This window comes from Agelaius tricolor, unplaced genomic scaffold (assembly GCF_023055355.1).
Source record: "Agelaius tricolor isolate 1412-34295 unplaced genomic scaffold, bAgeTri1.0.p SCAF_16, whole genome shotgun sequence".
NCBI classification, from domain to species: Eukaryota; Metazoa; Chordata; class Aves; order Passeriformes; family Icteridae; genus Agelaius; species Agelaius tricolor.
Genome location: NW_027269276.1, coordinates 17,104,116 through 17,345,000, shown reverse-complemented (window position 1 = coordinate 17,345,000; position 240,885 = coordinate 17,104,116). Strand labels below are relative to the sequence as shown.

The 240,885-nt window shown below is 54.6% G+C and overlaps 15 protein-coding genes across 38 annotated transcripts in view; 7 read left to right on the top strand and 8 right to left on the bottom strand.

Moving 5' to 3' along the window:
* The window catches only part of STRA6 (signaling receptor and transporter of retinol STRA6), a 37,688-nt gene extending 4,203 nt beyond the window's left edge, over nucleotides 1-33,485 (bottom strand). The window contains exons 1-14 of one of the 2 annotated variants that reach the window (XM_071441879.1): nucleotides 33,436-33,485; nucleotides 10,986-11,137; nucleotides 9,979-10,057; nucleotides 9,248-9,333; nucleotides 8,321-8,475; nucleotides 7,514-7,680; nucleotides 6,961-7,083; nucleotides 6,112-6,179; nucleotides 5,942-6,018; nucleotides 5,272-5,333; nucleotides 4,096-4,276; nucleotides 2,062-2,137; nucleotides 880-1,013; nucleotides 1-117 (exon numbers count right to left, since the gene is read on the bottom strand). The exon at nucleotides 1-117 is cut by the window's left edge and continues 1 nt beyond it. In XM_071441879.1, coding sequence (XP_071297980.1) covers nucleotides 1-117; nucleotides 880-1,013; nucleotides 2,062-2,137; nucleotides 4,096-4,276; nucleotides 5,272-5,333; nucleotides 5,942-6,018; nucleotides 6,112-6,179; nucleotides 6,961-7,083; nucleotides 7,514-7,680; nucleotides 8,321-8,475; nucleotides 9,248-9,333; nucleotides 9,979-10,057; nucleotides 10,986-11,107 — 1,447 coding nt within the window. In that variant the 5' untranslated portion in view covers nucleotides 11,108-11,137; nucleotides 33,436-33,485. Of the gene's footprint in view, nucleotides 118-879; nucleotides 1,014-2,061; nucleotides 2,138-4,095; nucleotides 4,277-5,271; nucleotides 5,334-5,941; nucleotides 6,019-6,111; nucleotides 6,180-6,960; nucleotides 7,084-7,513; nucleotides 7,681-8,320; nucleotides 8,476-9,247; nucleotides 9,334-9,978; nucleotides 10,058-10,985; nucleotides 11,138-14,924; nucleotides 16,506-33,435 lie in introns of those variants that run through there. The other variant, XM_071441878.1, reaches the window with a different exon arrangement.
* Nucleotides 33,486-43,835: 10,350 nt separating this feature from the next.
* Nucleotides 43,836-51,532, top strand: LOC139597000 (uncharacterized). Of its 5 annotated transcripts, none has more exons than XM_071441873.1 (3): nucleotides 43,836-44,770; nucleotides 49,494-49,609; nucleotides 49,695-51,532. In XM_071441873.1, exons 1-3 carry the CDS (start codon nucleotides 44,664-44,666, stop codon nucleotides 49,949-49,951), a joined length of 480 nt encoding a protein of 159 aa, XP_071297974.1. In that variant the 5' UTR covers nucleotides 43,836-44,663; the 3' UTR covers nucleotides 49,952-51,532. The 5 variants fall into 4 exon arrangements, with proteins under 5 accessions (XP_071297974.1, XP_071297978.1, XP_071297975.1 ...); XM_071441877.1 differs by having other exon boundaries at nucleotides 43,836-44,853; nucleotides 49,157-49,609; XM_071441874.1 differs by having other exon boundaries at nucleotides 43,836-44,853; nucleotides 49,157-51,532.
* Nucleotides 51,533-54,251: 2,719 nt separating this feature from the next.
* On the top strand, nucleotides 54,252-63,120 carry CCDC33 (coiled-coil domain containing 33). Of its 9 annotated transcripts, none has more exons than XR_011681491.1 (10): nucleotides 54,252-54,949; nucleotides 55,510-55,676; nucleotides 56,668-56,881; nucleotides 57,210-57,331; nucleotides 57,416-57,538; nucleotides 57,666-57,723; nucleotides 58,024-58,094; nucleotides 58,420-58,503; nucleotides 59,016-59,629; nucleotides 59,787-63,120. XR_011681491.1 is itself a non-coding variant. In XM_071441859.1 (10 exons), the coding sequence occupies exons 1-10, from the start codon at nucleotides 54,628-54,630 to the stop codon at nucleotides 59,154-59,156; spliced, it is 1,245 nt and encodes a 414-aa protein (XP_071297960.1). In that variant the 5' UTR covers nucleotides 54,252-54,627; the 3' UTR covers nucleotides 59,157-63,120. The 9 variants fall into 9 exon arrangements, 8 of the variants coding, with proteins under 8 accessions (XP_071297960.1, XP_071297959.1, XP_071297956.1 ...); XM_071441859.1 differs by having other exon boundaries at nucleotides 55,510-55,534; nucleotides 55,568-55,676; nucleotides 56,692-56,881; nucleotides 59,016-63,120; XM_071441858.1 differs by having other exon boundaries at nucleotides 55,510-55,534; nucleotides 55,568-55,676; nucleotides 59,016-63,120.
* On the bottom strand, nucleotides 60,224-69,037 carry CYP11A1 (cytochrome P450 family 11 subfamily A member 1). The gene is made up of 9 exons (XM_071441872.1): nucleotides 68,757-69,037; nucleotides 66,790-66,945; nucleotides 65,617-65,810; nucleotides 63,793-63,996; nucleotides 62,807-62,967; nucleotides 61,983-62,149; nucleotides 61,772-61,850; nucleotides 60,663-60,854; nucleotides 60,224-60,346 (listed from the first exon to the last, which is right to left on the bottom strand). The coding sequence occupies exons 1-9, from the start codon at nucleotides 69,035-69,037 to the stop codon at nucleotides 60,224-60,226; spliced, it is 1,557 nt and encodes a 518-aa protein (XP_071297973.1).
* A 2,759-nt stretch (nucleotides 69,038-71,796) lies between these two features.
* SEMA7A (semaphorin 7A (JohnMiltonHagen blood group)) lies at nucleotides 71,797-97,853 on the bottom strand. Its single transcript, XM_071441851.1, has 14 exons — nucleotides 97,603-97,853; nucleotides 83,059-83,192; nucleotides 82,165-82,215; nucleotides 81,681-81,776; nucleotides 81,487-81,571; nucleotides 80,642-80,752; nucleotides 78,620-78,759; nucleotides 78,167-78,345; nucleotides 77,953-78,061; nucleotides 76,802-77,000; nucleotides 75,524-75,639; nucleotides 74,765-74,916; nucleotides 74,092-74,159; nucleotides 71,797-73,341 (listed from the first exon to the last, which is right to left on the bottom strand). Exons 1-14 carry the CDS (start codon nucleotides 97,715-97,717, stop codon nucleotides 72,995-72,997), a joined length of 1,902 nt encoding a protein of 633 aa, XP_071297952.1. The 5' UTR covers nucleotides 97,718-97,853; the 3' UTR covers nucleotides 71,797-72,994.
* A 54-nt stretch (nucleotides 97,854-97,907) lies between these two features.
* UBL7 (ubiquitin like 7) lies at nucleotides 97,908-117,180 on the bottom strand. 7 transcript variants are annotated; one of them, XM_071441865.1, is made up of 12 exons: nucleotides 116,721-117,179; nucleotides 115,790-115,978; nucleotides 115,217-115,336; nucleotides 114,595-114,677; nucleotides 114,407-114,491; nucleotides 113,514-113,571; nucleotides 112,017-112,150; nucleotides 111,849-111,898; nucleotides 111,090-111,257; nucleotides 110,068-110,190; nucleotides 107,586-107,739; nucleotides 97,908-98,038 (listed from the first exon to the last, which is right to left on the bottom strand). In XM_071441865.1, the coding sequence occupies exons 2-11, from the start codon at nucleotides 115,971-115,973 to the stop codon at nucleotides 107,602-107,604; spliced, it is 1,143 nt and encodes a 380-aa protein (XP_071297966.1). In that variant the 5' UTR covers nucleotides 115,974-115,978; nucleotides 116,721-117,179; the 3' UTR covers nucleotides 97,908-98,038; nucleotides 107,586-107,601. The 7 variants fall into 7 exon arrangements, with proteins under 7 accessions (XP_071297966.1, XP_071297970.1, XP_071297965.1 ...); XM_071441869.1 differs by lacking the exon at nucleotides 97,908-98,038 and adding an exon at nucleotides 116,533-116,571 and having other exon boundaries at nucleotides 107,370-107,739; nucleotides 116,721-117,180; XM_071441864.1 differs by lacking the exon at nucleotides 97,908-98,038 and adding an exon at nucleotides 107,370-107,498 and having other exon boundaries at nucleotides 116,721-117,170.
* A 500-nt stretch (nucleotides 117,181-117,680) lies between these two features.
* On the bottom strand, nucleotides 117,681-122,447 carry LOC139596998 (actin, cytoplasmic type 5). The gene is made up of 3 exons (XM_071441870.1): nucleotides 122,319-122,447; nucleotides 120,221-121,217; nucleotides 117,681-117,955 (listed from the first exon to the last, which is right to left on the bottom strand). Exons 2-3 carry the CDS (start codon nucleotides 121,205-121,207, stop codon nucleotides 117,812-117,814), a joined length of 1,131 nt encoding a protein of 376 aa, XP_071297971.1. The 5' UTR covers nucleotides 121,208-121,217; nucleotides 122,319-122,447; the 3' UTR covers nucleotides 117,681-117,811.
* Nucleotides 122,448-122,504: 57 nt separating this feature from the next.
* Nucleotides 122,505-155,938, top strand: ARID3B (AT-rich interaction domain 3B). The gene is made up of 9 exons (XM_071441853.1): nucleotides 122,505-122,670; nucleotides 125,990-126,575; nucleotides 134,069-134,140; nucleotides 136,082-136,154; nucleotides 147,071-147,254; nucleotides 149,053-149,306; nucleotides 150,025-150,282; nucleotides 152,044-152,139; nucleotides 152,999-155,938. The coding sequence occupies exons 2-9, from the start codon at nucleotides 126,036-126,038 to the stop codon at nucleotides 153,175-153,177; spliced, it is 1,656 nt and encodes a 551-aa protein (XP_071297954.1). The 5' UTR covers nucleotides 122,505-122,670; nucleotides 125,990-126,035; the 3' UTR covers nucleotides 153,178-155,938.
* A 1,452-nt stretch (nucleotides 155,939-157,390) lies between these two features.
* Nucleotides 157,391-162,410, top strand: LOC139597088 (synaptotagmin-15B-like). Its single transcript, XM_071442069.1, has 4 exons — nucleotides 157,391-157,712; nucleotides 158,682-159,460; nucleotides 160,285-160,450; nucleotides 161,047-162,410. Exons 1-4 carry the CDS (start codon nucleotides 157,391-157,393, stop codon nucleotides 161,220-161,222), a joined length of 1,443 nt encoding a protein of 480 aa, XP_071298170.1. The 3' UTR covers nucleotides 161,223-162,410.
* A 587-nt stretch (nucleotides 162,411-162,997) lies between these two features.
* On the top strand, nucleotides 162,998-174,874 carry CLK3 (CDC like kinase 3). Of its 2 annotated transcripts, XM_071441849.1 has the most exons (13): nucleotides 162,998-163,134; nucleotides 163,323-163,471; nucleotides 166,772-167,006; nucleotides 168,786-168,879; nucleotides 169,136-169,202; nucleotides 170,554-170,670; nucleotides 170,935-171,101; nucleotides 171,677-171,771; nucleotides 172,483-172,612; nucleotides 173,156-173,238; nucleotides 173,554-173,633; nucleotides 173,720-173,810; nucleotides 174,412-174,874. In XM_071441849.1, the coding sequence occupies exons 2-13, from the start codon at nucleotides 163,323-163,325 to the stop codon at nucleotides 174,595-174,597; spliced, it is 1,494 nt and encodes a 497-aa protein (XP_071297950.1). In that variant the 5' UTR covers nucleotides 162,998-163,134; the 3' UTR covers nucleotides 174,598-174,874. The 2 variants fall into 2 exon arrangements, with proteins under 2 accessions (XP_071297950.1, XP_071297951.1); XM_071441850.1 differs by lacking the exons at nucleotides 162,998-163,134; nucleotides 163,323-163,471; nucleotides 166,772-167,006; nucleotides 168,786-168,879; nucleotides 169,136-169,202 and adding an exon at nucleotides 169,618-169,634.
* A 164-nt stretch (nucleotides 174,875-175,038) lies between these two features.
* On the bottom strand, nucleotides 175,039-201,672 carry EDC3 (enhancer of mRNA decapping 3). 4 transcript variants are annotated; one of them, XM_071441845.1, is made up of 7 exons: nucleotides 201,591-201,672; nucleotides 198,225-198,403; nucleotides 195,359-195,672; nucleotides 190,263-190,598; nucleotides 181,369-181,522; nucleotides 179,761-179,978; nucleotides 175,039-178,169 (listed from the first exon to the last, which is right to left on the bottom strand). In XM_071441845.1, exons 2-7 carry the CDS (start codon nucleotides 198,386-198,388, stop codon nucleotides 177,835-177,837), a joined length of 1,521 nt encoding a protein of 506 aa, XP_071297946.1. In that variant the 5' UTR covers nucleotides 198,389-198,403; nucleotides 201,591-201,672; the 3' UTR covers nucleotides 175,039-177,834. The 4 variants fall into 4 exon arrangements, with proteins under 4 accessions (XP_071297946.1, XP_071297947.1, XP_071297948.1 ...); XM_071441846.1 differs by having other exon boundaries at nucleotides 198,225-198,406; nucleotides 201,618-201,637; XM_071441847.1 differs by having other exon boundaries at nucleotides 198,225-198,406; nucleotides 201,591-201,608.
* A 1,702-nt stretch (nucleotides 201,673-203,374) lies between these two features.
* LOC139597087 (cytochrome P450 1A4-like) lies at nucleotides 203,375-212,348 on the bottom strand. Its single transcript, XM_071442068.1, has 7 exons — nucleotides 212,265-212,348; nucleotides 209,611-210,603; nucleotides 208,515-208,641; nucleotides 208,203-208,292; nucleotides 208,002-208,125; nucleotides 207,517-207,603; nucleotides 203,375-203,681 (listed from the first exon to the last, which is right to left on the bottom strand). The coding sequence occupies exons 1-7, from the start codon at nucleotides 212,346-212,348 to the stop codon at nucleotides 203,375-203,377; spliced, it is 1,812 nt and encodes a 603-aa protein (XP_071298169.1).
* Nucleotides 212,349-216,751: 4,403 nt separating this feature from the next.
* LOC139597086 (cytochrome P450 1A5-like) lies at nucleotides 216,752-221,923 on the top strand. Its single transcript, XM_071442067.1, has 7 exons — nucleotides 216,752-216,755; nucleotides 216,922-217,793; nucleotides 218,469-218,595; nucleotides 219,727-219,816; nucleotides 219,894-220,017; nucleotides 220,628-220,714; nucleotides 221,617-221,923. Exons 1-7 carry the CDS (start codon nucleotides 216,752-216,754, stop codon nucleotides 221,921-221,923), a joined length of 1,611 nt encoding a protein of 536 aa, XP_071298168.1.
* Nucleotides 221,924-222,344: 421 nt separating this feature from the next.
* LOC139597085 (putative per-hexamer repeat protein 5) lies at nucleotides 222,345-229,015 on the bottom strand. The gene is made up of 3 exons (XM_071442066.1): nucleotides 228,474-229,015; nucleotides 228,251-228,432; nucleotides 222,345-222,433 (listed from the first exon to the last, which is right to left on the bottom strand). The coding sequence occupies exons 1-3, from the start codon at nucleotides 229,013-229,015 to the stop codon at nucleotides 222,345-222,347; spliced, it is 813 nt and encodes a 270-aa protein (XP_071298167.1).
* Nucleotides 229,016-229,020: 5 nt separating this feature from the next.
* On the top strand, nucleotides 229,021-239,563 carry CSK (C-terminal Src kinase). Its single transcript, XM_071441829.1, has 13 exons — nucleotides 229,021-229,328; nucleotides 233,773-233,849; nucleotides 234,069-234,182; nucleotides 234,626-234,738; nucleotides 235,367-235,586; nucleotides 235,855-235,948; nucleotides 236,028-236,093; nucleotides 236,235-236,334; nucleotides 236,465-236,555; nucleotides 237,232-237,305; nucleotides 237,403-237,598; nucleotides 238,444-238,530; nucleotides 238,628-239,563. The coding sequence occupies exons 2-13, from the start codon at nucleotides 233,835-233,837 to the stop codon at nucleotides 238,808-238,810; spliced, it is 1,353 nt and encodes a 450-aa protein (XP_071297930.1). The 5' UTR covers nucleotides 229,021-229,328; nucleotides 233,773-233,834; the 3' UTR covers nucleotides 238,811-239,563.
* The last annotated feature ends 1,322 nt before the right edge of the window (nucleotides 239,564-240,885 follow it).

Below are 240,885 nucleotides of genomic sequence, written 5' to 3'. Positions count from 1 at the left end.
ACATGTTCCGGATGATCCCGAAGAGCGGGGAGCTGGTGCCGAGCTGGAGTGGGATCACCACCAGGAAGGTGAAGGCCACGAAGCAGAGGAAGAAAATCACCTGCTGGATCAGGAGACCTGGAATGGGAACACGGAGCGGGAATCCGGGATGGAACAACAGCTCTCATTCCCCAGATCCCTGCACAGGGCTTTCCCGACAATTCCATAAAAACCCCACCAGTTCCCAAAACCAAGCCTGCATTCCCAAGTGGTTGTCCCCACAGTTCCTGGGGGTGAAGATTTTCCCTCTTTTTGGGGTTCCCCTCCCCATTCCCAGGATGATCCAGGCTGGGATGGGGACGAGGAGCCCCCAGACTGCGCTGAGGACCAGAGGCTTCCACAGCTTTTCCCACCCAAATATTTGGGATCAAGCCAAACCCAGGCATCATCCCACCCCTTCCTCCTCTTTGAATTCCCAACCCATTTTTTTCCAATTATTTTTCCAGTTTTTTCCTGATTCCCAATCATCTGGTGTTCCCAAAACCCTCCAGATCCTGTTTGAGGAAAGGGAGCTAAAAACCCTTCTGGGAACTGCTGCTTAATCCTTAAGAAAATCAGGATGTCCACCCCATGATCCCAAAATTCCGTCACCTAGGCATCATCCCATCCCTTCCTTCTCTTTGAATTCCCAACCCAATTTTTCTGATTTTTTTTACAGTTTTTCCAATTTTTTTCCAGTTTCTCCCAATTCCCAACCATCCGATGTTCCCAAAATCCGCCAGATTCCATTTGAGGAAAGGGGGTTGAAAACCCTCTTGAAAATGGGACAAAAATGGGGAATTGCTGCTTAATCCTTAGGAAAATCAGGATGCCCATCCCGTGATCCCAAAGTCCTGTTACCCAGGCAGGCGAAGGCCGCCTGGAAGCTGGAGAAGGCCATCCAGCAGACGAGGGATTCCCGGGAAGGCCGCAGGATGTGGGCCTTGGAAAACACGTCCAGCACGGCGCCCTGGTACAGCGCCCGCAGGTTGGACCTGGAGGGAAAACGGCCCGGGAATGGGGCCGGGGACATCGGGAATGGGAGCAGGAATATTGGGAATGGAGGCGGGGACATTGGGAATGGGGATATTGGGAATAGGAACATTGGGCATGGGTTTGGCAACACTGGGAATGGGGCCAGGGACATTGGGAATGGGGATGGGGGTATCAGGAATGGGAACACGGGGAATGGGGACAGGGACGTCGGGAATGGGGCTGGGAACATTGGGAATGGGAGCACTGGGAAAGGGAACAGGGACATCGGGAATGGGGCTGGGAACATTGGGAATGATGATGGAGACATTGGGAATGGGAACATCGGAAATGGGGGTAGGGACATCGGGAATGGGGGCAGGGAATACTGGGAATGGGAATATCAGGAATGGAGATGGAAACATTGGGAATGGAGCCAGGGTCATTGGGAATGGGGATGGGGACATTGAAAGTGGGGCTATTGGGTATGGGGATGGGAATATTGGGAATTGGGATGGGGACATCAGGAATGGGGGCAGGGACATCGGGAACAGGCCTGGGAACATCAGGAATGGGGGCATTGGGAATGGGGCTGGGAATATTGGGAATGGGGATTGGAATATTGGGAATCGGGAATGGGAACATTAGGAATGATGATGGGAATATTGGGAATGGGGCCAGGGACATTGGGAATGAGCATGGGGACATCAGGAATGGGGATGGGAATATTGGGAATGGGAATGGGGACATCGGGAATGGGGATGGGGAAATCGGGAATGGGAACATTGGGAAAGGGGACAGGGACATCGGGGATGGGCCTGGGAACATCGGGAATGGGGCTGGGAATATCGGGAATGGGGACAGGGATATCAGGAATAGGAACATTGGGAATGATGATGGGAATACTGGGAATGGGGCCAGGGACTTTGGGAATGGACGTGGGGACATGGGGAATGGGGATGGGGACATCGGGAGAGGGAATATTGGGAATGGGACTGGGGATATCAGGAATAGAAACGTTGGGAATGGGAATCCCGGGGCTGGGACTGGCGGGAGCGGGGCCGGCCCCACCTGTGCATGCCGAGGCTGCGGAGCAGCATGGCGCAGGTGAGCAGGCAGCACAGCACCAGCGAGCAGATGTAGCACACTGCGGAAAAACGGGAAAAAGCCCTGGATTTGGGGTTGGGAATAATTCCGGGAGCAGGATTTTGCTGGGAATTGCGCCTTGGGGTTGAGGACAGAAACATTGGGATTCGCGTTGTGCCTCAGTTTCCCCTTTTGCCACTCCCACCTTCAGCTCCTGGTGGGGGGGGGGGGGGAAATCCAGGAAAATCCCTGGAGCGAGCTGGGATGGGGGTCTTGGGAAAGAGGATCTGCGGGAAAGAGGGAGGAGGGAAAAAATGGGATGAGAGAGGTTTGGGGATCCAGGAAAAGCCCCAGAAATCCTCCCTGGAGCTGGTGGGATCCCAAGGAAGGATCCCTGCTCTTCCTTTATCCCTGGAATTTCCTGATCCCTGGAATTCCTTTATCCTGGGAATTCTCTCATCCTTGAAATTCCCTCAGCCCTGCTATGCCTTCATCTCTATTCCCTGATCCCTGAAATTCCCTGATCCCTGCTATTCCCTGATCCTTAGAATTCCTTGATCCCTGAAATTCCTTGATCCCTGAATTTCCCTGATCCTTGGAATTCCCTGATCCCTTTTCTTCCTTCTTCCCTGCTCTTCCCTCATCCCCCATCCAAGGATTTCCACTCTCCAGGGATCCAGGCCCATCTGTTCGCTTCCAGCACATTTCCAAGCCTGCAGCATCTGCTGCCAGCTCTTCCCTCCGGCTCTTCCCTCTGGCTCTTCCCAATGGCTTTTCCCGGAGTCTCTTCCCACCTTGGCACGCGCCAGCCTGGCACAGCCCCATCCCTGCCAGCTGCTCCCAAAATCCCGCTGGAATCCGCCCAATCCCTGCCATCCACTCCCAAAATCCCCCTGGATTCGGCCCCATCCCATCCCCTGGGCCAGGAATCTTCCCCACATCCCCCTGGAATCCTCCACATCCCATCCTCCCAAAATTCTTCTGGAATCCTCCCGGTCCCAGGCTCCAGGTGGGGAATCCTCCCAAAATCCCCCAGAATTTGCCCCCATCCCATCCTTCAGGTGGGGAATCCTCCACAATCCCTCTGGAATCCTCCTTGTCCCTTCCACTGGGCAGGGAATCTTCTGGAAATCCTTCTGGAATCTGCCCCATCCTGTTCTCTGGGCCAGGAATCCTCTGGAAATGCCCCTGGAATCCTCCCAAAATCCCTCTGGAATCCTCCCAGTTCCATCCTCCAGGCAAGGATTCTTCTGGAAATCCCTCTGGAATCCACCCAATCTCATTTTCCAGGTGAGGAATCCTCCCAAAATCCCCCTGGAATTCACCCCCTGCAATCCACCCCATGTCATCCTCCAGGCAGGGAATCCTCAGGAAATCCCTCTGGAATCCCCTCTGGAGCATTGATCCAGCTGGGATCGGGATTGGGATTGGTAGCGGGATCTGGATTGGGATTGGGATTTGGATTGGGATTGTAATCGTGATCGTGATCGGGATTGGGATCTGGATTGGGACTGGGATTGGGATCAGGATTGGGATCAGGATTTGGATTGGAGCATTGATCCAGCTGGGATCGGGATTGGGATTGGTAGCGGGATCTGGATTGGGATTGGGATTTGGATTGGGATTGTAATCGTGATCGTGATCAGGATTGGGATCTGGATTGGGACTGGGATTGGGATCAGGATTGGGATCAGGATTTGGATTGGGACTGGGATCATGATTGTGATCGTGATCAGGATTGAGATAGTGATCAGTATTGGGATCTGGATCTGGATGGGGACTGGGATCAGGATCAGAATCTGGATTGGGACTGAGATCAGGATCGTGATCGGGTTTGGGATCGTGATCTGGATTGTGACTGGGATTGTGATTGTGATCATGATCGGGATCGGTATTGGCATTGGGATTGGGATTGTGATCAGGATTGGGATCGTGATCGGGATTGGGATCAGGATTGTGACTGGGATTATGATTGTGATCATTATCATGATCGGGATGGGGCTGGGGCTGTGGCTGCACCTTCCAGGGCCCACAGGAAGTGCCGGGCCGTGCGCAGCTCCTGCTCCAGGTCCCCGGGCACGGCCGCGCCCTGCGAGGGCACCAGCCCGAACTGCACCAGCAGCACCACCACGTCCTTGGTCATCCCCGCCCGGACAATGCGCAGCGTGGGCACCACGGCCACCAGCAGCAGCACGGCCACCTGCGGGACACGGGGACGCCTCAGCGCCCGCTCGGATCCCCCGGGATTTTGGGATTTACGGCTCAGATCCCGCGAGATTTTGGGATTTGAGGCTCGGATCCTGAGGGACTTACAGCTCAAATCCCATGGGATTTCGTGATTCATGGTTGGATCCTGCAGGATTTCAGGACTTATGGCTTGGATCCCATGGGATTTATGTCTCAGATCCCACAGTATTTAGGGATTTATGGCATGGATCCCATGGGATTTCAGAATTTACAGCTTGGATCCCACAGGATTTAGGAATTTACAGCTCAGATCTCGTGGGATTTTGGGATTTATGGCTCGGATCCCACAGGATTTATGGCTCACATCCCGCAGGATTTCCGGATTCACAGCTTGGATCACATGGGATTTCAGGATTTATGGTCAGATCCTACAAGATTTCAGCATTTATGGCTCAGATCCCACAGGATTTAGGGATTTATGGCTCAAATTTCATGGGATTTAACACTCGGATCTCAGAGGATTTTGGGATTTACGGCTTGGACCGTGTGGGATTTATGGCTCAAATCCTGTGGGATTTTGGGATTTACTGCTCAGATCCAACAGGATTTCAGGATTTACAGCTGGGATCCCGCAGGATTTACAGCTCAAATCACACAGGATTTTGGGATTTACAGCTGGGATCCCATGTGATTTAGGGCTCAAATCCCACGGGATTTTGGTTATTATGGCTTGGATCCCACAGGATTTAGGAATTTACAGCCCAGATCCTGCAGGATTTATGGCACGGATCCCGCAGGATTACAGGATGTACGGCTGGGATCCTGTGGGATTTAGGAATTTACGGCTGGGATCCCACAGAATTCTGGGATTTAGGGCTTGGATCCCACAGGATTTAGCAATTTACAGCTGGGATCCTACAGGATTTTGGGATTTTCGTGAGTGTGGAATTCCAGAAGGAATTTTAATGCCATTCCCGGGTGACCCCCAGGATCCTCCGGGAATGTCACCTGGTAGACGGCGATGACGGCCACGGTGATGGACACCACCAGCTTCAGCGGGATCCGGAATCCTGGAGGGAAAATTGGGAATTTGGGGTGGTGGAGCAGGATCAGGGTACACCCAGCAAAGGGAGCACCCTTTGGAATGGGATTTCCACAGGGAATTCCTGCTGGGATGCAGAGTCGGGAATGGATGGATGGGTCCGCCCTGCTTTTCCATGGAAACTTGGGATATTCCCTGCCCCCTTCATGGATGGGAATGGCTCTGCATTCCCAGGATTTCACCCCCTCCATGCAGGACAATTCCCTTCCATGGATTTATGGGACCTCCATGAGGATCCCATCTTTCCCAGGACCCCTTTTCCATGGAGATGGGGCCTCCATGGGTTTCCCATCATTCCCAGGTCTCTTTTCCATGGATTTATGGGGCCTCCATGGGTTTCCCGTAATTCCATGGATTTATGTGGCCTCCTTGGGATTCCCATCACTCCCATCATTCCCAGGACCCCCTTTCCATGGATTTGTGGATCCCTGCCTCAAGCACGGCTGGATTTGGGCTCCAAGCCAGGCCAGGTTGGACAGGGCTTGGAGCAACCCAGGATTTTGGGAATGGCCTGGCTTATCCATAAATCCCAAACCCAACCGTTGCTAGATTCCATGGAATTTTCCAGGTGCTCACCTTCCTCGGGAATGTAGATGTAGGAGAGCAGGTAGGAGCGGATCCGGGAGCCGAGGCTCTCATCAATCTTGACGGAGCTGCGGGAGGTGGGAGAGGGTGACATTCCCCATCTTGGGCAATGGGATTTGCCGGGAATGGGATTTGCCGGAAATGGGAATTTCCATCCTTACCTCCCTTTCTGGTCCCGCTTGGACAGCAGGGCCTTGAGGTACTTCCTGTAATAGCTTTTCCCGGAAATCTGGGCATAACGGATGGATTTGGGGGGGCAGAACTGCCCTGGCCACCCCCTCATCCCGGGCGTATCCCGACAGGAATTCCCGAGCCCGGGCCAACATACGGAATGTGCGGTGTTGGTATGGAAAAGTGGGAATAAAGTGGGATTATGTTCCCAAACCCCTGTGGGATCCCTCATTCCCCCATGAGGGGTCACCTCAGGCCTTTCCCTCTTTTCCCTCCTCTCTTCCCAACAAAGCTCCGAGCTCCGGGGATTATCTGGGAAAATGAGGAGAGCCTGGAGCCAGCCTGAACGGAGCCATTGATGGCGGGAGCCTCTTGTGTAAGGGATTTATCCCAAAGGAATTTCCTGACCCCGCTGCTGGTGTGGGGACAGCAACGGAGAACCCCCAGCAGGGTGGGGGGAACATGTGGAGATCCTGATCCCAATCCCAATCCCAATCCCAAACCCAGTCCCAGGATAGCAACGGAGAACCCCAGCGGCAGGGCCAGGAGGGGAATGCACGGAGATCCCGATCCCAATTCTAATCCCAAACCAATCCCAGGATAGCAACGGAGCACCCCCGGCAGCAGAGCTGGGAGGGCAAAACACGGAGATCCCGGTGCTGATCCCAATCCCGATCCCAATCAGGTTCAATACCAATCATGATCCCGATCCCAGTCAGACTCTCAATCCCGATCCTGATCTTGATCCCAATCCTTATCCTGTTCTCAGTTCTGGTCCTGATCCCAATCCCGATCCCAATCCTGATCCCGATCCCGATCCCGAGTTCCCGTGTCCGTACCTGCGGCTCGGGGCTGTCCCCGTTCCGGAGGCTGCGCAGGAGCTGCGCCGGGTACCAGAGGCTGAGCAGGGACAGGGACAGCAGCACGGGGACATGGGACAGCAGCGAGTACAGCCGGTGGATCTGCGCGGGGACACGGGGTCACTGCCACCACCCTGGGCACACGGGGTCACTGCCACCACCCCTGGGTCACTGCCACCACCCCCAGGGACATAGGGTCACTGCCACCGCCCTGGGGACACCGCATCACTGCCACCACCCCAGGAACATTGCCACCACCCTGGGGACACTGCCACTGCTCTGGGGACACTGCCACCACCCTGGGGACATGGACACAGGGTCACTGCCACCAGCCCAGCCAGGGGACACTGCAGGGACACCCTGGGGGCTGGCCAGGGAGCCACAGCACCTCAGGGCCACTCCAGGAAGCCACCTCCACTTTGGGCCACCTTGCTGCCCTTTTCCCGGCCTTGGGGCCACCCCAGGAGGTGACAAGGGAGCCAAGACCCCTCAGAGCCACCCCAGGAAGCCACACCTGCGCGGTGCCACCCACCTTGGGTGCCAGGGGACACTGTGCGCGGTGCCAGGCCTGCGCCCCGCAGTGTCCCCAGGCCAGCAGCGTCCCCGCGGCGTAGCCCAGGCGGTGCCGGGGGCCAGCGCAGGCCAGCAGGGGCGAGTAGAGCGCCGGGAAATAGAGCAGGGCCAGAACCTTCCAGAACTCTGCACAGCGACAGCGCAGCGTCAGCAGGGACACTGATGGCACCGGGGACGGGGGGACATGCCAGCCTGGGACACCCTGGGACACTGCCCTGGGACGCTGGCACCACTCCAGGGACACTGGCACCGCCCTGGGACACGGCCACCACCCAGGGGACACTGCCACTGCCCCAGGGACACAGGGTCACTGCCACCAGCCCAGCCAGCCCTTCCCAGGGATGGGGATTTGGGGATTCTGAGCCCTTCCCAGAGTGGGGATTTGGGAATTCTGAGCCCTTCCCAGGGATGGGGATTTGGGAATTCGGAGCCTTTGGTTGGGGTGGGGATTTGGGAATTGTGAGCCCTTCCCAGGTGGGGATTTGGGAATTCTTCCCTGGCACTGAAGAGCCCTTTCCAGGTGGGGATTTTGGGAATTCTGAGCCCTTCCCAGAGTGGGGATTTTGGGAATTCCGAGCCCTTTGTGGGGTGAGGATTTGGGAACTCTGACCCCTTTCCAGGTGGGGATTTGGGAACTCTGAGCGCTTCCCAGGTGGGGATTTTGGGTCCTCCAGGGGTGCCATCTTGGAATTCAGAGCCCTTCCCAGGTGGGGATTTGGGATCTCCGAGCGCTCCCTGGCTGGGCTGAGGGCGCTCCGTGTCTCACCGCGGGCCGTGGGTGTCCCCGTGGGTGTCCCCGAGGGCGGCAGCAGCGGCAGCGGGTGCGGGTCCAGCAGCAGCCGGCAGAGCTCGGAGCAGAGCAGCGCCAGCACCGCCGCGGCCACGGCGCGGTGCCCGTCCTGCTCCAGCAGATTCCCGGGGCTGCAACGGTCGGGAATGCCCGGGGAGGGACTGCGGGAATTCTGAGCCCTTCCCAGGGAGGGATCTGGGGAATTCCGGGTCCTCCCCAAGGATGGGATTTCAGATCTCCGAGGTCTTTCCAGGGTGGGGATTTTTTAATTCTGAGCACTTTCCAGGGAGGGATTTTGGGAATTCCCGCTCCTTCCCAGGGAGGGACTGTGGGATTTCTGAGCCCTTCCCAGGGAGGGGATTTGGGAATTCCGAGTTGTTTCTGAGGACGGGTTTTGGGAATTCTGGGTCCTCTCCAAGGATTGGATTTTCAGATTTCTGAGGTCTCCCCAGGGAGGGATTTTGGGAATTCCCACTCCTTTCCATGGAGGGCATTTTGGGAATTCTGAGCTCTCTGCAGGAATGGGATTTTGAGAATTCCCACTCCTTCCCAGGGAGGGGACTTTGGGAATTCCGAGCCCTTTGCAGGGATGGGATTTGGGAATTCTGAGTTGTTTCCAGGGAGGGGACTTGGGAATTCCTAGTGCTTTCCAAGGAAGGATCAGCAGGGTTTGGGAATTACGAGTCCTTTCCATGGAGGGGATTTTGGGAATTCTGAACTATTTCCAGGGTGGGATCAGCAGGATTTTGGGAATTCCAGGTCTTTTTCAGGGAGGGATTTAGGAATTCCCAGCCCTTTGCAGCAAGGGGATTTTGGGAATTCTGAGCCCTTTCTAGGGAGGAGATTTTGGGAATTCTGAGCCCTTTCTAGGGAGGGATCAGCAGGATTTTGGGAATTCCATACCTGAGCAATCCCGGGACGCCGTTCCAGCAGCTCAGGTGGAGCCGGCGGCGCTTGACCAGGAAGGACAAGGCCACAATCACGGCCAGCTGGAACGGGATGGAAATCCATGGAAAAGGGTCCTGGAGTGCTGGGAACCCCATGGAGATCCCATAAATCCATGGAAAAGGTCCTGGGAATGATGGGAGTGATGGGAACCCCATGGAAACCCTATAAATCTATGGAAAAGAGACCTGGGAATGATGGGAATGATGGGATCCTCATGGAGACCTCATGAATCCATGGAAAAGGGTTCTGGGAATGATGGGAATCCCATGGAGACCCCATAAATCCATGGAAAGGGGGTCCTGGGAATGACGGGAATCCCATGGAGGCGGGAAAGAGACCTGGGAATGGTGGGAATGATGGGAATCCCATAAATCTACCAAAAAGGGGCCCTGGGAGTGGTGGGATCCTCATGAAAACCCTATAAATCCATGAGAAAGAGACCTGGGAATGATGGGAATCCCATGGAAATCCCATAAACCCATGGAAAGGGGTTCCGGGAATGATTTGGGAGGAGCTTTGGAGTTCTTGTCCCACAGGGAAGCGAACTCCCACAAATCCAGGAATTCCGGGATGGTTTAGGCGGGAAAATCCATCCAAGATGAATGGGAATGGAACGTGGGGATGTGGGATTTGGGTTTCCCCGGGAATTTTGGGGCGGGGATGGGGATTTTGGGGTGGATACTCACGGAAATGGGAGCCATGATGGTGTGGTACATGTGGGGGGAGATTGTGGGGTGGCATTCCGGGATGGCGTCGGGAAAAAGGCTGGAAAAATGGAAAAATCCTGGATTTGGGTGGGTTTAATCCTAAAAGGGCTGGGAAAATGGGAAAAATCCCAGATTTGGGTGGATTTAAACCTAAAGGGCCGGAAAAATGATGGAAAAATGGGAGAAATCCTGGATTTTGGTGGGTTTAACCCTAAAGGGTTGGAAAAAATGATGGGAAATGGGAAAATCCCAGATTTGGGTGGGATTAACCCTAAAAGGGCTGGGAAGCCTGGGAAAAACAGGAAAAATCCCATATTTGGGTTTAGCCCTAAAAAGGCCAAGAAAATGATGGAAAAATGGGATAATCACAGATTTGGGTGGGATTAATCCTAAAAGGGTTGGGAAAATGGGAAAAATCCCAGATTTTGATGGGAATAAATCTGGGAATGACAGGGACAGCCCCAAAAATTCCAGGGCCAAAAATCCAGGAATAAATCCGGGAATGACCAAAAATTCCAGGATTTTTAGAGGGTCCAAAACTCAGGGAATGGACACTTAGGGACATTTTGGGAATATTTTGGGGGACATTTTGGGGACACTCTAGGAATATTTTGGGGATATTTTGGGCCATTTGGGGGACATTTTGCGGACATTTTAGGGATATTCTGGAGACATTTTGGGGCCACTTTTGGGGACATTTTTGGGGACATTTTGGGAATATTTTTGGGACATTTTGGGGGTGTTTTGGGGACTTTTGGGGGGACATTTTAGGGACAGTTTTGGGGATATTTTGGGGCTATTTTGGGGAATTTTTGGGGATATTTTGGGGGCCACTTTTAGTGAAATATTGGGGACATTTTAGGGACATTTTTGGGGCCACTTTTAGGGAAGTATTTGGAACATTTTGGGGACACTTTGGAGACATTTTGGGGACATTATTGGGGACACTTTTGGGGACATTCTGGGGACATTTTAGGGCCACTCACTCATCGTGGGGTGCAGACTCCGTGGATTCGTAGATGTACCAGTCGGATCCCAAATCCTCATCCAGGAAAATTCCCGGCTCCAGGGGGGAATCCCGAAATCCCACGGAGCCGTTGGGGGCCATGGCTGCCCCTTCCCCCTGGGACCCCTGCAGCTGAAAAAGCGGGAAAAACCCCGGGAAAAATGCTGGAAAAGTGGGAAAAACCCCAGGAAGGTGGGAAAAATAATGGGAAAGTGGGAAAAAAGCTGGGGAAAGAGGGGAAAATATGGGGAAAAGAGGGAAAAACTCCGGGAAATGGGAAAATGATGAGAAAAGCGGGAAAAACACCAGGAAAAGTGGGAAAAATGGGGCAAAGTGGGATAGGGACTGGAGAAGTGAGAAAAACGCTGGGAAAAGCGGGATGAGGGCTGGAAAAGTGGGAAAGAGGTGGAGAAAATTCCGAGAAAAGTGGGAAAAAAGCCGGGAAAAGCGGCTCCGATCCCAATTCCCAGCTGATCCTCGCTGTTCCCGCAGCCGGGGCGGGGCCGCTCCCGAGGCTCTGGAGCCGATCCCGCCTTTGTTTGGGTTTTCTTGGGAATTCTCGGAGATGGAAAAGCGGCGCGAAGGTCGCGGGGGGGAGGGGCAGCGGCGCTGTCCCCAAAGTGCCCGGGAACCGTCCCCAGCGCCACGCCGGGAATTCCGGACCCGTTTGGCGCCGGGAAAACCCCAAAAAGTCCCCAAATGCCACCCGAGGGGCCTGGGGACACCCCGGGAGCAGCGCGGGAATGTCCCTCCCCAGTGTCCCCAGGGGACAGCGGGAGCAGCGCCAGGGTCACCCTGGGATTTGGGGACGCGGCTCGGGGATGTCCCCAGGGCCGCCAGGGGACAGCGGGGGCTGGCTCTGCTCCAGCGCTGCAATTCCCTCAGGATCGGGATGGAAAATTTGGGATTTGTGCCTCCCTTCCCAAAAATCCGCCGGGAATCAGAGCCCGCCCCCTCCACGGTCCCTGTCAGGGTGATCCCAAATCCCAGTTTGGGATCCTAGCAATCCCAAATCCCATCCCAAACTCCATTCCCAAACTCCAAACCCCATCCCAAGGCCCATTCTCAAACCAATCCTAAATCCCAATTTGGGATCCCACAAATCCCAAATCCCAGTTTGGGATTGCAGCAATGCCAGATCCCCTCCCAAATCCCATCCTGGGTTTGGGAGCTGGGAATGGGCTTTGGGAATTGGGAATGGGCTGTGGGATTTGGGAATGGCATTTGGGTTTGGGAATGGGCTTTGGGAATCGGGAATGGGGTGTGGGATTTGGAAATGGGCTTTGGGATTTGGGATTTGGGATTGGGATTTGGGAGTTCCCGATTTTTTTCAGCCTCATTCTCGATTTTCCCACACAGGGAAAGGCTCATTCCTGATTTCCAGGCAGGCTCATTCCTGATTTTTAGGGAAGGCCTCATTCCCGATTTTCTGGAAGGGCTCATTCCAAAATTTCCCTGATTTTGCGCCTCTGGCGCGCCCCGGGAATTGTCCCCCCCATAGAATTGGATCCCTCAGCTCCTTCCTGATGCCAAAACCCCCAAAAAAAGAGGCGGGAACGCCAAGATCCCAGCGGGATCCGCATTCCCGGCCGGGCCCTTCCCAGCTCCCGCGTTTTCCTTGGAATCCGATCCCGCCGCTCCTCCCGCGACCTTGGAGCGCTCCATGAAACTCCCGCCCATCCCCCACCCCCGGCTCCCGGGAACTTCGGGATCCGGGATAAAACCGGGAATGGGATCCTGGAGGGAATTCCCAGAACAAAACCGGGAAGGGGAAAAGAGGATCCAGGAGGGAATTCCCAGATGCCGGAATGAAAGTGGGAGTGGGAAAAGGGGATCCAGAATAAAACCAGGAATGGGAGAGGGGTCCAGGAGGGAATTCCCAGATTCTGGAATAAAACCGGGAAGGGGAAAAGGATCCAGGAGGGAATTCCCAATTCCTGGAACTAAACCAGGAAGGGAAAAAGGGGATCCAGAATAAAACAGGAAAAGGAAAGGGGATCTGGAGGGAATTCCCAGATCCCAAAATAAAACTGGGAATGGGATCCAGGAAGGAATTCCCAGAATAAAATTGGGAATGGAAAATTGATCCTTGAGGGAACTCCTGGAATAAAACTGGGAAGGGGAAAGGGGATCCAGGAGGGAATTCCCTGATCCCAATCCAGTTTTTAATCAAAATGATCCAAATTTCATTCCAGGGTTTTCCAGGGAATTCTTGGGCTGGGGGGGTTAGGGGGGTTGGATCATCAGGATTGCTCTTAATTCCCAATCCTGATCCCTGCAAATCCCAGAAGTGGATTTAGGATCAGACCCCACCACCCCAGCACCCCCCAGGAGACCCCAAACTCGCGGATCCGGCCCCAAAACGATCCCAAAATCGCTGTGGGAACAAAGGGACGGAGCTCCCGAACCCTCGGAAGCCTCTCCCAGTTGGTTTTATTTTTTGGGAAAAGCCTCTGGAAAAGCAGCCCCAGAGCTCTCCAAACCCCACAGACATCCCAGAGACTGCACAGAGATTCCGGGACCGTCCCAAGGGACTGAGGAGCTTTTTCCCAATCCCATTCCTGACCCCATTCCCAGCTCCGTTCCCAATTCTGTTCCCAACCCCCCCATTCCCAATCCCACCCCAAAATCCCCCGTGTTCCCCCATTCTCAAAATCCCGGGAGCTGCCCCAGGTCTTCCCAACTCCATTCCCAACCTCATTCCCAATCCTATTCCTGAGCCCATTCCCATTCCCATTCCCAACCCCATTCCCAATCCCATTTCCATTCCCAACCCCATTCCTGTTCTCCTTGATCCCATCCCAAAATTCCCCCAAAATCCCCACAGTTCCCCCATTCCCAGAATCCTGGGAGCTGCTCCAGCTCTTCCCAGTCTCATTCCCGACCCCATTCCCAGTTCTCCCCCAATCCCATGCCAAAATTCCCCCAAAATCCCCACAGTTCCCCCATTCCTAGAGCCCCGGGAGCTGCTCCAGCTTTTCCCAACCCCATTCCCGACCCCATTCCCGTTTTCCTTGATCCCATGCCAAAATTCCCCCAAAATCCCCCATGTTCCCCCATTCCCAAAATCCCGGGAGCTGCCCCAGGTCTTCCCAACCCCATTCCCAACCTCATCCCCAATCCTATTCCCAACCCTATTCCTGAGCCCATTCCCAGTCCCATCCTCCCATTTTCCCCCAATCCCATCCCCAAATTCCCCCCAAATCCCTGCAGTTCCCCCATTCCCAGAATCCCAAATCCTGATCCTGGGTGAAATCCCTGCTTGGGGGTGGAATTTTTGGGGGATTTTTGGGAATTCCCACACCCCCCGGGCAGGATTTGGGTCCTCTGAGGATGAAATCCCTGCCAGGGGGAAGAATTTGGGATTTTTTTCGGATTTCTGTGATCCTGGAATGGCAGAGACCCCAGGCAAAGGGAAACCGGGGGTGAAATTCCTGCCGGGGGATGGGATTTGGGATTTTCTGGGGGATTTTCCAGTTCCTGGAATGCCAGAACCCCCCGGGAAGAGAAAACCGGGATGAAAGCGCTGCTGGGGAGCGGAATTTGGGATTTTTTGGGATTTTCCTCATCCTGGGATTCTGCAGCCCCCGGGAAAAAGGAAACCGGGGGTTAAACCCCTGCAGGGGGGCCAGAATTTGGGATTTTTGGGAATTCCCGCATCCCCAGGGTGGGATTTGGGTCCTCTGGGGGTTAAATCCCTGCTCGGGGCGGGGGGGGGGGGTGGGGTGGGTCAGAATTTGGGAATTTTTTGGGATTTTTGGCAATTCCAGCACACCCCCCCCCCCCCCCCCCCCCCCGGGCAGGATTTGATCCCGAAATTCCCACCCTGGAATTCTCAGCCGAGGCGGGAGAGGAAGCAACCCCAACGCCACGAAAAGGGGGAGAGGAAAAGAGGGAAAAACCCCAAATCCGGGTTTACCTTCTCCTTCTCCCCTCGCTCCCTCCTTCCGGAGAGCCGGGCTTTGCTAAGCTCGGTCTAAAGGCCGGCCCGGCCCGGCCATGCAGCTCGGGACGCTCCGGAGGCTCCGGGAACTGCGGGAACTTTGGGATTTTGGGAAAACTTTGGGATCTTTATGCCCTCCATGGAGCCTTGGCCGGGGGCCACGCGCGGGGCTTTAGGGATTTAAACCCGGCCCAGCGGGGCTTGGGGCCGAGCTCTGAGGGGCGGAGGCGGCTCCGAGCCTTTCCCGGGATTTGGGAGTTGCTGGGATGGACGGGGAATGTCGGGAATGGGATGGGAGCTTTGGGATGAGGAGCGGCGGGAGCGGAGCGCGATCCTTTCCCCAAATCCCAGAAATTCCCTGGGGTTTTTCGGGAGTTCGGGGCTGAACCCCCCTGGGATGGAGGGGGAACACAGGGGCTGGGGTGATCCCACAGGGATTGGGGTGGGAACATCCCTCGTTCCTACCGGGATCAAATCCAGGGGAGGCTGATCCCGATCCTTCCCCCTAAATCCCGAGGTTTTATTGGGGTTTCTTGGGAATTTGGGGCCCAACCCCCGTGGGATGGAGGGGGAACACAGGGGCTGGGATGATCCCACAGGGATTGGGGTGGACAGAACTGAACCTGATTCTTTCGCCAGATCCCGAGGGTTTTTTTGGGATCTGTTGGGAATTTTGGGGAAACCCTCCTTGGGATAGAGGGGGAAGGGCAGGGGGAGCTGATCCTGATCCTTTTCCCCCAAAATCCCGAGGTTTTATTGGGGTTTTCTGGGAATTTGGGGCCAAACCTCCTTGGGATGGAGGGGGAAGGGCAGGGGAATCTGAGCTCGATCCTTTCCCCTAAATCCCAAAATCCCAAGGTTTTATTAGGATTTCTTGGGAATTTAGGGGCCAAACATCCTTGGGGTGGAGGGGGAGCACAGGGATTGGGATGATCCCACAGGGATTGGGATGATCCTACAGGGGTTGGGATGGGAACCTCCCTCATTCTTGGTGGGACGAAATCCAGGGAAAGCTGTCCCCGAATCCCATGGTTTTCTTAGGATTTTTTGGGAATTCGGGGATCCTTCCCCCAAATTCCCCAAACCCTACAGCTGTTTTTGGGATTTGGCCTCTCCTGGCACATCTGGGAAGGGAATTTGGGGAAAAACATCCCTGGGATGGAGGGGGGAATGCAGGGATTGTGATGATCCCATAGGGATTGGGATGAGCCCACAAAGATCAGGATGATCCCACAAGGATAGGGATGATCCCACAGGGATTGGGATGAGCCCTCAAAGACCAGGATGATCCCACAGGGATCGGGATGAGCCCACAAGGATCAGGATGCACAAAGCCAAGCCCGATCCTTTCCCCAAATCCCAAATCTTGCCATTTTCTTGGGATTTCTTGGGATTTCGGGAACACCAAACCCTGGGATCATCCCCAGGGATCCCACAGAGAACGTGGGAAAGGGACGGAAAAGATTTTGGGATGCCAGAGGGCGGGAGCAGCCCCAAACCCATCCTCCATCCCACAAATCCCGGAGCTCGGGGAAAAACCTCGGGAATGCGGACAAATCCCCACGTGATGCCAAATCCCGGCACAATTCATCCGGGCGGAAAATCCCGTTGAATTTTTAGCCCGAGCCTCGTGACCCCGAGGGATCTTTGGGATTTGTTTTGCTTTTCCCACTTTTCCCAGGGTGGTTTTTAAAGGGAAAACACCACTGGAGGATCCCAAAGGAGATTCCTGGGAAATGGGCGGAATTCCGAGTCCTCAGGGGTTTTCCTTAATCCCAAATGAAAATATTTCTGGGGAAATCCATCCCGATTCCTGCTGGGATCACCAAACCCCTCCAGATATCCTGGAAATGTTGGAACTCCAGGAATTCCAGGAGTTTGGGTTTTTTCCTGGGAAAGGGCCTCAGATTTGGGGCTGTCAGGACGTTGAGGGTGGCCCTGGAAAAGCAGGAATGGGAAAAGCTGGAAAAGCATCCCGGATTATCCAGGGACACGTCCAGGGATGGGAATTCCAGGGAATTCCCTCAGGAACTTCCAGCGATGGGGAATTCCCATTTTTCCAGTTTTATCCCAAAGTGCTGGACAAGGATCCAGGGAATTCCAGCATCATCCATCTCACCCTCATCCCAATTCCATGGGATCCTCATCCCAATTTTTGCCTCGTCCTCATCCCAATTCCAAGGAATTTTCATCCCAATTTCCGTGGGATCCTCATCCCAATTCCATGGAATTCTCATCCCAATTTCCATGGGATCCTCATCCCAAATTCTGCTTTATCCCAATTCCCACCTCATCCTCATCCTGAAGGACCAGGACATCCCAAGAGGCTTCCAGGGAGGTGTGGGATTTATTTGGGAATTCCAGCCCAGGGATTTTGGGGCTGGGGTTTTGGGGGCCAAGAATTGGGGCTGGAATTTTGAGGTCAGGAATTTTGGGGTCAGAAACTTTGGGGCTGGGATTTTGGGGCCGGAATTTTGGTGCCGGGATTTTGGGGCTGGAATTCTGGCTCCTTGCAGGTGCCTGGGAATCCCCAAAAAATTCCAAAACTTCCCCTCCCCGGGGCCTCTGGCGCCATTTGATCCCAACCCTTTTTCCCCCGGGATAATCCTGTTGTTTCAGGCCTGGAATGTGGGATTTTCATGGAATGTGGAGCTGTCTGGGACAGGAGCCACCTGTGGGCCTGGCTTGCCTTTCATCCCAAAAAATGTGGGAACTTCATCCCAAAAAAATGTGGGAACAGGCTCTGCAGGAGGCTCCAGCAATTCCTGAGAAACTCCGGAATTCCCAGGGATGGGATGGGATGGGATGGGGTGGATCAGGGATGGATCCTGAATCCAGACATGGCTGATCCAGAATTTGGGAATCTCTCCCTGAATTCCCAGGATCTGGAATTTGGGAATCTCTCCCCTAATACAGATGTGGCTGATCCAGAATTTCCAGAGTCTTTCCCTGAATTCCCAGGATCTGGCTGATCCAGCATTTGGGAATCTCTCCCCAAATCCAGGCAGGGTTTGGGGGATCCAGAATTTGGGAATTCTCATTTGCAGCCTCAGGAATTCTGGCGGCTCCAAAGTCCCGGAGCCTCTAAATCCCAGGAATTCTGAATTCCGGTGCCACATCTGTTGGTTCTGCGCTCCCGGCGGGAATTCCGCTCCTGCTGATGGATGGGAAAGGCCTCGGCACCGGGATAATGATTTCCCCTCATTTCTCCAGAGCCTTTGGATGATGAATTCCCAGGAATTGGAGCCTTTGGATAACAAATTCCCAGGAATTGGAGCCTTTGGATAACAAATTCCCAGGCACGCAGCAGCTGCTGCCACAGATCCAGGATTATCCCATGGATCATTCCCAGTGGCAGGGAGGGAAAAAGAGGGGAAAAAAGGGGGAAAGGAGGGAAAAGGAGGAGGGAAAAAAGAGGGAATAAAAAGGGAAAATGGAAGGGGAAATGAAGGGAAAATGGGGGGGGGGAATAAAGAGGAAAAAAGGTGGGGAAACAGGAGCGGGGAAAGAGGGGAAAAGAAAGGGAAAAGGAAGGAAAAAAGATGGGGGGAAAAACAGGGGAAAAAGAGGGAGAAAAGACGGAAAATGGCAGGAAAAAAGTGGGAAAAGGAGGGGGGAATGGGGGAAAGAAGGAAAATGGAGTGGAAAAGAGGAGAAAAGGAAGGAAAGAGGAGAGAAAAAAATGGAAAATGGTGGGAAAAGGAGGGGAAAAGGAGGGGAAAAGGAGGGGAAAAGGAGGGGAAAATTTGGGAAAAAGAAGGGAAAAAAGAAGGGGAAAAGAGAAGGAAGATGAGGGGGAAAAATTGTGGATTTGGGATTAGTGGAGCTTGCAGTGGTTGGAAAATGGGATCAAAGCCGCTCCCAGCTCTGTTCATGTCAGGGTTTGCCCTTCTGGATTTTCCATGGAAAAATTCCAACTCCTGGAGATTCCAGGGGTTTGGAAAATGGGACCTTCCTGGGACAAAAATCCCAGGGAAAAAGAGGAAAAAAATTCCCCGGGAGCAGGATGGGAATGGGATGGCACAAAACAGGAATCCACTTTTTTTTTTCCCCTAAAAACGAGGGGGGAAAGCATCCTTGGATGGAAAAGCTGGAAAATCTCCAGGTTTTCCATTGGCTTGCCTGGAAAAGCTCAAATTCCCAGGTTTAATTCCCACAATTTTCCGGCATCACAGCCCTGGAAGTGTCACGGGAGCAAAGGAAAAGTGGGACAGGAGGGGGAGGGAATGGGAGAATTCTGGGAAGAGAATTCTGGGTGGGAACAGCGGCAAATTCCATTATGGAACAGGTGGATTGGGAATCAACCTCGGAACTGGGAAGGAAAATGAATTTGGAGATTTGGAATCCTGAGGCCATTCCTGATGGATCTCCAGGGAAATTCTGGGAGTTGGGATGGGATAGAAGGAGGAGGGAACTGCTGGAAAAATGCTGGAATTGTTAACGAGCTCTGCTCCGGGGGGAAATTCCCTAAAAATCATAAGGATGAGACAAATAAATGGAATTTATCCAGCTCAGCCTGGATCCAAGGAAAAATCCTGGCTGGATCCAGGGAAAAATCCTGGCTGGATCCAGGGAAAATCCAGCCTGGATGCAAGGGAAAATCTGAGGGAAAATCCCGGCTAGATCCAAGTGATAATCCTGGCTGGATCCAAGTAAAAATCCCAGCTGGATCCAAGGAAAAATCTCAGCAGGATGCAAAGAAAATGCAGCCTAGATCCAAGGAAAAATCCTGGCTGGATCCAAGGGAAAATCCAGCCTGGATCCAAGGAAAAATCCCAGCTGGATCCCAGGAAAAATCCTGAATTTCCGTCCTTGGATGTTTGTGCTGTTGGGCCAGTCCTGGCTGTGCTGAGGGCGTTTTCCAAGGATTTTTGGAATTTTCCAGCAGATCCAGAACATTCCAGTGTTCTCCCATCCCACCCCCAGCAGCTCTGAGGAATCTGAAATGGGAAACCTCAGAGACGATGGGAAAAGCATCCATGGAAAAGAGATGGATCCGGTTGGATTTTCCCTTTTCCCAGGACACAGCTGGATCCAGGAGTGGCATTTTTCCCATCCAGATGCTGTTCCCGATTTTCTGCCCCTGGAGCCAGGCCGGGATCTGTTCCTGGAATTAACAGGGGCAAAAATGAGAATTCCAGGATCTGATCCAGTTAATGGAGATGGGAATGGAGATGGGATCGGGAATGGGGCAGATCCAGGGGTGTGGGATGGGATGGGATGGGATGGGGAATGGGATGGGATGGGGAATGGGATGGGGCAGATCCATAGGGATGGGATGGAGAAGATCCATAGGGATGGGGCAGATCCATAGGGATTGGGCAGATCCATAGGGATGGGATGGGATGGGATGGGATGGGAACAGATCCATAGGGATGGGATAGGGCAGATCCATAGGGATGGGGCTGTCACAGGACTTGCTGGAACGTCCCAAGGATCCATTGGAATTCAGTATCCCAGGCTCTGGGATATCCTTACAATTCTTTGGGATGTCCTGGCCATATTCCAGGGTATCCTGACCCAATCCCAGGACATCCTGACCGTAATTTGGGATGCCCTGGACATATTCCTGGATATCCTGGACAAATCCTGGGATATCCTGACCCATTTTTGGGATGCCCTCGCCATATTCCAGGATTTCCCGGCCCAAGCCCGGGATGCTCCAGCCCTTCCTCCTCCCATCCCATGCCGCCTGTTTAAATCCGTTATTCCCGTTATTCCGCTCCGGGCGTTTAGCGCCATGAACGGAGCCTGGGGAGCCATCAGGCAGGAAAAGCATTCCCAGCCTCTCCATCTTCCTCCGGAATTTATGGAGTCTCGGGAGTGGGATAAAGCTGCCACGTTCCCAACAGCCGCTCGTAAATCACCGGCAGCAGGGAGGGCGCGGAGCAGTGGCTGCTCCCGGATCGCTCCTGGATTCATCCCAAATCACTCCTGGATTTATCCCAAATTGCTCCTGGATTCATCCCAAATCGCTCCTGGATTTATCCAGGATTGCTCCTGGATTTATCTGGATTCTCTCCCAGATTTATCCTGGATTGTTCCTGGATTTATCCTGGATCACTCTTGGATTTATCCCAAATTGCTCCTGGATCATTCCCAGATTTATGCAGAATCACTCCCGGATTTATCCCTGGTAGTTCCCAGATTTATCCCAGATCGCTCCTGGATTTATCCTGGATCGCTCCCAGATTTATCCAGGTCGGGGGGTCCCCTCCAAAGGGTCCTGGGATTGTTCAGGGACCGGCAGCTCCTCCTGGAGCTTCCCAGATGGAATTGGAGCTGGGGGGGGAATGCTGATCCCAAAAATTCCAGGAGAACCCAAAAAGCAGTGGGGAAAACACAGCCAGGAGTGGGCAGGGAGCCATTCCCAGATATCTCAGAGCCATTCCTGGATATCCCAGGGTCATTCCCAGATATCCCAGGTCCATTCCCAAATATCTCAGAGCCATTCCTGGATATCCCAGGATTATTCCCTCATATCCCAGAGATGTGAGGCTGCCATTTCCAGATATCCCAGCAATTCCAGGCTGCCATTCCTGGATATCCCAGCAATTCCAGGCTGCCATTCCTGGATATCCTAGAGCCATTCCTGGATATTCCAGCAATTCCAGGCTGCTATTCCCAGATATCCCAGGGATGTGGAGCTGCCATTCCTGTATATCCAAGGAATTTTGGGCTGCTATTCCCAGATATCCCAGAGCCATTTCCAGATATCCCAGGAATTCCAGGCTTCCATTCCCAGATATCCCCAGATTTTCAGGCTGCCATTCTCAGATATCCCAGCGATTCCGGACTGCCATTCCTGGATATCCCAGATGTGTGGGGCTGCCATTCCTGGACATCCAAGGAATTTTGGGCTGCCGTTCCCAGATGTCCCAGGAATTCCAGGCTGCCATTCCCGGATATCCCAGCAATTCCGGGCTGCCATTCCCAGCCGGCAGCGATTCCTTCCCGCAGCTCCGCTGGGGACCGGGAAGTGTTGATGGAAAAACAAATTATTCCGGCTGCAGGCGCCGCTAATCAACGCGCGCCGTGAATAATTAATGACCCTCGTTAATGAGGTGCTCAGGGCGGCCGGGAGTGAAGGCTCTGGGAATGCTCGGCGGGATCCAGGGATGCTCCGAACAATCCCGGATTTTGGAGCCGCCGCCTCGGGGACACCGGGAATGTCTTTTCCCTCCCCACCCCCACCAGGAACGAGCTGAGCTCAGCTGAGACCTGGAGCAGTCTGGGATATTTGGGAAGTGTCCATGGATATGGGATCGGAGCAGTCTGGGATATTTGGGAAGTGTCCATGGATATGGGATCAGAGCCAGAGCAGTCTGGGATATTTGGGAAGTGCCCATGGAATGGGATCAGAGCCAGAGCAGTCTGGGATATTTGGGAAGTGCCCATGGAATGGGATTGGAGCAGTCTGGGATATTTGGGAAGTGTCCATGGATATGGGATCGGAGCAGTCTGGGATATTTGGGAAGTGCCCATGGAACTGGATTGGATCAGTTTGGGATATTTGGGAAGTGTCCATGGATATGGGATCAGAGCCATGTGGGATATTTGGGAAGTGTGCATGGAATGGGATCAGCTCTGGATTCCGTTCCCACCGAAATCCTTCCAGGATTTTTGGGATCAGAGCACGCAGGGACAGGGGGGATCCAGGCAGAGCAGCTCGGGTCTGATTCCTGTCCGGAATTCCGGCTCCCTGAGCAGAGAATCCCTCGGGATGGATTGGGACCATCCCGCTCGGGGAAGCTTTGGCTCCCTCGGTGTCACCTTCTGTCACAGCGCCTGTCCCCAGCGAGGAAAATCCCGGGAAAGAATCCCGGGAAAAGCGCTGATTCCCGCCTTTCTCCGGCTGCTGCCGGGCAGATTCCCGGATTTCCACCCCCGGGGGCTCCGGAGCTTTGGGCTCGCGATTCCAAAGGCTGGCAGGTCACGGAAGGGAACCACGGAAGGGAACAGCCGCCCCTGCGGCACTCGGGGACACGGGGGGGACACGGGGGGGACACGGGACGGGTTCAGGACAAAGCCACCCCTGCAGTGTGGGGAGGGACACGGGAGTGACACAGGAGTGACATGGGAGGGGTGGGGGACAGAGCCACCCCTGGAGTGCTGGGAGGACACGGGGGGGACACGGGAGGGACACGGAGGGGACACGAGGGGGACACAGATCTGGGGTTCAGGACAGAGCCACCCCAGGGAGTGACACCGAAGTGACACGGAAGGGACACGGGAGAGACACAAGAGGGATATGGGAATGACACGGGAGGGACGTGGGAATGACATGGAAGGGACATGGGAGTGACACGGACCTGGGGTTCAGGACAGAGCCACCCCTGGGAGGGACACCGAAGTGACACAGGAGGGACACAGGAGGGACACGAGAGGGACACGGGCCCGGGTTCAGGACAAAGCCACCCTGCGGTGCCGGAGGTGGCACCAAGTGACAGCGAGCGGCTCGGGGTGACAGCGGGTGTCCCCGTGCGTGTCCCCGTGCGTGTCCCCGCGGGTGACAGCCGGGGTCGGGCCGGGGCCGCGGCTCGGGCGGGATTTGCGGGCGCGGCTCTGAGGAGCCCGCGGGGCCGCAGCGGGGCTGGGGCCGCACGCACCGAGCGGCGATCCCGGCTTTATCCACGGATTCCAGATTTTTATCCATGAATCCCGGTTATTTATCCCTGAATTACCGCTTTTCATCCGGGAATTCCAGGGTTTTATCCCCCCAGTTCCAGGTTACATCCCTGAGTTTCAGCTTTATAACGCCCCAATTCCAGCTTTTTATACCCAAATTCCAGCTTTTTATCCCTGAATTCCAACCTTTTATCTGGGAATTCCGGGGTTATATCTCCGAATCCCAGCTTTGTATACCCCAATCCCAGCTTTGTATCCAGGAATTCCAGCTTTTCATCCCTGAATCCCAGTTTTTCTATCCCCAATCCCGGTTTTTATCCAGGAATCCCAGTTTTTCAAGGCCCCAGTCCCGTTATTTCCAGGCCGAGTTCCCGTTGTTAACCCGTGCCGTGCCGGGCGGCGCTGCCGTGCCAGACGCGCTGTCTCGCACCCGCCGGGCCGTGAGCAGAGCGGGGGGGCGCGGCAGCTGCCGGCAATTAACGAGTTCATTAATTAATGCCGGTGGCTCCGCTCCCAGTCCCTGTCCCCAGGGGGCCGGGGAGGGGACAGGAGGTGGCCCAGGGGTGGTGGCAGTGGCCCCATCCCCCTGAAGGGCTCTGATCCCAGTCCCTGTCCCCATGGATGGCTGGGAGAGGACAGGAGGTGGCCCAGGGGTGGTGGCAGTCACCAGATCCCAATCCCTGTCCCCATGGATGGCTGGGAGGGGACAGGAGGTGGTGGCACTCAGAGGGACACTGGGTGGCATGCTGGGCTGGGCTGGGGATGCTGCCATGTCCTCCCAGAGAGGGTGGCACCGCGGTGACATTGTCACATCCATCGGGGTCACAGGGCTCAGGGAGAGGCCACAGTGACCAGGACATGCTGGGGACACTGTCCCTGGCCTGGTCCCCAAGCCACACTCCTGGGGGCCATGGAGGTGTCCCAGAGACACTGTGCCCACTCTGTCCCCTCCCTGCAGGCTGTCACCATCAAACGGGACAAATCTGGGACAAGGGGGAATGTTGGGGACACTGTCCCCATTCTGTCCCCTCCCTGCAGACTGTCACCGTTAACCAGGGGACAAGTTTGGGATGTCGGGAGGTGTTGGGGACACTGTCCTTGATTTGTCCCCTCCCTCCAGACCCTCACCATCAAGGAGGGGACAAGTTTGGGACATGGGGATGTGCTGGGGACACTGTCCCTCACTTGGTCTTGCTCTTGGGGACACTCTTGGGGATGTCTTGGGGGCCGTGCAGGTGTCCCCATTCTGTCCCCTCCCTGCAGGCTGTCACCGCTAACCAGGGGACAAATTTGGGATGAGGGGAAATGTTGGGGACACTGTGCTCGATTTGTCCCTTCCCTCCAGGCCATCACCATTAACCAGGGGACAAGTTTGGGATGTGACAATCTGTTGAGGACATTGTCCCCAAATTGTCCCCTCCCTGCCAGCTGTCGCCACTAACCAGGGGACAGACACAAGGGACGGGGAGGAATTCCAGAATTCCCAGTGTTGGAAATGCAAAACGGAGCCCAAGGATCCACAGGGCCGAGAGATGAAAGTGGTTGGAAATAAAATAAAATAAAATAAAATAAAATAAAATAAAATAAAATAAAATAAAATAAAATAAAATAAAATAAAATAAAATAAAATAAAATAAACTTGATAAAAAGGGCTTGATAAATAAAAAAGGGCTTGATAAATAAAAGGGGGTTGATAAATAAGATAAAAAAGGGTTGACAAATAAAAGAGGGATTGATAAATGGAAGGGGATTTGATAAATAAAATAAAAGAGGGGGTGATAAATAAAAGGAGATGATGAATTCAATAAAAGGGGTTGATAAATTAAAGAAAAGTGGAGTTGATAAATCAATAAAAGTGCTTGATAAATTAAATAAAAGGAGTTGATAAATTAAATAAAAGGAGTTGATAAATTAAATAAAAGGGGCTGATAAATTCAATAAAAGGGGATGGTAAATTAAATAAAAGGGCCAATAAATAAAATAAAGTAAAAAAAAAAAAAGTCAAATAAAATAAAATAAAAAAATAAAATAAAATAAAATAAAGTAAAATAAAATAAAATAAAATAAAACAAAATAACATAACTCAGCTGAGGAGGGGCTGCAGCGGGAGCAGCTCGTGCATTATGCAGGAGCCGGGGGAGCCAATTAATGGTGAGGGCTTCGATCTCCGGTCCCAGCACCGGCCTGGGGCTGCTTTCCATGGAAAAATGGGAAAAGCTGCTCCATTTCCATGGAAAAGTGGGAAATCCAGCTTCTTTTCCATGGAAAACCAGGGCAAAACAGCTCCTTTTTCATGGATAAATGGGGAAAGCAACTAATTTTCCATGGAAAAATGAGGTCAGGGCCTTCTTTTCCATGGAAAAATGGGGAAGCAAATCCTTTTCCATAGAAAAGTGGGAAAAGCAGGTCCCTTTCCATGGAAAAAATGGAGGGATGGATGGAAAAGGGGGAAAACAGCTCCTATTCCATGGAAAAATGAGGAAGGCAGCTCCTTTTCCACGGAAAAGTAGGAAAAGCAGGAAAAGAAGCACTTTTTCCATGGAAAATGGGGAAAGTAGTTACCTTTCCATAGAAAGGGGAAAATAGCTCCTATTCCACAGAAAAATGGGAAAAGCAATTCCTTTTCCACAGAGAAACAAGGTCAGGACATTCTTTTCCATAGAAAAGTTGGGAAAGCAGCTCCAGGATCAACACCTGCCCTCAGGATTGCGTTTTGCAGGGCATCTTCCTGATCAGGATTTTCCTTTTCCCAGGGACACGGGGTCGGGAAAAGGTGGGAATGTCATGGATGGATGGATGGAGGGATGGATGGATGGATGGATGGATGGATGATGGATGGATGGAGGGATGGATGGATGGATGGATGGATGGATGATGGATGGATGATGGATGGATGGATGGATGGAGGGATGGATGATGGATGGATGGATGGAGGGATGGATGGATGGATGATGGATGGATGATGGATGGATGATGGATGGATGGATGGATGATGGATGGATGGATGGATGGATGGATGATGGATGGATGGATGGATGATGGATGGATGGATGGATGATGGATGATGGATGGATGAATGGATGGATGGATGGATGGATGATGGATGGATGGATGGATGATGGATCCATGAATGGATGGATGATGGATGATGGATGGATGGATCCATGAATGGATGGATGGATGATGGATGGATGATGGATGGATGATGGATCCATGAATGGATGGATGATGGATGGATGGATCCATGGATGGCTGTGGGATACCTGGAGCAGTTCTGGCCGCTGGATTTTTCCCAGAATCCACCACTCCATGCCCTCAGTGCCCCCTCATTCCCGGGCCGTGCTCCAGCCCTGGCACCATTCCCGTCCCTGCCCCGATCCTGCCGGGTCTCTCCGGCCATTCCAGCCTCCGTATCCTGAGCCGTGGGATCGTTGCCACTCCATCACCGCGTTGCCATGGCAACTGGGTGTTTTTTCGGGATGAGGACAGGAGAGGGGCCTGTCTGTCACCGTAGCAAGGGAGTCAGGAGCTCTGGGAGCACACTCCAGGGAAAAACGGGATTTTATGGAAGTGGCAGCCACAGATCCCCCCCAAAATGTTCCCATCCCAAAAGGATGCGATCCCAGAGTCACAGGGAATTCCAGGGATTCAGGGAGGGAAAGGGAGCCTGGCAAAGCGGTGGGAGATCCCTGAGAGGATGGGACATGGAATGGGGATTTTCCTTTTGGGATACTCCAGGGTCCTGGAAGCGCCTCGGCCCTGCTCCTCACCCCTGGATATCCCAAACATCTCCCATTCCTGCCCCCAGGGGTTCCTAGGCCTTCCCAAATCCCCCATTCCTGCTTCCAGGGACACCTGTGTCCCACAAATCCCCCATTCCCACCTCCAGGGCCTTGAGGGGTTCCTGCGCCTTCCCAAATCCCCCATTCCCATTTCCAGGGGTTCCAGGACATTCCCAAATCCCCCATTCCCAACCCCCCACTCCCATTTCCAGGGGGTTTGGAGCCCCTCCCTCCCCCTCTCCCAAGGACTCAGGGATGACCTTGGAGTGGGACCCAGGCCCCAGTTAAGGTAATTAGCGCAATTAGAGGCTCGGGGCCCTCCCCGGCTCCTTTCAGCGCCCACAAAGCTCCTCAAGGCCGCGGCACCGCGCAGCTGCTCCGGGGGCGGGGCCACCCTGTCCCCTGTCCCCAACTGCCCCCAACTGCCCTGTCCCCATGGCTGCCCTGTCCCCCTGTACCCAACTGCCCTGTCCCCATGGCTGCCGTGTCCCCCTGTCCCCATGGTCCTCTGTCCGCAACTGCCCTGTCCCCGAGCTCCAGGGGAATGGAATAAAATAAAACATAGAATGTAAAGTGTAACGTAGAAAACAGAAAACGTAATAGACTACAAAATAAAATACAAAATATAAAACATTAAAAATCAAGTAAAAATAAAATCAAGTAAAATAACATATAATATATATAAAATATAGAATATAAAATATAAAATGCAATAGAATACAACAAAATGAAATAAAATGAAATAAAGTAAAATATAAAATATAAAATAAAACACAACTCAGGGCTCCCCAGTGCCTCCTGAGCTGTGCCCCCACCCTCAGCTTCCCGCTGGGATGAGGATGGAGCAGTGCAGGGCTGGAATATCAGGAGCACTGGGAAAAGTGGGATAAGGGCCCAGGAAATGGATCTGCCTGCAGGGATAATAGATCAGGATGGGATAAATCCTTATCTTTTATCTCTTATCACTCCTTATCAGCCCTTATCATGTTTTATAATCCCTTACCATCAGCTATCATCTCTTATAATCCCTTATCACCCCTTATCAACCCTTATCATCCTTTATCACCCCTTATCATTACTTATCTTCCCTTATCATGCCTTATAACCGTTATCATTTCTTATCATCCCTTATCACCCATTATAAAATGTCATCATCCCTTAGAATCTCCTATCACTCCTTATCGTCCCTTATTGTCCCTTATCATTCCATAATGATAATGACGGAGAATCCATCCTGGAACATCCCCCACGGGAATGGGATGGAGAATCCATCCTGGAACATCCCCCACGGGAATGGGATGGAGAATCCATCCTGGAACATCCCCATGGGAATGGGATGGAGAATCCATCCTGGAACATCCCCACGGGAATGGGATGGAGAATCCATCCTGGAACATCCCCATAGGAATGGGATGGAGAATCCATCCTGGAACATCCCCATGGGAATGGGATGGAGAATCCATCCTGGAACATCCCCATGGGAATGGGATGGAGAATCCATCCTGGAACATCCCCATGGGAATGGGATGGAGAATCCATCCTGGAACATCAATGGGAATGGGATGGAGAATCCGTCCTGGAACATCCCCATAGGAATGGGATGGAGAATCCATCCTGGAACATCCCCATGGGAATGGGATGGAGAATTCATCCCAGAGAATCCCAGGAAAAAACTCAGAATTTTCCCATTCCTCAGATCCTAAATCCAGAGCATCCCCATTCCTTGAACCCTAAATCCACAATGCTACCATCCTGTGGATCCTAAATCCTGGGAATTCCCATTCCTCAGACCCTAAATCCAGAACATTCATTGACCCTAAATCCAGAGTGTTCCCATTCCTTGTACCCTAAATCCAGAGATTCCTTGGACCCTAAATCCAGAGCATTCCCATTCCTTGACCCTAAATCCAGAGCATCCCATTCCAGGCCTGTGTCCCTATGGATGTCCCCACCCCATTGGTGACAACGCTTGGGGCTCCCCCAGTGGTTTTGGGGTTCCCAGGACGACCCCAAGCAGACAACGGAGACCCCGACAGGTCCCACCAGCCCCATTAAACTGTGGGGGAGCCATTTAACGAACCGAGCCAATTAACGGGGGATTAATTGATCCAGGTGGCCGGGACAGCACAGATAAAGGGTCCCCAAACACCCCATAATTAATGAGCCCCAAGCACCCCATAATTAATTAATGAGCCCCAAGCACCCCATAATTAACCCTGCCGATCCTAATGAGGCCCTCGTTAACATTCCAAGCCCTGGGCCTTTCCCTGTCCCCTCATCAATTCCAGGCTAATTAACCCCTAGAGCCTGGAACGGGATTTGGGATCAAGGGGATTGAAAATCCGGGAACAAATCCCGATTCCCCTGCAGCAGGGGCTGCCCCATTCCCAAAAGTCCACCATGAAATCCCTGCTTTGACCCCAAAGGAAAACCCTGGAAGGGTCAGGGAGGAGCTGGGGGCTTGGGGTTTGGGATTTCGTGTTTGGGGTTTGGGATCTGGGGCAGGTGGGGACAGGGATGGCCGGGATTGGGATGTGGGATTCCTGGCCATCCCTGGCACCTCGTTCGGGGAATAAATGGGAATTTTTGGGGGTTTTCCCTTCCAGAGGGTGTTATTCCTGGCGATATTTGGGATTTTGCAGTCCCCAGGCAGAGGGGACCGGGAGAGACGATGATCCCACAACATCCCCCAGCAATCGCCGAAAAACCTCACAGCCCCATTCTGCCGCTTTTCCTGGAACTGGGACAAACCCCACGGAATTAGGGCCGGGATTTGGTTACAAAAGCGGCTCCTTACAAAACAAACCCTCCCCTGATCCCTGATCCCAACAAAAACGAGGCCATCTGGGGGATTTTGACCCGCGGGGGCTCCAGCTGTTCCCAGATGTTCCCCTCAGGTGCAGAACCCCATTCCCGCCCTCCCCACCCCATAAACCCCGCCGGGACCCCAAGACAAATCCTTTTCCCGGCCAGAAGGGGAATTTCCATATCCATGGGGCGCTTCCCGCGGCACGCGAGCCCCGCTCCCGGCTTTGCCCGGCCTGGCCAGGCAGGAGTTAAGCCGCGCCTAGCTAGGCTGGGGGAAGGGAGGGCCGAGCATAAAGACAGAGGGCGGTTTTCCCTCCCGTCAGCTCTTTGGGGTTTTTTTTCTGTTTTTTTTTTTTGTCCCCGTTTCCATGAAAAGCTCCCACTCCCGCCTGTCACATCAATCGCGGCCCCGCGCTAATTGCAGGGGGGTGGCGATGTCACCGCGCCAGGGGACACGCGGCGACAGCCGGGGCGGGCACGGAGCAGCGGGAAGCAATGGGAGTTTTAATGGGAATTTTTGGGGGTTTTGCCTTCCCTGGGGGTGTCCGGGATGGGCTGGGATGGAGAGGTGGGGATAAACGGGAATTTAAATGGGAATTTTGGGGTTTTGCCTTCCTGGGGATAACTGGGATGTGCTGGCCGTGGGTTTTCCTTGAGGAATAAAACAGGAATTTTGGGGTTTTCCCATCCTGGGGGTGTCCGGGATGTGCTGGGATGGAGCAGCGGGGATAAACGGGAATTTAAATGGGAATTTTGGGGTTTTTCCTTCCTGGGATATGCTGGCTGTAGGTCCTTGGGATGTGCGGGGGTTTTGTCCCAGTCTGGGGCTGGAGAGGGGAAGGAGCTGCCAGAACTGGATCCATCCCCCATTCCCTGCCCCAATCCCAGATCCATCCCCCATTCCCTGCCCCAATCCCAGATCCATCCCCTATTACCCACCCCAAATCCTGAATTCATCCCCCATTCCCTAAATTCTGAATTCCATCCTCCCTTCCCTGCCCCAATCCCAGATCCATCCTCCATCCCCTGCCTCGCATCCCAAATCCATCCCCTATTCCCTGCCCCTTCACAATTCTATTCCCTGCCCCAAATCCCAGATCCATGCCTCATTCCTTGCCACATCCCAATCTTTTCCTGGCCCCAAACCCCAAATCCATCCCCCATTCCCTGCCCCAAATCCATCCCCACACCCTGCCCCAATGCCAGATCCATCCCCTGCCCCAATCCTGGCTCCATCCCCCATTCCCTGCCCCAAATCCCTGCCCCAATCCTGGCGCCTGCTGTCCCTCCCCCCCAGACTGTCGGACAAAGCCACCAAGGGGCCTTGGGGACATTCCCACTGCCAGCCCAGCCCTGCTGGGTGCAGCCCCAAGCGCTCCCCATCCCGGTTTTAATTTGATTTTTCCCAGATTTTAGTGGGGCCGAAGGAGCCTTGTGTGACCCCTGAACCCGGGCTTTGGGAACAAGGCCGGCCTTGTGCTGGGCCAGGATTTGGGGATTTGGAGATTTTGGGATTTCAGGACAGGCTGTTCCCCCTCCTGCTCATTAAGCAGCTGGGTGTTCATTAACCCCAGAGAGGAGCGGCTTCCCGGGCTCTTCCATTTGGGATTTCTCCATCCCAGGGAGCTCTGTGTGCTGCTGAGGCCTGGCAAAGTCACTCTGTTCCCATAAAATCCACCTGGAGGGAATGGGGCTGGGTGTGACCCCGCTGTGGGGCTGGGTGTGACCATACAAGGATTGTGTGTGACCCTACATGGGCTGGGTGTGACCCCACAGCGGGGCTGGGTGTGACCCCACAAGCGGGAGGCGATCCCTTGGGATTTAGGGATCCGGACCCGTGTCCTGCCGGGAATATTTTAGGGGCGCTGAGCATCGCCCCCATCCCGAACCCGCGGTTTGAGCCTTCCTCCCGCCTCTTCCCCCTCCCGCGGCCTGGAGCTGCCCGAGGGAGGGAGGGAGGGAGGGAAGCAGAGGAGGAGGAGGGAGGGAGGGAGGGAAGGAGCAGCGACCTTCTCCTCCCCGCTCCTCAAGTGCCTCCGCGGCACCTTCAAACTCGCCGTTGCCGCGGCAACCGGAGCTCCGGGCCTCGCTTTTGTTCCCAAAACGGCGGAGGAGGGAGCGGGGCAGGGCCGGAGCAGCGTGAGCTCCGCTGGGGCCGCTCCAACCCCGGCAGGGGCAGAGGAGATGGGGCAGAGCTCCGTCCCCGGGAAGGGCAGAGCTCGGGCCCGGGAGAGGCAGAGCTCGAGGGGGGCAGAGATCGGGCTGCGACCGCTCTATGGCCGGGAAGGGCAGCAAAACCGGGGGAGCAGAGCTCCATCCCCAGCAAGAGCAGCCCGGGGGCAGAGCTACACCCTCGGGAAGGGCAGAGCTCCATGCCCAGAAAGGGCAGAGCTCCATCCCCGGGAAGGGCAGAGCTCCATCCCTGGGGGGGCAGAGCTCCATGCCCGGCAAGGGCAGAGCTCCATGCCCGGCAAGGGCAGAGCTCCATGCCCGGCAAGGGCAGAGCTCCATGCCCGGCAAGGGCAGAGCTCCATCCCTGGCAAGGGCAGAGCTCCATCCCCGGTGGGGCTGATCTCCATCCCCGGGAAGGGCAGAGCTCCAGCCCCGCGGGGGGGGCAGAGCTCGGGCCGGGCCAGGGTCAGAGCTCGGGCCGGCCCCGGAGCACGGATCCAGCTGGTGGAGCACAGGTTGCTCCGTGCGCTGAATTTTGATGGCACTCCAGAGCAGAATTCCCTGGATCAACAGGGCCCCGGGAGGCCATAAATAAAATATCGTGGAAAAGAGGCCGGCAGGATTCCGGGTGGGCCGTGAGGCGCTGGATTCTCACCAAAATCAGCGCGGTTTTCCAGGAATTCTGGGCTGTTCCTGCACGGGAGGGACCCCCGGGTTTGGGTAGGCACCAGCACGGATTTGGGATTTGAGATTTCGGGAAGGAAATCCCTGCCTGCTTCCCCCTTTCCCGGCACGGGTTTGAGGTTTTGGGAAGGAAACCCCTGCCTGCTCCCCAGTCCCCGCCGTTTCCCGGGGATATTTTCCTAATTTAAACGTTTCTGGGGGGTTTGGAGGGATGAACACAAACACAGCCGCCGGGAATTTGTGGGATTGGCGGATCCCGCATCCCTGGCACTGCCAGGAGCCCGAGGAATGATTAATCCCGGCCATCTGGCCTGGCCGCCAGCCTCCTCCTCCTCCTCCTGCTCCTGCTTTTCCTCCTCCTCCTCCGCATCCCTGAGGGCTCTCCCCCACACGCCCTGCCTCAGTTTCCCCACCTGTAGGCCGCGCTTTGTTCCCGGCGGGATGAATTCCTCCTGCCTGGGGGGGAAATGTTGGAAAAGGCCGAGAGGGGGAGGGGGAGAGGGAGGGGGGAGCGCGGCTGCTCCACTTCCAGAGGTTAATGGCTTTCCCTGGGCTCGGGATAATGGGATTCCAGGATCCCGCGCGTCCTCTCGCCTGTCGCTTCCCATCAGGTCCGCGCTTGGCTTCACCTTCAGCAGGACACCCCCTCTGCCCGCCTTTGGTGGTTTTTTTTGGGATCCCGGGGGTTTAACCCTTCCCTGGCATCACGGAGAGCTGGAATTCCTGGCCGGGAGTTGGGGATTCTGCAGGGATCCACCTGTGGGAGCGCTGGGTGCTCTGCGCTCCTGGGGTGTTCCCGTGGCGCCCAAAGCCACTTTTCCACCAAAAGCGGTGGATTTGGGCACGGTGGGCACGAAGCAAACCCGCGGGGATGCAGAGAGCCGCAGCCCAGCCGCCCTCCCAGCGCCAAGCTCCGGGAATTCGGGATGCATTTATTCCTGGGGTAAATTCATTTTTGGGGTCTTCCCCTTGAGGATTCTCCCGCTCAGCCCTTGGGATTGCCCCCATCCAGCCCCGCCCGTGCCAAGGATCCCGGCGGGATGAAGGCGGCTCCTTCCCCCTCCTTCCTCCTCCTCCTCCTCCTCCTCCTCCTCCTCCTCCCCCCGGTCCCTTTGTTGCGCCGCTCCAGGTGGCCGCGGGTGGCGGTGCCAAAACGTCCTCGCGGATCAGAGCACGGGCGGTGACATCGCCCACGGAGCCGCCATCTGTGCCCCGGCCCGGCCCGGCGCTCCGCCAGAGCCCGGGGGACAGCGGGAACGTCGCCGCCGCCGCGCCGGTGACAGGAGCCGGGCGGGCGACAAGCGGGGTCAAAGCCGCGCCGTGTCCCCGAGCGTGGCTTCCTGTCCCCTGCTGCGGCTGGAGCGGGGCCAGCTCCATCTCCCGGGCCAGCTCCATCTCCTGGGCCATCTCCATCTCCAGGGCCATCTCTATCTCCCGGGCCAGCTCCATCTCCAGGGCCACCTCCAGGGCCGCATGCATGGGGATGAGGCTGGGAAAAGCCGCCGGAATTCGGGGGATTCAGGGAGGTTTCCCCCTCAAAATTGACCTTCCCGAGGGCTGGGAAAGGACGGGAGCAGCCAGAGGGCCCCGAGCATTTTCCCAAGGATTCCCAGTGCCCAAACCCGGCTGTGTCCCTGCCGAGAATCCCTCGGGAAGCGCTGGCAAATTCCCGGTGCTGAGCCCACACTGCCCATGCTGGGGCGTGGAGCATCCCAACCCTCATTCCCAAGGCTGGACAAAGCACGGCCATGGATCTCTGTGACCCCATCCCCATCCCAAAGCCGGAGCAGGGGGAGGCCCCGCTGCTTTTCCAGCCTCCCCGGGAAGTGGGAATGCGCTGCTGTGGAAAGGGATCTCATTCCCGGAGGAGCAGCGTCAGGAAGGAGCTGCTGTCGATAAATTCCCGGTGCTGGGATGGCGGTGGCAGGGCTGACCTTTGGAAAGCTCTCCCGAGGTGAGGCCCTGCTGGGGACAGGCCCATGGCATTCCCGACAAGGCGATGGCGTTCCCGATGATGGATTGTGGATCTGGGGATGGACACGATTCCTGCTGTTCTGTATGAGCTGGAATTCCAGCTTGGGAAGGGGTTTGAGGGTGGCAGATGGACAACGAGTGCCTTCCTGAGATCTGAGCCCCCCACAGATCCCAAATTCCCTCACAAATCCCAAATTCCCTGTTTTATTCTTAGAAATGGATGGATGGATGGATGGATGATGGATGGATGGATGATGGATGGATCCATAGATGGATGGATGGATGGATGGATCTATGGATGGATGATGGATGGATCCATGGATCCATGAATGGATGGATCAGGGTTTCTGGGGTGCAGACCCCCCCCTCCAGACCTGGGTGACCATCCTGGCACAGAATTCCCAAACAATCTCCCAGGAATCTGGGATCTCCACTCCAACCCCAGCACTGCCCCTCTGGCTGACACCAGGACAATCCCAAACCCACTGAGACCTCCATGGAAAACCCCATCCCACCCTTCCTCTGCCTCCCATGGACACCGAGATCCCAACTGGGACATCCCAGGTGCGATCCCGGGAATGCCGAATCCCGCACCTGGGAGCAACAGGGACAAGGACAAGGCTGGGACTCTTTGGAGCTGCCACCCCTCCCCAGCCCGGTCAGCGGGGTCGGATCCCACTTTCATCCCTTGGAAATGTTGTCCCGAGGCTCTGCAAAAAGCAGCACCACAAATCCGTGGCTTTTCCGGGAATTTCAGCACGTGCCGGTATTCCCAGGAAACCGCGGCGGGAGCCGGGAGCAGGGGAAAGGCCAGGCTGCTTAACCCCGGTGACAAATGTCCATCTGTCCCCGTCCCCAGGGACGGCCCCGCTGTTCCCGGGAATCGCGGCCCGGGGAAGGGCGGGATGTGCCGCCAGCCCCGATCGATCTCATTTCCACATCCCCAAATCCCCTCCGCCGGCAGAATTTGGGGATGGAGCGGCTCTGGAATGAGGAGGGAAAAGGGGGATTCGCGCGATGAATTATTCACGGCGCAGGGATTAATCCCGGCGCTTCCAGCTGGCGCTAAATTATCGCTCCTGGTCATGCGGGAAAACGCCTTTGGAATTCATTTCGCTGATTATTGTTTGGATCTGAGAGCTGCCAGGGGCTGTTTTTTTTAGGATTTGTGGTTTTTTTCTCTCTTCTTCCTCAACCTCTCCAATTCCCCGCTCCCGGCTTCCCGTAAGGGGTGGAAGAGCTGGGAGTGGAGACGAAAACCAGGGAAGCAGATCCGGATAATTTATCCGGAGCGATGGAAATGAGGGAGGTAATTCCTGCTGAGCTGGGCCACGGCTCCCCACGCTCTGCCTGAGGCTCGGGATTGTCCAAGGGAAATCGGGGTTTTCCAAGGAAAGTCACAATTTTCCAAGAGAAACCGGGCTTTTTCCAAGGAAAGTCACGGTTTTCCAATGAAAAGTTCTGATTTTCCAAGGAATATCACAATTTTCCAGGGAAGGTCCGGATTTTCCCTGGATCTAGGGATTCCACAATCCCCGGATCTAGAGAATCCCACAATCCCAGAACTGATGAATCCCACAATCCATGGATTTGAGGAACACCAAAATCCCTGGATTTGGGGATCCCACAATCCCTGGATTTGAGGATCCCACAATCCCAGAATTGAGGAGTCCCACATTCCCTGCCTATCCCTGGATCTGGGAACCCCACAGTTCCTGCATCTCAGGATCCCACAATCCCTGCCCATCCCTGGATTTGAGGAACCCCACAATCCCAGAACCCCACAACCCCTGTGCGGTTTGTGAAAATCCCAGATCCCCCGCACCAGGACGAGCAAATCCCAGGAACGTTATCGCAGGCGCACCCCTTGGAAAAGGCACCGAGACCCCAAATTTTTCCCTTTTCCATCCTTTCCCCCCTTTTCCCTCATCCCCCGCGCTCTCCCTCCGGAGAACAAAAGCCTTTGACATCTGCGGGAGACAAAGAAATCAAAGACTTGAGCAAAACGCTGCTGTTCGAGCGAATTAACGTCGGGAAACTCCACCTTTCCCAGGTTTTCTTTTTTTTTTTCCAGGTTTTTATTCCTAGGGGAAACAGCTCAATTCCTCCTCCGTCTCGCGGCTCATCTTTTCCCTTTATTTTTCTTTTTTTCACCCCAAATCCGGCGTTTCACCCCCCAAAAAAAGCGGAGATAATTCCCAGGGGATGAATCCCGGGAATGCCGAGCCTGGAAAACACAGATCCCGAGGGGTTTGCTTCCATCCCAGATTTAATCACCAGCCGCGTTTTAGGCTCGGTTTAACCCGGCCCGACCTCGCTCAGCGCCCTTAATTTGGCACCTGCGACCTTTGGGGTGTCACCGACCTGGCAGTGTCACCCGGACGGGGGTTTGGGGACATCCAGAACCTGGAAAAGCGGGAAAATCAGGGAAAAGCTGCTGATGGCGCTTAAACAGCTTTAATTTATGGGATTGCCGTGCTGAAAGCCCCGCTGGAGCCGCGGCTGGCGCCGATTGTCACTGATTGTCACCGCGCCAGGCTGGAGCTGTCACCGAGCCAGCCCGGCCACCGAACCCGCCCCGGGCCGGCCAAAAAACACCGGGATCGCCTTTGGTGCCCGTGGTTTCAGCCTGGTGTGAGCACCGAAATTGGGGTTTTTAGCCCCAAATCGCGAGGGAGGCACCGGGGAAAGGTTTGGGTTGGGAATCCCAGAACTGGGGTTTTCATCCCCAGATAAAGGGCGGGGGAAAGGTTTGGTTTAGAGAGTCCCAGAATTGGGGTTTTGTCCCCCAAAACAGGGGGGGACCTGCCTAGGAAGGATTTGGTTTGAGGTATCCAGAATTGGGGTTTTGTACCCAGGAAAGATTTGGTTTTGGGAATCCCAGAATTGGGGGTTTGTCCCCAAATCACAGCGGCAAAAGTTTGGGTTTTGGGAATGCCAGAACTGGGGTTTTGTCCCCAGAACCGCTTTGGTTTTGGGTATCCCAGAACTGGGATTTTGTCCCCAGGACAGGTTAGGTTTGGAAATCCCAGAATTGGAGTTTTGTCCCCAGGACAGCTTTGGTTTTGGGGATCCCAGAATTGGGTTTTATCCCCAGGACAGCTTTGGTTTGGGGATCCCAGAATTGGGATTTTATCCCCAGGACAGGCTAGGTTTGGGGATCCCAGAATTGGGTTTTATCCCCAGGACAGCTTTGGTTTGGGGATCCCAGAACCCCGCACCGGTTTGGGTTGGAAGGGACCCCCAAGCCCCTCCAGTGCCACCCCGCCAGGGACAGCCACACCTCCCCTGTCCATCTGTCCATCCTCGGCCATCCCAGGGCCCATCCCCGTTTCCCCGGGAATTTTCCCCGCACGGAACAATCCCTCCGTGCCGCCATTTCCACCCCGCCCGGTTTGATTGACAGCTGCCAATCAAGCCCTGGATGCCGGCGGCGGCGGGAGCGGGGATGTCTTTGTTAGGAGCGCTCGGTGCCGCTCCCGGGGGAGCGCTCGGGGCAGCGCTAATTGAATTAAGGCCCCGCCGGCCGCAGCTGCGCGGGCCCGGTAATTGCGGCGGGGCCCGGAGCGCCGCGCTCCGCTCGGAACGGGCCCCGGGGGCCGCGGCGGCGGGGGCGGCACCGATAGCGATGATGGAGTTAATGAGGCGGGCACGGGCGGGCGGCACCGAGCGGCTCCCGGAGCCATTCCCGGCCATTCCCGGAGCCATTCCCGGGGCTGCTCCCGGAGCCATTCCCAGAGCTGCTCCCGGAGCCATTCCTGGCCATTCCCGGGGCTGTTCCCGGAGCCATTCCCGGCCATTCCCGGGGCTGCTCCCGGGGCTGCTCCCGGAGCCATTCCCGGGCCCACTCCCGGAGCCATTCCCGGCCATTCCCAGAGCTGCTCCCGGAGCCATTCCCGGCCATTCCCGGGGCTGCTCCCGGAGCCATTCCCGGCCATTCCCGGGGCTGCTCCCGGAGCCATTCCCGGCCATTCCCGGGGCTGCTCCCGGAGCCATTCCCGGCCATTCCCGGAGCCATTCCCGGGGCTGCTCCCGGAGCCATTCCCGGCCGTTCCTGGAGCCATTCCCCGTCACTCCCGAAGCCCATCCCGGAGCCATTCCCGGGCCCACTCCTGGAGCCATTCCCGGTCATTCCTGGAGCCATTCCCTGTCACTCCCGAACTCCCGAAGCCCATCCCGGAGCCATTCCCGGTCATTCCCGGAGCCATCCCCGGAGCGGTTCCCTGAGCTATTCCCGGTCATTCCTGGAGCGGCTGCCGAAGCGGGTCCCGGTCGCTCCCGGACCGATTCCGTCATTCCCGGAGCCATTCCCGGGGCTGATCCCGGAGCGGCTCCCGATCATTCCCGGTCATTCCTGGAGCCTTTCCGGGCCCCATTCCCGACCATTCCCAGCCATTCCCGGGAATGGTCGGGAGCCGCTCCGGGATCAGCCCCGGGAATGGCTCCGGGAATGACTCAGGGAATGACGGAATGGGTGCGGGAGCGCCTCTCTATTGAGGCTAAGCCAGGCCTAGGCCCGGCTCAAAGCCCCCCGGGCCCCCTTGGCCGCTGGCCGGGCTGTCCCGGGATGGCTCCATGGGTGCCGTGCCAGGCTGGCCGCCCTGGGCACCCCCGGCCCGGCCCGCTCGCCCCGCGGGCAGCAGCGCTCGCTCCGTGCCGCCCTTATCCCATTAGGCTCCCGCTTCCCGGCCTAACCCGATTAGGCCGAGTCCATCAAAGCCGGGCCGGAGAGGGAAATGAGAGCCCGGGAAATCGAGTTAGCGCTGCCGGCAGCGTCTGGCACGGCTCTGGCACGGCCGGGGGGGCACCGCGGGGGCACCCGGGCTGGGGCACCCGGGAGAGACCCCTGGGGATGGGGAACTGCTCCTCCTCCTCTTCCTCCTCCTCCTCACCTCGGACCCACAAAACCCCCAAACCCAGAACCTCAAACCCACAGCTCCTCCCCGTCATGCCAGCAGCGTTTTGGGGACCTGGATTTTGGGGGAAGGGCACATCAATCTCAGCCCCATCTTCACCTCAGACCCCAAAACCCCTGAACCCCAAAACCCCAAACCCACAGCTCCTCCCTGGCACTCCTGGGGCATTTTGAGGACTTGGATTTTGGGGGGAAGGGGACATCAAGTTCAGCCTCATCCGAACCCAGAACCCCCAAATCCTTCCTGGTGCCAACCCCCAGCTCCCCCTTGGCACTCCTGGGGCATTTTGGGAACCTGGATTTTGAGGTCCCCATTCTGGACCCCAAATCCTTCCTTGTGCCGATCCCCAACTCCTCCCTGTCACTCCCAGCAGTGTTTGGGGACCTGGATTTTGGGGGCAAGGGCACATCAAGCTCAGCCCCTCTGAGCCCCAACGCCCCAGCTCCTCCTCATGACTCCCAGTGGGGCATTTTGGGAACCTGGATTTTGGGGTCCCTCACCCTGGACCCCCAAACCTTCCTGCTGCCCACTCCCAGCTCCTCCTTGTCATTCCAGTGCCTTTTTTTTTTTTTTAATTTATTTTTTAGCGTCTCCTTCATCCAAAATCCAGGTCCCCAAAATGCCACCAGAGCCATGGGGAGGAGCAACATCCCAGGAAATCATTTCCATGGGTATTTTCCCTTTTCCAGCCTAAATGCACCAACAGGAGCCCAGGAATATTTTCCATGGATATTTTCCCTTTTCCAACCCAGCTGCTGTTGGGATGAGCATTTCCCCCCTTCCCCGGCCCCTTTTCCCATGTTTTTTTCCCTGTTTTTTCCATGGTTTTCCCCCTGCTTTTTCCCTGTTTTCCTCCTGGTTTTTCCCTGGTTTTCCTCTGGTTTTCCCCCGTTTTTCCCCCTGTTTTTCCCTGTTCCCTCCCCTCTCGCCCGAAGCAGGAATTATTGTCACTCCGTCGCTGCCGCCTGGCAGAGCCATCTCCTGCCAGCGCCGGCCGTAATCGGGAGTGACACCCTGCTAATGGGGACACGCCACCCCCGGGGCGGGGACAGCGCGGGGACAGCGCGGGGACAGCTCCCGGTGATCACAGCCCGGGGACAGCGCGGGGACAGCTCCCGGTGATCACAGCCCAGGGACAGAGCAGGGACAGCTCCCGGTGATCACAGCCCAGGGACAGAGCAGGGACAGCTCCCGGGGATCACAGCCCGGGGACAGAGCAGGGACAGCTCCCGGCGATCACAGATTGGGGACACCCTGGGGACAGCCGAGGGATCACACCCCGGTCGCACCCTGGAGACACCTCGGGGACACCTCGGGGACACCTCGGGGACACCCCGGACACAGCTCGGAGACACCTCAGGGACACCTCACGGGGATCACAGCCTGGGGACACCACCGGGACATCCCAGGAACAGCCCAGGGGCAGGTGGGGGACAGCTCAGGGACACCCAGGGGACGGCTCGGGGATACCTCGGGGGAATTACAGCTCGGGGACAGAGCAGTGACAGCTCGGGGACAGCTCCTGGGGACAGCTCGGGGACAGCTCCTGGGGATCACAGCCTGGGGACAGCTCAGGGACAGCTCGGGGACAGAGCGGGGATCACAACTCGGGGATCACAGCTCTGAGACACCTCGGGGACAGCTTGGGGACAGCTCCCGGTGATCACAGCTCGGGGACACATTGGGGGAATCACAGCTTGGGGACACTGCTGGGACATCCCGGGAACAGCCCAGGGGCACCCCGGGGACAGGTGGGGGACAGCTCCCAGTGATCCCACCCCAGGGACAACGTGGGGACAGCTCCTCCTCAGGGACACCTCGGGCGCACCCAGGGGACAGCTCCCGGTGATCACAGCTCGGGGACACTTCGGGGACACCTCGGGGACCACAGCTTGGGGACAGAGCGGGGACAGTGCGGGCGCACCCCAAGGACACCCCGGGGACAGCTCCCAGTGACCCCACCCCAAGAACACCCCGGGGACACCCCGGGGACACCTCGGGGACACCTCGGGGACACCTCAGGGACACCTCAGGGACAGCTCGGGGACAGCTCGGGAACACCACGGGGACAGCTCGGGAACACCACGGGGATCACAGCGCTGTCACTTCTCCCCTCGCGGCCCCTCCTGATCAAGCCCCGCTCCCGGCGCTGCCCGCGGCTCCGGCAAAAATGACAGAAATGCTCTAAAATCATTAAAAATTAAATAAAACCGGGGAAATCGCGGCTCTGCTGCACTCCCCGAGCCCCTTTTGGGATTGTCCCCGAATCCTTTGTGCCCCCCCAATTCCAAATTCTCCCCTTTTTTTCCTTGTTTTATCCCCTTGTTTTCCTGGGTTAAACCCTCGGGATTTGCTCCTTAATGGCTCCATTAAAAATGACAAAAATACACTAAAAAAATTTTAAAAAATTAAAAATGGGAAATCGCCCCACCGTTCCTGCTTTGGGATTTTTTCCCCCCAATCCTTTACCCCACCTCGCCCTCCCGATCCCAAATTTCCCCTTTTATTCTGCCCGTGTTTTCCTGGGATAAATCCTCAGGATCTGCTCCTTAATGGCTTCATTGAAAATCTTAAAAATACACAAAAAAAATTTTAAAATAATTGAAAAATAGGAAATCGCATCTCCCCGATCCCATTTTGGGATTTCTCCCCCCCAGTCCTTTCCCCCTCTCGATCCCAAATTCCCCCTTTTTCCCTGCCTGTGTTTCCTGGCCTCTCCAGGGATAAATCCTCAGGATCTGCTCCTTCATTAAAACATAAAAAAGGAATTTAAAATAATTTAAAAAGGGGAAATCGCAGCACCCCGATCCCATTTTGGGGTTATTCCCCCCAATCCTTTCTCCCCATCCCCGATCCCAAATTCCCCTTTTTTCCCTGCCCGTGTTTTCCTGGGAATAAACCCTCGGGAACTGCTCCTTAATGACTTCATTAAAAAATAATTTTAAAAAATTAAAACCCCCTAAATATAAAATTTTAAAAGGGGGAAATCGCCCTCCCCCCCAATCCCATTTTGGGATTTTTCCTCCCAATCCTTTCCTCCCCCACCCCCGATCCCAATTTCTCTCCTTTTTCCCTTCCCGTGTTTTCCCGGCCTCTCTGGGAATAAATCCTCAGGATCTGCTCCTTAATGGCTTCATTAAAACATGAAAAAAACCCCTAAAAAATATAAAAATAAAATTTAAAAAAGAGGGAAATCGCCCTCCTCGATCCCCATTTGGGATCCATCCCCCCCAATCCTTTAACCCTCTCGATCCCAAATTTCCCTTTTTTTCCCTGCCCGTGTTTTCCTGGGATAAATCCTTGGGATCCGCTCCTTAATGGCTTCATTAAAAAATAAATTAAAAAAAACCCAAAACACTAAAAAAAAACCCCAAAACCCCCAAAAAAGAGGAAATCGCGACTCCCTGATCCCATTTCGGGATTTTCTCCCCCCAATCCTTTCCCCCCACATCCCGAATTTCCCCTTTTTCCCTGCCCGCGTTTCGCGGCCTCTCCCGAGCCTCTCCCGATGAATAATTTACAGCAGCACTTAACGATCGCGGGGGCGGATTTTTTTCTGCAGCCTCTTCAAACATTTGTTCTCCTCCTCCTCCTCCTCCTCCGAGCCTTCCTCCCCCTTCCCACCCCCCCTCGCCCCTGACCTGCCGGGATTTACGGCCCTGGGGCTGCCGGAGGGGGAAAAAAAGGATTTTTTGGGGGGGGAAGTTAATTAATTTTTTGGGGGGGTTTGATTTATTTTTTTGGGGTGTTGAAATTTATTTATTTGTTGTTTTTTCCCTCCTGTCGCCGGTGTTTTGTTCCAGGCACCGCCGTAGATAAAAAGGAGAGGGGAGATGGGCGAAAAGCGCCGGAAATCGGCCCAAAAATCGGCCCCGGGGAGGGGGAGGGAAATGGGGAGGGGAGGGGAGAGGGGTGTGGAGGATGAGGATGAGGATGAAGATGAAGATGAGGATGAGGATGAGGGTGAGGAGGAGGATGACAATGAAGGATGAGGATAAAGATGAAGAGGAAGATGAAGATGAGGGTGAGAATAAAGCTGAGGATGGGGATGAAGATGAAGGAGGATGAGGATGGAGACAAGTATGAGGAGGAAGATGAAGATGAGGATGAGGGTGACGATGAAGATGAAGGAGAATGAGGGTGAGGGTGAGGATGGGGATGGGGATGAGGAGGAAGATGCAAATGAGGATGGGGATGAAGGTGAGGATGAGGATGAAGATGACAATGAAGGATGAGGATAAATATGAAGAGGAAGATGAAGATGAGGATGGGGATGAGAATAAAGTTGAGGATGGGGATGAAGATGAAGATGGAGATGGAGATGAGGATGAGGATGAAGATGAGGATGAGGATGAGGATGAGGATGAGGATGAGGATGAGGATGAGGATGAGGATGAGGATGAGGGGGGATGCAGCACGGGGGGAAGGTGCAGGAAGGGGAGAGGGTTCCTGGAAGGAAGAAGGGAAGAGTGAGGAGGAGGAGGAGGAGGAGGAGGAGAAGGACGGAGCGGGAGAGAGGGAGGGAGAGGGTGAGGATGAGGATGAAGATGAGGATGAAGATGACAATGAAGGATGAGGATGAAAGATGAAGGATGACGAGGAAGGATGGGGATGAAGAGGAAGATGAAGATGAGGGTGAGAATAAAGATGAGGATGGGGATGAAGATGAAGGAGGATGAGGATAGAGATGAGGATGAGGAGGATGAGGATGGGGATGAAGGTGAAGATGAGAAGGAAGATGACGATGGAGGATGAGGATAAAGACGAAGAGGAAGATGAGGATGGGGATGAGGATGGGGACGAAGGTAAAGATGAGAATGAAGATGAGGATAAAGATGAAGATGGGGATGAGGATGAGGTTGAGGACGAAAGGAAGATGAAGATGAGGATGAAGAGGAAGATGAAGATGAGGATGAGGATGGGGATGAAGATGAGGATGAGGTTGAGGTTGAGGATGAGGATGAAGATGAAGATGAGCATGAGGATGAAGATGAGGATGGGGATGAGGATGAAGATGAGGATAAAGATGAAGATGAGGATGAGGATAAAGGATGAGGATGGGGATGAAGATGAAGGAGGATGAGGATGAAAATGAGGATGGGTATGAAGGATGAGGATGAAGACGAAGATGAAGGATTAGGATGAAGGTGATGGGGATGAAGATGAGGAGGATGAAGATAAAGGTGAGGATGAAGGTGAGGATGAAGGTGAGGCTGATCTTCCAGCGCCATCTAGCGGCCAGGCGCGGCGGGAACGGCGCTTTGGGGTGGGGACGCAGCCCTGATTAATTAAAGGCTCCCGTTAATGAGCTGACGTCACGCAGGGGCCACAGCGAACCCCGAACCCACCCGCGGTGTCCCCGCTGGGCTGGGGACGGGAAAAGCCCCCGGGACATTTGGGGACAAGGCTGGGACAGGGGCACAGCGGGGCTGGGAACGGCCCCGGAACCGCGGCTCCGTCCCAGGAGGGATTCGGGGTGACCCCGGAACCCCGGTCTGATCCCAGGAGGGATTTGGGGTGACCCCGGAACCCCGATCCGATCCCAGGAGGGATTTGGGGTGATCCTCTCCTCATGGGGCTGCCCCTTTTTTCTCTCCTTTCCTCTTTTTTCTTTCCTTTTTCTTTCCTTTCCTTTCTCTTTTTCCTCCTTTTCTCTTTTATTTCTTCTTAGTTCCTTTTTCCCTTTCCTCTTTTTTCTTTCATTTTTCCCCTCTTTTTTTTCCCTTCTTTCCTTCCTTTTTTCCTTTTTTCTTCCCTTTCTTTCTCCTTTCCTTTTTTCTTTTTCCCCCCTTTCCTCTTGTTTCTTTCCTTTTTCCTTCCTTTTTTCCTTCCTTTTTTTCTCTCTCCTTTCCTTCCAGCTCCTCCTTGTCATTCCAGTGCCTTTTTTTTTTTTTTTATTTTTTAGCGTCTCCTTCATCCAAAATCCAGGTCCCCAAAATGCCACCAGAGCCATGGGGAGGAGCAACATCCCAGGAAATCATTTCCATGGGTATTTTCCCTTTTCCAGCCTAAATGCACCAACAGGAGCCCAGGAATATTTTCCATGGATATTTTCCCTTTTCCAACCCAGCTGCTGTTGGGATGAGCATTTCCCCCCTTCCCCGGCCCCTTTTCCCATGTTTTTTTCCCTGTTTTTTCCATGGTTTTCCCCCTGCTTTTTCCCTGTTTTCCTCCTGGTTTTTCCCTGGTTTTCCTCTGGTTTTCCCCCGTTTTTCCCCCTGTTTTTCCCTGTTCCCTCCCCTCTCGCCCGAAGCAGGAATTATTGTCACTCCGTCGCTGCCGCCTGGCAGAGCCATCTCCTGCCAGCGCCGGCCGTAATCGGGAGTGACACCCTGCTAATGGGGACACGCCACCCCCGGGGCGGGGACAGCGCGGGGACAGCGCGGGGACAGCTCCCGGTGATCACAGCCCGGGGACAGCGCGGGGACAGCTCCCGGTGATCACAGCCCAGGGACAGAGCAGGGACAGCTCCCGGTGATCACAGCCCAGGGACAGAGCAGGGACAGCTCCCGGGGATCACAGCCCGGGGACAGAGCAGGGACAGCTCCCGGCGATCACAGATTGGGGACACCCTGGGGACAGCCGAGGGATCACACCCCGGTCGCACCCTGGAGACACCTCGGGGACACCTCGGGGACACCTCGGGGACACCCCGGACACAGCTCGGAGACACCTCAGGGACACCTCACGGGGATCACAGCCTGGGGACACCACCGGGACATCCCAGGAACAGCCCAGGGGCAGGTGGGGGACAGCTCAGGGACACCCAGGGGACGGCTCGGGGATACCTCGGGGGAATTACAGCTCGGGGACAGAGCAGTGACAGCTCGGGGACAGCTCCTGGGGACAGCTCGGGGACAGCTCCTGGGGATCACAGCCTGGGGACAGCTCAGGGACAGCTCGGGGACAGAGCGGGGATCACAACTCGGGGATCACAGCTCTGAGACACCTCGGGGACAGCTTGGGGACAGCTCCCGGTGATCACAGCTCGGGGACACATTGGGGGAATCACAGCTTGGGGACACTGCTGGGACATCCCAGGAACAGCCCAGGGGCACCCCGGGGACAGGTGGGGGACAACTCCCAGTGATCCCACCCCAGGGACAACGTGGGGGACAGCTCCTCCTCAGGGACACCTCAGGCGCACCCAGGGGACAGCTCCCGGTGATCACAGCTCGGGGACACTTCGGGGACACCTCGGGGACCACAGCTTGGGGACAGAGCGGGGACAGTGCGGGCGCACCCCAAGGACACCCCGGGGACAGCTCCCAGTGACCCCACCCCAAGAACAGCTCGGGGACACCCCGGGGACACCTCGGGGACACCTCGGGGACACCTCAGGGACACCTCAGGGACAGCTCGGGGACAGCTCGGGAACACCACGGGGACAGCTCGGGAACACCACGGGGATCACAGCGCTGTCACTTCTCCCCTCGCGGCCCCTCCTGATCAAGCCCCGCTCCCGGCGCTGCCCGCGGCTCCGGCAAAAATGACAGAAATGCTCTAAAATCATTAAAAATTAAATAAAACCGGGGAAATGGCGGCTCTGCTGCGCTCCCCGAGCCCCATTTGGGATTGTCCCCGAATCCTTTGTGCCCCCCCAATTCCAAATTCTCCCCTTTTTTTCCTTGTTTTATCCCCTTGTTTTCCTGGGTTAAACCCTCGGGATTTGCTCCTTAATGGCTCCATTAAAAATGACAAAAATACACTAAAAAAATTTTAAAAAATTAAAAATGGGAAATCGCCCCACCGTTCCTGCTTTGGGATTTTTTCCCCCCAATCCTTTACCCCACCTCGCCCTCCCGATCCCAAATTTCCCCTTTTATTCTGCCCGTGTTTTCCTGGGATAAATCCTCAGGATCTGCTCCTTAATGGCTTCATTGAAAATCTTAAAAATACACAAAAAAAATTTTAAAATAATTGAAAAATAGGAAATCGCATCTCCCCGATCCCATTTTGGGATTTCTCCCCCCCAGTCCTTTCCCCCTCTCGATCCCAAATTCCCCCTTTTTCCCTGCCTGTGTTTCCTGGCCTCTCCAGGGATAAATCCTCAGGATCTGCTCCTTCATTAAAACATAAAAAAGGAATTTAAAATAATTTAAAAAGGGGAAATCGCAGCACCCCGATCCCATTTTGGGGTTATTCCCCCCAATCCTTTCTCCCCATCCCCGATCCCAAATTCCCCTTTTTTCCCTGCCCGTGTTTTCCTGGGAATAAACCCTCGGGAACTGCTCCTTAATGACTTCATTAAAAAATAATTTTAAAAAATTAAAACCCCCTAAATATAAAATTTTAAAAGGGGGAAATCGCCCTCCCCCCCAATCCCATTTTGGGATTTTTCCTCCCAATCCTTTCCTCCCCCACCCCCGATCCCAATTTCTCTCCTTTTTCCCTTCCCGTGTTTTCCCGGCCTCTCTGGGAATAAATCCTCAGGATCTGCTCCTTAATGGCTTCATTAAAACATGAAAAAAAGCCCTAAAAAATATAAAAATAAAATTTAAAAAAGAGGGAAATCGCCCTCCTCGATCCCCATTTGGGATCCATCCCCCCCAATCCTTAAACCCTCTCGATCCCAAATTTCCCTTTTTTTCCCTGCCCGTGTTTTCCTGGGATAAATCCTCGGGATCCGCTCCTTAATGGCTTAATTAAAAAATAAAAATACACTAAAAAAACCCCCCAAAACCCCCAAAAAAGAGGAAATCGCGACTCCCCGATCCCATTTCGGGATTTTCTCCCCCCAGTCCTTTCCCCCCACATCCCGAATTTCCCCTTTTTCCCTGCCCGCGTTTCGCGGCCTCTCCCGAGCCTCTCCCGATGAATAATTTACAGCAGCACTTAACGATCGCGGGGGCGGATTTTTTTCTGCAGCCTCTTCAAACATTTGTTCTCCTCCTCCTCCTCCTCCTCCGAGCCTTCCTCTCCCTTCCCACCCCCCCTCGCCCCTGACCTGCCGGGATTTACGGCCCTGGGGCTGCCGGAGGGGGAAAAAAAGGATTTTTTTTTTGGGGGGGGTGTTAATTAATTTTTTTGGGGGGGGTTTGATTTTTTTTTTTTGGGGTGTTGAAATTTATTTATTTGTTGTTTTTTCCCTCCTGTCGCCGGTGTTTTGTTCCAGGCACGGCCGTAGATAAAAAGGAGAGGGGAGATGGGCGAAAAGCGCCGGAAATCGGCCCAAAAATCGGCCCCGGGGAGGGGGAGGGAAATGGGGAGGGGAGGGGAGAGGGGTGTGGAGGATGAGGATGAGGATGAAGATGAAGATGAGGATGAGGATGAGGGTGAGGAGGAGGATGACAATGAAGGATGAGGATAAAGATGAAGAGGAAGATGAAGATGAGGGTGAGAATAAAGCTGAGGATGGGGATGAAGATGAAGGAGGATGAGGATGGAGACAAGTATGAGGAGGAAGATGAAGATGAGGATGAGGGTGACGATGAAGATGAAGGAGAATGAGGGTGAGGGTGAGGATGGGGATGGGGATGAGGAGGAAGATGCAAATGAGGATGGGGATGAAGGTGAGGATGAGGATGAGGATGAAGATGACAATGAAGGATGAGGATGAAAGATGAAGGATGACGAGGAAGGATGGGGATGAAGAGGAAGATGAAGATGAGGGTGAGAATAAAGATGAGGATGGGGATGAAGATGAAGGAGGATGAGGATAGAGATGAGGATGAGGAGGATGAGGATGGGGATGAAGGTGAAGATGAGAAGGAAGATGACGATGGAGGATGAGGATAAAGACGAAGAGGAAGATGAGGATGGGGATGAGGATGGGGACGAAGGTAAAGATGAGAATGAAGATGAGGATAAAGATGAAGATGGGGATGAGGATGAGGTTGAGGACGAAAGGAAGATGAGGATGAAGGGTGAAGATGAGGATGAAGAGGAAGATGAGGATGAGGATGGGGATGAAGATGAGGATGAGGTTGAGGTTGAGGATGAGGATGAAGATGAAGATGAGCATGAGGATGAAGATGAGGATGGGGATGAGGATGAAGATGAGGATAAAGATGAAGATGAGGATGAGGATAAAGGATGAGGATGGGGATGAAGATGAAGGAGGATGAGGATGAAAATGAGGATGGGTATGAAGGATGAGGATGAAGACGAAGATGAAGGATTAGGATGAAGGTGATGGGGATGAAGATGAGGAGGATGAAGATAAAGATGAGGATGAAGATGAGGATGAAGGTGAGGCTGATCTTCCAGCGCCATCTAGCGGCCAGGCGCGGCGGGAACGGCGCTTTGGGGTGGGGACGCAGCCCTGATTAATTAAAGGCTCCCGTTAATGAGCTGACGTCACGCAGGGGCCACAGCGAACCCCGAACCCACCCGCGGTGCCCCCGCTGGGCTGGGGACGGGAAAAGCCCCCGGGACATTTGGGGACAAGGCTGGGACAGGGGCACAGCGGGGCTGGGAACGGCCCCGGAACCGCGGCTCCGTCCCAGGAGGGATTTGGGGTGACCCCGGAACCCCGGTCTGATCCCAGGAGGGATTTGGGGTGATCCTCTCCTCATGGGGCTGCCCCTTTTTTCTCTCCTTTCCTCTTTTTTCTTTCCTTTTTCTTTCCTTTCCTTTCTCTTTTTCCTCCTTTTCTCTTTTATTTCTTCTTAGTTCCTTTTCCCCCTTTTCTCTTTTTTCTTTCCTTTTTTCCCCTCTTTTTTCCCCTTCTTTCCTTCCTTTTTCCTTTTTTCTTCCCTTTCTTTCTCCTTTCCTTTTTTCTTTTTCCCCCCTTTCCTCTTTTTTCTTTCCTTTTTCCTTCCCTTTTTTCCTTTCCTTTTCCTTTTTTCCTTCCTTTTTTTCTCTCTCCTTTCCTTCCCTTTTTGTCTCCTTTCCTTTTCTCCTTTTTCCCCTTTCCTCTTTTTTCTTTCCTTTCCTCCCCTCTTTTTCCCCTTCTTTCCTTTCATTTCCATTTTCTCCCTCCCTTTCTTCTTTCTCCTTTCCTTTCATTTTTTCTCCTTTCCCTTTTTCCTTTTCCCCCCTTTCCTCTCTTTTCCTTCATTTTATCCCTCCTTTTTTTTTTCTTCTTTCCATTCCTTCCCTCTTTTTTCTTTTTTTTTCCTCTTTTCCTTCTCTTTTTTTTCTCTTATTTCCTTTCAATTTTTTTTCCTCCTTTCCTTCCCCTTTTTCCCATTTTCCCTTTCATTTTCCCGACTTTCTTTGAGGCGAGCTCCCCCCGAGCGTTATCTCAGCCTCGCAGGCGGGACGGGGAGGATTCCAGCGCCTCTCAGATCCCACAAACCGCCGCTATCAGCAGCCCCAGCTCCGGGAACGCTCCCAATTAACCCCGATCCAATTAACTCCGGCCTGGAGCCGCGATGAGCGAGTTCAGCCCGGCTTCCATCAGATAAACCCCAGGGCTGAGGGCCGAAACCGCCAAAATATTCAATTTTTATCCCCCCGGGAATTGGGAAAACGCCGGCATTTCAGGGGTAGGAGGGAAAAACAGCACTTTCCCCACCGGATTTTGGGGTTTCCTCCCTGTTTTTCCCGGATTTCCCCCCATTTCTCCCTTTTCCCCATCTTTCCCCTATTTCCACTCATTTTCTCCCATTTCCCCCCATTCCTCCTCCATTTTTCCCTCATTTCCACAGTAATTTATCTCCCACCCCCTCCCTCATTCTCCCCACATTCTCCCCCCATTTCCCACATTCTGCCCATATTTCCCCCCTCATTTCTCCCATTTTCCCCATTTCCCCACATTTCCCCCATTTCCCTCACATTCTCCACCAATTTCCCCCTCATTTTCCCCATTTTCCACCCATTTTCCCCTCATTCCTCCCTCATTCATTCCACATTTCTCCCCCATTTTCCCCATATTTTCCATCCTATTTTCTCCCCATTTCCCCCAATTCCCCCCTCATTCCCCCCCCACATTCCCCCCCTCGTTCCTCCCACATTTATTCAACATTTTTCCCCCATTTTCCACCCATTTCCCCCCCCTCATTCCTCCCACATTTCCCCCACATTTCCCCCCCCATTTCCCCCCCATTCCCTCCCCTCATTTCCCCTAATTTCCACCCCATTTTCCCCCATATTCCTCCCCTATTTTCTCTTCATTTTCACCCAATTTCCCCCTCATTCCTCCCTCATTTATTCCACCTTTGTCCCCCATTTCCCCCATATTTTCCAACCCATTTCCTCCCAGTTTCCTCCCATTTCCCCCCATTTCCCCACATTTTCCCCTCATTCCTCCACCAATTTTCCCCCTCATTTTTCCCACATTTCTCCGCCCATTTTCCCCCATTTCCCCCCAAGATTTCTCCCCATTTTATCTGTATTTTCCCCACATTCTCCCACATTTCTCCCCATTTCACCCATTTTAGCCTCACTTTCCCCCTAATTCCCCCTCCCATTCCATCCCCATTTTCCCAATTTTTTCCCCATTTTCCCCTCAATTTTTCCCAGATTTCCCCCTTAATTTCCCCCCCACATTCTCCCCCACATTTCCCTCCCATTTCCCCGGATTTTCCCCACATTTCCCCCTCATTTTCCCCCATTTACCCCCTCATTTCTCCCCTCATTCCTTCCCCATTTTCCCCACATTTTTCACAATTTCCCCTTCATTTTTCCTCATTTCCCCCCCCAATTTTTCCCAGATTCCCCCCCTCCATTTTCCCTGGAATTTCCCCATATTTACCCCCCTTTTTCGCACAATTCACCCGCCCCATTTCCCCCCTATTTTTCCCACATTTCCCCCACATTTTCCCAGATTTTTCCCGGATTTTCCCCACATTTCCCCCCATTTTCCTCTCAATTTTCCCCAGATTTCCTCCTTAATTTTCCCCCCACATTTTCCCAGATTTTCCACCCATTTTCTCCAAATTTCCCCCCCCGCTTTTTTTCCCACATTTCCCCCCCATTTCCCCTCTACTTTTCCCAGATTTTCTCCCCATTTCCCTCTCCATTTTCCCCGGGTTTTCCCCATTGGGATTTCCTGGCTCAGCGGGATAATCCCGGGATAATTCCGGGATAATCCCACGAGGCCCTAATTGCCCAATTGTTGGGAAGATGGGATAAGCTTCCATTTACATATCTGAGGGAAAAAGGGGGAAATGAGGATTAAAGGAGATCAGAGAGGGGGAAAAATTCCATTTTTCCTTTTTTTTTCACCTGTCACAACAGCTCGTGAGGCCCTGGAGCATTTGGGATGTCTTCATTTGCTCAGATATTCCTGTGGGATCAGGGGTGGGATCGGAGGGAAATAGGGGAAAAATTTGGGAAAAAATAGGGGGAAAGTGGAGGGAAAGGGAGGAAGAAAATCTGGGGGAAATGGGGGGGAAATGAGGAGAGAATCTGGGAAAAATAGGGGGGAAATGTGGAAAAATGGGGGAAAATGTGACAAAAAAGGGAGGGACAGCGTGGGGGAAATGTGAGGAAAATTGTGGAGGGAAATGGGAGGAAAATCTGGGAAAAATAAGGGGGAAATGTGGGAAAAATGTGGGGCAAAATGTGGGGGAAATCCTGGAAAAATAGGGAGGAAATGCCAAAAAATGTGGGGGAAATGTGAGGAAATATGGGGAAATAGGGGGAAAATGTGGAAAAATGTAGAGAAAATCTGGGAAAAACAGGAGGGAAAAGTGGGGAAATGTGGGAAAATGGGGAAAAATGGGGCAAAAATGTGGGGAAGAAGTGGGGAAAATAGGAGGAAATCCATGAAAAATGTGGGGGGAAATGGGAGGAAATCTGGAGAAATAAGGGGAAATGTGGCAAAAATGAGGGAGGAGATGAATGTGGGGAAAAACATGGAGAAAATCCCGGAAAAACAGGGGAAATGTGGGAAAAATATGGGAAAAATGGGGGGAAATGTGGGGAAATCTGGGAAAAAAGGTGGAAAATGTAGAAAACCTTGCTTTCCCTCCGCTATCCCTAAAATATCCCCAAATTCTCCAGTTTCGGGGGCACTTTGGGGCCTTCTGGGGTGGTTTTGAGGTCGATTTCCCATCCCGCCTGCAGAGGGATCCACAGAAACCCCACGGAGCGATTTGTTAAACAAATATTAGGGGAAAAAACGAAAGAAAAAAGATAAATATTCGGGATGAGCAAATGTGGAAAGGAGCGGGAAGGGATGAAAGGATCCCAGAGCTTCAGAGGCTCGGGAAAGATCAGGGAAAAAAGGAATAAATATTCAAAAGTGGAATTTCAAAGCTGCGTTCCCGGCCTTTCATCCCGGCCTCCCGCAGGAAGCGGCGGCGCCGAGAAATCCGAGGGGAATTCGGGGGAAAGATGGAGCGGAAAATGCCTGGAAAATCCCAAAAACTGCGGGGAAATCAACCCCAAAGCGGGCTGGGGTGGGCAGGGATCGGGGTGGGGCTGGAATTTATCCTTGTGGAGTTTGGAGTCACCTGGAATTCCCCAGTGTGGATTTTGGGGTCATCTGGAATTCCCTTGTACGCATTTTGGGATCCCTGGGGTGTCCCTGGAATTCATCCATGTGGATTTGGGGATCAACCCTGGAATTGCCCCGTGTGGATTGTGGGATCCCCAGGAGTTTCCCCATGTGGGTTTTGGGATCACCTGGGTGGTTTTTGGGATCCCCAGGGTGTCCCTGGAATTCATCCATGTGGATTTTGGGATCACCTGGAATTGCCCCGGGTGGATTTCGGGATCACCCCTGGAATTGCCTTGTGTGGATTTTGGAATCCCCGGGGTGTCCCTGGAATTCATCCATATGGATTTTGGGATCACCTGGAATTGCCCCGGGTGGATTTCGGGATGACCCCTGGAATTCCCCGTGCGGATTTGGGATCCCGGTGGTGTTTTTCGGGATCCCCCGTGATTTGGGATCCCCGCGGGGCTGGGACCGGAGCCGTTCCGGGGCGGGGCTGCCCAGGGCCGGTTCCGCTCTGTTGTGGCAACGGCGCCGGGAGCCGCGCGGGCCCCGGGAACGGCGGGGAAAACATCCCGGGAAAACATCCCGGGAACGGCGGGGAAAACATCCCAGGAACGGCGGCTCCGGGAAAACATCCCGGGAACGGCGGGGAAAACGTCCCGGGAACGGCGGCTCCGGCTCCCGCTGCACTCCCGGCACCGCCCCGTGAGTGCCCGGGATCCCCGGGATTCCAGGGGTTCCTGGGAATTGTTTGGGAAGGGCGTGGGTTCGGGAATGGGAATGGGACACAGCAGGATCAGGGATGGGATTGGGAATGGGGATGGGATTGGGACAGGGAATGGGAAGGGGAACAGGGATGGAATGGGAATGGGAATGGAACACAGTGGGATCAGGGACAGGAATGGGAATAGGATTGGGACAGGGAATGGGAATAGGGTTGGGACAGGGAATAGGAATGGGATTAGGGATGGGAAATGGGAATGGGACATGGTGGGATCAGGGATGGGAATGGGAATAGGATTGGGACAGGGAAGTGGAACGGGACTGGGACAGGGAATGGGAATGGGGACAGGAATGGGAATGGGAAAGCTGGGATTGGGAATGGGAATTGGGATCGGGAATGGGACGCACTGGGATTGGGAAGGGGACAGGGTGGTATCAGGAATGGGACATGGCAGGATCGGGAATGGGAGAACAGGAACAGGACTGGGACACCCTCACCCTGCTGCCCCCCGTGTCCCTGCTGTCCCCCCTGTCCCTGCCAGCCGTGTCCCCCGGGATGTCCCTGCCAGCCCCGGGCCGGGCCCTGCCCGCGCAGGAGCCGCTCCGGAGGCACGGGAACATCCCGAGCCTGGAGCCCCCCTCGGAACGCTGGCCTGCCCCGGCTGTCCCTGGCCATTCCCAGGAGAGCACGGGACACCCCCAGGAGCCGGTGAGTGACACGGGGGGGGACAGCGATGTCCCCAGGGCGGCCTGGGAGGGGACAGCCCCGGGCTTGGCTGCTGTTCATCTCGGGAATGAAGCGATTCCTGGATTTCCCCATTCCCGGCAGATGAGGAGGAAGGACTGGAGCCTCTGGCTTCTCCTGCCCACCTTTCCCTGTCCCCAGGGTCCCCCAGGGCTGTCACTTCCCGCCAGGCCGGTGGCCAAGGCCGTTCCTGAGGTCATTCCCAAGGCACGTGGCTCCTCTGGCCAAGGTCCCATGGCTGCCAGGATCCTTCCCAAGGGGATCCAGGATAATGCCTCAGGAATTCTTCCCCCTTCCCCAGCATCTCCAGCCACACATGAGGCAAAAAATCCAGGAGAATCTTTGGGAATGTTCATCCCTCTGTTGTTCTTCACCCCATCCCTCTGTTAAAGAGCTGGAAATCCTCAAAAATCTCCGAGTTTGGGGGTCCCAGGTCCAACCCCACATCCCTGGGAGATTCCACAGGAGGTGGATGGGAAAAAAGGGAAAAGAGGGAGATGGGGAAGTAGAAGGACAGGACAAGGTTGGGAAGGACAGAAGGAAGGGTGGATGGATGATGGATGGATGGATGATGGACGGATGGATGGATGATGGACGGATGGATGGATGACGGATGGATGGATGGATGGATGGATGGATGGATCCATGGATGGATGGATGGATGGATGGATGGATCCATGGATGGATGGATGGATGATGGATGGATGATGGATGGATCCATGGATGGATGGATGGATGGATGGATGGATGGATCCATGGATGGATGGATGATGGATGGATCCATGGATGGATGGATGGATCCATGGATCCATGGATGGATGAATGGTGCCAAGAGCAGGGGACAATCTGCGCATCTCTCAGCTCCCCCATGGTGTGTCTGATGCTCATCCTGAGCCATTCCCTGGGACCAGGGGGGTTGTCCCTCTCCGGGGTGACATCCCTTTCTGCCCAGCAGTGCCAGCCCTGCTCTGGTCCCCAGGGGGGTGGCAGGCACCGCCTGGCGCTGCAGAGGATGGCGGGGCACCTGCTGTCCCTGCGCCGCCGTGTCGCCAGCCTGGAGGCGGAGAACGGGCACCTGCGGCACAGCCTGGCCCGGCTGCGGGAGCCGGAGCAGCTCCGCGGCACCGACACCGACGTGCTGAGCCGGGACGAGCTGCTGGACAGGCTGGGTGCGTGCCGGGCACGGGCAGGGCGCTGCCACCCTGCCGGGTGACAGGGACATGGCGTGTCACCCTGGGGACGGGCAGGACATGCGGGGTACTGCCACCCTGCGCGGGTGATGGGGACAAGGCACATTACCCTGGGGACAGGCAGGAAATGCTGGGCACTGCCACCCTGGGTGGGTGACCAGGACAAGGCACATCCTCCTGGGGACAGGCAGGACATGATGGCACTGCCACTCTGTGTGGGTGACCGGGATGTGGCGTGTCACCCTGGGGCTGGGCAGGGCCACGCTGGGCACTGCAACCCTGGGTGGTGACAGGGCTGTCGCCGCAGCCACCCTGGGTGGTGACAGGGCTGTCCCCGCAGCCACCCTGTCCCATGAGCTGGAGGCGGGCGCGCTGGAGCTGCGGGCACTGCGGGACCGGGTGCAGCGGCTGCAGAACGAGCTGATCCGGGTACGGCCCCGCTGGCACCGCGGGCACCCGGGGCTGCCCCGGGGCTCGGGGCCGTGCCCGGCACTCCCGGGGCTTCTCCCGCAGAAGAACGACCGCGAGAAGGAGCTGGTGCTGCTCCAGCGGCGGCAGCAGCTGGCACTGAGGCGCTGCCAGGACAGGGCGGCCGAGGCCGGGGCGCTGCAGCGGGCGCTGCGGCAGCAGGACAAGGTGACACGGCCCGGGTGACAAGGACGGGTCTGGGGACACTGCCAGCCCCTCCCCGGCCCTGCACGGGCTGGGCACGGAGCCCTGGCGCGGTGCTGGGGACACGGGGACAGCCGTGCCCTGTGCCCAGGTGATCGAGGCCATGGAGCGGCTGCTGCTGCGGGACAGGAGCGCCGAGAGAGCCGCGGGTGCGTGCGGGGGCACAGCGACACTCGGGGGGGCCCCAACTGTCCCCGGGATGGTCCGGGGTGGGCAGGAGGGACCCATGGGTGGGCAGGAGGGGACAGAGACACTCAGGGATGTCCCCAACCCTCAGAGATGTCCCCAGCCCTCCCTGTCCCCCCCGTGGCAGGGGTTCCCTCATTCCCCAGCCCCGGGCACGGCAGAAGCCGGGGCTCGCTGTCCCCCTGTCCCCGCCCAGGGAGGGACACGGGACAATGTCCCCGCTGTCCCCCCAGAGGCGCCACCTCACAGGTGCCACCCCACAGATGCCACCCTGGCGGCGCTGCTGGCCCAGAAGCGGCTGCGGGAGGAGCCGGCCCGACCCGCCCGGGCCGCGGTGAGAGCGGGAGGGGACACGGGGGTGGCACCGGGACAGAGGGGACAGAGGGGGGACACCGGGACAGAGGGGACACGGCCCGGGGGTGGCACCGGGGACAGACAGGACAGAGGGGACAGGTCACCAGGGACAGAGGGGACACGGCCCGGGGGTGACCTGGAGACAGAGGGGACACGGGGGTGGCGCTGGGGAGAGAGGGGACACGGGGGTGGCAGCGGGGACAGAGGGGACACGGCCCCGTGTGTGCCAGCGGGGACAGCCGGACACGGCCCGGGGGTGGCAGCGGCGCGGGGCCGATCCCGACCCGGCGCTCCCGTGCCCGCAGCGGCTCCCGGGGCCCGGTGAGAAGCTGGAGCTGCTGGCGCGGCTGGAGCGGGAGCAGGGCCGGGCCCGGGCGCTGGAGAGGCAGGTGGGCACCGCGGGCAGGGGTTTGGGGTCACCCACAGGGGTTTGGGGTCACCCAGGGTGGTTTGGGGTCCACCTGGCGCGGTTTAGGGTCACCCCGTGTCCTTTGGGGTCACCCAGAGCATTTTGGGTCATCCAACATGTTTTAGTGTTACCCAGTGTGGTTTTGGGGCCACTCAGTGTGTTTTGGGATCACCTGATGCGGTTTGGGGTTACCCAGCGTGGTTTGGGGTCAGTCAGAGCGTTTTAGGGTCATCTATCGTGTTTTGGGGCCACCCAGCGCGGTTGGGTCCCCCAGTGAGGTTTCAGTCCAGGGCGTTTTGGGTCACCCAAAGTGATTTGGGGTCACTCAGCCCATTTTGGGGTCCCAGAGCCCGTTTTGGGGTCCCCCGGCCCGTTTTGGGATCCCCCATCGCGGTTCGGGATTCCCCATAGTGGTTTGGGGTCCCCTGGCCCGTTTTGGGGTCTCCCATGGCGGTTTGGGGTCAGTCCCAGCCCGTGTGGGGTCTGTCCCAGCTGCAGGAGGCCGCCCGGAGCTGGGCCCGGGGCCAGCAGGAGTTGGGGACGCGCCTGCGGGAGCGGGAGCATGGCCTGGCCCTGGTGAGCAGGGACAGGGGACACCGGGGACACCGGGGACCTACAGTGACCCTACAGTGACAACAGTGACCCTACAGTGACACCGGTCACCCTACAGTGACACCAGTGTACCCAGGGTCTCAGTCACCACCAATGTCCCCGTTGTCCCCAGTGTCCCTCTGCCCACCCCAAGCCCTCCCGTGGGAATGACCCCCAGTGACCCCCAGTGCCCCCTGGTGTCCCTCAGTGTCCCCTGGTGTCCCTCAGTGTCCCCTGGTGTCCCTCAGTGTCGCCAGTGACTGCCAATGACCCCCAGTGTCCCCCTGCCCACCCCAAGCCCTCCCCTGGGAATGACCCCCAGTGACCCCCAGTGTATCCCGTGACCCCAATGACCGCCAATGTCCCCAGTGTTCCCAGTGACCCTCAGTGTCCCCAGTGTCCCCACTGACGCCAATGTCCCCAGTGTCCCTCAATGTCCCCAGTGTCCCAATGTCCTCACTGACCCCAATGTCCCCAGTGTCCCTTAGTGTCCCTAGTTTCCCTCAGGGTCCCCAGTGTCCCCAATGTCCCCAGTGACCCCGATGTCTCCAATGTCCTCATTGACCCCAATGTCCCCAGTGTCCCTCAATGTCCCCAGTTTCCCTCAGGGTCCCCAATTTCCCCAGTGTCCCCACTGACCCCGATGTCCCCAGTGTCCCCAGTGTCCCTCAGTGTCCCCCAGTGTTCCCGGTGTCCCCGGTGTCCCCGGTGTCCCCTGCCCACCCCAGAGGGGGCGGGTTCCCCCCATGGGTGCCCCCCTGTGCCCCCAGACCCTTCAGGCCCTTTCCGAGCCCCCCCAGGCGCTGCCCCCCTGCCCTGACCCCGCGGGCGCCTTTCCCATGGAGCGGAGGCCAGGCAGAACATTCCAGAACATTCCAGAACATTCCAGAGGCTCCAGGACATTCCAGAGGCTCGAGGGAGCTCAGTGGGACCCCCGGCAGCCAGAAGGGATCCCCCACCCCCCCCAAATCCCCCTCCCCGCGGGGCGGCCCCGCTTTGTCTGCCCCGCAAAGCGCAGCCTTGAGCCGAGGCCATGGCCCCGGGAGCGTCCCCACTGTCCCCAAACGCCACCGCGGGGGACGTGGGGGTGTCCCCGGGGTGCCCCCTCCTCAGGGCTGGCCCTCGAGGGGCCGCAGGGTCAGCTGGATGGGCCGGTCCGGGATCAGGATCAGGTCGAACTTGGTGCCGATCTCCACGGCCCGCATGGTCTCGATCTTGAAGTTCTCCAGGATCTGGGGTGGAGGGGACACGACCGGGGGGCTGGGGGGCTTTGGGGACACTGGAGCAAGGCCCAGGGTGACCTTCGGGGCCACTCTGAGCCGAGCCAAACCAGGATTCCATTGGATGGACCCTGCGGCCACTGCGCTGTCCCCTCCCATTGGGGACCCCCCAGGACAGACTCCACAGCCACCGCGCTGTCCCCTTGTGTCGGGGACTCTGCAGGATGGACCCCATGGCCACCGCACTGCCCTCTCATGTTGGGGACCCCGTGGGACAGACCCCACCACCGCAGCACTGTCCCCGGCGCTGGGGACAGGGGCCACTCACGTGCATGAGGAAGAGCTGCATCTCCAGCTCGGCGATGCGCCGGCCCAGGCACTGCCGGGGCCCGAAGCCGAAGCCGAGCCCCAGGAAGGGTTTGGGGCCGGCCTGCAGCCAGCGCTGCGGGAGGAAGCGCTCGGGCCGCGGGAACACGGCGGGGTCACGGCCCATGGCGTACAGCCCCACCTGCACCAGGGTCTGCGGAGCGGCGGGGACAGGGGCACCGTGTCACCATGTCACCCTGTCACCGTGTCACCCTGTCACCGTGTCACCCTGTCACCATGTCCTTGTATCCTTGTGTCCCTGTGTCTCCACATTGCTGCTTCCCCATGTCCCCACGTCCCCATGTTCTCATGTCCTCTTGTCCTCATGTCCCCATGTTCCTATGTCCCCATGTCCTTGTGTCTTTGTATCTTCATGTCCTTATGTCCTCATGTCCTTGTTTCCCCATGTCCCTGTGTCCTCATGTCCCCATGTCCTCGTGCCCTTGTATCATCATGTCCTCACGTCCTCGTGTCCTCATGTTCCCATGTTCCCATGTTCCCATGTCCCCATGACCCCGTGTCCTCGTGTCCTTGTATCTCCATGTCCTCGTGTCCCTGTGTCCTTGTGTCCTCATGTCCCTGCTTCCCTGCATCTCTGTGTCCCCTCATGTCCCCATGTCCCGCAGGGAGCAGGGGCATCGTGTCACCGTGTCACTGTGTCACCGCATCCCCATGTCCTCATGCCCCTCTGTCCTCATGTCCTCATGTCCTCGTGTCCTTATGTCCCCGTGTCCTCATGTGCTCATGTTCCCATGTCCCTGTGTCCTCATGTCCTTGAATCATCATGTCCTCATGTCCTCGTGTCCCCACATCCCTGTGTCCCCATGTCCCCATCTCCCTGTGTCCTCATCTCCCCATGTCCCATGTCCCCTCTGTCCCCATGTCACCACCATACCTGTGTCCCCATGTCCCCATGTCCCTATGTTCCCATGTCCCCACATTCCCGTGTCCCCATGTCCCCCTTGTCCCCATTTCCCTGTGTCCCTCTCTCCCCACATCCCCATGTCCCCCTCTCCCTCTGTCCCCCCTGTCCCCATGTCCCCGTGTCCCGGTGTCCCGGTGTCCCCTCACCCCGGGCGGGATGCGGTAGTCCTGCAGGATGACCTCGTGCGTGGTGTACCTCTGCAGGGTCACGGCCACCGGATGCAGCCTGCGCGACAGTGACACCGGGGCCTTGGGGACACTCGGGGGAGGAAGGGCGTGTCCTCCTCACCTGAGCCCCTCCTCCTCCTCATCTGTGCCACTTCTCCTCACCTGAGCCCCTCCTCCTCCTCCTCCTCACCTGAGTGTCTCCTTGATGGCGGCCTTGAGCAGCCGTGTGGATTTCAGCATCTTCTCGCGGTCGCCGCCCGCCTCGCGTTTGGCTGCCAGGACCTCAGCCCGCAGCTGCTCCTGCACGCCCGGGGCCCGTGCCAGCTCCAGCATGGCCCACTGCAGGGTCATGGACGTCTGGGGGACACAGGGGACACAGCTGCCACGGCCTGCTCAGCCCTGCCACGACCTGCTCAGCCCTGCCAGGACCTGCTCAGCCCTGCCAGGACCTGCTCCTGCTGGCCCAGAACTGCCAGGACCTGCTCAGAGCTGCCAGGACCTTCTCCTGCCCAGCTTGGTGCTGCCCCACCCAGCACCACCCAAGACCTTGTCCCTGTCCCAACCAGCACCAACCAGGACCTTCTCCCTTCTTGTCCCAACATCACCCAGAACCTTCTCCCTGCCCCAACCAGGACTTTCTTCCTGCTCCACGTAACACCACCCAGGACCTTCCCCTTGACCCAACCAGCACCAGGCATGACCTTCTCCCTCCCTGCCCCACCCAGCCCCATCCAGGACCTTCTCCCTGCCCAATCCAGGACCTTCTCCCTGTCCCACCCATCACCAGCCAGGACTTTCTCCCTGGCCCATCCAACACCAACCACAGCCTTCTCCCTGCCCCACCCAGGACCTTCTCGCTGCCTGTCCTAGCACCACCCAGGACCTCCTCCCTGCCCAATCCAGAACCTTCTCCCTGCCTGTCCCAACACCACCCACGACCTTCTCCCCGTCCAGTCCAGGACCTTCTCCCCGCCCCAGCCAGGCCCTTGTCCCTGTCCCGTCCCCAGGCCGCACCGTGTCCACCCCTCCTGCCATCATCTCGGTGACGCTGGCGCGGATGTCATCCAGGGGCAGCTTGTCGCGCAGGATGAGGTTGCCCAGGATGCCCACGTGCTCCTGGCGGCTCTTGCGCCGCAGCCGCAGGTCCCGGTACACGTTCTGGATGCACTTGTCCGCTGAGGGGACACGGGGACACCACGGGGACACCGCGGGGCAGGAGGGGACATCAGTGTCACTGCCCCGGGAGGTGTCAGCGTGTGGGAAATGGATTTGTAGGAGATTTTAATATTAATGTGTAAATTTTGAGGTAAGAAACATTGATTTAGGAATGTTCTGGAAGAGGATGGTAAAGAGAGAGGAGTTGGATTGGGAATGAGTTTTGGAGGGTGGGTTTGTGAGAAAGGTCGGGAATTTTGGAGAAGTGGAAGGATGGAAGGTGGGCTGCAGTGGGATTCGTCAGGGGTGGTTTCGGATGGTTTGAGGCATCTGTGGCATGAAGTGGGAAAAGGTGAGAGGTGAAGAAATGGTTACGGTGTGACCATAGAGGTGGCAGGGTGAGGTGTCCCCAGAGGTGACAGGGGGAGGTGACAAGGCGAGGTGTCTCCAGAGGTGACAGATTGAGGTGGCAGGACGAGGTGGCAGGACGAGGTGTCCCCGGAGGTGTCCCCAGAGGTGGCAGTGTGAGGTGACAGGGTGTGGTGACAGGGCAAGGTGGCAGGATGAGGTGTCCCCAGAGGTGACAGGGCATGGTGGCAGGGCATGGTGACAGGGTGTGGTGTCCCCAGAGGTGGCAGGACAAGGTGGCAGGGCAAGGTGACAGGGTGAGGTGCCCCTAGAGGTGGCAGGGTGAGGTGGGAGGGTGAAGTGATGGGGCAAGGTGTCCCCCGAGGTGGCAGGGAGAGATGACAAAGCAAGGTGGCAGGGTGAGGTGTCAGGGCAAGGTGGCAGGGTGAGGTGTCCCCAGAGGCGGCAGGGGTGGTGGCAGGGGTGGTGGCACTGACCCTGGTAGAAGATGGCGTCCCAGGCCTGCACGTGCTGGCGCCAGGTGTGGCTGCGCAGGCGCTGCAGCAGCGTGGGCGGCAGGTACAGCATGGGCGCCGTGGTGTGGAACATGCGCGACACGGCCTCGATGAAGCGCTGAGCCTCGGGCTGCACGAAATCCTGCAGCAGCCCCAGGCGCTCCCCGTACAGCACGTGGCACACCGCTGGGGACAGGGACAGGGACGTGTCATTGTCATTGTCCCAATGGTCACAGAGACCAGCCCCAGGCGCTCCCCGTACAGCACGTGGCACATGGTTGGGGACAGGGACAGGGACAGGGACCATGAGGGACATGTCCCCATGGCCACAAGGACCTCCCTTTACATCACGTGGCACATGGCAGGGGACAGAGACAGTCAGGGACGTGTCATTGTCATTGTCCCTGTCCCCATCCCCTTGGCCACATGGACCTCCCTGTACAGCGTGTGGCAGGGGATGGGGACAGGGACAGTCAGGGACACGTCCCCATGGCCACAGGGACCAGCCCCAGGTGCTCCCCATACAGCACATGGCACACCGCTGGGGACAGGACAGTGACAGTCAGGGATGTGTCCCCATCCCTGTCCCCATCCCCATGGCCACAGGGACCTCCCCATACAGCACGTGGCACACTGCTGGGGACAGGGACAGTCAAGGACATGTCCCCAAGGCCACAGGGACCAGTCCCAGGCACTCCCTCTCCAGCATGTGGCACACTGCTGGGGACGGGGACAGTCAGGGCCATGTCCTGTCCCTGTCCCTGTCCCTGTCCCCATGGCCAGTCCCTCACAGTGTCCCATGGCCACAGGGACCAGCCCCAAGTGCTCCAAGTGACTTTGAGGGACCTGTCCCTGTCCCCAAGGCCATGGAGACCTGGCCCAGGCCCTCCCAGTGACCGTCAGGGACACGTCCCTGTCCCCAAGGCCATCTCCAGCCTTGCTGTGGCCATGGAGGCCTGGCCTGGCCTCCTGTTTGTCCCTGAGGGGCTGGCATTGTCACTAGCTGGTGGCCAGTGAAGGACACATGGCTGCTGTGTCAGCAGAGTGGGGGGCCCTGGGGACAGCCCACACGGGGAGGGGACATCCTACATGGGGAGGGGACAGCCCGCATGGGGAGGGGACAGCCCACACGGGGAGGGGACATCCTACATGGGGAGGGGACATAGGGGACATCCTACATGGGAGGGGACACCCTTCTTCACTCTGCATTGGCCAATCCCTCAGGCCAGGGGTGGTGGGGATTTTGGGGGTTTGGGGGGGTTTTGTTTTTGTTTTTTTGTGTGTTCTTCCGGGGTTTTGGGGGTTTGGGTGTTTTGGAGTTTTTTGGGGAGGGTTGGAGGTTTTTTTTGGGGGGGGATTGTGGGAGTTTTTTTGGTTTTTGGGGTTTTTGGGTTTTTGTGGAGGGGCTTGTTGGGGGTTTTTTGCTTTTTGGGGTTTTTGGGGGAGGTTGGAGTTTTTGGAGGGTTTTTTGATGTTTTTGGGTGGGGTTTTAGGGTTTTTTGAGGGTTTTGGGTTTTTTTGGGGGGGGCGTTGGGATTTTTTTGGGTTTTTTTGTTTGGGGTTTTTTTTTGGGTTTTGGGTTTTTTTTAGGGGGCATTGGAATTTTTGGGTTTTTTTTTTTGTTTTGTTTTGGGGCTTTTTTAGGTTTGGGTTTTTTGGGGGAGTTTTTTTTTTGGTTTTTTGGGGGGTTCTTTTGGGATTCTTTTGGGGTTTTGGGGGGGTTTTTGGTTTTTGGTATTTTTTGAGGGTTTTTTTGGGTTTTTTGGAGCTCCTTTCGGGCTTCTTATGTGTTTTTTTGTCACTCACACTCGAGGGCGAAGCGGAAGAGCTCCTGGCTGAAGTCCCCGCTCCAGCAGCCGCTGAGCCGCGCCTGGGCCCGCGCGCGCCGCACGAAATCCTCGCCCACGGCGCTGAGCAGGGGCACGAAGCTGGGCACGGCCGCGGGGGCCAGCGCCTCCTTGTTGAGCAGCAGCCGCTCCGAGCGCCACGCCTCGCCCGTCCTGCGCGGGGACACGCCGCTGTCACCCCCAGAGCATGGACAATGTCCCCAGGGCCCTCCGGCCGCGCCCTGCGCTGGGACTGGCGTGGCTGGGCCTGGATTTGGGGTCCCCCAATCACTTGAGGCACCCCCTGGGTTTGGGGTCCCCAATCACTGGAGGTGATTTGGGGTCCCCACTCACTGGAGGTGATTTGGGGTCTCCACTCACTTGAGAAGCATCAGGAGCCCAGATTTGGGGTCCCCACTTATTTGAGGGGCCTGGAGTTGGGATCCCCACTGGCTTGAGTTGAATTGGGGTCCCCACTCACTGGAGGGGATTTGGGGTCCCCCAATCACTTGAGGAGTGTCAGGAGCCCGGATTTGGGGTCCCCACTCCTGGGGACTTGGGGTGGGCACTCAGTGGAGGGGATTTGGGGTGGGCACTCCCTTGAGGAGCTTGGATTTGGGGTCCCCACTCCCTTGAGGAGTCCAGGTTTGGGGTCCCCGCTCCATTTTTGGAGTCCCCACTCCCTTGAGGAGCACGCCGTAGGGTTTGGCATCCCCTCTCCCTTGAGGAGCCCGTTTTTGGGGTCGGCACTCACTTGAGCAGCACGCTGTGGGGTTTGGGGTCCCTGCTCTGTTTCTGGGGTTTTTGGGGTGGCACTCACTTGAGCAGCACGCTGTGGGGTTTGGGGTCCCTGCTCTGTTTTTGGGGTTTTTGGGGTTTTTGGGGTTTTTGGGGTGGCACTCACTTGAGCAGCACGCTGTAGGGTTTGGGTCCCTGCTCTGTTTTTGGGGTTTTTGGGGTTTTTGGGGTTTTTGGGGTGGCACTCACTTGAGCAGCACGCCGTAGGGTTTGGGTCCCTGCTCTGTTTTTGGGGTTTTTGGGGTTTTTGGGGTTTTTGGGGTGGCACTCACTTGAGCAGCACGCCGTAGGGTTTGGGTCCCTGCTCTGTTTTTGGGGTTTTTGGGGTTTTTGGGGTTTTTGGGGTGGCACTCACTTGAGCAGCACGCCGTAGGGTTTGTTGCGGAAGTCCCTGTAGGCCACCCAGGGGGGGACGCGGAAGCGCTCGGGCAGGGCCCCCTCGGCCTGGAACAGCGTGGCCGCGTCCCTGGGAGTGACGATGTTCACGCTCTCGTAGGTGCCCAGCTTCTCCCTGGGGACACAAGGTCAGCACCCCTGCCCTGGGGGGTCCTGGCCCCATGGCAGTGTCCTGGACCCATGGCAGTGTCCTGTCCCTATGGGAATGTCCTGTCCCGTCCCCATGGCAGTGTTCTGTCCTGTCACTATGGCAGTGTCCTGTCCCCATGGCAGTGTCCTGTCGTATGGCAGTGTCCTGTCCCCCATAGCAATGTCCTGTCCCCATGGGAATGTCCTATCCTGTCCTGTCCTGTCCTATCTCCATGGCAGTGTTCTGTCCCCATGGCAATGTCCTGTCTGTCCCCTATGGTATTGTCCTGTCCTGTCCCCATGGCAATGTTCTGTCCCACTGGCAACGTCCTGTCCTGTCCCCGTTATCCCCAAATCCCACATCCACAGGCCCCTGTCCCACAGTCCCTGTCCCCTCCCTGGGCATGGGGACTGTCCCCCTCACCCTCAATCCCTGTCCCCTCCCAGGGCACAGGACCTTGTCCCCTCCCTGGGCACGGGGACTGTCCCCCCTCACCGACAGGACCTGTCCCCTCCCACCCCTCAGTCCCTGTCCCCTCCCTGGGCACAGGACCTGTCCCCTCCTGTCCCTCAGTCCCTGTCCCCTCCCCTCTTGTCCCTCACGGTGTCCCCAAGCTGGGCCAGGCTCCTCCAGCAGCTCAGCCCCGGATGGGGAAAGTGGCCGGGCTGGGGACAGGGCAGGGGACAGGGAGGGGACACGGGGAGGGGACACAGGGAGGGGACACAGGGAGGGGACACGGGCAATGGACATTGGCAGGGGACACAGAGATGGGACACAAGCAGGAGACCGGGCAAAGGAAACAGGGAGGGGACACCAGGAGAGGACCAGGCAGGGGACAAAGGGAGGGGACAGGGGCAGGGGACAGAGGCCGGAGACATGGGCAGGAGACAGGGACAGGGGACACAAGCAGGGGACATGGGGAGAGGACCAGGCAGGGGACACAGGGAGGGGACACAGGGAGGGGACACAACCAGAGGACCGGGGAGGTGACGTGGGGAGGGGACATGGGCAGCGGACAGGGGACAGGGGGTGGGAAAATGAGCAGGGGACATGGGCAGGGGACATGGGAGGGGACAGGGGCAGGGGACCTAGCAAGGGATATGGGAGGGGATACAAGCAGGGGACACGGGGAGAGAACACAGGGTGAGGACAGAGGGTGAGGATTGGGGAGGGGACACAGGGAGGGGACACGGGAGGGGACAGGGGCAGAGGACTGGGCAGGGGACACAGGGAGGTGACAGGGGCAGGGTAGACAGGGAGAATACACGGGGAAGGGACCCGGGGAGGGGACACGAGCTGGGGACACTGGAGGGGTCACAGGGGTAGGGTACACAGGGAAGGGACATGGGGAGGGGACACAGGGAGGGGACAAGAGGAGAGTACACGGGGAGAGGGCAGGGGACAGGGGCAGGGGACGGGGCAGGAGACACAGGAGGGGACATGGGAGGGGACAGAGGATGGGGACACAGGAGGGGACAGAGGCAGGGGACCGAGCAAGGGATACGGGAGGGAACACGAGGAGAGTACACGGGCAGAGGATCAGGGAGGGGACACAGGGAGGGGACACGGGCAGAGGATCGGGGAGGGGACACGGGAAGGGGACAGAGGGAAGGGATGCAGGGAGGGGACACAGGGAGGGGACACGGGCAGAGGATCGGGGAGGGGACACGGGAAGGGGACAGAGGGAAGGGATGCAGGGAGGGGATGCAGGGAGGGGACACGGGGAGAGTACACAGAGAGAGGACCGGGCAGGGGACACAGGGAGGGGACACGAGGAGGGGACAGGGCCACCTGACCTGTAGATGGGCCCGAAGCGGCGGAACTTGCCGGCCATGCTGAGGTGCAGGTTGCTGAGGCCGCCCTCCCGCCAGAAGCGGTACAGGTTGAGCCAGCCCGCCCGCCACTCGCCCGGCACCTGGTTAAAGGGCCGGGGAGCCGAGGGGACAGCCGGGGGGACAGCCGAGGGGACAGCCGGGGCGACAGCGCCCGCAGCCCCGCCGAGCCGGCGACACGGCGCGGCTGCGGCTCGGGGACATCCCCGCAGGGCTCCGGCCTTGGTGACAGCTTGGGCGAGCATGGGGAGGGTGGCCCGGAGGGACGCGGCGGCCTCGCTCTTATCCCGAGCTCCCGGAGCTGCTCCCGCCCGCCTCCCGCCCGGGACAGCCCCCCGCGACAGCGACACCGCCGGGGGTGGCGCAGCCCGCCCCAAACCGGCCCCGGGACAGGTGACACCGCGGGGGTGGCCTTGGGAGAAGGGCGGGATGTGCCCCAAAAATGATAACGAGGCACGGGGCAGGGCACCCCGGGCGGGGACAGCCTTGGGGGCCGCCTGCCAGGGTCACCCAGCGGGGGCGGCCTTGGGGACACCCGCGGTGCCACTGCTGGGGGCGCCTCACGTGCCCCGGGGCGGGCCCGGCGTTCCAGGGCTCCGTCCCAAACCCCAAACGCCAAATCCCAAACCCCAAACCCCAAACTCCAAATCCCAAATCCCAAACCCCAAATCCCAAATCCCAAACCTCAAATTCCAAACCCCAAACTCCAAATCCCAGATCCCAAACTCCAAATCCCAAACCCCAGATCCCAAACCCCAAATCCCAAACCTCAAATCCCAAATCCCAAACTCCAAATCCCAAACCCCAAATCCCAAATTCCAAACCTCAAATCCCAAATCCCAAACTCCAACCCAAAACTCCAAACCCCAAACACCCGCTGGCAGCTTTTGGGAATGGCTTTGGAGTGTCCCGAACCGGAGACAAAGCTTGTCCCTTGTCCCCAGGCGCTGGGGAGGGAGACAATGGGGAGGGGGACACGGGGGTCCCCTCTTTGGGGTGTCCCCGGGACAGGGATGGGCAGCGGGGACGCCGAGCGGGGCTGGCGGCGGATGCGACATCGGCGATGGGCACCGGGGGGCGCGCCAGGCCCGTCAGTGCCACCGCACGGGGACAGCGCCGGTCCCCTCCCGCCGCGGAGCGCGGAGCTGTCCCCTGCCAGGCCACAGGGACTGTCCCCTCCTGTCCCCTGCCAGGCCACAGGGACTGCCCCCTCCTGTCCCATGGTCCTTGTCCCCTCCTGTCCCTTGCCAGGCCCAGGATCTGTCCTCTGCTGTCCCTGTCCCCTCCTGTCCCTGTCCCCATCGCTGTCCCAGCCCCAAACCCCACCGGCTGCAGCACCACGCCTTGGGGACATGGTGGCACAGAGCCATCCCCTCCTGTCCCCCTGCGCTGGGCCCAGGGGAAACAGAGGGGCACTGAGGGACATGCAGGGACACTGAGGGACCCTGGGGGACACTGAGAGACATGGAGGGACACGGAGGGACACCAAGGGACATGGAGGGACACTGAGGGACACTGAGGGACACCAGGGGACATGGAGGGACACTGGGGGACATGGAGGGACACTGGGGGACACAAAGGGACACTGGGGGCCACTGGGGGCCACTGAGCTACATGGAGGGACATCTAGGGATGCAGAGGGACACTGGGGGACACAGAGGAACACTCAGGGACAGTGTGGGACACCAAGGTACACCGAGAGACACTGGGGGACACGGAGGGACACTGGGGGACACGGAGGGACATCCTGGGCGAGCTCAGATCCCAGAATAACCCCGGGGACAGCGCGGTGACAGCGCGGGGACATCACGGCTCCCTCGGGCAGCCCCGAGGCCACAACAAACCCCGGGTTTTGGCTGGCTGGATTTGAGGAAGCAGCGGGCGGGGCTAGGAGCGTGTCCCGGGATAAAACCACACCCGCAGGGCTCGGCCTGCGCTGCTTTCCTCGGGGAATTCGGCAAAAAAATCTCCGCGGTTTGTCCTGGCTGCTGCCGGGGGCGGGGAGGTGGCGGCGAGGGGACACCCTGCCCGTGTCGCTGTCACCCGGGGACTCCCGCTTGTCCCCACGGGGCTCGGCCCCCTGCTCTCAGCCGGGTGTTTGGGTGAGGAAAGGGATTTTGGGCGGCCAAACTGGAATTTTGGTTGGGAATTCTTGAGCGTCACCTTCGTGCGCTGCTCCCAAGCCTCTTTCCCGGGATTTTGGGGCTTTGGGGTCCCACCGGTGGAGCTGGGAATGGGAACAGCTCGGAGCCTGTGCTCTGCACCCAAAAATTCCCCCCGGGCTCTGCGGTCCTCGGCTGCCAAAATTCCCGTTCCCGGCTCGGGAATCGCTCGCTCCCGGTCCTGCCTCTCCCTTCCCGCACGCCGCCGGCTCCAGCGGGAATTCTGTGCCAAAGAGGGATGGAGGCAAGGAAAGGTTTCGCTTTTCGGCTGCCAAACCTCCCCGCTGTGAGGAGCAGGGACCCCTCAGTGCCACCCCCGTGTCCCCAGCGCCACCCGGCCGTGCGTCACTGCAGTCCTGAGCTGCAGCTCATTCGCCCATCCCGAAATATTCCCCTGCGGGCAGAGTCCCGGCAGGAGCATCGGGAATTGCCGGGAAATGGCCGGGACGAGCCCCGAGCCGGCTCTGCCTTTGTGCCGGGGCCGATTTGATGGAGGCTTCAGTCGCTCCTGCCTTTTTTAGCACCTTCTAAAATCCCGAATTCCCGTTCCCTGCCTCCCTCCAGCCCTTTTTCCTCCCAGCACCGACCACCAGTTCGCTTTTCCCGAAAATCCGGAGCATCCCAGGCAGGAGCTGGGGAGATGGCTCCACACCACGAACCCCGCCGCAACTCCCAGCCCTCCCGTCCCAGGGCTGCTGCTCACTCCCTCCTTTGGGATTTCCAAATTTGCTGCTGGATCAAAACAGGAGCCCCAAAACAGGGGCTGGAGAGAGCAGGACACGGAAAAAGGCCAGGGGAGATCCCGGCCCCCATCATTCCCAGTGAGAACCGCGGCGCTCTCCTGCTTTTTTCCACTCTTTATTCCAACCATCCGCTTTGGTTACAGGTCTGAAAGGGTTGGGGAGGGTTTTTTGGTAGCTGTTGTGGTGGATTTTTTAAAATTTTCCTCTCCTGTGATCCGCCCCCGCCTCCTGTAATATTATAAAATCCTACAAGACAGAAACGAGCAGTCGATATAATAAATATCTGTTAGTCCACAAAGTTAAAGTGCTTTGAGAAGGGCTGTGAGAAGCTCTGTCCTGGGCTGGGGATGGGGAACATCTCGGGGATGTAGTGCAGTAGGAAGCTCTTGCCCGCTGCCCGCGGGCTCTGGACGTGGCCCCTCGGCCCCTCGGGCTCTCCTGAGTGAGCAGGAGCCGGGACAGGCATTGGAAGCACGGCCAGGGTGTCCCCTGGGTGTCCCCGCCCAGGGCAGGGCCGCTCCGGGCTGGGCGAGGTTGGGACATCGAGCGGGACCCCCCCTTTGCAGGGGGACAATCCCGATTTTCACAGTTTAGTCTCGCTCCGAGACCTCCGAGAGCGCGGGGAAAGCGGAGCCCGGGCCTGCCCCGGGAACAGGGACAGAGGCGGGGACAGGCGCAGCCCCCCCGGTGCCCTGAGATCCGCGGCCGCTTTCCCTGAGGACGCCCGGGCCAGGGTGGGAGCGGGCCCGGCCCCGCTGCGCTGCCCCTCAGCTGCCTGCAGAGCATTTGTGCGTCTCCAGCGTCTTCCCAGCGCCTCCCGCTCCGCTCCGGGCTCTGCTCCCACCTCCCCTTCCCGTCCCCACACCCCAAATCCAGTCACCTTCCGAGGCTTTTCCATGCAAATTCCCAACGCGGCGGCGGCGCCGATTCCCGACCTCCCTCCCACACTAAACAAAAAACAACGACCCGAGCCCCCCTCAAGCAGGAGGGGACTCGCCGGGGGCGTCCCAGCCGCTGCCAACCCCAACATCACCCCCCAAAACCTCGGGAGGCAGCGGGCATCCCGCAGTCCGGAGGAGGCCGAGGGCCTGCTCCTCCTCCTCCTCCTCATCTTCATCACATGCAAGGAGCGGCCGCGCCCTGAGCATCAGCGCATGCATGGCTGGCCAGCGGGGCCGCCACCGCCGCGGCCACCGCGTGTCGCGCCCTCCTCCCGCGGCTCCGCCAGCGAGGCCGGCGGTGAGGGACGCTCAAAATCCACGGAGCTGCTGCAGCGGGCAGGGCGAGCGGGACGGCGTCAGTGGAAGAGCTCGGCCAGGGCCACCACGAGCAGCAGCTGGAGCCACGAGGCCAGCACGGCCGGGGCAGAGCCGCGCTGCCACAGGAAGCGCTGGCGGTCCAGCAGGCGCTCCTTGACCAGCGCCTGGCGGAAGCCGTCCTCCTCCGACACACAGACGTAGTGGCCGTAGTGCTCGCGGCGCACGCTGGGGATGAAGTGGAAGCAGTCGTGCTGAGGGTGGGAGGTGTTGCAGCTCTTGATGAGCACGTCCTCGTGGTACCAGTTGTAGGTGGCGTAGTGGGACTCGATGGAGCAGTTGAGGTAGTAGCGGGACAGCGGCATCACCGAGATGTTCCGGAAGTCATCTGTGGGGACACGGGGGTGAGGGTGAGATGGTTGGGAGCAGTCTGGGTTTTTGTGGGGTGGAGGAAGACTCAGAGAGAGAGAGAGAGAGAACTCCTCGAAACTTCTGCTCTGCCCTGTTATTCCTGCTCCCATGTCTCTGTCTGAGAGCCCCTTAATTTCAAAATTATAACAATTTGGAGGGAGGGGGTTTACATTTTCTATTTCAGACGAGGTTCCTGCCTTCCTTAGCAGACACCTGTCTGTTCAAACTGAGACAAATGACCCATCCAAACCCGTCCAAATCCATCCAAACCCGTCCAAATCCATCCAAACCCATCCAAACCCATCCAAGCCCATCCAAACTCCTCCAAACTCCTCTAAACCCATCCAAACCCTTCCAAACCCATCCAAACCTGTCCAAATCCATCCAAACCCATCCAAACCCATCCAAGCCCATCCAAACTCCTCCAAACTCCTCTAAACCCATCCAAACCCTTCCAAACCCATCCAAACTCATCTAACCCCCCCAAATCCACCCAAATCCATCCAAATCTGTCCAAACCCATCCAAACCCACCCAAACTTGTCCAAATCCCTCCAAACCCGCCCAAACTTATCCAAACCAAACCAAACCTGTCCAAATCCCTCCAAACCCGCCCAAACTCATCCAAACCCACTCAAACCCATCCAAGCCCATCCAAACCCAGCCAAACCCACCCAAAGCCTGGAGAATCCAACAATTCCTTCCCCAGCCACCACATCTCTACGCACCTTCCTTGACGTCGCCCCTCTGGCAGCTTCCTCGCCACGAGTCCAAGTTCAGGTTCTGGAGCACGTCCCTGGGGGATGGGAACGGGAATAAGCACCAAGAGAACTTTGGGAAGTGGTGGTTCAGGGATGGGAATCCCCCATGATGAGCGGGAATCTCCCCATTCCCATCCCAATTTCAGAAGGTTGGAGATGATCAACGTGAGACCCAGCAGCAAGGAGAGGGGTTGGGTGCCCAAAACCCTTCAGAGGAGGGATGGATCCATGTAGGGCACCCCAAACTCTTGGGGACAGGGGTTGGGTGCCCAAAACCCTTCAAGGGAGGGATGAGTCCACACAGAGCACCCCAAACTCTTGGGGACAGGGGTTGGGTGCCCAAAACCCTTCAAGGGAGGGATGAATGCACACAGAGCACTCCAAAGTTTTGGGAAAAGGCATTTGGGTGCCCAAAACCCTTCAAGGGAGGGATGGATCTGTGCAGAGCACCCCAGTCTCTTGGGGAGAGGGGTTGGGTGCCCACAACCCTTCAAGGGAGTGATGGATCCACAGAGAGCACCCCAAACCTTTGAGGACAACGCATCCACCCCAAACCCACGCGCGCACTCAGTCCAGGAGGGGAATGCTGGGGCTGTGGGTGTTTATCCAGTGGGATTGGGGTGGGAATGGCCCCCCAGACCTGCTGAGGGCCAGCGAGAGGCAGGAGCCGTTGGCCCAGCCGCAGTAGGGGTCCCTGGCCAGCACGCAGCTGTGGCAGTTGTTGCGGTAGGCCCCGCACATGTCCATGGGCAGCTCCAGGACGCGGCTGCTGGAGCCCACGTAGAGCACGGCCTGCAGGAGGAGAGCACAGGAACGGTCATTCTGTGTCCCAGGGAAGGTCAGGAAGGAGCTGGAGCTGCTAGAAGGAGGCCAAGGAGATGCTCCAAGGGTGGAGCTCCTCTAGAGCCAGGCTGGGAGAGCTGGGGATGTTCACCTGGAGAGGAGAAGGCTCCAGGGAGAGCTCAGAGCCCCTTGCAAGGCCTGGAGGGGCTCCAGGAGAGCTGGAGAGGGAATTTGGAGTGACAGGACACAGGGAATGGTTTCCCACTGCCAGAGGGCAGGGATGGATGGGATATTGGGAAGGAATTGTTCCCTGGGAGGGTGGGGAGGGGCCAGGATGGAATTCCCAGAGCAGCTGTGGCTGCCCCTGAATCCCTGGAAGTGCCCAAGGCCAGGGTGGGCACTGGGACTTGGAGCACACTGGGATAGCGCAAGGTGGGAATGGATTAAAGGTCATAGGGTGACCATTAAAGTGATCATTAAAGGTCATCATAGGGTGATCACTGAAGGTCCCTTCCAACCCAAATAGTTCCATGATTTCACTCCCAGACCCCAGGCTGGCCCTGACCCACCCATGCCTGACCCACCCCGTCCTCCCGCCCCCGGAGTAGGGACCCACCCTGGCGTGGTCCAGGATCATGGACTGGATGGGATCCTTGTTGGGGAACACCTGGATCTCCATGATGTTCTGCACCCCGTCTGGCAGCTCCACCACCTTGTGGATGGACCCCTTGTCTGGGGAGAGAGAGGGCACAGCCCTGGTGAGGGGGTGACAGTGCCAGGAGGTGCCTCCTGAGCCTGGCACCCAGCGAGGGCAGGAGCAGCACCCCAAGGGAACAGGCCTGGGAATCCTCGGGGTTCCCCCTTCCCAAAGGATCCCTTCTCCCCTCAGCCAGCGGGAGGGGAGCCCAGCTCATGCAGGACCCCCAGGTGACTCTGTGCCCATCCCACAGCCCTTCCTGTTGGATCAAGCTGCCCAGGGGGACCCTGCAGGGCATTGGCTGTGTTTAGACCCAGGATTCTGCAAATTCTCTATGGCTCTGTCCCTCTGTTTCTCTCTATTTCAACTCTATTTCTCTGTTTCTCTCTGACTCTGTTTCTCTGTTTCTGTATTTATTTCTGTTTCTCTAACTTTATTGCTGTTTCTCTATTTCTCTCAATTTCTCTGTTTCTCTCTAACTCTGTTTCTGTATTTATTTCTGTTTCTCTAACTTTATTGCTCTGTTTCTCTATTTCTCTCCATTTCTCTGTTTCTCTCTAACTCTGTTTCTCTGTTCCTGTATTTCTGTTTCTCAATTTCTTCATTTCTCTATTTATTGCTCTATTTTTCTCTTTCTCTTTCTCTGTTTCTCTTTAACTGTGTTTTCCTATCTCTCTCTAACTCTGTTGCTCTATTTTTCTATTTCTCTCTTTTTCTGTTTGTCTCTATTTCTCTGTTTCTACCTCTCTTGTTCTGTTTCTCTATTTCTATTTCTCTGTTTCTCTCTAACTATAAAATCCCAAATCCATCACTTGTGGGCCCCAGTCCAACCCCAGCTACCCACCGAGAGCCGGCTGCACTTTCTCCATCACAAAATCAGGAATTTAAACCCCTGCAGGTCCCTCCACGAGTGCCAGGGAACGCATCCCACAGATGGGAGGCACGAGCACAGCTCGGGAAGCACCAGAAAACGACGGAGCTGCTCCTTGGGGAAGGATTTCTGCCCCCCAGCACAAACCGTGCCCGCCTCCCCCGTGCCTGGGACGCTGCCCGGAGCCTGCCTGTGCCCACACAGCCAGCCTGGCAGCGTTCTGCTGTTCCCGAAATTTGGCAGCTCGCCGCTGCCTGACGAGCATATGCCAGGCTGGGCACGCAGCCCTGCCCGCGGGGAACGTCCTCTGCATGGTGTCCCCGCACCTGTGGCCAGGTAGAGGACGTTGTAGCGGCGCCCGTCGCCCGCGGCCACCTCGTGCACGCCGATTTTCTGGTAGCGGTGCTTGTTGTGGAACAGGGGGCTCCGGGACGGCGACAGCGGCTCCACCCGCTCCTCCACCTCCGGGTGGCTGTCCGCGATCTTGAAGGTCTCGCTCGGCGTGTGCTGCCCCGAGGGGACGCACTGCGGGACAGGGGACAGGAGGGGACAAAAGGGACCCGAGTCAGAGGGTGCTGCCCAGAGAGGACAGAAGGGACCCGAGTCAGAGGGTGCTCCAGAGGGGACGCACTGAGGGAGAGGGGAAAGGAGGGGACAAAAGGGACACTCAGAGGGTGCTGCCCAGAGGGGACAGAAGGGGAGAAAAGGGATCAGAGGGTGCTGCCTCAAGGGGATGCACTGCAGGCACAGGGGACAGAAAGGGACAAAAGGGACACTCAGAGGGTCCTGCACCGAGGGGACGCATTGTGGGCAGAGGGGACAGAAGGAGACAAAAGACACCAGAGTCAGAGGGTGATGCCCCGAGGGGATGCACTGAGGGAGAGGGGACAAAAGGGGACAAAAGGGACCATCAGAAGGTGCTGCCCGGAGGGGACGAAAGGGGACAAAGGGGACAAAAGGGACAGGAGTCAGAGGGTGCTGCCCCGAGGGGACAAAAGGGACCCGAGTCAGAGGGTGCTGCCCAGAGGGGACGCACTGAGGGAGAGGGGACAGAAGGGGACAAAAGACACCAGAGTCAGAGGGTGCTGCCCCCAGGGGATGCACTACTAGCAGAGGGGATAGAAGGGGCCAAAAGGGACCATCAGAGGGTGGTGCCCCGAGGGGACAGAAGGGGACAAAAGGCACCAGAGTCAGAGGGTGCTGCCCCCGAGGGGCCGCACTGCGGGCAGAGGGGACAAAAGGCAGAGTCAGAGGTGGGCGGGGCGCTGAGGATGGCGGGGGAAGGGGACAGCTCTGGCCCGGGGGTGTTGTCACTGTGCCCGTGCCAGGTGCCCTCTGAGATCCTCTCCCCCCGTGCTTTCCATGAAGGAATCGAACCTTTTCCAGCCTCCCTCTGTTCCCAGCTGGTCCCTCCCTCCGTGTCCCCTTCCCGAGGTCCCCCGGGCCTCCCGCGGGGCGGCTCCTGCCCCTCCCTCACCTGGCCGGGTTTGACCTCCGGGGTGGGGCCGTTGTAGCCTTTGAGCCGCGATGTCCTGAACACGTTGTCGATGTCCCCGAAGGAGTAAACACAGACGGCAGAGCTTCCCCTGAGGGGACAACGACAGAGTCAGGGGGGCAACTGTGCTGTGCTCCAGCTGTTTTCCAGAGGGAAAAGAGGGCTGGAAGGGAGGATTTGGGCCAGGGCCCCTCACCAGGTGTTGGTGAAGAGCCCGTAGACCTTGGAGCGCCGCCAGTCGCCCGCAGGGACAAAGAAGACGTCCTGCAGCCAGTTGAAGTTGCCCTTGGTGACAGGGTCCACGCAGATCAGGGTGGCCTTGAGGAACGTGGTCCACTTGGAGGCTGAGAGGGAGCTGGTTCCTCCCCTGTCCTCCTGGGGGATAGGGACAGCAGGGAGGGGGTCAGGGTTTGGGGGGGAACACCCCGAAATGCCCATCCTGATGGGGAACTGAGGGATGCTGCCCCAATCCCGTTCCTGCCATCCCGGTGAGACGGAGCAGGGAATTCTCTCCCCTACGAGGCTGAAGGACAAGGCTGTGCGCCACTCAGAGGGGCCAAACCAAGCCTGGGTAAGCCCAGGGGAGCTGGCACGTGCCCTGTCCCCCCAGAGCTGTCCTGGCTGCCACCCCAGCCTGTCCCCAAGGTACCTTACACAGCTGGGCCACCCGCGAGATGTTCCGGGGCGCCTCGGGGCTCTTGTCCGGGTTGTCCTCACGGAAGAAGTAATAAATCTTGTCCTGGTGAGGCTCCTCGTGCCTCAGCGTGGTGGCCTTGACAAACTGAGGGTCTGGGGAGGCAAGGGACAGAGCTTGGACCTGATTTCATCGGGGGAGCCAGAGGTGGGGACAGGGCAGGGAGTGGGACATGGCTGTGGTGCAGGGAAAGGACAGCTCCGAGTCCAGGCTGCCCCTGCTGATCCTTGGGAAGGCTGAGCTAGAACTGAGACCAGATAGAGTTAAATAATAAAGCAGGGATTTATTGAAAGGATCTCCCCAATGGATCCACCTTAGGCAGCATAAGAGCCAACCAAGATGAAAACCAAAATGGTCACAAAAATGGACACAAAGGTCTCTGACTTTTATAAGTTCTGCTCCATTTGCATATTGGAGTTAATTGTCCAATTACAGCTTCAGGTTATGAATCTCATCCTTCTTGTTTTTCTCTCTTCAGCCCATGTTGTTTACGCCCCTGGGCCTGAGATTTGGATCCTTTGTGCTTGGTCCCCAGCTGGAGCAGGAATTGTTTTGTCTCCCTGCTCTGTGCACAGAGCTCACCATCCCCTAACTCAGCTCACCAGACCCACCCACTAAAGCAGCACAGAATCTGAAAAATATAAAAGCAAAACCTGAGGCATCAGTGCCACCTTCCCAGTGCCTCCTGCCTGACTGCACAGACTCATTCCCTGGAGCCTGGGGAAGCCCTGGCAGCCACAGAAACCAAGTCCCTCCTGCTCTGGGAGCTGCTGTGGGAAGGAAGGAAGGAAGGAAGGATCCCTCAGGAGGAGTGATCCGTGCTGTGCGTTGGGAAAACCCCGTAACACCATTCCTATTAATGCACCCCTGGGCCCCTCTGAGCATCCTGAGCTGCTGTTTCCATGGCAGGGAATCCCCAGGGATCAGAGCCCTGCTGTTCCCACAGCAGGGAATGTCCCAGGATCAGCCTGGCAGCCCTGGGGCTCTCAGGTCTGGCTCGGTTTCCCCTTCCCTGTTTTATCCCGCTGTCATTTTAATTCCATTTTTATCCCATTAATCCCCCATTTCCCCCCTGGGAAGCCACCACAGCAGCCACCACAAGCCCAGGGAAGTGGAGCAGGGTCCTTTCCCCATGTCCCCTCCCTGTCCCTGCCCTGAGTATGGCCTGGCTGGGGTTTGCCCAGGGCCCCTGCCCACACTGGAAGTTGCCCAATGCTGCGGGGCAGCTGCCGGGCATTTTGCACAATGCAATTTCCTTCCACCCCGCAGGAGGGACTTGCCAGCCTCATTTCCCCATGCCCCAAGGACAGGGAAGTCACTTTTGTGCTGGTTTGGGACAGGGCTCAGGGGAAGCAGGCAGCTGGCTCCCCCCTGGCTGGCACCAAGGGCACCTGATCTGTCAGACTGAGCTTAGGGGGCAATGGGGCAGTACAGCTGCACCACAAACTAGAGTTTCTGTACATAGGATGGAGGGGGGCAACATTTAACTGTGGATCTCCCCCAGCACAAAATTCCATTGCCAAAGAACCAGGAATTTCCAGTTCTTGATGTTCAGAAGGTGCTTTAAGAAGATGAGGGACCCAATGATGTTAAGGTTATGGGATTTATCTCATTGGTAGGTTTACGCCAATATTTGTCACCATTGGGTATTGGCCACTCCTTGGCTGGCACTGGCACACCAAACAGGTCACAAAGGGTTTATTTGGGCTCAAACTGGTCAAACATTTGGTGTCTGAGCCTGCTGACTTGGCTAAAGCAACCCAAACGTTCCTCTCTGGTGGATCTACAGCCATATCTGCACTGCAAAAGCCAGCAAAGCAAAACTACTAAATTTTGCTTAATCTGACACTGATCAGCCCCCACAAGAGGCTGTGGAGCTTCTCCTGCCCCCCGCCAGCTGTGGGGGGGCAGAGTCCAGTAGGGATAATGTCCCCCCAGTGGGGATAATGTCCCCCCAGTGGGAATGTCCCCACTCACTCTGCATCACCGTGTCACTGGTGTAGAGCTCTCCCCCGCCCCTCACGCGGCGGAATCGAGGGATCTTCCCATTCTGCTGGCTCTTCTTGATGGTGGAGTAGATGTCCTGGCCTGTGGGGAGAGGATGAGGAGGAGTGAAAGCAGCCAGGAATTCCATTGCAGGGATGGTGGGTATGGAACAGGAATCCCAGTCCTGACACCCAGTCCTTGAAGGGTGGCAGGGACACATTCTTGGAAGGATCCTCACCTGTCTCCACACCAGGCCTGGAGCAGTGGGGTCACTGCAGGCCCTCCTTTCCAGGTCCCTCCCAACCCAAAGAATTCTCAGTTCAGGTCATTCCCAGGTCCCTCCCAACCCAAAGCATTCCTGATTCAGGAAACTCCTCCCAAGGTCCCTCTTGACCCAAAACATTCCTGATTCAAGTCCCTCCTTCCCAGGTCCCTCTTGACCCAAAACATTCCTGATTCAGGTCCTTCCTCCCAAGGTCCCTCTTGACCCAAAACATTCCTGATTCAGGTTCCTCCCAACCCAAAGCATTCCCAATTCAGGTCCCTCTTTCTGAGGTCCCTCCACACCCAAAACATTCCTGATTCAGGTCCTTCCCAGGTCCCTCCTGACCCAAAGTACTCCTGATTCCCAACATTCCTCCCACACAGAGCCCCCATCCTACTCCCCAGTGGGAATCTCCAGCCTCTGTCCCAACGGGATGTGCATTTCCATGGGGACAAAATGAGGAGAGCCAAGGGGACAAAGCCCTCAGAGCAGCCTCAGGGGGTTGCTGTTTGTCCCAGGGAGGCTTTGAGCACAACAAAACCACAGGAAAACGGGAAAATATCCCACTTACCATCAACAACGACGAGGGTGTTGGAGTCAGGGGTGAAGGGAGCGATCCCTCTCCCATCCCAGGGCAGGCTCTCCTTCCTCTGCGTCTGGGGAAGGACAGAAGGGGATCCTGAGTGGGGTCAGGCCAGGTTTTCCCCAGCCAGGAAATCCAATCCCTTCTGGGAAATCCCCCCCAGAAGGGGGAAGGATCCGTACCACGTTCCAGCAGGTGGGAGCGCAGGCGCCGGTCCCGCACACCAGGAGCCCGTCCCCGTACTGCTCCACCAGGGTCAGGTAATTCCGGCTGTCCTCCTGCAGGGGGAGAGCAGCCTGGCCATGGCACAGAGCCCCCAGCACCACACCAAATCCCAGATCCCTCCTGGGTTTTCCCAGATCTCCTCATCCAGAGGGAGCTCATGAGGAGCACACACAGCTCCTTCAACCAAATACTCCAGCCCTCCCCATCCCGCTGTTCCCTCTTCAACCCAAATCCTCCCCATCCTGTTTTTCCTTGAACCACTCAAATCCTCCCCATCCTGTTATTCCTTCAACCCAAATATTCCCCATCCTGTTATTCCTTCAACCCAAATCCTCCCCATCCCATTATTTCCTCCTTCAACCCAAATCCTCCCCATCCCATTATTTCCTCCTTCAAACCAAATCCTCCCCATCCCATTGTTCCCTCATGGGTGGGACCTACCAGATTCCCAGAGGACATGCACTGGCCTTCATTTCTCACTGGGAACTCTTCCTAGGATAAAGGAGAGGGAAATGTTTCCATTCCTGCTCTCCCAAGGCCGTCAGGCGTGGGCTCAGCGTGCCACAAGGTCACCAAAACCCACGAGGTGTCCTTGTCCCCCACCCCTGGTGCCTGAAATCCTGCAGGAAGGCCAGGCTGGATGCCAGTGATGAAATCTGAGCATTGCTGCTCTCAATTCAGAAAGGTTCCCAAGCAGGAAACATCCAGGATGGATCCAGAAAGGATCCCTGGCTGGAAAAATCCAGTGTGGATCCAGAAAGGATCACCTGGAAACAGCCAGGATGGATCCAGAAAGGATTCCAGGATGGAAACATTTGGGATGGATCCAGAAAAGATCTAAAGCTGGAAACATCCAGGATGGATCCAGAAATGATCCCTGGATGGGAATATCCAGGATGGAACCAGAAAGGATCCCTGCATGGAAATAGCTATGATGGATCCAGAAAGGATCCCAGGCTGGGAACATCTGCCCTGTGGGACAGTGAGAACCTCTGAGGGATCCCACCCAAGGTAGAACCCGCCCGTGGACAACACAGAAAATTTAACACTAATCCTAATCCTAATCCTAACTCTAACCCTAAACCCAACCCTAACCCACAGGGATCCCACCCAGGGGAGACTGAACCCTGCCCATGGCCAACAGGGGAAACTGAACCCTAACCCCAACCCCAACCTAACCCTAACCATTCTTTCCTGCTGGGATTTTGCTTCCTGGCATGATGGAGCCAGCTGGGCCGAGACCAGGCTCATCCAGGCTCGGAATGTGGGTTGGGAGATGGATCCCTGACCCTTTTTATGGGGTTTTGCTCCAAACCCGTCAGCGGCGCCCCTCACCGTGTAGTTCTCACGCTTTGCAAAGTCGTAGTAGTAGAGCCTCCCCTCGCCCCCGACGTAGATGGAGGAGGTGTTTTCCTGGTGGAAGAACACTGGGAACCTCTCCCTCCGTGGGAACACATATTCCTTGGCACCTGGGAAGGGCACACACCTCAGGGAGCTGCTCTGGGGGCACCTGCTGAGCCCATCCCTTCCCGTGCCCTTGGAGGATGGACAGGGTTTGGATCCCAGGAGGGATGGACAGGGTTTGGATCCCAGGAGGGATGGACAGGGTTTGGATCCCAGGAAGATCAACAGGGTTTGGATCTCCAGGAAGATGGACACTATTTGGATCTCCAGAAGGGTAGGACAGGGTTTGGATCTCCAGGAGAATCAAGAGGGTTTGGATCCCAGGAGGGATGGACAGGGTTTGGATCTCAGGAGTATGGACAGGGTTTGGATCCCAGGAGGGATGGACAGGGTTTGGATCCCAGGAAGGATGGACAGGGTTTGGATCCCAGGAGGGATGGACAGGGTTTGGATCCCAGGAAGGATGGACAGGGTTTGGATCCCAGGAAGATCAACAGGGTTTGGATCCCAGGAGGGATGGACAGGGTTTGGATCCCAGGAAGGATGGACAGGGTTTGGATCCCAGGAAGATCAACAGGGTTTGGATCTCCAGGAAGATGGACACTGTTTGGATCTCCAGAAGGGTAGGACAGGGTTTGGATCTCCAGGAGAATCAAGAGGGTTTGGATCCCAGGAGGGATGGACAGGGTTTGGATCCCAGAAGGGATGGATCCCAGACCAGAGCCCATGCCTGACAGATGAAAGTTTCACCCAAAACCACCACCCCCAGACTCCATGTCCCAGACAGGAACAAAAAGTGACAGCCAGCCTTCAGACGTCCCGGCTGGCATCACATCCAGCTGTCTGCCCCCTCTGCCCTTCCTCTTTCACATCCCACCTTCTCCAGCCCCCCTTCTCTAAAAACCCCCTCCATTCCCGCTGCGTGGGCTGGGCGAGGCTGGTCCTTTCCCCCCCCCGGGATCCCAAAACCCGAGGTGTGCACGGGGATCGCTCCGGGGCTCAGGGCCGCCCTCTGCCCGGCGCTCCGAGCTCTCCATTCCCGCTTTCCCCTTTCCCAGACACAGCGGCCTCTGCCCTGGGCAGCGCTCCCAGCGCTCGGCCAAAGCTGAGAATGCCGCTGGAGCTGGCAGCCGGCACGGTCGGGTAATTAATCGGCGGCGCGTGGCTCTTAATTGCCAGGGCTGGCACTTGGCACTGCCCAGCCCGGGGCTCCCTCTGCCCCGCCCAGCAAGAGGCACCTCGGGGGTCACCGGGGCGCTGAATTCCCACTGGGTTTGGGGTTTATTCCCATCTCCTGCGGGTCTCCCATGCCTTAAAAGAAGCAGAGTTTTCCCAGCAGGGCTTGGGGAAGCTGCCAGAATCCCCAGGTGCAATTTGGAGACACAATGAGGGGACTGCTCCCTGTGCCCTTCCCCTGAGACCCTCCCTTCCTTCCCCCACTGTGCCCTGCCCAGCCTTCCCTGCGTCCAAAGGCTCCAAGAAACCCCTGACCCCGAGCTGGAGAAGCTGGCACAGAACCTTCCAGGCTGATTCTGCAGCCAGGCTCAGTCCCAGCCTGCCCAGGACAGGCATAAACCCCCTTCACACCCTCTCCCTTCCCAAAAACCCCATTAAAGTGCCGTGACCCCATCACCAACACACCTCGAGGGGCTCTGCCCAGACCTCACCAAGCTTTACTGGGTTTGAAACCCCAGCCCCTAAATCTCTGCTAAGCCAGGCAAATCTCCAAGTTTTGAGCTGGAGCTCCAAACTCAGCTCCTCCTCCTCTCCCCCATTTCTCTCCTGCTGCCCTGAGGCTCCTTTGGGGGCTCTTCCTGAGCCCCACCGAGCTGTCAGCCGCAAACAAAGCAGCCCTAAACAATCATTTGGCCGGCACCGAGGTTGTTGTTTATCCTGCAGCTCCCCGGGGACTGAATCAGAGCCGAGAGAGGAAACAGCTCTGCCAGCCTCCAGCGAGCCTGGGCTGGGCTCGGAGCTGGCAACGGAGCCTCCGAGCGCTTCCAGGAGCGCCTGCTGGGGTCCCTGTGCTGCTGGGGTGGCCCTCTGGGGCTGCTCCTAAGCCCTGTAGGGCTGGTCCTAAGCCCTGCAGAGCTGGTCCTACCTAAGCCCTGCAAAGCTGGTCCTAAGCCCTGCAGAGCCGGTTCCAAGTCCTGCTCTGCCTGCTGCAGCTTGGGTTAGGGAAGGGGTTTGGATCCTGGTGGGATGGGGGAACATCCCTGCACCCCAGGCTATGAGTCTGGGGTTTGAACATCCCTGCACCCCAAACTGCAGGTCTGGGGTTTGATCCCCTTCTCCCCTGGTGGAATGGGGGAACATCCCAGCACCACAAACTGCCTGTCTGGGGTTTGAACAGCATCAGGAGATGAGGATGAGGAGGCAGAGGGCATCATCTCAGTGCCAGAAAAGCATGGAATTGTTGGCAATGGAAGAGACCCTAAAGCTCATCCCATTCCACGCTGTGTCAAGGGCAGGGACACCTTCCACTGTGGCAGGGTGCTCCGAGCCCCATCCAGCCTGGCCTTGGACACTTCCAGGGACAGGGCTGTGTCCCATTGTGTCCCCAAAGAACGGGACATCTCTCAAAAGCTGCTTTTGACTCTGGAAAGCAAGGCCGTGTCCCTTGGAGGGCTTGGCCCTGCTGTCACCCCCGCCCCCAAATCCATCTCCGGGGGACACAGGGCTCATTCCCAGAGCCTGGCTGACCCCTCCGAGCCCCTGTGCCCGACGTTTGCCACCAGCCCCGCGGCTGGGGAGGCAATCAATGGCACCACTGTCCCTGGAAATGTCCCCTGGAAATGTCCCCGCTGCGGGCCTGAATGGGAGAAAGGGCGGCTTTGTGCTGGGCAGAGCTCCCGCCAGAGGGGAGGGAGCAGGGACATCAAATCAGGGACAGGGACATCCTGGAGGGTGCCTGGGGAGAGGGAGGGGAGCAGGGACATCCAATAAGGGACAAGGGCACCCAGGGCATCCCAGAGGATGCCGGGGCTGAGGGAAGGGAGCAGGGATGAGAACCAAGAGATGCTCCAGATGCGATGGAGATGTTATAAATACATATTATAATATTGGCTTTTTGCAAATATTAAAATGGATTTTATATGTGTGGTGCTCTTGGCTGATGCCACAATAACCTTTGCTCTATGGTCCTTGTCTCCCACTGTCCTTTATTTTACTTTTTACATTTTCACAGGACAGTGCACATGTTTCTCACAGAGAGAAGGGAACAATCCTGCTTTCCATCCAGCCTTTGGTGACAGAGCAAGTGGCTCCCTGTGGGACCAAGAGCCCCTTGAGAAACACCAGACCATCCCAAGGCATCCCAAAGCATCCCAAGGCATCTTGGAGCATCCTGGAGCATCCCAGAGCATTCTGAAACATCCCAGAGCATCCTGGAGCATCCCAGAACATCCCAAAGCATCTGGGAGCATTCCAGAGCATTCTGGAACATTCCAGAGCATCCTGGAGCATCCCAAAGCATCCTGGAGCATCCCAAAGCATCCCAGAACGTCCCAGAGCATCCTGAAGCATCCCAGAGCATCCTGGAACATCCCAGAGCATCCCAGAACATCCCAAAGTGTCCAGCAGCATTCCAGAGCATCCTGGAGCATCCCGGAGCCGGCAGTTCCCACCCCCGGAGCAGAGGGGCAGCGTGGGCTGCAGCCTCTCCCGGCAAACCCCATCTCCCAGCCCGCCTGGGGCTGAGTCAGCACTGCCTCTCCCTCTCCCCTCCTCTCCAGCATTCCCGGCTGGCAGCGCCTCCCGCAGCCCAGACGCTCCTGAGTCACCGGCTCGCACCGCTCCCGGCTCGGGAAAAAATGGAATTTCTGGGATTAAGCCCTTTTCTGACTTCTTCTGATTGCTATGGCGTGATTTATAGATCTGTACTGCCTCACCACCCTTGACATGTGACTGAAAATGGAATAAAAGGCTTTAAAACTCCTCTCCGTGTCCCCATCTCTGGGTCAGGAAAGGGTTAAATCAGACAGGAATTCTGTGGGGATGCGGAGCTGGGGCGGAGCAGGGTGGAGGGGATGGTACTGACGGGATAAAATCAGGATTCAAAGTAAAGCATTTATCTGAAATATTTATCTGAAATAAAGGGAAGTGGAAGTGGGATGGGACCAGAACCTGCTGGGTTCTAGGAGCTGGGGCAGGCATGAGGCACTTCCTTCATTTCCTGCCCTTAGATCCCTTCAAAGTGGGAAAAACCTTGGATTGTGAGGTGGGAGAGCAGGGCAGGGAGTCTGTCTGGCCCTGGAATTGTCCACTCCTGGAAGTGCTCTCTCCTGGAATTTCCCCCTCCTGGAATTGCCCTTTCCCTGGAATTGCCCCCTCCTGGAATTGCCCCCTCCTGGAATTGCCCTTTCCCTGGAATTGCCCCCCCCTGGAATTCCCTGCCCCTGGAACTCCATGCCCCGGGAATTGCCCTCTCCTGGAATTGCCCCCTCCTGGAATTCCCTGCCCCTGGAATTCCCTGCCCCTGGAAATGCCCCCTGCTGGAATTCCCTCTCCCTGGGATTGCCCTCTCCCCTGGAACTGCCCTGCCCTGGCACTGCCCGTTCCCACAGGGCCCCTCGGCTGAGCTGTGCCACCCCGAGCTCTCCTGTCGCTGTCACAGGACGGGGACACGCGGCCGAGCCGCCACACGCGGCAAACCGGGATTGGCACGGGGCACACCGGGATTGGCACGGGGAACCGGGATTGGCACGGGCGCGGTGCCGAGCGCTGGCAGCCGAGCCCCGCCGCCCAGGCGGTGCCCGGGAAGTGTCGCTGTGACGCGTGGCAGCGCTGTCACTCGCGGTGGCCCCGATGGCACTGCCACCTGCTCCGCTGCCCGCGCAGCCGCCAAACATTCCCCAGCTCGGATCCCTTTCCCCACCGCCGTGACACGTTCCCACCTCGATGACAGCGCGTCCGGCCGGGATCGGCGCGGGAGGCAGCAGGAAACACTGACTGAAGGGCTGGGAATGTGGGAGTGTCCCTGGATGTCACCTGGGACGCTCTCATCCCGGCTCTGAGTCAGGGCGAGCAATCCCGGAGCTCCACATCGATCCCGCTGCTGGGACAGCACTGGGAGCTGCCTGGATGCGGGGACAGCGATCCCTGTCCATTGTCAGTCTGGATGAGGTGACACCAAGATCCCTGTCCCACTCCCGATGAGGTGACACTGATCCCTGTCCCGCTCCCTATGCAGTGACACCGATCCCTGTCCTGTTCCTAATGTGGTGACATCAATCTCTGTCCCACTCCCGATGTGGTGACACTGATCCCTGTCCCATTGCCAGTCTGAATGCGGTGACACTGATCCCTGCCCTACTCCCGATGTGGTGACACCAATCCCGCTCCTGGTCTGGATGCGGTGACACCGATCCCTGTCCCGCTCCCAATGTGGTGACACCGGTCCCTGTCCCACTCCCACTGCGGAACAATCCCTGTCCCACTCCTGATGCAGTGACACCAATCCCTGTCCCACTCCTGATGCGGTGACACTCATCCCTGCTCCACTCCCAATATGGTGACACCACTCCCTGTCTCATTGTCAGTCTGGATGCAGTGACACAAGATCCCTGTCCCATTCCCTCTTCCCACAGGATGTGTGACAGCAGCCCAGGTCCCCTTTTCTCGGGACTGTGATTCAGGGCCACTCCCTGAGTCACTCAGGACTCCATCCCAGCTCCCAAACTCCGCAGTGCGGCTGGAGTTTCATCATTCCCTCAGGCCAGCACAATCCCTGCATTGCCGACCTTCCCACCCTCTCCCAGGGGGACAGGGACACCCCAGGGTCCCCTCTGTCCCCAGAGCAGGGCTGGATTCACCACACTGCTGCCTCCCTCCTACCCAAGCTCCAGCAAGAAGCCAAGCTGCATTTTCTCTCTCTTTTCTTTTTTTTTTAGACATTCTATAAATTCCCAAATTGAGGCATTTGAGGAAGAGGAAATATGTCTCCAAGGAGCTGCTGTGCTAAGTTTTCCTTCCAGCATGATTTGCTCAAAGGGAACAGAGTGACACGAGGGAACAGTGTGACACCAAGGAGGGGGGCACAGCGGGGACAGGAGTGTCCCATTCCCATGGGATGGAGCCTCAGGCAGCCTTGGCAGGCACTTGGGACAGAGCCTGCAACAATGGGGATTTTTATAGAAACAGCCTGACTATAAATGAGGCATTTCGGGAGTTTTGGGCAGGTTTGCTCTGACCTGCCACGGAAAATTTGAAGGGTTGTGACTGTGAGGTCCCTGCACCATCCCACACACATTTCTCATCTTCTGGATGGGTTTCCAAGAAGGAGGCAAATGGAGAAATGTAAGTGTAAGAAACGTGTAAGAAATGTGTGGAGGCCACTTCCTCTGCTGTGGCCTCCTGTCCCCAGCCTCTGCCAGGGCTGCACCCCAGGAGCAGGGTCTTGTATCCCCAGAGTCCCCAGGGACACCCCTCTGGAGAAGGAGAGCCTGGAAGGAAGGGTGAGGGATCACCCCAGGCTGAGGGATCACCCCAGGGCAGCCCTGTTGTGTTTCGGGTTGCCCCGTGCCCCAACCTGAGTCATCTCTCAAAGGAAGCAGAAGCAGCAGAGCAGAAGTGATAGCAACACCTCCAGGTTTCTGTCCCATCCCCCCAGGAGCTCCCTCCGGGTCCAAACCCCACCCTGGCCCCACTTTTGTTCCCTCCACATTCCTGTGCAATCCCCAGGAGCTCCCTCGGTGGCAGCGAGGGAAGGTGGCTCCAAATCCCACCCTGGCCTGCTCTTGTTCCCTCCATGTTCCTGTCCCTCCTTCTGGGAGCTCCCTCAGGGTCCAAATCTCACCCTGGCCCCACTTTTGCTCCTTCCACATTCCTGTCCCAATCCCCAGGAGCTCCCTCTGGGTCCAAACCCCACCCTGGCCCTGCTCTCACTCCCTCCACGTTCCCCTCTCCTGCCCAGCTCGGAGCTGACAGGATCGTGGCCACCTGTCCCTGCTTTCCTGCTCTCCCCTGTTCCTGAAAGGAGCAGGGACCCCCAAAAACTCCTAGGGCAACCAGACAGAAAGTGAAGTGAGCCATTCCCTGCTTCCCTCGGCCGGAGAACACGCAGCTCCCTGCCAGGGCTGTGTGTCCATCCCACCCCGAGGCTGGAACGTGGACCAGCGAGTCCTGGTGGAATTCCCAGGGTTCCAAAGGCAGCCCAGCCTCTCTCGTGCCCCTGGGGCAGGGAAGGGCAGGGGCCAGGCTCGCAGCGGTGCCTTCCCGCAGCAGCATCCCAGGAAGGAGCATTAAAAGGTTTTCCAAAGTGCTTTCCCATCAGCCCGGGCTGGGTAAAAGCCCTGACGGGAATTTTGCCATTCCCTCCATCCTGCAGGAAAGGCTGCGGTTCCCAAAAGCAGGGACTGGGGCTGTGGGCTGCTTTCCTTCCCATTTTCCAGCTGGGACCTGGGGGAAGCTTCAGTTGCTCCCTCAGAACCAGCACAAACAGGAGAGAGGGACTAGGGGGGCACACAGCCCTAAAACCCACTAAGGGGCCCAGGAGCTGGCAGGAAACCCCAAAAAAGAGGCGTGAAAGCAGCCGGAGCCACCTCACACCTCTGTCTCACCCTGAGATCCTGGCAAGGCACAGCCACGGGGCTCATCCGGAGTTTCTCATCCCCCCCGAGATGCTTTGGAGATGAGCGGCGATTCATCACCGCGGTCTCCCTTTCTTATCTCACCTCATCTTATCTCACCTCATCTTATCTCACCTCTGCCTCCCCAACCCTTCCGAGCTCCTCTCCTAGCAAAGGGCACGGCCTTATGGGACCACCAACCTCGTCACCCAGCCGGGTTTTCTGTCCAGCTGGGAATTCCTCTATCCCGCTTTTCCCCTGCTCCTTTTCCCCCTGTTCCTGCACTCCCGGAGTGCTCATTGTGCCCTGGAGAGATCCCTGCCCTGCCCAGCTTTTCCCCAGTTCCTTTCTCCACTGTCCCTGCTCTCCCACCGTGCCCTGGGCAGCTCCCTGCCCTGCCCAGCCTTTCCCATGCCCCTTTTCCCCTCTATCCCTGCACCTTTTCCCCTCTATCCCTGCACTCCCGGGGTGCTCATTGTGCCCTGGGGAGCTCCCTGCCCTGCCCAGCTTTTCCCTTTTCCCCTCTATCCCTGCACTCCCGGGGTGCTCATTGTGCCCTGGGGAGCTCCCTGTCTCGTCCAGCCTTTCCCTTGCCCCTTTCCCCTCTATCCCTGCACTCCCGGGGTGCTCATTGTGCCTTGGGCAGCTCGCTGCCCTTCCCAGCTTTTCCCGAGCCGGGCAGACAATGGAGCTCGCATTAGCCGGGATAATCCATTCCACAAAAGCCGGCGATCCCGATGCCCGGCAGGGCCACGCTGCAGAGCACTCTCGGAGCACACAAATGGGCTTTTTCAGAGGCACTCTCCGAAAGGAAATATCCTGGCACGTCAAGCATTCCCGAGCTAATTCTGGGAGCGCCTTGGGGGGGAAAAAATCCCTTTTGGTTTGGGAACTGAGCTGCTGGGTTTGGGATTGGGATTTGGGATCCCAGAAGCTCTTCTGGGAGCTGTGCTGCCGATATCCCTGCTCCAAGCTGGAGCTGGAATTGATCCCAAACACCCACTCAACAACAGAGACCCCCTAACCTGCATCCCGCAGGGAACAAGCCCTGGATTCAAAGCCGGGGCTCTGCTCGCCCCACGCTCCGGGAACGCTGGAATTCTCCTTATTAAACATCAAACCCCTGGCTGGCGGGCTCGGCAGCAATTCCATGAATACTAACACGGCCCCACTCTCGCTCCCCCCATAATTATGCAGCACTGGAGCTGCAAGGCGAGGCCAGAGCCTTTGATTCCGTGGATTTGTGCCATCCGCCAGGTCCGGCCTTCCCGGCTGCACCCCACGGCTGCAGGGACTAAATTTAGAGCCAGGTTTTGCCACTTTCCAAAAGCTCTGCTCTGCAGTGCTGGTCCCAGGCTGTGATGATGGAATTTTATCCAACAATGGCACAAGCACTGCTGGATGTTGTGTCAGTGCAACAAAGGATGGATTCGGCGGATCCGGGGAGCCCCTCCCAGCCCAGGAAAGTCAAACATTGATTTCCCAGGAAAGGCCTTCCAGGGGGAAAAGCTGCCCCAAGCAGTTCCAGGAACATCCAGCAGCAGAACAACCCTGCTCCACCCACTTCCCTACCCCAGCTCCCCACAGCTGGAAAATCCTTCCAGGGCAAGGGTGGGCACAGGGCACAGCCACCTTGGTGTCCCCAGGGAGGCTCTGAGTGGGGAGATCCAGAGGTTTTATCCTTGTGGAATGCAGGTGAGGCCCTTCCCAGTGGGATCAGGGATGGCCCTGCTGTGCCTTTCCCAGTGGGATTGGGAAGGATCCCAGTGGGGTTGGGACTGGCCCTGCTATGCCCTTCACAGAAGCATTGGGAAGAATCCCAGTGGGATTGGGAATGACCCTGCCATGCCTTTCCACGTGGGATTGGGAATGACCTCACCATGCCCTTCCCAGTGGGATCAGGAAGGATCCCAGTGGGATTGGGAATGACCCCACCATGCCCATCCCAATGGGATTGGGAAGGATCCCAGTGGGATCAGGAATGGCCTGCTATGGCCTTCCCAGTGGGATTGGGAGTGGCCCCACTGTGCCCTTCTCATTGGGATTGGGAAGGATCCCAGTGGGGTCGGGAATGGCCCCACCGTGACCTTCCCATTTGTGTCAGGAAGGATCCCAATGGGATTGGGAATGGCCCCACTGTGCCCTTCCCAGAGGGATTGGGAAGGATCCCAGTGGGGTCGGGAATGGCCCCACTGTGCCCTTCCCAGAGGGATCAGGAAGGATCCCAGTGGGATCAGGAAGGATCCCAGTGGGGTCGGGAATGGCCCCACTGTGCCCTTCCAGCCTCCTCCTACTTCTTCCCACACCTGCTGTGTGCTCCAGGTGAGTGCCAGCCCCGGGCCATTCCGGCTTTGTGCCAGGGAATGCCCTCCCCAGCACCCTCTGTGTGCCCCATGACCCGGGACACGGATTTCCCATTCCCCTCACATCCAGCCCTGGCTGCAGCTCCGCATTCCCCAGACCCGGAAAGCCCCGGGGGCAGGAATGTGAAACCAGACTCGCCAAAACGCCGAGCTCCCAGCACAGCCCGGCCGGGGGCAGTGCGAGGGCAGGTGCCTGGCTGGGACCGGCCTCGAATTCCTCAAGGCAACTCCCGAAACTCGCCGTGCCTGTCCCTCCCACCTGCCAGACGGGAATATTTGCCCCCAGTGCATAACGAGACGGGGAATCATCGGGGAATCATTGCTGCCTGACCCAGTGAGGCAAGGCAGGGAGGGGACAGGAGACAGAGGCAGAGCTGTCATTAAGGGCTGTATCACCCAAACCCCACTCCTCAATTACACCTCCACATCCTGCTCCCCTGGCACTCCCACGGCGTGCCACACGGGTGGGGCTGGCAGCAAAAGGGGGCCCAGCAGGAGGAACCAGCCCTATTTCTGGAGCAGCCTGGAATAGCCATGGAGCTGGCTGGAACCCACTTCCCCTCCTCGCTCACCTCCCAACCCTTTTTAGGATGCGAGATCTTCCCTAAAAAGCACCTTGGACTTAGATTTATTCCGTGCTCAAGCTTAGATTTAGCTTGTACTCAAGCACTCAGGTCTAAATTTAGTCTGTCCCATTTAAGCACTGACTGCATCATCCACAGAACACCTTCCCAGGCCGGTTTTCAGCAGTTCCGTCCCCAAATTGGCTGGTGCAGAGCTGGGAGTTTGGTCAGGAATTGGCATCTGGCTCCTTTTTCCAGCCACAACTTCCATCAATCGTGCCCTGCCTGTTGTTTTTGTGTCGTGCTCTTGCAACAGGAGGTGCCTGTGATTCACTCCATTTGTTTGGTTTGCTTTTCTTCTTTTTCAATCTGCGCACAGCAAAACATATTTCTTTTTTCTTTTTTTTTTTTTTTTTCCTTCCCCAACCAACATTTTCAGTTCCCAGCATCCCCCAACCCTGTGAAAAAGGAGAAAATAGCACTGCTGGGAAAGCGAGCAGCTTTCTCCTGGAAATGGTGATGCTCTGAGAGCTTGGTGGGAAAGTGTCCTACAAAGATGTTTCACACCATGGGACCACAAAAAACCCCAGAGATGCTGTCACCGAGGAGAAAAGCTGCTGCTGGCACCAGAAATCCCTCGTTTGCCGCAACAGGAGGAGATGAGGACCTCAAGGATCATCTCATCCCATGCCCTGCCATGGTCAGGGACACCTTCCACTGTCCCAGGGTGCTCCAAGCCTGGCTTTGGGCACTGCCAGGGATCCAGGGGCAGCCACAGCTTCTCTGGGAATTCCTTCCCCACATCCCATCCATCCCTGCCCTTTGGCATTGGGAGCCATTCCCCGCATCCTGTCCCTCTATCCCTGATCCCAAGCCCCTCTGCAGCTCTTTCCAGAAGGTTCTGGGGGGACCCAGCCCTGCCGTGCCAGGAGGGCACGGAGAGTTCCCCGCCAGCCCTGCTGACACAGCTCTCCCTGTCAGGGAGGCAGCCAAGCCTAGCAAAGCCCAGGAGCCGTTCCAGGCAGATTCCCAGAAATGCCAATCCAAGGGCCCGCTGTAGCCCGGGGCGGGTTTGAGCCAGCTCACCCCGCCGAGGGTCAAGTGTATAATCCCGCCCTTCCCTCGGGGACCTCCTTATCTCCGCTGCCTGCGGCTTCCAGCTCACCTGTTAATGAGCTGGGAATAATTAAACAGCCGGAGCCCAGCCCACCCCGCGGTGGGTTGAGTTTTCCCCGGCGCTCTGCACGTGTGGCTGAGCAGGGACGAATTGCTGAGCGTGGCAGCAGCTCCAGCCCAGCCTGCGCTGCAAAGGCCGCGGGCTGCAGCAGCCCGAGCCCGCCCCAGGCTCCGTGCCACGCTCAGCGTTTTGTGATGCTCGGTGACTTTCCGGTCAGGAGACAGCCGGGCTGGGCTGTCCCCTCCGCTGTCACCCTCCCCCGGTCCTGGGACACGCCGAGCAGCAGTAGCTCCGTGCGGGATGCAGCTGCACCTTTGGCAAAGCGCAGCCCAGCCGGGCAGGGGAAAAATCCAGGGAGGCAGGGGAGGATGAGGAGGGAGGGAATGATGGGAACACTCCTCGAGTTCAGCCCGCAGGAACTCGGAGCCTTCCGCAGGACACGGGAAAGGGCAGCAGCCGGGGACACTCCTGGGTCAGCCTCCAAAGGGAACAGGGCAAAGGTCCTGCCAGGAGAAATGTGACACAGCAAAGGTCAGCTCCACATCACTGCTCGAGTCAGGAGGGAGCCCTGCAGGGCCAGGTGTGCCTGGCAGTGAACACTTGCCCACGGCCACCTGTGCGGGCTGCAGGGGCCACGGAGCTGCAGAAAAATGAGCTCCAAAGTGCTGGGAATTGTTAATGCAGGAGCTCCGAGCAGCAGGACAGGCCCGCGGTGCTCCTTTGTCTGCAGGGGTGAGCCCAGGGTTGTGCCACCTGAGCCTGGGGATGTTTTGTCCCACATCCCCACCTCGCCTCAGATATTTCTTAGTGGGAACTGGAGGCCAAAGCAGCGGAGCTGCAGCGAGGGCAGGGTTTGGTGGATCCTGGGAAGCTCCAGATGTCACCAAACCGGTAGATTTGAGCTTTCTGCTGTCACAGACTCACTGTGCACGGTGCTGGTGAGGGGAGCGAGGCCGAGGGATGAAAAAGCAGCTGCAGCTTTGCCCGATTTCCTGCGCTGCAGGCAGGGAGGGATCGCTCCTGCAGAGAGCCCGGCTCTGCCCAGCCCCACAGATCCGCACCCTCGCCCTCCTTGGGACACGTGGAGGTGCCTTTGCCGAGCCGCATCACCTGCTGCCTGTGCGGGGCCGTGGCGTGGAAGAAATTTAATTAGGGGAGAGCTGCCAGCTCCTGCAGAGCCCAGGGCCAGCCCTGCACCACTGCAAAAGCAGCAGCGGGCCCGGAACGCTGTTCCCCACCCCCAGGAACGGGGGGCCGAGCTGGAAATCAGCCCTGCGAGCTAAAGAGCAGCACTGAGAGCTGAAAGTCAGCCCTGCGGGCTGGAAATCGGCCCTGCGGCTCCATCCCCCCCGCTCGGCTGGCGAGGGCCGGGCTCGGAGCGGGCTGCAGCTGCGGCAGCCACGTGCTGAGCCCGGAACGCTGAACATGCTGAGCTTTCAGTGTGCCCGGGCCACCGGGAAGTTCAGCGGGGGTTCGCGACCACAGCAGCCCCCAGCCCGTTTCCTCATCCTCCGCCTCCTCGCTCACCCACTGCCCTACTTGGGGAGGGTAGAGGTGACACCAAGGAGATGTGAAATAGGACGCGGCTCGCTCCCATCGCTCCCTGACTGCAATACCAGTCTAGCCCGGGGCCCTCCCGAGTTCTCAGAAATAATTACAGGCACAGATAAGCACAGAAAGGAGAACAGGTGAAATGTCCTGATTGGTTTCGGTGACAGGTGCTAGCAGCCTTCAGTGCCACCCAGACACGGGTGAGCGACGAGTGACAGCATTGTGCAGGGACACAGGTGGGGATCGGCCACTCCATCCCCTCCCTGTCCCTCGTTTTCCAGCCACGCCGAACCCCACCGCTGTAGGGAACAGGGGGAATGTCCCCGGAGCAGCAGCTCCCGTCCCCTTTTCCCGCAGCCACCGCCGGTGACGCCATAGCGGAGCAGCCTCCCCTGCCCTGCGCGCCGGTACCGCTCCCCTTTGTGTGACAAGGTGACAGCAGAGGCCACCCCCGAGCCGCGCACACGGCCAGCACCCCCCTCCCCGCTCTGCCAGCCCGGGGAAGGGCACGCAAATGCCAGCGGAGGAGAACAGATGGCACGGAACGAAGCGGGGGAAATGGGCGTTCTCGGAAGTTGCCAGGGAATGGGGAGCAACAGAGGAGCCCTTGTGCTGCAGAGCCCGCCCGGCAAAGCCAACGGGGTCTTTGTTCCAGCCAGCCCGGAGGGGATTCATCCCAAAACTCGTGATGAAACCAGCGCCGACACACCAGGCTCAGAGCCTTGAAAACATTTCTTTGTTCGGGTTCGCCCAGATCCAATCTGGTTACAAAGTCCTTACGTGCCGTTTGTAAATTTTTTCCCCTGAGACCAGCGGTCCTTGGCAAATATTTACTCCCCAAACTCGTCTGCAGCGAGTAGGGCGAGTTCAAGCAGATAAATAAGTGCATTAACTATGTAAATATATACTTCTGCTTTCTGGAGTGCTGCAAGTTAGGAAATGTGTCAGAGCTTTTTGACAGCCTTTAATATACCCAGCAGATAAGGGGGAAAAAAAGCGCTTTTCGACAGCCTTTAATGTCCCCAGCTCGCAGGAAAATGCTTTTAAAACATAAAAAAGAAAAAAGAAAGAACCTTCTAAAAACCCAATTAAAAGCCAACAGCCTCAACCCACAGGCATTTAACGAGAGCCAAAAGCCTCCCCGAGGACACAAAAGAAATAGAAATAACCCGAGTGCTCAAAGGACGAGCCCCCGGTAGGAAGGAGCCGGCGCGGGGAGCAGCCGCATGCCGAGGGCGCAGCCCGGGACTCACCTTGGGGAGCCGCGATGATCCTGGGGTTCACCTTGGGGCGCCCCGCTGCCCACGTGCCCAGCTGGCCGAGCCACAGGGCCACCAGGAGGGCAACAGGCGACTTCCTCCTGCCCATTCCTAGTCCGGGAGCGAGCCGGGATCAGCAGCCGGGCGGGCTGACAGCTGCATCTCCCCGCGTACAAAAGGCTGCGAGCAGCCGGGCGCAGCCAATGGTACGGGGAGGGCGGGCCTTCCACAGGAAAAATGGAGTAAAACCCTCAGCAGCTCGAGTAACACACCTGAGCTCCGGCACGGCTTTTACCGCAAGGGTTTGGGGTTTTTTTTGGGGGGTTTTGATCCTTCTCCTCGGTGACGGGAAAGTGCGGGGGTCGGCGGTTTTGTGCCCCACGGAAAAGTCGCAGCTGGGCCGGGGTTTGCTAAGAACTTCCCGCGGGGGCTGCGGAGGGAAATAAGAGGTTGGGACGAGTGAGAGGGGAACGGAAATAGGGCCGAGAATAGGGGCAGAGAGGGGGTGGTGTGACACGGGGGTGTGCCCTGAGCCAGGTGCGGTGGCATGAGGGGGAACAGCTGGATGGGGAACGGCACAGCTGGATCCAGGAGGAGCGGGATGCAGCAGGGCCAGCAGAAAAGGGCCACTCCTAAGGACACCCGAGTGTCACCACGCTGTCACACCCCCTCTCCCGAGCACACGTGGCGGGGAACCACATCCCCGAGTGGATGTGACGCTCCGGGAGCCGGCAGGAAGGTGAGCCCTGCCCGAGCATCCCGATCCTTGGTGACGCGGCTGCTCCCCCAAAGGACACCCCGCGGGTGGCACGGTCACCTTTCTGTCGCAAAGGTCCCCCCGGGGAGCCCCGGGAGCCTTTGTGGCTCTGGTTAATGAGAGGAGCGGGGCATTCCGAGCACGGAGAGCGAGCCGGGACGTGACCGGAATGGGAGAAGCCCACCGGGAAGGAGCCGCAGCTGCGCCCTTTAAAGAAGCGATTGAAGCTCGGCCCCGGCCCCGCTCCGCTCCTGGAGGGACGAGCAGGGGCAGGGCAAGGGGGGAACGCTGAAAGGAGCAAAAACAAATTAATGAGCCGGCTAATGGTGGATTTGAAGGAGCCACAGGGATTTCCCGGCGCTTCTTTGTGTGTGTGGGTTCACCTTTCTTAGGCCACGCAGCTGCCGGGGTAATTACAGGGGGAAGACACACACTCACTTCTGGCAGTGGTGATTTCCAGCCCTGAAGCGTTCTGAGCTCAGCCCGAACTGCCCTGGGGGCAGCTGCAGGTCCCTGTTTGCTCCCTGAGCTGCCAGACCCTGTTATCACCTGGTTTCCAGCAGGAAAAAAGGAGTTTTCTTCCTGAAAAAGTAGTTTTCTTCCCCAAAAACACCCCCCAAAAAGGAGTTTTTTCCCCGAAAACACTCTTGAAAAAGGAGTTTTCTTCTCCAAAAACACTCCTGGAAAAGGAGTTTCCAGGACTCAAGCTCCCCCTAAGGATTTTAGGAGTGTTTGGGGTGGAAGGGACCTTGGTGTCCAACACCTCCCACTGTCCCAGGGTGCTGCTCCAAGCCCGTCCTGGAGCACTTCCAGCTGCTCTGGGCAGCCTCAGAGGGAAGGGTGAGGGCAGCCAGGGGGGAGCCTGGCTCCCAGAACCATGAGATCACTGCCTGGGAAAGCGATTCCAGGAGATGGGCAGGATGTGGAGAACACAACCCCCAGGCAAACCCAACCCTGCAGAGCAGCACAGCTCCCCAGAGCTCCCATTTCCAGCCTGGCCCAGTGTGCAGGAGGTGCTGGAATGAAAACCACCCTTCCCAAAGCGGGGATGGAGCTCCCAGATTGAGTTTGGTAGCTCAAGAGCAGGCAGCATCAGATTCTAGGCAGCAGCTCAGCTCTTTCCTGCAGAAATTTCCATCTGCTCCACTCTGGGATCAGAACTTCCCCAGCACAACTCGTGAGCAGCTCTCTCCCAGATCATGCGCCTCGCTTCCAGCACGGATCAGGAGGCAGCCTCCCCCAGGAATCTTGTCAGAAGCACAGATTTTTTTCCCCAAGAGGAACAGTTTTATTCATCATGTTTGTGGCCCAGGCAACCCAAAGAGCTCAGATTGCACTTGGCACCCGAGCAGGCTTGTGGTGGTTTTATCCACAAAAACAGATCTGTTACCTTCCCTCGGCCAGGAATGTGACCCTTGGAAGCACCAACAGAGTGGATCTTCCAAGGAAGAAAGGAACAGCAATAGAAATCTCAGCCCTGGCTATGCCAGGCAGGACCTTTGCTGTGCCACAAAGCAGGTGTGACACTGCCAGAGGGACCCTGCTGAGCTGGACAAAGGAAGAGGATGTTCCTCATCCCCTTTTCAATCCTCCCTTCCCAGACAAGGTTGGGATCAGCTGGACAAAGGAAGAGGATGTTCCTCATCCCCTTTTCAATCCTCCCTTCCCAGACAAGACTGGGATCAGCTGGACAAAGGAAGAGGATGTTCCTCATCCCCTTTTCAATCCTCCCTTCCCAGACAAGGTTGGGATCATCTGGACAAAGGATGAGGATGTTCCTCATCCCCCCTTTTCCATTGGGATCAGCTGGACAAAGGAAGAGGATGTTCCTCATGCTCCTTTTCCATCCTCCCTTCCCAGACAAGATTGGCATGAGGTGGGGACACAGGATGAGGATGTTCCTGATTGCCCCTTTTCCATCAGCACTTCCCAGACAAGACTGGGATCAGCTGGACAAAGGCTGAGGATGTTCCTCATCCCCTTTTCCATCTTCCCTTCCCAGACAAGGTTTGGATCAGCTGGACAAAGGATGATGATGTTCCTCATCCCCCCTTTTCCACTGGGACAAGCTGGACAAAGGATGAGCATGTTCCTCATCCCCCTTTCCATCACCCTTCCCAGACAAGACTGGGATGCTGCACCTGGGAAATCCTGTGCTGAAGCTGTGGGAGGGACTGTCAGCCCAGGAGGTTGGACAGAACTTTTGGAAGATCAGAGCTCCCAGTCCTCATTTTGGGAACAGGCTGCCTGAGAGGGCTGGCTTTGGAGTGGCAATCAGTGAAATCCCCCTCACAGCTCCTCGTGGTGCTGACAGACCCTTCATTCCCCAGCTGACAGAGTGAGGAGGGAAGCGAGCAGAGCAGATCTTTGATCAGCTGCTGCAGTTTCTGCTCTCCACACCCAAATTCTCCCTCCCCAGCTCACGTTCCTGGCAGGCAGCAACCAAAAAACCTCAACCATCCCTCCCCAAGGCCACAGCTCTGCAGAGTTTGGGAACTTCCCAGCTCTCCAGGCTCACCTCTTCAAGCTGGATTGAGGCTGGGGGCTCTGAGCAGTTGGCACAAGTTCCCCCATGGGTTCTGCCAAAGGACAGCACAGCACAAGTGCCACCAAAGGTGCCCAAATGAGCTCAGAGCCACCCCCAGGGCTTTACAAACCACTCAGGAAAGGGGTGGAGGAGCCACCTGCCCCTAAAATGAGACTTTCCTGTAGATTTCACCCCCCAGAAAAGATTTCCCAACAGATTTGGCCAGAAGGGAACTCGTGACCAAGCTGATTTGCATTCAGTGATTTTGAGAGCAGCATAAAACCCCAGCTGGGAGTCCCCTTCTTCCCATGCCTCCAAATGAAAGCCCAGGGGCTTGCCCAGGACCTTCCAGACCAGTGTCACAATGTGATTTACTGGCCACAGGCCCTGCCTGAGGACTGGCCACAGCCCACCCTTGTCACCAAACCCCCTCTGGAGCATCACATCTGAAGGTGTCACATCCTCAGAGGGCGTGGGAAATGAATTAGTAGAAAATTCTCCAAGTTTGACATTTGTTTACATACAAACAGGATGTTTACATGGTGTGTAGGTTCACATACTATGTAAACAAAAATAATATGTTTACATAGTGTGTATTTGTATGTAAACAAATATCAAACTTAGAGAAATTTCTACAAATTCATTTCCCACAAGAGGGGACTCGCTGGTGGGGCATGAAACGAGGCAGGGGTGCCAAAAAGGCAGAGTTAAAATCCAGTGCGGAGTCTCAGCCAGTGAAACGAGGTTAGAACAACAAAAAGAACAGGAATGGGTGGCTCTGCCCACCACACTCCCACCATGAGAGCTCCATGGCAGCTCCATGTCCCTGTGAGGTTCCTGCAGGTGTTCTGCAGTTCCTGAGCCTTCCTTCCCTGTGTGCTGTGCTCCAGGGCAGCACTGCAATGGGGATGGCCACGTCTCAGGCTCCCCAAAACAGGATTCCCACACCTGCCAGCAGCTCTGGAATGCCCAGGGAGGCTCCAGCACCACTATCCCCCACCCAAGATGATAACCCCCCTTATCAGCCCCAGAAGAGATACAAAATCCTCCTGCACACAGCTGGTTAAGGTCTGACCTTTCTGCAATCTGTCTGGAATTTCAGCCTGCATTTTTCTGCAGGGAGTCCAAACAAACTCACCTGGCTTTGGAGAGGCTGCTGGGCAAGTGCCAGAGCCCTCTCTGGCCTCATAAACCCAAGCTCAGGAAACGCAAACTCCTTGGCTGTGACCTTGGAGCTCTTCCAGCAGCAGTATCTGTCTCGACAGGAAGGGAGTGACAAGGAAAAAAGGGAGGGGAAAGGGTCTGTCCCACTTCTCCTTCCCAGTGTGACCCCTGAGAGCCACCCCCGGGCCTGGTGACGCAGAGGGACAGTGGCTGTGTTGACACAGGGATCAGCACACCCATGGGGAGCTCTCCCTCTCTTCCAGCAGGATGTCCCCAGACATCCTTTGGCTTGTTTTTGCACTGGGCTGGGCAGGGAAGAGCTTTCCTTTCTTCCCATGTCCCATCTGTCCTTCCTGGTGCCGCCTGTCACCTGCTGTGGGGCCAGCCCGGTCCCACAGGGCCCCTTTGGGACAGGGATCAGCTCAGGGAGGAAAATGGGGATGAGGAATGGGGTGGGGGGAGAACAAAACTGATGCCTCAGGTTTAGCTTTTCTATTTTTTGGATTTATTGTGTGGGTCTGGGCTTCATATTATGGGATGGTGAGCTCTGTGCACAGAGCAGGGAGACAAAACAATTCCTGCTCCAGCTGGGGACCAAGGACAAAGGATCCAAATCTCAGGCCCAAGGGCATAAACAAGAAGAGAGAAAACAAGAAGGATGGGACTGCATGGGCTAAAGCTGGAATTGGACAATTAACTCCAATATGCAAATGGAGCAGAACTTACAAAAGTGAGAGACCCCATGAGCAGTTGTCCATTTTTGTGACCATTTTGGGTTCACCTTGGGTGCAGCCCTGGCTGGGCTCTTGTGCTGCCCAAGGTGGATCCATGGAGGCTTTTTAATAAATCCCTGCTTTATTCTTTAGCTCTGTCTAGCCTCTGCTCTAGGTCAGCCTTCACAAGGCATTAAAACAGCTGGGAACTCATCTGAGCAGACAGCAGCTGGCAGGAGCTGAGGTGATTAAATGATGTGTAACTGAGAATCCTCTGGGGTCAGAGCTTCAGGGCAGCCAGAAAAACCCCACAAAGGGGTCCTGAGGGGCCAGCACTGCTCCCCTCCCCAGGAACAGCACACAGATCCACAGAATCACAGAATGACCAGGTTGGAAGAGACCTTCAAGGTCATCAAGTCCAGCCCAGCCCCAACACCTCAACTGGCACCCGGTGCCACATCCAGGCTTTGTTAAACACACCCAGGGATGGGGACTCCATCACCTCCCTGGGCAGAACATTCCAGAACTTTAATCCAGCACCATGCAGGGAAATGCTGGGACCTGCTGGGCTGGCTCCTCCTGCCCCAGTGACATCAGGGGACAATGTCCTTGCTGAGTGCCCTGTCCTTGTCACCTCCTCCTGCCCCAGTGCACCCCAAAAGGAACCCTCAAAGCTTTACTGGCACCCAGGACCTGCCCCAGTCCCACAGCTCCTCCCGGCACCTGAGGCCATCCCCAGGGGTGACACAGAGGCCACAGATTGGCCAGTTGAAGGACAAACCTCATGTGGGCTCTGTTCCCAACACCCAGCTCTGAAAGTACCCCAGCCTCTGACAGCCAGATGCTGGAAAATCTCTTAGAAATGGGTTTTTCTCTGCTCCAAAGTTGTGCTCCAGGCTCTGTTCTTGGCCCTTGAAGGAAAAAAAAGGAATTCTGGATCCCTTCTGATGCTTTTATGGCTCCTGGAGTGGAACCCCACAGCTCCAACTCAACCCCTGAATTAATTCATCCCTGCTGAACCAGCAGACCCTGCTCTTAAATCAGCATTTATTTCACAGATAGAGGGGGGGGGAAAAACCCTCTCAAAGGGATTTTGGGACACGTTTATGAATATTAGAACACTATAAATATAAAAGGGAACATAAGGAAATAGAAATATTCTCACAGGGTGACATTTTCAGCCCATTTCTGCTTTCACAAATTAAAATAGTTGCCTGGTTTTTATTGTGGATCACGTGGGGCCTCAACTCTGTAACCTTAAAAGGGAGCTCTGAGGGCTGAAATCAGAGCTCCTTTTTTGTCACTTCTTACAGGAAAATGGTGATTCATGGCAGGGAAGGGAGCAAACCCCACAGGACACAAGTCACTGGCATGTGTCACCTGCCCTGTCTCTGTGCTCTCACCTCATCAGCTGTCCCAAATCTGAACTTTGCTCCTTTCTCCAGAGTTTCCCTGAGAAAGAGTAAGACTAAAATGTCCTTAACTGCCAAGGACACCTCTGTCCCTTCTTCTTTTGTCCCCTCCCTGAGATCCCTCAGCTCACTGAACCAGCACAGAGCTGGGAAAGGAAGAAAAACTCAAATTTTTGGTGTGTTTTGGCCTTTCCTACAAGGACAAAGCTGGGAGCAGCCAGGAAACCTCTGTAAAAAAAGCAAGTTGATGGGCAAAGGCTGTGCCAGACAAATTCCTGCTGCTGCTCCTGCTGGATGTACCTGCCCAACAAATCCTGGAGAATCAGGGAAAGTCACCTTCACCAATTTTCTGCAATTTATATGCTCAGGGCAAGGTGTGGAGCTCCAGGATGTGACTGGGACAAAGTGGGAATAGTCAGGCTGGGGGAGCAAGGAGCCAACATTATCCCATGGAAATCTGTCCAACATTGCTTGAGGCACTGCAAAAGCCACCTGGGAGATTCTGCTCTGCCTCCACTCCACCTTTTTGCTGGAAAATGAACCAGCAGAGACAAATCAGCCCAAAATGAGAGAGACAAGGAGAAGAAGGGCTCCAGAAAACACATGGTGCAGGGCCCAGCCAAACCTCCACCCCCTCCAGGTGTCCAGCAGTGGGATGAAAAACAGGATTATGGAAAACAGGGGAGGAAAAGCAGCTGCTGCCATCCATCCCTGCTGTCACAGCTTCCCCTGGCAGCCCCAGTGAGGCCAGCAGGGAAGCAGACCAAGAGCAGCTCTTTGATGTCCCCAACAGAAGGTCCCTGCTGACGCTGGGGAACTGTGGCCTGACCTCCTGCTCTTCCAGGGTCAGGCCACACCTACTTCCCAGTCTGCTCCCAGCAAAGCCCAGCCAGGGCTGCTGGGCTGGAGAAGGGAGTGTGAGAGGGGCAGGAGGGATGAACTGAGAGCCAAGCAGAGCAGATCCACTCTGCTTCCAACGTGGCAGGAGGGGCACAGGGATGGAGCACACAGAACAGGCATCAGTTTGCTCTGTCTCTGTCACCCTCAGCCACTCACAGTTTGTGACAAGGACCCTAAAGCCACCCCATTCCACCCCTGCCATGGGCAGGGATACCTCCCAGCAGGCCAGGGGCACTGCCAGGGATCCAGGGCCTGCCCACCCTCAGAGGGAACAATTCCTCCTTGGTACCCAACCTAACCCTCTCCTTTCAAGCCTTTCCCTGCTGTTCTGCTGCTCCTGCCCTTGCAGAGCCCCTGAGCATCCCTCCCACGTGAGGCTGGGAGCAGGAACGTGCAGCCCTGGGGCGGCTGCAGAACCACTCCCAGCCCGCTCCGAGTTCCCTGTGTGCTGCAGGGGCTGCTGCAGCAGAGCTCAGGCGCTGCCCAGCCGTGCAGGAGGCAGCAGAGCCTCTCCCCCCTCCCCGCAGCTCCCCCTGTGCTCAGGCACGGCTCTGCCGGGCGAGGGAAGCGATGTCGTGAGCGGCAGCGCTGCCAACTTCTCCTCTGCTGCAGCCAGTGCATGTGCCTGAGCTGCTGCTCCCAGCCAAGCCCTGCCGTTTGGGAGAGGAAATCTGGGAAAAGTCACTTCCAGCCCAAAAAAAACCCCAAAAAATTCCAGGCGGTTTTCAGCTCGCTGGGGGCGTTGGGAAGCAGAAATAGCAGCAAAAGCGGCTTCATACTAAACGTGGGTCAACAGAGGGATCAAAAATCTCAGGACTGACACAAAAACCACTGTTTTGGGACAGCAATGAGCCCTAAATTGAGAATTCAGGTGGTGCAGGAAGGCAAACTGGACGTGCTGATGGGCGGGAGAGCCTGCAATGCTCCCCAGCTTTGGGCAGGAGCATCTGTGATCCGGCTAATCCGTGGTTATCCCGGAGGATTGGGGCTGCCAGCAGGGGAAAGGAGGGTGCTGTGCTCTGTGCTACCCCTGCAAAGGCAGGATCCAGGGATGGGAAGAGATTAATCGGTTTTCTTACACATAAAATCCGTGTGCGTGCCGAGGGCAGGGACGCGGGAGGGTGTCAGGAAAGCCATTTATGTCCATCACATCTTATCTGCTCCAGACTGAGCACAAAACCAGCCCCTCCTTCCCTCCCTCCCTCCCTCGGGCATTAATCCTCTCGACAGGATTAAAGCCTATCAGCGCAGGGCTCCCCGCAGAGAACAATCCCGCGTTTGCAGGGTGACACCGAGATGCTATCAGCGAGGATCACAGAGCTGCGCAGGGATTAGAGGGCAGCACAGCAGCCTGGAGGTGAGGCAGGAGAGCGCTCTCTGCTCCGAGAACCCGCTGCCGTTTTCACGCCTCGTTAACCCTGGCGCGCAATCCCAGCGATGCCGGGCCCAGCTCCAGGCCTGGCTTTTCGCTGCCCCCTCTGATTGCAATTACAGGCGAACGCCGTTAATTGGCTTTGCAGCCGCGGCACGTGGTGCAACCCACACCGGGCATTGCTCCAGCTCCCACTCAGCCCTTGTCATTTCTCTGTCACTGTCACCTCGTGGTGGCCGTGCCCTCTGCTGAAAGCACCACATCCCACCGAGGCAGAGCTGTTCCTGCAGTTTGTGGGAATCCTTAAAATCAGAGGGTTTTGGGAACGCTGCAAAAGGCAGGGCTCAGAGACAGCAGAACTGCAATTAGAGCTAAGTGAGAGCCATAAGATTTGTCAGCAGAAAAGTTATATAAGATGTAGAAAATAAGGACAACTAGAACAATGGTCTGTGTATTAACACTCGGCTAGAATAACTCTCTAAGCTGCAGAAAAGTTTATCTAGCAAGATATGAGGACGTTCTAAGCTTAATAATGGAGCTCTGTGCATTGTGATTTAAGGCTTACAAGCAGGTATTGTATTTGAAATAAGCAAGCATTGTTTTAACCAAAGGTACATGTGCTTATAGCGGTTGGATAGAACTGCTGTCAATGTGCTTCTGCTTTGTGGGATTGGTCAAAAAACTTTTAAGTGAGTTGTAACATTAAGTTCTTTGTCTGCTGCTGGCATCTTCCCATTGTCATATCCATGCAATGAGAGTGATGCTGGAAAATAAACAGCTCGAGACGCGTTCCTCAGCAGTCCTGTCCTGTTCGTGATCTGTACATAACCCCTGGCCAGCAATGCTTCCCCTTCCTGCCCTGCTGGGATCTGCAACACAAGCCAGGACAGAGCACGACCCACACAGCAGGCAGGGAGCTGAGCAGGGTCCATTTAATGGAGGGAATGAAACAACAGGCAGAGGGTGGTGACAGATAAAACATTGCACAGCTGGAGGGGCCACATCTCCAGCACCGAGCCACCTCTTCCCTTCTCCGTGCTGAGTCCTGAGGAGGTCGGAGAGAGGATTTGGAGCTGCTTTCAGTGCTCTCCACACACAGAACCAACCCAGCTGCTGCCTCAGCACAACTCACCAGTCCAGCAGAAGATTTAGGGGGCCCCCCCAGCAAAGATGAGCTCCAGGGCAGCCTGGATGTCCCCTCCTGTGGCCTGCAGGGCCCGCAGGCTCAGCTCGTCGTCGTGGATCCCCATGTCTCGCAGCTGCTGCAGCTGGGGCTGCCACTGGCTCTGCTCACAGCAAAGAGAAGGTTGGGGTGAGAATCTCAGCAGGTTTGGTGTGAGAACCCAGCAAAAAAACCAGCAGACCTTCCCACTGCCCAGTGTCCCACCTGTTATAGATACACATTATAATATTGGCTTTTTGCAAATATTAAAATGGATTTTAGATCTGTGGTGTTCAAGTGACTTTGTTATAAAGATATGGATTTCATTTCTGTTCATGAAGCTCAGTGCAGCAGCTGCTATCAGTGTGCAGTGTTACAGTGCCTGCTGGGATGGGATAACACCCACTGAACACAGGGTGAGCACACCTGGACAGATGTGACACACAGGGTGAGCACACCTGGGCACATCTGCCACACAGGGTGAGCACACCTGCACAGCTGTGCCAGCCAGCAGCACTCACCCTCTGAGGGCAGTGTGGGCCAGGGCCCAGAACTGGAGGGGATAAAAAGGGACTGAAACCACAATCCAGGAATCCACATGCTCTAACAAAGCAGATCCAAAGAAGAGATGTGCTAAACAATTCCTGGAACACGTAAACCGCTTTGGGGAAAAGTTTACTGTGCACAAGGGCCTGTGAATATGCAAAGGGCTGATGTAATTAAAAGGTTTTTAAGGGGTTAGGGTTAAATTTGCCCTAAACCAGGACATATCCCCAAAGATTACAGGGGCCTTTTGGCTGATGCCATAATCACCTTTCCTCTATGGTCCTTGTCTCCTATTGTCCTTTACTAAACTTTTTACACTTTCACAGGAGAGTGAACATGTTTTTCATAGTAATAACCTTTGCTCTATGGTCCTTGTCTCCTACTTATTTTACTTTCAAAATATTATTTCACTATATTATTTTACTTTCAAAATGTGGTTTTTAAATGTTGACATTTTCATAGGAGAGTGAACTTGTTTCCCACCCACCTCAGCAGCTCCTGTGCAAACAGCTCCTGAAAGCTCAGTGATGCTGCAAAGTCCCTAAAGCCACCACCCCTCTGTGAAAAAGGGGGTTTGTTTTTTTTTTTTTTTGGTAAAATTTAGAAGTTTAATAAAAGACAATAGGAGATAAAGATAGTAAAGATTATGGCTGGGTGCATCTTGGAACTCAGCCAAGAGCACACTTACTTTCAGGGATATTTTTAAAATACTTTTTCTATTACGTTAGCTTGTATATTCATAGATTCTTATGTATATTTACATTTTTCTATAAACTAGTTTATATATTTTAGGTACAATTTTGTGGCTCTTCTTTGGGTTTGTTTTTTTAGAGTATGCATGTTTCTTAGTTGTGGTTTTGGCTTTTTTTCTTTATTACTTTTAGTCTGGGCTTTAAGTCTACTTTCTTCAGATGATAAATGTTGATAGTATATTAATAGCAAGGTCTTCATTATATGTTTACTGGATGTTATCTTGATTAACAAGAGTTCATTTATAACTATATTAGCTACTACTATTACTAAGTTTTTTGTTAGTAGCAGAAATAAAAATTCTTTTAACATTATATATATAGTATTTATCTTAATATTTGCAAAAAGCCAACAATAAAATATGCATTTGTAACACCTCCATCCCAGTTCCACCCAGTACTTCTGCAGTGGCTGTGATGATGCCTTAGGACTTCAGCTTTTATATTTTTCTTACATTTGTAATCCTGTAATTCTTTGTATAATTCTAAACTCCATATACAGTATGAGCTGCTCATTTCCCATTTTGGGCAGACACAACAATTCCTCTCCAGGCCCGGCAATCAAGGACATCTCTCTGCCTCAGGCCCCAGAAATGTAAACAAAAGGGAGCTGGAGGAGCAAACTGGGGATAAATAACTTCATTATCTGAAGGTGTAATTAGAAGATTAACCCCCAATATGCAAACGGATCAAATTTATAGAAGTGTGAAAACCTGTGAGCCATTGTTCATTTTTGGGTGTAGCCCCTGGGGGCTTTACCTGCCCCAAATGTACCTGAAGGCCCTTCAATAAAGAGAACAGCTTTTTCTTCCCTTAATTTTGTCTGGCCTCTGTTTTTAGAGACTTGGGGTAAATGACTTCACTACCTGAAGGTGTAATTAGAAGATTAACCCCCAATATGCAAATGGACCAAATTTACAGAAGTCTGAAAACCCATGAGCCATCACCCATTTTTGGGTGTAGCCCCTGGGTGGCTTTATCTGCCCCAAATGGCCCTTCAATAAATATAATTGCTTTTTATTCCCTTAATGTTGTCTGGCCTCTGTTTTTAGGTAGCCCAAAAAGGCACCAGTGGTGCCCCTCCCAGGCTGATGTCCCACCACAGGAGGCAGCTGGGAGATGCCAGGGGGTGCAGGATTCCAGGGGCTGCCACTGACCTGGAGGCTGGGCTGCCCTGAGGCCTGCAGGGCGTGCTGGAGGGCCTGGCTGAACAGGTCGTTGGTGATGGGTGTCCCCGACTGCACACTGGATGACATCGGGGACGTCCCGGAGGAGTGGCCCTAGGAGGAGGTGACAGGTCAGGAGAAGGAACCAGCACACAGCAACACCTGCAGCAGCCCTCACCCTCCATCCCACAGGGAAAGGAGCTCCTCCAGGAGGGAAGGAAGGTGCCCCAGAGCTACCAGGCTGTGCTGGCTGTCCCCGGGGTGCTGGGATTGTGTGGAAGATAAGAATCACATGGATTTGCATGAGGGAAGGCAGAGCCAGGTGTGCCAGCCCAAAGCAGGGCTGTTCCCTGGGTGCAGGGCTGGGAACAAAGGGAAGATAACCCATCCATGAGGGAATGCAGAGCCAGGTGTGCCAGGGATGGGGTCAGACAGGGAACTCTGCCCTGAGGGAATGAAAAGCCAGGTGTGCCAGGGATGGGGTCACACAGGGAACTCTGCCCTGAGGGAATGAAAAGCCAGGTGTGCCAGCACAGAGCAGGACTGGTGCTGGCGGTTCCCTGGATGCCAGGGGTGGCATCATAAGGGAAAGAATACTTCCATGAGGGAATGCAGAGCCAGGTGTGCCAGGGATGGGGTCACACAGGGAACTCCTCCCTGAGGGAATGAAGAGCCAGGTGTGCCAGGATTGGGATCACACAGGGAACTCTGCCCTGAGGAAATGAAGAGCCAGGTGTGCCAGGGATGGGGTCACACAGGGAACTCCTCCCTGAGGGAATGCAGAGCCAGGTGTGCCAGGGCTGGGGTCACACAGGGAACTCCTCCCTGAGGGAACGCAGAGCCAGGTGTGCCAGGGTTGGGGTCACACAGGGAACTCCTCCCTGAGTGAATGCACAGCCAGGTGTGCCAGCACAGAGCAGAACTGGTGCTGGCTGTTCCCTGGGTAGGATCAAAGGGAAGAGAAGCCATCCCTGAGGGAATGCAGAGGCAGGTGTGGCAGCCCCAGGTGTTACCTGTGTGCCCGGGGTGGGTGTGTGGGAGCTGCTCTCGGGGGTGCTGGCCAGGGCCAGGGCTGTGGCCAGCTCGCTCTGGGTGATGGGCCGGGGCCCTGCTGCCCCCGCGTAGCCCAGCGAGGCCGGGCGCGAGCCGGACGTGCTGCTGGAAGGGGTGGACCTGGTGCTCTGTGTGGAGAGAGAGAGAGAGAAAAGCCCCAGCTGTGACCTCTCTCGGTGTTTGTGTCCCAGTCAAACCACAGATCCCTGTCCTACCATACCCAAATGTCCCAAGGGTGGAAGTTCTGAAAGACAAACATGCCAGAGTGGGATGTGCTTTTTTTCCACAGAGTCAGCTGTGGAAACTGGCAGGAAACCTTTCAATCTATCATCCACCAGCCCCAAACCAGGGTGATGTTAGCCTGGAACAAAACAATTCCCTGCTACAGGCACGTTTGGACCCATATATCCAGTTTTTCATACAGAACTTTTTGTCCTATGGAGAGGAAGAGTGCAGAAAGGCAGGGATCAACATTCCCACGCTCCACTATGGCTGTGAGAGCATTTCCTCTGTTCCATTTTCCTGTTGTGTGTTCAGTACTGAGGAAAACCCTCTCCTGAGCAGCATGGAAGCAGCCAGGATCAATATGTTTGTCTCCACATCCCCTTGGGGAGCCAGAGCAGCTTGTGCTGCTCACCAAACAGGAAAGGAAGAGCTTGGGAGTCTCAGGGCTACAAATTAAACCCAAAAAGAAGTGCTCACCCCACCTGGCTGCTTACCTGGTGGAAGTCATCTTCATCATCAGAGAGCCCCTCAAAGAGAAAGCCACCTGCACCAGAAAGGGGAATAAAAGGATGTGGCAAACAAGCAGGAATTGGGAGCAGGTGAGATCCCTGTGGAGTTTTTGGCTGAGCAGCCAGGAGAGTTCCCCTCGCAGGTGGACGTACCTGGCATGTCCCGGTAGGAGCCCAGGGCCATGGCCCGCGAGGACGTGTCCGGGGCTGGCAGGGGGGTGCTGCTCGCCACCGAGTGCAGCACCAGCACGATGGCGTTCACCAGGGCAGGGTGCGCCGGGATCAGCCTGGGCACAAACGGGCACAGCTGAGCGCGGGCACAGGGCAAGCCAGGAGCCAGCCCTGAGGCACCCAGGGCACTGCCACTGCTGCCGGCACAAACTGCTCCAGGCAGCCAGGGATCCTTCTGCATCCATGCTGGACCTGCCCTTGGATCCTTCGGGATCCACGCTGGACCTGCCCTTGGATCCTCCTGGATTCATGCTGGACCTGCCCTTGGATCCTCCTGGATCCACGCTGGACCTGCCCTTGGACCCTCCTGGATCCACGCTGGACCTGCCCTTGGACCCTCCTGGATCCACGCTGGACCTGCCCTTGGATCCTCCTGGATCCACGCTGGACCTGCCCTTGGATCCTTCTGGTTCCACGCTGGACCTGCCCTTGGATCCTTCTGGTTCCACGCTGGACCTGGCCTTGGATCCTTCTGGTTCCACGCTGGACCTGGCCTTGGATCCTTCTGGATTCATGCTGGACCTGGCCTTGGATCCTTCTGGATCCACACTGGACCTGCCCTTGGATCCTTCTGGATCCACGCTGGACCTGGCCCTTGGATCCTCCTGGATCCACGCTGGACCTGCCCTTGGATCACCAAGGATCCTTCTGGATCCACGCTGGACCTGGCCCTTGGATCCTCCTGGATCCATGCTGGACCTGCCCTTGGATCCTCCTGGATCTGGCCTTGGTTCACCAAGGATCCTTCGGGACCCACGCTGGACCTGCCCTTGGATCCTCCTGGACCCATGCTGGACATTGCCTCAGTTCACCAAGGACCCTTTCTAGACCCAGCCTTGCCTCAGTTCACTAAGGATCCTTCTGGATTCACATTAGACCTTTGCTCAGCTCACCAAGGATCATTCTGGGCCCCATATTGGACCTGGCCTTGGCTCACCAAGGATTCTTCTGGACCCATGGTGGACCCAGCCTTAGATCCTATTGGATCCATGTTGGACCTTGCCTTGGTTCACCAAGGATCCTTCTGGACCCCATGGGGGACCTGGCCTCAGTTCACCAAGGATCCTTCTGGACCCAACCTTGCCTTTGTTCACCAATAATCCTTCTGGATTCACATAAGATCTTTCCTCAGTTCTCCAAGGAGCCTTTTGGACCCATGCTGGACCTTCCCTTGGCTCTCCAAGGATCCCTCTAGACTCATGCTGACTTTTCCAAGGTTCTCATGGGAGCAGCTCTCTGCTGTGAGCAATTCATCCAGGTCTGAACCCCAGTCTGGAGGTGATGATGGCCCTGCCTCCCACCAAACACCCTCTGGATTAACCCAAGCGGTGGACCCGTGTTTCCTGAGAGGAATGACCCAGGTGACACACAGGGACACAAAGACACTGCTGAATCACTGCCCCAGCTCAGGGAACTTACGTGTCCAGCATGTTGGGGTCTGCAAACACAGAGAACAGATCCTTGTCCTGCAGAACTCCTGCAACAGACCAGGAAAGGCAGTGAGACAGGATACAGCAAACAGGAGCCAGTCACACAAAAGCCACAGGGACAAATAAATAGGAATTGTTTTCCAGGAAATGAGTCATGAGTAAACACCACAAACACCCCCATTGTTCCTCTGAAGCCTTTGTGTTCCTGGAGAGGCTCTTGGTCACAGCCACACACCCAAGGGACAAAAGGGACGGGGCTTTTTCCTGTAGATCCCGTGGGTGCTCCACCTCAAGGGCAGGATGGAAGCTGGGCCCCAGCTCCCTGCAGCCAGGCTGGGACTGCATCCCAGATTCCACCTGCCTTGGGCTGCCACCATCCCACAACAGGCTGGATTTAGTGAACCATTCTATAACATCCCAAATTCCACCTGCCTCGGGCTGCCACCATCCCAAAACAGGCTGGATTTAGTGAACCCCTTTGGAGCACTTTGCAGTGGGGAGAGAGCTCCATCCCTCCTTTCCCTGACCCTTCTGAATCCAAGGAGAGAGCTCCATCCCTCCTTTCCCTGACCCTTCTGAATCCAAGGAGAAAGCTCCATCTCCCCTTTCTCTGATCCTTCTAAAGCCAGGATCCATCCCCAATGAGAGCTCCAACCCTCCTTTCCCTGGCCCTTCTGAAGCCAGGATCCATCTCCAAACATCACCAATGGATCACGACTGAGACCTCAGCAGTCACCAACTCATGTTCCAAAGGGACAAAAATGAGGGGGTTTTTAACTCTCTCTTCTCCCTACCAGGAATTCAACCTAGATTTGTGTCTGCCCCTTCCCCCATCAGGAATCCAAGCCTTCCTCAGATCCTCTGGATCACAGCCAGACTCACCCAGAGCCACGGGGTCGCTGCTGAGGCCGGGAGTAGCCACAATGATCTGATCCAGGGATTCCTTGTTTCCCAGCATCTTGAAGACCTGCCAGGGCAAGCAGAGCAGGTTGGGAGTGTCACCCACTGTGTGGCTGTCCCCAGAGGGAGGGGACAGCTGAATTCCCCCCGGGAGGGAGCAGAGCACTCACGGCATCTCTGTAGGCAGGGCTGCTGTGCAGGGCAGTGTGCAACACACGGAATTCCCGGACTGCTGCCACCTTGTCCACAGGCTCTGAGGGGGGAAAACACCACAATAAAACACAGCTGGGCCTCTGACAGCCCTCAAAGGCACTCCACAGTCCACTGAGACCCCCATGCTGCAACAGGGATCCTCTAACATCCTTGGATTGGGTGCAGTCACTGCAGAGTAATGACTTGCTGCACTCTCAGATCATAAAAATAGTCAGGAATATCCTCCCACATGTGCCATTACAGGAATGCCAGCTCAAGCTCCTCTCTTTGTACAGTCAGGCACACAGCAGCCTGCTCATCCCTGGGGCTTTGCTCCAGATCCCTTGGCAATGCCCTAGAATGGATCACAGGCAATTAAGGAAGGGATGATCCCTCTCTCCATGGTGCACAGCTCATTCCTTAACTCTAGTGTCAGCAGGAAAACCAACACCCAGGTGCTGCTGGGAGAGGTGGGGAGTTCCCAAACACGGGGATTCATTCTCCTGGAAACCTCCAGAGCAGTGAATCCCCAGAGAAGCTCAGTCCCTAATAAAACACATCCCAAGGAGAATCCAAGGGGCAATCCCCACAGCTCCTCACCTGGTTTCTGGTCAGGCTCAGGCCAGGACTTGCGCAGGACATGGACAGTGGAGCCAGACTGGATTCCATAAAAATCCAGGGTCTGGTCATCCCTCAGCTTCCGGCCACAGTAGATCAGGTCTGGGGGGCAGAAACACCTGAAGATAAACACCTGTGGTGCTCTCAGAACCAGCTGGGGGTCTCCAGGTGTGCCTTAGAGCCCAAGGGTTACTGAGCAGCTGTAGCTGCTCCAACTGGCTAGGGAAAAAAACAGGGAAGCTGTGGAGCTGAGAACCAGGAGGGAAATCACGGAGCTGATCTAGAGGAGATGGCACAATCACCACCTGCGTAAGAGCTGACCTCCCTCTCAGCTCTCATGAGAGCTCTCACAAGGACACAGAGCTGGTGGAAAGCCCAAATATTCCCGAACAAGGGCACTGCCGCGGCCGGAGCGCCGTCATCCCAAGGAAACAGGGAACGAACACCGAGCCCTCCCACCACCACCAGCGGGATATCGCATCCCGGCCGCGGCGAGGACGGGCCGAGGGTGTCCCCAAGCGGCGGGACGGCGCCAGGCTGCGGCGGGGCACGCACCGATGAGCTCGGGGTCCGGCATGGATTCCTGCAGCTTGCCCGTGATCAGCTGCTTGAGGTGCGAGATACTGCAGCCGCCCAGCGGGCACTCGCCCAGCTCGGTCTCGGGCAGGCGCAGGATGGCTTTGGGGGCCAGCGGCTGCTCGGCCAGCTTCACTGCGATGTGCCACTCCGGCAGGGCCATGGCGCCTGGGGACACAGCCGAGTGACACCCCGCACACAGTGAGCCTCCCTCATCTATCGGGCGCAGCGCCCATAGAGCGCCGGGCACAGCCGGGCACAGCCCCGACGCCCGGCGCTCAGGGGGATCCCGGCCCGTGGCTCCCGGTCCCGGCCCCCCGTCCCCAGAGTCCCGATCTCCCCCTCAGCTCAGGGATCCTGGCCGTGGCTCCCCATCCCCACAGCCCCAACTCCCACCTCAGCTCCTCCATCCCCACAGTCCAGATCCCCTAAGCTCAGGGGTCCCGGCCGTGGCTCCCTGGCCCCAGAGCCCCGATTCCCCTGTCAGCTCAGTGGGATCCCGGCTGTGCCCCCCCAGACCCTCCCTCAGCTCAGGGGGGTCGGGACATGTTCTCCCCAAACCCTCAGCTCAGGGGGATATTGGCTGTTCTCCCCGCAGACTCTCCCCTCAGCTTAGGGGGATCCCGGCCGTGTCTCCCTCCCCACCTCAAGGCAACCCCAGCCGTGTCTCCCTCTCCTCCCCACCTCACGGGGGCCCGGCCGTGTCTCCCTCTCCTCCCCACCTCACGGGGATCCCGGCCGTGTCTCCCTCTCCTCCCCACCTCACGGGGATCCCGGCCGTGTCTCCCTCCCCTCCCCACCTCACGGGGATCCCGGCCGTGTCTCCCTCCCCTCCCCACCTCACGGGGGCCCGGCCGTGTCTCCCTCCCCTCCCCACCTCACGGGGGCCCGGCCGTGTCTCCCTCCCCACCTCACGGGGGCCCGGCCGTGTCCCCCCCAGGTCCTCCCAGCTCCTTGCTACCTCACCCTAACGGACCGGAAGCGGAAGTGCTGCGGGGAGCGCGGTGCGCGCTGGGAAATCGAGTCCGGCAGCGCAGGCGGTAACGCCCTCCCGAGGCGAAGGCGCTGCTGATTGGCTAGCTCTGCCATGACCAGCCAATGGGCGGGCGGCCGAGGGTTTAAAGGCCGGAGCGCGGCGAGGGGCTCGCAGTCCCGTGCCGCTCCCTCGCCACGACCACCTGTAATTAACGCTACCTCAGTAATTAAGCGGCTGCCATCCCTCCCCCGTGGGCGAGCGGCTCCTGTAGGTATCCCACCAGCGCCGGAGGGCCCAGCTATGCGAAGCTGCCCGCTCTTCAGCGCTATCCACTGCACCATCTCCTCATCCTCTCCCAAAAAAGGAAAGGCCACCGCTCCGGTGACCAACTCCTGTGCCAAGGCACCGACTTTTTCTGACAAGAAGAGCTGTTTGTGTTCTAAAAAAAGACAAGTTACCATGAAAGTCCAGTCAGGCTGCAAGAGCCACATTCCAGGCACGCTTTGCTGCCTAACAGCTCTTAAAATGGTCCGAGCAGCACAGGGGTTGTGATGGGATTTAAAGAGAATTCAGAAAACAAAATTCAGGCTAAGCTTTAACTTCAAGCCAGGTCAGAATCCCAAAACCTTTCACCCCAATAAGGGGATAGAGAACCCACCCCTGAAAGAAAGCAAGCAAAAAGAGCTATTTTTTTTTTTTTAGTGTTTAAACCTGGGAAGTTTATTTCTTTTCCTACAAAGGAACCTAGAGGTGACAAACCTAGAAGTGACAAACCTAACTTTAGTGTCATCCTATGGGTGTTACACAGGGAAAGTGAACAACCCTCCGCCTGAGGAAGAGGAGCAGGAGCCTAACGAGCCATTAAAACACACACACACACTAATTACTAATTAGTACCTGGACAAGGGACTGGGAGCTAAGGAGCAGTGGAATAACAAGGTCTGAGGGGGTGCCAGGAGGGTGTGGGGTGCTGCTAGCAAGGAGGGGATGCTGCCAGCAGGGCTCAGGGGGTGCCAGCAGCCCCTCTAGAAGCATTTCCGGTGCACGATGGAGGGGCCGGACTCGTCGTACTCCTGCTTGCTGATCCACATCTGCTGGAAGGTGGAGAGCGAGGCCAGGATGGAGCCCCCGATCCACACCGAGTACTTGCGCTCAGGGGGGGCGATGATCTGCACCAGGAGAGACACAGAGAGGGGGTCAGAGCTGTTCCACCCCCTGTGCCCACCCTGCCCTCCCTGCCTGACACTGGGATCTTTTCTGAAAAATCCCTTCTGAGCCAGGATTTCTTCTCCTGGGAAGCTGAGAAGCTTCAGCTTCTCCCTGCTTTGCTGTTTCGGAACTCCCATTCCAAAACAGCAAAGCAGGGAGAAGCTGAAGCTTCTCAGCTTCCCAGGAGAAGAAATCCTGGGAGAATAAAAAGATTGTTTACCCAGCATATGAATTGTTTTCATTTAATGACCAATCATGGTCCAGCTGTGTCAAGGCTCTGAGGAGTCACGAGTTTTTATTATTCATTCTTGCAAAGCCTTCTGATGTATCCTTTCTTTTTCTTCAGTATAGCGTGGTGGAGTTTGTGGGTCCCCAGGACGAGGGAAGAGATGAGAACCTTGACTCCGTGTTTCAGAAGGCTGATTTATTGTTTTATGATATATATTATGGTCAAGGACAAATTTTATGAAAAATCCTTTTGCTAGGAGCTTTTTCTCCTGAGGAGCTGAGAGGCCTCAGGAATGAAATGTAAACAGTAATTATCTGCTGCTGTGGAATGCAACAGGTGCATCTTTGATTGGTCTCATGTGGTTGTTTTTAATTAATGGCCAATCACAGCCCAGCTGTCTCAGACTCTCTGGTCAGTCACAAGATTTTATTATCATTCCTTTTCCTTGCTAGCCTTCTGATGAAATCCTTTCTTCTATCCTTTTAGTATAGTTTTAGTATATCACTTTCTTCTAATATAATATGTACCATAAAATAATAAATCAGCCTTCTGAAACATGGAGTCAAGATTCTCATCTCTTCCCTCATCCTGGGACACCACCACATATTGCATTAAAAGAAAGTGATATATTAAAACTATACTAAAGAAAGAGAAAGGAGACAGCAGAAGGCTACCAAGGAAAGGAATGATAATGAAATCCTGTGACTGCTCACAGCCTGGCTGCCATTGGTCACCAAATGAAAACAATTCCCATGAGACCAATCAAAGATGCACCTGTTGGTAAACAATCCCCAGAGCACATTCCACAGCCATCAGATAGTTACTGTTTACATTTCCTTTCTGGGGCCTCTCAGCTTCTCAGGAGAAAAATCCCAGTGAAAGGATTTTTCAGAAAATATGTCTGTGACAGTATAGCATTCTTTTAATATAATATCATAAAATAACAAACCAGCCTTCTGAGAATATGGAGGCAGATTCTTCATCTTTTTCTTTAGTGTAGTTTTAGTATAGCATTCTTTTAATATACTATAATATCACAAAATAATAAATCAGCTTTTTGAGAACATGGAGTCAGATTCCTCCTTTTTTCCTTTAGTATAGCATTATTATAATATATATTATAATATATACTATATTAATAAATTAGCCTTCTGAGAACATAGAGCCAGATTCTTCATCTTTTTCTTTAGTGTAGTTTTAGTATAGCATTATTTTAATATAATATAATAATAAATCAGCCTTCTGAGAACATGGAACCAGATTCCTCATCTTTTTCTTTAGTAGAGCATTCTTTTAATATATCATAGAATGGTATTATAATAGATCAGCCTGATGAGAACACACAGTCAGATTCCTCATCTTTTTCTTTAGTATAGCATTATTATAATATAATATCATAACATGATATGATATTATAATAATAGATCAGCCTTCTGAGAATACGGAGTCAGATTCCTCCTCTTTTTCTTTAGTACAGTTTTAGTATAGCATTCTTTTAATATAATATCATAAAATATTATATTATAATAATAGATCAGCCTTCTGGGAATATGGAATCAGATCCCTCATCTTTTTCTTTAGTATAGTATTCTTTTAATATAATATCATAAAATATTATTATATTATAATAATAGACGAGCCTTCTAGGAATATGGAATCAGATCCCTCATCTTTTACTTTGGTATAGTATTCTTTTAATATAATATTATAAAATTATAGTATATTATAATAATAAATCAGCCTTCTGAGAATACTGAATCAGATTCCTCATCTTTTTCTTTAGTATAGTATTCTTTTAATATAATATCATAAAATGATACTATATTATAATAGATCAGCCTTCTGAGAACATGGAGTCAGATTCCTCATCTTTTACTTTAGTATAGCATTCTTTTAACATAATATAATACTAAATTAGCCTTCTGAGAATATGGAGTCAGATTCCTCATCTCACACCTCATCCTAGAGACCCTCACAACCACCACACCATGCCCACCTTGATCTTCATGGTGCTGGGAGCCAGCGCTGTGATCTCCTTCTGCATGCGGTCGGCGATGCCCGGGTACATGGTGGTGCCCCCGGACAGCACGGTGTTGGCGTACAGATCCTTCCTGATGTCCACGTCGCACTTCATGATGGAGTTGAAGGTGGTCTCGTGGATGCCGCAGGACTCCATGCCCAGGAAGGAGGGCTGGAAGATGGACTCGGGGCAGCGGAAGCGCTCGTTGCCGATGGTGATGACCTGCCCGTCGGGCAGCTCGTAGCTCTTCTCCAGTGAGGAGGAGGAGGCGGCCGTGGCCATCTCCTGCTCGAAGTCCAGCGCCACGTAGCACAGCTTCTCCTTGATGTCGCGCACGATCTCACGCTCAGCCGTGGTGGTGAAGCTGTAGCCCCTCTCGGTGAGGATCTTCATGAGGTAGTCGGTGAGGTCGCGGCCGGCCAGGTCCAGGCGCAGGATGGCGTGGGGCAGGGCGTAGCCCTCATAGATGGGCACCGTGTGCGTGACGCCGTCGCCGGAGTCCATCACGATGCCCGTGGTGCGGCCCGAGGCGTAGAGGGACAGCACGGCCTGGATGGCCACGTACATGGCCGGGGTGTTGAAGGTCTCGAACATGATCTGCGTCATCTTCTCCCTGTTGGCTTTAGGGTTGAGGGGCGCCTCGGTGAGCAGCACCGGGTGCTCCTCGGGCGCCACGCGCAGCTCGTTGTAGAAGGTGTGGTGCCAGATCTTCTCCATGTCGTCCCAGTTGGTGACGATGCCGTGCTCGATGGGGTACTTGAGGGTGAGGATGCCCCTCTTGCTCTGCGCCTCGTCGCCCACGTAGCTGTCCTTCTGGCCCATGCCCACCATGACGCCCTGGTGCCGCGGTCGCCCCACGATGGAGGGGAAGACGGCGCGGGGGGCGTCATCACCAGCAAACCCCGCCTTGCACATCCCCGAGCCGTTGTCCACCACCAGGGCAGCGATCTCCTCGTCCGCCATCCCGCCCGGTCTGAGGGTAGAGAGACAGCAGGTTAGCACTCCCTGCCCGTGGGGATGGGCAGGGATGCACCAGGGAGGGTGGGAATTAAGCCCTGAGGGGTGTGCAGGGCAAGGCAGGGAGGTAAAATATCGCTTTATGGCCTCAGAACACACATAGGAATAAATGCAGTCCCCCAGATGACAAGCATGGGGCTGTGGAAGGTGTCCCTGTCCATGGCAGGGGGTGGGAGTAGAAACATCCTTGAGGTTCTTCCAACCCAAAATGTTCTGAGATTCCCAGTCCTTTCCTAGGGATCTGAGGGGACCCCCCTACACAGCCCCCCACCAGCACAGACCTGAGGGAATTAAGGTCCCCAGCACCAAGAACCATCCCTGCCAGAGCCCACCCACCCCAAGGACCCAAACACACACGGGGGAAGCCCTAATCCCACCCCAAGGACCACAGCAGCAGATCCCAACCTTCCCTGAGGGACCAGACAGACACAGGGGAACCCTAAATCCCACACTCAGAGCCTGAACAAACATTGGGGAACCCCCAACTCTGCCTAAGGGCCCAAACACGCATGAGGGGGAGCCCTACCTCTATCCTAAGAGGCCAAACAGACATTGGGGGACATCCAACCCTGCCCTGAGAGGCCAAATATACATCGGGGGACCCCTAACCCTCCCTAGAGCTCCAAAGAGACATTGGGGGACACCTAACCCTGCCTTAAGAGGCCAAACAGACATTGGGGGACCCCAACCCTGCATTAAGAGGCCAACTAGACATAGAGGGGCCCTAAGCCCCGTCTGAGGGCCTAAGTTGACGTGAAAGGACCCTAACTCCTTCCCAGAGAGATACACCCCTAAAATCCCCCCCAGAAGCCCAAACACACACGGAGAAGCCGCTAAATCCTCCTGAGAGACGCTTAAACCCACGCTAAAGGCTCAAAGGGACACAGAGAACCCCTCTAAACCCACCCTCAGAGCTCGAACAGACATAATGAGACCTTAACCCTCCCTCCGAGGGACCCCTAAGCCACTCCTCAAAGCCCAAACAGACACGGGGTGACCCCTAAACGCCATCCACGATGCGCCGCTCGGCTCCGAGCGTTCGCAGGATCCCGCTCACCCTCACGCACTCCCTCAGCCCCCGACGGCGCCTCCTCCGCGACTGCCGGGCCCGCGCGCCGCGCGCGCTTTTTATACCACCCGGAACCGGAAGGCGGCCGGCATCGCGCTCTCTGATTGGCTGCAGGTTTCCCTCCCTCCTCCTCCCCGCGGGCCGTTCCCGGAAGCGGTGCGGGCGCTTCCGGTGCTTCCGGCCGGGCGAGGAAGGGGCGGGAGGGGGGAAGGAGGAAGGGAAAGGAAAGGGAAGGGAAAGGAAAGGAAGGGAAAGGAAAGGAAGGAGGAGAGGACGGAAGGAAGGAAGGAAGGAGGAGCTGAGGCGGCCGCGCACGGACCGGCGGGACCCGCCACGGGAGGTAACGGGGGAAGCCGCGGTGCTGAGAGGTGGGTGGGGGGGGGGAACCCTCGGTATTTCCGCCTGAGGGGAGGGTCGGGTCGGAGCCCTCGGTGGATCCCGCGGTAAAACGGGGGGTCGTTAATTAGTTAATTAATTGATTAATTAATTACCGGCCCTCGGTGCGGGTTTAAGTCTTGCAGGCGGTTCCCGAGCGCTGCTTGCCGAGAGAGCCGGTTAAAAACGGGAGTGAAAGGGGCTGGGAGGGCTCGCACGGGGCATTAAAACCCGGCCATGGGTGGGGAAACTCGGCCCGGGCTCTCCGGAGTGCGGGATTCAGGCTCTGAAAACCGGGGGAGAACGTGAAGGTGAGGGGGGACACAAAAAATGAGCCTGAATGTGAGGAGGGGACACCAAAAGTGACTCTGAATGTGAGGGAGGGACACAAAAGTGACCCTGAAAGTGAGGGAGAGTCGCAAAAAGTGAAGCGGGGGCACAAAAAGTGACGGGGAGAGAGCCCGAAAATGAGGCAGGGCCACAAAAAGCGAGGGAGGGACACCAAAAGTGACCCTGAAAGTGAGGCAGGGACACAAGAAATGGCAGGGGGAGACCCTAAAAGTGAGGGAAGGGAACACAAAGTGAGGGAGAGACACCCTAAAACTGAGGGGGGGGGGGGGATGCAAAAAGTGACCCCAAATGGGAGAGAGAGGCACAAAAAGAGACCCTGAAAGTGAGGCAGGGACACAAAAAACTGCGGAAAGACACCAAAAATGACCCTGAAAGTGAGGCAGGCACAGAAAAAGTGAGGGAGAGAAGCTAAAAATGACAGGGGGAGACCCTGAAAGTGAGGGAGGGATGCTAAAAGTGAGAGAGAGAGACACCAAAAGTGTCCCTAAAAGTGAAGGAAGGACACAAAAAGTGACACTGAAAGTGAGGGAGGGACACCAAAAGTGATCCTGAATGTGATGGAGGGAGACCCTAAAAGTGAGGGAGAGACACAAAAAGCAAGGGAGGGAGATCAAAAGTGACCCTAAAAGTGAAGGAGGGACACAAAAAAATGGGGGAGAGGCAACAAAAGTGACAGAAGGGAGACCCTGAAAGTGAGGGAGGGACACAAAAAGTGACCCAGAAAGTGAGGGAGGGCCACCAAAAATTACCCTGAAAGTAAGGAAGGGACACAAAAAGTGACCCTGAATGGGAGGCAGGGACACAAAAAATAGGGGAGGGCCACAAAAAGTGAGGGAGGGACCCCCAAAGTCATGGGGGGACCCTGAAAGTGAGGGAGGGACACAAAAATCTGGGGATAAACACCAAAAGTGACCCTGAAAGCGAGGCAGGGCCATGAAAGGTCCAATCCTTTTTTCCCCCCCAAAAAATCCTTTTTTTTTTGCCCCAAAGTGCCAGGAGGGAGGTGCCAGGAGCTCAGGGGGTGTTTGGCGTTGGTTTTTCCTTTGTTCCCCTGAGCTGGGTGTGTTGTGAAACCCTCCAACCCCAAATTTGGTCACTTTTCCCCCAAAAAGGACAATCTGGGGGACACAAAGTGCAGATTTTGTGCCTTTTGCAGGGTTTGTCCCCAGCTCTGCTCCCAGCCCGGGGCTGCCCTGCTGGGCTCTCTCCAGTGCTGCCTCAGCAGGGCCCACATAGCAGCTGTATTTATTTATTCATTCATTTATTTATTTATTTAAAATCTTATTTAGCTAATAAATTTATTTATTTATTTTTATTGTTTTTAAAACGATGTATTTATTTATATTAAATTTTATTTTAATTTTTTATTTCCTTATTTTTATATTAAATTAATATTTATTTAATTTATTTATTTTAAAATTTGTTTTTATTTAAATTTTTCTAATTTAATTTTTTTATTTGAAAATTTATTTTTTATTTTAAATTCGTTTTTTATTTTAAGTTATTTTTTAAATTTTTTTAATTTTACATTTATTTTTATTTTATTTTTAAAATTTATTTCTTTTAAATTATTTTAATTTATTTTTATTTATAATCTATTATTTCCTTTTTTTATTTATTCACATTTTTATTTAGTTAGTTAGTTCTTTAGTTAGTTATTTAGTTATTTCTAAGAAGTGCAGGGGTTTAGCCACAGAAGAATTTAGGGATAGCCTGGCAGGGGTGTATATATATATATACACACATATATATGCATATATATAGAGACATAAATATGTGGATATATATATATATATATATATATATATATATATATATATAATTTATTTAAAATTTTATTTTTATTTATATTATTTATTTCTATTTTTTCCTATGAAGTGGCAGGGATTTAACCATGGAGTGAGAGCATGGAAGAATTTAGGGATAGCCTGGCACGGCTGTTTATTTATATATATATATATATATCTATATATATATATGAATTATATATATGGGTATAAATATATTAATATAAATATATGGAGATATATATATATAAATTATTTTTAAGTTTATTTATATTTTTCCAATGAAGTGGCAGGGATTTAGCCACGGAGTGAGAGCACAGAAGAATTTAGGGGTAGCCTGGCAGAGGTGTGCATATATATACATACATATACATATATATATTTATTTTTATTTCTCTCTGTCAATATAAATGAATTATATATATGTATATGGATATAAACATATGGAGATATATATATAAAATTTATTTTTAAGTTTATTTATATTTTTCCTATGAAGTGGCAGGGATTCAGCCGTGGAGTGAGAGCACAAAAGAATTTAGGGGTAGCCTGGCACGGGTGTGCATATATATACATATCTATATATATCTATCTATATCTATATATATATTTGGTTACAAATATATGTATATGTGTACATATATATAACTTATTTTTAAATTTATTTTTTATTATTTATTTCTATTTTTTCCTACGAAGTGGCAGGGATTTAGCCACAGAGTGAGAGCACAGAGTAATTTCTATCCACCGGGATAGAGAGCCTGGCATGCACATATATATATATATGTGTGTGTGTGTGTGTGTCTGTATATATATAGATTTTTTTTTTTTTTTTAATATAAATGTGGCCAAGCTCCTCCTGGCTGTGTCCTCTTAGGCAGCCCCAGCGCTGCCCTCGCAGCAGCTCCTTCGGTGGAGCGTGTCCCGCACCAACCCCTGGGGCACCTTGGGGCAGAGCAGAGCCGCACACCCCACGCCACGCCACCCGCTGCCGCCCGGGGCTGTTAAAGCCTCGCTGATTGTTTCACGGTCTCCTGCACAGGAAAGAGCCCCGGCTCTGCTCCGTCCATCCCCTCCCTTCCTGGGGAAGAGATGAAAGCAGCAGCTCCGGCCGCTCTGCCTCAGCAGCGTTTGTGTCCCCGGCAGATCCTGCGCGGCTCCCGCCGGGGCCGCCAGCCATGCGCACGGCGGGATGAAGCTGCAGGCGGTGCTGGAGCAGCTGCAGAAGCAGCAACAGCAGCAGCAGCAACAGCAGCAGCAGCCGGCGGTGTCCATGGATTGCCGGGAGCGCCGCCGGGAGCCGCAGGTGCCGTTCCCGACACCGCCGCCCTTCCCCGGGCAGCCCCGCGCCCGGGGGGTGCCCCCCGCTGTCCCCTCCGCTGTCCCCGCCGCGGGCAGAGCCCCCGCTGCAGCCGGCCGGCCCTTGGAGCAGAGCAGCGGCAACTCTGAGGAGGAGGAGGACGATGAAGAGGAGGAGGATGAGGAGGAGGATGATGAAGAAGACGGCGCCGAGCTGGAGGATGGCCCCGGGGTGCCCGGCCAGGAGAGCTGCTCTGCCCTGCCGTGTTTCCGCGCTCCCAAAGGTGCCCACGCCAAGGGCAGAGCGGGCTGCGGTGCCAGCCCCGTGGCGGGCACCCAGCAGGGCAGGGAGGAGCCGGGCACAGACCCCGCCCAGCGCTGCGCAGCCCCCGCGGGCCGCCCCGGCTGGCGCCTGGACGAGCCGCTCAAACAGGTCAGTGCTGGCAGAATCGCCCCTCTTTCCAACCATTTTGGACCAAAATAATCCCACTTCTTTGCCCCAAAGTGCCAGGAGCTCGGGTTGTGTTTGGGGTTGGTTTTTGCTTTGTTCCCTCAAGCTGGGTGTGTTTTGAAACCCCCAAATGAAAGTGGGATGACCCGAATTTGGTCACTTTCCCCCCAAGAAGGACAATCTGAGGGGACACAAAGTGCAAATTTTGTGTTTATTTCCATGTTTTATCCCCATTGCTGCTCTCACCTGCAGCCCCTGCTGAAAGTTGGATTTAGGGCCAGCCCAGCAAATCCTTCCTGCCCTAAATCAAAAATTAAAGGAAATAATATGAATTTCACTCAGAATTCTGGTATTTTAGACCAGAAACTCTCCTGTTTACCAGAATAATCCCACTTCTTTTGCCCCAAAGTGCCAGGAGCTCAGGACGTGTTTGGGGTTGGTTTTTGCTTTGTTCCCTCAAGCTGGGTGTGTTTTGAAACCCCCAAATGAGAGTGGGATGACCCGAATTTGGTCACGTTTTCCCCCAAGAAGGTCAGTCTGAGGGGACACAAAGTGCAAATTTTGTGTTTATTTCCAGGATTTATCCCCATTGCTGCTCTCACCTCCATCCCCTGCTGAAAGTTGGATTTAGGGCCAGCCCAGCAAATCCTTCCTGCCCTAAATCAAAAATTAAAGGAAATAATATGAATTTCACTCAGAATTCTGGTATTTTAGACCAGAAACTCTCCTGTTTACCAAAATAATCCCACTTCTTTTGCCCCAAAGTGCCAGGAGGGATGTGCCAGGAGCTCAGGACGTGTTTGGGGTTTTGCTCTGTTCCCCCAAGCTGGGTGTGTTTTGAAACCCCCAAATGAGAGTGGGATGACCCGAATTTGGTCACTTTCCCCCCAAGAAGGACAATCTGAGGGGACACAAAGTGCAAATTTTGTGTTTATTTCCATGTTTTATCCCCATTGCTGCTCTCACCTCCATCCCCTGCTGAAAGTTGGATTTAGGGCCAGCCCAGCAAATCCTTCCTGCCCTAAATCAAAAATTAAAGGAAATAATATGAATTTCACTCAGAATTCTTTTAGAGAAGAAACTCTCCTGTTTCCAACCATTTTGTACCAAAATAATCCCACTTCTTTTGCCCCAAAGTGCCAGGAGGGAGGTGCCAGGAGCTTGGGACGTGTTTGGGGCTTTATGGGTTTCCCTGCTCTGTGAGAGCCTTTGTGGGGTGGGATTTGGGGGAAAACCTGGTGGTTTGGTCATTTTAGGTGCAGGCAGCTCCCTGCTGATGCCTCACTGGAGTTACTTCTTGTCAGACCCCAGGGATCTTGGAATTGTGGATTTTTGGGTGCAGGGGGATGTGACCTGATCCTGGGAGCCAGAGCACTTTATATTCCAGGGGAGGGAAGGGGAAAGGGGAGAGAAAATGGGGAAGGGGAAAGGGAAAAGAAAAGGGGAAAGGAAAGAGGGAAAATGAAGGAAATTCAGAGGATTCCCCAAGAAAAGGGAAAATGAAAGAAGAGGAAAATGGAAATTCAGAGGATTCCCTGAGGAAAGGAAAATGGAAATTCAGAGGATTCCCCAAGGAAAGGAGAGGAAAATGGAAATTCAGAGGATTCCCAAAGGAAAGGGAAATGGAAATTCAGAGGATTCCCCAAGGAAAGGGAAATGGAAATTCAGAGGATTCCCCAAGGAAAGGAGAGGAAAATGGAAATTCAGAGGATTCCCAAAGGAAAGGAAAAGAGAAATTCAGAGGATTCCCCAAGGAAAGGAAAGGGAAATGGAAATTCAGAGGATTCCGCAAGGAAAGGAAAGGAAAGGGAAATGGAAATTCAGAGGATTCCCCAAGAAAAGGGAAAATGAAAGAAGAGGAAAATGGAAATTCAGAGGATTCCCTGAGGAAAGGAAAGGAAAAAGGAAATTCGGAGGATTCCCAAAGGAAAGAAAAAAAGAAATTCAGAGGATTCCCCAAGGAAAGGAGAGGAAAATGGAAATTCAGAGGATTCCCCAAGGAAAGGAAAGGGAAATGGAAATTCAGAGGATTCCCCAAGGAAAGGGAAATGGAAATTGAGAGGATGCCCAGCTCCTCCCCTGCAGAGGTGAGTTGGGATCCTGAGGCCGGGGAAGGAGGCAGGCAAATCACTGTAGGATGAATTCAGTGCCACGTTGGTTTGTGGGGTTGGTGGCAGCTCCCAGGAGCTCAGGCTGCACTCAGGAGCTGCCAGCAGCTGGAATCCTTCATTCCCTTGCACTTGTGTTTTTCTCACTCTGGGGTGAATCAGTGGCTCTGGGCTGGCACTGAGGATCCCTCTTCTCACCCCAAATCAATCCTGGTTCCTCTGAGTCTTTGGGAGCAGGAGGAATTCAGAGAGCCCAGCTTTTCCTCAAGGATGAGGCAGCAGGTTCCTGTTTGCACATGGAAACACATGCAAGGAACTTCATTTAAAAAAAAAAATGCAATTAATGGTAAAAGCTCAGCCCTTCCCTTCCCCATCCTCCCTGCCATTCCTGAAATCACTCAGATGTTTTCAGGGGCTGCCTTTGAAGCTGGGGGCTGCTGAATTGAGCTCTGTTATTAGCAAGGTTCCCATTGCAGGAGCTGCTGTGGGCAGTAATTACCCCTTGGCTCTCCCTGCCTGAGAACTTGCAGCTCAGGGCAGCAGCCCTGATCTTATCAGCGTTTGTTCTACCACAGTTTTCTTTCTCAGAGCATCTGTTTCACTTCCTAAGGCTTAACTCTGCCCACAAAAGGAATTTCTGTGGATTCCCTGATAATCCTGAAATTGCTGCCCCAGTTCCTTTTCATTGACTCAACCCACAGGGCAGGGGAGGGCTCATCCCCAGGTGGGTATTTCAGCAGATTCCTGGCCTAAAAAACCTAAAAACCTCTGTAAAACCCCTGTAAAATCTCTGTAAAACCCCTGTGCACAGTGAGGAGGTGCAGCTGAGCCTGGAGTTTTTATTCCTCTGCTCTGGAAGGTTTTTGTCCTGCAGAGGATGGGAAGTGTTGGTCACCTTGGCAGCTCAGGGGTTAATGCTGGGCTGGGCACCAGGCAGGGCTCTGGTGGCACAGGGAAGGCTCTGGTGGCACAGGGAAGGCTCTGGTGGCACAGGGAGGGCTCTGGTGGCCCCTGAGGTGTTGGTGGCCCAGAGAAGGCTCCCTGAGGTGTCAGTGGCACAGGGATGGCTTTGATGGCACAGGAAGGGTCTCTAGTGGCACAGGCAGGGCTCTGGTGGCCCAAGGAAAGCTGTGGTGGCCCTCAAGGTGTCAGTGGCACAGGGAAGGCTGTGGTGGCCCCTGAGGTGTTGCTGGCACAGGGATGGCTCTGGTGGCCCAGGGAAGGCTCCCTGAAGTGTCAGAGGCACAGGGATGGCTTTGGTGGCACAGGGAGGGCTCTGGTGGCCCATGAGGTGTCAGTGGCACAGGCAGGGCTCTGGTGGCACAGGAAGGGCCCTCAAGGTGTCAGTGGCACAGGCAGGGCTCTGGTGGCCCAGGGCAGGCTGTGGTGGCCCTCAAGGTGTCAGTGGCACAGGGAAGGCTCTGTTGGCCCAGGAAGGGCTCCCCAAGGAGCCCTGTCCTTGTCCCCTGGCAGTGGGAATTGTCCCCAAACCCTCCCCAGAGCAGCAGGAGGAGGTGCAGAAGCTGCCCCAGCCCAGGTCACACCAGGTGACAGCAGGTGACAGCTTTGGTGGCCATATGGCCAAAGCCTGGTGCCCTCAGCTGCCCTAAGCTCCTTTTCCATGGAGGTGCCCCCCAGATCCCAGGGTGGAGATGTGGAAAATGGGATGGATTTATTCTGCTTATCCTCTGCCATTGTGATCAAATCACCTTTTTTTTTTCTTTTTAATTTCATAGAAAACAACCCAAACATGTTCTGTTTAACTTTTCCAGAGTCTTTAAAAGTTTTATTGCTGGGAATTATCCCAAGTTCAAACCCACTGGTGGGAGGGAATTGCCTCCTTTAATCCCTCTTCTTTCTCATCCCTGCCCTCAAATGGAGTGGAATAAGCTCTCAGCATGACCAGAATTCCCTCTGGAAGCAGAATTTGCTGGATTTATATCCAGGGAAGGGTCAGAAAGCTGAACCTGCACAAATCCCTGAGCCTTGGAGAGTGTGCAAGGTCCAGGCTGGGAAATCCCTGCTGCCTCCTTTTCCTGCCCCTCTGTCTGATTCTGGCTGTTCCATGGATTTGATCCTAGTGAACAGTTTTAGGAGCAGCTGGATGCTTCCATAATTAGCCAAAAATCTGTGGGTTTAATCTCTGCTGGAGAGAGAGAGAGAGAGAGAGATGGAGAGGCTCAGGGAGAAAGGACATTGGGATGGATCCTCCTGTGAGCAAACCCAGCCTGGAGAGGGCTGGCAATTGATCCTGTGCCACAAACAGCTGACACAACAGAAGTGCCAATAATCCCCCATTAAATATCTCTCAGTTGATGGGGCTCACTGGCTAATTGACTTTCCAGCAGCAATTAGTGGCTCAAACCCAATCAGCAGGCATTAGGGAGCTCGGGGTGGGGCACGGAGCTGTGCACGAGCTCTTCATCTTCCTCATTCAATGGGAGCCTCACAGCCAGATGGTTCTGAGATTTTGGGGTGCTGCACCCAGGGGGTGCTTTTGGGGTGCTGGGACCTTTTCTCTCCATGTGTTTGTCCAAGTGGATTTGGCTCTTCCCTTTTCCAGCACATGCTAGATCAGGACTTTTTGGGGTTGTTCTTAGGATGCCTGGTTCTATTTCAGGGTTATTTTGGCCTTCCATCCAGCTGGAGCTGCTGCTTTATTTCAGGTGCTGGAGCACCTCAGAGGCTGCTTTTGAGGGTTTTGCACCTTTTCTGCCCATGTGTTTGTCCAGGTGGATTTGGCTCTTCCCTTTTCTAGCACATGCTGGACTTGGACTGTACAGAGTTGTTGTTCTCAGGGTGCCTGGATTTATTTCAGGGTCATCCTGACTTTTCCATCCAGCTGGAGCTGCTGGTTTATTTGAGGTGCAGGAGCACCTCCAGAATTCCCAGAGGGTGCTTTTGGGGTGCTGGGACCTTTTTTCTCCATGTGTTTGTCCAGGTGGATTTGGCTCTTCCCTTTCCAACATGTGCAGCACTGGGACTTTATGGAGTTGTTGTTCTCAGGGTGCCTGGATTTATATCAGGGTCATCCTGGCCTTCCATCCAGCTGGAGCTGCTGCTTTATTTCAGAATTCACAATTTATTTCTCCAGAATTCCCAGGGGGTGCTTTTGGGGTGCTGGGACCTTTTATCTCCATGTGTTTGTCCGGGTGGATTTGACTCTTCCCTTTTCCAGCACGCACTGGACCAGGACTTGACAGAGTTGTTGTTCTCAGGATGCCTGGATTTATTTCAGGGCTATCCTGGATTTCCATCCAGCTGAAGCTGCTGGTTTGTTTGAGGTGCAGGAGCACCTCCAGAATTCCCAGGGGGTGCTTTTGGGGTGCTGGGACCTTTTTTCTCCATGTGTTTGTCCAGGTGGATTTGGCTCTTCCCTTTTCCAGCACGCACTGGACCAGGACTTTACAGAGTTGTTGTTCTCAGGGTGCCTGGATTTATATCAAGGCTATCCTGGATTTCCATCCAGCTGGAGCTGCTGCTTTATTTCAGAATTCACAGTTTATTTCTCCAGAATTCCCAGGGGGTGCTTTTGGGGTGCTGGGACCTTTTATCTCCATGTGTTTGTCCGGGTGGATTTGACTCTTCCCTTTTCCAGCACGCACTGGACCAGGACTTGACATTGTTGTTCTCAAGATGCCTGGATTTATTTCAGGGCTATCCTGGCTTTTCCATCCAGCTGGAGCTGCTGGTTTCCATCCTTTGGAGACCACTCCAGCATGGTGATTCCCAAGTGGAATAGGCCCTAACCTGATGAATCCTTTTAAGGAGCCTTAATCCAGCAAAGCTGAGCTCTCCATTTCTCTGGTGGAAAATCCACATCCTCCTGGAGTCAGGGCACCAGAGGGATTATTCCCCTCCTTCTGCTCCTGCTTTTCCAGGGAAGCACAGGGAGGATGGTCTGGAGGTCAGGAAAGGAGGGTGACACCTTTCACCAGGGGCTCTGTGGAAAAAAGAGGGAGATGAGGGCAAAAATCAGCTCTGTAGGTGCTGAATGTCACCCAGCAGAGGCACTGAGGAGGTGACATCCTGCTCCTCAGGAGGGGAGGAGAAATTCCACTTCCAGGATTTGAAATCCCTCATGGGGAAATTTTAACCAAAAAAAAAAAAAAAAACCCTAAAAAGTTTTGTGTTAAAATTTAAGAAACAAATAGAAACATTTAGTTTTCTTCAGTCTTCAGGTTGTTGTTTATTTTTTCTCTTGTCAACAATTCAGCGCACCCTCTATATACCAAACTTAGTGTGGAAAAAAAAGCACCAAAAAATCACAAAACGCACAAGTTTTAAAACTATTTTGTTTAATTAACTCTTAAACTTTTTTACCAATAAGTAATTATTTGTCTGTTTACCCAACATCCACATTTCAGCTCTTTCTAACCAATCAAACACTGCAGAAAGTGGAGTAGATGAAGAATAAGATCAAACAACACCCAAAATCTTCCATCTTGTCTCCTTCTACCTGCATATCAAAAACCTGAAACTTAAGTTTTTCACCCTGTAAATAAACTGGGTGTATAATAAAATAAAAAAATTAAATACTTATATGTTATAATATATATAATATCTATATTATTATATATATTATATAGCATATTATATATATAATAAAATATACAACATATTATATATCACATATATTTTTATATTTTTATATCACATATAACATGATATATATATTATACTATATATAATTAATTTATATATAATATATATTCTATTATATTATATATTATATACTATGTACTATATATAATTATATATATTAGATATATAATTAATTATATATGTAATTATTAAATAGCAATATAATATATTAATTATATTTCTTAAATGATAAATATTTATTTATTATATAAATCTATTATTTGTGTATTATTTATATAAATATATTATTTATTTATGTGTTCATTTTATTAAACAATAAAATAATAAGATATCTCTTTCTTTCATACACTCATAGATTCCAATCCACCCCAAAGTTTTAGAAGCTTTTTTTCATTTTAGTTTAGCTTTTAATTTTAATTATTCTGTTTTAGCTTAGCTTTTAATTTTAATTTTTTGATTTTAGTTTAGCTTTTAGCTTTAAATCTTTTTTTAGAAGTGTGGTAATCTCCATAAATGAAGATAAAAAGCAGTGTTCTCCTAGGGATCAACCCTCAGACCAGGCAGAGAAACATTCCCTGTACCCTGAATTCCAACACCAGGAAACTGGAACACAACCACAAACCCCCTCCCCACCTTTCTCACCACCTCAGGCTGAACCAGCAGCTGCTTTTCTGTGTGTTTGTGCCTAAAAACCCGAAAAACCCAAAAACCCCCAACCCCCTGGGGCCTCTCCCTCCATCCTGTGCTGTTTTTGCTCCCCAGAACGGCGGCGGGAGCTGGAGCGACGAAGGCGACGCCGGCCGGGGAAGGGAAATCTCCCGAGACTTTGCCAAGGTCTGTCTGGGGAAATTGGGAAATTTGGGCAATTTGGGGAGCTTGGGGAATTTGGGGAATCCTCCCCTGACCCATGGCAGAGCCCTCCCTGCAGGGAATTTATGGGGAAATTGCTTCGTTCTGCAGTTTGGGGCTGGTTTGTTGCCTTGTATGGGGTTACGATATTTAATTCTTATTGAAATAGGAATTAACAACCAAACTTGGGATATTTAAAAGCTTTAATCCAGTTTTTCTCCAGCTGGGAGAAGAATATTCTCCCTCTGGAATGCTGTGCTCATGGATTTGAATGTGCAGCAGCTGGAGGGGTTCAGTTTAAACTAAGGCAGCTCTGCTGTCCCAGAGCTTCCCAGGAATTCAGCCCCAAAAAGCTCCTCTCCTCTGGGATACACTGCCTAAAGAAATTCATTTTAATGATTTGGCTGTTTCAAGCCCAAATTATAAATAATAAATATTAATAAATAGCTCTATTTTATAAATATTTATATTTCATATAATATTTAAATAAATATTATATAAAATTTCTATTCTATAAATATGTCTATTTATAAAATATTTCTATTTTATAACTATTTATTATTTATAGAAGTGTCATATAAAATTTGTTTTATAAATATGTATTATATATAGATATAAATATTTATAAATAATAGAATATAAGTAGTAACTTAAAAATTATTCCCACAGCAAATCAATTCTGGGCTGGTTTCTGGCATTTCTGAAGGCTTTTGGTTTATTCCAGCTCTGGGGATCCATTCTATCTCTGGGGATTCCCATTCCATTTCTGGGGATCTTTTCAATTTCTGGGGTTCTTTTCCAGCTCTGGGGATCCTTTTTTGGTTTGTTTTTTTTTTTCCTAGGGATCATTTACATTCCTGGGTATCCTTTTTTTTTTTTTTTTTTTTTTTTTTTTTCCCTGGGAATCCATTCCATTTCTGGGAAACCATTTCCTTTCTGGGATTCTATTTCATTTTCATTTTTCTTTTCCACCTCTGGGAATCCATTCAATTTCTGGGGATCTTTTCAATTTTCATCTTTTTTTTCCAGCTCTGGGAATCCATTCCATTCCTGGGGATCCATCCCATTCCTGGGAATCTTTTCCATTTCAGGGGATTCTTTCCATTTCTGTGAATCCATTCCAGCTCTGGGGATCCATTCAATTTTTGTTGATCCATTCCAATTTTGGAACTCCGTCCCATTTCTGGGCACCCATTCCATTTTGGGGGATCCATTCCATTTCTGGGAAACCATTCCCTTTCTGGGGGTATTTTTCATTTTCATTTTTCTTTTCCATCTCTGGGGATCCTTTCCATTCCTGGGGATCTTTTCCAGCTCTGGGAATCCATTCCATTCCTGGGAATCCTTTCCATTTCTGGACATTTATCTCATTTCTGGGAATCCATTCCATCCCTGGGAATCCCATTCCATTTTTGTTGATCCATTCCAGCTCTGGGCATCTTTTTCATTTTCTTTTTATTTTTCCATCTCTGGGGATCCATTCCATCTCTGGGAATCTTTTCCATTCCTGGGCATCCATTCAATTTCTGGGAAACCATTTCCTTTCTGGGGATCTATTTCATTTTCATTTTTCTTTTCCATCTCTGGGGATCCATTCCATTTTTGTTGATCCATTCCATTTCTGGGACTCCATCCCATCTCTGGGCACCCATTCCATTTTGGGGGATCCATTCCATTTCTGGGAAACCATTTCCTTTCTGGGGATCTTTTTCATTTTCATTTCTTTTTCCCCCCATCCCTGGGGATCCATCCCATCCCTGGGGATCCATTGCATTCCAGGGATCCTTTCCATCCCTGGGGATATTTTCCAGCCATGGCCCCTGAGCCCCCAGGACCCTCTCTGTGTCTGCTGTGCTGTCCTTTCCCCCCTGGAAGCAGGCAGGATTCTGGAATGTTCTGTGCCCTCACTGTGCTTTGTCCCCCCAGCTGTACGAGCTGGACAGCGACCCTGAGAGGAAGGAGTTCCTGGATGACCTCTTCATCTTCATGCAGAAGAGGGGTGAGTGACCTTTCCTGGCATTCCAGGGGTGGAATGGGGCAGGAGAGGGAATTCTTCCCTCCTGAGGCTGGAAAAAAACAAATCCTGGAGTTTGGGGCATTTCCCTTGGCATTTGAGGACAGCAGCAAGGAAGATCTGGCCTGTAAATTAAATTAAATTAATAAAATAAATTAATTTTAAAAATTAATTTAATTTAATGATTTCGTTTAAATTAATTAATTTAATTACTAATTTTAATTATTTAATTCATTTGAATTAAATTCAATTAAATTAAATTTGCCTTTAATTTCTTCACCTTCTGATGTTTTCCATGCCCTGAAGATCCCAGGAACCTTTTCCTGGGCATTCCCAGGGTGTCAGTGAGCCCAATCCAGTTCTCAGAGCAGACTGGTGATAATTAAAATCTGTTTAATTGGGGTGTTGGGTGACAGAAGCACCTCTGACTGTTTGGGGTGCTCTCTTGTCCCCCCAAGGGTGTCAGTGGCCCAGGGAGGGCTCTGGTGGCCCCTGAGGTGTCAGTGGCACAGAGTTCAGTGTTTCTGAAAGCCCAGTCCTGCTCTGAAGGACTGCCTGCTTCCTAAAAACCCCAAATCTGTCTCTCCCAAGAGCAAAAGTGTTTTTAACATCGCAATCCCAGACTCAAGAGCTGCCTGGTTCCCAAAAAAACCCCAAATCCAGTTCTTCCCCTTTGAGCAAAGTGTTTCTAAAATCCCAGTCCTGGGCTGAAGAGATGCCTTGTTCCCAAAAATCCCAAATTCAGCTCTTTTCCTCAGGGCAAAGTGTTTCTAACACCCCAATCCCAGTCTCAAGAGCTGCCTTCTTCCCCAAACCCCCAAATCCAGCTCTCCTGAGGGCAAAGTCTTTTTAAAATCCCAATCTGGTTTAAAAAAAAAAACCCAAATCCAGCTCAACTGAGAGCAAAGTGTATCTGACAACCCAATCCCAGACTCAAGAGCTGTATGGGTCCCAAAAAACCCCAAATCCAGCTCCTCTCCCAAGAGCAGAGTGTTTCTGACATCCCAATCCCAGTCTGAAGAGCTGCCTGGTTCCTAAGAACCCCAAATCCAGCTCCTCTCCTTGGAGCAAAGTTTCTAACATCCTAATCCCAGACTCGAGAGCTGCATGGTTCCCAAAAAACCCCAAATCCAGCTCTCCTGAGGGCAAAGTGTTTCTAACATCCCAGTCCCACTCTGAAGAGCTGCCTGGCTCCCAAAATCCCCAAATCCAGCTCTGCTGAGGGCAAAGTCTTTTTAAAATCCCAATCTGGTTTAAAAAAATCCCCAAATCCAGCTCTTCCTCTTTGAGCAAAGTGTATCTGACAACCCAATCCCGGACTCAAGAGCTGTATGGTTCGCAAAAAACCCCAAATCCAGCTCCCCTCCTGAGGGCAGAGTGTTTCTGACATCCCAATCCCAGTCTGAAGAGCTGCCTGGTTCCTAAGAACCCCAAATCCAGCTCTTCCCCTTTGAGCAAAGTGTTTCTAAAATCCCAGTCCCACTCTGAAGAGCTGCCTTGTTCCCAAAACCCCCAAATCCAGCTCTCCTGAGGGCAAAGTCTTTTTAAAATCCCAATCTAGTTTAAAAAAACCCCAAATCCAGCTCTTCCTCTTTGAGCAAAGTGTATCTGACAACCCAATCCCAGACTCAAGAGCTGCCTGGTTCCTAAAAACCCCAAATCCAGCTCTTCCTTTTGAGCAAAGTGTTTCTAAAATCCCAATCTCATTCTGAAGAGCTGCCTGGTTCCCAAAAAACCCCAAATCCAGCTCTCCTGAGGGCAAAGTCTTTTTAAAATCCCAATCTGGTTTAAAAAAAACCCAAGTCCAGCTCTTCCTCTTAGAGCAAAGTGTTTCTAACATCCCAATTCAGGCTGAAGAGCTGCCTTGTTCCCAAAAACCCCAAATCCAGCTCAGCTGAGAGTAAAGTGTTTCTGACAACCCAATCCCAGACTCAAGAGCTGCCTGGTTCCTAAAAAGCCCCAAGTCCAGCTCCTCTCCTTGGAGCAAAGTTTCTAACATCCCAATCCAGGCTGAAGAGCTGCCTTGTTCCTAAAAATCCCAAATCCAGCTTTCCTGATGGCAAAGTGTTTCTAACAACCCAATCCCAGTCTCAAGAGCTGCCTTGCTCCCCAAACCCCCAAATCCAGCTCTGCTGAGGGCAAAGTCTTTTTAAAATCCCAATCTGGTTTAAAAAAAAACCCCAAATCCAGCTCAACTGAGAGCAAAGTGTATCTGACAACCCAATCCCAGACTCAAGAGCTGTATGGTTCCCAAAAAAACCCAAATCCAGCTCCTCTCCCAAGAGCAGAGTGTTTCTAACATCCCAATCCCAGTCTGAAGAGCTGCCTGGTTCCTAAAAACCCCAAATCCAGCTCTTCCCCTTTGAGCAAAGTGTTTCTAAAATCCCAGTCCCACTCTGAAGAGCTGCCTTGTTCCCAAAAAACCCCAAATCCAGCTCTCCTGAGGGCAAAGTGTTTCTAATATCCCAATCCCAGACTCAAGAGCTGCCTGGTTCCCAAAAAACCCCAAATCCAGCTCCTCCCCTTTGAGCAAAGTGTTTCTAATATCCCAGTCCCACTCTGAAGAGCTGCCTTGTTCCCAAAAAACCCCAAATGCAGCTCCTCTCCTCAGAGCAGAGTGTGAAGAGCTGCTCAGTTTGCCCCTGGTGTCTGTGGGGGCCGGGAAGCAGCTCTGCCAATAAAAATCCCACTGTAAAATCCTAAACCCAGGGATTTGCTGCTGTCCAGGAGGAGCTGAGGGAGCAGAAACTGCAAAGATGAATGGGATTTCACAGGAGCTGCAGGGATGAAAAGCTTGGGATGGTTTTGGGATGCCCCTGGGAAGGGGCAGCCGTGGAACAGCTCTAACACAGATCAGATGTGTAGGGCTGTCCCCAAAAGCCATAAAAGGGCCCTGGAGCTGCAGAAACCATGGAAGGGGACCAGAGGGAGGCTGGAACTGGCCTTTGTGGGGTTTTGTTCCTGGGAGGATGGAACTGGCATTTGTGGGGTTTTGTTCCTAGAAGGGAACACCAGAGACAAGCTGGAACTGGTCTTTGTGGGGTTTTGTTCCTGGGAACCTGGAACTGCCTTTTGTGGGGTTTTGTTCCTAGAAGGGGACATGAGAGAGAAGCTGGCACTGGCCTTTGTGGGGTTTTGCTCCTGGGAGACTGGCACTGGCCTTTGTGGGGTTTTGTTCCTGGAAGGGGACACCTGAAGGAGGCTGGAACTGGCCTTTGTGGGGTTTTGTTCCTGGGAAGCTGGAACTGCCTTTTGTGGGGTTTTGTTCCTGGGAGGGGACACCAGAGACAAGCTGGAACTGGCCTCTGTGGGGTTTTGTTCCTGGGAGGGGCAGGTGGGCACAGGGAGGGTGGGACAGCAGGGCTGGGGGTGATGCCTTGGGAAGGCTGAGCTACAACAGGGACTAGAGTGAGCTCAAGAACAAAGCAGGGATTTATTGAAAGGATCTCCTCAATGGATTCACTTTGGGCAGCACAAGAGCCCAGCCAAGGCTGCACCCAAGATGGACCCAAAATGGTCACAAAAATGGACAGCTGGTCATGAGGTCCCTCACTTTTATAAGTTCTGCTCCATTTGCATATTGGAGTTAATTGTCAATTACAGCTCCAGCCCATGAAGTCCCATATCTCTTGTTTTCTCTCTTCAGTCAAAGATTGCAGCTCTGTGGGGTCCTGGTCCAGGGCAGGATCAGGGAGTGCAGCTCCCCCTGGGATCAGGGCAGGATCAGGGAGTGCAGCTCCCCCTGGGATCAGGGCAGGATCAGGGAGTGCAGCTCCCCCTGGGATCAGGGCAGGATCAGGGAGTGCAGCTCTCTATGGGATCTCCATTCCAGGGGTTGCAGCTCTCCATGGGGTCCCTGTTCCTTTTCCTGCCAGCTCTGGAGAACCAAACCCCATAAGTCTCAGGCTGAACCCCTGAACCAGCCAGGATTTCTCCTTGGAGAGGGATTTGAGCAAACCAGGAGCTGAGACAGTGCAGGGGTGGAGTTGATTTGCTGCTGTAAAATGAATTTTCCCTCTGTTCAGCTGGGAATTCCCACACCCTACGGAATTACTGTGCCTCCCTTCAAAGATGAAACATGAAATTCTGTTTTTCTTGAGATTTGGCTCAGTATTATTTTAAATCACTGTGGGCTTCCCCAATTTCCTGGGGGGAAAACCTGTTCCTTCTGGCTGCCTGATACAGAATCTCCCCTGAACATATTTGGAGTGGGAAGAGCAGCTTTTTATTTACCTGCTACAGGTTGTGGCTTAAAAATGTCATTTCCGTGCCTATTTTTCACTGCAGTGGGAGTGAAAAAAATCTCATTTTAGTGAGATTTCAACATCTCTGTGCTGAACAAACCCTGGGGATTCTCACCTCCTTTGTTCCTTGCTGTAAAATGGACACTTGTGTGAGGAAATTGGATAGGGTAGGTGGGAGGTGATTAAAAAGCAGAGCTGGGTGTGATTAAATGCTCTTTGTGCAGGACAAGTCGTGGCTTAGGCTGCTGGAAATCCCTGTGTGGAAGGGAATCTCTGGCATGGAGGCCAAGGAAAGCCATAAAATTCCCTGGAATTCACCTCAAACCCACTTTTGGGGCAGTTTTCCTCAGCCTGCATCTCCAGCTTGAGGTCTGACTGCCAGGCCTGGCCAAGGCAGGGTGGAGAGGAGAAGAACAAAGCCCTGGGGTGGGAGGGAGAGGATGGTCCCAATTAATCCCTCAGCCATGGATGTGCCAAGCCCCCTTGCCCAGGTGATTGCCAGGTGTAATCCCAGCCATCCCAGGCTTTCCTGGGGCTCAGCCCCTCCAGGAGCTCCAGCCTGGGACAGAGGGGACACTGAGGTCCCTCTGGGTTAACCCCTGAGGCTCCCTGGAACAGAGGAGGCTCTATTGACTTAGTGATGACTTAGTTCATCAACAGTTGTGCTTTTTTATAGTTTTGTTCAAGGCAGCTCCTTTTTCTTGAAGACTAATTCCCCAGTTGCTGTTTAACCCCTCTGATGGTTTCTTATTTTTTTAAGAAGCTTTGGAGCAAGTGCCCATTGCATGGAGGTGATCTGGGCACCTGTGGCTGCACCCACACCTTGTCCCACGTTCCTCTATTAAGCAGGTGCTAATCAATAAGACCTAATTAAGAAACTGCCATCACTTTCCAGATGTGATTTTTAGGGTAACACAAAACAACTTTGCTAAGGTCGTCCTGAATTTCTGCTAGTTGTAGGGACCAAATCAGATACATCTACTGCAGTTCAAGGGGTTAGGAAGGGGGGAAAGCTTTTCAAGGGAAATACAGGTTGGATATTAGGAAAAAGGTTCTTACAGAAGGGGTGATGAAGATCTGGAAAGGCTGCCCAGGGAGGTGGTGGAGTCACCATCCCTGGGTGTGTTTAACCAAGCCTGGATGTGGCACTGGGGGCCAGGGTTTAGCTGAGGTGTTGGGGCTGGGCTGGACTCGATGGTCTTGAAGGTCTCCTCCAACCTGGTCATTCTGTGAATTCTGTAGGAGACATTCCCTGAAAGGCCAGAGATGTTTATGGCTCCAGTCAGCCTTCCTCTGGGAAACCCTTTATCCCAGAAACCTGGACTGTGGCTGCCTTTCTGCTCAGAAAACCAGGAGCCCTTGGGATGACTCTGCAGCTTCCCTTTCCCAGTGGGAACAGACTCCTTGTGCCCCTCCTTTGGCTGGGATGGGCCAAGTGATGGAGCTGGGATGAGCCAAACTGTGGGGCTGGGATGAGCCAAACTGTGGGGCTGGGATGAGCCAAATTATGGGGCTGGGATGAGCCAAATATGGAGGTGGGATGAGCCAGGTAATGGGGCTGGGATGAGTCAAATTATGGAGCTGGGATGAGCCAAGTGATGGGGCTGGTGTGAGCCAAGTGATGGAGCTGGGATGAGCCAAAATATGGGGCTGGGATGAGCCAAGGGATGGGGCTGGGACGAGCCAAGTGATGGGGCTGGGATGAGCCAAACTATGGGGCTGGGATGAGCCAAACTATGGGGCTGGGATGAGCCAGGTTATGGGGCTGGGATGAGCCAAATTACAGAACTGGGATGAGCCAAGGGATGGGGCTGAGATGAGCCAAATTACAGAGCTGGGATGAACCAAGCTATGGAGCTGAGATGAGCCAGGTTACAGGCCTGGGATGAAGCAAATGGTGTGGCTGGGATGAGCCAAATTATGGGGCTGATGTGAGCCAAGCCATGGGGCTGGGATGAGCCCCAAGTGATGAAGCTGGGATGAGCCAAGTGATGAAGCTGGGGTGAGCCAGGTTATGGAGTTGGGAAGCCAAGTGATGGAGCTGGGATGGGCCGAGTTATGGAGTTGGGAAGCCAAGTGATGGGGCTGGGATGGGCCGAGTTATGGAATTAGGAAGCCAAATTACAGAGCTGGGGTGAGCCAAGTGATGGAGCTGAGGAGAACCAGGTTATGGAGTTGGGAAGCCAAGTGATGGGGCTGGGATGGGCCGAGTTGTGGAGCTGGGGTTGTGCTGAGAGGCAGAAGTTGTTATTTTCCGAGGAAACAGAGAGGAGGATCTTCCTCTGGCTCGGGGCAGGAGGCTTGCAAGTACAGTAAAATGAGTTTACCATCAAAAGGCAACAAGTCTTGTGCTGTGGCCCCGGCTCTGACCTTTCCCTCTGGAATTCTGCCCCCTGGCCCCGGGCTCATTAATCCTGGCGCTGCCAGATGACAGTAATCCATCACAGCCCTGACAGCCCTGCCCGGCCCGGCTCTGCCCTTCAGCCTTTCCTGTGGCAGCGCTGGGGCTTTCCAATAAACCCTGCCTTTATCACCTTCCCCGGGCCTGCCTGGGGGAGCAGGGGGCACCAAATCCCTCTGGAAAACACCGGGAATTCACCGGGACCTGCGGGGTGGTGTGGGGCAGTGCTGGGGGAACGCGTGGGAAATGGAATTATTGCAGTGGAAAATGAAATTATTGCAGTGGAAAATGAAATTATTGCAGTGGAAAATGGAATTATTGCAGCTCCTGGGAGCTCTTCTGTCCCTGCTGCAAAGTTTCTCAGCTGCACAAAGAAATTTTATTTTGGGCAGGGAAACCAAACTTGAGGTTTTATATCAGTGGATGAATTTATACTGTGTGTAAACACTTTTCACTGAGTGTTTCTGTATCAGTCCCTGTTTAGCTGAGTTTATAAATGTGTGTTTCCATCTAAATCTCAACTTAGCTGGGTTTATAAATGAAATTTCAGGGTACTTTCGTCCTGTTTAAAGCACAGCTGAGGGAGGGAAGCTTTCCAGGGGATGCTGAAATTATTCAAGCTCCTGGGACAGTTCTTTCCCTGCTGTAAAGTTTCTCAGCTACACAAAGAAATTTTATTTTGGGGGGAAACCAAACTCGAGGTTTTGTCTCAGTGAATTAGTTTATATTGTGTGTAAACACATTTCACTGAGTGTTTCTGTATCAGTCCCTGTTTAACTGAGTTTATAAATGTGTGTTTCTATCTAAATCTTGATTTAGCTGAGTTTATAAATGAAATTTTGGGGCACTTTGGTCCTGTTTAAAGAAAAGCTGTCCTGGGGGTGCTGAGGTGATGAAATTATTGCAGCTCCTGGGAGCTCTTCTGTCCCTGCTGCAAAGTTTCTCAGCTGCACAAAGAAATTTTATCATTTAACCAAACTCGAGGTTTTATCACAGTGGATTAATTTCTATTCTGTGTGTAGCTGAGTGTTTCTGCTTAAAGCCCTGTTTAGCTGAATTTATAAATGTGTGTTTTGATCTAAATCTCGATTTAGCTGGGTTTATAAATAAAATTTTGGGGCTGTTTAAAGCAAAGCTGAGAGAGGGAAGCTGTCTTCAGCTGAAATTATTGCAGCTCCTGGGGCAGTTCTGTCCCTGCTGCAAAGTTTCTCAGCTGCACAAAGATATTTTATTTTGGCGGGGGAAACCCAAATTTGAGGTTATTTCTTGGTGGATTAATTTATATTCTCTGTGTAATAGAGTTTATAAATGCACGTTTCTGTATAAAAGCCCTGTTTAGCTGAGTTTTAGATGGAAACACACATTTATAATCTCGATTTAGCTGGGTTTATAAATGAAAATTTGGGGCACTTTGCTCCTATTTAAAGCCCAGTTGAGGGAGAGAAGGTGCTCAGGGGGTGCTGAGGTGATTCAGGGAGGTCAGACCCCCTCACTTTTCCTGCTCCAGCTCCCTGGAATTGCTTCAGCCCTCATTCCCATTGATGCAGGTGATGTTTGTGCCTCTCACAGGAGTATCTGGATTAATAATTTGTGTATTTTCTCAGCTGCTGAGCTGGGGAGATCTGGAGAAAGGTAGAAGTGTGTTTGGGGGCAAGGCAAGGTATTACAAAGCAGATATTTGTTAGTATTTTCTCAGTTGCTGAGAGCTTTTTTCATAGCTCTTCCCCCTCACTCTCCATCTGGATCAAAGTCCCTGCTGGACAAATTAATGCCATTCCTTTAATTGGATTGGGAAAACTGGGGTGAGAGGGGCTTCATCCTCCCCCAGCCCAGCAAAGGCTTTGCTGCTGTGGCTAATTAATGAAAGGAGGGGAATTTTGGGGTGTCCTGGGGGCTTTGGAAGGAAATATTTCCCTGTTTTCCCTGCGGGTGTGACTCAGGTGATGAGTGACAGCTGGAGGTAACTTGATCATGCCCTGATTCCCAGTGCTGCTGTCACCCTGAGACAAAATGGATGCTCAGGAAAAAACAGAGGAAATTGAGGATTTTTGGGAGGCAGGGATGGAGCCGCAGAGAGTTTGAAGGGTTTGGATTTCCCTCTGTGCTCCCTGAGGGATCTGTGCCCCTGAAATACGGGAAGGGGTTGTGAGATCTGCTCCTTAGACAAGGAAGGAGGCTGGGATTGATATAAATTGAAACACTTTGAATCTGTGAGGTTTTCAGCCCTTTAGAGCTGCAAAACTGGGCTGTTTTATCCAGCCTCTCGTTAACCTGTGGGAATTGGCACCACAAGCTACTAATGCCTAATGGGATTCCCAAAGAAAAGGGAAAAAAAAAATCCCCCTTGGATGTCTGACAAGGACATCTGCAGGGCTCCTTTCATGGCACGGAATAAACTCATTTATAGGGCCATAAACGGGGGGATCAGGGGCTGCCAGCAGTGGCACCAGCCTCCCCTGGGGACTGGGGATTCCACAATTGTCCCCTGCCCCCCTCCCAGCCTTCCTGCCAGGCTGGGGCTGCCCATTGTGGGGACAGGATGGGCTGGGCGGCCCTTTGATCCAGGACAGAGTTTCCCAGGCCAAATAAAAGCTCTGCCACTTCAGCTTTTTATTATTCCTTCTTCCTCTCCGTGCCTAAATCTCCTTAGTTTGGGCGTTGGCACTTCCAGGAGCTGCCAAAGGGGGAGGTTAAAAATCAGATTTTCTTCCACATTAACCCAAAATACACAGAACCAAGCAGGAAGGATGGAGCAGGACCTGGGTTTGGGATGCTCAGAGCTGCTGTGGCCTTGTCAGGGAATTGTTTGGGTGGGAAAAGGAGTGAGAGGCTGGAAGCTCTGTGGAAGGAGCAGCCTTTGTTTTTACCTCTCCATGTGGTATTTGGAGGGGTCCCCAGGATGAGGTGAAGAGATGAGTCTCACTCCATGTTTTCAGAAGGCTGGTTCGTTATTTTATGATATTATATTAAAAAATGCCGTACTAAAACTGTACTAAAGAAAGAGAAAGGATACAGACAGAAGGTTACAAAGAATGATGATAAAAACTCGTGACTGACTCCTCAGAGTCTGACACAGCTGGCTGTGATTGGTCATTAAGTCAAAACAATTCACATGAAACCAATCAAGCAACCACTTGTTGGATAAACAATCTCCAGACCACATTCCAAAGCAGCAAAACAGGGAGAAGCTATCAGATAATTCTTGTTTTCATTCTTCTCTGAGACTTCTCAGCTTCCCAGCAGAAGCAATCCTGGTGAAGGGATTTTTCAGAAAATGTGACAGTGACATCTCCAGCTTATTCCAAATGTTGAACATGTGAGGGAGGATGGAATTCTGTGGGGGAGAGATGTTCTCCAGTGCTGATTCCCTTGGTTCTGCTGTTCCCAGGCAAACAGCACATCCTGAGGGATGAGGGAGCACTTTTATCCAAGGATTTTAACCCTGAGCTCATAAAACCCATTCCAATAGTCCCAGTTTCCCCTTTTTCTATTCCAGGAGCTGCAGGTTTTATTGCTCTGCTAATTCCCTTTACCCACAGGAAAGGGTTTTCCATGGGAAGACCTCGAGCCAGGCTGCAAATTCCCTGAATTTCCTGTTAGGGCAGAGAGAGCTGGATCCCCCTGAGCTGCCTGTGCCCTCATCCTGTCTGTGCTCCTTTCTCCAGGAACTCCCATCCACAGGATCCCCATCATAGCCTGGCCAGGTCCTGGATCTGCTCCTCTTAGGGCAGACAGAGCTGGATCCCCCTGAGCTGCCCGTGCCCTCATCCTGTCCATGCTCCTTTTTCCAGGAACTCCCATCATGGCCAAGCAAATCCTGGATCTGCTCCTCTTAGGGCACAGAGAGCTGGATTTCCCCCAGACTGCCTGTGCTCTCATCATTTCCATGTTCCTTTTCCCAGGAATTCCCATCATGGCCCAGCAGATCCTGGATCTGCTCCTGTTAGGGCACAGAGAGCTGGATCCCCCTGAGGTGGTGCCCTCATCCTGTCCATGCTCCTTTCTCCAGGAACTCCCATCCACAGGATCCCCATCATAGCCTGGCCAGGTCCTGGATCTGCTCCTGTTAGGGCAGAGAGCTGGATTTCCCCAAGATGGTGCCCTCATCCTGTCCATGCTCCTTTCTTTTTCCAGGAACTCCCATCAACAGCATCCCCATCATGGCCAAGCAGATCCTGGATCTGCTCCTGTGAGGGCAGACAGAGCTGGATCCCCCCGAGGTGGTGCCCTCATCCTGTCCATGTTCCTTTTTCCAGGAACTCCCATCAACAGGATCCCCATCATGGCCAAGCAGATCCTGGATCTCTACATGCTTTACAAGCTGGTGACAGAGAAGGGTGGGCTGGTGGAGATCATCAACAAGAAGATCTGGAGGGAGATCACCAAAGGCCTTAACCTGCCCACCTCCATCACCAGCGCCGCCTTCACCCTGCGCACACAGTGAGTTCAGAAGGCAAAATAGAAAACATTCATATTTATATAAATATAAATATGCATATACAAAAATATAAACATATTTTTATTTATAAATATAATTATATTTTTATAAAATATATAAACATTTTACAAATATAAATTTAAATATTTTATTATATAAATATATACTAAATATATAATATATATTTATACAAATAAGTATACATTTAAAAATAAAATATTTATATATAAAAATATATTTATATATAAAATATCTACACATTTTATAAATATAAAATAAAATATTCATATTTATTATATAAATATATGATAAATATATACTTTCTATAAATATGTCTATATTTAAATAGATAAATATTCATATATTTATAATTACATTTATATTTTATATAAGATATATAGGCACTTTATAAACATAAATTTAAATATTATATTTATTATGTAAATATAGAATAAATGCATACTATATTTATATAGACATAAATATGTATACATTTAAACTTATAAATATTTATATATTTATAAATATAATTATATTTATTATATAAAATACAATATTTCATAAATTTACATATTTATATAAATATATACTTAATATATCGTATATTTATAATATACAGATTGTATATTATTTATATATCAATACATTTATAATTTTTAATATATAATCACTATGATTTTTAATTTATATATTGATATATGATATCAATAATTGGATATTATTGGAATAATCCAATTGCAATAATCCAATTATCCCAGTGGATATTGCGGGAACAATCCAATTAAGATTATTGGATATTTATCAGGAATTGAACATTTGTTGTTGGATATTTGCTGTTATTGGGTATTTATCTGTTATTAGATGGTTATTATTACGTGTTTGTGTTGATAGTTTTTTATTATTGTTAGATATATCTTTTACTAAATACCTATTATTAGTAGTTATTAATAGTAAATTATTAGTTGTAAATATTGTTGTTACTAATAATATATAATATCTTTTGTATATTATGTATAATTTATAATAATTAGTAGTAGTATTATTAGTAAATATTTAGAATAGACTGGCCAAGGTAAAGCCTATAAAAGGCAAAAATGGTGCCTCAGCTCCAGCCCTGGCCTTTTTGCCTCTTTTTTTCAGTTGTGAGGGAATTCTGGGTGATTTATAAATAATAATTCAGTTGTGAAGGAATTCTGGATCATTTATAGATGATATTTCAGTTGTGAGGTAATTCTGGGTGATTTATAAATAATATTTCAGTTGTGAGGGAATTCTGGGTGATTTATAAATAATATTTCAGTTGTGAGGGAATTCTGGATGATTTATAGATAGTATTTGAATTATGAAGGAATTCTAGATGGTTTATAGATGATATTTCAGCTGTGAGGGAATTCTGGGTGATTTATAGTTAATATTTCAGTTGTGAGGGAGTTCTGGATGATTTGTAGAGAATATTTCAGTTGTGAGGGAGTTCTGGGTGATTTATAGAGGATATTTCAGTTATGAGGGAATTCTGGATGATTCTTTTGAGGATAATTCATTTGTGAGGGAATTCTGGGTGATTTATCTCTGGTATTTCAATTGTGAGGGAAATCTGGATGATCCTTTGAGGATATTCCAGTTGTTAAGAAATTCCCCCACCCTTATGGGATCAGGAATATCTAATGGCACGTTTCCCTACAAACACTGAGCGCATCCATACCAAGCCATGCTTCCAAACACCCCAAACCTGCCAAGCACCTCAGGATGAGTCTCCTGTCCCCGTGCCATCTCAGTTACCCTCTCTGTGTCCCTCTCCAGGTACATGAAGTACCTCTATGCCTACGAGTGTGAGAAGAAGTCCCTGAGCTCCCCGGCCGAGCTCCAGGCCGCCATCGATGGCAACCGGCGCGAGGGCCGGCGGCCCAGCTACAGCTCCTCTCTGTTCAGCTACTCCCCATCACCACCGGGGCCTCCTTCCCTGCTGTCCCCCCCCAAAATCCGCTTCCCCATCATCGGCGTGGCGCCGGGCAGCGCCACCGGCAACCCCCGCGTCTCACCGGCCCTCAGGAAAGGTCAGCACGGCCATGGCGGCGGTGGGAATGTGCGAATGTGGTGTGGGCAGTGTCCCCTGGCTGAGTGACCCCTCCTGACCGTGCCCATGCCACACTGCATGGCCTGGGAATGTGGGACTGTGGTGTGGGCAATATCCCCTGGCTGAGTGACCCCTCCTGGCAGTGTCCCCTGGCTGAGTGACCCCTCCTGACTGTGCCCATGCCAAGCCATATGGCTTGGGAATGTGGGACTATGGCGCTGGCAGTGTCCCCTGGCTGAGTGACCTTTCCTGACCATGTGGGACTGTGGTGCTGGCAGTATCCCCTGGCTGAGTGTCCCCTCCTGGCAATGTCCCCTGGCTGAGTGTCCCCTCCTGACTGTGTGGCCTGGCAATGTGGGACTGTGGCACTGGCAGTGTCCCCTGGCTGATTGTCCCCTCCTGGCAATGTCCCCTGGCTGAGTGTCCCCTCCTGACTGTGTGGCCTGGCAATGTGGGACTGTGGCACTGGCAGTGTCCCCTGGCTGAGTGTCCCCTCCTGGCAATGTCCCCTGGCTGAGTGTCCCCTCCTGACCGTGTGGCCTGGCAATGTGGGACTGTGACGCTGGCAGTGTCCCCTGGCTGAGTGTCCCCTCCTGGCAATGTCCCCTGGCTGAGTGTCCCCTCCTGACCGTGTGGCCTGGCAATGTGGGACTGTGGCGCTGGCAGTGTCCCTGGCTGAGTGTCCCCTCCTGGCCCAGGTGACGGCGTGCCCCTGACAGTGTCCATGCCGAGCCGCGTGGCCGTGCCGGTGACGTTGGGTGGCCAGCAGGCCACGGTGGCAGCCAGGACGGCCACGCTGGAGCAGCTGAGGGAGAGGCTGGAGGCAGGAGAGCCCCCGGAGAAGAAGGTGCCGCGCATGACGGAGGAGGAGCAGCGGCTGGTGCAGCAGGCCCTGCAGCGCAACCTGTTCAGCATGGCCCGGCAGCTCCCCATGAAGATCAAAATCAATGGGAAAGGTGAGGCTGAGCTCCTCAGGAAGCAGCAGAGAGGGAAAGGTCCCAGCCTGGAATGTCACACACACACACGGCTGGGTCACCTCTGAGTGACCTCTGGGTCGTCTCAATTCCAGCTTTGTTGGCATGGAGGTGTTCAGGTGCAAGGTTTTGTTGGGTTTTCCTGCTGGGTTTATTCTCCTGCTCATCTAAATCCAGCCCAGATTCAGGAGAAAAGGAGACTCAGGGGTGCCCTCATCACTCTCTATAACTCCCTGAAAGGTGCCTGTGCTCAGGTGGGGTTGGGCTCTCTCTCCAGGCAGCACTGACAGAACCAGAGGACACAGCCTCAAGCTGCACCAAGGGAAATTTAGGTTGGATACCATGAAAAAGTTTTATTACAGAAAGGGTGATAAAGTTCTGGAATGGCTGCCCAGGGAGGTGGTGGAGTCACCATCCCTGGGTGTGTTTAACAAAACCTGGATGTGGTACTGGGTGCCAGGGTTTAGGTGAGGTGTTGGGGCTGGGTTGGACTCGATGGAAGGTCACTTCCAACCTGGTCATTCTGTGATTCTGTGAATTCTGTGAGCTTTGCCACATTCCCAAAGCTCCAAGCTGGTTAAGTTTGGCACAGCTCGGAAGCAAGGAAGAGCTGTTCGTGCTCCATCAGTGCTGGTTTGAGGTGCCTGGCCACAAACCACGGGTGGGAAAGGTCAAAGCAGGTTCCTCGCAAGCAGCAGTTCTTTTTTTAGAACTTGTTTCTTTTTTAGATTGTATTCTTTTTTAAAAGTGTTCTTGTTTCTGGCCTTCTTCCCCAGCCTGTGTTTAAACAATTCATCCTGAATCTTAGCAATGATTTCTGTGATGTCAGTGCTCCCAGTTCCTGGCAGCTCTGCATCCAACCAAATTCCCCATCAAAACCACAAGAGCCAGTGATAGGGAATACAAATTTTATCCAGGAGTGTTCATTGCCTCACCTCACTTCTGCTTTCACCCTGAACTAAATCCAAACGCTGGGAACCATTGATGTCCCTACAAACAGGAACAAGCTGAGGATTCAGGGATGGGATTCCCACCTTTGCAGGGGCTGTCTTGTCTTCCCTGCCCTCCTTTTCCCCACTGCACCATGAAAACCAGGTGGAGATGCTCTGAGAGCTGGTTTTGATAAGCTCAGCATGGCTTGGTAACAACATTTAGGTTCAATGTGGAGTTTTTAGAGGTGGTTTTTTTTTTGCCTTGCTGCTCTCCTTGGAGGGGCAATCCCAAAATCCAGGCTCACCCTTGTGGAGCTGGACGAATTCCATGTTCAGCTGCCCATCCTTGCCCAGGCTGGGGAAAATCCTGATTTTCATGGAGTTTCCCTGCCTTTAACCTCCCCCCAGTGGCCGCTGGAGCCGCTGCAGCGCGAGCACAGCGAGCCGCAGCAAAATCCAGCTGGGAGTTAAATCCGGGCTCATCTCTGTGCTCCCAGCCCTTCCTTGCGACAGGAATGGCCCTCGGGGAAACATTTCCCAATGCCAGCGGGCTCCCAGCCTCACCAAAGCCTTTCAGCTCCTCTGCAGCCTGGTCCTGGAATGGTTTGAGTTGGAAGGGACCTCAAAGCCAAGGACAGGGACACTGCCGTGTCCCAGGGTGCTCCAAGCCCCACTCCCAGGAACATGGGCATTCTGTGGGCACTTCCTGCCCCAAGAGGGGACAAAGGGGGGCTGTGCTCACCTCGGGGGGTGCGGGGAGTGGGATGGGTGCCCACTAACTGTGCCCCCCTCCCTCCTTCCCTGGGACAAGACAAGGCCGACTCGGCAGCAGCGGCGCTGAACCTCTCCCCGAACGGCATCGGCAGCATCAACATGTCCGTGGAGATCAACGGCACCACCTACGCTGGTGAGAGCCCTCCTGGGATGGGACAGCCCAGGGATGGCCCTCTTGGGAATGGGACCGCCCAGGGACAGCCCTCTTGGGAATGGGACAGCCCAGGGACCGCCCTCTTGGGAATGGGACCGACCAGGGACAGCCCTCTTGGGAATGGGACAGCCCAGGGATGGCCCTCCTGGGAATGGGACCGCCCTCCTGGGAATGGGACCGCCCTCCTGGGAATGGGACCGCCCTCCTGGGAATGGGACAGCCCTCCTGGGAATGGGACAGCCCAGGGACCGCTCTCCTGGGAATGGGACCGCCCAGGGACAGCTCTCCTGGGAATGGGACAGCCCAGGGACGGCCCTCTTGGGAATGGGACAGCCCAGGGATGGCCCTCTTGGGAATGGGACAGCCCAGGGACCGCCCTCTTGGGAATGGGACAGCCCAGGGACAGCCCTCTTGGGAACGGGACAGCCCAGGGATGGCCCTCTTGGGAACGGGACAGCCCAGGGTTGGCCCTCTTGGGAATGGGACAGCCCAGGGACAGCCCTCTTGGGAATGGGACAGCCCAGGGATGGCCCTCTTGGGAACGGGACAGCCCGGGGACAGCCCTCTTGGGAATGGGACAGCCCTACTGGGAACCAGACAGTTCTCCTTGGGGGGCACTGGGAAAGCCTCCCCTTTGCCCAGCCTAACCCTTGATGGGATGGGATCCTGGGGTTGGGAAAGCCTCCCCTTTGCCAGCCTAACCCTCTCTGTGCTGGGATGGGATCTGATCCAGGGGCTGGGAAAACCTGACCCTCTCTGGGATGGGATGGGATGGGATGGGATCCTGGGGCTGGGAAAGCCTCCCCTTTGCCCAGCCTGACCCTGTGTGTGCCCACAGGGGTGCTGTTTGCCCAGAAGCCCGTGGTGCAGCTCCTGGCCGGCTCGGGCACGCAGAGCTCGTGCAGCAGCAGCTCCAGCAGCTCCAGCAGCAGCTCCAGCAGCTCCCACTGCTCCCCCAGCCCTACCTCATCGCGGGGCACGCCCGGCGCAGAGCCCTCCACCAGCTGGTCCCTGTGACGGGCACTGCCCAGGAGTGCACACATACCTCACCTCAAAGAACCTGCTCTCGTGGCTGCACAGCACCTGGAGGATGATGATGGTGGTGGTGGTGGTGAAACCTTTCCATGCCAGCGAGTTTTCCTTCATCGTCTTTGTCCAGCCTTTTTTTGGCTTTGTTCCCCCCCCCTTTCCTTCCTCCCTTTTGCTCTTTGGTTCCTCCTCCTCCTCCTCCTCGCAGGGTGTGTGGTGTGCCCATGGAGGGGGGGCACACCTGGCGTTTCTCAATCAGGGATGGCTCTGGGGCCACAGCTCCTGGCCAGGATGTCACCAGGGCAGGGAAAGGGCCAGGACTGGGGCGGGGAACCCTGGTTCTGCTGGGAACCCTGGTTCTGCTGGGAACTCTGGTTCTGCTGGAGCCCTGGTTCTCCTGGAATCCTAGTTCCGCAGGGAGCCCTGGTTCTGCTGGAGCCCTGGTCCTGCTGGAGCCCTTGTTCTCCAGGAACCCTGGTTCTGCTGGAACCAGGGGCCACCAGGGCTCTTCCCACCCACAACTCCGTGTTTTGACAATCCTGAGAGCCAGGGCGTGCCTGGCCCTGTGTTCCCATGGCAATCTGCTCATGTCCCTTCCTGCTGTGTCCCCATGTCCTCAGGGGAGGCTCCTGAGCCTCCTTCCTGTCCTCTCCACGGTTCTGGCACCATCAGCTGCTCGGTTCTGGCTGCTGCCACCTCACCCCTCGAGTCCTGAGTGTCCCTGAAGGTCCCTGAGGAGTGACATTCAGGGCCTGGGCATGCTGGGGTTCCATGTCCTGCCCTGTGTCCCCATAGCAGGGTCCCTCAGGTTGGTGCAGGCTCCCTGGAGCAGCTCTGGGAGCTCTGCAGGGCCGCGTGCTGGGCACAGGGCTGCAGGTGGGGTGGGTAATGTGGGCATCTGGGGCTCTGCCCAAACCCCCTGCCATGGTACCTGAGCAGGGCAGGGAGGGGCAGAGCCCAGGGAATCCAGCCCTTCCTGGCCCTGGCTGGAAGCAGAGCTCCCTGTGAATCAGCTGCTCAGGTGGCCTGGTGCTGTCCCCTGTCCCTGTGGCCTGTCCCCATGCCCTGCCCTGGTGCCATCCCTGCCATCCCTCCTGCCCTGGTGATGTCCTCCCCGTGCTGCAGGCCCGGGTCAGGTTTTTTGAGCAGATGAAATACCTCAGCTATGTACTTGTTGGGTTGCTTTTGTTTGTGTTGGGTTGGGTTTTTTTTAACCTCTTCAGGAAGTATTGGCATATCCTATCGCTTTGGGGGTTTTCATAGGTGGGTTTGCTGAATTTGTGTTTGCTTTTATTTCTGTTGGCTTTTAAACGGATCACCAAAGACAGGGAGTTCAGACAAGGCTGAGCAGAGCAGCAGTGGCTTCCCCACCCTCCAGGAGCCCATCCCAGGACAGTGCACGGCAGGACAGCAGGACAGCAGGGTGACCCTGCCCCTTGGATCTGTGCATTGTCCTCGCTGTGCCAGCCCCGGGCTCTGCCCTCCTGCTGCTTCCTGCACTGTGCTGGGGCTGTCCTGCCCCCGCAGCCCCCAGGGCTCTCTGGGATCGGGAGGTGGGGATGCCCTGCAGGGAGGGAGGAAGGAGGGGATGCTGCTCCGGGTGTCCCCAGCTGCTCTCAGAGGGAGCAGGGGAAGCCGGCCTGACCCGCAGGCTCCTTTCATCCTCACAGACTCCCAGAGGATTTTCCAGCCTCTGGGACTCAGATGATTTTTTTTCCCTTTTTTCTGGGTTTTCTTTTGGTTGTTTTATTTTATTCTTGGGTGGGGTTGGGCTGTTTCCTCTGAGTGGGACTGGGGCACTTTCTGCTTTTCCCTCTGCTCTGCTCCCTGGCCCCGGGGGAGCAGAGGCTGCTCCGGGGTGGGGCTGCTTTGTCTCACTTGCTAACGTTGTGTTTTCTTGCACAGAAAGGCACTCGAATCACTGAACTGCTTGGACACTACTAGAGTATTAATGTTTATAAGCTTTACTCAACCTAGACTGGAACTAGCCAGGGACTAACAGATTGTTTTGTATCCAATTCAGGGAAAGAATCAGGTCGGGAAGCGTAACAGATACCTCAGTTAAATAAGCTGCAACAATAAACCGGTCCTTTTCCCAGCCCGGGGTGACAAGGACCATCCAGACTGTGAAGAGTTTAACCCTTTCCCTCAGCCTGGCTTTGGCCCTGGCAGCCTGAGCTGCGGGTCTCCTGCTGAGCTGCCAGGCTTTGGGTGCAGGGGGTGCTGGAAACCAGCAGCAGAGCGGGGGGGAGGCCGAGCGGGGCGGCCCCGTGTCGTACTCAGGGTTTGATGCTGCCGGCAGGACGTTCCCGATGGATGATGGGCAGTGCTCCATCCTCCCCCAGCTCCTCACACCAGCCCAACAGCCCCGGGCAGCCCCCAGCTCGCTCCCCCGGCGCTTCCAGCGGGGCAGAGCGAGCCGAGCCTGCCCCGGGGCTGCGGGCAAGGCGGGAGGGTGGGCGGGCCGAGGGGAGGCTGCTGTGCCTGCCCCTTGCCAGGGGACTGCGGTCAGATGTTCTCTCCAAACAGCTGCAGCAGCCTTGCTAACTAGTTTTCTTACCTATTTAAAAGAGAAAAAAAAAATAATAAAATAAGTAAATAAAAACAAATGTGATAGCCTAGGCGGTGGATAAATACCTCAACGTCTCCTTCCAACAAGTGTCTGTATATGTTGTTGTTGGGTTTTTTCTATCTTACAGGTTATCTGAATGTTTATATTCCAATAAACTTCTACCTCTTCACACCGTGACCCCCACGCCTGCTTTGTGCCCCGGCTGGCTCCCTGAGGGTAAAGAAGTCCCAGAGGCTGGGCTGTGTCCTGAGGGTAAAGAATTCCCAGCTATTCCCAGAGAACTGGGCTGTGTCCTGAGGATAAAGAATTCCCAGCTATTCCCAGAGAACTGGGCTGTGTCCTTGCAGGGCCTCTGAGGGTAAAGAATTCCCAGTTATTCCCAGAGGCTGTGCTGTGAGGGTAAAGAATTCCCAGATATTCCCGGAGGCTGGGCTGTGTCCTTGCAGGGTCTCTGAGGGTAAAGCATTCCCAGCTATTCCCAGAGAACTGGGCTGTGTCCTTGCAGGGTCTCTGAGGGTAAAGCATTCCCAGCTATTCCCAGAGAACTGGGCTGTGTCCTGAGGGCACTGAGGGTAAAAAATTCCCAGTTATTCCCACAGCTTGGGCTGTGTCCTTGCAGGGGCTCTGAGGGCACAGAATTCCCGGCTATTCCCAGAAGCTGGGCTGTGTCCTTGCAGGGTCTCTGAGGGTAAAGAATTCCCAGTTATTCCTAGAGGCTGGGCTGTGTCCTGAGGGTAAAGAATTCCCAGCTATTCCCAGAGAACTGGGCTATGTCCTTGCAGGGGCCCTGAGCTCCCAGTTTGGAGCTGGCCCGGGCTGGAACGCTGGCGCTTCCAGGCTGGATTCTGACGGGAGCCGCACGAGATCTCCTGTCCCAGGTGTCACCGGAGCTGTCGCCGCCCTGTCCTGTCACTCTTGCGCCGAGAATGACACAGGAACGGGCGGGAGGCGGTGTTGTAGAAGGAGCAAAAGAAAGTTTTATTCAAGAGAACCGCGTGGTTTTTATGGAGTGATACGATCGATTCTATTTGATCGGTTACTTAACAAAAACACCTTCCTCACACACCGTCCTTGAGAATAACAGAAGGAGAAGTAGAAAACACCACCTGCAGATTGTTTGTACTTAACGAGTTATCACATCCTTACAACTCCCTGAAAGGTCTCCCAAGCCGCTGTGAGAAACGCTCGCTGTTTCTCTGTCCCGTGGCATCCCCACCTGTCCCTTACCCATCTCCCAAACCCCTTCTCTGTCACCGCCTGCTCCCCACGAACAGCTCCTCCAACGCCTCCCTGCTGTTTGCACAGCACCCGCCGCCGCTTTTCCACTCATTGAACCAGTTGTGCACGGTAGGGAGCCCTTCCCAGTCCCTCCCGTGCCAGCCTTGCCCGTGCCCCGTGCCCGCATTTGCCTTGGCCGGGTGCCGGTGAGGGCAGGGAGCCCTTGACCTTCCTCATCCTCACCCCGTGGAAGCAGAACCTCTGCCCTGCCCTCATTGCCCAGCTGCAGGTGAGCTCCCCGGGCTGGGCTCCCAGCCTGTCCCAGCCCCGGGCCCCCATCCCCTCCCCTCCTGCCTCCGGCTCTCCCAGCCCCGGCTTTTCCCTTGGCAGCGCGTCTCCAGGACTCCCCCGATGCCCGAAGCAGGTAAGGCGGGATCCCCGCGGGGTTTGGATCTCCCCCGGCCCCGGCGGGCTCAGCTCAGCTCAGCTAAGCCGGGCTCAGCCGAGAAGCGGCTCCGTGGTGCTCAGCCCAAGCCCGGCAGTCCCTGCCCGGTGGAGCTGGGCCCCGCAGGGCATCCTGGAGCCCCGCATCCCGAAGGTGCGGTGCACATGGGCACCCCAGCCCTGCCGGTGTCCGTGTGTCCGTGTGTCCGTGTGTCCGTGCGCCCGGGCCGGACACGCTCCGGCCCTCCCAACCCGCCGTCCCGGGGCTGGACGGCCGCGGGCTCGGCAGGCGCTGTTTGGGCTGGAATACAATCCCTGGAGGGAAATTCCAGGCAGCCCCGTCCCCTCCATCCCTCCCTAAATGCCGCCATTCAGCTCATCCCGGCCAGCACCCGGCTCCGAACAAACAACAAAGGGCTGCGGGGAGCCCAGAGCGGATTAAGGCACCTGGGCCAGGCGGCCCGGCCCCGCGGGGTGAGACAATGCCCGCTTTTCTCCTTCCAACGTCCCCATCCCTTCATGGACCCGCTCAGGCTCTGGCACAGCTTCATCCCGGCCCTGTTGTCCTTAATCCCTCGCTCCAGTGCTGGAAGCGAAGCCAGCTCTGGGCACAGGGAGGTTTTCTGCCAGCACAGCCGTACAGATGCCCCCTCTGAAATTCAGGAACTAAATTCCAAAGGAGTTCCATCCCTCGTGTGCAGGAGTTGCTTCCCTGTTCCCTAAACGCCCAGTGTGCAGGGATGCCCTCCTTCCAGGGACCCCAAAACGCCGCGGGCACCCCTGCAGGGACGGACAAAATCCAGCTCATCACCTCTCAGGGGGGAGGTTCCCCTCTTTGGGACCGGGCTTGGCTTGTCTCATCCCTCAGAGGCCGCTGCCGCTTTGAATCCAGCCCGGACACCCCAGATCCCTGCAGGTGCCCCCTGTGAGCCCCCACCAGCGCCCGAGCTGGGTCAGCCTGGCACGGCGCTGATAACCGCCCGCTTCCAGGGCCCTTATCACGGCCGGGCTGGGGCCGCCTTTGTTTCACCCCGGCCCGTGTCAGGCTGCCCGAGCGCGGCTCCTGTCCCACCTGCTGCCTTTGGGATGTCACAGTTCAATCCCGGCTGACAGAGAGTGGGGAGGGAGCCCCGGGCAGGGGGCACCGGGCAGGGGGCGCCGGGCTGGCCCCAGCTGCCGCAGCCCCCGGGGAGAGCCGCGCTGGCTCGGCCCCGCTCACCGTGCCCGTTTCTCTCTCTCTCTCTCTCTCTCTCTCCAGCGCACCTGCAGCTCTCCCCCGGCGCGGGGCTGTCCCTCCTCTTCCTCGGCGTCCTCCTGGGCTGTGCCATGTGCTGGTGGCACCGCCGGCGCCCGGGCCGCCCCCTGGGCCTGCAGCGAGTGGAGCTGGGGGCGGCTCTGCCCGCGGCCACGGTGCCGGTGCCCATCCAGCAGCGGGGCGAGGCGCTGACGGGAGAGGCGCCGGGGATCCGGGCCAAGGAGATTTCCCTGGCACCGCCGGCACCCCGAGGGGGCTCTCCCCACGGCAGAGCGTCCCTGCCCAGCCTCCCCTTCCTCCCGCAGCTGGCGGGGCTGTGGCAGCGCCGCTGCACCATGGCCGGCACCAAACTCCTCTGCAGCGAGCGGAGCCCGCTGGTCCCCGCCGCCCCACCGCGCTCCGGGCAGCGTCCCCGGCTCCACTGCGAGCTGCGCTACTCCCTGCCCGAGGCCACCCTCACCGTCACCATCCTCGGCGTGTCGCAGCTGCCCCGGGGCCAGCAGGGCTCCCGCGTCAAGGTGTCCCTGGTGCCGCCGTCCCGCCGCGGGTCCGTGCGCCGCAGGAGCCTCCGCCGGCAGCCGCGGCGCTGCCGCTTCGGCCCGTATGGCCCGGAGGAGCTGGGCAGCTGCACCCTGCGCTTTGCTGTCTACGCCAGGTCACGGAGCCTCCAGGAGTCCTTCGTGGGCGAGGTCCTGTTCCCCTGCGCTGAGGCCTCCTGGGACCCCCGCGTCCCCTCCAGCTACTCCTGGGAGCTGGCGAGCACCAAAACCAAGCTCAGCAAGGTCAGCACGGCAGCGGTTTCAGTGCTCGGGCTGAGTTTTGTCTGATCTCAGAGCCCTGGAGCTGCAGGGGCAGAGGCAGAGCCTCCTCCAGGTAGCACCGGGAGCCCCGGGGAGTGTCCATGGCAGTGCAAGCCCCGGGCTTGCCTTCCTCACCGGGGCTTTGCACCTCATCCTCAGGGGGTGCTGGGGTGGAACGGGGCAAACAGAGCTGGCAGCATCCCTGCAGCGCTGGTGGGCACCAAACCCACCTGGCTGCCCCATTCCTGCCCAGCCCCGACCCTGCTGGGGGAGGAGCAGCGCCGGGATGGAAGGGCTGGAACTGGAGGGGCTGGAGGAGGCTGGAGCTGGAAGGATTTGGACGTGAAAGGACATGGTGGGGTCAGAGCTGGAAGGACTGGGTGAGGTTGGAACTGGAAGGATACGATGAGGTTGAAGCTGGAAGGGCGGGATGGGGTTGGAGGTGGAAGAACACAATGAGGTGAGAGGTGGAAGGGCTGGATGAGGTTGGAGCTGGAAGGACACGTTGAAGTTGAAGCCGGAAGGGCTGGATAAGGTCAGAGCTGGAAGGACATGACAAGGTCAGAGCTGGAAAGGCTGGATGGGGTAGGAGGTAGAAGGACATGATGAGGTCAGAGGTGGAAGGGCTGGATGAGGTTGGAGCTGGAAGGGCTGTGTGAGGTTGGAGCTGGAAGGGCTGTGTGAGGTTGCAGTTGGAAGGACATGATGAAGCTGAAGCTGGAAGGGCTGTGTGAGGTTGGAGGCTGGAGGGCTGGGTGAGTTCACAAGAGGTTTCACGGCATCCCCTGCTCTCTGTGCCGTTCCAGCACCGCAGTGCCCCCAGCCTGAGCTGCAGCGTGCTCTCCTCGCCCCCCAGGCCCCTGGGGCAGCTCCTGCTGCTGCTGCAGCTGCAGCCCCCGGCCGGGCGCATCAAGGTGCTGCTGCGCAAGGCCCAGGCTCTGGGCCGGCTCTCCTGCATGCCAGGCACCCCAGGTAGGGCACGGGGACCAGGGTGTGCCCAGGTGGGCACTGGGAATGGCTTCCCCTCCTTTTGCTTGGCAGATTCTCTCATTCCCTTTCATACTTCTCTCTTCCAAGCATGGGGGAGGGTTGCAATGAGATGATCTTTGGGGTTCCTTCCAACCCAAACCACTCTGTGATTGTATCACTGGATGAAATTGAGCACAGGGAGCATAATAGGGATCTAGGTATCTCCAATATGGCCCCAAAGTGCTTGAAATATATTTATTTATGGTCCAAAATTAGCATGTGGCTTTCTGTGCTGTTGGCTGTTGTCACCTCTGGCTCTCCCTGCTCTCTGCGATGTGAGCTGAGGACTTTGGAGGTCCCTGCTCTCCAGAAGGGATGGGCAGTTGAGGAGGTGAGAGGTGAGCTCTGTGCTCTCCCATCAGGAGATGCACAGGATCTCTGTGCTCTCAGGATCTCTGTGCTCTCAGGAGCTCTGTGCTCTCCCCACAGCTCCACAGAGCCTCACGAGGGTCCTGCAGCCCCCCAAGCACCACTTAGGAGCTGCCAGCCTCCCTCCCTGGCATGTGCCTCTCTCTCCAGGGCTCTGTCCCCATTTCCAGGCCACTACGTCATCGTCCACCTGCACCACGAGGGCCACATCATCGACACCAAAGAGACCAAGTCCGTCAGCGGCTACAGCCCCGTGTGGAACACGCCCTTCCTCTTCACCCTCCCCGCCGGGGACATCCAGCAGCAGCAGCTGGCCTTGGAGTTCGTTGTCATGCAGGTGAGGTGACCAGGCTGAGGAGGTGACCAGGCTCAGGAGGTGACCTGGCTCACCCCTGCTCAGCCCCTGCAGGAGCCGATTCTGGGCTGGGACGGCTCCTGTGGGGAGAGGGGAAGGCCACCAGCCGTGTCCCCTGTCCTGTGCTGCCCCAGGCTCGGCTCCATGGCCGTGGCTCAGTGCTGGGCCGTGTCCAGGTGGGGCCAGGGGTGCCACACTGGAGGGACATGTGCAGCCAGGCACCGCTGGAGTCGGAGCGCTGGCACCGCATCCAGCCCAGACCCTGATCCTGGCCCGGGACTCACAGTGAGCCAAGGGCGTCCCCGAGCTGGGCACAGGGGAGGTGACACCCCCACGCCACTGGGGGGAAGTCCAGGTGCCATCTCCAGGGCTGGAGATCACTGGAGGTCGGCACAAGCCCATCCCAAAGGGCTCCGGAGGGGACTGAGCCCATCCGAGGTGGCCCCAGCCTCGGGGGAGAAGAGGAGCTTTGTCTGCTCCATCCACTGTCTGCACCTGGAACCTGGGCTGTGGAGGAGCCAGGAGGGACAAGGACCCAGCTGGGACCCCTGTGGCCACCACGGTGGTGGCATCTCCTGTGTGGAGGAGCCAGGAGGGACCGGCACCCAGCTGGGACCCCTGTGGCCACCACGGTGGTGGCATCTCCTGTCCCTTCCACCCTTGCTCCACCTCATCTGTTGCCCTTTCCACCTCACCTGAGCAGACCCACAAGGACACGCCAATGCCACCCGGTGATAAAGGTGTCCATCGGCATTTTTAATTGATTGCTGGCCCTAATTAGTGCTTGATAAATAAATAAATAAAGAGGTTGGGAATGATCATGTGTGTGGAGCTCTCTCTCTTGCCCATGGGCCACCACAGTGAAGACCATGGGAGGATCACCATGGGGAGGAAGGCTGTGGCCAGGGTTGTCACTGTGGGGGTCATCATGGTGAAGGTCATCATGGTGAGGATGACCATGGTGAGGAAGGCCTGCACTAAGATAAGCTGTGATGAGGAAGACCACAGTGAGGCAGATGAAGAAGGGAAGAAGACCATGCTGAGGGAGAGGCTGGCCATGGTGAAGACAGGCTCTGGTGAGGAAGGTCATGGTGAGGCAGACTGTGAGGAAGAAGACCCTGGTGAGGAAGGCTGCGTAAAAGGTAAGGATGGCCATGGAGAGGAAGGCTGTGGTGAGGATGGCCCTGACCACCACAGTGGATCAGAGCATGGGGAGGAAGGCACGCTGAGGGTGAGGATGGTCGTGGTGATGGATGACCATGGTGAGGAGTCCCACATGGAGGAAGCCATGCTGAGGATGAGGATGCCCATGGTGAGGAGTCCCATGGAGAGGAACCCATGCTGAGGGTGAGGATGACCATGGTGAAGATGACCATGGTGAGGAAGCTATGCTGAAGATGAAGATGGCCATGGTGAAGATGACCATGTGAGGATGACCATGGCCATGGTGAGGATGGCCATGGTGAGCAGTGCACCACGGGGAGAAAGCTGTGCTGAAGGTGAGGATGACCATGGTGAGGATGACCATGGTGAGGAAGCTGGGCTGAAGGTGAGGATGGCCATGGTGAGGATGACCATGATGAGGATGACCATGGCCATGGTTAGGATGACCATGGTGAGCAGTCTCAAGGGGAGGAAGCCGTGCCGAGGGTGAGGATGGTGGCGGTGATGAAGCACAGGCTGACGCGGACCCAGATCGCTTCCACCTCTCTCTCTCCTGCCAGCGCCGGTTTAACCCGTGCCGTCCCTCAGCGCGGTGCCGCCCCGGCCGCGGCTCCGAGGCGGGCCCGGCCCGGCGGGGCGGGTTTAACCCCGGCCGGGAAGCGGAAGCGGCGGCGCTGCGGGGCCGCAGGGGCCGGGCCGGGCCGGGCCGCACCCGCCGAGCGCGGCCGCAGCGGCGGCGGTGAGGCCAGGGACACACCGGGCACACACCGGGCACACACGGAGGGAGGGGACGCGAGGGCGGCGGGCGCGGAGCGGGTAACGGCCCCGCATCTGCCGGGCCCACGGGCAGCCCCGCCGGACTGGGCCGGGCCGGCTGTCGGGGCTCCGGGGCCAGCGGCCTGAGCCCGCCGTGCTCCCGTCCCGCAGATGCATCACTGCAGGAGGCTGCGGTCCCCGGAGCAGGACGGCGAGCCGGGGCACCGCTGGAAGCGGCGGCGGTCGCGGAGCCGGGAGTGTGAGGGCAGGCTGCGCTACCCGCCCCGCAGGGAGCTCGCCCGCAGATCGCGCTCCAGGAGGTGAGCGCTGCCCCAAAAACCCTGCTGAGCTCGGCTCCGGCTGCTGATGGAAACCCCTAAACCCCGGGGGTGGAAGGGAAGGGTTTACTTGTCTGTCTGTCCGTCTGTGTGTGTGCTGTGTGTGCTTTCCCTGGCTCTTCACCCTTCCCGAAGTTCTCCCCGAAGCCGTGGCTGTGGTGTTGAGGAGCAGCCGCCTGCCCTGGAATCACGTTTCCATGCTGCGCAGGCATTAAAGGCTTTCCTGACAGCCCGCTTCTCTCTGACAGGATTAAACCCGGGTTTAAAGCGGCCGCGCTCCTCCCTCGCCTCCGAAAGGATCCCAGCTGAAGGATCCAGCTGCTAACCCATCCCTCCTGCTTCGCTTCGGGATTTTACCTTTGGTCCTCTCTTTGTCCGGCCTTTCCACAGGGACAGTTCGGGGCTGGGAGCGGGACGGGCCTCTGATGAGGGGAGGGTTCTGGAACAGCGGCCGGAGCCGCTGGGGCTGCTGTGGCTCCACTGGTTGGACTGGGCAGGTGCAGCCAGGCAGGAGCTGAGCTCATCTTTAAATTCCTGAAATGCTCTCCAGATTAATTTCTCTCCCCAGCCAGGCTTTTGTTTACTTGAAGGAGGTGGCTTGTGAAATAGAGCTGGCACACTTTTTCCCTTTTTTGTTTCCATCTGATGGGTAATTCGGAGCAGATTTGTATGAAAGCAGGCTTTTGTTGGGTGAAAACAGCCTTGTCCCTTCAGTGTCAGCCTCTTTGAGGTGACCTGAGTCCTTCGGGTTTATTATTATTATTTCTGTTTCCTGTGTGCCCCTAAAGCACATGAGGAGTGTCTGGGCAGGTGTGGGACAGAGCTGTGGGTTGTGTTTGGGTACTTCAGCAGTGACCAAGAGCCACGGCTGCCCTGGCAGAGTCTGGAATTTTACCCACTCTGGGATGCCCCCCCAGTGGCCCATGAGGCTGCCAGCAGCAGAGCTGGTTGTTGGCAGGGCAGGGAGGTGCAAACAGCAGAAATTCCCATTTCCAGGCTGAAGGTCTTGGCTGAAGCTGTTGCTGGGTGATGGCACCGACCTGGGGTTATCACCGGGGAGCCAAAGCTCTGCTTTCATTTGAAATTGCAACATCTTCTACCTAGAACACACCTCCCTTCTCAAGGGGGTGTGAAGCAAGCCTCCAGTGAAATCTGCTTGGGAAGGCTCTCGTGTTTTGGGGGCAGAAGCAGGGAGAGCTGCTCTCATCACTGGTGTGCCCACAGTGTGCCCAAAACCTCCTGTGGGTCAATGCCTGCACAACTGAGCTGGGTCTGGGCTCTCCTGGCCCCTCCTGGTGCAGAGTTTGCCCATTGTGTCCTGGGAGGTTGTTGCTCCAGGAGCAGGAGCTTGGGGACAGATTTTCCTTCTGGCTCCTGCTGATGATCCGTGGAGCTGCTCTGTGTGTGCACACCGAGGGCTTGGAGCCCTGGGACCTCCTGTCCCCCTGGGGTGACAACCAGAGCAGGCCCTGCTGCTGCTCCTCGTTTGGGTAAGAGCTAATGAGACACGTCCCCCAGGGAGGAGGAGCAGTGACAAACACCTGTGTGTGGTGGCACAGTGGCTCAGGTGACGTGGAATTGTGGAGTGTTGGAAGGGACCTTAAAGCCCATCCAGTGCCACCCCTGCTATGGCAGGGACACCTCCCACTGTCCCAGGCTGCTCCCAGCCCTGTCCAGCCTGGCCTGGGGCACTGCCAGGGATCCAGGGGGGGTGCACAGCAAGGCAGCCCAGCTGGAGCTCTCTCTCTCTCTCTCAGAGTGTGGTTTTCCCCCAGCTCCTTAAAATGAGGCCCTGCCTCAGTGTTTTCTCTCCAGAACTCCTCCCCAGTGGTCAGGGTGTGAGGTGCAGAAAGGTTTGAAGCTCCTGGCACAGGGAGTGGGAGCAGGAGGGTTTCACCACCCGGGTGGTGACAGGACCCAGGGGGACAGCAGGGAGCTGTGTCAGGGGTGGACGTTAGGAAAAGCTGCTTTTCTCCAGAGAATGAGCTGAACAGGCTGCCCAGGAGATGGGGTGGGATTGTTGGGGTGTCCCTGAGGGTTCCAGAGTCCTCACACTGCCTTTCCATGACTCAGCCTCAGCGGGACTATGGGAATAGGATTATCCCTGCGACAGGGAGAAATGATGAGGAGGATTTTATTTTATCAGAAGGTTAATTAATTACTTTATTACACTATATTACTTTACTTTATTGTATTTTTTATTTATTATTATTACTTTCTACTATATTATTATCATATGTTACACTATGTTACATTACATCTAAACTGAATCTGCTGGGTACTGAGCTGCTCTTCACTTGCACAGCATCTCCTGGCTGTTAGCTGGCAGTCTCCACACACACACACTTGGCCTGACAGGCCAAGGAAATTGTCTTGGTTTGGAAAGCCGGGTGTCTGCTAAGGAAGGCAGGAGCCTCGCCTGAGATAGAAAATGTAAACCCTCCCCAGCCCTCTGAATTGCTATAAATTTTAAATTAAGGGGCTCTCAGGTAAAAATATGGGAGCAGGAAATAACAGTTCTTTAATAGGGAAAGAAAAAAAAAAAAAGGATAAAATGAACAATGCAGTGCACTAGAACAACACTGACAGAGTCAGAACCCAGCCTGGCACCCTGTGGGTCAGGGTTTTGGCAGCAGTCCCATTGGAATTGTGGCTCAGCCCTCCTGCAGTGTCAGGGGTGGTTCTGCTGAAGCAAGGGGGATCTGTAGAGAAGGATGGATTCTGCCTCTGAAGATCCAGTGGAAGGAGAGGCAGCTGCTGTTCCTCTGGGGAATCCAGTGGAGAAGCCGTGCTGGTGTCTCAAAAACCTCTGGATTATATCTGGGTAGGAATGCTTGGCTCCTCCCTCTGGGCTCACATCTCCCAATGGGATGCTGTAGCTCTTATCAGTCATGCACTGACATTCAATAGTCTGTTATCAACAGATGTCCCCTCCTGAGGGAGGTGTGATTGTGGTCACTCAAAGAGAGAGATAAGGCAAACTGCCCACTTGACAAAAGGTAATTTGCCATACAGATGGTAATGGAAAACATCTTGCATTGCAATCTGGAACAGAAATAAAACACCATCACTTTGGGTAAACAATCTTTATCTTGTATTCTGCTTTTGCACAAACACAGGAGCAGCGAATGAGATCAGAATTGTTTTTCCTTTCTCTGAGGTTCAGAGAATATGAATCCCAGAATACCCTTGGGGAAGCTGTGCCTTGCTTTTCTCTGTGGCTGCCCGGGACTGTTCCAGCATTCCCAGCCAGGCTTTAAGGGCGCTGTTTCTGTGCCACAGCCATGAGAGGATGCCCTACCAGCGGCGCTGCCGGCGGGACAGCGATGCCTGCAGGCTGGAGGAGCGCAGCCCGTCCCTGGGGCAGGATTATTGCCCGGCGCGGCCGCGGCCCTGGCGGCGCTCCCGCGGCCGGGGGCAGCACCAGCAGCGGCCCCGGCGCTACCAGCAGCAGCAGCAGCAGCAGCAGCAGCACTGCCGCCGCCGCAGGAGCAGGTCTTGTAGCAGCGCCTCCTCGGTGAGTAGCATCCACTGCGAGCTCAGCTTTAACTGTTCTTGCCTCCTTCCAGCCCCGAGTGCTCTGGTGAGTACCTCGATCCCCGTTGCTGTGTTTGTTGTGAAGTTCTTCCCCCCCCATCTGTGTCGTGCTCATGGCTGTGGGTTTTGCCTTGGAGCCTTAATCCGTGAGGGAGCTAAGCCGTGTTCTTAGGGCCAGGGAAGGGATCAGGGAGAGCTTCCAGTGGCACTCACGTGGTGCCTCGGCCCGGGGCCAGCCCCGCTCCCGGGATTCGCTTCTGCTACGGCTGCTGCTGCTCTGGGGGGGTTTGGTGCAGCATTCCTCAGTTTGGCTTCGTGCCTGGATCCCCTTGCAGGTGGGATTGGTCAGCCTGGCTCTCCAGAGCTGATTTTATGCCCTGTCACGAAGTTCCCACCTTCCCAAGGTACGCGTGTGTCCTCTTTCCCCGTTCCCACCTGGATTTCAGCTTCCTGCACACTTCACCATGAAATGCAGCATTCCTTCCTGGGATTAACTGGGAATGTCTGCAGCTGGGTGGGGGCTGGTCCCAGGCATGCCCTGGAAGTGGTGAGAGGTGTCAGAGCCAGCCCTTCAGCTCTTCCCTCCTGTGAGGAGGAACTCCCCTCCCACCTGAAATGTGACCACAGCTGAGGGATGGCTCTGATCCCAGCAGCTGGATAATCTGCATGGCTGGGAACTTCTGAGCTCCTCCTTTTGGTTCCTCTCCAGCTCACTGTGGCATTGGGATGTTGAGGGAGCCGGGGCTGTGCTGGGGTGTGTGGTGGTGATGCTGTGCAGGTCTGGCCTGGCAGGAGCTCAGCCCTCCAACACCTCACAGCTGTCCCAGCTCTCCTCCCACCTTCTCCTCTGATTTTTTGGGGAGTTTTGATCTTAGCTCATTATTTTGGACCTTCTGAGGGGGGCAAGGGGCACAGAAGAGAATCCTGCTAGAAGCTCAGGCATGGAAATGTCAAGGTTTCCCTGAGTTCCTTTGGCTGCAGGGATTGTAACTATTTTGGAAGCAGACTAGAACAAGGTGAGGAATTAGGACAGCTCGCTTTGTGGACCCCGGGTCCTTGCAGGAACCTTGGGCTGGTTTTCCAGTAGAAGCTTGCCAGTAGCAGGGTGTGAACATCACCTCAGAGCTTGCCTGAAGTGTTCCCTGGGGGTTGATTTACCTGTCCTGTTCCTAAAGCTATCCCAGTTTCAAAGAGGCCGATGTGCCCCAGTGGGTCTGCGAGCAGCCACGCGGGTTTAGGCTCAGCGTGGCACAAAGTTTCCTTTCAGGAGGGGCAGGGCTGCTTCCCAGCCAGGACAGGACACAGCTCTGGGCAGCTGGAGCTGCATTGCCCGAGGCACAAAGAGCAGGATGCACAGAGGGGAAAAAACCTGCTACTGTGGCTTCTACTGGGCAGCCTGTCCAAACTGAGCGCTTGCCAGCCCAGAGGTGACGTTGTGCTGGCCAAGGCCTCCTCCTGCCGTGCATCCTCCGTGGGGAACAGAGGATTCCTCCTGCAGCTCCCCACCCTGGAAGAGGAGGGCATTTCCCTGCCCTAGAGGCTGTAGCTAATGAGCCGAGTTTCCTTGCCGTACCTGTAGCTGTTGATGACTTTTCTGTTTTGAAGTCAGTTCTGTGTCTTGACGTGTCCCTTGCACTATCCCTATCGTTTATATATATGCCGTGTGCCTTATGAAATGCTGGCATCTGGAAAATCCACCCACCGGCGGCCCCGTCGTCCCTGCAACCTTTGACTGCCCGCTCTGGGGGGGTGAGTGCAGAGGAGCCAGCAGAGCAGTAAGCGCAGCAGGAGCGTGGAAGATGACAAGGAAGGTCACCTGGTGTGCAGGATCGGCGATTGGCTTCAAGAGCGATGTACAGCCACCTTTCGTAAAACTTTACCTCTACTTTTACCCCGGGTTAGCCCAGATCTCTCTGGCCTCTACTGGAGGGGTCTCTAGTGGTTCATTTACTGACCATAACTTGCCTGAGGCAGAGGCTTGAGTTGTAAGAGTGTAGTGGTGACAGACGGTTGTTTTGGTTGCTCTGAGGTTTTGTTGGTGTGAAGTGGCAGGAGCCCAGCTCTGCCCCGGCCCCCCAGGCTCACACCCCCTCCTGTTTTCTCTCCTAGATGAAATCGTGGGCAGCCTCGGTGAAGGCACTTTTGGGAAGGTGGTGGAGTGTGTGGACCACGCCAGGTGGGCTCCTTTCCCTGCATCTGGCCCTTGAGTGTCACCAGGTGTGGCTCTGCCACCTGGGCTCCATGGGACTGAGTTTGTCACCTTCCATGTGTCACTGCCCTTCTCAGAGCGAGGGGAAAGGGCCTGGCTCCAGAATTTACAGGCTGGTGTGTTAAGGGAAGCATTCTCTCTGTTATCTCTCCCCTCTCCCCTCTCTCCTTTCTCTTCTCTCTCCTCTCTTCTCCTTGTCTATTCTCAGAATAGAGTATTAGAATATTCTGATATTCTAGAATGAAATAGAATATTTGAAAATTCTAATATTCTATTCTATGAATAGAATAGAATAGAATAGAATAGAATAGAATAGAATAGAATAGAATAGAATAGAGGAATATCCTGATCAGGAAGGGACCCCAAGGGAAAAGTGGTGGAGTGTGTGGACCATGCCAAGTGGGCTCCTTTCCTTGCATCTGGCCCTTGAGCATCACCAGGTGTGGCAGTGCCACCTGGGCTCCATGGGACTGAGTTTGTCACCTGGGCCTGGCTCCAGAATTTACAGGCTGGTGTGTTAAGGGAAGCATTCCATTCCATTAATAGAATAGAATACTGGAATATTATTCTAAGAATATTCTAATATTCTATTCCATGAATAGAATAGAATAGAATAGAATAGAATAGAATAGAATAGAATAGAGGAATATCCTGAGCTGGAAGGGACCCAGCCAATCATCAGAAGTGCAGCTCCTGACCCTGCATGACACCCCAGCAGTCCCACCCTGTGCACTCCTGAGAGCCCCTGAGTCCTGGAGCCTCGGGGCTGTGCCCATTCCCTGGAGCACCTGTTCAGTGCCCAGCACCCTCTGGGGAAGAGCTTCTCCCTGATCTCCAGCTTCTCCCTGATCTCCAGCTTCTCCCAGATCTCCAGCTTTTCCCTGACCCTCCCAGCCCCAGCCCCACCATGGAAGGTTGTTCTGCAGCGAGTTCCTGCTGAGGGGTGGCCCCTGTGACCTCCTAATCTGCCAGGGCACCTCTCCATTGTCCCCTTTCACCTCCCCCGTGGTTACATCTGACCCCTGTGCCCTTCTGAGCCCTGGTCTGGCCCCGAGCCCTGGGCTCAGTTTGCTGCAGGGCTCTGCTGCCTCCCAGGGTGGCCCTGGGGTCACAGAGAGCTGTGTCAGGAGTGTCCCTTGGGAGTGACGGCCAGCAGTGATCTTTCACTAATTGGCAGTGCTAATTAGGCACTGCCCAAGCAGCAAGGAGGGCTGGCAGAGCTTTGTTAGGACCAGTGATGCCTGGATGTGCCTCTCCCCGTGGGCTGAGCACACAGGTTCTGTCTCTGACTCCATCCTTCTTGTCTCCTCCCTTCCAGAGGCAAGTCCCAGGTGGCATTGAAAATCATAAAGAACGTTGGGAAGTACAGAGAGGCTGCCAGGCTGGAAATCAACGTCCTGAAGAAAATCAAAGAGAAGGACAAGGAGAACAAGTTGTGAGTTGCCAGTGCCACAGCTGGCACACAGAGCAGCACGGGGCTGAGGATGGGGTGAGGGAAACTGGCCCCATTCCTCTGCTGCCCTGTCCCACAGGAGCTGGGGAGCTCTCCCCAAAGGTGGCTTGAAGCACCTCCCTGGGTTGCTGTGCTCCAGAGGCAGCTCTGCTCCCCAGCCACTCCTGAAGTGGCCAGGAACACCAGAAGAGCTGTCCTGAGCATCCCTCAAAGGTGCTTAAGCCCTGCCTCTCTCTCCCTGCACAGCCTGTGCGTCCTCATGTCGGACTGGTTCAACTTCCACGGCCACATGTGCATTGCCTTTGAGCTGCTGGGCAAGAACACCTTCGAGTTCCTGAAGGAGAACAACTTCCAGCCCTACCCCCTGCCACAGATCCGGCACATGGCCTATCAGCTGTGCCATGCCCTGAGATGTGAGTGAATGTGGTGGGCTCACAGGGCTCCCAGGATGAGGGAAGAGATGGGAATCTTGGCTCCATGTTTCAGAAGGCTGATTTATTATTTTATGATAGATGTTATATTAAAAGAAAATGATATATTAAAACTATACTAAAAGACTAGAAGAAAGGATTATAAGAAAATTATATACTGAAGAAAATGATATACTAAAACTATACTAAAAGAATAGAAGAAAGGATTTCATCAGAAGGCTAGAAAGGAAAGGAATGGAATGATAATAAAATCTTGTGACTGACCAGAGTCCCAACACAGCTGGACCTGTGATTGGTCATCAAGTAGAAACAACTCACATGAGACCAATCAAAGATGCACCTGTTGCATTCCACAGCAGCAGATAATTATTGGTTTTCTTTTCCTCTGAGGCTTCTCAGCTTCTCAGGAGAAAATTCCTGTCAAAAGGATTTTTCATAAAATATGTCTGTGACAAGTGATCCCCACGGGCTGGGGGCACTGGCACTGGGCTGGGCAGAGCAGTGCCCTTGCTGCTCTCTGGTGCTTAGAGAGGTGTTTTCCTCCTCCCTCTGTGCAGTTCTACACGACAACCAGCTGACTCACACTGACCTCAAGCCAGAAAACATCCTGTTTGTCAACTCGGATTTTGACACTCTGTACAACGAGAACAAGGTGGGTTCTGTCCCAAGGAGCACTGGCTGCACAGGAACAGGCTGCCTTTATCCCTCCCTGCAGAAATTGGATCTCCCCTGCTCTGTCCAAGCCCTCAGAGCCTGGGAAGTGGGAACAAGGTGGAAGGCAGAGCTCTTCTTCCTGCTGTGCCTTCCAAAAGCCTTAAGGCTGCCCAGAGTGTTCAGGGATTTTCCACAACACTGCTCTGGGGCTCCTCAGAGCTCAGAGCTCCATCCCTGTGAGGAGGTGCAGAGCAGCACTCCTGGAGCTCCATAGCTCTATCCCTGTTAGGAGTTGCAGACCAGAGCTCTTAGGGTTCCTCAGCGCTCCACAGCTCCGTCCCTGTGAGGAGGCACAGACCAGAGCTCCTGGGGTTCCTCAGAGCTCCATCCCTGTGAGGAAGGAGCTCTGGAGGAAGTGCAGAGCAGCACTTTGGGACTTCTCAGAGCTCAGAGCTCCATCCCTGTGAGGAGGTGCAGACCAGCACTCCTGTGCTCCTCAGAGCTCCACAGCTCCTATGCCTGTGAGGAGGCACAGACCAGAGCTCCTGGGCTCCTCTGAACTCCATCCCTGTGAGGAAGGAGCTCTGGAGGAAATGCAGACCAGCACTTTGGGGTTCCTCAGAGCTCCACAGCTCCACCATCCCTGTGAGGAGGCACGGCCCAGCACCTGGAGCTCCTCTCCCAGCCCTGCCCTGTGCTTTTCCTGCAGAGCTGTGAGCAGAAGTCCATCCGGAACACGAGCATCCGCGTGGCCGATTTCGGCAGCGCCACCTTCGACCATGAGCACCACACCACCATCGTGGCCACGCGGCACTACCGGCCCCCAGAAGTGATCCTGGGTGAGAACTGCATCTTCTGGGCATGGGAAACCAGCCTGGGAATGCTCCAGCTCTTGGGCAGATCATTTCTAGCTCTGAGTGGATCCCTGTGGTTTCACCAAGGAGGAACGTGGTGGGGGTTGTTGGGTGTGGTGGTGCTCACAGGGGTCCCAGGACAAGAGAGCTTCAGAAGGCTGATTTATTTTTTTATGATATATATTATATTAAAAGAAAATTATATATTAAAACTATATTAAAAGAATAGAAGAAAGGATTTCATCAGAAGGCTAGCAAGGAAAGGAAAAGAATGGAATGATAATAAAATCTTGTGACTGACCAGAGAGTCCAAGACAGCCAGACTGTGATTGGCCATTAATTAAAAACAGCCACATGAGACCAATCACAGATGCACCTGTTGCATTCCACAGCAGCAGATAATTATTGTTTACATTTCATTTCTGAGGCCTCTCAGCTTCTCAGGAGAAAAAATCCTAAGGAAAGGATTTTTCATCAAACATGTCTGTGACAGTAGGGAACACAGAGTTAATTTGGTTTTCTTTGCAGAGCTGGGCTGGGCACAGCCGTGTGATGTCTGGAGCACTGGCTGCATTCTGTTCGAGTATTACCGTGGCTTCACGCTCTTCCAGGTAGGATTCTTGTTCCCTGAGAACCCTTCGTGTCCAGAAGGGCTCAGAATTAGTTGAAGGGGAGGGAAACACAGATCAAGCACTGAAAATGAGAAGCTGAGTGTGAAAATGAGGCCTGGAAAAGGGCTGGTTTGGACAGAGTTTGGATCATTTCTGGGTTTAGGTTATGTCTGTTGTCTGAGGAGAGGGAAAAGCAAAACATGAAAAGTTGGATAGGACCTGGTGGAATCCTTTCTCCCAGTCCCTGCAGAGGTGACAAACCTTTAGTCATCAGCTCCCCAAGCTCTAAGCCACCACTGCTGTGCTCCTTTGCAGACCCATGAGAACCGAGAGCACCTTGTCATGATGGAGAAGATCCTGGGGCCACTCCCATCTCACATGGTCCACAAAACTCGGTAAGAGCCTGGTCCTGAGCTCAGCCCAGGCACCACCTCCTGGAAGGGAGGGAGAGCTCCTGCCTGACCCCACCTTCCCCGTGCAGGAAGCAGAAATACTTCCACAATGGCAGCCTGGTGTGGGATGAGAACACGTCCGATGGCAGATACGTGCAGGAGAACTGCAAACCCCTGCGGGTGGGTGCTGCTCCCCTCCTCCCTGGGGCAGGGCGTGGGGCTCAGGGCTGGAACTCCCTCTGTGACTGCTTGGTAGGGAGCCCCAGCTCCCATCTGCAGGGATCCCGCTCTGGATAGGGCACGATGGGGATTAGGGAAAGGGGAATGATGTGTTTGGGGTGGGAGGCTGCCCTGGCCCAGGGTTCCAGAGTCCCTGTGGGCATCAGGGCAGTGGGGGATGCTGTATTTGGGATGGGATGCTGTATTTGGGATGGGAGGCTGCCCTAGGGGATGCTGTATTTGGGATGGGAGGCTGCCCCAGGGGATGCTGGATTTGGGATAGAAAGCAGTCCAGGGGGATGCTGTATTTGGGATGGGAAGCAGCCCTGGGGGATGCTGATTTTGGGATGGGAAGCTGCCCTGGCCCAGGATTCCTGAGTCCCTATGGGTATCAGGGCAGTGGGGGATGCTTTATTTGGGGTGGGAAGCTGCCCTGGGGGATGCTGTATTTAGGATGGGATGCTGTATTTGGGATGAGAGGCTGCCCTGGGGGATGCTGTACTTGGGATGGGAAGCTGCCCTGCCCAGGCAGGGGCTGAGCCCGTGTCCCTGTCCCTTTCAGACATACATGCTGCACGACTCTCTGGAGCACGCTCAGCTCTTTGACCTGATGAGGAGGATGCTGGAATTCGACCCCTCCCAGAGGATCACGTTCTCCGAGGCCCTCCTGCACCCTTTCTTTGCCGGGCTCTCGGCAGAGGAGCGGATGCTGTGCGGGCGCGGCGCCAGCCGGGACCTGAGCAGATGACGGCCGGGATCCCTCAGGATGGATCCCTTGGGATGGATCCTAGGAGATGGATCCCTCTGGGTGGATCCCACAGGATGGATCCCATGGGATGGATCCCACAAGATGGACCCCACCGGCCTCTGCAGCTCAGCCCCACTCCCCGCCCGAGTCTACAGGGGCTGGGGCACTGCCACAAGGACCCTGGGAGGAGAGGAGGAAGGAAAGCTCTGTTGGAAAGCACAGATTTGTCTATTTATATGTTGTAAAGTTAAAATAAAGTGTTTCTTATTGTTTGATACTTCCCTTGTAGGTGGGTGTAGGGTTACGTTGCCTCTTGTGCAAAGGAAGAGGGAGATGGTGAAAAATCCCCTGGAATCAGTGAGGGGGAGTGGCCCGGTGTCTGCCGTGGCAGCAGAAGGTTCTAGAAGGAGAGCAGACAAATAAACATCTGCACACAATAGCACACATGAAGAGTTGCACTTTATTTCAGGGCATGGTCCCCCGCAGTGGCAGGAATTGGTCGTTACAAACATCAGGTCACAAATGGGGTCACCAAGCAGTGCCACGGCGCAGTGATCGTCACCTGTCACCAGAGCGGGCCCAGAGCAGCACCAGGGTAGGAACTATCCCAAACACAGCTACAACACTGCTCCCTTCTTGGAATTACCTCTGGCACCGTGGGGGATGGTGATGAGGACACCCAGAGCCCCTGCTGGGTGTCTCAGTGCTCCAGAAGAGCTGGTACCTCACATTCCAGGTGTGTGAAGCCAACAAACAGCTGCAGTGGGGGAAAGTACAGCCAAATACCCAAATCTAGCAGGCAGTGAGCACAGCCCCACCTTCCCTACACCAGGGGCTGAACCCTCCTGTTGTGCAACACTGTTCACTTTATTTTTATAGTTCAACGTGGGGAAGCATTTCAAGGCTGGTAAGAACCAGGGGCCTTGGTGCTTCCCAGAGCTCCATCCCTGCAAAACCACCATCACCTGCCCCAGTGCCTTCCAGGCAGGGCAGCTGCACCCTGCACTAGCCCTGCCCTGCTCCTGCTCCGTGTGTACAAGCTACAGTTCAACAGCCAAACCCAGAAAGGGCAGGAAAAACCTGCAGAAAGCAGAAATTGAAACAGCAAGTCTCCTACTGAGTGTCTTGAGCAAAGAGAGTGAAAGGAAGGGGACTAAAGCTAACACTGACTACAGCAACAACCTTTTTTTAACCTGCTGCTGCTCCTGGGTGAAGATCCAAGGAAACAGCCAAAAAACACCAAAAAAGACAGAGGGAAACCTTGTGTTTGTGTTGTGAGTACCCACCACATTGCTGTCCTGTCCCAGTCAGAAGCACAGCCTGGTCAGTGCCACCACAGCTGGGGCTGAAGCGTGGGGCACATGTGGCCCTGTGCCCAGGATGGAGGGCAGAGCCCCCCAGGCCAGCAGTGTCCCAGAGCAGCTGAGGGGAACCAGGGCTGCCCAGCCAGGGCACAGCCCCTGGTCCTGCTGAGGTAGATATGGCAACGTGCAGGGGCCAGACCTCGGGGTGAGCCCGGGGCTCAGCAGCCTCCTGGGCCCTCCACACTCCCAGGCCAGACCCAGTCATCGCTTCTTTCCAAGCAGGAAAAGCTCTTCCCTCCTCCTCTGGCAGCCCTGGCTTGGCTCTAACAGAGGCAAGGAAAGATGAGTGCCTGGCTAAAGCCCCAGCTTGGGGCACAAGCAGGTCTGTGGGGCTGGTCAGTGGGACTGGACCCACACTGGACTGGTCCCACTCTGGTCCCTGTGCTTCAGCCTCCCAAGGGATCCGGCGCCCCTGGACAGAGGCAGCACCCACAACTCTCCCTGGTGCCAGAGCAGGGCTGGGCGAGCTGGAGGGGCCTGGAGGAGCCCTGGGGATGGGTGAAGTGTGAGAGGAGCAGCAGAGCTCCCAGCACTGCCCACGTTCCCAGCTCCCTGGCTCGGCTCTGGGGGCACACAGAGCCAGCAGGGTGGGTGGGTGCCCAAGCTGATTGCCAAAGCCAGCGAGCTGGTGGCTCCTCAGCTCGTCCCTGCTCCAGGCACTGCACCCACAACAATAAAAGGAACACAGGACAGGATAACTCAATGTTTCTGGCCAGGCATGGGACAGCAGAGCAGATTTCTGATGGGAATCCTGCCCAGGAGCACAGCAGCTCCCAGCACACCCTCTCCTGCCAGCAGACAGGAGCCAAACCCCTCCTCAGGCCAAGCCCACCCCACACACAGGCTTTGATTCCAACGGGAATGAGCAGATCCATGAGCTACTTCCCAAACCATACCAAATGTAGCAGGGATGCTGGAAGGACAGGGAGCTTACCCCGAACCTCACCTGCACCACACAGCACCCAACAACCCCAGAGCAACCCTGCCCTGCCCTGCTCCATTCCCCCAGCCATGGAGCAGCCACTTGCTGGGCCAGCACAGAGAAAGAACCAAAGAAAACAACCCCAAACCCCACGAGGATGCTGGAAAAGTTCTTTTCCATCCAAGGCCTCCACCCCATGGAGCTGGGCTTCGGCCATGAAGCGAACAAAGAAAAGCCAACAGTACAGAAGCAGTAAGGCCTAGCTGAGGAAGGACATCAGTGCTCCCAGAGCATGTGGGAGCCTCTGGCTCCTGACACAAGCTCTCCAAACAGGGAAAAGCCCTCTCTGTGAGGGGCTGGACGGGCTGGGAAGGAGAGGGAGATACAACTGCCTTCCAGAACACAAAACAGTGATGGGGCAGTCAAAACCAACATGGGAACCAAACAAGATTTTCCCTCAACACAAGGGATTTCTACACAATCAAGGGGGGCTGTTCCCACCAGGATGTCCTTGCTGGGAATAGTCAACCAGAAGGACCCGAAACACATCTCAAAGCTCCAAACCAGCCTATTTGTACCATGTGCCAGCCAGGGCTGGGCAGCAGCAGGGGACAGACACCATGGTCCTGCACACTCCTTCATCCCACAGCAGGAAAGAATGAAAGAGCTTTGCAGGAACAATTCACTTCCTTCTCCTCCTCCTTTTTTTTTGTTTGTTGGGCTTTTTTTTTCATTTCATTTTACGATTATTCCATTTTTTTCTTTTTAAATACACAGCATTTCTTCCAGAAGGCAAACCCCTCCAGAACTTCACATCCTTTTTTTTTTTGTTGTTTGTTTGTTTTCTTTAAGGCGTCACCAGAGTCGACCAGCCGGGATCCAGCTCAGCACAGCTTGGCTTTCACAGAGCTCCTCCTCTCTCCCTTCACAGCCAGGAGGGCTGCACGAGCTCTAAGTGGAGTGCAGGGGGATGACAAATTTGCAGCCAAAGGGGGAGTGGTAGTTGATGCCCACCTCCTGGAAGACCTTCTGGGGAATGCCAATGTCACAGAGGTAGACGCGGCCGGCGCGCTCGCCCAGCGGCAGCGGCAGCCCCAGCGCCAGCGACCACTTGGCATCGATGCCCAGCTCCATCTCGCTGATGGGGGGGTCTATGCTCAGCACGGGGGCACGGTTCTGGTTGGCCCAGTCCACCACTGCTTTGTACCAAGGCTGGTCTCTCAGAAAGGCATTCTCGTGACAATCCAGGCAGTTGATCACTAAGTCAACCGGGGTGTCTGGGAGGTCTGCAAGAAACACGGACACGGCTGAGAATCGGCGGCACCAGCTGCAGGGTTGGGGTTTGGCTTCCACTCTTTATGCACAGCCTGGCCTCACCTGCTGGTACTGCCACCCTTCCCTCACAGAGCCATGCTCAACAGCTCTGGGGACATCCCCAGCCTGGCAGGTACAAAACCTCACCCAGTGACAGCTCATGAGCAACCCCAGCACCACTGACTCACAGTGCAGGCAGCCCAGGGGAGCACTGGGGCTCTCTGCCCATCAGGAAGGACCATTTCTATTCCACAAGGTGAAAATAAGGCTGGTTTTTGGAACACACCAGCTGTGCTGCGCTGCTGCCTGTCCCATTGAGCTCTGTCATTCTCACCTGCTGCATTCTCTCACCTGCTCTGCATCCCCCTCACCTGATGGAACACAAAGTCCTTCGTGCAAAACCATATAATGGTTTGGTTTGGAAGGGACCTTAGAGTTCATCTCATCCCACCCCCTGCCATGGGCAAGGACCTTCCACCATTCCAGGGTGCTTCAAGCCCCATCCAGCCTGGCTTTGGACACTTCCAGGGATCCAGGGGCAGCCACAGCTGCTCTGAAAAATCTGTTCCAACCTTTTACAATATTTTCACATAGGCAAGTAGCTCTGTCAGCACAACACAGCCCTAACTCCCAGCTTTGTTTCTCCCCAGAAGTTCAAATGAAGCAGCTTGGAAAACGACTGGTGAAGTGCCAGGCAGCAGCCAGCAGTCTCCCAGGAGCTGTTTATTCTAGGGAATACCAAGATGGGAATCCTGACAGCTGCTGCAATCCTGCCAGCAGAGCTGGCTCCTGCTTTGCAGCAGCAGCTGGACACTCATTCCCTCCCAGCTCCAACATGCTGAACAAGGCAGCCCCTCATCCTACCAGCACAGCTCCATACAGCAGCTCTTCCTGATCTCTTCCCACCGGAAACATCTGTGGCAGCACAAGTGCTCCTCTGTCGAGGCTCTGAGTGCCTGCTGTCCCTGCAGCCTCTGGGCAGCCACCCAGGCGTGACAGTGCCACTAGATGGTGCCAGGGCAGCGGGCAGAAGCCAGATCTGCTCCTTGGAGGAGCCAGCCCTGCTCTCCCTGGAGGAACCAGCCCTGCTCTTCCTGCAGAAAGCCTGGAGAAGCTAGCCCTGGAGAAGCCAGCCTTGCTCTCCCAGAAGAAGTCAGCTCTGCTCTTCCTGCAGAAGCCAGCCCTGCTCCCCAAGGAGAAGCCAGCCCTGCAGAAGCTGGCCCTGCTCTCCCTGGAGGAGCCAGTCCTGAAGAAGCCAGGTTTGCTCCCCCAGGAGAAGCCAGCCTTGCTCTCCCTGCAGAAGCCAGCCTTGCTCCCCCACTGGAGAAGCCAGCCCTGCAGAAGCCAGACCTGCAGAAGCCAGCCCTGCTCCCCCTGCAGAAGCAAGACCTGGAGAAGCTGGCCCTGCTCCCCCTGGGGAAGCCAACCCTGGAGGAGCCAGCCCTGCTCCCCCTGCAGAAGCCAGCCCTGCAGAAGCCAGTCCTACTCTCCCAGGAGAAGCCATCCCTGCTCCCCCCCAGGGGAAGCCAGCCCTAGAGAAGCCAGCCCTGCTTGGCCACTGACCTTTGACACTGGACACCTGCTGTCCCTGTGTCTTGCTGAAGAGGTTGAGCTCGTTGGTGATGGGCTCCAGCATCTTGACGAAGTTGGGGAGGAAGAGGATGACGTGGACGTCGTGGTTGGAGAGGTGCCGCCCGCAGCTGATGCCCTGCGCCCCCTTCACGTGGGGGCCGCAGAGCAGCGCCACCGTGGGCCGCTGGTGCACGTTCTTGGGGTTCAGTCTGAAACACAGGCAAAAAAAAGGGACTGTCAGCAAACCCCAGAGTCTCTTACCTTCTTCCTGCATGAGAAAAAAAAATTAAAAAAAAACCACCCAGTAAGATGCAAATTGCCAGGTGTTCTGCAAATCTGCCACTGCTCTCCAGAGCAGCCCACATCCTTTTGTGGTGCTGACGCTGCTCTGCCTGCACGTTCAGAGAAGCTCAGACTTGGTTGGGTGCAAAGAACCCTAAAGGTCATCCCTGTGGGCAGGGACACCTTCCACTAGCCCAGGCTGCTCCAAGTTCTGTCCAGCCTGGACTCGGACACTCCCAGGGATGGGGCAGCCACAGCTGTGCTGGGGCTCAGCATCCTCACAGGGAAGAATTTCTTCCACATATTTCACCTAAATTTCCCCTCTTTAAGTTCCTGATAAAGAGGCCCTCTCTGGCTTCCTTACAGGCCCCTTCAGATACCTGAAGGTTGTTCCAGCCTTCTTTTCCCCCTCCCTTCAGGACTTCCTGCACCCACAGCTGAGAGCATAAGGTTCCAACAACTGTAGAAAGTAAGGTCCCAACAATCTCTACTCCCTAAGCTTCATTAATTACACAATAAAGTTAATTTGGCCAGGAAGGCATCAGGGCTTGCAGCAGGAATTTCAGCTGCCTGTGTGCACTCAGTGCTCTCCATCAAGTGATCAGATGCTGGTAAAGAGCTCCTGAGTAAGTGAGCAGGTGCTAATAAAGAGTTCCTGAATAAGTGAGGAGGTCCTGTTAAAGCACTCCTAAATAAGTGAGCAGGTCCTGCTAAAGCACTCCTAAATAAGTGAGCAGGTCCTGGTAAAGAGCTCCTAAATAAGTGATCAGGTGCTGGTAAAGCACTCCTGAATAAGCAGATGGAGACTGAAGGGTTACTTTTCTTTTTGAGAGCAAATAATCTGGAGCAGCTATCAACAGCACAAAAACACAGGTGCAGTTCCTGCCCACAGCAACAGCCACAGAAGCAGAGGCAGGGAGCAGAGCTCTTCAGGAGTCAGCAAAAGGCACTGAGTGCACTCCAAAGCTGCTGCAAAGAGCAGGATGTGCTCAGGTGAGCTGCAGATGCTTGAAAAGCTGAGTTAGCCTCACAAAAATCCACACAGCGCTGTTTTCATGGGCTGCCTTCTGCTTTTATTGACACTGTGAAATTGTAATGTGCCAAATCAGCAAAGGGAAGGTTCCTTTCTGTGCAGAAAGGAGCTCATCACACATTCTGCATTGCTCCATCCACCTCAGGCAGCACCTGTGCAAAGCTCAGCTCCCCCAACAACTCCCAGTGAGGGGGAAGGAAAACCTCAGCTGTGCTTTGTCTGTGAGTCAAGAGCTCAGAGGGCCCTGTCAGCCCCTTCCCTCCCCCCAGAGGCCCCAGCTGTACCTGTTGGGCCCCCCCAGGAGGCTCAGGGCCATCTGGCTGGCACACACCCCTGTCATCTCCAGCCTCCTCTCCAGGGTCAGCCCGTGCTTCTCAGCCACCGCCAGCAGCTTCTTGTGCAGCTCGTAGGACACGCTGGGGACCACCAGCCCCGAGTCTGGGGGGCAGAAACAGGGGAAGGAGGCACAGATGGGGACAGTCAGACACCTCAAAACAGTGAAAAGGTTCATCCTTCACTGTTAACTGTTCACCCACGTTCCTTCCCAAGCCACCAAATTAATGCAAATTATTCTCAGCGAAGCAGAAATAGCTAAACACAAGTGTCGGCTTAAAATGACACTTCCACAAAAGTTCTGTGGGAAATTTTAGTAACATGAGGTCTGAGAAGGCCTCTGGGACTTAAACCTTAATATTCCATCTCTTTCTTCATGGTCTCCAGGCCAACAGAGCTTTAACCCACCATAAAGTGCTCCTGAGCACTGTGAAAGTCAGAAGAGCAGCTGTGAAGTACCAAAAAAAGCCTGGATGTTTTATGCTTCCTGACACTGGTCCCCAAAATCCCAAGATCCCAGCAAAACAAGCCATCCCACATTTGCTGGTAGGTATTCCCATGCCAGAAGGGCTGCTCCAGACCCAGCAGCTGCATCACAGCACACAGAGGCAGCAGGGAAATGCTCAAAGGATAAACTGTGCAGAAAAACACCTCCCAGGTGATCTGGAGAGCCTGGGCTAGCGAGCTGGGAAATGCTCCAGCATTTGGATCAAGAGAAAAGAAACAAGAGAGGTTTTGTGAAGTGCTGAGAACTGTCCAGCCTGGCCTTGGAGACTTCCAGGGGCTGTCACAGCTTCTCTGGACAACCTGTGCCATCTCCTTATGGGATGTCCACAGAGCAGCTCTCAGCTCCTTCTCTTCCCAGGAATGCCAGCTGAGTGCAGCAGCCAGCTCCCACTCTGAGACAGGCACAGGAGGTGCACCATGGAGCAGAAAGGCTGAGGATTGAATCAATGCCTGCTAGAGGAAACAGCAGGTCAAAAAGTGTGAGCTCAGTCCCTCCATCAGCATCTCTCCTCTCAGCTTGCCCAGTGCTCAGCAGCCCTGGCTCCCCCTGATGCTCCCCCTGGCCTCTCTGCTCTGGGGGCGACAGTGGCCCCCTGGGTGCTCCTGGTAGCCCAGCAGGGCTGGGGCTGCCTGTGCTGCTAGGGAAGAGCTGTGGGAATGTGACAGGGCTGCTGGAAACACTCTGAGGGGCACAGGCAGCCCTCCTGCACCCACCCCAGGAGCAAACCCAGCCATTCCTCATGGGCTGGGCTCCTCTGCACACAGCAAACACCACCAGAGCCAGCTCTCACAGCCAAGGGCCAAATGAGCAGTGTGGATTTGAGCTGGGAGGAATTATTAGTGCTGCTGTATTCCCCAGGGTGTCCCAGTGTCGTGGGCTGTGAGATGTGCCTGGGGTGTGAATTCTATCACCATCTGTTAGAGGTGGGGCAGTTCTCTTCAGTTCATTGGGCAGTTTTCTTTATCTCTTCCACAACCAACCCTTCCTCCAGGAGATCTCTTCTGTTCATGGGCCATTAATTATTAATTATCTCCTGTTCATGGCCAGTGAGTGTCCCTGCATGGCTGATAAAATTCCATCATCCCATGGGGAGATGCCCTGCCCAGGGGAGGAGCCAAGCATTCCTACCTGGATCCAATCTGAGCTTTGGGACACCCCAGCAGCCTTTGCCCACTGCATTCCCAGAGGAGCAGCTTCTGCTGCCCTGCATTGCCAGAGGAGCAGTGGGAAATGTGCACCTCAGGGACCCTCTTAGGGCCAAACGGGCACCCAGCTCCTGTCACCATGCCTTAGGTTGGAAATGGGGCTGTGCACTCCATTTCCATCTGTTACAGCTGGGGCACTTATCCTCTGTTCATTGGGCAGTTTTCTTTATCTCTTCCATGACCCATCCTCCCTCCAGGAGATCTCTTCTGTTCATGGGCCATTAATTATTAATTATCTCCTGTTCATGGCCAGTGCCATCATCCCATGGGGAGATGCCCTGCCAAGGGGAGGAGCCAAGCATTCCTACCTGGATCCAATCTGAGCTTTGGGACACCCCAGCAGCCTTTGCCCACTGCATTCCCAGAGGAGCAGCTTCTGCTGCCCTGCATGGCCAGAGGGAGCCCAGGCCCATCTCCAGCAGCCCTGGAGCTGCAGAGGAAAACTCCCCCCTTGTGCAGGATCCCTGCTCCAGCAGAACCACAGCTGGCACTGCAGGAGGGTGAGCCCCCATGGGATGGGGCTGTGCCACCCCCCTGACACACAGGGGGTGTCAGCTCCTGCTCTCACTCTGGCAGGGTTGGTTTGTATCACTGCATTTTTATTTTATTTTATTTTTTTCCCTAACAAAGAACTGTTATTCCTATTCCCATACCTTTGCCTGAAAGCCCCTTAATTCCAAAATTATAATAATTTGGAGGGAGGGGGATTACATTCTCTATTTCAAGGGAGGCTGCTGTCTTCCTCAGCAGCAGACACCTCTCTTTTCAAACCAGGACACCCAGTCACCAACCACCCAGGCAAGCTGCAGCAGAAATGGGAGGTTTTGCACATCCTGGGGTGTTGGAACCCTGCATGCTGAGAATTTTAGAGTTTCTGTATTGAAAGACACAGATACTCAAGAGAACACTACATTTGACCTGAAGCTATAGAAAAAGCTTCCAAAATTAATTGGTAACACTAAGATTATAAGAGTGTAGTTTAAATAGAAGTGTGTAATATCACATAGTAAAAAACATTAAGAGTTTAAACTTTTAAAATATATTACTATATTACTTTTACTATATAGTAATACATTTTAAAATATATTAATATAAAGCTAAGATAGAAGTTTTAAGGCAATGATTAGTCCTTCTTCATGAGTAGTACTGTATAATTGAAAAGTCCACATTACAAGACACAAATAATTAGTTATTAAGTTAAAAGTAAGAATAATTTAGGTGTCATTTCTTAATTAGATAGTTTTTCCTTAAAACACCTTGTAGAGATAGATTCTGAGCCATTTTCTGACTTGTTAATGAAATGCTGCAGAACTCACAGCTTGTAAGACTGTATTATGGATAAAAATTAATAAACATCTGAGTCCAAACACAACAAAATACCATCTCCACACATTTAATCCCAACCTAACCAAAACAAAACAAAAAAAAAAAACCAAAAAACCCCCAAAAAACCAACCAAAAACCCCCAAACAAAAAAAACCCACCAAAGACCCCTAAAATTCTCCCAAAAACACTAAAAGCCGCACCCAAAAATACCTAAAAGCCCCGCAAAAAAAGCCCACCACAAACAGAAAAACCATGAAAAACATCCAAAAAAAACCCCCCAAAACCCCCAAGAAACAAAAAAACCCCAAAACCAACAAAAAAACAACAGAAAATCCCCAAAAACAAAACAAACAAACAAAAAAACCCCCAAAAACCAACCAAAATCCCCCCCCCCAAAAACAAAAAAAAAATCCCAAAAAATTAAAATAAACAAAAAACCTTCAATAAACAAATAAAACAATAAAAACCCAACCCCCCTCCCCCCCAAAAAAAAAAAAACCAACAGAAAAAAACCCCACAAAACAAAAAATAGTCAACCCTGGGGTTTTCTCCAGAAGTGAACCCAGAGGTGTCCCTGCAGGGGGACAGCAGCAAAAGCAGCAGAGAGGACCCTGCTGAGCCCTCCTGGAGTTCCCCCCCTGGCCTCAGCAGCCAGGCCTTGCACACACAGAGGACTCCATGTGTGCCACTGTTGCCCCAGAAGTGTCACCTGGCTGCCAGGAGGCCAGGCCAGCAGGCTGTTATCAGCCATGCCTGAGTGCTGATAAGAGCCTGAGCCCTGCAGGAATAGCCCCGGGTCTGTGCCAGCAGCCATGGCCTGCCCTGTGCCCGTAGTGGTCACAGTCACCCACCTGCCCCATGCCCACAGTGGTCACCATCTGGGTCACCCACCTGCCACATGGGTCACCCACCTACCCCATGCCACATCCTGCCTCAAGCCCACAGTGGTCACCACCTGCCCCATGGGTCACCACCTGTCCTGTGGGTCACTCACCTGCCCCATGCCCACGGCAGTCACCTACTTGCCCTATGCCATGCCCTGCCCTGTGGTCACAGTGGTCACCATCTGCCCTCTGGGTCACCCAGCTGCCCCATGGGCCACCCACCTGCCCTGTGCCATGTCCTGCCCCATGCCCACAGTGGTCATGGTCACCCACCTGCCCCGTGCCCACAGCAGTCACCACCTGTCCCATGGGTCACCATCTGCCCCGTGGGTCACCCACCTACCCCGTGCCACATCCTGCCCCATGCCCACAGCAGTCATGGTCACCCACCTGCCCCGTGCCATGCCCTGCCCTGTGCCCACAGTGGTCACCACCTGCACCGTGGGTCACCCACCTGCCCCATGCCACACGAGCCCTGCTCTGCCGCGCTGCCAGTCACAGCTCTGCCCCTGCTGTTGCTTTTCAAGCTCCAGGGATGATTTGCAATGAGTGACCCGAGGTTGGGGTCTCTCCTAGCATCACTGCTGACCCCAAAAAAGGGAGATCCCAAACTCTATTTTGAAGCACCTACGAATCCCCTGCTTAAATGCTGTACCAAGCCCCTGAAGCAGAAGGACAAACCAGACAATGTCCACTCTGTATGCACCCAACTCAGCACAGATCTTGTGTCCCCTCCACATCCTTCCCTCAGCCAGCAGCTTCAGGAAACTGCCTTTACCACAGGCTGGCTGCCAGCAGTGGGTTAATGGGAGGCACTGGTGGAGTGGCATTTAGCACGCCAGCCTGTCCTAATTGCTCCCTCTCAGGAGCAGCTGAAATGCCAGGAGAACTTCCCTTCTGTGCCCTCACGCAAGGTCCAACCAGTCAGACTGGCTCATCAAAAGCAGGCCCAGGGAGTTAAATAAACTCTGGCAGAGTAAACCCACTAACAATAACACCACTGCCACAAAACTGAAGCTCTGCCAACTTTAATTATGTTTGGGTTGGACAGGGCATCTTTATTGTTTGCTAATGAAGGCAATAAAATAAATTAGCCCAGGCCTTTTAATATTAAATAAATGTATTTTACAGCTGCCTGGAAAAAAAAAAACAAAAAAAAACCAAAATAACCCACAAGGCAGATATAGACTGGATGGTTTTGGGACATGCAGAGTGACACTGGGAGGATAAAAACATCCCAAGCCAGCAGAAGAGGGAGTTAACCTTCCAGAAGTTAAAGAATAAGGAGTTTTTCCCCAAACAAGCCCTGTAATGCTGCTGGGATGCCCAAATGCTTCCCAAGCTTGCAGTGGCAGGGAAAAAGGAGAGGGTTGGATCCCATCTTTTCCCTTGGCCATTTCAGCAGCTCTCTAGTTCCAGTTCTCTGCTAAAATAACTCCAGGCACTGGCTCAGGCAGAACTGGACTCAGCACCTCCTGCAAGCTTCTTCCCTTTGGCAATGAATAATCCCAGGTCCAGGTCCAGAGCCTCACAGTGTGACAGTCTGGAGCTCTTGTCCACACCAGGCACATGAGACATCCCTTACTGCTTTCTGCTGGTGGTAAAGCTGGAAGCACCTGCCTGCAGTCTCAGCCAAACACATTTACTGCCCCTCAAAGAACACAACCTTAAGGGCTGCTTTTGTTAATCATCGTTGTTTTTAATTACAGCAAATCCCACCAGAGTTCTGGCTGACCTTCCAGTGAGATCCTCCCCCAGCATCAGTGCACAATTCCCTCCAGCTAAGCAAAAAAAAAAACTGCCAGAGGGACAAAGGGACTCTGCCCCAGGCCCACTGTTTGCTCCTGAAGCAAAACTGAGGAGACAAAGTTTTCCCTCTCCTCAAAGCAGCCCAGAACACTTCACACATTCAATATTCACATCCAGCTTTGGAGGAGCTAAAAGAGGAGAAAAGTCAGTCAAGGACAGGGAAAGGAAAAGCCTTTCCAAAGGAAAAGCCACACTGTGGGCATCACCCTCAGGGCACACCCAGCCTCTGACCCTGGCACAAAGCTCTGCCTGCTCCTGCACCTCCTCACTGTGAAGGAAAGGCTTGTTTGAAGAACAGACCCTCCTGCAAACTCCTCTGAGCTCCCACACTCCTGCACAATGTTGGCTCTGCAGAAGGACCTGCTCCCAAAACACAGAGATGTTCAAACACAGGAGTTTTGGTGCCAACAGCAGAAACAGAGACAGGCCTGAGCCAACCCACATTTAAATTCTCTGGAAGCAGAAAAAGGCATCTCACACCTTATGCAAGGATCAGCCTTTCCAGGGAGGCAGTTTTTGCTAAACAGTTGCATTTCCCAGTAAATAAAGAGACAGATCTACAGCAGCCAGCCCAAACCAATGAAGATGAATGATGTGTTTAGGAGTGTGGAGTTCCAGGGATGGATTTAGCTCAGCCACAATCACCTGCTAAGTTCTATTAGCTCCAAGTTTTCACTTTTGCTTGGAACAGATTCCCACCTTCTTCCTTCCTTGCTCACTTCTAAAACCCAGGGTTGTTTTAGAAGTGTTTTACTTGACAGCCTAGCTCCACAAAACCAGCTCTCAGCAAAGCCTCCCAGTGGACTGAAGTGTTTATCCTACACACACCAAGTTCTTCCAGTCAGCAATAAAACCCCAGGCTGGATGTCCTGCAGGTGAATCTTTTGGGGAACTCAAAAGACTGACTCCACACTGACATCAGCAGTTTGGTTTTACCTCTGTACCATCCTCCATGGCATCAAAAAGCAGGCAGGGATCCACAGACAGGGATCCCACAGTGCCAAGAGCTGGATATGAACTCCCTGCCAATCTCCAGCATCAGTTTTTGTGCTGTTGCAGCAGACAGAGAATCACTGTCTCAGTCAGAATCACTGTCTCACTGTCTCTATTAACACAATCATCTCTCAGACTGGCTCAGGGTGAAAAAAAAAACAAGAGAAAGAAGTGCTTTGTCATAACTAGGAAGTGCTTTTTGCAAGGAGAGCTTCCCTTAGGAAACCAGAAAAAACTCTGCAGGGAGAATCCTGCCACAGACACATCCAAAACCAAAAAGGCTTTTGGAGCTCTTGGCACTCATTTAATCCTACCAGCTGCTCTTTGAGGCACTGAGAGGCAGGCTGCCTACAGCTCAGCATCCTCCTTCCAGCTGCTAAACAAAGGGATTTGGAGTGCAGCAAACAGGATTGGGTTTCCATCCCTGAATTTACTCACTGCTGCTCAGTGCATGCTGGTTTTCCTCCCAGGAATTCTGCTGCTAGAATCCCCTGTCAGCCATCCTGCTCAGATTGGCTGCCAACAGTGGCTTAGCTTTTGTTTCAGACTAGACATCCACAGAGGCCCTGTCTCCTCTCAAACAAGCCAGCTGGAAGATGGATTGACAAGTATGAAATTTGAAAAAACCCACAAGACAGACAGGAAATCACACAGAAAATGAAGAGGTGCTTGTTCACACAGCACAGTGTGGCTACTTCCACAGAGAGATGCTGAAAGCTTAGGGAGATGTAAAAAAGCAAGAGGTTAAATTAAGCAGGGAAAAAAAAGCCATTAATCCTGAACTCTCACTGCTGCCTCAGGAAGTCTTAAAATAATGAAAAATCAAAGACAAAGCAGTGGGGGAAAGTCTCACTGCATGTTTGTTTCACTTTTCCTGGAGGATCCTTGCAAACACAACACTGAGCTGCTACAACCCACTGTGTTTTCCTCTCACCCCAGAGCAGAATGGGACACTAGGAAGAGGAATGACAGAAATGGAAAACTAGGACATTGTTATACACCAGAACCATCAAAAAAAGAGCCTTTTCAAAACTGAAAAGCAGCAAATCATTACAAATCCACCAGCTTCCTCCCCTGAAGCATTTCACACCCCAGATGGAATTTCCAGGCAGAGGAAGAATGACAGCCCAAGGAGCTGCTCACACTTCTGCTCAGGCTACCAGAATATCAGTTGGTTTGAGTTCCTGCAAAAAGAGCTGACATCTGATTTCATTCTGATGTGGAAAGAAACACTCCTGGAACGCCAAATTTCCTTCACTCCCACATTTTACTTAAAATCAAAGGCAAGATACCCCAAGGAGACTAAAGTTACCTGAAATTTGGACTAAATGTCCCATAAATCCTTTTTACATGAACTATATTTAAACCCACAGAGAAATGGAGAACTACAACCCAAAGAGTGCCAGAAGCACAGGAAATCTCCTGAAACCATGAAAGCACAAATCCTGAGCCCATCCCTCTGTCCCTCTCAGAGTCCACATGGGTTCCCCAGGCTACTGAAATCAAAGCAAGGATTCAAACACCTCTTCTTCAATTCCCAACCACCAGCTTTGCTCCCTGTTGGAGTAACACTTACTTTGCTGCCTGTCACAGACATCTTTTATGAAAAATCCTTTCCTTAGGATTTTTCCTCTTGAGAAGCTGAGAAGCTTCAAGAACAAAATGCAAACAATGGTTATCTGCTGCTGTGGAATGCAACAAGTGCATCTGTGATTGGTCTCATGTGCTTGTTTCTAATTAATGGCCAATCACAGTGAGCTGGCTCGGACAGAGAGTCTGAGACAGAGCCTTTGTTACCATTCTTTCTTTTTCTATTCTTAGCTAACCTTCTGATGAAATCCTTTCTTCTATTCTTTTAGTATAGTTTTAATATAATATATATAATAAAATAATAAATCAAGCCTTCTGAAACATAGAGTCAGATCCTTGTCTCTTCCCTCATCCCAAGACCCCTGTGAACACAGTCACAGCTGCCCTCTCTGAGCATTTCTCTCAGAACCACTGCAAAGAAAGGCTGCGTGTGTGAACAAACAAATCCAACCTTGCTCGGACCCCTCGCAGCAAAAATCCACCACGTGTGGCCCCAAAAGCAGCACTTTGGCTCCTTATCAGGAACATACCCGTGCAGAACTCTTTGTGGGGGTTCTGGGGTACCACAATCCTCCTGTAGACGATGGGCTCTGACTCCAGGATGTTCTCGTCGTGCCGGTAGCGGGCGGGTTTCTCGTTGGGGGTCCCTCGGGAGCGGGTGCCGCTCCTCCTCTCGTAAGTCTCGATCTCTTCAAACACAGCTGCCTTGTCAAAAAGGGCCAGGTTGCCCTCAAAATCGAAATCAGTGTCTGGGATTTCATCAATGTCATCCCCAAAGCATTCGTCATCCTTGCTCTTCATCTGCCCGTTCTTCAGGCCGCTCTTCTTTGGGGTCACCTGGTTGGGGTGGCGGCTGCTGGATGACCCTAAGCCAAAAGAAAAGCAAGGTGGGAGTGAGTCCTGAAAGGGAAAAAGGCATTTTGGGGCAGAGGGGAGCTCCTGCTTATAGTCCCCTCACTCAAGGGATGCTCACCATGGAGCTGGCATTACCCAGGCTCAGCTAGGCCAGCAGGAAATAGAACATCAAATAACAAACAGAACACCAATAGAAAATAGAGCAGCAGCAAAGAGACTTTCAGGGACTTCCCTCCAGCAGCCAGGTTAGAAAAACAGGCTTGCCCACAGTAGCAAAAGAGGTGTTTCTCCAGGTTTTATTTAATCCCATGCCACATCAGTGGGAAGGTAATCAGCTGTGACCTAGGAATTTTCCCATGTTCAGACAAGTGTGTGACCCAAGCCCTTCTCTGGAACTCCCCTAAATTTCAGAAACTACTGTAGGTGCTTCCATCCCTATTAGTGATCTTTAAGGGATAACATCAAACCCTGAATAGAAAGGATCTCTTTTTGCTCAACCTTGATATAATTTCTGTGAAATGAAACACAGTCCATTGCCTTATTCCTGTTTCATTCTCCTCCTTACCCATTACCTTGTGTTTTGGAATACACTTCTTTCCAACCACAAGTCATTGGGAAAGCCCAAATTCTCTGGAGTGAGACTGATGAAAGTCTCCTCCTAAGGGCTGGAGATGAAAAACTGATGTAAATATACAATGATGAGCTCAACATATCCTTTACTTGCTCATTTCTTCCTTTGTCCTCCAGGTCCAGACAATATTATTTTGTTTGTCCTTGCCAGTGTCACATTTGCAATTACTAGAAAATATTTCAGGCCAATTCCTGCAGTTCCAGGAATCACCTACAGTGTCCAACAGATGGAGTAAGTCATCAAGCCAGAGCTCTTGCTCTACTAAACCATTTCCTGTTGTTCAAGATAATCCCATTTGTGAGGGATTTATACAAATGACTTGGAGAGAATCAATTTGATACCACAGAAACAAAGAATTTTGAGCCATCCAAGGAGATTTCCAAACATCCCAAAAGATTTGCAGCAGGCACAAACTCCACCAGCACCCTTCCCATCCCCTTCAAGTCCAGTTTCAGCATGTCTAACTCCAGTCATGCTGAAATGTGATTAGCTGAGGATGTGTACCTGGTTTATTTCCAGTCAGAGAGGCATTGCCTCAGCAAGGATTTATTTCAGATAGTGTGGGGCTTGGTTTTTCTCAAGAACTGGTTAATAACTAACCTGAAAGCTTTCCCCAGTCACCACAGCAAGATCCTAAATCTGCCAGGCCTTGCAGAATAACCATTCCCCATTAAGGAAAAAAACTCAAACAACCTTCTCAGATAATGCACCTTTTGTCTTGGAAGGACAGACAGCAGAATTCCAGCACTGTGGTGACAAAACAGGATTTAGGGGAGAGGAAAGGCTTGCCAGGAAGGAGAATTTCAGTAGGCACACTGCAACCACTCATTTATGTGCAGGTTGCACATTTGGTTTTGAAAGTTTTTGGTACCAATTTCCACTCTGTGCCAGATAAAGAGCTCCCAAACCAAAGGTGACACAAAGCTGGACAGGATTTGGTTTGGAACTGAACTGCCACAGCTGCTGCTCTGAAGGAGGAAGATGAGGAATGCAAACACAACAGGCCCAAGCTCTCCCAACACTCAGGAACTGCAGCTCAAGCAGAAGCCAAGGGACTCTCAGGTGGACAAGCTGGAGCCTGCACTGCCACAAAGGCAAAGCCAGCCTGCTCCTTGTGTCAGTGGCAAGAGTTTGGGCAGCTCAGGCTGCTCCTGTCACACTCCCCTGCAGCAAACAGCTCCACACTCCCCTCAGCTGCCCTAAAACTCAGAGTGGCTGTCCAGTGGGACAGGAGCAGCTGATGTGAGCATGGAATGCTGATGGAATAAAGCTGGAGAACAATGGCTGCAAAGCTCCCTGCAGCCACAAAGAATGGGAACCATGAGCCCACCTCATCAAAACATGGTGGGCAGCTCCCTGAGCCATCCAGAGCTCTGCAGTGCTGCTGACCCACCCAGCTCTGCCCTGGCTGCCCCACAGCCCCCTAACAAGGCACACAGAACGTGGCACAGGCCTGCAAGGAGCTGGGAGCAAAGTTAGGAGCTGTTCCTCTTCAAGCATCACCTTCTAGGCAGGAAAAAATGACAGCTGGTTCTGCTCAGGGAAAAGGAAAGAGGCAGAAAAAGGGCAAGGGGGGAAAGCAACATCAGGCTGAAGCAAGGTAGGTCTCCTATTCCAGCTGCTTCTGGATCACAGCTTCCAGTGCTCTGCCCTGCATGAGGAGAGCTCCATCCACTCCAAGCTGGCACACACAAAAGCACCTCCCTCACAAGATAAACAATCCTTCCCGGGCTTTTTTTGTTTCTGAGGAATAACAAGCCTTTCATGTACAGCACACAAGCAAACAAAGTTTCCAGCAAGCTGGCTGCCTTCCTGAGAGATCCCTGTGGGAGGCTTTGCTGCCAGCCCTGGCACCACGAGCCCAGTGCCAGCACGGCAGCAGAGCTATTGTTGGGAAACCTGAGCTGGTGTTTGGTGTTTATTGATTCCTGTCACACCAGGGCTCCAAAGGGCAATTGTGGCCCTCACTTGGCACGCTAGAGGCCAACAAGAGGTCAACTTTCAGCTGTAGGACACAAGCTCTGGATGACATCTCAGCCCATTCTTCCCTACAAAGCCAGGCCCAATTCCATTCCCCTCTCCAAACTTCACTCACCCTACTCTCCAAATGCACATTTTACAGGGTAAGACATCCCTTCTGGACCTCCTATATTCCAAAATGAACCCAAGCCAACACCTAGGACCTCACTCAACCTGCCTCAAAGTCTGATGTGCTCATGTAAACCCAACATGAGTTATTTGTGGGGTGAAGCTCTGCTCTCCCCAAATCTACCAGACATCCTGGAAGGGGTAAAAAATATCCCAGTTGGTGGTGGGGGAGAAAAACTTCCAGAGGTCTAGGAATTTCTCCCTAAAACCACAGCCTTACACCTGTTTCACTGGCCTGGCCCACCTTGGTTTGTTTATTTTGCAAGAAAATGAAGTAATGGAATTACTCTGGATGCATACCAAGGCTTCAACAATTAAGTCATGGAAATATGCTGGATGTACACTGAAATTACAGGAACTGGATTATGAGGATCTGGAAAGGAAGACAGCTCAGGAGGCTTTGAGGAAAAAAGTGAACAAAGCCAGTTTTGGCCCAGTTTTGAAGATTTTATCAAGAGAAATAAAAATAAGGGATGTGTGACTTTGGGATGCTCTGATTTTACATCACCCTCATTAATTTATATTTTTAACAACACAGCCAAAACCCATTTGTAATTATGTATGGGGTGATGTTGTAAAAGGTTATGGGTATAAAAGCCTTAAATAGAAAAGCCTGGGGAGATTTAAAAAGCAAGAGGTTAAATTAAGCAGGAGAAAAAAAAGCCATTAATCCTGAACTCTCACTGCTGCCTCAGGAAGTCTTAAAATCATAAAAGACAAAACAGTGGGGGAAATTCTCACTGCATGTGTCTTTCACTTCTCCTGGAGGATCCCTGCAAACACAACACTGAGCTGCTACAACCCACTGTGTTTTCCTCCCACTCGAGGATCACATTGCAGTTTGCAGCAGCTCCTTTTAGAGGAAAGACTGGAAGCTGGGAATCTTCAAACAGAAAAGATAGCAAAATGAGGAAATCCTTGGAACTGGCATTAGGCATTTTCTACATAAACAGAATCACTAAGATAGAAGATCACTGAGTCCAAGCCATGCCCTAACACCACCTCAACTAGATCACAGCACTCAATGCCACATCCAGTCTTGTTTTAAACACATCCAGGATAGTGACTCCACCACCTCCCCAGGCAGACAAATCCAGTACTTTATCCCTCTTTCAGGAAAAAACCTTTTCTTAACATCCAACCTAAATTTAAGACTGTGTCCTCTCATTCTGTAAGGAGCAAGAGACCAACCCTGTCCTGGACTGCCAAACAAATTGTATCCTATTTGTCATCTGTATGGCAGCTCTCTTCTGTTCAGTGGGCAGTTTTCCTTATCTCTTCCACAACCATTCCTCCCTCCAGGCAGACACCTGCTGATAAGGGGCTATTCAATGTCACTGCATGGCTGGTAAGAACTACAGCATCCCATTGGGAGATGTTAGCCCAGAGGGAGGAGCCAAGCATTCCTACCTGGATATAATCCTGAGATTCTGGAACACCAGCACAGCTTCTCCACTGGATTCCTCTGGATTTCCCAGAGGAACAGCAGCTGCCTCTGCCACTGGATCTTCAGAGGAAGAGACTGCACCTTTCTACAGGATCCCTGCTCCAGCAGAACCACACCTGACACTGCAGGAGGGCTGAGCCACAATTCCAATGGGACTGCTACCAACACCCTGACCCACAGGATGTCAGGCTGTGTTCTGACTCTGTCAGTGTTGTTTTAGTGCACTGCATTGCTCATTTTATCTTTTTTTTTTTCTTCCCTAGTAAAGAACTGTTATTGCTGCTCCCATATTTTTTGCCTGAGAGCCCCTTAATTTAAAATGTATAACAATTCAGAGAGGGGGGAGGGTTTACATTCTCCATTTCAGGGGAGGCTCCTGCCTTCCTTAGCAGACACCTGGCTTTCCAAACCAGGACAACCCTCACCTGACTACAGCCACCTTTTAGGTGGGGTCAGAAATAGACTGTATTTCAAAATAACCCACAGGTGGGCCAGGACAATTCCCAGCAAAGGGAAGATGCTGGACAGGAGAGCCCCACACTCACAGGAGTTGTGCCTCCTCCTGAAGCCTTTGGACTGGCTCAGCGTTTCCATGTGCCGATCCATGTAGCTCTTGGAGCACTGCTGCTGTGGGGAGATGACAATGTCCTGGCTCTTCATGTCTGTCCTCCTGGGGATGTTCTGTGGGGCACTGCTGGACATGGGCTTCTTCAGCACCTTGCCAGTGCCATTCTGGCTGGGCCCCACCTGGCAGCCCACTCCTGGCATGGCCACGTCCATGTGCTGTGAGTCCCCGCATTGCCTGCTGTCCCCTGGTCCTGGGATCTCCAGGATCTTCAGCTCAGTGATGTCACCTGCCCTAAAAACAGCACCAGAAAAGCAGGAATTTAGCAAACAGCCTGGCAGGGAAAAACCTCCTGAGGAAAAACGTCCTTGTCCAATGGGATTGTTCTGATGGCATCATCAATAAGAACAAGGGAATAAAAGGATTTTAATGCTCAAACATACACAGACATCAAAATGTTCAACTGAAATGGCAAATCTTCAAAATAACCACTTCAGTATGCCTGCACTGCACCTGGATTTTGTTTGAAAGGCTCTGCAGCTGAAACAGGAATCAGTCAAGCAAAAAATGGAAGCAACTGGTCCAGAGCTTAGCAGAAATCTGCATTAATTTAACAGTTCCCAGCTAATTAATTGCTCTCAGCCTTGAGGCTACTATTACTTTTAATCCATTTCTGCAGAAAGCTACCCTCAGATCAGAGGAGTTCATGCTCAGACAAGGAGGATACTTCCCATTTCCAAAGAAAAAAAAAGCTAAAGAAAACTAATCTAGCACTGGTCAGAAGCCAAATTAAAACAAAGGAGTGATTATAAAGCCCTCCATTTGCATTGACTGCAAGAAATAAGTCAGGAATGAGACTCTTCCAGCTTTAACTCAGCATTTGTCCAAGTGGGATGTGAAAGCAGAGAGACTTCCACACATGCCCTGCCTTCCCCCAGTGCCTCTCTTCAAAATCCAAGGGGAAAAAAAAATTCAGAGTATTGACTTTGAGGAGTCAGTGTTATTGAAAAAGGAGTGACTCAGAGCCTTAAGTACAGCATTGCAGGGAACAGGAAAATGGGCACTGAGCAGGGACTCCTGGGTATATTTTTAAGCACAGTGTTAGCAGGAACTGTAGGAAAGAACTGCTGAGGGCAAAGCTTTGAAAAAGCACCTCAGCCCCCTCTGCTACAACAGAATAGAATAGAAATAAAAAAATAAAAATATAAATATATAAAATATATATTAATAAAAATTATATATATTTATTAAATATATATATGTTATAGATTTATCTATTATATATATTGATAATTTTAAATTATATTATATATAATATAGAAAAATATAGATAAAAAATAAAACCATTTTTATATAGAATATAGATTTATATATATTATAGATATCATATATATTAATTATTTTTAAATTACATTATATATAATATATAAATGAAAATTACAAACAAAAATATATTAAAATAAACTTATTATTTAATTTTTATAAATAATAGAAATAAAATAAAATTCTTTTTAATAAAACATAATAAATATTAAGAAATAAAATAGAAATATATAAGTATATACTTAGAAATGTGTTAGAGGTGGGGCAGTTCTCTTCAGTTCATTGGGCAGTTTCCTTTATCTCCTCCACAACCAACCCTCCCTCCAGGAGATCTCTTCTGTTCATGGGCCATTAATTATTAATTATCTCCTGTTCATGGGCCAGTGCCATCATCCCATGGGGAGATGCCCTGCCAAGGGGAGGAGCCAACCATTCCTACCTGGATCCAATCTGAGCTTTGGGACACCCCAGCAGCCTTTGCCCACTGCATTCCCAGAGGAGCAGCTTCTGCTGCCCTGCATTGCCAGAGGGAGCCCAGGCCCATCTCCAGCAGCCCTGGAGCTGCAGAGGAAAACTCCCCCCTTGTCCAGGATCCCTGCTCCAGCAGAACCACAGCTGGCACTGCAGGAGGGTGAGCCCCCATGGGATGGGGCTGTGCCACCCCCTGACACACAGGGGGGCAGGGCCTGCTCTCACTCTGGCAGTTTGTGTCAGAACCCAGGACATTGCTCTGCCTGCCCTGGAGGACTCGAGACCCTGGCAGGGGGCTCAGAGACCTTGGCACAGAGTCAAAACCACCTGTGCCTTCGATTTTAGCCCATGGAAACAATTACCAACTTTGTGTGAAGATCTTCAAGCCACAAGAGTTGGAGTAGAATGATAGTGAATTTATCACCGGGTGAAAAAGTAGAATTTTGGGGTTTTTAGAATGGGGGTTCAAGAGGCAATATGGAAGAATCTGGGCATGCCCTGTTCTTCTTCTTCTTGGCCACCATCTTCTGCTGTCATGGTGGCACTTTTGGATGGGTTTAGAGTAGAGACAAACTGTGTAACATAGGTGAAAGGTATTGGAAAAATATTGTAAATAAAGTACAGGTAGTTTTTAGTATAAAAAGATAACACCAGTGTGCCACAACCCAACCTGCTGGACAGATCTCAGCAGGTCAGACAGACAATGTATTGGATAAGAGCAAATAAACAACCTTGAGAAGGAGAGCCAAGGAATCCTGTCTTCTTCTTCAGTCATAGGGCTGGGAAAAAGAGACTTTCTAACACCTCAGGGTCATCTCGACACCAGACACTTTGTCAGGTTTGTATTACTGCATTTTTATTTTTTTTTCTTCCCTAATAAAGAACTGCCATTCCTACACCCATATCTTTGCCTGAGAGCCCCTTAATTTCAAAATGATAACAATTCAGAGGGAGAGGCTTTACATTTCCCATTCCAGGGGAGGTTCCTGCTGCCTTCCTTAGCACACTTTGCACACCAAGACCCAGGCACTGGGGGCAAGGCAGGCACTCACCTGAAGGTGACCTCTGGCACGAGGCATTTGACGCCGTTGTGGAAGGGCCGTGTGAGGGAGATGGTCTGGCTGATCTGATCCACAGCAGACACCCTGCCCTGGTACACTCCCAGGCTCTCCCCACAGTTAATGGACACGATGCTGCCCAGCCAGTCCGTGGCCATGGCTGTGGCACAGAGCTGCTGCAAAGAGATGCACAAAGCCACAGCTTGAATCAGCATCCACAGCCCTAGAGCCCGCCCCAGCTCTGCTGGTTCCTCTCTCCTTGGTGGGGAGGAAGTGACAGCCCAACCATTCCAAGCAGAGTCTAAATCCCTGGATGATAAAAAATAATTTACAGTAAAATAGAAACAGATATTTTTGCCTTCCCCATGGTACGACAGATCTTTGTTTGACCACCTCAATGCAAAATCCAAAATAAATATTTGGGGTTTTGTCCTGCCTGTGGATATTCTCCTGCTGCCTCTTCCCCAAGCTGGAAATGAAACTCCAGATAATTTTAGTAAGCAGGTGATATAAGAAATATGTTCACAGAAGTCCTTGAAGGCCTTCAAATAAAGATCTGCAGATCTTTGTTTGACTGAGTGAATTTAAAATCCAAAAGAAATATTCAGAGTTTCATCCTGTCTGTGGATATATTCCTGTTGCCTTTTCCCCAAGCTGGAAATGAAACTCCAGATAATTTTAGTAAGCAGATGATATAAGGTGTTCACAAAAGTCCTTGAAGGCCTTCAAATAAAGATCTGCAGATCTTTGTCTGACCAGTTGAATTCAAGGCTGATGCTTCCAAAAAAAATATTCAGTGTTTTGTCCTGCCTGTGGATATTCTCTTGTTGTCTCTTCCCCTGCCTGGAAATGAAACTCCAGATAATTTTAGTAAGGAGGTGATATAAAAAAGATGTTCACAAAAGCCCCTGAAGGCCTACAAATAAAGATCTGCTCTTATATCACCTCCTAACTAAAATTATCCCAAGTTTCATTTCCAGGCTGGGAAAAAGGCAACACTCCCTGTGATTTCAAACTGGGAATTTATCTTTACTTCCCTCACTGAAGTTCTGGCAGATGGACATTGGCCAGAACAGCTCCTGTGAATATTCAGGACTGATCTCTGCATGTGCAAATGAAAAGCAAAATCTTTCAGGGAACAGAGATACAGGGCAGGAGGGGAACCCCAACTAACAGAGAAACACAAAAGGGGGGAAAAATCCCCAAAAAGTGAAATGCAGGACAAAAGCAGCAAAGGCAGCCTCACATCACTGCCATAATTAGATAAATGAATTAAAAAATGGTTGCTCTCCTTGCCAGCACTCGAGTTCTGTCAGAAGCAGGGAGGAAAAACTCCAATTTGTTTAGACAGATGTTTCCAACACTGCTGGAAGCAGCTAAAAAGCTCCTTTGATCCCAGATTTCCCAGTGACAGGCTCACAAGCATCATGGAGAACAAGAGACATGACAAGCTCCTAAATGTATAGATTTGCCTTTCATGCTGCAATCAAAGAGGGAGAATGTTTGATATTTACTGTGAGCAGCACAAAGAAACACGGGAGACAGCCCAGGGAGATCAATTTCCATGTAAAAATCACATTGCTGGAAGAGGCAGCTGGGTTCTCTGCACAGAAAAAGATGCAAGGAAATAAAAAAAGAACTGGATGAGGGAAAAAAATAAAAATCAAAATCTCACTTCCCCCAAGTTTCACAGGCTGAAAACAGGGGATGCTTCAAAGGGAAGAAAACATTAAATTTAGTCACAAAGGCATAAATTCCTCAGGAGCAGGCTCCTCTCCTTCCTGTGGCTGTGTGTTGATATTAAGCCATGATGAGAATGCCTGCATTCCAAGGAGATGGCTGATAAAAAGCACTCTCAAAACACAGATAGCACATCCCTGGGTATCCACAGGAAAGCTAAAGCTTCATTCCTTTTCCTGTTTTCTTTTTAATCTCCCTTAGGAAATATGGGAAGGAGCTCAGCACACATCATCACCTTACAGGGATCCTTTGGAAAAACAAGAACCTCCTTTTAGCAAAAAAACACCCAACAATAAATCTATGTTTGAGTGCAAATATAAATTAAACTATTCTGGGATTGGATTGGGAGGGGTGGCTGTGTCCCTGTAGGAATATAGAGGGGATCCCATAGGAAAACACAGGGATCCCAAATATTGCAAACAAGTGGACCAACCACATGTAAATTCAACCAGACCCACAGGTAAATATAGGGGGCCCCCAAGGTAAAAAGGGGAACCCCCCAAGGTGAAAAGGGGGATTCCCCATGGATAAACACAGGGAACCCCCAAAATTAACACAGGGATATCCCAGGGACAAACACAGGGAACCCCAAAAATAAACACAAGGATACCCCGAGGATAAACACCCAGTAATCCCCAAAAATAAACACAGACTCCTCACATGGATAAACACAGGGACCCTCATGGATAAACAGGGAACCCCCCATGGATAAACACAGGGAACCCCCAAAAATAAATACAGGGAATCCCTCATGGATAAACACAGGGAACCCCTCATAGATGAACACAGGGGAGCCCCCAAAGATAAATACAGGGAACCCCCAAAATTAACACAGGGATACCCCAAGGATAAACATCAGGAATCCACAAAAATAAACACAAGGATATCCCAGGGATAAACACAAGGAACCCCCCAAAATAAACACAGACTCCTCCCATGGATAAACATAAGGAACCCTCAAAAATAAATACAGGGAATCCCTCATGGATAAACACAGACCCCCTCCGATGGATAGACACGAGGAACTCCCCAATGGATAAACATAGAGAACCCCCAGAAATAAACACAGGGACACCCCATGGATAAACACAGGGAGCCCCCCAGGGATAAACACAGGGAGCCTCCAGAAATAAACACAGGAAACCCCATGGATAAACACAGACCCCTCCCATGGATAAACACAGGGAACCCCCCCAAAAAGTAAACCCAGGGCCCCCTAAACCACAAGACCCTTCCCCATAAGCAAACACAGCCCCCCACACAGATAAACACAGGGCCCCCCATAGGTAAACACAGGGAGCCTCATATACAAACATGGTCCCCCCTTGGGTAAACACGCCCCCCCCCCATAAGCAAACACAGCAGCCCCCAGGCAAGCACAGGACTCAAACACAGTTTAACCCCTTGTTAACCACAGCCGCCCCACAGGCCTCCCGCCCCGTGCCTGCCCCGGCACCACCTCCCCACCACGGCCCACTCAGGCCGGGCAGGGCCTGGCGCCGCCACCGCGCCTCACGGCAGTCGCGCAGAGCCCCAGCCCGCCGGGAAAGCACCACAGCAGCCCAGCCCGCTCCCTCCGAACGGCCGAGCCATGCCCGCCGTGCCCCCGGTGCCCCTCACCCGCCGCCGCTGCTGCTCCCGCCTCACCGCGGCCCCTCCGCTTCACAGACGCTCGGCGTGACGCAACTTCCGGTCACGCCCCCCGCGCGGCGCTCTGGCCGCCGGCGGGGCCATAGAGACGGCGTGGGAGCCGCGCTGTGCGCATGCGCACTGCCCGCGTCAGGAGCCCTCCGGCAGCTGTCACACCTGTGTCACACACCTGTCTGTCACATCTGTCCCTCCTTCCCCGCATCCCCTCCATCACACCATCCTTTCCATCATGTCCATCCCTCCATCATCTCCATCGCACCATCCTCTCCATCTCACCTCTGTCACTTTTTCATCCCTTCCATTACCTCCATCCACTCCCAAGGCTGCTCTCCTTTCCACATCCTTACACCCAAATTACCAACAGCTCCGTGCTCCGGTGGGGCTGGGCACTCTGGAGGGCTGATCCCTGCAGGAGATCCCCTTGGGGCTGAGCAGACCCCAACTTTCCATAGAGTGCCTTTGTATTTCCATTGGAAATCTGTGTTTATTGCCTTTGTTTGTTTTTTAAGGGAAACTGTGCAAAGCTTTGGATTTAATGGTGCTCTGAGATGGGGATGAAACATGTCCCCACAGATGCCTCCCTGAAAGGCTGGGTTTGACCTATTGATTCCAGTTTTTCAGGGATAGAAATCTACTCCCCATTTTTAGTAAAGCCCTGAACTGATCCAAAGCTTGGCACCACCTTTCTGCCTTTACACAGGAGAAAGACCAGAATCAGCTCCCTTTGGGATTAAAAACTTCCCCCAATGCCACTGGAGTCACAGCCCTCTCATTTCCCACAGGAGAAACACCAATCCAACATACCAACTCACATTTTTAGGGATGATAGAGGGACATAGGGTGCTTTCCCCCCCCCGCCAAAAAAAAATTCCCAGTGGAATAAGATCGGAAAGATACTTAAAAGATGCTCATGTAAGTATTTCTTGAGTTAGAAATATGGTGTGGTTTCCATCCCAGCACACAGCTGCATCCCAAACAGGCACAAACAGGCAGGAATTGCTGCTCCATTTGCTTCACCTTCCCACTGGCTAAAGCTGAATGCAGCAAAAGGCACCTCCTGCAATCCTGAAAACTCCTTAACCTGGATATAGAAATCTATTGCTTGATAAAGAAAAAAAACCCTGATATTAAAAAAGGCAGCAAATGCAGAGTTAGTCTGAAAGCCAGGAGTGTCCTGCAGTTCCCTGTCCTTTTTCCCCAGTCCTTTGAGATTTTCCAGGAGGCCCCATGGTAGAGATTGATTTAAAATCTCAATTTGTGAGTGGCTCTGCTGGTGGATTTCTTTTTTTTTTTTTAATCAGTAGGAACACTCAGGAATTCACTCCATGAGTTTACATTCAAGGAATTTGGGTGTGTGGGTGCACCCAGGATAGGTCCCATCGAGGTGGGTGCTGCTGAAGGCTCCAGAACCTTTCTGAAGCAGCAGGAAGGATCCATTCCCAGTGGGGCAATGAGCTGGAAAAGAGGATTTCACCCCATGGGATAAGGCTGGGCAGGATCCCCTGAGAGGAACCTTTATTTCTGTTTGGATGGAGGTGGAGGTGGAGCACATCCCACCCCACCCTACCCTCCAGCATCCCCCTCCCCACCACAAGCTGCATCTCTCCAAGACATGCATGGCGAGCATCCATGTGGGAAGGCGCTGATGGGGCTGGGAAGAGCCCCACAAAGCCCATCTGTGCCCCCCAGGAGAGGAACCATCCTCCAGAGGAGCAGCACAGCGAGGGGCTGAGCCTGCCATCCCCTGCAGCAGCTCACAGAGAGCTCCTCTCGGGCAATCGCTGCCGGATCTGGAAGGCCTCGCACTTCTTGTACTTCATGGTCAGTCCGTACTGCGGAGTGATGTCCACCTGCTCCCCGGGCCTCAGGCTGAAGTGCAGCTGCTGCAGCAGCGTGGTGAGGAAGAGGAAGATCTCCCAGCGGCCGATGGTCTCGCCGAGGCAGCGGCGCCGGCCCAGCCCGAAGGACAGAACCTTCTCGCTCTCGGCGCGGTTCAGCTCCGTCCCTGCCGCGCTCAGGAACCGCTCGGGCCTGAAGGCTGAGGGCTCCTTCCACAGCGCCCTGCGACACACAGGCGACACTCGCTCACAGGGTTGGAATATATGTTATAATATATTATTATATATAATATAATATTATATATTATATTATATATATTATACTATGTAATATATTATATAGTATAATATATATAACATTATATATAACATTATATATAACATTATATATAACATTATATATAACATTATATATAACATTATATATAACATTATATATAACATTATATATAACATTATATATAACATTATATATAACATTATATATAACATTATATATAATTATGTTATATATATGTTATTATATATATTTTATATATATGTAATTATGTTATATATATATGTTATATATATTATGTTATATATAACATTATATATAACATTATATATTATTATATAGTATAATCTATTATGTATAACATTATATATAACATTATATATAACATTATAATAGAATGATATGTATTTAAAATAAAATAAAAATAAAATAAATAAAATTTTAAAATAAAATTTTAAAATTCAATAAAATAAAACAATAAAATAAAAGTAAAATAAATTTTAAAAATAAAATAATAAAAAATATAATATTGATTCCAGTTTTTCAGGCGTAGAAAGCTACTCCTGATTTTTGGTGAAGCCCTGAACTGATCCAAAGCTTGGCACCACCTTTCTGCCTTTACACGGGAGAAAAGACCAGAATCAGCTTCCTTTGGGATTAAAGACTTAAAGAAAAAATAATTTTAAAAATAAACTAAAATAAAATGTAATATATTATAATTAAATGTAACATAAAATAATAAAATATAATATATAAAATATGAGATATTATATATAATATATTGTTCCAGATTGCAAAGCAAGAGGTATTCTATTTGCCATCTGTATGGCAGTTGTCTTTTGTTCAGTGGGCAGTTTTCCTTACCTCTTCTACAACCACTCCTCCCTGGGGAGGGTACATCTGCTGATAAGGGGCTATTGAATGTCCCTGCATGGCTGATAAGAGCTACAGCATCCCATTGGGAGATGTGAGCCCAGAGGGAGGAGCCAAGCATTCCCACCCAGATATAATCTGGAGATTCTGGAACACCAGCACGGCTTCTGCACTGGATTTCCCAGAGGAACAGCAGCTGCCTCTTGCCCTGGATCTTCAGAGGAAGAGACTGCACCTTTCTACAGGATCCCTGCTCCAGCAGAACCACACCTGACCCTCCAGGAGGGCTGAGCCACAATTCCAATGGGACTGCTGCCAACACCCTGACCCACAGGGTGTCAGGTGTTGTTCTAGTGTACTGCATTGTTTATTTTATCTTTTTTTTTCTTCCCTAGTAAAGAACTGTTATTGCTGCTCCCATATTTTTTACCTGAGAGCCCCTTAATTTAAAATTTATAACAATATGGAGGGGTGGGGAGGGTTTACATTCTCCATTTCAGGGAAGGCTCCTGCCTTCCTTAGCAGACTCCTGTCTTTCCAAACCAGGACATAGATATAAAATATATATAATATATTATAAAATAATTTGTGCTAAAGGAAATTAAAACCCACAGTATTTTGTGTACTAAAGCCAGTGTCAGGCAACAAGCAGTAACAGGCTAAGTGATAAGGATGAGAATTTCAACACCTGGAGGACACTGTCTCCAGAGATGTGTATTTCAAGGGATTTTTTCATCTGACAAGACCCCAGCAGGAGGCATTTGATAGGCATCATCAATAAGATAATATTCTTATTATCCAGAATTATCCAGACACCAGAAGTTTATCTCAGAAGATTTCCACCTGACAGGATTTTGGCAATTATCCACCAGTTCTGGGAAACATGGTGGCAAGAAAGAAAAAACTACAATAATGTGCTAAAATATGCTAAAGAATGGCCCCTTCCAGAGCCCAAAAGACTGTATAAAACAAACCCCTTAGAAATGACATTTGGAGACCCACGGGGACTTTGGTGCAATAGAAGCCAAATCCTGGGTTCCTCAGCCCTGATTGCCTGGCTCAGAGTCAAATTGCTTGTAGCTTTTTCCAAATATATACTTTGATTAGTTAATAAATTTTCTTAATTATTAAATTGAAATATTCATTTTTAACAGGGTCACATAACAGCTTGTCCAGTGCCACCCCCTGCCATGGCAGGGACAACTTCCACCATCCCAGGGTGCTCCAAGCCATGTCCAGCTATAGGAATGTGCCCTCTGTTGACAGAGTGACCAAACTATCCTTTGTCTCCTTAAAAAGGAAAAAAAGACCAGAAGTTTCTTTCCTCAATTAGCAAAGAAGACACCTCATAGGCCTGGGGGACTTCACCTCAAACTTCAGGATAGCAAAATGGACAGGAGCTAAAGAGTCCCTCCTAAGCACTTTACTAGAAAAAGAAGAGAACAAAGAAACCAATGGCTTTTGTGAGGTGTTTTACCAGGGGCAAGAACCTCTTGCACCTGACTTGGTCCTTCTCTGTAAAGAGTTTTGTTATTTTTGCCTTTTATTAAAACTTTTCTGCTTCCAACACTACCACAGAAGCCATCCTGCTGCTTTTATGCCTTCTAAGGTAGCTGAGCTATCTTGGGTGTGATATAGATCTCCAAGAGTTTGTGAGACCTGGCTTGTAGAGACCTTATATCATCCAGCCTGGCCTTGGACACTGCCAGGGATCCAGGAGCAGCCACAGCTTCTCCTTCAGGCCCTGCTAGGGGCTCTGAGGTATCCCAGATCCCAGCTCCAGAGCAGAAGGTTCCAGCCCTTGGGCACTGTGATGGTTCTGACCCCCTGCAGTGGGGTCAGTGACCAAAACCCCTCCTTGCAGAGAGGAGCTTTGCAGCACTGCCTCACTGCACCACCCAAAAGCACCCTTGGCAAGCTCTGGCCCTGATCTACAGCACCAACTCGTGTCAGACTCCATCAGCTCAGCCCATTGAAACCCCTGTTCCAGGCTCAGGCTGTGTTTGCCCAGGCAGACACCAGAGATGGATTTAATTCCATCCATTTAATCCCAGCAGCCAGAGAACCTGCAGCTTCAGCACTGGGATCAGCCAGCAGCCCTTCAAACAGGGAAAATGGGGACCAGAGGGTTCCCTGTGCTGAATATTCTCAGCAGAACTTCCCAGCTGGCCCCAGGGCAGCTGCTGGGAGGTGCCAGGTGGGATTTAACAGTGTCTCAGCTGGGAATTTCTGCTGGGATATGTGGAATCCTCTCCGCCCTAAGGACAGCATTCCCATCCCACACTCAGGCAGGAGCAGGAGGGATATTGGAAGGTTTCTGGCCTCTTGGGGTGTTTGGATACAAACATCTTGAGCTTTGATCCAAAACACCCCACCTGGGAACCCCCTCCTGTATCAATCCTTAGCTCACTCCCTGCTGGAATGTCTCTGCTGGGAAGCAGTGGAGGGGCAGGATGGAGCTCTGCTTCCCAGTCCCCCCATCATTCCTAAAGCTGATTATCAGCAACCACAACACGAGCCCGTGGACTTTAGCAGGGTCACATCACCACATTTTTCTCCCTTAAAAAGAGGAGTCAGCAATTCCCATTGAGCACATCCAGAGCTCAGATCACAGGATCTGCTTGGCAGCGGGATTTTCTGATTCCTGACTACCCAGCAGCCTGAGCAGCACATAAATTATGTAATCCCTCATGCTGGGGAGCTGCTGAACTGGGGGCCAAGTCAAGCTGGACCAGCTCCATACCCAACAGAGCCAAGGCTGGGCTCACCATCAAACCCACACCATTTTTGGTCCAATCTGCCCTTTTGTACACAATCCAGTCGTTTCTTGGAATGAGGATCAGAGTGATCTGAATGCCAAGAGCAGCCACAGCAGCCTGGATGAGCAGGAGGGGTTTGGGATACTCACTCATCATGGTTCACTTGCCACTGGTTGATGAACACGCAGGTGTCCTTGGGGATGTAGTAGCCGTTCAGCACTGTTGCTTTTGTTGTGCTGAAGGGAACAGAGGAGTTAGAGGAGATCCACAGCTCCTGACAAGCCAAAGCCCAGCGAGTCCTGCAGGGGTTTCATCTTCAAAGCCCTACTTGTGCCCTTAGGACTGGCTAGGAAATACCCCAGATTGTATTCAGGAGGTTTAAGAGTCTTGGCTTCACTTTCCTCCACCAGAAAAATTCCAGTTTCACTTCACAGCTCATTCCAGATCAGTTGTGATGGCTCCTCCCAAGGCAGGAAAGAAAATATAAACCCAGGTGTGCTCTGCCAGCAAAGGTTTGTGGAGAGAAACCACCCTCAAAACAAAGGATCCAGCCCCAGAAGGGCAACAAGCTGGAATATTTCCCCCTCACAGGGATCAAAACCCCAAAGAAGGTGTTGGCCGCTCCAGCCCATACCTGTGTGGGATGGTGAAGGGCAGGAAGGAGGAATGCCTGAACATCTCCAGGATGAAGGCTTCCGTGTAGGGCAGCGTGCCCCGGTCCGACAGCCGCGGCCGCCTCTCGCGCCCGATGGTGCGGTCTGGGGAGGGGGCAGGACAGGGTCAGCACCAGGGCTGAGCACAGAGAGCCCCAGAGGCATGTGGGGCATGGACTCACCCAGCTCTTCATGGATCTTCTTCTGGATGTTGGGGTACAAGGCAACATACATGAGGCTCCAGGATAGGGCTGTGGCCACAGTGTCAAAGCCTGGATGGGTGTGGGGGAGGCATTTAGAGACCACAAGAGGACAGTGAGTGGGTGCTTCAGATGCCACCGCTCTGGATGTTTGCTCCCTCAAAAAGTGTTCAGGAAGGCACCCAATAGCAGCTCCACACACCCAAAGGTGGCCAACATGTCCACCCAGCAGCTCCATGTCCCCACCCAGCCTCATCCCAAAAGATCCAATGGCGCCCTGAGAAATGTTCCCACCTGCCCCAAAGAGGTCGTTGACGATGTGGATGATCTTCTCATTGGAGAGCTGGACACCAGTGTCCTCCCCAGTGCTGTTCTCCTGGCAGTGCCCGATCAGCGAGTCCGTGATGTCCCGGATGTGCTCCTGGGGAAGAACCCACAGAATCACAGAATGACCAGGTTGGAAGAGACCTTCAAGACCATCAATCCAACCCAGCCCCAACACCTCAACTAAATCCTGGCCCCCAGTGCCACACTCAGGCTTTGTTAAACACACCCAGGGATGGAGACTCCACCACCTCCCTGGGCAGCCATTCCAGATCTTTATCACCTTTTTTGTAAAAAACTGTTTCCTAATATCCAACCTAAATTTCCTTTGGTGCAGCTTGAGGCTGTGTCCTCTGGTTCTGTCAGTGCTGCCTGGAGAAGTGGCTCAGGGACACCATGGACACACTGGGATGGGGAAACCTGCCTCAAATGGCTTGGGGAAGGGAATCACTGCAGCTCAGAGGCCTCCAGGGGGCTTTGCTGGGTGAGAAAGGGAGATCTGGATGCTGAGAATTTCAGACTTTCTGTGCTGACAGACAGACTCCGAGGAGAGCACTGCATTTGACCTGAGGCTGTGGAGAAGGCTTCCAAAACTCATTGATAGCACTGGGATTATGAGTGTGTAGTTGATGAGGAGTGTGTAATGTCACAGGGCAGAAAACTGGGGTTTTAGAATATACTAAAAAATATAGAGCAAGATGGAGGTTTTAGGGTGGAGGCTGGCTGTTCTTCTTTACCTTCTTCTTCATGGGTTTGGGGTGGTATTTTGTAATTGGTAATTTTGTAATTAGGTGTCATTTCTTAATTGGACAGTTGAGCCTTAAAAGACCTTGTAACAAGAGATTGTTAATAATTTTGCGCCGTGTTAATGAAAGACTGCAGAACCCACTGCTGTGAGACTGTAACATAGATAATAAACAATAAACATCGGAGCCTGAAGGTGAACTGTCACCTCAAGTACCTTCAATCCCAACCTCGACAGAGGCAGAAAAAGGAAGCCAAAAACCAGCAGCAGGGGACACTTGCAGGCATCTCCACCCACATCCAAGAGCATGTGAGCCCTTACCTTATCAAAGGTGCTGTAATGCTCCTGCACAATTTTCTGCACGAAGGCGTTGAAGCGCCGGTTGATGTCCTTGAAGACCTCCATGGTGCGGCTGGGCAGGTAGCGGAGCAGGGGGATGAAGTCGGCGGGGTGGCCGCTCCCGGCCACCTCCCCAAACTCATTGCCCAGGTTCACCAGGCTGAGCAGCTCCTGGTCCTCGTGCTCGTAGCGCTTGCCAAAGCACATGGCGCAGATGACGTTGGCCACCGACACCACCAGGTACTGGTTGAGGTCAAACCTCTTCTCCTCCTCCATCAGCTGCAGGAACTTGGTGACCAGGTACTCGGCCTCCTTGGAGACGTGCTCCTCCAGCAGGCAGCTGCAGGACGAGGTGGGGCTGGGGGCGACGGAGAAGCTCTTCAGGGCGCTCTGGGCCAGCTTCCTGCGCGCTTTCCACACCTCCCCGGAGTCGGGGCTGAATGCCAGGCTCTGCCCGTTGGAGATGTAGTGGAAGCTGTAGAGGTCGGGGCGTCCCATGAAGTCCTCTCCTTGCTTGACCAGGGCTTGGCGGATGGTGTCCAGCCCGCTGAGCACCAGCACGGGCCGTGTCCCGATGCGCACCTCCATCACGTCCCCGTAGCGCCGGCTCAGCCGCGTCAGCGCCAGGTGCGTGTCCGTGCGCAGCTCCAGCACGTTCCCCAGCACGGGGTAGCCCCGCGGGCCCGGCGGCCGCCGCAGCCCCGCGGGCACGGCCGCCCGCAGCCGCTGCAGCAGCAGCAGCAGCACCAGGCACAGCGCGGCGGCCGCCAGCAGCGCCTCGCTGCCCGACACCGCCACGGGGCTCCCCGGCGGCCACATGGCAGCGCTCGGTGTCACCGCCGGCACGGACAGCCCTAAAGGAGGGAGCGCAGTGAGGGGAGAGCCGCGAGCAGCGAGGGGCTGAGCGCTGCGGCTGTTCCTGACACTGGGACAGGCAGCGACAGCCCCACACCAGCTCAGGGCATGGAGCTGCCCCTGCAGCACACGCTGGAGATCTGTGAAGGCTCCAAACACACCCACCCATGCCTTAAGGGCGTCCTCAACCCATCAGAGACTTTGCAGCACCACTTTCCCTGCAGCAGACCCTTAGACTGGCACACAGAACCCTCAGGTGCAGAATCCTCAGGGTTAGCAGCCGGGGCTGGTCTCTGGGCTGAGACACCTGCAGGTGCTCCTGACAGGGACAAGGACAGGGACAGGGAGCGACAGCCCCAAAGCAGCTCAGGGGATGGAGCTGCCCCTGTAGCACTGCGGGTTTCCAGCGGCACAGCCTGGTGTCTGTGAAGGCTCCAAACACACCCGCCCATCCCTTAAGGGGAACCTCAACCCATCAGAGACTTTGTGGCACCCCTTTCCACACAGAAAGCCCAAACCCCCACTGGCACGGCCATGGCTCCTGCCCAGGGAAGCCAGTCTTGTAAAACAAGGCATGGAAAACTGCAGCTCAGCAAATGCCAGGGAAGCAGGAGCAGAGGAACAGCAGCTCCTCTGTGAAGGTGGTTCCAGGACCACCAAACCCATCAGGAGTCACAGCCAGGAGGATGGACCTGCTGGCCACAATATTGGGGGGCTTGGGGATGCCACAGGGCTGCCCTGTGAGAACACACAGCTCACTGGGGGAGCAGGAGCAGCACCAAATATGACCTTTCTGGTCCTATATCCACATTCAACCCCTCCCAAAACACACAAGCTGACCCCAACTCATCAGAGACTTTGTGGCATGCCTTTCCCCGCAGCAGACCCTCAGGAATAAACCAAAGATGGGTTAGGAACTGGGACTGGTCTCTAGGCTGAGACACCTGGAGCTCGGACAGGACAGGAGCAGAGCTGGGCTTCACTTCTGATCCACAGTTGCCACACTTTAGGAAACTCTTCATTCTAAAAAGCAGGGTTTTGCTAGCCAGGAGTGGAAGGAATAGGTCCCCCAACTTTTTGTCTACGTGCCAGGGAAGCAAAGGTGCTCTCCTAACCACGGGATCTTTCTTTCCTCCTCAAAGTTTTTTCCAGAGCACTTGGCTAGAGGAGAGCTGATCCTGATTTGAGTCACCGAGCCAGCATTTACCAGCCCGTGGAGCACAGCAATGCCAGGGATCGTCCCTGATCGATGCATGTATGACAAAATAACCCTGCCTGCAGCGGGGGCCAGCGGGATGGGTGCATCCCGCTCCCAGCTCAGTCACAAACCATGGAATCACAGAGTCCCTGAAGTTTGAAGGGACTCCTAAGCATCACCGACCCCAACTCCCAGCTCCTCATGGGAAGAAATCCATCGGAAAACCCCGAGAAGGGCGGGGAGGAGGTTGGCTGTTAAATCCCCCTCTTCCCTCGGGTTTGGCAGGGGTCCACAGCCACCCACGGGACACCTGTGGAGGGGATTCCAGGGGGCTCTGGGGACCTCGCAGAGCAGCGGGTGCAGCCCAGCCGGGACCCCTTCCCAGCCCTCGGCAGCAGCAAGACCCGCGAGGGGAGCGTTACCCCCAGGACCCCCCAAAATCACCTTCCAGCAGGTGGGGGGGGAGGATGCTACTGGGGTCGGAAAGGTAGGACAGCCCACAGCGGGGCTGTCCATCACCCAGGGGTGCTGGAAAAGCCCCCCTAGCCCCCGTCCGTGGCGGTCCGGGCTCTCCAGTACTCACCTGGGCGGGAACGGTGCGGAGCGGCAGGAAGGGCCCGATCCCGCGGCTGGTGCCCGCTGCCCGCGGCTCCTGCTTTATATGCATCGCCCCGCGCGCTGATTGGCCAGGCCGCCTCCGGTCACGTGACCCCCAACTCCCCAAGAACTCCCCGGACCCCCCCACACCCCCCCATCCCTGGTCCCCCCCCCCCCCCCCCTTCCCCGGGGCTCCCCCCACTTGTGGGGTGAGGGACCCTCGCTCCCCGCGCGTCCCTTGCGAGGAGGCTGCGAGGCGGGCGGGGGAGGCTCAGGGAAGGGAGGGGGGGTCCCGATAAGTCGTGGCGTGGGGTGCGGGGGTGGGGGGGGTGTCGGTGCCGCCCGTGGGTTCCAGCCCGGGGCGGGCATCGCGTGCGAAGAGGGCGGGATGTTTGGGCAAACCCGCACCGCCCCGGTCACTCCAGTCACGCTACCGGCAGGATCTTAAAGGCGCCGGTCCCGCGCCCCGCTGCTCCCCAGGACCCCCCCGGGGGTCGGCCCGGCTGCCCTGCTCGCCCCCAGACCCAGAGGGCTCCGTCCAGCCACGGCCGCGCCCCCCGCCCCGGTGCCCGCAGCCGCGGCACATCCGCGGTGTCCGGAGCCGCGGGGACAGCGGCAGCGTGGGAAAACCGCTCCGGGCGGCGCCGTGCGGGCCGGGAGGGGGGGGGACTGGCGGATTCGGGCCCCGCGGGGCTCCGCGAACACGCGGGGATGAGCGTGGACCGCTCGCCGCGGGGTTCAGGCATCGCGCACCTCCGCGGGGGCCGTGCCCGTCCCGCCGCCGCTGTGCCCGGTACAGCAGAGCCGCGGCCACCGGCTCCGTGCCTGTCCCCGCACCTCGCGCTGCGGGACCGCCCCACAGCTCCGCAGGGACCCCGCGGGGACGTGGGCGGCGGGGCAGCCCCGGGGGTCACGGCCCTGGCTGCCCCGGCCCAGTTAAAGATTGTCCAGGTTCGCGTGAGAAGCGGCCGTGCCCTGTGTCACCTCTGTCCCCTGGGGACAGGGCGGCCCGAGGGGCGAGGTGGGGCTGCCATGGGGCACAGGGTGCAGCCGGAGGGAGGCGGGCACGGATGGTGCAGCCGGAGCGGATGGTCGGGGTCCGAAGGGGGGTTCGGGCAGAGTTTGGAGCCCCCAGCCCCGCTCCCCACGGGGTGACAGGCCAGGTCCTGCCCTGCGGCGAGGACAAGGGAGACGAGCCCGCTCCCAAAATCTGTCCCCTCCGCTCTCATCCTTGTTCCCAGCCCAGCCGCCACGAGGTGGGAGATAGGCCAGGGGGTCCCGCCCCGCCGGGGGGTCCCAGAGGTGGCATTAGGGACATCGCGTGCGAAGGGGCTCCGGCCAGACCCGGGAGGGCCGTCCTGGTCACTCGCAGTCACGCTACGGGTGGGTGGGGGGGGAAATGGTTTTTAAAGGACCAGGGCGGTGGCCTCCCGTCCAGGAGCCTGGCCCGGGGTCAGGGCGGCGCCGGAGCAGCTCAGGATCAGCTCCCCCCACGGCTGGCTGCGGGCTGGGGAGCTTGCGGGGAGTCCCCAACCCTGGGGACAATCGTCGGTGTCAACAGCGGTGCCCTCTGCCGCAGGATGCTGCACCACCTGCGAGGGGACGGCACTGCCCCTGCCATTTGTGTCCTCGAGAGGACATGGTCATCCCAGCCCTTTCCAGCCACGAGGAGAGGGAGAGAGGGGAGTGCCACCTGAAATGTCCCCTCTTGGCGCCAGGCGACACCGAGCTGTGCGGGGCTGCTGGCCACAAACGTCACAAATGTGCCCCAAGGCTGGGGACACTCGTCAGGGCGTCCATAAAGCCCGGCCGGAGATGGCTCTGGCACCTCGTACAACACCGGGCACAACGCTCTGTGTGTCTGTCCGAGTGTCCCCGCACACCTGTGCAGGTGTGTCCCCGCACGGAGCCGCATCCGTGTGCGGGGACAGGCTCGGGGCTGCCAACCCCTTCGTGTCCCTCGGGCGTGGGCACGTGCTGGTGCCATGCATGCCGTGCCACACGTGCCTGCGGGCACCGTCACCCTGCCGCTCCCGCCTGTCCCCGCACGCACAGCCCGGGCCCGCGGGGTGGCGACCCGCGGAGGGGACAGCGACACCCAGCAGGGACAGGGGGCTGGCAGCGTCCCCGCGGCTGCCCCAGGCAGCTCCGGGGATCCGCGGGCTCAGCGAGGGGCGGCGGCGGGTGCTGAGGGTGTTTTGAGGATGGTTTTGGGATGGTTTTGGGGTGTGAGGCTGCCTGGCACCAACTCTTAGCACTGTTCTCATCAGGAGGCACCCTGCCCTCGCACTGCTTGGCAGCCACGGGGGAGGGCTGGGACAGGCTGGAAGAGGGTCCTGGGGAACCTGTCCGGGACCCTCCCCAGCTTTTCCAGAGCTTTGGGATGCGATGGATGAGGAGTGGGTGGGTTCAGCATCAGCACAAGGTCTGAAATGCTGCTGGGGAGGGCGGGGGGTCACTCAGCCCCCCCCCAGCCCCAACCCCACCCCATGCAATGGGTCCGAGTAGATCCATAGGGATGGAGGATCCAGCCTGCTGGACGAGCCCGGCTCCTGCAGCCTCCCTCCCCAAAAGCGTTCCCAAGGGTCCTGCCGGGGCCGGGAGGGCTGCGGCATTCCCGGGAATTATCAGCAGGAATATTAGCAGCCGGAGTTTTGTAATTGTTCTTGCCAAACATTAATGAACGGCGTCATTGCTATTAACGAGCCCGATTAGACCAGATGTTGAAAGCCTTTATTAAATATTAGCTCAGCTTTTACCTGGGCCAAATTCCCCTTGGAATTTTCGAAGATTGAAGGAAACTTCGGGCCAAACTCCCAAGATCTGGCTCATTCCTGCTCATCCCAGCTGCACTTCCCAAACTCCCCTGAATTTTGCCCTGCCTGGAGGAGCAGCCCCGCTGGCTCGAGCATTTCCCTGTCGGGTGTCGCCCAATGTTTTGTGGGATGAACTGCCCCAGCCTTGCCCCGCTCTGCCCCTTCACCTCTCCTATCTGCCGGGCTCACCTCCTCCCCTCTGCCCCGCCACTCCTCCTCCTCCTCCTCGCTGCCTGTTTGCCCCGAGGAGCCGGGGGAAGCGAGCCAGCCGCCTTCTCACGCAAACCTGGCCAATCGTTAACCTGAGCCTGGCTCTGCCCCTGGCCCGGAGGATCCTGCTGCCACCATTCCCGGGGCAGGGCACCTGCTGGATCATTCCCCAGGGATGGATGGGGAGGGCTGTGGGTGCCTTGTCACAAACGTGTCCCCTCGCTCACAGCCTGCAGCTCCCAGCACCTCCAGAGTGGCCATGGAGGTGACAGCCCTCTCTGGCTGCTGGGAACAGCCTGGCCAGCTCAGGAAAGCTTTTTTGGGGAAATGCTGGCACCCACATTCCATAGGCAAGACAGGCTGACAACGGGTCCTACATCCTCCCCAAGGCAGGGCTTAGGGACCCCCTTCTTCCTCCCCAGGGCAGGCTCCAGGGCCTGGCCCGGGAGGAGAAGTCACCCTTCATGGCCCAGAGCCTGTTGGGGGGGAGAAAGGCTCTTCCCTGGCTTCTTGGGCAGGCTCCAGGCAGGGTCAGCCCCATTTGTTAATGGGTAGCTACTGCCAAGGGCTTTTGCAGCTGGAGGAGGGAGATAAATACCCAGTGATGCAGTGAGGGCAGAGTTTAGACAGCTGTGGACTCCCAGGTGGCAGGAGGAGAAGGACCAGGCAGAGGAGAAGGAGGTGACAGGAGAAGAAGGTTGAGGAGACAGAGGAGGATTCTCCCCTGCTCCTGGTGCCAATCCCTGCTGGGAGCCTTGGGCAGTAAAACCAGCCAGGTAGGAGACAACTTGTTTTGGGAGGGTTTGAACATGGATATAGGACCAGGAAGGTCACATTTAGGTGCTCCTGCTCCCCCAGTGAGCTGTGTGTTCTCACAGGGCAGCCCTGTGGCATCCCCAAGCCCCCCAATATTGTGGCCAGCAGGTCCATCCTCCTGGCTGTGACTCCTGATGGGTTTGGTGGTCCTGGAACCACCTTCACAGAGGAGCTGCTGTTCCTCTGCTCCTGCTTCCCTGGCATTTGCTGAGCTGCAGTTTTCCATGCCTTGTTTTACAAGACTGGCTTCCCTGGGCAGGAGCCATGGCTGTGCCAGTGGGGGTTTGGGCTTTCTGTGTGGAAAGGGGTGCCACAAAGTCTCTGATGGGTTGAGGACCCCGTTAAGGGATGGGTGGGTGTGTTTGGAGCCTTCACAGATCTCCAGCCTGTGCTGCTGGAAACCCTCAGTGCTGCAGGGGCAGCTCCATCCCCTGAGCTGCTTTGGGGCTGTCGCTCCCTGTCCCTGTCCTTGTCCCTGTCAGGAGCACCTGCAGGTGTCTCAGCCCAGAGACCAGCCCCGGCTCCTAACCCTGAGATTCTGCACCTGAGGGTTCTGTGTGCCAGTCTAAGGGTCTGCTGCAGGGAAAGGGGTGCTGCAAAGTCTCTGATGGGTTGAGGACGCCCTTAAGGCATGGGTGGGTGTGTTTGGAGCCTTCACAGATCTCCAGCCTGTACTGCAGGGGCAGCTCCATCCCCTGAACTGGTGTGGGGCTGTCGCTGCCTGTCCCAGTGTCAGGAACAGCCGCAGCGCTCAGCCCCTCGCTGCTCGCGGCTCTCCCCTCACTGCGCTCCCTCCTTTAGGGCTGTCCGTGCCGGCGGTGACACCGAGCGCTGCCATGTGGCCGCCGGGGAGCCCCGTGGCGGTGTCGGGCAGCGAGGCGCTGCTGGCGGCCGCCGCGCTGTGCCTGGTGCTGCTGCTGCTGCTGCAGCGGCTGCGGGCGGCCGTGCCCGCGGGGCTGCGGCGGCCGCCGGGCCCGCGGGGCTACCCCGTGCTGGGGAACGTGCTGGAGCTGCGCACGGACACGCACCTGGCGCTGACGCGGCTGAGCCGGCGCTACGGGGACGTGATGGAGGTGCGCATCGGGACACGGCCCGTGCTGGTGCTCAGCGGGCTGGACACCATCCGCCAAGCCCTGGTCAAGCAAGGAGAGGACTTCATGGGACGCCCCGACCTCTACAGCTTTCGTTTTGTCACGGATGGGCAGAGCCTGACGTTCAGCCCCGACTCCGGGGAGGTGTGGAAAGCACGCAGGAGGCTGGCCCAGAGCGCCCTGAAGAGCTTCTCCGTCGCCCCCAGCCCCACCTCGTCCTGCAGCTGCCTGCTGGAGGAGCACGTCTCCAAGGAGGCCGAGTACCTGGTCACCAAGTTCCTGCAGCTGATGGAGGAGGAGAAGAGGTTTGAGCCCTACCGGTACCTGGTGGTGTCGGTGGCCAACGTCATCTGCGCCATGTGCTTTGGCAAGCGCTACGAGCACGAGGACCAGGAGCTGCTCAGGCTGGTGAATTCCACGGAGGAGTTCACTGCTGTCACTGCTGCTGGCAACCCCGCCGACTTCATCCCCCTGCTCCGCTACCTGCCCAGCCGCAGCATGAAGCTCTTCATCGATTTCAACAGGTACTTCCTCAGCTTCCTGCAGAAGAGGGTCAAGGAGCACTACGAGACCTACGATGAGGTGAGAGCTGGCAGGGCCTTCCCCTGCTCTCCTCCCCTCTCTATCAGCGAGGTGTTTGTGTTCTGGCAGGCATTGTCTCTCCCCAGTCCTCCTCCTCACGGAATCATAGAGTATTGTAGAATCATGGAATATCCTGAGCTGGCCCACATGTGGGTCATCCAATCCAGATCCTGCCCTTGCACACACACCCCAACATCCCTGAGAGTGTTGTCCAAACTCTCCTGGAGCTCTTGCAGCCTTGGGGCCATGCCTGTTCCCTGGGGAGCCTGGGCAGAGCCCCACCACCCTCTGGTGGGGTGATGGGATAAACAGAAACTGTCAGGACTTCTGTTTTATCTGCTTCATTTTGTAGCAGTCATTGCCTGTTTTGCTTCCTGGTGTCCTTGTACCTTTTCCTGATGTCCCACCCAAACCTCCCCAGACTCAGCTTCATGAGCCTCTCAGCATCTCCTCCATTCCCTGTGTGATGTGGCCAGTCTGGTGGTTGAACATCTGCTCAGTGCTTGGGTTCCTTGGAGAACCCTCTCCTTGTTTCCACAGGGACCACAGGAGCTGAGGGATGGTGCTCCCCAGAGCTCATGTGCCCCCAGGCTCCCCCAGCCCTCTGTGGGGCTGCCCAGGAGCACCCACCCCTCTGCAGTCCTGCTCCATGACCTTGCCTCCTCTTCCTCTCAGAACAACATCCGGGACATCACGGACTCCCTCATTGAGCAGTGCCTGGACAAAAAACTGGGAACAAACACGGCCACACAGATCCCCAAGGAGAAGATCGTCAACCTTGTGAATGACCTCTTTGGAGCAGGTATCCTCCCAGCTTTCCTCAGCTCTGGCAGATGCTCTCAGGTCTTCTCCAGCCCCTCCTGTCTGAGCCTTCCTTGTCCAACAGCAGGCAGCTGGTTTGGGTCTAAGCACTCGCCCTCCTGCTCACTGGACCTTCCAGGGATACCTCTAGAGACCAGTCTGGGATATCAGCTCTGGAAAAGTGAAGGGCATGGGTTATATAGCTCAGCTGAACCTCACAATCTAGAGTGGTTTTTCCAGCTTGAGGGACATGTCTGTGGGCTGATTCACCTTTCTGTGGAAATTCCCCCAATTCTGGAGAAGCTGTACAAACCTGACAACCCAGGAGTGGGACAGGCTGAGAGAACAGGATATTTTATCAAAGTTTGTTATGGCAGAACAAAGCCCCAAGCCCTGCTGTGTGTCCAGGATGTCCCTGGCCTCCTCAGCCAGCCCAGACTGCCCTGTGTGATGGTCAGCCCTCAGGCCAGGGTGGTTGCTTCTCGGGTTTTGTGTTGCTGGAATGGCTCCTGAGGTATTAAAAGTCTCTTTTTCCCAGCCCCGAGCTCTTGGAGAAGTCAGGATTCCTCGGCTCTGCTTTTCAAGGTTGATTATTTTCTCTTATCTGTTCCATTCTTTCTCTGACCTGCTGAGATCTGTCCAGCAGGTTGGGCTGTGGCACAGTCCCTGCCTGTGGGGTGGTGTTGGCTTTTTATACTAAAACCTACCTGTGCTTTATTTACAATAATTTTCCAATACCCATCACCTATGTTAGACAGTCTGTCTCTATCCTAAACCAACCCGAAAGTGTCACCATCCCAGCAGAAGATGGAGGACAAGAAGAAGAAGAAGAAGGACAGGACATGCCCAGATTCCTCCATCTTGCTTCTTGAACCCCCATTCTAAAACTCCAAAATTCTACTTTTTCACCCTGTGACAAACTAACTACCATTCATTGTGGCTTGCAAATCTTCACACAAAGTTGGTAATTGTTTCCATGGGCTAAAATCAAAGGCACAGGTGTCTTTGACTCTGTGCCAAGGTCTCTGAGCCCCCTGCCAGGGTCTCAAGCCATCTAGGGCAGGCAGAGGGATGTCCTGGGTTCTGGCAGGTGCTGTGCTGAGCTCACCCACACCCCATCCTCTTTGCCCAGGCTTCGACACCGTAACCACAGCCCTGTCCTGGAGCCTCATGTACCTTGTGACAAACCCCAAGATCCAGAAGAAGATCCATGAAGAGCTGGGTGAGTCCATGCCCCACGTCCCTCTGGGGCTCTCTGTGCTCAGCCCTGGTGCTGACCCTGTCCTGCCCCCTCCCCAGACCGCACCATCGGGCGCGAGAGGCGGCCGCGGCTGTCGGACCGGGGCACGCTGCCCTACACGGAAGCCTTCATCCTGGAGATGTTCAGGCATTCCTCCTTCCTGCCCTTCACCATCCCACACAGGTATGGGCTGGAGCGGCCAACACCTTCTTTGGGGTTTTGATCCCTGTGAGGGGGAAATATTCCAGCTTGTTGCCCTTCTGGGGCTGGATCCTTTGTTTTGAGGGTGGTTTCTCTCCACAAACCTTTGCTGGCAGAGCACACCTGGGTTTATATTTTCTTTCCTGCCTTGGGAGGAGCCATCACAACTGATCTGGAATGAGCTGTGAAGTGAAACTGGAATTTTTCTGGTGGAGGAAAGTGAAGCCAAGACTCTTAAACCTCCCAAATACAATCTGGGGTATTTCCTAGCCAGTCCTAAGGGCACAAGTAGGGCTTTGAAGATGAAACCCCTGCAGGACTCGCTGAGCTTTAGCTTGTCAGGAGCTGTGGGTCTCCTCTAACTTCTCTTTCCACCCACGTTCCCATCAGCACAACAAAAGCAACAGTGCTGAATGGTGGTGGGCTGGCAGAGCTGCTCCAGGGATGAGGTGGCCTCGAGGCACCATGTTACACCTCGTGGAGGACACAACTATTCTCACAAAACCACCCCTTTGGGTCACACACTTCAGGAGCAGCCTGACAGTCCCCTGAGGATGCAGAAGAACCTGTTCTCCATCTTTTCTCTCCCCAGCACCACCAAGGACACAGTGTTGAACGGCTACTTCATCCCAAAGGATCGCTGCATGTTTGTCAACCAGTGGCAAGTGAACCACGACGAGTGAGTACCGTGAGGCACAAACCCTCCTGTGCTGGCAAACAGGTCCCTTCTTGTGCTGAAACACAGCAAGGTCTGTTCCTGCAGTGACAATCAGGACCCCTCCCATGGTGGCAAACCATCAGGGATGTTCTTCCCAACAGTTCCCACCTGTCTTGGTTTGGAAAGACAGGAGTCTGCTAAGGAAGGCAGGAGCCTCCCCTGAAATGGAAAATGTAAACCCTCCCCACCCCTCCATATTGTTATAAATTTTAAATTAAGGGGCTCTCAGGTAAAAATATGGGAGCAGGAAATAACAGTTCTTTAATAGGGAAGGAAAAAAAAGGACAAAATAAACAATGCAGTAAACTAGAACAACACTGACAGAGTCAGAACCCAGCCTGACACCCTGTGGGTCAGGGTGTTGGCAGCAGTCCCATTGGAATTGTGGCTGCAGAGCCCTCCTGCAGTGTCAGGGGTGGTTCTGCTGGAGCAAGGGGGATCTGTAGAGAAGGATGTATTCTTCCTCTGAAGATCCAGTGGAAGGAGAGGCAGCTGCTGTTCCTCTGGGGAATCCAGTGGAGAAAGCCGTGCTGGTGTCTCAAAAACCTCTGGATTATATCTGGGTAGGAATGCTTGGCTCCTCCCTCTGGGCTCACATCTCCCAATGGGATGCTGTAGTTCTTATCAGCCATGCAGGGACATTCAATAGCTGTTATCAACAGATGTCCCCTCCCCAGGGAGGTGTGAATGTGGTCACTCAAAGAGAGAGATAAGGCAAACTGCCCACTTGACAAAGACAATCTGCCATACAGATGGTAATAGAAAACATCTTGCCTTGCAATCTGGAACACCACCTTCCAGTGTCCCCCCAGACACCCATGCCCAGGAGAAACCATCTCAACACCCAATGTTCTCCCTTCCAGGAAGCTTTGGAAGGACCCAGAGACCTTCAACCCCGAGCGTTTCCTCAGCGCGGATGGGACCAAAGTGAACAAGGAGGACGGGGAGAAGGTGCTGGTGTTTGGCCTGGGGAAGAGGAGGTGCATTGGGGAGAACATTGCCCGCTGGCAGGTGTTCCTCTTCCTGGCCACGCTGCTGCAGCAGCTGGAGTTCAGCATCTGCGAGGGCGGCAGCGTGGACATGACCCCACTCTACGGACTGTCCCTGAAGCACAAGAGGTGTGAGCACTTCCAGGTCAGGCAGCGCTTCCCCACCAAGGGCAGGAGCTGAGCAGTGGGAGGAGACATCTCCAGGGTGTCCTGCCAGCAGAGCTGGGTCTGGCATGACTCTATGAGGTGATGGGATAAACTGAAACCATTGGGACTTCTGCTTTATCTGCTTTGTTTTGTAGCAATTGCTGCCTGTCTTGTTTCCTGGTGTTTCTAGTGTTGGATATTCCATTAAATGTTGGCTATTCCACCACACCCAGTCTTGTACCGTATCCTTTGGGAGTCACCCTCTGATGCAGAACAGCCAACCCATGGCATAACCCCACAGCCCCCATCAGAATTACAGAATTATGGAATTGTTTAGGTTGGAAAAGGCTTTATTATCATCAAGCCCAGCAGTGCCAAGGCCACCACTAACCTGTGTCCCCATGTGCCACATGTTTTGACACCCCCAGGGATGGTGACTCCACCACTGACCACCTTCATGGTGAAGAAAGTTTCCCAATATCTAAACCTCCCCCGGGGCAACTTGAGCCTTCATCCACCTCCTCCACCACGGTTGGTGGTGACCCTGGAGGACACAAGGGAGGACACAGGGAAGGACACAAGGAAGGACACTAGGGAGGACACAAGGAAGGACACAGGGAAGGACACAGGGAAGGACACAAGGAAGGACACAAGGAGGGACACAAGGGAGGACACAAGGAAGGACACCTTCAGCCCTGGCTGCTGGGAAAGCCAAACTGTTGCTGTTCCAGGCTGGAACAAAGGTGTTTTCACGGCAGGAAAATAATGACACCCAGGAATTGCTCCAGCTCAAACCCAAGAGTTTACATTGGCTGCCAGTCAGCCCATGCCAGCAGAGCCAGATGCCTCCTTTTCCCCAGCTTTGCACGCAAAGCCACCCCAGCCAACCCCAGCACGTGGCAGCAATGACAGGGACAAGCACCACCCCGGTGCAGCACGCTCTGTCCTGCACCCGTGCCAGGGGAGGGTTCTGCCCCCACAGCCCCAGACCCCAGGCAGTGGGGCTGCAGCCAGAGCTCCTGCCATGTCCAAATGCCAATCACTCATCAGGCATTGCACAAAAGCTTCCCAGAAGTGGCAGAGATGAAAGCGCGGTGGGGAAGAGAACGGGGAAGCCGATTGCCCAAGACTTCGGGGAGATCCTGGCTTGTCCAGACCTGCTAAAGCAGCCTAGGGGAAAAGCAGTGACTCTGTGTGTCCAGGCCCTGCTTGGTCAACAGTTTATGGTGGAACACCGAGGTGACAGAGCCTCAGAGCCACCCAAATTCTCTGAGCCAGCACAAGCAGCTGTTGGCATCACACCAGCTTTGTCTTCCCCACTTAACGTCATGATCCCAATATCGTAGGAAAAGCACTGGAGGGGAAGGTCCAAACCTGCTGCAGGCTACAAAAGGCATTGGAAAAAATGTGGAAGGATGCTTTAGGACAACCCATGAGGTTCACCAGCCAAATAACAGCTCCACCAACTGTGACAAGGACCCAGGTCAATGCACCAGAGTCCCAAACCCACTTCCCACAAGGGACATCCCACAGGTCAATGCACCAGAGTCCCAAACCCACTTCCCACAAGGGACATCCCAAAGCCAGCATTCTCCTGCCGCAGGGCAAGGTGGTGTCATCCACTGGAGGTGCACCTCAGTGCCTAACCTGGTGACTCAGAAGAGCAGTGAGATTGCTGGGGACTCATCGGTGCCATGCTGTCCCTGTGGGGTGGACTTGGCCCTGTGGGGACACGCGATGCTGGCCCCAGTGTGGGACCACAGGCCTCGTTTGCTGCAGCCATTGCGTGACTCCTGTGCCCCAAAGGCTGGATGGGTGTGCTGATAAGGCTGCAATAAACAGGAGAAGATAGAAAGAACAGAGGGGAATTTTTTTTTCCCCCTTTGCAGATGAGAGTTTTATGGCCCCGGGACAGATAAGCAGCTTAATATTAACAACAGTGGTGTGGAACAGCCTCTTGCTGGTGGGAGGGCTCCCCAAGATCCATTCCTGGAGGGCTGAAGAAGTCACCTCTGCATCAGGATGGAGCAGGGGGAGGGAAGAGGCTTGAGGGGAGAGGAATGGGCAGGCAAATTATCCTTCCCTTCTCTTCATGGGGTGTGAGGCAAGGCAGCCACTTTATAATTCCCTACCTACATTTAGCGCCTCTCCCTCTCTTGATGCTGATGGAACCATCCCACAAAGCTGTGGAAGACCTTTCCAGGCATTCTGCAAAGGCAGGAGGGACCCCTGAGACCTTGGTCTGAAACCCCTGCATGTTCACCACTCCTTGGACATCCCTTTTAACAGGCCAGACCCCAGGAGAGGCTCCAGTTTTCCTGCTGGGCTCCACAAAATCACAGCATGGAATCTCCTCAGCTGGAAGGGACCCCAAGGATCATCAGTCCAGCCCCTGCACAGACACCCCAACAATCCCACCCTGTGCCTCAGAGCACAGTCCAAATGCTCCTGGAGCTCTTGGGGCTGTACCCATTCAGTGCCCCACCACCCTCTGGGTGAGGAGCCTTTCCTGGTATCCAGCCTGAACCTCCCCTTTTCACCATGGCTGCTGTGAAAGCCTCAGCAGCCCACAGGAGGTGAGAGGCTCCAGTTGCCCTATCTTTGCCTGCCCCTAATGACCTTCCTCAATTAAGCCCTCCAATTACTGCCCGGGCAGTCTGTGAGTGCCATGGTTTCGTTACTGGAATCAGGGTGCTGATAAGCCAGGGAAGCTTTGATCACTCCATGCAAAATTGCTTTTATGGTTGGTTTTAAAGTGAGTCATGAGTCCAGCCACAGCAGCAGGGCTCCAGCTCCACTTCCAAACGCTCCCAGCACCCTCATTCCTGCAGGAAAAGCTCTGGGCAGACACAGGCTTCTCCCTCTGCCTGAGGCACCTGTCTGATGCCAGCACTCGGGCTGGTGGCATATCCTCTATGGGAAAATCAGTCCCTAGCCCCAAAATGGGCCAGAACAACCACTTGTGACTCTCCTGGGGGGAAGAGAGGAGTTGCTCTAACACCCAATAGCCCTCCCAATTCAAAGTGAACCCTGCATCTCTAATTTCTGTCCTTTGGCTGTTTGGGATCTGTTATCAGGAGCCATCTCCCCATGGGGATTAATAATTCTGTGTCTCGCTTTTGCTGTTTGTCCCCTGCACTAGTGACAGAGGAAAACCCCACCAACACCATCTTTCTCTTTGCATCTCCACAGACACAGAACTCCACACTGGTTTCTGCCTTTTGGGAGGAATAAAAATCTCTGCTCAGCCTCCCTGAGCAGCTTCTGGGGTGCTGGAGCTGGTGGGTGAGGAAGCTGCTGGTTCTCCAATCCATCCAGGTTGGACCTGTGGGTGGAGCAGAGCTGGGCACATTAAACTCAGCTCATGGCTCTGCTCCAGCAGAGCTCCAAATCAGCCTGAGCCCTTTTCCCTCCTGCCACCCTGCCCTCCCTCCTCCTGGGGGGAAGGAGGCAGAGTTTGGGCTGATCGATGCTCCCGTGCCATTCCCAAGGGTGATTCACAAGGCTCCTGTGAATCAGAGGGCAGGAAAGAGGGCAAGCATGGAGTTTGTCCCCAGGCTGAGAAGGGAACAGCAGAGATGCAGAGATAGCTCCTCCCTGCACACAAAGCCCTGCTCAGGAAAAGCTCTGGGATCCCAGGAATCCCCTTGAAACCTGGCTGTACACCCACCCTGGCAGGATTATCCATGAGCCGAGAGATGGGAACACCAGGGGCCACCAGGTTCCACCAAGCACTGGCAGTGTGAGCCAAAAGCCCCTGGGATGGTGGATGCTCCTCAAGCTCTGCAGGATGTGGGCTGGAGAGCTGGGATGCCCTCGGGGCTGGCTGTCCCCTGGGTGTCCCCAAGGCTGGCCCTGGTGGCAGCGTAGCAGTGGGAGGTGGGGTCACACAGAGGGACAGGCTCTCATGTCCCCTCCAGAACAAGAGGACCTAGTTGTCTGCCCCACTCTCACCCCTAAAATCATCTCCCTGAACCCCAGCAGGGTGGGTAGAGCAGGGCTGGGGCTGTCAGGGTGGGGGACAGAGGGGGACACAGCGATGGTGGCACCCCTGCTGACAGCCAGCATCCCCACCCTGCTCCCCTTCAATTAAAACCATCCCGGAACCAGGGGAACGAGAGAGAGCCCTGCAATGAGGCTGTCCTCCACATCCAGGGGGGTTTGGGGTTGGCATGGGGGAAGAGGCACCCCGAGAGGCAGGACTGGGATCCAGAGAGCAGGATCCTAACTCACTGAAGCACTGCTGTCCCTGAACGCCCTCCGGTGGCACCTGGGACACAGCTCCTGCGCCAGTGGCACCGAGGAGCGCCGGCCTTTACCGCTCACGGGACACTTTTTGCCAAGAGGGACATTTGGGGAGGGAGATCTGTCGGAGACGGACCCTCCCTGCAGAGCATCCCGCATCCCCCAGAGCCCCCGCAGCCCTGAGAGCCGCAGAACCGGCCAAACCAAACCCGGCTCCCTTCGGGGCTTTTCCGGCTGGAAGGTGAATTCTGCAGGCTGGAATGAGCCGGGAGCTGTCACGCTGGCTTTACTCGGCTGTTCGCAGCCACCGCCTGCGCTGTCTCGTACATCCCGGCAGGATCGCTTCCCTTTCCCTGCCCGCCCCTCTCATCCCGCCCTCGGACGCTCCGAGCTCCACAAGGAGCCCGTCCAACCAGCCAGGGATGCAGAGTGATGGGGCGGGCGATTTTCCATCCTTCACTCCGCCGGGATTTCACTCTCAGCTCCTCCTTTGTTGCATTTTCCCCCCCCCTTTCCTTTATTTTCTGTTTCCCTGTGGATCCCAGCCGGCTGAAGGGCCCCCTCTCCTGGAGATGGCGATGGAGATGAGATGGAGATGTCCATCCCAACCTTGCTGCCCGTGAATCCATCCTTCCCTTCCAGCCAGGGCATCACCCACCCTCAAACTCAAACCCTTCCAGGGAAAAATTCCAGCCGGGACTGGAATCCCGGAGGGCTCCGGAGGGGACTGAGCCCATCCGAGGTGGCCCCAGCCTCGGGGGAGAAGAGGAGCTTTGTCTGCTCCATCCACTGTCTGCACCTGGAACCTGGGCTGTGGAGGAGCCAGGAGGGACAAGGACCCAGCTGGGACCCCTGTGGCCACCACGGTGGTGGCATCTCCTGTGTGGAGGAGATGGGTGGGACCAGCACCCTCTGTGTCCCCGCACGGACCAGCCTCAGCCCCATCCCCGCACCAGCCCTGGGGATGCTGAGGCTCTTGGGGCTGGCGGGGCAAGAAGAAACCTCGATGCCAAAGTATTATTTCCCTGTTCCTCGGTCGGATGGACCGGGAACACCCGGGGCTGGGCACCGTTCCCCACCGAGCTGGGTTCGTGCCCAGTTTTCCCCCACCGGGGAGGGGGCTCCAGGCTCCAGCGGTGCCATGATGAGGACTTTTTGTGGAATCCCCGTTCCCAGCCACCCCAAAGACGCCGAGACCGTGCAGGGCAGAGCTGGGTGCGTGCAGGGCACGGCAGAACCGGGCGGGTGCAGAGCAGGCACCGGGGTGGGGTACGTGGCTCGGTGACCGTGGGTGCATTTCTGGTGCACTTTCAGCTGCTTTCAGTTCCTCTCAGAAGGAGCCTGGGAGAGGATGGAGCCCCTTCCACACCTCCCCGAGGCCAGAGGAACATTCCAGACGCCGCGGGGACCTCGGGGCTCAGCCCAGTAACGCATCCCTGGATTTTTTCTGCACGCTGTTGGAGCAAGGATGTGCTTCCTAAAGATGGGCTGGGCTTGGCATCCCGCTCCCGTGGCTGCTGGGACCTCCCTGGTGCTGCACCCCGAGTTTCCCTGTCCCCTGAGGTCCCTTTGTCCCCATGGAATCAGGGAATGGGTTGGGTTGGAAGGTACCTTAAAGATCACCTATTCATTCTATTCATTTATTCAATATTATGATGTCATATCATGTCGTTATATGACATTATATTATGTTATGCTCTCTGATACGTTTATGTGATGTCATGCTATATATTATTTGAGCAATTTTATTACATTATTGTTACTATTAATAACAATAATTCTACATATAATATCTCCTAGGATCACAGAATCAGGGAATGGGCTAGGTTGGAAGGGACCTTAAAGATTATATTATATTATATTATATTATATTATATTATTATTTTTCATTGTCATTTGACCATTTTAACGTTATTTATTGTAGATTTTCTAACGCTTTTTATTCTTTTATTGCCATTTTAGCATCATTTCAATACTACTTTGGACCCATGTGAGCACACACCGGGCAGGAACCGCGGGGTCGGTCCCGGTCCCCGTGCTGCTCTTGGTGCGGGTCCCGTTCCCAGTGCGGATCCTGGTGCCGGTGTTGCTCCGGTGCAGATGCGGGTCCCTTTACCGATCCTCATGCGGCCGCCGGTGGCAGCCCCGCTCCCGGTGCAGTTCCCGCTCCCATTGCCGGTGCGGCTCCCGTTGCCGCTGCCTGTTCCATTCCCGGTCGCGGTGCGGGTCCGGCTCCCGCTGCCGCTCCCGTTTTTGTTCCCGGTGCGGGAGCCGTTCCCATTGCCGGTGCAGGTCCCACTACCCGATGCCGGTCCTGGTACCTGTGGGGATGCCAGTACCGGTGCGTGTCCCAGTGCTGCTGCCGCTGCCGTTCCCAGTGCGGCTCCCGTTCCCGGTGCGTGTCCCATCCGCGGTGCGGATTCCGCTGTCCCCGCTGTCCCTGCCGTTCCGCTGTCGGTCCCTCTGTCCCCGCTCTCGATCCCTCTGTCCCCGCTGTCGGTCCCGCTGTCCCCGCTGTCTGTCCCTCTGTCCCGCTGTCGGTCCCTCTGTCCCCGCTGTCCCTCTGTCCCCGCTGTCCCTCTGTCCCTGCTGTCGGTCCCTCTGTCTCCGCTGTCCCTGCTGTCCGTCCCTCTGTCCCGCTGTCGGTCCCTCTGTCCCCGCTGTCCCTCTGTCCCCGCTGTCCCTCTGTCCCCGCTGTCCCGCTGTCCCCGCTGTCGGTCCCTCTGTCCCCGCTGTCCCTGCTGTCCATCCCTCTGTCCCGCTGTCTGTCCCTCTGTCCCCCCTGTCCCCGCTTTGTGGCGCTGCCGGCGGTGACCGCCAGGTGGCGCCGCGCGCCTCCCGCTGCCCCCGCCCCGCCGCCGGCGCGGTGCTCGCGGCGCATGCGCGCTGCGCTCGGGGTGCTCCGGTTCCGGGCGCCGCTCCCTCCGTCCCTCCTTCCTTCCCTCCCTCCCTCGGTCCGTCCCTCCGGCCCCGCCGCCCCGGGACCCCCCGCGCCCCGCCCGCCCCGCGCCCCCCGCGCCCCCCGCGCCCGCCGCGCTGGGCCCCGCCGCGCTCCGGCGGCGGCGGCGGCGGCTCCGGCTTCCCCCGCCCCTTCCGCCCCCCCCGCGCCCCCCCGCCGGCCCAGCCGAGCCCGGAGGCCCCGGCGGCGCCGCATGGAGCAGCCGGCGGCGGGCTGAGCCCCTGCCCGCACGGAGGTGAGTGAGTGACGGCGGTGCTGGGAGCGGGCACCAGCGGGGCGCGGACAATGGGCCGGGGGGGGGCGCGGGTCCGGCCCCGCCTGACCCCCGGTGACCCCGCACGGCCGCTCCCGCCCCGCCGCAGTCCCCGGGGACCCCGCACCCCCTTCCCGTCCTGCGAGGGGACGGAGAGCGACCCCCGGCACAGCGAGGGATGCTGCGGGGGTCCGAGCCCGCCGGGGGTACCACCTCCCCCTGCCGCTGCATCCCCATCCCGTACAAAGGCCCGCGGGCTCAGCCCGGCTGCTCGGAGGGGTTGGCGGCGCCTGGTTGGGTTGAATGTTTGAAAATTTGGGGCTTTTTTTTTGTTGTTGTTTTTTGTTGGGTTTTGGGGGTTTTTTGTTGGTTTTTTGTTTTGGTTTTTGGTTTTTTTTTTTTCGGGCAACAAGGCGGCGGCGGGTTATTTATAGCCGCGGCTGTTTAGCGAGAGCGAAAGGGGTTGTGCCATCGGGCGGAAAAAAGAAAAAAGTCCCCCCCCCGAAAAATCAAAAAGTCCCAAAAAAAAAAATTAAAAAAAGGCGAATGGGAGGTGTGAGGGCTAGGGAGAGGGAGGAGGAAGAGGATGGAAGCCTTCCTCCCGGGACAGGGGTTTGTTCCCACTGGACCCACGCAGGAGCACGGCCCCATCCTGGCGAGGCAGGGAGTGTCCCGAGAGGTCCCCGGAGGGATGCGGGAGGTTTTGGGAGCATCCCCATCCTCCCTCGTGGTAACCCCCTGCAAAGGCAGGGAGTTTTGGGGAGTTTTGGGGTGCCTGTTTGCTCTTTGACAGCTGCCTGCCCCCAGCTTTTCGGTTTTGAGCAGGCGTTTGCCAAAAAAACCCTTCCGTGCCCCACTCCACATCCTGTCCCCGTCCCCAGGTGACAGCACCTGGGAAGGGGACACTGGGGTGATTTCTGGTGGAAAGTCACCCTGGTGAGGTTTTTGTAGGGTAAAGGAGGACCAGGAAATCCTCTTTGCAATGTGGGGCTGGGAGCGGCTTCTCTCCAGGCCTCCACCTGTCCCCCAGGTACCTCCAGCTCTCTGACCAGCAGCATCCTCTCTTTCTCTTCTAAAAGAATTTCAAAACCCCTGAAAAAGAAGCTCCTTGCCCCCCTTTTTTGCAGCAGGGCACCCGGCCGGGGCTGGTTTGGGGGAGCAGCACCGCAACGCTGCGAGCTGGCGGGTGAGATGAAGGAGGAACATTTTTCTTTCGATTAGAGTAATCGTAGGTGTTCGTTGTAATAACAGCAGATAACATCTTTCAGAGGCAGGGAGGATGTTGTCTAGTTTGGGGTGGGTTTGAGAATTTTTTTCTTTGGTTGTTTTTTGAAGTTTAAAGGACTTCATTGGGAGCTGGATGCACAGGAGGATGTGGGTGTGGGTGGCTCCCAGACACCTGTTCCCGTTGGGAATGAGGCTTCTGTGCCATCAAACTTCATTTCAACAGAGTCATCCTGGTGCTGGGCAGGTGCTGCCCCCTCCCCTGCTTGGGTTTGAAACTGAGATGCAGCATCCTTCACCCTGCCCACCCCGTGGTGATGGTGCTCCTGTGGAGGTCCCAAACTCCTCTCCCAACCCGCCTGTGGGTCTGGCATGACGGGGTTTTGTTTTGATTAATGAGAGGAATGCTGTCCCCAGCTCATTCCCCAGTGCCCTTTGGGTTCTCAGAGGTGTTGGCTGTACCTGCCCTGCCTGGCTTCTGGCTGCCAGGCTGGCCTTCCCACGGGGAAATGCAGGAGCAGGGCCGTGGGGATGGACCTGGGGGATGAGATCCATCCCTGGGGCTCCTGCACCCAGGATGCTCTGCTGGGCAAACAGGGGAGCTGGGTTTTGGTTCACCTGAGCACATCCTGAGCCTCAGTTTGGGAGTGGGGAGCTTGCAGAAGGAACAAACCCTGGCCTGGCAGGGCTGGGAACAGCCAAACCCAGCACTCAGCTCTGCCCAATCCGCCAGGCTGCTCCCTGGCTAATTTTTTTAATGATTATTAATTTCTTTCATGTGCTGCTGCACATCCTCCTGGAGGAGAGCAGGGGCGATGCCCGTGGTTTCCCGGCAGGCACAGGATGCTGCTTTGAAGCTGTGGATCCCCTCGGGCAGCATCTCCAGGTCCTTCTCCCAGCCCAGCATCCCGAGGGATGCGCGGGGCGGGCGGATGCGGGCGCGGGGCCGGGGCTGGCCCGGGTGACACGGGCAGGAACCGCTGGCTGTCACATGGGGCCTTCGGGGGGCTGCTTTGGCAGCTGCCCCGTGCGGTTTCCTCCTGCTCTTCCTCGGAAAGTCTCGGCTTTGAGGCAGAAATTAGGTGACGATTAAAAAGAAAATCAGGCTCAGAGGAGGAAGGCCTGTGTCGGGCTGAGGGGCAGCCGCTGGTGTTGGAACCACCTCCCTCTTTAAAACTGAAAGGCAGATTTATGGTGTGTAATTATAACAATGCCACAGTCCTGTGCCATGAATATCCATGATCTGAGAAGATAAAAAAGCCTGGGCTGGCTGCAGCGTGTTCTTGGTGGGGTTTGCTCAGGCAGTTTCCTCTTTAGCAGGGAAAAAAAAAATTCTCTTTATGAAAGCAGGCTATGAATTTTGTATCCTCGCTGCATTTATCAAATATAAATGCTGGTGACATCTGTGAGCTGAAAGCCCAAACAAGCGGCCTATGGGACTGGGAGGATTCAGCTCCTGCACGGGGTGGGAAACATGGGGTGAACCTTTGGACATCCCTTGCACTGGCTCCAGGGTTTTCCAGCTGGTGGAAACCTCCATCCTGCTGATTTTGGGCTGTTTGGAGCTAAGGCCTGGCCGGTGGGAAGCGCTGACTCAGGGCTTTGGGCTGGAGCTCTCCTTGAGCAACAGCCTGTGCTTGCTGTCCCACGGGACCCTGCATGGGGAACAGGGCTGAAACCCCCAGCCATGGGAAATCCCCTCCTTAAACCTCCTTCCAGGCTTCAGCTAAATCCCTCCACGGCCTAGAGAGTGGAGTTTATTCCCTGCATTTCTGGTGCTGCGTTTCAGACCGGTGGGATCCAGACCCCTGCCTGAAATTTTTGTTCCATGCCAGGTGTAAATTCAAAATTTAAGCAAAAATCAGCTTGGAACAGCAGGGGCTTGGAGCTGGGGGGCTGTTCACAGTTGTGGATCCACTGTGGACCCCAGCTGGTGCTCCCCAGCCCAGAATTGCCGGGCTCTGCCCTCCTCTGGGTCCTGGCGCTCCTGGCAGTGTCCCCAAGGTGCCACCAGGCTGGGTTTGGGTGCCATCTCCAGCTTTCCCCGGGCTGGCTGGCAAAGAAACCCACCCAGCACTGTGGTGATGGAAGCCCCTCAGGTCCCCAGACTCTGTTTTTGGGGTGAACACCCCGGCCTCGATTTCTGCCAAAAGCAGAGGGCCGTGTGCCGTGTCCCCGCGCTGGGGAAGGTGACAGAGGTGCTGGGGAGCAGCGTGACGCCTTTTCCGGAAGGCTGCGGGCACGTGGTGGAAACAGGGCCACGTTCTCACCGAGCTCTTCCTCCCGCAGCTCTGCCCCTTATCTCCTTCCTCCTGCTTGCCCCTCGTTTCACTTCCTCCTTCCCAAAATACTCCCAGCCCTCACTGACGCCACGGCAGCGCTGCCGGCGGTGACCCCAGGGGAGGGGATGAATTCAGCAACATTTGGGTGGGGTTTTGGGGTTGCTCTGTCTGTGTCCCCCCTTGTGCCCCCCAGGCTGGCACGACCCCGGCGCCCCAGCCCAAGAAAGCCTGGTTTGATTGTGGGGCCGGTGACTTCATCCCATGCCGGGGGCTGGAGCGGTGGGAATAAAGCCGGGTTTGTTCCCCTCCCTCCCACACACCCGTCCCAGAGCACAGCACCCCCGGGCAGCACATCCCCCTGGGCTTCAGGAGCTGCACGTTCCACAGTCCCAGTGGTTTTCATGCTGCAGGGAGCAGTTTTGGTTTATTTCTTTTGGATCTCAGGCCTGGGAAGCTCTCAGGGCTGGATGTTTCCATGTGTGGGTCACCAGGGTGAGCAGGGCTCTGGCTGTGTAGCCTGGGAGAGGAGTGGGATGGACTTCTGGAGGTCATCTCTGTTCCCTTTCCTTCTTGGGGCATCTCCACGCTGCACTGGACTTTTCCTTGGTGCAGATGCTGCACTCAAAAACTCAGTTCTTAAGAAGCTGGATCCGTGCAAATGCCTCCTAATCCGGGTGAGCAGCTGCTCCCACCCCGACTGCAGGGGCTGAGCCGGCCTGGAGCTCCCCCTTCCACCTCAGTTTGGGGATATTTTGGACACAGGACCTGTTCTTGGAGGGAGAAGAGATGCTCACCTGGCCTGAGAGCATCCTTGGGGGAGAGCTGCATCCTCCTCTCACCTCATACCTGCCGTGCCCCGTTCTCAGCTGTGCCCTGTTCCCGCCGTGCCCCCTTCTCAGCCATCCTTTCCCCCCACACAGGTCTCATGGTACCAAGTGACGTGTCCCCCCTGTGAGAATCGCTCCCCCAACCTCCTGAGAAGATGTCAGGGATGCAGGTAAGCTCTGGGTGAGGAGAGGAGGGCATGGAGCCGTCCATGAGGCTGTCTCATCCATCCAGAGGTGGCCCCAGCGCTCGGGAGGAACGTGGGGACACTTGGTTTAAATAGGCCCCCTTTGGGTTCCCATCTGTGAGGAGGGTCCCCGAGGGTCAGGGGGTGCCAGGGGTGGGTGGCACGCTCGGGCAGGGCTCTGATGGCCCTCCCTGCTCCTGCCAGGCCGTGTGGCCATCTGGTACAGAATGTATCGCCAAGTACAACTTCCACGGTACCGCCGAGCAGGACCTGCCCTTCAGCAAAGGAGACGTCCTCACCATCGTCGCTGTCACCAAGGTGAGCTGTCCCTTGTCCCTGTCCCTGCACCCCCTGACACGTGCCAGTGGCAGCCCCTGGTCCTGCCAGTCCCGCTGGCTGGGTGTGAATCTGGCCGGGAGCTTGGTTAATTAATTCACGGCCTCGTTAGTTAAGGTTTCTCCAAAAGGCGAGTGCCTCCCGGGAGGTGGAGGAGGGATGGGAGAGGCAGCAGTGCTGGGCTCCTCTCCGGGGAAGGAAAAGAGGGGCTCTGGGTTTGGGGGGGCTCTGGGATGCTTGGTTGGTCAGGAGGGGGATCACAGTGTGCCCTGTGGGGCCAGCACTGGGGTTTGGTGGTCCCAGCACCGACCCCAATGCCCTGCTCATCCCATCCTTCCTGCAGCCAGCAAGGGGAACCCCCAGAGGGCTCCTCGGGTGGGATGCAGGGGCCGTGGGCTCGTTGTGACATCCTGCTGTCCCCACAGGATCCCAACTGGTACAAGGCGAAGAACAAGGTGGGCAGGGAGGGCATCATTCCTGCTAACTACGTCCAGAAGCGGGAAGGGGTCAAAGCTGGCATCAAGCTCAGCCTCATGCCGTGAGTACCCAGCCAGGGCTCTGGGGCTGCAGCATCCCTGTGGCCCAGCAGAAGGGATATTCCTCATAGGGCACAAGGGGCAGCAGCGTGGATTTGGGATTGGGATTTGCTGCTGGGGAGAGCTCTGGGTGTTTTGAGAGCTGCCTGCATGGCTGGGAAGGTGATTCGATAGTTGGGTTGTGTTTTAAATTGGGGTTGTTTTGTACCCAAGGCTGGGGTTAGGGTTAGGCTAACCTAGGGTCAGGTTTACCTAGGTTTACCTAACTTAGGGTTTGGTAAAGGCTGCTGGGAGGAAGAGGGAAGGTTGGAATGGGGTCTGTACAGGAGGAATGGGAGACAGGCAGGTTTGATGTTCCTGCTGCATCCCAGAGCTGCCAGTGACTCCCAGGCTGGAGGAGAAACCTCCTGGGAGCGTGCAGAGGGACAGAATCCCAGCTGGGGCCAGGAGGAGGGGAGCAGGACACCATGGAGGGAGCTGTGTCACGGCGTGGGTGGGGACAGCGAGGAGCAGCACGGTGACAGTGAGGAGCACCGTCCCCACGCAGGCAGGGCCAAAAGCTGCTGCACACCCAACCACAGCCCCACAGGGGTGCAGGCAGCCCTGACCCCGCCCTGCATGGCCCTGCAGGTGGTTCCACGGGAAGATCACACGGGAGCAGGCGGAGAGGCTGCTGTATCCCCCCGAGACGGGGCTGTTCCTGGTGCGGGAGAGCACCAACTACCCCGGGGACTACACGCTGTGCGTCAGCTGCGAGGGCAAGGTGGAGCACTACCGCATCATCTACTCCTCCAGCAAGCTCAGCATCGACGAGGAGGTCTACTTTGAGAACCTCATGCAGCTGGTGGAGGTGAGAATCCACCGCTGGAATCCCCTGTGGACATCAGAGCTTGTGGGGTTGCAGGGCTGGGGGGTGGTGGGTGCTCTTCCTTTCTGCTGGGGTGGGGATGCTGGGGACAGAGGGAGGAGGAGGAGGAGGAGGGACAAGGGCTCTCGGCTGCCACCAGGCCTGTCCGTGGCCTCGTGCTGCCACCTGGTGGGACCTCAGAGCCCGGCACCGCTGGGTGTCACCCCCCCACCGTGCCGGGGTGTCACCCACGCCCCACTGTGTACCCCAGCATTACACCACGGACGCAGACGGGCTCTGCACCCGCCTCATCAAACCCAAGCTGATGGAGGGCACGGTGGCAGCACAGGACGAGTTCTCCCGCAGTGAGTGGCCGTGATGCCCCCTCCCCTGCCCCTGGGCACCCCCCAGCACCCCCTCACTCCCCCTTCTCCCCTCATGCAGGCGGCTGGGCCCTCAACATGAAGGACCTCAAGTTGCTACAGATCATTGGCAAAGGGGAATTCGGAGGTGAGCCCCCTGTCCCCAGCCCGTGGTGGCCCTGAATGGTGGGGGGAGGCTCCTGTGCAGCCCCCCCCCAGGGTGCTGTGGGGCCCCAGGAGGCTGGGATGCTTCCCAGTGCCTCCTGTGCCCGTCTCTCCTGGCCTGCAGACGTGATGCTGGGGGATTACCGGGGGAACAAAGTCGCCGTGAAGTGCATTAAAAACGACGCCACAGCGCAGGCCTTCCTGGCAGAGGCGTCCGTCATGACGTGAGTGTCACCCTCACTGGGGGGACAGCGTGAGGGAGGGGCCACCTCTGTCCCTGTCAGCAGCGCTGGGTGGCCCCTGACACCCCTGTTGTCCCCAAACCCCTGCCCTGAGCCCTCTTGTGCTGCGCAGGCAGCTCCGACACAGCAACCTGGTGCAGCTGCTGGGGGTGATTGTGGAGGAGAAGAGTGGCCTTTACATCGTCACCGAGTACATGGCCAAGGTGAGACCCCCCCCTGCCACCTGCCCTCTCCCTCTGTCCCCTTGTCCTTCCCACGCTCCTGGGGCTTCACCCTGGCACAGCTGGGTCATGCCAGGGGGCACAGTGGGGGCTGCAGGTGGCATGTCCCTTGTCCCATTGCTGGCTCCCAGCAGGGGTTGACATCCCCAGATCTGCCCCTTGGGGAGGGACATCATCCTTGTGTCCTGCCCCTTGTTTAAAGGACATCTGCCTTGGTCCTGCTCCATCTTAAAGGGACATCATCTCTTGGTCCTGTGCCATGAGGGAGGGACATCATCCCTGGGTTCTGCCCCATCCTAAAGGGACATCTTCCTTGGTTCTGCCCCATGAGGGAGGGACATCATCCCTGGTCCTACCCCATCTTAAAGGGACATCATCCCCTGGTCCTGCCCTATCTTAAAGGGACATCATCTCCAGATCCTGCCCCATCTTTAAGGGACATCATTCCTGGGTCCTGCCCCATCTTAAAGGGACACCATCTCCAGATCCTGCCCCATCTTTAAGGGACGTGGGTCCTGCCCCATCTTAAAGGGACATCTGCCTTGATCCTGTCCCACAAGGGAGGGGTGTCATCCCCTTGTCCTGCCCCACAAGGGAGGGGGCAGCAGGTGGGCTGCTGGCCCTGCTGACCCCCTCTCTGTGTCCATCCTGCCTCCAGGGCAGCCTAGTAGACTACCTGCGGTCGCGCGGGCGGTCGGTGCTTGGGGCAGACTGTCTGCTCAAGTTCTCCTTGTAAGTACCAGGCAAGGCCGTGCCCACCTCCCTGACCTGCCCCACCCATGCTTTGGGGCCACCCTGCCAACCCCCTTGTGCCTCCCACCCCTCCCAGAGATGTCTGTGAAGCCATGGAGTACCTGGAAGCCAACAACTTTGTGCACCGGGACCTGGCGGCCAGGAACGTGCTGGTCTCGGAGGACAACATCGCCAAGGTCAGCGACTTTGGGCTCACCAAGGAAGCCTCCTCCACACAGGACACAGGCAAGCTGCCTGTCAAGTGGACAGCACCAGAAGCACTTAGAGAAAAGGTGGGTGAGCAGAGCAGAGGGGGGGCTTGGGTGTGGTGGAAGCTGCAGGAAGGGGGAACATCCCAGGCTGTCCCAGAGTGGACAGGAGGGGCCACTTGGCACTGTCTGATCCCCAAAGCAGCTGCCCTGAGGGTGGGGAAGATCCCTTGCCACCCTTTGTCCTGTGATGTGTGCTGGGATAGCAGGCCAAGCCTGTCTCCACAAATGAAAAACATTCCACCAGGTAATTGGAAGGAAATAGTAAATGCAGATTGAATTAAAGAAGTATAGTTGCACCATGAGGTCTGATTTTTAAATATGCTGTGAAAGGGAGTAACATCTTTTATAAAGATCCATCTTTTTTTGTATAAATAAATTTGACCTAATAGGTCATGTACATAGACCCAAGGATCTCTAATTCTTGAGGCTCAAAAGATGCCTTGGGAAGGTGAGGAGCCCACTCTTCCCATGCATCCAAAAATTATTTGGGGATGGTCCCATAATATCATGCCTGATACAGCTTTTTGAATATCTTTTGGGATTGGCCAAATATCTAGTGGCACACCAACCAAACAGGTGGAAAATGATTTCTTGGGGGCCATGTTGGACAAACATATGGTACCTAAACCTGAAGCATTAGCTGAAGTCACCCAAACATTTGTTTTATGTTGGCAAATCTGCATGGCTAAAAGCAAGCAAAAGCAAAAAGGCAGAAGCATAACTTTTGATTGAGCCCCATATTTTTCTTAAACTATTATCCAACAAAAGAATTCTCCAACACTACTGATTCCCACACCCAAAGTCCACAATCTTCTGTGGAGCTGTAGCTCCCACACCCCTGCCTGAGCCTGCTTCTCTCCCTGCAGAAATTCTCCACCAAGTCGGACGTGTGGAGCTTCGGGATCCTCCTCTGGGAAATCTACTCCTTCGGGCGAGTGCCTTATCCGAGAATTGTGAGTGATGAGCACCCCCAGGGGCTGGATCCTGGGGGGGGAGCTGAGCCCAGATTTTTGGGGAGAGCCCCTCCCTGACACCCCAAATTCCCCACAGCCCCTGAAGGACGTGGTGCCCCGTGTGGAGAAGGGCTACAAGATGGATGCTCCGGACGGGTGTCCGGCCGTCGTCTACGAGGTGATGAAGAAGTGCTGGACGCTGGACCCCGGCCACCGGCCATCCTTCCACCAGCTCCGTGAACAGCTAGTGCATATCAAAGAGAAGGAGCTCTACCTGTGAGGGGGGGCTCTGCCACCCCACAGCCGCAGGGGACCCACGCTGAGGGGGGGAACCAGGGTGTGCTCAGCCCCCCTGCCCCACCACGGCACCAGGAGGGAGCCCCGGGGGTGTGGTGCCCCCCTCCAATTCCCCCCGGTTGCTTCCAAATTTCCAAATCTGTCAGTTTTTTGGTTTTTTTTATTTTCCAGGTTTGGGTTTTTTGTTTTCATTTTTGTCTCCCACGCTGGTTTTGTTTTTTATTTTTGTGGGGTATTTTTGTTATTTTCTCGGTTTTGGGGGGAGCGTTTATTGTTTTGGGTTTCGTTTTTTTTTTTTGTCGTTGTTTTTTTATTATTTCGAGCAAGGACCCAGCTGAGCGTTGGGCATTTTACTAAAGTACGAATCTTATTTTTTAATGTAATTAAAAGAAGAAAAAAAAAAAAAAAGGAAAAAAAAAGAGAGAAGAAGGTTGTTCAAAGGAGAATAATAATAAATAAACCAATGAAACGGACACATGAAAAGGAAACCCCCAGCGACAGAAGTGATGGTTGATGGGGAGACGCTGGACTCGCCGCCCGGTCGGGAGAGCGCGGCCGCGTCCCCGCCAGATGCTTTTTCTTTTTTGGGTTGTTTTGCTTTAAACTCGTTGCAATGTTTGCATGCTGTCTCCAGAGGCCTTTTTTTCCAGTCCTGTCCAGTGCTTTATTCTCATGTAATGCTACCGACTGTGAGATTAAAAACTGTAATAAAAAACCATTCCATACGGACGCGGCACACCCCGCCTCGGCCCCCCTCTGTTGCCAGCGGCTCCGGGGGTCCCCTGGCAGGGGAAAAAGTGGGGGTGGACCCCCCATCTCCTCCCCAAATCAGTGAGGATGAGCAGCCTGGGCAGCACTTGGCTGCATCCTGCCTGTGAAAGCTGGCTGTGACAGGGATGAAGTGGTGCCAAAGCTCCCCTTTAGTCCAGGCTTTACTTTTTACTTTCTGATGCTCTGGGGGAGCAGTTTGGGACTGATTCCTGAACGTCGCTGCCTTCCCTGCTTATCCCACCTGTGCAGGTGAGACCCCGATGTCCCGGGCCCCGTCCCCACAGTTGGAATCCCCGGAGGGAGCCGGGTGGAGGTGGCGTCTGGCAGGTTTAGAATAGTTCCGCTCCTCCGCAGGGAATTATTCAGCGTTAAACGCCGGCTGCCGGCTTGGCAAGCCCCGGGCGGGAGCTCTCCACCTGCTTCGGGCCGGGATCGAGACCGAGATTCCTCTTGGAGCGGGGTTAAAGGGGAAAAAAAGGAGTGGTGGGACACGGGCAGAGCTCAGGGGTGCGGGATGGAGCCTGCAGAGGGGAGATGTGCTGCTGACGCCCTTCCCTGAGACCTCGGGCTGTCAGAAGGGGATGGGATGGGGATGAGGGATGTGATGGAGCCCCGTGGGGTTTCCTCTCCCCTGGACTGACCCCCCTCCTCTTGTCCACTTCCCCCCCCCCCCGTTCCTGCCAGTGCTCCAGCAGGGCCCAGCCCGATAAGCAGCTTTACTTTTTGGGCTTATGAAGATTAAAGTCATTTACAGGCAAAGCCTGCAAGAAACGGCTTTGGGAATGGAGAGAAATACCCAGAACCTTCACGTGATGGGAGACAGCAGGGAGGGCTCTGCTCCTGTCCCCCACTGTGTCCCCTCCTGTCCCCTTGCCCTGGGTTACTGCCAGCTACTGTCAAAAAAGGGGAGGAAACTCACCCCAAAATTATTGAGATCTTCGATTATTTCAATTTTTGATTTTCCTCCAAATGGCACCACACTTCCCATTTCTGAGGCTGTGCCTGGTCTCAGGGGTGGTGTTTGGTGCCTCAGCATCCTCTGGGATGTAGTTGAAGGATGCTGAGAGATCTGCTGGAAGAAATTGTGTTCTTCACTACAAATCAGGGAATTTAACCCTGATTTGCCAAGGTCCTGCCCCTCCTGCCACCACCGCGCCTCAGTTTCCCCACACGGAGCCTCTGGGTCTCTCTCACTCCGGGCCTGGAGCTGCTCATCCTGGATCCCTCCAGGGATTTATCCAAGGGATTTTGGGGCTCTGTCCCTCAGCAGCAGCGTGGGCAGAGGGG

Excerpts from the sequence above, each read along its gene's own strand:
- CSK (XM_071441829.1), top strand. Across the intron at positions 236,094-236,234 it reads TGGCAAAGGGGAATTCGGAG|ACGTGATGCTGGGGGATTAC; the intron begins GTGAGCCCCCTG and ends CCTGGCCTGCAG. Across the intron at positions 236,335-236,464 it reads GCAGAGGCGTCCGTCATGAC|GCAGCTCCGACACAGCAACC; the intron begins GTGAGTGTCACC and ends TGTGCTGCGCAG.
- UBL7 (XM_071441869.1), bottom strand. The coding sequence starts at position 115,973 with ATGGCCCTGCCGGAGTGGCACATCGCAGTGAAGCTGGCCGAGCAGCCG. Across the intron at positions 114,492-114,594 it reads GCCCTGCCTACAGAGATGCC|GTCTTCAAGATGCTGGGAAA; the intron begins GTGAGTGCTCTG and ends TTGCCCTGGCAG. Across the intron at positions 107,740-110,067 it reads CAGGGCAGCCCAGCCTCCAG|AGCCAGTGGCAGCCCCAGCT; the intron begins GTCAGTGGCAGC and ends TGCTGTGAGCAG.
- EDC3 (XM_071441845.1), bottom strand. The coding sequence starts at position 198,388 with ATGGCCACGGACTGGCTGGGCAGCATCGTGTCCATTAACTGTGGGGAG. Across the intron at positions 190,599-195,358 it reads CAGGAGGAGGCACAACTCCT|GGTCATCCAGCAGCCGCCAC; the intron begins GTGAGTGTGGGG and ends CTTTTGGCTTAG. Across the intron at positions 181,523-190,262 it reads CCACAAAGAGTTCTGCACGG|ACTCGGGGCTGGTGGTCCCC; the intron begins GTATGTTCCTGA and ends TCTGCCCCCCAG.
- SEMA7A (XM_071441851.1), bottom strand. The coding sequence starts at position 97,717 with ATGGGCAGGAGGAAGTCGCCTGTTGCCCTCCTGGTGGCCCTGTGGCTC. Across the intron at positions 80,753-81,486 it reads CACCCTCGTCGTTGTTGATG|GCCAGGACATCTACTCCACC; the intron begins GTAAGTGGGATA and ends CTCTCCCCACAG. Across the intron at positions 78,062-78,166 it reads GGGCTCTTCACCAACACCTG|GGGAAGCTCTGCCGTCTGTG; the intron begins GTGAGGGGCCCT and ends TTGTCCCCTCAG.
- ARID3B (XM_071441853.1), top strand. The coding sequence starts at position 126,036 with ATGAAGCTGCAGGCGGTGCTGGAGCAGCTGCAGAAGCAGCAACAGCAG. Across the intron at positions 149,307-150,024 it reads CTCACCGGCCCTCAGGAAAG|GTGACGGCGTGCCCCTGACA; the intron begins GTCAGCACGGCC and ends CTCCTGGCCCAG. Across the intron at positions 152,140-152,998 it reads CAACGGCACCACCTACGCTG|GGGTGCTGTTTGCCCAGAAG; the intron begins GTGAGAGCCCTC and ends GTGTGCCCACAG.
- LOC139596998 (XM_071441870.1), bottom strand. The coding sequence starts at position 121,207 with ATGGCGGACGAGGAGATCGCTGCCCTGGTGGTGGACAACGGCTCGGGG. Across the intron at positions 117,956-120,220 it reads CCAGCACCATGAAGATCAAG|ATCATCGCCCCCCCTGAGCG; the intron begins GTGGGCATGGTG and ends CTCCTGGTGCAG.
- CCDC33 (XM_071441854.1), top strand. The coding sequence starts at position 54,628 with ATGACCCCTGGAATTCCCCGTGCGGATTTGGGATCCCGGTGGTGTTTT. Across the intron at positions 55,677-56,667 it reads CGGGACACCCCCAGGAGCCG|TGCCAGCCCTGCTCTGGTCC; the intron begins GTGAGTGACACG and ends TCTGCCCAGCAG. Across the intron at positions 58,095-58,419 it reads CCCGACCCGCCCGGGCCGCG|CGGCTCCCGGGGCCCGGTGA; the intron begins GTGAGAGCGGGA and ends CCGTGCCCGCAG.
- LOC139597085 (XM_071442066.1), bottom strand. The coding sequence starts at position 229,015 with ATGCGCCGCGAGCACCGCGCCGGCGGCGGGGCGGGGGCAGCGGGAGGC. Across the intron at positions 228,433-228,473 it reads CAGCACTGGGACACGCACCG|TGGGACCTGCACCGGCAATG; the intron begins GTACTGGCATCC and ends GGCATCGGGTAG. Across the intron at positions 222,434-228,250 it reads CGGCGGCCGCATGAGGATCG|GGTCACCACCAACCGTGGTG; the intron begins GTAAAGGGACCC and ends TGTGTCCTCCAG.
- CLK3 (XM_071441849.1), top strand. The coding sequence starts at position 163,323 with ATGCATCACTGCAGGAGGCTGCGGTCCCCGGAGCAGGACGGCGAGCCG. Across the intron at positions 171,772-172,482 it reads CTCTGTACAACGAGAACAAG|AGCTGTGAGCAGAAGTCCAT; the intron begins GTGGGTTCTGTC and ends CTTTTCCTGCAG. Across the intron at positions 173,239-173,553 it reads GTGGCTTCACGCTCTTCCAG|ACCCATGAGAACCGAGAGCA; the intron begins GTAGGATTCTTG and ends GCTCCTTTGCAG.
- LOC139597000 (XM_071441873.1), top strand. The coding sequence starts at position 44,664 with ATGAGGATAAAGACGAAGAGGAAGATGAGGATGGGGATGAGGATGGGG. Across the intron at positions 44,771-49,493 it reads AAGATGGGGATGAGGATGAG|GATGGGGATGAAGAGGAAGA; the intron begins GTTGAGGACGAA and ends ATGACGAGGAAG. Across the intron at positions 49,610-49,694 it reads GGATGAGGATGGGGATGAAG|GTAAAGATGAGAATGAAGAT; the intron begins GTGAAGATGAGA and ends ATGGGGACGAAG.
- LOC139597087 (XM_071442068.1), bottom strand. The coding sequence starts at position 212,348 with ATGCATATAAAGCAGGAGCCGCGGGCAGCGGGCACCAGCCGCGGGATC. Across the intron at positions 210,604-212,264 it reads TCCGCACCGTTCCCGCCCAG|GGGCAGCTCCATGCCCTGAG; the intron begins GTGAGTACTGGA and ends CGTGTGCTGCAG. Across the intron at positions 207,604-208,001 it reads CCCTTCACCATCCCACACAG|CACAACAAAAGCAACAGTGC; the intron begins GTATGGGCTGGA and ends TGTTCCCTTCAG.
- LOC139597088 (XM_071442069.1), top strand. The coding sequence starts at position 157,391 with ATGCCCGAAGCAGGTAAGGCGGGATCCCCGCGGGGTTTGGATCTCCCC. Across the intron at positions 157,713-158,681 it reads GACGGCCGCGGGCTCGGCAG|CGCACCTGCAGCTCTCCCCC; the intron begins GCGCTGTTTGGG and ends CTCTCTCTCCAG. Across the intron at positions 159,461-160,284 it reads CCAAAACCAAGCTCAGCAAG|CACCGCAGTGCCCCCAGCCT; the intron begins GTCAGCACGGCA and ends GTGCCGTTCCAG.
- CYP11A1 (XM_071441872.1), bottom strand. The coding sequence starts at position 69,037 with ATGCTCGCCCAAGCTGTCACCAAGGCCGGAGCCCTGCGGGGATGTCCC. Across the intron at positions 63,997-65,616 it reads CTTCCGCTTCGCCCTCGAGT|CGGTGTGCCACGTGCTGTAC; the intron begins GTGAGTGACAAA and ends CCCTGTCCCCAG. Across the intron at positions 60,347-60,662 it reads TGCAGCTCTTCCTCATGCAC|ATCCTGGAGAACTTCAAGAT; the intron begins GTGAGTGGCCCC and ends CCTCCACCCCAG.
- LOC139597086 (XM_071442067.1), top strand. Across the intron at positions 218,596-219,726 it reads GAATGACCTCTTTGGAGCAG|GCTTCGACACCGTAACCACA; the intron begins GTATCCTCCCAG and ends CTCTTTGCCCAG. Across the intron at positions 219,817-219,893 it reads GAAGATCCATGAAGAGCTGG|ACCGCACCATCGGGCGCGAG; the intron begins GTGAGTCCATGC and ends CCCCCTCCCCAG.